Source organism: Buteo buteo, chromosome 3 (assembly GCF_964188355.1).
Source record: "Buteo buteo chromosome 3, bButBut1.hap1.1, whole genome shotgun sequence".
Classification (NCBI taxonomy): Eukaryota; Metazoa; Chordata; class Aves; order Accipitriformes; family Accipitridae; genus Buteo; species Buteo buteo.
In genome coordinates this window covers 78422381-78658867 of record NC_134173.1, presented here as the reverse complement: position 1 = coordinate 78658867, position 236487 = coordinate 78422381, and the positions used below count along the sequence as shown (strand labels likewise).

The window sequence follows — 236487 nt, the reverse complement described above, 5'->3', positions numbered from 1 at the left end:
GCATTGAGTCTGATAACCTATATTTGACTAAAGTATTTCTCAGTAATGTAACTAAAATAAACATATCACCTTTCAATCTTCTCTTTAATTTATTAAATGTCTTGTTTTCTGTTTCCCCCTATCCTTTAAACTGTATTTGTGGACCTTTTTTGTTCCAGCTTTTCAAAACTAACTTAAAAATCTGATTAGCAAACTCAACACTTACTTACTTTTACTTTTAGGTTCACTGTTGCTGTATACATCACCAAAATTATAGTGCTATTCCAAGGTCTATAAACTTTATTTGAGTAGGTTTGACATCTCCTGAGCCAGTTTCCATTGCACTCTTGAGTGAAAATTATCTGGAATGGCTGATTTCAAGAAGGGTATTCCTGATGGTCTGAAAAGGCTTTCATCATCACACTATAATATGATGGTATTACCTACATCTTTCCAATTGGTAATTAGTAATAATGTTTTGCTGCTTTTTTATTCTGAAAAGGGTTGGTTGTGTTTATTTTTCTATATTATTTCCAAGATAATATAGGTTATTTTTAAAGAATCCTCAGCCATTGCATTCACTTGTAAATTTTGTTTGCTTTTTTTACTAATTATAATGTACATATGCATTGTTATACTGGATTAGTTTAGTAATGCATCTAGGTAATTACTATTTGTAACTAATGTCTTCACCAGGGCTCTTTTATGCTAACTGCCTTCAAACAAAGAGCCAGTAGTAAAGAGACATTTGCTGTTCCAGATTGCTTATAATCTGGGTTAATGACATGATGCGACAGGGATAAACAAAGAGTATGAAATGTGTGAACCTAATTTCAGATTGTAGCAGTTGCTACAGCTGTTAGACTTGAGCACTCTAAGAGTAAGCAGCAAATGACACTAACAGTGAACACCTTGAAAAGGTGGGCAGGCCACTGCATTCTGCTCACACCAGTCCAAGAGAGCTTGCTACTCCATCCTAGAGAATTTTTTCTGGATCTGTATTGCAACTTGGTGATACATTGGGCTGAACCCAAAACATAGCACAAGCATGTGTGTGATCAGTAGTGGTATATTGGGTTTACATGGCAAGGTTTTGGTAGCTGGGGGGCTGCAGGGTTGGCTTCTGTGGGAAGACACCAGACGCTGGCACCATGTCAAATGGAGCCAGTTCCAGACAGCTTCAAGACAGACCCACCACTAGCCAAAGCTGAGCCCATCAGTGACATTGGTAGCACCTCTGTAATAACAAATTTAAGAAGGGGTAAATTACTGTGCTTCCTCTTTTAAGGAGGCAACACAGCACACAAGGTTGTTGATCAGGCACACGCTAGAGTATTTCTGTGAACTCCATTGTTGGCAATAGCCTGAACAGAAGTACTGTTAGGGATCCCAGCAGCATTTAGGAGGGTATTGCACAAATGTGTGTTTCGAAGTGCCACAAAATTGACACTTGGATCTTAAAAGTTTGTGCTCATTTGGCAAAGTGACTCTTTTTTCCTTTTTGCTTAGGGACATTCAGGCTTCTAATCTGCAAAGGAATAAGTATGCATAGTAAATTGCACACACATTCACCTCCATGAGTTAAATAACAGCAGCAGTGGCAGATGCATAAGCAAAACTGATGCTGTAGCATCAAGTAATTTTGGTGAAGTTACATTGAGTTACTTCTGTTGTAAAATAAATAAATAAATAAAAACACTCCACTATCTTATGCAAATGAGCCATACAATTAAAGAGTCCATGAAGCCACAAACTTCCATTGCTGGTTATCACTGCAGTACATATAGGCTTACCAGAGATGGGGAGGATACTGAAAACAAAGAAGAATTTGAATAGCTGAGATGACAACATTATGCATAAGCTGTAAGTCAATGCAGGAAACCCAGACCAGAGTAATTAGTTGAGAGAGAGAAAGAATTCATCCAGAATTTGAGGAAGCTGCTTGAAATATCATTATTCCATCAGAAATATTACTGGCTTTCCTTGGGTGGTCCACAATAATAAAGATGCTCTGTATTGTTATATAGTAGATTGCATCTTGTATTTCATTGGAATTTTTTTGTTTCTAACAGACACCTGCACCTATACATCTGCCACTTCACCTTAAACCTTGTTAAAGTAAAATTTTTGTTTTAAACTTTTTAAAATTTGGAATTGTTTCCTGATCCAGTTCACATAAAGGTTCCACAAACTAGTGCATTGGCACAACTGGCAGGAAGGGGAAGAAACATATTATAACATGGGAATGCATGTCCAATGGTGTCTTGTCCTCAGTCCAATTCTAGATTTTTGTTAGCATAACACGTAGATGAACCTGGCTGTTATGGAGGAGTGACTTAGATTGCTTGAAGAATCACCATCAAAGGTATTAGCAAAGGTGATTTTAATATGATGTTGTAAAAGTGCGACTAACAAGGTTCTTTGGCAAGGTTCACTCTATTACTTACTACATGGAAGAAACCTACAAAGGAAAATCAAATTAGAATTGAGCTAGAATGATTTACACAGAGACTGGAGACACAAAAGGGTAAGAGAGACCCACCCATTGAGTCACGAGGTTCAGAGTGGACCACCTTGCTTTCTAAACTCCTGATGGAGCTTAGGTGCAGCTAGGTCCAAACTTAGTCTCAGACTTGGTCAATGGTTTATGCTTAATGGAAGAGATAACAGGGTAAGGAAAATGTCCCATTGAGTCACGAAGTTCAGAATGGACCCCCTTGCTTTCTAAACTCCTTCTCAGAGAGGAGTCTAGGTGCAGCTGGATCCAGACTCAGTCCCAGACTTGGTTCATGGTTTCTCTCTAATGGAATTAGCTACATGGATTTCATTAGTATTGATTCAGCAGGCTATCAGTCACTTACCAAGGATCTACTGTGAATAAGGGGTCTCTCCGCCTTGGGTAAGGAAGGATCTTTTAGTCTCTGGTAAGGAATCTCAAACCTTGAGAGGCATCCCTGCATGCAGTCCAGTTGCAATTCAGGGAGAACTCAAACCGACCTCTTGCAACAATCTGTCATTGGTAAAAGGTCTCTCTACCTTGAGAGGCATCCCAGCTCAAGGAGGGATCACCACCATGCACAATGCTAGGCAGTGTGTAAAAGACATCGACACCTGCCTCTAGGGTATTACTGTTCATCTTTCTCCTTTGGAAATCACAATGGACTGGAAGAAAATGACAGCCTGTGCTTGGAAGGACTACTGCCTCTTAACTGATCAAGGTGAAATCTGTGGCCAGGAAGCCAGTTGTTCAGAACCATTCTCATCAGTGATTTATTCTGGCTGGATTGCATCATGAAAATCTGGCCTGAAAGGAGCTTGTCTTGTACCATGTCCTCGCTCCCTTAGTATGCCTCTCAAGCTTCAGGAACATAGCAGTTCTCTTTTCATTTTGACCACTGCCTGTCCTGACTGAAAACTGTTGTGAGCAAGTTAGGAGGGAAGTAGAAACTGGAAAGGCATTAGTTTTATTCATAGCACTGTTGTCATTAACTTATCAATCATTTCACTTCCCTTTTTCTTTGTAATTGAATGGTCTTTGTTCTTGTTTGAAGGGATCATCTGTGCCATTGCTCAGAGCAGCTGAGAGGTTAGTGTTTGTTCTTTAGAAAAGACAGTTGCCACTGGTCTTCTACAGCAATATGCTGGCTAGTAGGATGTTTCTAGCTGTAGGGAATTAACAGTTTTCCTAGAGGAGAAACTGGAGAGAAGGAAAGTGTGGAGATTGTCAGTGTTTTAGAGGGTAGGATGGAATAGGCCCTACAGTTTTCTCATTTTGGACTAGCCGAGAAGATAGGTCTTTGTTTTCCAAAATACTGGCTAAAGGTGACCTGCAGAAGGGACTTGTGTTTTGCCCTGAACAAAGTGCATTCATTAGTTTGTATTTCTAGATGGTGTGCGATCCCTGTCATGGTTTAACCCCAGCCAGCAAGCAAGCACCACGCAGCCACTTGCTCACTCCCCCGCCACCCAGTGGGATGGGGAAAGAATAGAAAAAAAGGAAAACTCGTGGGTTGAGAAAAAGGCAGTTTAATAGGAAAGAAAGGAAGAAAATAATCATAATAATAGTAATAAAATGATGATAATAATAATAAAAGAATTGGAATATACAAAACACGTGACACACAATGCAACTGCTCACCACTCACTGACTGATGCCCAGTTAGTCCCTGAGCAGCAATCTGCCCCCATGAGCCTCACTCCCCCAGTTTATATACTGGGCATGACATCACATGGTATGGAATATCCCTTTGGCCAGTTTGGGTCAGCTGCCCTGGCTGTGTCCCCTCCCAACTTCTTGTGCCTCTCCAGCCTTCTTGCTGGCTGAGCATGAGAAGCTGAAAAATACTTGACTTACTTAGTATAAACATTACATAGCAACAACTAAAAACATCAACCTTATTCTCATACTAAATCCAAAACATAACACTATACCAGCTACTAGAAAGAAGATTAACTCTATCCCAGCCAAAACTAGGACAGTCCTGCTCTACATGTTGCATCATGCTTGGCTGCCTTCATTCCTATCTTTTTCATTTCCCTAAAACTACTTAACCATGACCATATCTGAGTTAGAATCTGAACCTTACAAATCTCATCATTTTATAAATGGAGGGCAGTGACAATGGGATAATTCTCAGATAGGAGGGACATTTTCATGCAATATCCAGAGGAGAAACACAGGAAGAGAGAGGACTAAACATGAACATCCAGTGTAACCATCAGGGTCCTGAGTGTACAGGTAGGCCTTAATGGCCCCCACCAGTCTCTCCGATGGCCTTTACCCATACCTTCTGCCCATGGGCTCAGGATCTCCCTTCCAGCTTGAACCTGGACCGTCTCTCCTGCTTGAGCTACATCATAGGAGTACTGGTGTCCAGCCCAGCAACAGCCATGCCTGTGCCTGAGTATGGCCCCCACAGATCTGGGCCCCAACCCATGGCTGACTACCCAGCTTGATCTCACACTTCCCTTGTTGTTATGGTCCTGCCCGGGTATCAGCTGTGTCTGACCCTGGTCACCATCACTGGACCTGACCCTGACCAGTGGATTGACTTCCCAGTTTGCTCTCAGACCTGCCCTGTCACCGCAAGCTGACCCTGTCTGCCATCATCACTGGGCCTGCCCTGCTCCAGTTGCCCGGGCATTGTGGGACGGAGCCCTGGCTGGTGACACCCCGATCCTGGCTGGTCAGACCATACAATCACACTTGGCCCCTTGGCTGTCCGTCCATGAAAGAGCAGTGGGCCCTCTGTGATCACTGACAGTATAGAAGGAACACATACAATATCTGCCTCGAAGACACTATAAACAGAGACAAGCCAAGGTGACCTGAAACCTGGAGAACAGTAACTCATCTTGTTCTTTGAGTTGCTTACATTAGCGTTGCAGATCCCCTGGACTCTCTTATAATGGAACAGAAGATGATGAATGCTCCTTTTGACTTAACATCTGTGACTAATCATGCCTGCCACTTCCGGTTTTGATCTGTTCCGGACACTTTATTTGTATATATTAGAGCCTCTGGGTGAAGTGCAGTTTTGCTTTCTCCCTTCTATCTATCTAGTCTGAAGTTGTTTAACAAGATCTTCCTGTTCTTATTCCAACTCAGTATCAAGAAGTGACAGGTACTAACTGGCACTCAGCATTGAAATTATTTATCCTGCAGTGAACACATGCTCCGTGTATCACTGAAGAATTCCTAAGTCTCCAAGTCTTTGATTTCTCAACCTTGCTTTGCTGACAGATATTGAAGAAGTCTCTTCAGAAGCTTGCCTGTTTCATTCCCCACCCAGTTCTTCATAGTAATTTTTTATTGTAAAGAACTTTTTTCCCCCTCAAGTGTGACTGTGTAGAAGTCCAAAATTATTATAACGAGCAGGACCGACATCTGAATGGAATTATGGGAGTGGGAACATGAATGTAGTCTTGTATAGTTTCATTATTATGCTTATAAATTGTTTGGATTTTTTTTTTAATGAAAACTGCCTTAAATTAATGGGCTAGATGGGGAATAAAAGCGGAAAAATCGCTATTTTCAGTATCTTTTGTATAGCAGCACTTTTTGGGTACCAGCATGGGTGTTTTTTTATTGTGGTGTTTGGGGTTTTTTTTCCCTTTCCAGAGTGTTCAGCTACTACTGCCATCCTTTCCTTCTGGGGAAAAATGCAGGAGGTGACCTAAGGAATGAAATGATCAGATAACTTGGCCTTAACCCGTGACTAGACTGGTAAATCCCAAGTGCAGACAAGGAGGCATTCAAGTTCAGTGTGGCTGAACATCCAGTATGATCTGATTAAGAGAAAACACATATCTGCTTGACCTGGCCAGTTAAAAGTCTCTCTCCCCACATGAAAAAGGCAGGAGGAATAGATCTCTGCTGCCCAGAGCTCATCACTCCATTTGGCAGAGTCTCTATCTTCAGTTACAAAAATTGCATTTTAGTTTCTAATCTAGACTTTATTTATACAAACCAATATTGTAGCATGTAGAGAAGACGAACAGATTTTAAAGGCAGGAGATGTACTGAGTGTCTCTTCTGTCCTCCCTGAAAAGATGAGAGAAACAGCATCACTTAGCAGTGGATGCCCATTTAAAAAGAATGTTGGTTTAAAGTAATTAAATAACTGATAAGTCAGCAAAACCGCAGGTAAATAGTTTCTGTAGTTCAAGAACTGCACCTTTTTCTTGTCTGAAATTGTCCAGTTTCCAACTGTGTATCTCATCGAGTCTGTTGCAGACCTGTTCCTAGGAGTCTCGGTGCCTACCAACACTCGGTTCTCCACCCCGCGAGATTATTAACTCAAGCTCCCTTTTTTCCTGTGAACACTCCCCCCAGATGTTCCAGTAAGCCTCGAGGAATACTGTACCTTTATTGCAGATGTGCCTTTGTCCTTCACAGAGACGTAACCTGCACTGAGGCTGACTGAAACGCTTTTGTTCCGACACGCCGACGCTACCGGGACTCGGCGGCTGAGCACGAACGTGCCGCGCTCGCAGCCCTTCCTCCCCCTCGGTTCTGCTCCCTTCGGAACTGCCAGCACCAAGTCCAACCTCGCTGAAAGCAGACGCTGCCCCTGCGCGGCAAAGACCCCCGGCCCCGCGGGCGGGGCGGGCAGGGGAGCGGAGGGGAGCGGAGCGCAGCCGGAGCCCGCCCGCTCCCGGGGACCCCGGCCGAGGACGCGGGGACGCGGCGGGCGGGGCGGCCCTGTCGTGTCACCTGACGGCGTCACCTGACGGCGTCACCTGACGGCGTCGCGCCGCAGCCGGTAGCCGTTACCCGTTCCCCGTAAGCGCGGCGGGCGCCTCTGGGCTGTGGTTGGGTAGCGGGACGGCTCCGACCCGACCCGATCCTCGCCGCTGGGGCCGGTCACGGTCCGGGTCCGGCGTCTCCTGCCCGCTCTCGAGTCCGCGGCCCGCGTGTCCCAGCCTGGCTGTGGCGGCCGGGAGCGGGTTCGTGGTGCGGAGCCGATGACCCGCGACGCAACGGCGGTGCCCGGCCGGGCGGGGGACATGAAGCCACCCCGTGCCCCTGTCCGCCCTCCCTCCCCGTTCGGCGTTAGGGGTGAGAGGTGGGATGCTGTGTGCGGGCAGCTTGAGCCTCCATGCGAAGACTTGATGGCGTCAGCATACAAATAGCTTTGTGCCTTTCTGCAGCCAAGGACTCTGGGATCTTTTGAAAAATCTGAATCAGCCGTACGATACTCGCTGTATCAGAGGGCAGTCAGTTCACAGAATCATAGAACATGTCGAGTTGGAAGGGATCCATTCAGGATCATCAAGTCCAACTCCCTGCTCCTCACAGGACTACCTAAAACTAATCCATATGACTAAGAGCATCATCCGGACACTCCTTGAACTCTGGCAGGCTTGGTGCAGTGACCACTTCCTTGGGGAGTCTGTTCAGTGGCCGACCACCCTCTTGGTGAAGAACCTTTACCTGGTGTCCGATTTGAACTTCCCCTGACATGGCTTCATGCCATTCCCTCGTGTCCTATCGCGGGCCGCCAGGGAGAAGAGATCAGCGCCTCCCCCTCCACTGCCCCCCTTGAGGGAGGTGTAGACTGCGATGAGGTCCCCCCTCAACCGTCTCAAAAATGAGCCAAGTGACAGCTGCCCCTGGTAAGTCTTGCCCTCGAGGCCTTTCATCATCTTGGTCACCCTCCTCTGGACACAGTCCAGTAGTTTGATGTCCTTCTTATATTGAGGTGCCCAAAACTGCACACAGTGCTCGAGGTGGGGCCACACCAGTGCAGTCTAGAGTGGGACAAGCACCTCCCTTGACCAGCTAGCGATGCTGTGCTTGATGCACCCCAGGACACGGCCCTTCTGGCTGTCAGGGCACACGGTTGACTCACAGTCACCTTGCCATCAACCCACATCCTCAGATCTCTTTCCGCGAGGCTGCTCTCCAGCCTCTTGTCCCCCAATTTCTATGCATAACCAGGATTACCCAGTCCCAGGTGCAGAATCCGGCACTTGCTCTTGTTAAATTACATATGGCTGGTGATTGCCTAGCTCTCTAGTCTATCCAGATATCTCCATAAGGCTTCTTTACCCTTGAGGGAGTCCCCAGCTCCTCCTAATTTAGTTATCATTGGCAAACCTTTAATGTACATTTGATTCCTCCATCCAAATCATAAAGACATTAAAGAGCACTGGCCCTAAAACTGAGCCCTGGGGAACCGCACTGGTGACTGGTTGCCAGCCTGTTGTAACCCCATTTACTGTAACTCTTTGAGACCAACCCATCAGCCAATTGCTCACCCAACATATTACGGACTTATCTAGCTGTATGCGGGACATGTTGTCCAGAAGGATGCTGTGAGAACCAATATAAAAAGCTTTGCTAAAATCCAAAAAAGCCCACATCTACTGGCTTCCCTTGGTCAACTAGATGGGTGACCTTGTCATGAAAGGAAATTAAGTTAGTTAAACAGGACATTCCCCTCATGAACCCATGTTGGCTATGACTGCATTGCCTCTCCAGTGTTTTTCAACAAATCCCAGAATAACCACCTCCGTAATTTTACCAGGCACTGAAGCGAGACTCACAGGCTTGTAATTACCGGGGTCTTCCTTCTTACCCTTCATGAAAATTGGGACAATTTTCTCTCCAGACTCCCAAGACTGTTGAAATATAATGGAGCGGGGTCCCATGGTAACATCAGCCTGCTCTTTCAGTACCCTGGGAGGAATCCCATTGGGCCCCATAGATATGCATGTGGAGCTGGAGCAGCAAGTAGCAAACAAGTTCAGGGTCGGCTGGGAGTTTATTGTTCCTCCAGTCACTGTCTTCCAACACGAGGCTCTGGGGGTCTCAGGGCCCATCATCAGTGTTGAAGACGAAGGCGGAGAAGCCATTGAACATCTCTGCTTTGTCTACATCCCTATTTGTGAGGTGACCGACCTCATCAAGTAACAGACCAGTGTTACCTCTGATCCTCCTTTTGCTGTTAATGTATTTTAAAAACCCTTTTTCTTGTCCTTTACAGTACTTGCCACCTTGAATTCTAGTTGAGCTTTGGGCGCACAGATTTTCTCCCTGCAGTGGCGAACAGCATCTCTGTAGTCCGCCCGTGTCACCCATCCTTGCTTCCAATGTGCATACGCTTTCCTTTTCTGCCTGAGTTCTGGAAGAAGATCCCTGCTCAGCCAGGCCGGCCTTCTGCCCCACTTGCTTGACTTCCGACACTTTGGAATTGCCTGTTCCTGTGCTCTTAAGTTAAACCTCTTAGTGTGTGCCCCTATGCAGATTAGTACCTGATTTTAAGTTCTGAATTAAAGTTGTGACATTTTACCTATGCTTCCTTCCTTTTTGTGATATTCCTTTAAATTTGTCTCTAATTTTTGTTCTCAGTCTTACCTCTGGATAATGTAGTCTTTCTTGAAGTGCTTATTTAAGGCCTTATTGAGAAGCGTACATGAATACAGTTACTGTCCTCACTGTGACTGCACACATTTGCAGAGCTGTGCGATTGGACCATGAAGTCTTTAAGGAAGGTGTTACACGTGGCTTAAAAGGAAAAAAGTAATAAAGCTGTTGACCTGTATTTACTTTCAGGAAAATGAATGTCAGGAAAGCATCAGAAAAGCTGCTACTCATAAAGCTGAAAACTAGCTTTAATAATGAAAAAAAAATAATCTGGAAAATAAAACCAACCCAGCTGAAAAATCACTAAAATAGATGGTGCTGAGGTGGGATAGCTGGAAGATGTATTGGTAGAGAATGTTTTTCAATTACTTGCTTCTACATGTAGGCCTGCTTTGGGAGTAAGTTGGAGAATAGATTTTCTTTCTTCAGGAATGGTGCTACAGCAGATAAGGTCAGTAGCCAGTCATTTTAGCTTTGGCAGTATGCACCAGTTCCTTTTTTTTTTTTTCCTAAAGAGAAAGAATATGTATGTGCAAGTGGTGCAATTTTGTAGCTGTCTTGGACATTTGTGTTCTGAATGCCCATGTTGGTTATCACCAGGAACAATGAAAAATGTTTGTGAAAACAGTTCTAAAATTCATTGGAACAAATGTCACAAGGGTATTGGTGCTGACAAGTAACAGCAGAAGCTAAAAAGAATTAGTAATTTGTGCTTATTAGGGAAAAGAGAACTGAGATGTACTGAGCATCATGGAAGTACTGAATCCTTTTGTACTATTCAGTGAGGTAATTGCAAAGAAAGTACTTGAAAACATTAATGTGTGTATTAGTAAGACATACAAAACAGACTTTTCAGCTTTCCTGTGAAAAAACAGGAATTGTCAATGATTCCATAGGCAAAAGGTTTGTCAGTGGATTTAGTAGGGCAATATTAGCAGCATAGCTGAGTACTTTGTAATAGAATAGAATTCTCCCAGAACATCTTACTAAAAAAAAAGGGAATTTTTCCATGTCTTTTAGAAAACTTGCTAATGAAAAGAAATGATTTGTCTGAAGTTTTGCCCAGTAAATCTGTAATGGAGCAGAAACTTGAACACAAGATTCCTTAGTTATAGGCCCTTACTTTAACTATTCCTCCATCTCCAAGAAGGTTGAAGTAAAAGCACTCCAAATGACTCTATTCCATTCTGTAAAGTGCTATGAATAAAGGGAAGCAAAACCCAAACTACTAGAGATGATTAGCTGTGTGGCTGGTGTAAAATGGCAGGCTCTGTTTTAATGTAGTATTAGGCCGCATTCCTTTGGGAGGGGAATGTAGGAACACTGTACTGCCAGAATAACAGAGCAGGTGACCTTCTCTTCTGAGCTGAAGACTGCTTAGAGAAAATAAAATGATGTTCAGTTAATATGATAAGACAATGCTAATAATGCAAATACATTGCAACTTCTTAAAAATGTATGAATGTGATTAAATATGTATGCTATCCCTTTTCACATGACTCAGCAGTCTGTACTGTGACCTCTTGTCCCCTGATCTTTCTTTCTGGCTCTATGCTCAAGGTCCCACTTACAGTGGGAAGGGGCTTTTTTTTTTGTCTCTTTGCTCAGGTGGCGTACGAGGTAAATTAAAACTATGGATTCTTACCTTATGTATTTAAGTTACTTAAACTGCTGGAAGTCTTTCAGACCATTTTTTCCTTGCACGATGAGATAGGTCTTGCCTTGGGTTGTTTTGCTTTTGCATTTCCATACCTCAAAGATAGGTCATATATGAATGTACACCTCTGAAGTGCTGTAGGGAAGCCATGTGCTTAGAGGCTTGGATAGTACATTTTAGTAAAATGCTCACTCTTAAACTGATCACTAGATTTGGGACTTGAAAGGAGTTTTCCTTAGAGTGGGGGCCTTGGTAGCCTTTTATTTTCCTCTCTAGGCTGGAGTATGGCTTTCTCCCTAGGATTCTGTGAATGTGTTTCACCTAATTAATTCTCTTCTGTTGACAACACATGGGTCTTGTTCTCTGCTTGAGGCATCTGGTAGTGTAATATCTGGAGAACGCAAAAGCTTGCAGGTCATTTGGTCCCAAATACAGTTAACAAGGGGAAGTGAAATATGGAGTGCAAGACCACGTTTTCACAGTTTCACAGACTTTGACTGGATTCTGTGGGACCGAAGTATGACTTGGACTATAATGTGAGGGGCAGAATGCATCAGGCATAGAATAGAAATCCTCAAATACTTTTAGAATTCTAGGCTTTTATACATTTTCAGTTTGGAGACAGTTATGTCTCTGAAAACTGTGACATTTCTGGTTGTGTCAGCAGGCTGCTAAATTGTTACTCAGGAAAACTTCTAAAAGATGCATTGTATTTTGAATAGAAGCTCTATTTAATTTTTTTCTAGCACAGAAAATTCAGCATGTGATGGAGAATAAAAAGGGATATTATAAATTTAAATGAAAGAAGAATAGATACAGAAGCTAGTCTGGAATTTTAGCAACTCTGTTCCTACTTTAGTAGTGCTCCATCAGCCAGTTTCTGCACCACAGTTGTTTTCTTTATATAAACCAGATCAGGTGGCCTTGTTTAGCATCCCTCCTGAAAGCAATAACAGTCAAAAAGAAAAACTGATTGTTTAACTAACTGGCAAATGAAGCATTGGGTGTCTTACAGGTAGAGGAGGAAAGGCAGGGGATGAGCCCTTCTCTCAGTTTCTGTACTTTCTTTTCCTTCACTTTAACTGAACTATGTATGCAAGGTGAAATAAAAGAGTAAAATGAGATCAGTGCTCTGCAGTAATTAAATATTGCAGTGAGTGCTTCAGATAAAATTGTGGGATAAAGAGATGATGAGATAATCACAAAGGAATACGGTGAAAACTGGTAATATAAGCCAGGCTGCTTGGCGCTCAGCCTAGTGCCTCTTTCTTTCTTGGAACTAATAGGGACTGTTATTGAGTAGCACAGTGCAGCAAGATACTGAAGGGTGATAACCACATGATGAAGCGGAGGAAGGCATTTATTGGCTTGCCTGAAGGAAAAGCAGGAAACTGCTTAGGGGAAGAGGGGAGTTTGCCAGAGTGTGGGAATGGTGCCATATGACTTAAACAGGGGCCAGGGTCAAGTGATTATTGTGCCACTCAAGAGGTACTATGATAAAATTCCAGAACTGTAAGGGGAAAAAAACCCATGATATTCGGAAGAGGACTAGGGGTGAGCAAGCATTTTTAAATAACTTATGTTGTAACACTACACTGGAAAGGTTTCTTAAAATATTTTTTATATTTGGATTTGTGATTTAGTGTCCCATCCCTTCCAAATTCTGTGGTAAAATTATGCAGAAGCTTATTGGGGTTTTTCTATACATCTAGCAAGGTAATTCCATTTCCTATTATTCATTCCCATTAGCTGGCTTGTCTTTTTTTTCCCCCACCTTTTGAAAAGCTGAGGCAAGGAGCTTATTTCTTGAGTTACACTTTGCAATGTATAGTAAGTTTGATTTGGGGGGAAGTTTTCGCTTTGTGTTTGCTCTTTTTGATCTCCTATATGCATAGCTTGATTTGAGCAGTTTCTTTTTAATTTCTTGTAAATTCTGCTATTTCCCAATAGCTCTCCTGAGAAATATTAATACAGTTACATTTCAAAATTAACTTTGTACATTTTTCTTGTTTGATTGGGGTACAGATCTATGGTAGTTTTAGCATTTCTGTTTTGAAGAAGAGCTTCTTTGATATTCAAGTCAGCCAGACTGAAGAACTCAGAGACAAAGTGCCTAACTGATTTCCTTAAAGTCTTATTTATAGATTTAAAAAAAATTATTCTTTCATTTAATTTATATTGAGTAATTTGATTCATAATAACTAGAATTTGCATATTAGAAATGATACAGGTTTGTAGGTAGAGGTCCTACCATTTATTAGACAAATTAATAGAAAAGGTAACTTGTAACATTTAAGGAGCTTTGAAATATTTACTATACTTGTAGCTTCCCACCCTAAATTAAGATGAATGAACTCAGACCTTTGTCCTTGAGATTCTTTCTGTGTATATTCAAAACTTAATGCCTGCTTGACTGTGCAGATCTAGCAGAGAGAGGAAACTTTTTTCCACAAAGTTGAGTTGCAAATCTCCTGTTCTCCCTGCCCGCAACTCTTTCTATCCTGTTTCTCTTTGTTTATTGCTGTGGTTTCTAATTTAGCGTCACTGGGAAGTTAAAAAGAAAAATTTGCTAAATCAGAGTGGAGCTAACCCAGACAAAGGCTTGGAGGCTTTGCTAGAAAAACGTGACACTTCATTTGATCCTTTGTTGAGGCATGTTTAAGACAAAATTAAACAAAGTATTAGAAGAAATATGACTGAAAGAATGAAATTAGTGTTCCTTAAAGTATTACTTTTACCTCTGTTTTTTTGTCTTCCTCATATCTTTATGAGAGCCTGCTGCAATTTCCTAACCCCTGTTTCTCTGAACACTCTCTTGTACAGTCTCCTTCTGAGAGGTATTGGAAGGAGCAGGGAAAGGGGAATATCATCCTTTCATGTCCCATTTCTCCCAAAAGAAGGTTCTGTAGTTCTTGGACTGCTTTGGCCAGATAACGATTACCCCATCATTTATTTCAGTTTCTGCAAAATTACTGAGATGCTGTTACTTTCCCATGGTTATTATGTGGATGAATTCATAATACTTGAGGGTTGCTAAGATGAGGAAGCCAATATAGGCAAGCATCTATGTAGGAAAGTCTATTGGTTACCTTGCTAGTGCCCTGGGAATATTGGTATCCACTAAAGACCTTCTAAAACTCTTGTTTGTGGTTGGTTGCTGGTTTTTTTTTTTGTTTTGTTTTGTTTTGTTTTTTTTGTTTGTTTGTTTGTTTGGTTTTTTTGTTGTTGTTTGGGTGGGTTTTTTTCCTCTTCCAAAACAAGTGAAATTAAATAACTTTGACTCTTGTAAATGTTTCTTCTCTGGGAAATGGCCACAGGCATGTTTGTTTGCTTCTGCCTGTCCTCTCAGAGAGTGGAAAAATGGTTAATATGAAAAAAAGAATGCAAAGTTGTGCCAGACCACACTTGTTTGTGCTGGCTTCATGCAGGGGCTCTGAAAAATCGCTTTTGCTATACCAACGAATAAATCATTCTCAGCTGGATATCATGGAGTGCAAGAATTGCTCATAAAGCAAAAATTAAGGGGATAAAGCAGCTGAGAGTCTTTAAGATCCAGAACTGTTGCTCTAGTGTGTGTGCTAAGGAGGGGATTTGTTACCAAGTTTTTTAAAAAAATAAAGTGTAGATCATCTGCTGTATTACAGCATTAGTCTAAGAAACCTCAACGGGAGAGACTTGGCTACAATATGAAAGGAGCTTGTATATCTAACCTATTTAGATTACCACTGATGGTGGTGATAGTGAGAGACCACTTTGTTAATAAAGCTTAAGAAATTTCTTCTGACAGAAGCCCTGGGACTGTCCATGTGCCTTGTGTCAGTAATTGGTAGTATTTGTTGCTGTTACAGTGTCCGCTGACTTTGGGCAATGTACTACTCTTCTGCTTTCCTTTTTGAATTTACATACCTTTTTTTCTTGAGGCTGTAAGATGTGTAAATGGTTTCAGCTTAAGACACACAAATTCAGGTATCACCATGTGAGATGGGGTGACTCCTGCTATACTCTAGAGCAATGTACAGTCAGTGGATCAGAGATCAATTTTCAGTGTCAAAATATTTAGCTGAATCATGCTTGGACTTTTGTTACTTCTATTAATATGGCCTAGCATGCTTGTCCTCCATTTTTACTTTTCTTTAGCCAGTTGCTTTAATGAATATGATGACTTAGTTAACTGTCTTTGGACATTTGTACTTTATTGTCTAACTGGACTTCATTAAGGCCTTTGACACCATCTCCTGTAAGATCCTTGTAGCAAAGCTGATGAGGTATAGGCTGGGTGACCGTAGAGTGAGGCAGGTTGAAAACTGGCTGAATGTCTGGGCCTGGAGGGTGATGATCAGTGGAACCACGTCCACTTGGAAGCCAGTTGACTAGCAGTCTACCCCAGGGGTCAATACTGGGCCCAGTCCTGTTCAACAGCTTCATTAACGACCTGCGACAACACCAAACTGAGAGGAGCGGCTGATACACCAGAGGGTCGTGCTGCCATCCAGAGGGCCCTCCACAGGCTGGAGAAATGGGCTAGCAGGAACTTCTTGCAGTTTAACAAGGGGAGGTGTGAAGTCCTGCGCCTGGGAAGGAATAGCCTCCTGCAGCAGTTTGTGCTGGAGAACCACCAGCTGGAAAGCTGCTGTGCTGACAAGGGCCTTGGGCTAATGGTGGACACCCAGTTGAACACAAGGCAGCAACATGTCCTTGCTGCCAAGAAGGCCAGTGGTTCCCTTGGCTGCCTTAGGAGGAGTGCTGCCAGCTGTTGGAGGGACGTGAGCTCGGCACTGGTGAGGCCATGGCCGGAGTGCTGCGGCCGGTTCTGGGCCCCTCAGTATGAGAAGGACTGGGACATGCTGGAGAGAGTGCAGGTGAGGGCCACAGGGATAATAATGGGACTGGAGCGCCTCACACGTGAGGAAAGGCCGAGAGAGCTTCCCGCTCCTGATTTTTTGTAGATTTAGCTTTTTTTGGGGGGGGGAAGACTGCTGATTTGTAAATTTTCATTATTGCTTTATGTCAGTTTCCCGCCTCCTGACAATGCTAGCTAGTAATACATACCATTTTACATAGGTATACAGATTTTTGTGATATCTTCCATGTCTTCTCTCAAGCAGGTTTTATTTTTGTTTTGATCTGGTGTGATACTAATCCAGTAGTTTTTTTCCTAATACATTTTAAGGCATCAAATAAATTATTCTGAACAACTCACCATTACCTTTCTCTCTTTCTATTTACATATGCTTTTCCTCAGGTGTGGGTTTTTTCAAGTGGATTCTTCCCTAAAGAAATTTTTTTTCTAGTAATTGAAGTTTTGTATGATGTGCTGTGTAAAACCTTTCTGAACTAGTATCAGCCTTTCATCTGAAAATGTTTAGATTAAACCATGAGTCTGTCCAAGCTATGTGTCTATGCTAAACTAAATCTTGACAGCTGGAGCCGGCCTTGGCCAAGGTACCATTTTTAGATCTGGTAAAAGCTGTATAGCTTTCCTTAACTCAGTCTCTGCTGAATTCCAACCATCGAACTGTACGTGGCAGTTCATCTTTCTGTCAGTAGAGGTCACGCTGAGCGGTATTTTTTTAATGTACATTTTTCAAGTCCTGTGGAAAGATTACTACTATGCCTACAAAACAGGAGAGAAAAAACTTCTGAATATTTCCATTCATGATCATTTAACCCTTATTATTAAAATGTTACTGCAGTAGTTCCCCTTTACAACTGACAGATGTATTCTTAAGCAAGTTTGTAAATTCACATAAATTAAATTTGGGAACTAATTATTTGAATGGAAACCGAGTATGTTTTCAAGCTTCCTACTGCTCCCATACATACTTTTGTCCACGTTTCCATTACTGATACTTTAAAGTCTTCTATTTTTATATTTACTGCTCTTTAGCAAATTGGTCTAATTAATTTTCTGGTAACTCTTCTTCATTCAGTTCTCTAAGTTCTTGAATATCTGTCTCTTTCATCAAACTCAACATTTTCTGCAACATTTACTATTTGAACCATGTCATCCTCTCATTTCTCAAACCTTTAAAAATCATGAGTATAGTCCTTCCAAGACTCATTCATTGTCTTGCTACTTACTAAGTCTCATGAAGCAAGAATGTTTTTTCAAGGCAAGTTGCAACTTTTCAAAAATTCACACACTAATTGTTTGATTTGTCATTTCTTTCAAATGTGTTTGTCATAAATAAAACACTTTGAAATTAGCACTCTTGAGTGGCTCTAAAACTGAGGTAGCACAACTTAAATGTTTGGAGGCAAATCACAGAGGGGAGCTGGTTGGCTGTTTGCTGAGAATCAGCCAGGTGATAAGTGCTAGGTTATCTGGGTGACTAGAGCAATTCACTACCCAATCTTCTATAACGTCCACTCATGGATGTTTCTCATGCCTTCTTATCTGAACAGTGGTGACCAGGTAACGTAAGTAGGGTTAAATGTTTCAGCACCCCCAGGTTTCTTGAGTGGTGAACTAGTAGGGGTTTACATTTGAAGTTGCCACATAAATTGCCACATAAATTACCACATAATATTAAAATGGGGTGGGTTTTTTCATGACCTCAGATTCAGGAGCTTGCTTCTCTAGAGCAGTAAAAGCTTTTGATGGTATGTGTTTCCGAGTTGTGTGTCTTCCATTCTGAACATATTGCAAAGCATAGCCTCTGATACCTCTTTCACCTGCTTGGAAAAGCATCTGCAGCCTTGCAATCAACACTTACTCATTCCTTCCTAAACTCCATTATAAAGAGATTTGGGTTTTGTTTTTTAATTTTTGTAGCCATCCTTGCTGGGTTTGAAAAGCCTTGACTGTTGAATATTCACTTTATTCTTGAAATGGATATTTATAATTTTTCATTGGGTTTTTTTTGCCAGGTAGGACTGGAACTTAATGCATGGAATTCAGTTTTTTTGTGCTCTCTGAGAGAATTTTTCAGTCAAAGGGTTCCATATGTGGCCAGTTATCTTCAGGGATAGATCATTTGGATTTTACACTTATGTTTTTTAATATGATTTGTTGTTATGTTATATTGAACTTATGTTACATTCTTTCACATTAAACATGACCAAGGACTGTTGCCATTGCACAGTTTACCAGGCTTTACACTATTTCTGAATTTGTTTCTCATGATACTAACTTTCATGGGTTTTTATTAGTATTATCTTTTGGCTTGATCACTATTTTGTGATGTGAGTGCTATTTTCAGGGACACTGTATGGTGAAATAATACTGCAAAGACAGACCAGTCTTCTAGAAGACACATATGCAATTCAAGCACTCTGTGTTTACCAGCAAGTTCATGTTTTAGCCACAGTCCTTTTTGCATTGTAATTGACGTATGTATTGTCACAGTACCGTAGGACACATTCTACTTTAAAAACAACCAACCAAACAAAAAAACCACTTTAACATAGACCTGGAAGTAGAATTTCATTGCAAACTGAGATAAATTATATAGACAAATATCTGTGTCTTAGAAGAAAATGCAGCAATTAATCAAACACCTGTCTCATATAGGAGTGCAATAAACTAAAAGAAAACAAGATAGTATTTAAACTGCCTCTGATGGGAACTGTTTGATCTGCAAACAGCTGACTAGGCCACTGGCCAGAGACTAAGCTAACTTGAACAGGACATGAGACAGTACTGGACATGATGTGAGAAATTGTTGGATCTAACAGATAACAATGTGAGAAGCTGACAAAAGTTACAAATAGTGCTGGGAGGGGTGGCTGGATTTCACAGGCAGTTAAGGGAAAATTATGTGAGGAACAGAGGAATGCTGCAGATAACGGGAGTACTGGGGACCTTCTGGAGTAGAATCTTGCTAGGGTGAAAGTCCTTAGTCACCATATCAGTAATACGATATAAACATATGGTAAGTAGGTAACCTTACCAGAAGTACCAGATTTAGGGATGAATGTAACAAAACTGAGACCAAAGGAGGAGAAGTAATTCAAGGCTGGTTGTTTTTCTGGAAGGACACCAAAATGAAGAAAAGGAGGGCTAGGCAGAAAAAGGGATGGTAAAGATGATCATAAGATATGCAAATAATGTAATCAAGGCCATTCAGGGGTACCCATCAGGCAGCCCTGCCTGGTCACTGCAGCCTGGAGCAGGACAATAGACCAAACCTGTTTTTCTGACCACAATGTGTGTCAAACCTGCTTTTGCAATCAGGAAGACTAAGGGAGAGTAGGTAGTGCATAACTTGGCTAGCAACGGAACACTTGGGATGGCTGGCTGGCTCAAGTATTCTGGTACAACCATGTCTGTGCCCATTCCAGGCCTGTTGTTGACATTAACATCTTCCTAACTTCCTTAGAAAATCTCATCAGGATGACATGTCATAGAAGTAGTATTCCCAAAACTATTCTGTCACTGAAGTGTAGTGCTTGGTATGGTAAATACCAGTGATAGCTACCCATGCCAGACTTTAACAGATGTTTTCATTGAGCATAATGATTCCTTCTGCTTTTTTTGTCCGAGTTTTCCTGAATAAACCCAGTGAAAACTTAAATTGTTTCTTTTGGTGAGCATTATCTTGCATTTATATTTGTAAAATTCTGTCTGCCAGCATGCTATTTCATACTCATATGGGGTTATAGTCCATAGTTCTTCAAGCTGTGTTGCCTGCAGAATTCATCTGCCCAAAAAAGGCAGCACTAAAATTACTGTGTGCCTTCTGCCACATCCTGATGGGGAGAGAGGGGCAGCTGAAAGAGCAGGAGGGCAATAAGGTTTGTAATTTAGCCTCTTTTTTATTGTTTTGTATGGACTATAGAATTCTAGTTTCTGCATAGAGAGATGTAATCAGGAGATAGATGATGTGCTACTGAAGGTGTTGGGAGACAGAAGCCATTTGAGTGGACAGTGAGTTTGAAGTCATTGTATCAGTATATGGTGAGCACTCCCGTCAAGCTTGCATCAAGCAGAAAGGTTGCAACAATACTACTAATATAGAGAAGAAGAGACCTCTGAGATGGCCAAAAAAACCCCCAACAAACTCTGACAGCCTACCTTCCAAGCAATCCCAATAAGGAGGACTTTTTGTGTACCATAGTAGAAGATGTGGGAGAAAAGATCAATCATTTATAAGAGTAATTGTTCTATTATTGATTTCTTGTATGTATGAAATTTGAGATAAGATATATGTTCATGTATGAAATTTGAGATAATATATATGTTCATGTATGAAAGATCTATAGGCTGTTTTGGAGGCTCCTTCCTATAGCAGTATGTTATTACAGTCTGATGTTTTGCTAGTGCTATCTCAGATAAGATACAGGTACTAAATTATATGAACACTTATTTATAGACTGCTTTCAGTTCAAAGTGAAATAGGTTGATTTGAACTAATACTTTAATTATATCCTTCTTATACACTTGCGTGGTTTTTCGTACAAGGTGCAAAATTAGTTTGTGCTTTGGTTACCATGCTGGCTAAAAAGAAAAGGAAAACTCAAAGAAGGAGAATGAGGTTGGGGTGAAGGCAGGTGTTGTCTGACTGCAGAAAATAAGGAATTGGCCCTTTATAGCAGAGAGGGGGATATATACTTGCTGTTACCAGAAAGGGATGCACCTTTGTGATGCCAGATCTCCATTAGTCAGGAAGGCTGTTTGGGGCCTTTCACAGACTTTGGTATGGGACACTTTATTTCTGGTTTAGGTGGGTAGTTGATTTTTTTTTAGACAGACAGTATCTGCTTTTATCCACATGCAGTTGGCCACTGATTATTATCCTTTGGAGAAACTGCAGCTTTCCTGTGGTGTCAAGACATGATTTACCAGAACACACTGTATTCAAAAAGCATGGACCTTGAAGCCAGTAAAGTGGCTTTGTCTAGAGCCCTGAGGTGTGCAAGCCGAACTATAGTGATGGAGTGGCAGTCCCAGCTATAGCATAATGGAAATGCTACATACCTGGAGACAACGTGCAGGACTAGATGAATCTGTAGTTTTAGCTCAGTACCACTTTTGCTGCTGCTACTTGTATTTTTAGTTGACTTTATGTTTACAGATTACATTAGTGACATACATTGTAGATGAAGTAGTGAAAGATCCTAAAGATAGGAGCTCCTTCCCCGAGAGAGTCCACGATAAGTTTTACATAATCCATAAGGCTCCTCAAGTATCATCACCATAATCTCCTCCTCCTTCTTCTGCGTATCTGGGTGTTTATCACTTAGCCTACTTCTTGTCCTAGTCTTTCACGCTGAAACATGCCCTTAACCAAATAGTGTCACAAACCAGATAGCATCCCAGTCTACATACTTGTGCCACATTAACAAGTTGCTTTTTAGATTCTTTTTTATATGCATTACTATGTTTTTTTATTTAGCTTGGTGTAGTTCTTTCCCATTGCTGTCTTCCATATTTCAATATCATTTGCTCCTTTCCATTTGCTTTTAACCAGATATGGCGGTCAGCTATGTGGTAATCTCCAGTAAAACTACAATGCTCAAAAATCAGTGTTATTTAGAGCAGGTTTTACTTCCTATCTTGCAAGTTGCACCTAGAGCTATGTTCCAACATGACATTAACTTTGCCTCCGCACTCCCAGTAGCATGTCGATTCACTGTTGCTATACAATGCATTTAGCTGCAAGACTATTTCTTGCAAACCTTCTACCTAACCAGTTGTACTCTATTCTGTATTTGTGCAGCCTTGAAGATCTTTGCATTGTCCCTATAAAATTGAACTAATTTTTTTTGTTCCTATTTATAGTAAAATATCCACCCTAAATAAATTTCCTAAGTTAAGTTAATGAAGATGTAAGAGCACCCTTCCAGCACACCTCAAAACCCAGGGAAGCTATAAAGTTCTGAAAAATATTTTTTGATTGTCTTTCTCTGTCTTTACTCCAATAGCAACATCTTACCAGAGGCAATTGCATGCTAGCCCTGTGGATACTTTGAGTAGCTATCGTAAATCAGACACTCTTGCATGAACACCTTTTCTAGACCTTCATCTAGTAGAGCATTTGGAATTAGGCCCTACTCCCTTGCTTCTCATCAACAGGTTTGTCACAGAAGCAGCAAAGCAGCTGGACAGATTTTCTAATTCTGAAACTCTTCTGAATATGCTTGCTGTTAAGACTTCTGGGCCACCTTCCACCACAGCAATCATCTCTATCCTCCTGTCCATACCCTAACTGGAAATGGGGCCTGTAACATGGACCCTTCAGGGAAATCTCAATTGCAGATAAATGGGTGTGGATTTCCCATCCTGCCTCTGCCCCCTCCAGTGCATATGCAGTGGATGGGTACCTTATGTGAGGCTTTCAGGCTCGCATTTTTATGAGGTGTGTATGTTACTATGTGCTTTTGTCTGAGAAAAATTATGCTAATGACCTGCTTCAATTCCTACAAGGACCCTGATGATGTTTACTTTCCTCTAAAGTGATAACTATTGCGTATGTCTTAATCATGGCTTAGTTGTGTTAGGCGATACATATGCATGAGGTAATAAATGTGGCCCAAGAAAACTACAGTCTAAGTGAGGAGAAAAAAGATACATTGAAACAAGATTTTTAAAAATTCCATTTTATAGGAGAAAACCTGTGCAATATATTGAGTCTGTGTAAGTCTACACTTTAGACTCTTGAACTCTCCAAGCTGAACTAAGACAAGACTGTTCCCGTGGTACCATGTGACATACCAAGGTCCTTTTTCCATACGTCCCTGCAAGTCAACAGTTGCAAAGGATGGAGAATAAGGCCATGGTCTAGCATGACACTGTCTCCAGAAAAAGGAATTCTGCCCTCTTCCCACTGGGGCTGCTTTTCTTTCACTGTGCTGGCACATCTTGGTGGCTATCCATTGATCCAGACTAAGGAAAACTTGTTTGGGCTACATGATATGTGTTAGTTTTTTAATATTTAAACTATGTTTTTAAAAGCATAATCATGTAAACAAAATAGCGTTTTTTTTTTTTTTTAAGCAGGGCCAAGTAAAGAAAGCCAAGAGGCTTAAGATCTTGCTGGTGTCACTGTTTCATATTACATCAGCTGATGAGCAGGGCTCAAGGCTGTGCATCGCTTCCAGGCTACTCCTGTAACAGCCACCTACTGACTCATGTGTCCAGGTGTTCCATCATCCACACACACACAGACACACACATGCTCCCCCACACACTCCTGGCAGCTGGTCAAATGGAGCCAAACCCTTAGGGTTGGTGCTCCATGAGCTCACCCACATCCGTGAAGCAATGGGCCGGAGCAGCAGGCACTGCAGAGCTCAGCAGCGGCAGAAGGAACCAGTCCTCACTGCCACAGACGACAGCATCACGTCAGGCAGCCTTTACTGACAGAGCCCAACCACAAAGCGCACGGGCATCACAGCACACAGGGACATTTCGTGCCTAATCAGCCCCTTGTATGGATGGAATTAGAGTCCCATCAGTACTTGTCTTAAAGGCTGTAACACTGAACAGCACATTACAGCTCATTTTCTCATTTCTGAATTTACCTCCCTCTTTTGTATGCCATTAAGCAGGATGTTGTTTTTTAAATAGATGTTAGCGATGAACGTGATAACTAAACCACTGTATCGAACATGTATCATCTCACCTGTTTGTCCCCATTTCCTTTCCCGACTACTACAACTTCTCTGGAGCTGAAACCTCTACTCTCCTCCCTGCCCCTCAAGAGTGAATCTGCTCTTCCTCCCCTTTCAGCATAGATGCCAGTTTTCTACGAAATTTACACAAGTAGCACGTGTTCATCTTGATATTCCTGCAGCTGGCACTGATTTAGGTGATCATTAATTTCTGCATCCAAAAGCAGGAAAATCACTAGTATGTTTGCTAGACTAGAGGGTGATAAGAATCAAAGTGTTGATATAGAAATTGCAGACTTCACACAGGGCAAACCACATTAACTAAAGGTTCTAAAATGTAAAGTAAACTTTATTATCCTTGAACCACAAAATAGATTTCTTTGGTTGTACAAATTTCACTAGTTACAGTCTTGATGCGCTAATTTTCCCTCAGAGTCTCTCAGGAGAGAATGGGAGAGAACCCAGAGCCTGGCACCAGGTACCGCAAAGGGAAAGAAAAAAAAGAATCACAAGTTAGTCACCAAAACCAATCCAGGATTGTTTCCAAAATTGCTGTTGTTAAAAAGCAAATGCTAAAATTAGATTTAAAAAGGAAAAGCTCAAATTGCTGATGATGGAAGCAGCCATAGCTGCAGTTTGAGATTATCAGAGTTCCCCCTTCAAAGCTCTGTAAAATTAAACCATATGAAGTCAGTTAAAATGATCCACTGGATTTTGGCATGAAGGGAGATTCTCAACTAAAAGAAACTGCATCCAGTTCTTTCATTCAGCAAATATACAAGCAGAAGTGCCTGTCGCTCCCAAGCCACTTTGAGTCACTGAAAGGCTTAAGGTCCAACTCTGGTCTTACTGCTGGAGGGGTTCAGCAGAGAGCACCAATGTATCAGGGTAGACAGATCAGATTACTGCCAAGCTCAGATGCCTTTCTCCCTATTAGAGACATTAAAAAAAAAAAAAAAAAGAAGAAGAAGGAAAAAAAAAAGAAAAGGGATGGTTTATTTCAGTAGTCAGCAGCAGAAACTGATTTCAGAGCTATAGGCAGCATCTGTCTCCTCCCCATCTGCAGAGCTCACTTGATACAGAATCTGTTCACAGCCCTTGTTCCACTTGTGGAAACCATGAATCACACCCCTGCTCCTTTTCCATTTTTTTAACTCTTGCATGGGCAAGCATGTATTTTCCTTGTTCTACATGGAGAGGGGCCTGAAGCCAACAAGTTGGCAGAAAGTAGAACTGTGTAGTTATTGCAAGGCATAGGCCAGACCCATCCTACTTCATTGTGCTCCCTGCCTAGCAGGCGCTCTTTGAAAGCCCCACACTGGGCACCCCAGTAACGTCACGTTTCATTTCACTGCTAGTGGGCAATATTGTGGCCTCACCCACTAGTATCCTCCTACCTGTAAGACCCCATTACTCCTAACCTGACCCCAGCAACGCCACTTCCTACCCTTCCCCATTTCCTGAATCCTAACGCACTATCTTATCTGCTGTTTACACCTCCTATCTCTGCCACCATATCCTAATCCCCAACTATTCTGCTCTCTATTGCTGTCACACATGCACACTGCTACATTCTTGCTACAGCTGCTCAGCTCCTTTCTCATTTCTGCCCCAGGTCACCAATTCAGTCATGGTGCTGACAGAAGACAGATACCTGGCCTCCTCTGACACTCAGTACAGTGTGCTTGTAGAGTGGTTCACGCTGCATGCACGAGATACACACAGTTATGTGTACATCTAGGTAGGTACCTGTCTCCCAGAACAGCACAAAATACTAGCAGGAGCAGTTTCCTACATGGGATAGATTGCTGCGCTCACCACCAGAGGCAAGTGGCACAGAGCTGGCACAGGCTCCTGCTTATTCAGTTGTCTTTGCTTGAGCACATAGGTGTCAGTGTCAGAGGGAGGCACTTCACTGAAATTCCTTTTTTTTTTCTCTTTTTTTTTTCTTTTTTTTTTTTTTTTTTTTTTTTTGCCTCCAAGCTACCCATTTCCACATACTCCCAAAAGAAAGCGAGGTGACACAGTGCAGGAGAGTGGAAGGAGATGCTTTTTGGCAAAAGACTGGAAATTAAATAGGAGCAAAGGCAGGCTGGACCTTCCTTCTAATTCATACCGGAGTAGAAGCTCCCATATTAACCACTAAACAAATCCAAGTTGAGGAAATAACAGCTGGAGCCCAACACACTCTCACACTCATATGTTCTCCCTGTCCTACCCTTCCCCCACACACAATATTTACAGGCTAACAAGCTGCATCTGCCCACTGTCATACCCACACCTCCTCTCAATTGCCATCAATAAGTCTAGTGTTTGTCCCATTTTGTTTAGGACATGCCCCAGTGCATTATTGGGTGAGAAACGAGGGCGGTTCACAGCCTTAAAAGGAAGTTAGTTGGCCACAATGCTCCCTGGGGTGCTCAGTTCCCATCCAGAGTCCAGGAGGCAGCAGTGTGGGCAGTCCAGTGCTGTCCCTGGAGCACAGGAAGCTCTAAAGCCCTGTGCTGGGCTATTCCATCGCCCAGGTGCACCAGATCTTCTACGTAGGGACAGCAGCCTCCAAACTGCGCCGGCTGTGTCGGAGTTTGCGTTTGCTGCTGTACAGGGCCATTTCTTCAAGTGCTGATGAAGTAGGTGTTGATGAATCACGTGTTACTAACATTTCCTCTTCCTCTGGCTGCCCATCCTGCTCCTGGGGAACTGTGTAGATAAGAAACGTAGTTTTAAAGACAAAGTGCTAGGTTAAGTATATAGCTGATACAGTTAACGTAGACACAAGGGTATACCCAGGTGCTGAATTTAAGATGGCACTGAAGTCTTAGTGATCTACAGCAATCCCGTGTCCCGGACTTTTAGGTGATCTCTGTTTCAATAGAGTAGCACGCACTAGCAAGCAGTGTGACCACCAGCATGGTATGCTGTAGCTAACGAGAGGTGAGCATTTTGGCCTTGCTTAACGTTGAAGCTACACAACTAAGTCCTTTCTGTAAATTTAGTCTGTGACTTGGCTCCCTCACCAAAGGAACATACCAGGAAAGATACTCTGTCAGGGCAGACTCTCAGTTAACTTGGTCTCAGGCCTTTTAGGATGTGTTCTGCACCTAAAGTACACTTGCTGTTACAGTGGCTCCTCACCCTCCTGAAAGGACCTAGTAGAGCTTATCTGCTGTGCTTTGACATACTCCTGGAACATCTGCCCTTTGCGATAATTTGGCTTGAGCAACTACTGTGAGATATTTGTGTAAAAAAAAAAAGTTCCACAAAACCACAGATTTTTCCCTTCAAGTGCAAACTGGCTCCTGGGAAGCCTCTCTAAAGTCTTTGAACATAGCAGAGAACCTCAAATACAGAAATCTATGAAGATCTATCAGGTCAAAGGTGCACAGTCTGCTGAGCTGTACCTAGTGGCCCAGCCTCTGCTCTAGAACCAGACTCCAAGATGCAATATTCCCCTTGTTACAGTACCGTTAGAGTAGTCGTTATAATTCAGAATCCTTCCTGAACTATTAACCATAGCATTAACCTGTTGTTTGAAAAGGCCTCAGAACCAAATTAATGTAGGTGACAAATCTGACATCTTGAAAGGATACTGGGATTGGCAAGCAGATGACTGACTTCCAAACAAGGCAAATAGGTATAAAAGAAAGGCATAGCCACATGCAATTAAAAATCCAGATGGGGGGTGGGATGGGGAAGGAAATCAGTGTGGCTTAGAAGGAAGTCATTCCTTTTAGACCCTCTTAGACTAGAATTAGCCAAAGGAACCATCAAACATGCAAGTTAAGTCATCTCAACACAGCATACTGAACTTTTAAAAAACCTTTAGATTGTTCCTCAGCCAAAGCTATTAATGAAAACAAGCTGCCATAGGATAAGGCAGCACATCCTGTAGTGGGTAAGTAGTTAAAACACAGAAAAAGTGCAGGAGGATATTACCTGCTATCACAACATAAAGCAGCTATCTGTATTAGGGTCAGTATTTGGTAACTAATGAGAAGGAGTAGAAGTGATAAAGACTGTCTTGAGAGAAACTGCTGATGATACCAAGCTGTATCTCAGGGTAGTGAAATGAAACTCAACTACAAAAAAGGGTATTAGGATTTTACCAAGTTGACTGGGCAATGACACGGAAGGTGAAATTTACTGCAAATGTGAATAGATTCAAGAAAGAAATAAAAACCTCTAAAATTAAAGGCCTCTGGCTTAGAAAGTGCTAAAACACAGACTGTTGTAGCCTAGAGTAGTATTCTGGAAGGAATCACTTTATGCTTTTCTTCTTTTATGCTCTTTTCTTGGCATTCCCAGTGGCTCGCATCAGACACAATATCGGACTAGCCAGAACCTTGTGCTGACTTAGTAAGTATTTTTACACTATTGGATGATGCTTACGCTCAGTAAAAGTAATATAATACCAATTGCATATAAAATGCAACAGCCTTAAAATGAGATTATGATTCTGTAGTCATCAGGGGGAGCTTTCTGAAAACACTGGCACACTTCTCAGCAATACCATTTCACTTTCGAGGATTAGGTATTGGAAAAGATGGGAGAACATATAAAACACCTTCTGCCACTGCATAAACTCATCATATGCCTACATTTGCAATACTGCATGCAGCCCTGTTCTCCTCTTCTGCCTTAAAAATGGCATAGATGAAATAAAAAAAAGTCCAGAGCGGTGTGGGAACAATTCCCACAAAGAAGAACTAGGATTCTTCAGCCTGGAAGAAAGATAACTGATACAATACTGGCCTACATGAATGGTACAGAAAGAGTGAATAAGACATAGTTGTTCACTGCATCCCAGAAGACCCATGGACATTATCAAGAAACAGAATTAAAGTAAACAAAATGCCTCATTATGGAACTCAATGTCACAAAGCATCATGAAAGATTAAAAAAAAAAAATCTAGACAATTTTATAGAGGATCATTCCATTCATGATCTAGATACAACACCTGGCTCAAGACATTCCTACTTAACAGGTAATCACAGAAAACCGAGAATATGCATCTATGCAAGCTCATTTTCTCTGTTTCTTACAGTCTTTCTTCAAGAACTCACTTCCAGCCAAACAGGATACTGGTATATTCTGAACCAGTACAAGCCTCCCTTACTTGCTTCTTATCCTATGAGAGAAATCAGAAAATACTGGAAGAGAGCACAGGCATTGCAACTAGTATGAATCCAGACATTCTAGTTTTGTGACATTTTGGTGGGAAAGAATCTGTAAAATGGAAGTCTGGAGAACAAAAGGGTTGATGCAAATCTTTGGAGTAGAGATATGGCTAAAAAGGCTGAACGGGGATAAATTAACAATACAAGAAGGTGAAGAGATCATCTTTCATTCCTATGTGTATATGAGCTGCTGAGCTGAGTTCTAGACAAAACTAGTAACAGAGTAGTGATTAGTCCAGTGTAGGATAGAAAGATACCTTTCCTCTATAAGTTGCTGTAGACACTAGACATCCTAAGTAGACAAAGACCGTGAGGACAAAAGTAGTTTCTTACACACCATAAGTAGGTATCCAGTAATAAGTGCAATACAAAGTTATCAAGGGTGTATTTCTGAAACCTGATGGTTGTAAGATTGGAAGGCAAAAGACGCTGGCTCTATGTGATCTGGAAAAGTTATGTCATAAAGCACACACATAGCATGGTTCCACCCTAAAAATGCTATTATGTAGTTCAATAACTTCCTGGCCTCTTGAAAACCTTGGAATAAACATTCTGAAACACATTTAAAAGATGATAACCATGAAGTCAGACCTAAGAAAGGCAAGAAGTATTTCTTAGAGCCCATCTGCAATGGACAAGAAAAAAAAATGGTGTGCTTTGAAAGACATTCAGAAGAGATATGCTAATGCTTTCCTGCAGTCAGCAGTAAGATATCCTTGGAGTTTCTGTTATAATGCTTTTCTAGCATAAAGTTTAGGAATTGCTTATGAGTTTACTGTATGATCAAAAAGCCATAATTTCATGATCAAGGATAATTCTGATTAAAATCCCAGTGTGTGTAGAGGTGTACAGAGAAAAGGTGTCACTAAATGTAGCAATTAGGTCTTTTTAAAGGTGTATTAAATACACACAGAAGTGAAAGGCCTGATAGGATATGTCAAATTGGTGCCTGAAATGCTGGGAGTTGCAAATGAAGGAGGTGGGGGGTGGGGGGAGGGGGGGAAATAGAAGAATGCACACACATAGTATTGTTTTGAACTAGTTCAGCATATACTCCTTTGATCTTTGGTGACTGGTTTCCCTTCCTTTTCATTTTACGGTAAAGAAAAATGAAGTAAAAATCACTCCAATTCTCAAGTATTTTCCCAGAGAAGTATTTCTTTCCAGATATTTACTCTACGTGTTCTGAGAAGGATATCTGAAAAGAAACAAAAGCAGGCCTAGCAGGAGGCTGGAACTGATGCAGAAAAGGATGATTTTTAAAATTCCTCTTACAGATGTTATAACTTGCCAAAATCTACATAAAAATAAAAATCTATATGTTGGCTGAAATGCTACACTGCCTGGCAGAATGAGTTGGGGGGAGGGGGAAATCTAAAAAAACCCTTGAGCTTTGTCTCATGCCAAAAGAGCTTAGTTGCATCTTCATCTGCTGAAGATTTTGGAAAACCTGCATTTTTTTGGTGCCTCACACACATCATTGCCTCATACAGTGGATACAAGGATTACTTAAAGACTAAGGACTGGGTTAAAAAACTCTTGATAGAGCACCATACACTTTTCTTTATGGCTTTTATTCTATTTGAGGGCCCAAGAGACCAATGACAGGCAATGGTGAGGCCTGAAGTCCCTAAGCAGTTGATAATTTCCCGACCCTTCAGTGACCTCCTAGTTATGTACACTGACTGAATGGACTACCTCAAGAGAATAACCCAGGGTTGAGAGGTTTACTCCAAGGGATGAAGAACAGATGTTGTTCTCAGGAAAGTAAGCTTTTCTTGAGTATCTCTGCAGAAGAATCTCCTTCTGGAAATGACCCATACATGGATCAGCTGTCTGGAGTGCAGCCTTTACTCAGAGAGATTTGCCAAGATAAAATTGAGAGACAAACTGTTCCTCGTGTAAAATAAAGGGGGGGGGAGGAAGGGGGAAGCTGCAGAACAGCTAGAAGAAAACCAGCATCAACTGTTGAAGGAAACAGAAGTACTACTAAAGGAGCAGGCAGGCCCTGCTGAGCTCCACACTATTACTACAGCCACCTAGAATGAAGTGGGAGATAGTCTGTCCATTACAGTTGGGGACAGAAAGAGCTACCATAGCTAGGACAGCCAGAAGAGATACAGCAGTCAAAGCTTTAATTACTCTTTAGTTAAGTAGTTAAGTGACTGTGCACACAGATCCACAAGCATAGACTTGGAGAGTCACCTGGGTACTCAAGCACCCAAATGCTCTCAAGTCTTAAACCAGGATGAATTTATCTGTAGCTGCCTGCTGCAGGCAGCAAGATTCTTTGCTCTAGCAAAAGGGGCACAAAGCAGGCCCTGGACAATGGATGTTATCCACTTACAGCAAGTGACAGAGGCCAAAACTTCCCACCCACATTCTACTACTACTCTTTACTCCAGAACATAAAACCAGAAGAAAACTAGGCATGCTTGTTACACACCATTCTCAGCAAATCAGCCATCACTAAAGCACAATGCAAATATCCTACCCAAAACTGAACGTGGCGAGTTTGGAGGTTTCATTCTAGAAAGGACAAAATAGGACAATGCTTCAAGCAGCAAGAAGTTGAAGTCCTCAGGGTTGATTCCACAAGCAGGCAAAGGGGAACCCTCTAGAACTGTGGTGGGAAGCAAGTAGTACAAAGACAACCCTTTTGGCTATAAGCTTACCTGAGTTATTTCTGTCATCTATGTATCTGAGGTCATCAGCTGCATCAGGTGACTGGAAGAGAACAGAAGACATGAGCATCCACGTCTGTAACACTAGTGCCAGGTAATAATTCCCCACCTCCAGCCTTCCAACACACTACAGAGAACCTTTTGCCCTCAAAGGTGCTGATCATACAGCAGCTGGGGCATGACCCTCAGTGAATGCACGATTACAGCATTAATCCTTTGTGCTAAAGTCAAGCAGCCCATTGCCTGAATTGCAGGATGAGGTGTGTGTCTGCCCATCAGAGCTCTCCTCCTTTTACTTTGTGTGTGTAGGGAGGAGAGGATAGGAAGTGACATGAAAAGCAGAAAGCATAAAGACTATAGAAAATGAGTAGAAACATGGGAGGAGAGCAAAGACATGAGCTATGTTTCCTTGAGAGTCCTGGATCCTAATTCTGCATCTGCACTGTTCCCAGGCCTAGCTTCTTACGCAAAATCAACTTTCTTCTGTATATTCAGGTATGTATAGAGAACTGATGTGGGATAGGAAGCAGTTACATCCCAACAGGTGGCAAAGACAACTTTGGAGAAATGGCTAAGTGATAATCATGAAACTCCACCAGTTCCTCCTAATTGTAAAGCCTTCACAAAATGAAGACCATTCCAACAACCGGAGCTGCCTGTAGCTCATCAGACCAGAGTGACAACACCATGAGAAAACAACTTTGTTCATGGTCATGAACTTGAGGTGGCTCGAAAATCTGCACTACTCTGGGGACAGGCATAGATGTCCCAAGCCCTACTTATTTTGCTGAAATAGAGAATTTGATCTAGCTGTATATAGTGCTTCAAGGACAGAATGGTCAAAGTATTCTGTTGAGGTATTCTGTTTACTTCAAAAGTGGCTGCATGTGTTACTTCTACTATTCTTTCTAGGTTTGTACAGAATACTTACACTGAGCTCAACACTTCTCTGAGCTATACAAATGTAAGGATAGGGTTTCAGAAGAGCTCAGTATTCAGCAAGTTTAATAATGCCAAACCCATCTGAAAGTTCTGGCCACTACTGATCCAAATCTGTCTTTTAGGGGTCTTCTTGCTCAGCCCAAGAGCACAAGTGAGGAGTAGCTTAATTTTTCTTTAGCTGTAGGATAAAGGATGGCAGCTCTATACACTTACATGGAAAGCATTAGGGAAGTTTCACAGCTGTGAGAGTGCAAGAAACCCACATTTCCATATAATCTGGTCTATTTTGTGGAAGCAGCAAAATTGGAGAAAGCAGGAAAGAGGGGGAGATGATCTCAGCCTATTTAGTGCTTTAGAAATAAAGCAAATGTATGGTAGAAGTCATGCTCTTCATGAAGAGTAGAGAGCAAAGCACAGGGGGCTGTGATGACTTTGGCATGCATTGCTGAGGACACAGCCCAGCCAAACAGCACTGCACTGATCCAAAGTGAATGATGTAGTTGTGACTATGGCCAGGAGGAAATACAGTCTCTTAATTACTGCACTGCTGAGAGAGGTCCAGAGGAACTGCCTGATGATTTGGAGGTGTAGCCTCCTTTGGAGGCACCTTCTCTGCTGCATGAAGACCCAGTGCTGCACTGTGGCCTCAGCAGAGGCTTGGGGAAACTTGGGTAGTCCAGAGCTGTCCCTGGAGCTTGAGTGGCCAGCCCTCTAACTCACTTGGTACAGAATCTAGACAGCTGCACACCCCAATACGGAAGAGATTCTTAGAGAAAAAGATGAGTGACTACCAACAGCTGAGCAATACCACCAGTGAAAGGAGTCAGCCAAGAATATGCATCAAATCATGTATAACTGCCTGAGAATCCTCAAACTGCAACTCTGCTAAAGTCAGCCTGGCCTTGGGGATTACACCTTGGACCTGAGATCTTTGTGTCATGACAGCACGTTAAAGCCCAACATGTCAGTACTTGCTAGCTCTCCATACACAGCACAAATGTAACTGCAGGTATCTGCTTCATTGTCTTATATAAAAGTAAAAAAATACCTAAAAAAAAAAATATTACAGACATACAGTATCTGCTCAAATCAGCTGTCACAAATGCAATCAGTTAATGACTAATCCAGACAATATGAGAAAGGCAGTTCACATTCCTGGGCAACTGGTTCTAGGTGGCCCTGCTTGAGCAGGGGGGTCAGACAAGATGACCCCCAGAGGTCCCTTCTAACCTCAAACATTCTTTGATTCTATGACAAAGCAGCTTAAATGAAATGAGGTTCTTTCAGGAAGGAGAAGAACCTTCCCATGGCGCTCACCCTCAAAACTTGTTGTTCTTTTACCACGCGATTACTTCACAGTTCATCTACAGCAGTTACAACATGTGAGAATTTTCACCACAGCTGCTTCTTGGGCAGGATGCGGGATACATTTCAGTTTGAAGTTAACATTTTGGTCCAGTGTGCAATTTGTTGGCAATCATTTCTATAAGCTTTTCTTCCCTTTTAGTTCTCATCTTTCACTTCAAAATATTTCAGGACCAATTAAGGTGAAGATGTAGCTGCTTTATATTTGCAAAGCTTTTGTCATTAATTTTAAAACCATCTGGACCAACTTTTTCACAATTCCACTTGATTGATGTCTCCAATAAACCCTCAGTTATACAGCATGGCTGGTTTTCATTGCCTCCCACACAGACAAGGCCTTGGAAGAAGACTTCCTGAAGTCATTCACCCTCTGCTCTGAAGGTCATCACTTCATGTGCAGGCACTTCCAGCAAATCAAGCCCTAACCAATCTAATAGATGGTTCAGCATGCAGTTTATACCTGGATTTCGTAAACAGGTTTGGAGGAAGGAATAGCAGCAAACTCCCGGTAGTCAAACTTCTTTTCAGACATGGACTAGAAGGGATAGCAAAAGAGAAGAAACAGAGAAGAGAGAGTAAGGGGAGAGAGGTGGATGGAAAACCAGCAGCAAGCTAAGCAACCTATGCAGAGATAAAAGCAGAAGCAGAGCATCATTCTCAGTTAGTGCCAAGACTGCCTGAATACAGCCTCTGAAAATGAGGCATCTCTGGGACATTGTCCTCTTAGTTGTTTTGGTGTCAGGACAGGGGTTCCAAGTTGCAGAGAAAACATGATGTGCTCCACTAAAATGCATATGCACACCAAGTTAGGTAGGAAACCTATTTTCATGGGAAAATTCATGGCAAGATTCCTGATGGCTGTAGCACAGTCAGGATTTCAATCTAGAGTTGGCTGTATTGTGTGACCTTGGACAAAACCAGATCCCCTATCTGTGCAGCTGCTCCCACTCTTCTGTTTGTCTATCTTACTAATTTTGACAGTTGTCTGCAACAAAGTCCTGCTACATTTATACAGTAGTCAGAAAAAGGAAAACAGGATTTCAGCTGAAGTTCTCAGTTTTATGCTGTTGAAGAAACAAGGGGCCAAAGTCTCTGAAGTGAAAGGCTTTCTGAAGACAGAGATGAAGAACCAAGAAAAGCATGAAATAATAAAACAGGGAAACAGAAAACAGATGTTACATCATAGCGGCAAAAAAGGCGGGATGCCTCTAGCAATGGGCACAGTAGAGTCCCATCCACTGTGCCCTCTTCACAATTCTGTATATCATGCAGCCAGACCTGGCTTAAGTATTTAAGTAGGGATCCCATGGCCCAGATGCACAGTCCACACCCAAGCTGAGTAACCAAAAAATCCCAGGATTATAGGCAAGATAACAAAAGCAAGCAGAAGTATGTCATACCAGCCTTCCCGGTGAAGTGACGTTTCTGGGACTGCAATCTGCAAAAGATGACAGAAAAGCACTATTTAGTGAATGGCTGTATTATATGCAACACTTCCCTGAATCTGCCCTTTCCATTTAGCAGCATTTTTTCTGCTCAGGAAAGACACTGCCTTCTCAGAACAAATGCCTCTTTCCTGTTTTTTTAAAAAGTCATGATGCTGGTTTTGTTTCTGCTCTGGTTCCCTGGAACCATCCCTCAGATGTTCTCTCACATTTGCTATAGATCAGGCCCATTCCCTATGCTGAGAGATGTCATATGCCCCAAAGGACCTTCCAATCTAGGCTGAAGGAGGAAATTGCTTTCAACAGGTCTGCTTTCAAGCAAGTTAAGCTAGAGAAGCATTAACTTTCTTCCTCAGAGATAGCTATACAGTACCTTCCAGTGGTGTTGGTGATGGGGTAGGAACAGGTGAAGGTGACTCTGCCAGCTGCTCCAGTGTACTGCGTTTTTTCCCCTCCTTGGACTTGGCAATAACCATTTGGGCTTTAAGAGCATCCTGTTCAAGCGATTTCATCCTGCCTCAGAAATGAGGGAGGGAGAAAAAAGACATCAGACATTGCCTTCTTGATAAGAGATAATGCTACCTTCTGTGCCCAGCAGCTAGACCACAGTCAACAGGCTGAGTGCAGAAAGGCAAAATTAAGCACCCGTGGTTCCCTGAGGCAGACAGACTTTCAAAGCAGGAGAGAACAGCTTGGTTTGCTGTCATCCTGAAACACACATGCCATCATATGTGTTGAACAGACAGAGCCTAGAGCTAAGCATCAACGCACTGAGAAGCTGCAGGCCTTTCCAGAGGTACCATATACGATGGGAGAGCAACCCAAGCTGGGAAAGGAACTGCAGGGGCTCAAATAAATAGGATCAGTTCTCAGGGCTTTACTCTCCTCTGTGCTCTCAGTGTGTTGCATCTTAACCCTCTTCAGCCATCAGGAGATTATGAAATAGCTAAGAAAAAGCGGGCTCAGCCCTCAGAAATGTCTGCTCCCTTCTCCCAATCAAACAGACCCAGCATCCCCCCTCATTCTCATTGAGACAACTGCCAGTAGTCTGTGGGACCTCAGGGAAATGAACACCAGCAACCACTAAAATTGCCTCCCTACCCCTAGCAGGCCACAGCTGGGAGCACTGCATTAGGATGTAGGGATACAGACAGGGCTGTTGAGCATGCAGCTGGCAGGGAGGGGGCTGTGCACACCTGGATTGGCTTCCTGACCCAGGGAATCTTGAGGCGTGACTCTGCATTGGACTAGACATCTGAGCTGGCCTGGCCCCGGGAGCAGGTGCCCACTGTCGGGACTGGTACAGCTTCCTGGCCAGATCCTGCTCGTACTGTTTAATACTGTCTTCAAGAGCTGAGGATCTGAGGAGGAGGAGGAGGAGGAAGAAGAGGAGGAGGAAGAGGAAGAGGAGATGATGGTGATGAACATCGCAGCGGACAAGCGCAGGGAAAGAAAGAAACAGATACAGGAACATACCCTGGCAAGGAGAAATGTGGGTGTGATATAGGGGTAGCCTCGATTAAAACAGGCTTCTATATCTGATCCTGTCCAACACCAACTGTTGCAGAAAGAAGCAGGAACCTTCAGAGGGCAATCTGGGATGATGTGCCCAGAAGCATTAGCTTTCAGAGCCTCAGCATCTAGAGAGTGCCCTCCTCATAGGCTAGGAGGAGAGGACTAGAAACACCCAGGAGACCAATGGAAAAGGCCTAGGAGGTAGTTACAAAGAAGTGTGTATGTGTGAAGCAGACTGAGGGAGTACAGGGCGTGAGTGTGCGTGCACGCATTTGATAAGTCTCTTAGTGTACATTTGCATACATATATCTGACCACCTGTTAGCATGCACCTTTCTTTGACCATGAGAAAACGGGAAGCAAAATGGACAAGCACATTACGAAAGGTCTATTTGCCACCGGCCCTGAACACATGCAATTGGAGAGGTGAGTGCATCTGTAAAATAGCATGTGGCATGGTAGGAAAACTGCCAAGATGCATATAGCACTTGCTGGACACCTGCCCCCCTCGATATGTGCCTGTACCTTCTTAACCACACTCTTCCTACGGCACAAAAGCCGACGGCTGTGTGTGCCCAGAGCACTTATGTAGTGTGGGTCCCAGTGTGTTTGTCCCAACAGAGCACAGGGGTGTGTGCCGGGGGCGTGGGGGGGCAGTGGGCAGGGGAAGGGGGGGGCGCATCACATGTCCTGGCAGAGCACTGATGACACAGGGAGAAAAAGGAAAGCCCAAGAAGGTGCAAACTGATGGGGTCACGAGTGACAGCACACAGACCAGAGAACTGGAAAGAAGCAGAAGATAGAAGATTAGAAAGAAAGTAATAAAATCAGTGGCATGCACTTAAAGAAAATACAGGTTAGTGAGGCTGCAGCACCACGTGCAGGGCAATACAGTCCTCCCTCACACACAGCACGTGTAGTGCTGCCTGGGGGCCTCTGAAAATAAGACCTGAGCCCTGGCTGCCATCATGTCACTGTGCCTGTTCTAGCAGTTATAGAAGAGAGATCCTAAGAAGACCAGGTCATCATGGGAGATCTGCAGTAGTGGGGAAGAGTCCATCCTTGTCTTACAAAAAGGAGCACATTATGGTGACTGACTGATTCCTGCCAATGCCAAAATAAGCATGGCCTTAACCCTACCCAAGGAATCAGCCAGGCACTTCTCCAAGAACTGAATAAAAAGCTACACCTTGGTATCAGAAGCGAAGTAGAGCCGAGGACCTGGTCTGCAGAAATTAAAAACAGTACATTGGATCTGATAACTAAAAAGCAAGAAGTTGCACGAAGCTTCTCCTTGTCAACTATTCTTACCTCTAAAAGGCTCTCCCTTCACTAGTTCATTTTCCATGAACAAAACATGCTTAGAAGAGAAGAGACTGAAGGTTTGGAATGCAGGGAACTGTCTCCTGCCCATAGTGGACAAAACCACTGTACTCAACAATCACTAACCCTTCTACAGTGTAATGTAGAACTTTTACTGTGCCCTAAGCAATTTCAGCAAAATCCTAGCTAACCCAAAACTTAGTCAGATGTACAGTAATGTTACAGAAGCAAATCATGTAGTCACCTAAAAAAATCCTGCCCCCACTCCACCCCAGCATTTTCAGATTTCTTTATCTGATGGCAACAGCAAGAAGTTCACAGAAGAACAGAGTCCTGAGGCAAGTGGCATACATTCTGTGACGTGAGCAATGCCCTTGTAAGGGTTTTGCTTTCAAAGGTTTGTGCAGGCAATGTCATGTTTCTCCTCTCTACACCCATCTTAAACAAAGCTTTTATTATAGCATTCCTTGGATATGTTAATGCTTAAGCTTAGGAGGAATCAGAGCTGACATTACCTCATAAAGCCTGCCCCATTGTATGAAGAAATATGCATGGGAAGTGGAGGCATGAGGGAAAGAAAATCCTGCATATCTAATAGGGAAGAGATGACAGATCAATCCCTACCACCTCTCCAAGCACAGTGATGTTGATTTTCAGGAGGAGAAGCCTGACAGACAACTTCTGTTTTGTTGGATCAAATACAACAGTGGAGCTTTTTTTTTTTTACATGTGAAGACTGAGCAGCAATTCTGTGCAAGATGTCTACTCCTGACAACACTGTGGTGCTTACACAGCATCATACTGACAGTTGTTTTTTAATGTATTCCACGCTCACAGCCTTCCTGTGAGACAGAGAAATGCTATTACAGTCCTCTCTCTATGCATCTGCAGCACAGAGGGACTCAGTGATCTGTCCAATGTCATTAAGAATTATATGCCAAAGCAAGAATTTGGATCCTGTCATCTCAATCCCAGCCGGCCTCTTCAAAGTGATGGCTTTCTAAGCACACATTTGGCTCCACAACACCTAGGCAGCTTCTAGCCCTATAACACAAGGGCAAGGTGTCTGTTTTGGCAGGCATTGTTAACAAATTCTCTTCCACTTGTATTTTTGTAAAAGGGTTGTTACTGGCTTAATGTGAAAATACAGAACTTCCACTTGCAAATGATGCCACCTGAAAAGTTGACACAGAAACCATGGGAACAGCATCAACTAGAACAGGCATGAGATGCCAAATATAGCAGAACATTCAGTGAATCAGAGCAGCAGACAGAATCCCACAGTATTTGGAGCATGAAACAACAGCACAGGGTGGAAACAATCCTGCCAGAGCATACTCTGTTGACATCCTGGTCACCACTGTGCCTGTATGCAGGCATCCTCATTAGGGGGGAGCTGGGGAAGAAGAGATTACTAAGTATAGACTCACAGAGTAATTCATGTTGGAAGGGACCTCTGGAGGTCATCTGATCCAAAAGCTGCTCAAAGCAGGGCCAGCATCAAAGGTCTAACAAACATGCTACAAGATGACAGAAATCAATCTCTTCCAAACCAAGGTTCCATATAACAAACAGGCTTTCCAGTGACCTGTTCAGCTTTCTGACATTACAGGGCAGTGCAGCGAAACTAAGGCAATGCTTCAGAAAAAAATTTCCAGCTGAGAAGACCAGGCAAAGGACTCATCCAAGGCAAAGAGTTGGAGCATACCAAGAAAGTTTTTCTTGAAGGGCAAAAGCCCTGGTACTAGGAACATTAGTCCAGCTCTGAATAAACCACAAGCAAATCTCTTACGTAATCAAGTAATAATGGGAGGCTTTGTACCCTCAAAGCCCTAGATAATTAGCCAGCTCTCATTGAGGATTCCACTATATATTTCTTCATCCTCAGAGCCTCCCCAGAAGATGACAGCACCATTATCATCCATGTCTAAGCACAAACACTGGAATTCCCAAGTGGTATCACAACTCATGGTAAATCCCTCCAGCGTCTTATCTAGCAGGCTGGCAAGGATGAGTCACTAGCAGCCCTGTTGCTCTAAAAGCTCTCATTCAAATCCCAAAAGAGACTGTTTCAGATCGTCCTTTGAATGCCTCCTAGAGGAACATTACGGGAAAACTGTAACTAGTTATGGGAGCAGCTGGACTAATTTTTGAAAGGAATTATATGACACGGTAAATGCCTGGACTAGCTTCAAGTCTTAATTTCTGAGCTAGGAAGTTCTCTTTCTTCCAAAAAAATTTTTAATCACTCTTTAATAGCTGATGAAACAGCTTGTGTGGATAAGAATGACCTCATCTTGCTAATTTCTTGGCTTCAGCAAGTTTTCCAGTCTAGCAACACTGAATATGTGAAATGCTCTTTCCATTTTTCATTTTGAATATGTCACCTTGCAGCTTCAATAAATATCATCTTTTTCATGTGTTACAAAGAAGGTGGGAAGCTGTATGCTGAGAGGGAAGGAATACATTCATCATCACGTAAAGGTGTTTATGTTTTTTATAAAACTCCACTGCCTTCATGATTGTGCAAGCACTGTTGACATGTAAGAGACATCTCACCCATGTAGCTGTCAGAAGCAGATGAGCTCAGCCAAGCGGCAGATGCTTTGCACTGTTTGAACAGATACTATATAATCTCCCCTAACATCTGACTTGGGAAGGCTTGTTTATTCCCTGTTTTTAAAAACATGTAATCCAAAAGACATGCAGCAAGTCCTCTTTTCCTGAACTAGCCTAGTAAAGAGAACAGTGAAGGCTCTTCTGTCTCACCGTGCTGCCCTCCACATTGCTCGTTTCTCTGCCTCCAGAGCACGTCGTTCTGCTGGAGAAAGCTCCTTCTCTTGACCACTCAGAAGCTCAGGACTCTGCATTCGCAATCGCTCCTGGTGCCGCCGTTCAGCTTTGGCTGTCCGCACAGGTGCCACTGGATCGCCTGCTCCAAGATATAATGGACTCAACCTGGGCAGAGAAAGAACAGTGAGAGGTAGGCTGGCCTGGTCCACCACAACTCTTACCTGCCTGTTTTCAAGATAAAAGGTGATGACCAACACCCCCAATCAACTGTTCAGTACCACATCCAAGGACATCACCTTGGGAGATGGAAGGACACATAACAGAGGTTTCTCTTAAGAAGTTGGTTCTGATCACAGTTTCCCTTTCTCTGCTAAATCCTTCCTTTTACCTTACGTCTGCCAAAAAGGAGGAGCCACCTGCTCCATCATCTAGCAGCTCCTAGGCAAAGGACATTGCTGATCCACTTACCCAGACATAGAGTTGGTTCTCTGTTCAGGCTTGATTCCCTCTTCCAGTGAATTCCTCTGTGAGCTGCTGTTCTCATTGACCTCAGAGGGCCTAGAGCAAAACAAGCACATCAGCTAGCAGTACCACAGGCTGGCACACCCAAGAAAGGTTCGGAACAGATCCAAGCCCCAGAAAGCAACTGTTGTGGTTTAACCCCAGCCAGCAACTAAGCACCACACAGCTGCTCACTCACTTCCCCCCTCACCCAGTGGGATGGGGGAGAGAATCGGAAGGAAAAAGGTAAAACTCTGTCCTGGTTTTGGCTGGGATAAAGTTAATTGTCTTCCTAGTAGCTGGTATAGTGCTATGTTTTGGGTTCAGTATGAGAAGAATGTTGGTAACACACTGATGTTTTCAGTTGTTGCTAAGTAGTGTTTATATTAAGTCAAAGATTTTTCAGCTTCTCATGCCCAGCCAGCAAGAAGGCTGGAGGGGCACAAGAAGTTGGGAGGGGACACAGGCAGGGCAGCTGACCCAAACTGGCCAAAGGGATATTCCATACCATGTGACATCATGCCCAGTATATAAACGGGGAGAGTGGGGATAGGAGGAATTGCCGCTCAGGAACTAACTGGGCATCAGTCAGCGGGTGGTGGGCAATTGCATTGTGCATCACTTGTATATTCCAATCCTTTTTTAAAAATGATAATGATAATAATAACAACAACATTTATTATTCTTATTATTGTAATTTTATTATTGTTATTATTATCATTATTAGTTTCTTCCTTTCTGTCCTATCAAATTGTTCTTATCTCAACCCATGAGTTTTACATATTTTTTCCTGATTCTCTCCCCCATCCCACTGGGGCGGGGGGGCCCGGAGTGAGTGAGCGTCTGCGTGGTGCTTAGTTGCTGGCTGGGGTTAAACCATGACAAACTCATGGGTTGAAATAAGAAAGGAAAAAAATAATAATGATGATAATAACAATAACAAAATGACAGTAATAATAAAAGAATTGGAATATCCCAGAAGTGATGCATAATGCAATTGCTCACCATCACTGACTGATGCCCAGTTAGTTCCTCGAGCAGCAATGCGCTTCCCCCAGCCAACTCCCCCCAGTTTATATACTGGGCATGATGTCACATGATATGGAATATCCTTTTGGCCAGTTTGGGTCAGCTGTCCTGGCTGTGTCCCTTCCCAACTTCTTGTGCCCCTCCAGCCTTCTTGCTGGCTGGGCATGAGAAGCTGAAAAATCCTTGACTTAATATAAACACTACTTAGCAACAACTGAAAACATCACTGTGTTACCAACATTCTTCTCATACTAAATGCAAAACATAACGCTGTACCAGCTACTAGAAACAATATTAACTCTATCCTTGCCGAAACCAGGACAGCAACAACTAGTTCCATTTGAAGACACAACCCTTAATGATTTTGCTCAACAGCACCTTCTCCATCGCTGCAAACATTTCCTTGTTGATTTCATAAATGTTCACACTCTCTAACATCAGGACTCATTTTCTTCATTTGGAGATCAACCATCCACTAACACACACACACTCACACTCTTCAAATGTAAGGCATTGTGTTTGCTTGTCAGTTCTTGCACAGTTCTAGCCCGGCTCTTTCCAGCTACCATTACGTGATGGGCAGCCTGGTTGCTTCCAGCTTTTTCCTTTGCTGATGTCAGATATGCATGAATGTTAACAAAGGATGACCCTCCTGGGCTGTAAGTGAATGCACATCTGGGCTAGGGACAAATCCTGAGTGATCTCAGAACAGTGATTCTCAATGTAGCCACTCTATGCACAACTGCTTGACACATTGAGGCTTTATGCTCATAACCAAATTACTGCAAAGGTCAGCAAAGATCAGATCAGCTGAGCTGTAGCTACCATCTGCACTCTTAAGTTATGCACATGCAGATACCACTCAGTTTAATCTGTAATGAAAGGAGGTCACGCAAGCCTGTTTTCCACAGGTTAAGAACAAGCACACAGTTACTGTGGCTCAGTTGGCAGTGAGAAAGTTTATCATGACTCTGAGCCCTTATTTTTATGGCTCAAGTTTATTTTGATGAAATTTCAGTTTCTATTCTAGCATGACAAAAAAAGTATTTCAAGAAACACAAATTCAGTCTATTCCACTGCCTCGCCTTTGTCCAAGCATAAATAATAAGCAACTGAAAGTCATCTGATGGATCGATCCAGCCTTACTGTTGTCCTACATTTCAATATGAAAACAGAAGGGATAAGTAGGCTTTCACATGAAACCAAGAAGCTGGTTTGCATTTGGCTGCTGTCCTTCCTTAGAGTTGCCCTGTCAGCACAGGAGGTGGAAGGTCTCAGTGCATTCATTATGTGAGAAGTTCCTCAACAAAGACTGGACAGAAACAAGGGAGAGAAATGAGATTCAAAGTGACAGGATAAGTGTTTTCAGCCTCTGTAAGACTGACAATAGAAGTGTTTGTGAAGAGAAGAACGTTTGTACCAAAGACTCAGAAGAGAGAGTCAGGTAAGGACAGCTTCAGCTTTATTCTAGTGCAGCCTTATTTTTATCGGAAGTCTTATGAGAAGCCTTTTCTCATTTCCCAGTTCTATGCCCAAGAATTAGAAAAACAACATCAAGGCAACCTGGAGGACGAGTCCAGGAGAACCAGGAAACAAAAGCCTAAAAAAACCCCAAACCTAGATTCAGCATCAGGGCTTATCTTGAATTAGCTACCTCTAAAAATCAACATCTCTACATACCCAAGTACATAGCTGAAGCAGCTGTTCTGAAAAGAAAGAGCTGGAAAAACCTACCCATTTCTATGCTGAAGAAGAAATTCTGCCCAGCCCTCTTCCCTGAAAATTATTGATACTGGGACACTTCTGACACATGTAGGTGGTACTGAGCTACCAGTCTTGTCTTACCGAGTTGCTGGAGCCTGGATGCTCCTTCCATTTAGTCTCTCAATCTTGTACTCAACTCCTTCAATGATGACACTGGACTGCATGCTCATCTCAGGCACCTGTTTTACCATCTCATCCTCTTCTGCCTCTTCCTCCAACAGAAGGGTACGTTTCTGCTGCAGTTTTCGAGCTGCCAAAATAAGACAGGCTCATCTTACACCACAGAGCACTTGCTAAACCCCCACAAGGATGCAGCCTCTGGGCAGGTCCTTACGCTCATCATCCCTGCAAATTTGTGCTGTTTTAAGTCCATACCCTCTCCATGGATGCCTTTGTTTCTCCTCCACTCCACTAATGCTTCAGATGTAACAAACTCTACACCATTCCCCCAGTCCCTCCTTCCTTATTCACTAAACTTCCACTCCTGGACACTCTGTAGAACAGATGTCCAACAGTTCATCATGCTGAGTGTACTCATCCTCCAACTGGAAGTTGTGTGCAGACTTGCAAACTCTTCTGCCCCATTCCCCAGAGCGGACAGCCATAGGAATCTGCATACATGTTTGGAGTCTGATCTTCCCACTTGCCTCCTGGAGGGACCAAAGCCTGAAGTGCTGGTGACAGGCCTCCACACATGGCAGTGGAGTGGGGGAAACCATTAGGCAGGCAGACATACAGGTCACAAGGGGATCAGGGACAAAAGGGGCCAGAAAGCAGGCTGCTCTCTGCAGGTAGGTGTTCTGCAGGTGACCAGTCACCAGTGGTGTTCCTCAGGGTTCAATTCTAGGGCCATTTCTATTCAATATTTTTATCAACAATCTGGGTGCAGGAGTTGAATGCACCATTAGCAAGTTTGCTGATGATACTAAGAGCTGGGAGGTGCTGTTGACTCTCTCAAGGGACATGAGGCCTTGCAGAGGGATTGGGCAGTCATCAATGGCATGACATTTAACTACCACAAATGCTGGATTCTGCACCTGGGACAGAGTAATGCCAGGCACAAGTGTAATTTGGGAGATGAGTGGCTGGAGAGCAGCCCTGCAGAAAGGGATCTGGGGGTGCTGGTCGGCAGCAGGCTCAATAGGATTCAGCAGTGTGCCCTGGCACCAAGAGGGAAAATGGCATCCTGGGGGGCATCAAACACAGCATGAGCAGCAGCCACCTTGAATACTGCGTGCAGTTCTGGGCCCCACCATTTAGGAAGGGTGTGAATACTTGGATGCACCCAGAGGAGGGCAACAAAGCTGGTGACAGGGCTGGAAGGCATGTCCTATGAAAAGTGGCTAAGAACTCTGGGTTTGCCTAGTTTGGAGAAAAGGGGGCTGAGGGACGGGCAACCTCATTGCTCTCTGCAGCTTCCTGAGCAGGGGGAGTAGAGAAGGAGGTGCTGATCTCTTCTCCCTGGGATGCAGGGACAGGACACCTGGGAATGGTTCAAAGTTGCATCAGGGGAGGTTCACACTTGACATCTGGAAGCATTTCTTTACTGAGAGAGTGGTCAAACAGTGGCACAGGCTTCCTAGAGAGGTGGTCAATGCCTCATGTCTGTCAGTGTTTAAGAGGCATTTGGAAAATGCCCTTAATAACACAGAATTATAGAATGGGTTGGGTTGGAAGGGACCTTAAAGATCAACTAGTTCCAACCCCACTGCCATGGGCAGGGACACCTTTCGCTAGACCAGGTTGCTCAAAGCCCCATCCAACCTGGCCTTGAACACTTCCAGGGATGGGGCAGCCACAACCTCTCTGGGCAACCTGGTCCAGTGCCTCACCACCTTCACAGTGAAGAACTTCCTTACATCTAAACTAAATCTGCCCTCTTCCAGTTTAAAGCCCTTGTCCTATCACCACCTGCCCTTGTAAAAAGTCCCTCTCTGGCTTTCTTGTAGGCCCCCTTTAAGTACTGGAAGGCTGCTCGAAGGTCTCACCTGAGCCTTCTCTTCATGCTGAACAACCCCAACTCTCTCAGCCTGTCTCCACAGGAGAGGTGCTCCAGCCCTCTGATCACATTTGTGTCCCTCCTCTGGACTTGCTCCAACAGGTCCATGTCCGTCTTATGTTGGGGACCCCACAGCTGGATGCAGTGCTCCAGGTGGGGTCTCACCAGAGCGGAGCAGAGGGGGAGAAGCACCTCCCTTGACCTGATGGCCACACTTCTTTTGATGCAGCCCAGCATATGCTTGGCTTTCTGGGTTGCAAATGCACATTGCTGGGTCACATTGAGCTTGTCAACCAACACTCCCAAGCCCTCTTCCTCAGGGCTGCTCTCAATCCACTCATTGCCCAGCCTGTATTTGTGCTTGGGATTGCCCTGACCCATGTGTAGGACCTTGCACTTGGCCTTGTTGAACTTCATGCTTTAACTTTTGGTCAGCCCTGAATTGCACAGACAGTTGGACTAGGTCATTGTTGTAGGTCCCTTCCAACTGAAATATTCTATTCTATTCTGACCTGCCTACCATAACTGCAAAGTAATAATGCTGCTTGGCCTCTTTTATTAAATATTTTTTAAATTAAAAAACGCAAACAGAACATTTGTGCAAGTAGGTGTGCCTATATGCTGAAATTTCTAATGCTGCAGTTTGCTAGCAGTGGGAGCTCAAAGCAGCAGAAACCTTTGTGTAAGTGCTGGAATTACAAAGATCCAGAGGATGTAACATCACTTTGAGATATTTGATTGGGATGTTTCATCCTGAGTGAGCTAAAACTTAATTTATTGTCTGGACAATCTTCACTATGGGATCTCTCTTTCCCAGAGGTTTGTTTGGTTTTTTTTTTAATTCTAGTACTTGGAGATATCCTGGTTAGAGGTGATGTTTCTTCTCATCTACCCCACTTAAGAAATCTCAAAAAAAGCTGAAATGCAAGCCTGAAACTCGTTATTACTCTACAGTTTCTCCTTCCATACTTTGTACCGAGATCTTTGCATCTCCTACATCTCTCTCTTAGCCAACAGTTAGAGTCTGATGTACCCAGATAACTTCTTACGTTGGACCTGTGATTCTTTTGGCCACATTGCATTGAAGAAGCCCCAAATGACAAGTTGCAATTTCTTTTTCTTACCTTCCTTTCTATCTTTTATGAGCTTACTCTTGTCTTAAAATGTATTCATGTTCCTGAACTACTAAGTGAAAATGAGAAGGCTTCTAATGCTCTGGACAAATTCACAAACAGCCTCTGAAGAAGAGTATAGGAGATAAGGTGGGAAAGAGAAGACTAGCTATTTATAAAATGAAAAAAAACCAAACAAACAAAACAAAAAAAGAAACAACCCCCAAAAATCCCACCACAAAACAAAACCCCCAAAACCCAACAATTTACAAAAGAAATTCTATGATAATCTTTGCAAGCAACAGAGTCACAGCTCCCAAACCCAGGAGTCCAATTCCAGCTGTGTTTTCTTATGGAACAGGACAGGATTTCAGTAGAAGCCCTTTTTTCCACTTAACATCATTCCTCATCACCTTTTAAAACAACTCTCAAGCAGGAGGAAATTACATCAAAAACTATAGCAGTAATTTTCCCTCCTGTTGCAAGTCCTGTGCAAAATCAGAGCGCATACTGAGCAATAAAAGCTCTACTGTCAGATACTATGTAAGGATGCCATGGGCAACCCCATGTTGCTGCATATCAGCCTGGCCAGTTTACAAAGAAACATCATCATTTGTAGTAGCTTTTTAAAATTTTATTAAGTGTTTACCAACTAAAGGAAACCCTGACACCACAGCACTTCCAGCAGTCCACAAAGTAACAGTAGAGCATCCACAAAACTCTTTAACATTCAATTATTTCGAGCTGTTACCAGGCCTTATGAATAACCACCCATGGGCTTTTGGAAGTGCTGGATTTCTGGTGTGTGTGCTCTCTTATGCCTCCCATGGAGAAAGAATTCACTCAACAGGCCGAATTTCCTTGCACAGATTCCAACATACCTTCCTCTTCCTTCATTTTCTTCAGATCATCCTCTCCTACCAAGGAGACACGCTTGGGAGGCTTATCCATCTGCTGTTGCTTCACCTCAATTTCGAAATACTTCTGCCTCTCGCGGAAGGATCTCTGCTCAGGGCTGTGCAGTCCACTGGGGTTGTGCGTGGCCACCTGCGAGAGCCACACCGGCACTGCCCACAGATCGACCGAGCCAAACCTCCCTCCCCACATCACCCCCAGTGTGTGCTCCACACCTGCCCACCCCAGCCACATGCTCCTCACCCTTCTTCTCCTCCCCACCCCTCCCCTGTGTGCCCATGCTGTGATCCTGTCTCCACATGCACAGCCCTGAAAGCCTGAATCCTCTGCGAGTCCCCATCCTACTTCTAGCTCCAGCCACCAGAACTCACCTCCGGGGCAGTTTTGGAATTCTCTGTGCTGGTCTGACCAGGCAATTCCTAAGAATACAGAGAAATGGGCACGTTCTAAAAAGAAAGTTTTCTACCACCGCTCCTGCCCTCCAACCAAATGTCACTAATGCAACATAAACAGCAGCAGTCCTGGACAAAAGCTGATGGACTGGTTCACAAAGCAGTCCCAGAATTAACACAAGACGATGCCACTTTAGGCTTAGCCATCATGAGTAATAAGGATTTACATTAAATTGAGGGCAAAACAGAAACAGATGGTGACAACTTTTAAAAGGGCAGAAAATGAAAAACATGGGGAAATAGGTGAAGAACAGGAGCAGAGGGCTTAGCTTAAGATGGAGGAGGCTTGGACTTTCTTTAAATCAGACACAACTATCGAAAATTTACTTCTAAGTAGTAGAAACACCGTCAGGAAAGGAAGAAATCTATATTTACCAGAATAAATAACAGAATATTCGATTAGTAGAACTACAGGGGACAGAAAAAGAAACTGATCCACAAAATCCATCTATGAACCAGCAATCAGTAAGGGTAAAGTGAGAACTGCCAAAAAGTTATTAAAAATATGAAAGTTTTTTAATTATACAAATGAAAAGGAACCACAAGAAGAGAGCAAATAGACTATCTTCAACTTCAATTTATTCAAATGCACTCCAAAAACTAACAGAAAGTTTTAATTTTATAAGAGTAAGGAGCACAATAACAGAGAAGGGAAGAAGGGAAAAAGAAAAGAAAAGAAAAGAGAAAAGAAAGAAAAGAAAAGAGAAAAGAAAGAAAAGAAAAGAGAAAAGAAAGAAAAGAAAAGAGAAAAGAAAGAAAAGAAAAGAGAAAAGAAAGAAAAGAAAAGAGAAAAGAAAGAAAAGAAAAGAGAAAAGAAAGAAAAGAAAAGAGAAAAGAAAAGGAAAGAGAAAAGAAAAGGAAAGAGAAAAGAAAAGGAAAGAGAAAAGAAAAGGAAAGAGAAAAGAAAAGGAAAGAGAAAAGAAAAGGAAAGAGAAAAGAAAAGGAAAGAGAAAAGAAAAGGAAAGAGAAAAGAAAAGGAAAGAGAAAAGAAAAGGAAAGAGAAAAGAAAAGGAAAGAGAAAAGAAAAGAAAAGAGAAAAGAAAAGAAAAGAGAAAAGAAAAGAAAAGAGAAAAGAAAAGAAAAGAAAAGAAAAGAAAAGAAAAGAAAAGAAAAGAAAAGAAAAGAAAAGAAAGGAAAGAGAAAAGGAAAGGAAAGAGAAAAGAAAAAAGAAAAGAAAAGAAAAAAGAAAAGAAAAGAAAAGAAAAGAAAAGAAAAGAAAAGAAAAGAAAAGAAAAGAAAAGAAAAGAAAAGAAAAGAAAAAGAACAGAGCAGCTTCTATCTAAGAAGCAAATGTCTGGAAATAGAAATTATTGCTGCTAACACAGAAGAAAACCTAAGAGCTCAATACACTCATCTGCAGGGACAAGATAATCACTGTTCAACAATTCTGAATGAAATGACTTGTGAAACTTCAAGTCTGACAAGCACAGATTTTTAATTGACTTGTTTAATTGGGTGGCAGTTCATGTCTAAAAAATAGCTAATATATTCTTAAAAGTCAAGAAGCAGGCAAAAATAATTTGAGCAGCAGAGCTATCAGTCTGTCCAATTTCAACAGGACAAATATTCATAGATGAATATAATTAAAACAGAAATAAATAGAAAAGATTAAAATGGAACAGGTGCAAAGAAGATTAATCTAATATCCTCCTTTGACAATATAAATAATTTTTGAAACAAAGGAACTGCATAGATTTATCTGAGACTTCAAAGATCAGTTTTGTGACCAACCTTGCTTAACATTTTCATTGCCATATTTGACTCAGAAACCAGGAAGGTGTGAATAGAATTTCTGAACAGCAAAGACCAGAACACAGATTCACAGAGATGCAGAGTTGTCCAAGACCTCTGCAAATTATTTCATTCATCCCACTCCACTGAATGGGGACAAGCATTGTCAAAATTCAAAATAGTTTGGAATATCATCCTGCAATGACAGGTTGATTTGAGGAGGATGAAAATAATTTCATTTAATAGTGCAGAATACAAGGTGATCTACTGCAGATCAGTAATTGTTTCTTAAACCACAATACATCAGTTAGAGACTACGAAGCTGGAGAAACCATCTGTGTACAAGATACAAGCTGACTCATGAACTTAAGTCATCTGGTGGGTTGCAGATGCCAGAGACAAGTTCCATTTCCTTTTTATCCTGGACTTAGCTAACAACTTCCTTAGGTTTCTACTGACAGTCATCTAACTCTGAGTAGATCAGTCTATAAAGCTAAAATGGCCAAAAATCAACCCTACACACGGTAAAGAATGACCTGTGACCCGTATTAATTTACCAAACCAGATCAATATGAGGCCAGATGAGCACTAATGCAGGACAAGGTAGACAGTGGGAGGACAGGATTAGCTTAGATAACACAAAGTTGCTGTCACAAGTCACTGCAGAATAGCCATAGGTCCCAGTACAGCATGATTATGAAAAAGGTGAGCGTGATCTATGGACATGTAAGGAAAGGTAATTGACAATTAAGATTCAGGAAGAAAGAAGGAAAGAAGGAAAGAAGGAAAGAAGGAAGGAAGGAAGGAAAGAAGGAAGGAAGGAAGGAAAGAAGGAAGGAAGGAAGGAAAGAAGGAAGGAAGGAAGGAAGGAAGGAAAGAAGGAAGGAAGGAAGGAAAGAAGGAAGGAAGGAAGGAAGGAAGGAAGGAAGGAAGGAAGGAAGGAAGGAAGGAAGGAAGGAAGGAAGGAAGGAAGGAAGGAAGGAAGGAAGGAAGGAAGGAAGGAAGGAAGGAAGGAAGGAAGGAAGGAAGGAAGGAAGGAAGGAAGGAAGGAAGGAAGGAAGGAAGGAAGGAAGGAAGGAAGGAAGGAAGGAAGGAAGGAAGGAAGGAAGGAAGGAAGGAAGGAAGGAAGGAAGGAAGGAAGGAAGGAAGGAAACAACAAACAATACCGCAGTAGAAAGAAATTTGTGAAACAGGATATCCTTTGCATCAAAGATGTGCCAGCAAGAATTCAGATAGGAACAGGTGAAAAGGAAAGCAGTAAGATGATTAAGAGAACAGTGGGTCCTTCCAAACATGAGGTGTCCAAGGGGACAGTGTCTTGTTTCTTTAGTTTATTAAGTGAAGTGACAGTATGATTGTCTATAAACAGACAGCTCCACGAGATCTCATGTAACTGGAGCACTGCCATGCATGGATATAAGCTCTTCAGAAAGGACAGGCAGGGAAGACAACATGGGTGATGCCTCAACAGCATGCTGAACATAGGTCAGGACAATGCCTTTGGAGGGTAAGGGCTGGCCACATACTGGGCTGCTGGAGTGCAGCCAGCAGGTCCGGGGAAGCAATCCTTCCTCTCTATTCAGCACTTACAAGAGCGGTGTGCCCAGTTTGGGGCTCCCCAGTACAAGAATGCCACTCACAAACTGCAGCATGTCAAGTGGAAGACCATCAGAATGATTTAGGGGGCTGCAGGACATGACATTTGAAAAGAGGCTCAGAAGGCTGTGCTTGTTCAGCCTGGAAAAGAGAAGGCTCAGGAGAGTGGGATCTAATTCCTGTACTCAACTTCCTAGACGGAGGTTACAGAGCACAAGGTCAGACTTCTCAGAGGTGCACAGCAAAAGGATGAGAGGCAACAGACATAAGTTGCACTAAAAGAAATTCTCATAAAACATACAGAAAAAACCCTCTCCACAGCAGAGATGGTCATACACTGGAAGAGACTGCCCAGAGTGACCTCAAAATCTCCATTTATGGAAATTCTGAACTCAAGTGGACTGGGCCTGAACAACCTCATATAACTTCAAAGGTTGCCCTGTGTTGCATGGAGGTCCAAGGCAGACGGCCTCCAGAGGCCTCATCTAGCCTGAATGGTTCCATGATTCAAATACATGGAGGGGAGAAGGAGTAGTTCCAATTAAGTTAAAGATCAAAATCTAATAAAAAGTTCCTCAGAACAGGTTTAGCCTGGCCCTAGACTCTGGAAGTTCAAAGAGTGTCTTTATATTCAATAAGCTTTCAGGATTCGGTACATTTATGGACAGGACTCTGCAGGGTGACTGTCCACAACATGAATAGACTCCAACTTCAAAGGCAACCTCCACATGTCCCTCCTTCACAACAGCTTTCTTTGGAGGAAACAAATCACTACCTCCTTCCTGTTCTCACACTTCCCTTGCTCACCTACAGTGCTCAATCTTCTGTTTGTACCACTGTTTCTGTAGCATCCCTCCCAGCCAGCATTAGTTACCTGTGTCTCAAGCAGAGGGTGTGACAAGGGCACTGCTGCAAAGGTCTTGTATGCTTGCTTGACATTGATGGGGATCTCGTCAGGAGAAGGTGGTGAAGGTGGCTTTTGCTACAGGGTCAAAAACAGAAGGTAAAGATAACCACAGATGTTATAAAAAACCAAACACAGGGGAAACACAGCACAACTCAGCCTGCAAAGCCTGAGGAGTGGAATATGTAAGGGACAGCTCCTGCAGCCTTGGGCAGAAACACGAGCAGCATATTGTACACATGCTATATACAGCAGCACACATATCACAGCCCCATTTTATTTCTTGGATGGTGGAGGAATTATACTTCTGGTGATACAGATTCTCACTGACTTGACCAGAATTTTGTGACTGATCTCTTGGCCAAGGGGCCATACTGCTGTCACACTCCTTGACGATTTCCACCCAGTTCAACTAGCACATGCCTACTATCAGTAGGCTTTTGGGGCTGGAATTGGACAGCTATACAGTTGACTCTGACCCCTACTTAGGGCTGAACAAGCCACATTTAGTTTATTAGAAAATTAAAGATAAGCCCTGGCCTTATCAGGCATTTCTGACTAAAGGGGCCTTCTTCATGGGAAGGGATCTATTAGTCTCATTTGTTTTTTCCAGTGGCTATTGTACTTCTGTTTTTAAAGTGACCAGTGTATTCTTCTACATACTTCAAGGGTAACGGTCACAGTCTCCTAATCCAAAGTGGCAACCCACTCAGGGATCTATAATCTGGAGAAGACCTGCCTTTGATCTCAAATTTTCCCTTCACAGAATGCCACTTACTCAGAAACATCTGATAAGGTCCAAGAGGACCCTCCTACTGCTTGTCACTTGTCTTTGCTGGTCTTTTCCTTGCCTATCTTCCCCATGACCCCTCCTATCACATTCAAGGAGGAAGGAGAGTTGGGATGACCTGCTCAAAGCATCACAGAAATGAATGGGAGCAGGGTAGAAATGACACCACGACCTTCCTTTGTACTAGAAAGCAAATCCCCTTTAGCTGCTTCGTTCCTTCAATCCCTCTAGCTGCACTAACTCGGTTTCAGGTGTTTGTCGTTTTTCTTTGTCCTGGACTGAGGATAAATTATGTTGTTTGATGATGTTCCCTTCTGCATAGGCTAAAGAACAGCACATCAAGATCAGAAGAGACTGTAAAATATGTGAATTTTGGCCAATTACATGGATTTTATATAGCTGTTTGTCTGCAAATCAGGTCTCTAATTTGGTATCATGTCATACAAACTTCAATAAAGAGAAGGGCTATATTGCAGTTATACAAGTCTTGCATTATGACAAAGACCAAAATACCTGAATCTTTCCTTCCCATCAACATACAGCCCAGGAAATATGAATCTTTCAAAAACAATTATTTGCAAATCATAAAACTTATTATCAGCAAGATGGTATTGGCTCTTGCGCCAAGATACAAGACATTGATAGACAAAGGTTCTGAAAGATTTATGCCTCAACAGAATGCAACACCTCATAAATAAGGATCTAAAACTGTAACTTCTCTGGGGATTTCAGCCACAATACAGTTTCAACAATGCTAACTTCTTGAATGGGTAAGCGAAGACACAAGGCAGGCTGGTGAGGCTCATCTATGTTGGAAAAATGAATGGGATGTGTTGACCGTCACACTACTTGTGAAGAGTATGGGTTCTTACCCAGGGCATCCAGACTGATGCATAAACAAGACCACCAGCCTTAGCTAAGGCATGTGATCTTTAAACTACAAAATCACCACTGGGAGGGTGAGTTCAGCCTACCCACCAGAAAAAGTGGCACTATAGCAATCTAGGGCAGATAGACATAGCTTAGCACGAAGGAACTGCAGGCCACTTACAGAGTTCTGGATATTGAAGCATAGCTCAGGTTGCTGGAAGGGATTGGGGCTGTCCCCGTCCTCCGAATTATGCGAGGCAGCATTTTGTCGCACTCGGGAAAGAGGCTGAATGACGCCTGGCTTGGTCTGCTTGTGTCAATACCATACAACAGGGGGAAAGGCAGAGGAAGGGGCGGGGGGGGAGAGAGAGAGAGAGAGAGAGAGGGAGAGAGAGAGAGAGAGAAGAGAAATGAGCGGTTAGGGCAGCAAGAAGTCTCTGCCATGCAAGTGAATAAGACAAATCCATGCACCTGAGCGCAATTCCTCAGCTGTGCTGCTGACTCCAGCTACCAGACCAGGAGGGAGAGCTACTGAAGCAAACACCAAACAATGCCTCTGGTGCAAGTATTTTGGACAGTCAAAGAGATTCAGACAAGTCAGGGTCATGACGGGACCAATGGGTTACAGAGAAGGCCAGGACACAAGGGAGAATCTGCCATACAAGTAGTAGCTGCAAGGGTCAGAGGGGTATGGCATGAGTCCGTCAAAGCTTGGAGAATGTAAGCATCATGAATGGAAGATGCAGGACGGAAACATGAGCCAGGAATGGGTACTGGCAAAAGCTGGGGATGAAAATTAACTGAGACCCAGCTAGACTTCCAATTAGAAATACAGACATAGGAGCAGAGACAAGAGTCTGAGATTTGACCTAAATGTCATTACTGTTGGAGGCTGTGTGGAAGTGAACAAAACATCTAATACTAAAGAGAGTAGAAGCAGGAATCGAGTAAGCCAGCAAAAAGCACATGAGTGAAAGCTGCATGGGTAAACAGGAATAAAAGCTCCCAAACCACTTGCACCAAGTTTTCAGTTTGACAATATTTAAGACTGAGTGCATTTGTACAAAATTGAGGTATAGTGGAGGACTGGAGAAGACAGAGTAAGAGCTAACCGTGAGACTTGCAGGGATGGAAGTGAGCACACACAGAAGGAAAAGGCAAGCTCTATGTGCTGGAGAATGCACAGGGACACTACAACGAGGTCTCATGGCAGATGTACTTACTGATTTACTTTCATCCTGCGATGTAATGAAGTTAATGGAAGCCTGAAAACAGAAATACAGGTGTAAATTTGGAGTCCACACAGGAAGTCTTCAGTTTATCCTGCTCCATTCAAAAAGAAATAATAAAATCCCAACCCCAACCCCTTCCCTGCCCCGCTGCCCACGCTGTACAGGGAAAAGCCCCCACATTCCGAACTAACCCCTGCCATACCTTCTTCTTCACGTGGGGAGCAGTCCAGAGCCCACCCACAAGAGCTTCTCCCAGTTCCTCTGCTATGTGAGGGGACACTCACAACTCTCTCTGCACACCTCCGGGCACTGACCCCCACCCTCCCCGTCTCCGCTCCAGCTCAGCTGGCCCTGGCCCTTGTTTACAGCCCTGCCCCTTGCACTTGCTACTGAGCTTGAGCAAAGCCATCACAGCTTCTCTGCCAGGAAGCGTTCACAGATGCATCTCAGCAGTGGCTAGCAGGGAACAGCCTCTGGTGCCTTGGCCTGCCGCCCTGGGCGCTGCTCTCCGCAGCAAGCCCTCGGTGCGCACCAAGCCCAAGAGCCGGGGAACACAGAGCTGGAGGAAGGGGCGAAGAGCAGCGGTGCCAGGTGAGAGCAGCACAGAGCAGCAGCACACACTGCACACCAACAGGCACTTACAAAGCGGGTCTCCCTGCCTGACAGGTGAGCAGGCCGAGGGGCTGCAGGCGTCTGGAGAGGGGCAATGCCAGGGAGGATCATCGGGGGAGAGAACGGGAGAGAAAACGAAGAGACCGGGTTTTCTGCGTGAGAGGCTGAGACAAGCACGTTTCCCAGCACAGAGGCTGCAGTTACCCAGAGCTGTCGATGTCCCCATGCAGCTCCTTGCTGCCTGTCACAGAGAAAGCCCCTCTGCCCTCCTTGCCACACACACACCAACCCACCACAAACACCTCCTTCATCCCCCACCTGCTTCCTCCCCCACCAGAAGCTTGCAGAACTCAAGGCCAGACAAGACCATCATGATGCCAGCCTCAGGACAAAGGATTCAACTTCCCTTAGTAATTCTGTGAGAGCTCTGAAATAAGCCAGTAAATTCTGGCTGGGCTACAAGATGTCAAAACCAAAGAATTTACATTAAAAATTGATGGTGGCAGAGAATTAGAGATGCAATTCCTTGGAACTTCTACTCCAGAGCAACAACTTGAAGATCAAGTCTCCTGAATCCCCAGAAAATGTACAAGCCACAAGGCTAGTGATTGCCCTGTGTCCTTCAGTATTATCTGTTGGACCTGTTCCATTCTGTATAACCTTCATTGTCCAGAGGGAACTAAATCTACCAGATACAGCCTTACCTGACATGCAGGAGACTGCTGCGGAAGGCTCTGATCCAAAAAGTATTAAATCATGTAAATGTGACAGAAAGCTCATGTACAGAATATGCAGGGTTGAGAATGCCACTAGCAAGACTAATGGCTCAGCATTGTGACACCAAGGCATCTTCAAGAACAACTGCCAGAGTCACTAATTCATAACAGCCATAGACCAAGTAAGGAAAGAAGGCTACCAAAATGACACACAGACTAGCTCTCAGAAATGAAAGCAGTGAGCAAACCTGCTGAGGACCTTGAAAGGCTAAAATAAAGAACAAAATCATGAAATTGGCTATAAATGCTTTAAGAAATTAATAGAATCTCTCATGGCATACGCACCTCTGAACAGAGAGATAAAAGAGAAAAACAAGACAAAAGCTGTATATTCAATATGTTGCTCAAGCTACAGAGAATTCATGATACAAAACCCCGAAGCAATAGAATAGAATACAAATTACAGCAAGTGCTACATAACAGGGAATTTTAAGACATCCAACTTATAATTGGAAAGGCAAATGCCTGCATCTGCAAAAAATGCAGCTAGGGTGCTCTTAATTCCATAGAATGCATTAGTGAGACCTTGTTTATTCTTCTCAGAGCCCACGGAGGAGAGAGTGAACAGTTTCACCTGGAAAGCTTCCCCTGTCAGAGCAGTGACTGCTATGAGAAGACAAAGCAACTGTTGCCACGGGAATTGGTTAATGACAAACCATTAGACTCTGTATAGAAGAGCAGATGACATTATAGCCAGAGGGTTGGTAGTGGCAAGGACATTGGCACTGAGCCTCCAATGCCAAAACACTGATAAAACCATCAGGGGTACTATGAAAGTTGCCTATGACAAATTGGAACAAGGGATATTCCATTCAAATAAAAGTTTAAAAAACAAAACCAAAAACAAACAAACAAAAAAACCACCAAAAAAACCCAGCACAATGAGAGTAGTCAAGTATTGGAGCCAGCATCTAGAAAGATGTAGACTTTCCATCTCTAGATGTGTTCAAAATTTAACTGGACATGGTCTTGAGTAACCTGATATAATTGGACCTGCTGTGAGTGTCGTCTTAAACCAGACCTTCCATCCTAAATCATTCTATGAGCAGCTACATAGCCACCCTTCGGGATGTGGGCTTCTTTTTCAACTGAGAGCTGAGGATCTTTAAAGACAGAGCAAATTAATATCTAGATCTCTTTCTATTGTAGAATGAGGAGTATTAGCCCCATCCCATTCCTTCTAGACAAAAAGAATCAAATTTAAAATAAAATTTGCACTTGTGGTAAAAGGAAAACTTACAAACAGCCCAAAATAAACCTCCAATCAGTATGCAATTGCTGTCAGAAAAGCAAGTAAGTAAACATATGCAGCTGGAACAGAAAGCATTGAAATAGTATTACTGTAATGAATAGTATCTTCTTCTAAATCTTATTGTACCCCTGGTGGTCACTCCATTTCAAAGGATCTAAGACATAAGGCAGATGCAAGGTAGGCCAAGGAAGCAATAGAAGATGGACTGAACTGTTGCTTACTACAGCTCCACTGTCCTATTTGCTGCTCCCAGCCACATGGTCCTCAGCCTTCTCCTGCATCACTGTTAATTGTCACCTCACCCCAAGATGATGCAATTCATCTCACTAAGGTGAACTAACCTAGCAAAAAAGCAGACAGTTTTTGTCCAGCTTAGCAAACTGAAATGACTCAGCTAAAGATTAGGTAAGTGCCAGAGCTAGTGGGACCAAATAGTTGGAGAGCAGTTGCACTCCAGAAAGAATGCAACAGACACGAAATGACTAAGGATAGAGTACAAAGTACAAATTTCAGTTCATTCCAGCCCCTTAATATAAAAAACAATAACATGTAATGACTGTGAAGAAAAAATTTAAAAAATCCATTTAAGAGAATTTAACTTCAAAAGGCTCAACTAACTTGTGAAACCTACTACCACAGGATGAAAAGTGAAATCAAAGACTTGGCAAGATTTAAAAGAAAAGACCAGAGTTAATATGAGAAATAAGAACTGCTAGTGAGAATAGGTAATGCTTACCAAAAAAAAAAAAAAAAAAAAAAAAGTTACAAGAAGTAAAGAAACTCCATTTCAGAGTGAAAGCTGGCCTCTAACCTTAGAGTTTTAGAAAATCATTGCCTAAGGGTAGGCTAACCTATAATTGTCTGCTGCAGGATCCTTCAATTTTCTTCAAACAGCTGATGTGGGTTGCCAGCAGTGTCACAAACAGAACTCAGGATCTGTCTGGGAGACTGAGTAGCACTGGTTTACAGACCTTAGATGATTCTCCAAATCCTGACTTCTCCACTTCTTCTGACGTACCAATTGCCAGAATTAAATAGTCTCTGTATAAGGCATTGGTGAGGCCATTCTCAAAAAAGACAACTACCATTTTGTAGTCACTCTAGGCACTCCCCTGATCATTACCCTGCAAATTAAGTCACCCCTCAGAGCAATTATTTTCCACTTAGTTTATGACTAGCTAATTATACTCCTGGGTCTCTGAGATACTTTGAAAGAGAAGAGTTCCTTCCCTAGTTCTCTAACTGCCTCCTGTGATGGATACCCCTCCACCTCAAAAGTATCGCTCTCAAGGATGGAAATCATACACAGCTTCCTCTGCCCTTCTGCCCTGGTGCCACCTTGCCCTGGAAGCATGCCTCCCTACCCTTCCCCATATTGCCTGTCCTGGGAGCAGTCTCACCTGCTGATTACTAGGAGAATAGGGGGCTTCACGCCTGGAATTTCCTGTCCCAGACTCGCCTGCAGGAGCCTGAAAGAGAGAAGACAAAGCTAGATAGTTACTGTACAGCAACAACTTCCATGCCTCTCCACTTAGCAGTGAGACCAGGAGGCAAAGGAGACCACTGACATTCAGCCCGGGGCCAACTATGGGCCACCTCACTGTGAGAGAGCAGAGTTAGCATTGGGCCCAACAGCAGCTGCCACAAGGTAGAAACTTGCAAAAAGCACTAGAAACAGCAAGGGAATGACATTAAACATTGGAACTGAGATCATATCCAAACACCCTGCAAGGCCAACTTACAAGCCTTCTGCCTTGTAAGACATCCCCAGGAATCCTCTCCCCCTAACTTCTCTTCAGCCCTCAACAGACTGGGCTACAGTCTAGGCAAACCTCCTGTTGTATAGACACTGAGCAAAAAAGAAGCCACTGCCAACTGTAAGGGGACAAGATTCATTACCAGCCAGCTACATCCATTGATGTTGGCCTACTAGTAAGACCTTTACGAGTAGTCCAGAGCATAGGAATGACAGGGCTCTTGCCCCTTCCACAGGAATACACAATCACCAATGCTCAGGATGAGCCAGCCTACAGCCAGCCCCAACAGCTACAACAACAAAGTGCAGTCTCAATAATTACCTGCAGTCTGTCCACAGGATTAAGGAGCAGGATTTAAAAAGCCTTGGGCAATGGTATTTCTACTGACCAAGCCAGGAGATGGGATCTGAAGTTCATATTGGAGCACAGAAAACATCTAACCCTTCTTAGCACTGTAATGACAGACAATGCGGCAGCAGCAACTGATCTACTTCCATGCCTCCACCGCAGAGTGTTCTTGCTCACCCTGCTTCTGGCTACTGCTATCCAAGTCTTCCTGTGTGCCAGCACATACAGCTTACCAATCCCCAGGGAAGGAGCTGTTCTACAATACTGTTTTTCAGGGACTTCAGCTCCCTAACCCAGCTGACACACGACTGCTCCAGTTCTGGTGTCAGCACACAGGACGAGAACATGCAGACAAGGGGAAATGATCCCTTCTGACAGCAACGTGGAATTAGATTAGCTCCAGCTAACTGTGACACCCACCTCCAGACTGATGATAGCTGATCTGGCATAAAGTCTACCTTCAAAAAGGGTCAGTGCTTTGTGACCACTGCTTTTTTGATCTTTTTTGAACTCTCAAGCTGGATGTCTATAATGTCCAAACCACAACCTTTGACTTTCAATATACCGAGAGGTTACAGATATTCAACTACATGCCTTGCTCTATTGCTTATCTGCCTGCACGTCTGTGAAAAACAAATTCTTACCAAGGACTAGGCTAAAAAACACCTAAGAGAACTACAGCTGAGTGTTGTTTTGTTTGTTTGCTTTTTCTTCGCTGCGCGTGGGCTGTTTGTTTGTGGTTGTTTTGCTTCTCTTGCTTTTCAGGCTTCCCAAAAGGCAGAGAAAGGAAGAAGGGGAGAGTGGTGTGGTGCTAATCTAGAACATAGTACGTTTGGGTCTAGTCCTTGCTCTGCCACAGGTTTCCTGTGCAGCAGTGAGAAAGTTAAATACAGATTTCCCAGAGCAGAAAGCAAAAGTTCTCCCTTGAAATCTGAAAGTCTAGATATACTGTAACGTGTCACTTCAAGGAACACCACGCTCCTGGGCTGTAGATTAACTGTCAGCTGCACTGCCTCTTAGTTTTCAGAGGTCTAAAAACAGTTGTGTTCGTTCAGGCCCAGACACATAAGTGTGACACCACCGCCATTCTTCTGCAAGCCCTGCCAACTCCCCACTCAGAACCACAGCAGACAGGGAACACTGCTGCTCCTAGCCTGACCCTTACCCGCCCAGAGAGACACTGGGGAAGTTGCCTGACACCACTGCCTCCCCTCGAAGAGGGGCTCAGCAGCATGCGCACTTGGCAATAACTGGGGTACATTAGTGGCTGGAAGACAACTCACTGACCGTCAGCGACTGACAGCCTCCGCACGCAACACTGGAGAAGCACATGTGTTAGGTGGGACGAGCCCCCGCACAGGCCTCGTGCTGCCTGGCATCTGGGGTCCAGGGCATGCGCAGGGGTTTAGTAGAATGCAAGCGGCCTTAACTGCATGACTGCATGCCACACACAGCATGCGGTGGGACTGCTTGCCTTGGAGTAAAGGTTGGTCTTCAGCACTCCCTCCCTGCCATAGCCCAGGGGTGGGCCCCCCAGGCAAGCCTTGCCTGCTGCTTTCCCCCTGCGGTTAGCCACCACAAAGGGGTTCTCACTGAAGAGGATCGGCTGAGAGTCGATCATACACTCTTGCTCTGGCGTCTTTGGCATCTGGTCCTGGGACAAGGGGCAACCCGTGGGGTCCTGCTTGTCTAGCTGGGGCTTTTCTGCCCCGCTCGTGCACTTGTCAGGTGATGCATGGTCCTGAGGAAGGCCAGCCGCGCTTCCGATGATCGGGCCTGCAGCTGTTTCTGTGTATGAATCCCGGCTGTCCTGCGCCACTGGCAGAGACAGCATAGCGCAGTCGCCCTCCATTCTGGAGCTGGCCTTATTATACTGAACAAGCTGAGAGGAAAACAAAAGGATCAGAAAGAAATAAGGAGAACAGGGTAAAGGAGAGGAGGGAGAAAATACAGAGCAGCTGTGGATTCTGAAGGACAGGGGAGAGAATTCCAATACTAATGCCCACACGACTATCCCTTCCCTCTCTTCTACTCTACCACCAAACTTGTGATCCCGAATGCTACTTCCAAGAGAGGATCTTGCTGTCAGCACACAATACATACACCAAATAGTTGACAGGCACAGGCACACTCCCCGCACTTTTCCAGCTCTCATACACATCCAGTCTGCACTTCAGCAGCTCACCAGTAACACTGCTGCTCTCTAGCAAAACTGATTGCCAAAACCTGCACAAGCACACATCCTCTCCCATCTCATTGCAGCACATCCTCAATTCAACTCTACCATCACATAGCCAAACATCAACTGTCTGACCCCAGCATACTTTCAAGCAGTTCCAACGCTTTCATGCAGAATAACACCTCTCACCTCACTCCAATGCATTTCCATACAGATACACAGTTATCGCCATATCATCTACCCCATGCATCTCCATCACACCTGCATGGCCAAACACACTTTTATGGCCCCACTTCATCAAAATACACACCAACAAGTAAAAGAGAGCTAACACAGCACAGATCCCTTTAAGCACTCTTACTGAAGGCAGGACTGAAACAGAGCTTCAGTTCTGCCTAGGCTCAACTGTACCTATCCAAGATGAAGCACTGACCTTTCCTCTTTTAATACTATAAAAGAGAGCTTGTTACGCCAGCCAAAGCCTTCTTCAGGGAAGCAAAGATAATCAGAGAGCAATGATCAAATCTCCTTCTATCCAAGTGCCTGCCGGGGAGCAGAAAGACCTCTTCTGCTCAGAGCACATTCTCCAACTCCTGTGTCATGGCAGCATTCACAAAAATAGCTCTCAAGGGCTGGGTGGGCTGGTGACTACAATGGCAGCTGAGAGGCTCAGGAATTTCTGAGGCCCTCCCCTAGCCCCTCAACCCCAACCCAACCCAAAGCAGTGGCTGGCAGGGCCCTGGCTCATATCATATTTCTTCACAGTGAAGCCTGTGCTACCCTTAAAAATCTTGCTATTGTAGCTATATGACTTTCCAACATAAAAAAACCCTACCAAAAAAACCCCGAATTCCAACCTTCTTTTCCCAGAGTGCCATAAACTACACTAGAAGAGCTCTAGTGCACACAAAGTTATGCCAGGCAAAAAGTACTGTCAGGAACTTTATCTGTTCATTGGGGATGCTGTAACGAAAACACTGCCAGCAATCCACCACCGCCAAGTGGGTTTGTTGGTTCTACAGCCAGGCCCGTCCGACACCACTGCCGCTTTTCCTTGCCAAGCAGAAGAGCACAAACACTGACCAACCCGGGTTCCAGGTGAATCCCACCACCAAGGCCTACTTTGCTTTGCATGAAGGGAAAAAGTAAACAACACTTCTATGGCACTGTGACAATGGGCATCTCACCGAGACTGTGTGAAGTCTGATAGTCCACGGGGAGCCACAATCCCTATTTCGTTCATGGACATGACTGGAACTGAGCTTCATCTACCCCTCGCTTTAATCTCCAGCGCTTCTGCTGCAGCAGTGTATTCCAGTGCAGGATGCCTCCCTCCCTCTACTTCACAGCGGACTATTTTTATCAGACAAGCAACAATTTCTATTTTGGGTAAGCAAAGATTTTGGCAATGCTGTGTGCTTTTCCCAGCCTTGCCTCTGTCACTCCCCAGTCTAGCAGACAGGACAATCGTGTTTTACCCTGCATCCTCCAAGGCAAATACAGAAAAAACGCATTTGCAGTTCTGATCCATGACTTCGCCCCAGACACGGAAAGAAATCTAATTTTAAATCTAATGAACAAGTACAGAGAAAGAATCAATAGCTAGAAATTGAAGATAAATAAATTCAGACTAGAAAGTGCAGATTGTTAATTAACTAACCATGGTGACACGCTACTGAGAGATGTAAAATCTTCTCCATTTCTTATAGTCCAGAAAGCAAAACTATACTTTATTTAAAATTTTGTTGTTGCTAGATGCAGTCATTCATGGGTATGGTTTCCAAGCCTGTACTATGCAGGAGACAGAGACTATAATAGCTCTTTTATTACTGTGATGGCAGTATTCAGACACTGTAGTGCACTGGGTACTCTGCAGACATCAGGTTATTGACAAGCTGGCACAGCCGGAGGGCATCATTGAGACGAGCATTCTCATGCAGGTTTCAACTGGAATTTTTCAGTTTGGGTTTTAAAAGTATACAAACAAAACAGGCTTGCATCTCATTAAGCCTTTGTTAAATCTTGCTCACAAAAGGACCGATATACAGCAATACTGATTAATCCAAGATACACAGCCATCTGCCCCCTTCTTTAGGGGCAATTCTTGGGGAATCCTCATGACAAATTCCACCCACAATCTACAGCAGTCATGACCGAGGTCTGCACCTCCTCCTGTTCGACAGTGTGAAGAACAGCAAGGCCCTGCAACTCCCTTGCAGGGAGCTATACAGCAACAAAAGATATGTAGACACTGTTTAGAGGAGAATGTAAGTGGTGAGAAAGTTGGCCTAGAGACAGGAAGAGAAGGAAAAATACTACGGGAACTGGGAAATAGCATTAGTCATCTTAATTCAGTCAGACTGTCTGGAGATAGACAACCTGTCAATTGAACCGCGTGCTTTACTGCTGGCCGGACCAATCTGTGTCTGAGTCTTCCAGGCAGTCACCAAATAGGCTCCTGAAGGAACGCCAGAACCTTGCTGTCCTCAAAGCCCATATCTCCCTGTACTCATGATCTAGGCAGACATATTTATTCAAACAGAGTAAAGACAGGGCTGGGCAAATGACAGCTGGAAAAAGATAAACATGGGCACCAATTGGCCCTTCCCCTGAAACAGGACATTTATAGATGCCGCCCATACAGTCTGGCATTCCAGCATGCTCAGCCCCACATTCCAGTGCCAGGCGTTCCTGGACTGACATGGACTGCTCAGGCACAAGTTCCCAAATGCTGCTCTGCTCTGAACAACACTAGGGCTGACCAGCAAAGAGCCAGCTGCTTGCGTGGGGCTGGCTCTCTCCTTGTTTCCAGCTACTAAGTTACACTAAGAGATGTTAAAAACACATTAAACCTTTTCCCAATAATACTTTTCTGTGTGAATAGCCAGGAGAGAAAAACCAAAAGCTGGGGAGTATGGGAAGGAACAAAATGAGACAAAGCTGGGCTCTAATCAGGGTGAAAGCAGAAGAGCAAGAGGGCCTGAAGCCAATGAGAGGATAGATGAATAGGAGAGGAGACCTGTTTGGATAGAATGAGATGGAGACAGTAATGGTAAAAGAGATGATCCTGAAACAACAGAATGGGAATGCAGAATCTGATGATGACAGCAATGGGTGGTCTTGCTGCAACAGGAGGAAAGAAATGGACATGAAGACTGAGGATGTTTGTGAAGGAGCAGGCAGAAACCCAGTGAAATTGGTATGATGCAGGGAAGATAAAACATGACCAAAGGAAGCAAAAGATGAAGAGGTGAGGCGAGATTTTAAACAACACAGGAGAGACGGATGACTTTGTAATCTGTGAAGTTTCTGAAATCTGGATTTTCTCTTGGCTGAGCCACCACTACATATCAGGGACTGAAATGCAGGTCATGGACAGGAGTATCCAAGGCCATATCAGGGCTAAGTCATGATATGCAATCACTGCCACTTTGCCTTTTGCAGTTCTAGATGGATCTTGACTTTCTTTTAATACTTTTAGTATCAGCACCCAACATCCCTCCTCCTAAACACCATCCCACAATAAATTTACACCTAAGCTATGTACACATTGTCAGGAAGAATCTTCCCTTCCCTCCTCTGCAGCTTTCAGTAGGGGTTTCCTTCCATGATAAATCCCCTGAACTCTCCCATTCACATGTATCCCTCTCTCCTCTTGGGCTGTTCTTTCTGCCTTGTTCAAGACGCTTCCCTTTGCATCTTGGCAATTACACAGGCCACTTTCCTTTCCAAAATGGAAAGTGACCTGGCTCTCTGCTCTCCTCATTTTCTTATTCTAATCTTTCTTTTATAGCTGCCTCCTGTTTCAGACAGTGTCAAAGTCTACCACAGTTCTGCTTCCCAGTTTTCCCCTGCAGAGAGCACTGTCATCTGTCTCATCAGGGCACAAGGAGAGGGCAGGTAACAGAACGACCACGGCTTCCCCCACGCAAGGACCCACATCTCAACAGCCCCTCACTTACAGTGCGATTGACTCTCTGTAAGCCACTGCTGGGCAAAGCAGCCAGGGTCCGATAGTCCAGTCTCAAAGGTTCACTGGTGATATTCTGGAGAGGGGCAAGGGGGGGGGGGCAAGAAAAACACAAACACCACGAAGAGATCAGGCCAGAAGTCAACTAATCAACTAGAAAGAGCAATTAAAAGGAAACCACCCCTAGTAATAACCAAGGCCTTATCTCCAAACTCTGCAGAAAATTCCCATTGCCTGGAAATGAACCTGGAATTGTTCCAAACACAACCACGGGGACCCATGACAGAGGCCAGGCTTGAGAAATACTGCAGAGAACAGGTCACTCTGGGCCCTTGGTCACCCACTGGTGCACAGATCCCCAGCATTCTTCCTGCCCCCATGGGCACGTGTCCACTCCCTTATAGGGGGAGAGGAGAATGTGACATACATACCAGTTTTCTCCAAATAGCATCCAGAAAGGCTTCCAATCTGGATTTGGAGACATTTGAGAGTGCAAATCTACAATTCCTGTACAGTATCTTTTCTCAACCTTAACTCACACTCATTCTATAATTTCATTTGATTTTGCTTCCCATTTGCATGTCTGCCTTTCTAATTCAAGCCATTGTTTTTAACCATTCCTTCCTCAATCACATTACAGATTTCTTCACTTCTGGTATCTTCTTACACTCAAAAGTCAAGTCTTTGGGGGTGGGGGAGTGGAGAACAGAAGTTACAGGGAATGAGCACTTTTAGAGGTATCGCCAGCCTTCAAGTCCAGCTCAGCCCTTTTCTGCCACTCTCCAACCCTCCCACCATGCTCCTCACCTCTGCCTCCTCCTCAAGTTGCTGTGTGGCTGCCTCCCGCTCCCTACGCATCCACTCCTTCCATGAGACAGGACAGAGTCAGAGCAGCATCCAAGCAGCACAGGCAAAGAGAGAGGGAAAGACGTCAGCACCATGCTGTGCAGCAACTCCAAAGCGGGGACAAAGGAGCAGGAACAGCACTGGCGGCAGGAGAGGGCAAGCAGAAACCCAGTGCATAGGTTAGGCCCAGGGACAGAGGAGCTGGAATTCTGCATGAGCTCAGTTATCACCAGCAAAACAGACAGGAATGGACACCCCGTACAACACAGGCCAGGGTGTCACCAGAGGAGGGGAAGAGAGCAGGCATCTCTGAGATCCTCAGCAGGGTCAATCCTGGGGAAAAGCGAAAGGACCTAAAGCCCCCCCTGCCCCAAGCACAAGGTACGCCATCACCAAGGGAAAGGAGAAGATTGCTTATTGTGAGAAGAGACATCTTGACAGAGCACAGACTGGAGAGGCTGGAAGGGGATGAAAAAAACAAATCTACAGAGCACAGGCCTAGTTGTCACTAAGGAAAAAGACCTAAAAAAATCACGTGCTTGTTTATAGCATCCCAGCCAAAAGACTATATATAGAGACAGAAATTGTATAGGCATAAGGCAGAGCTTAAAATCAGCTGGTCAGCTCTCAGTCATTCAGCGCAGCACAGGAATATTATAAGAGTGACCAGTGACTAATCTCACAAGCCCCAGCTATGGGCTTGCTTCCAAGCTGCAAGAGGAAGGTAGTAATATGTTACTTGTCTTAAAGAATTATTTCTGTGCATTTATACTTTTGTGACTTTTTGCCCAGCACCTATGCTGCAGAGCAAGGGCTGTGGACAAAAGCAGCATCATTCTTGCATTCTATTGTGCATTGCAACCCTCCTGGCTGCTCCTCCCAAACAGTAGCAACCAGATGGTCCAGAAGTCCCAAGGCTGGAAGGATGGGAGGTGAAAGGCATCCAAGAAATACAGAGGGAGTTAACTGAAAATTCTGCTAAGCACCTAGGCCCTTCTCTTCAAAAGCTTCTGTGCATTACCACTAGTAAATAATCAGTGTCCCACATCACACCCTCAGATCTCCAAACAATAATGAGCATCATGAGAAAAAAATAATGCTCTGGAGGATCACAAGACCCAAAGGGCTATTTACGGATATTTAAGCTAAAGTCTGTTTTGAATCTGGTTATGCTTATTTTGGACAAGTGTTATCTGTAAGGTGAGTATTCAAGCTGACATTAAACTTGTATGTGATCCTCCTCTGAGGTCTTAAGTTGAAAAGAGACAAGAGCACCAGCCAGCCCAGACAGAGCTACAGAATGTTCAAAGTTCATCTCTGACAACATCTGGGGAGCCTGGAGAAGCTCTGGATTAAGATTAGAAAAATAAGTACAGCTCTAGAGTTGGGATAGAGAAATGCACTGTGAATCAGTCCATGGTGATTTGGAGTTACTAATACTGCTATTAGAAACTGAATTATCAAAGTACTGAACTTGAGAGATGTATGGAGTGAGGGCAACAGTGGTATCTGAAAACCTCTGCAGGACTAACTGTGAGTATAGCAAAGCCAAAATTCTTCCCATTTCTTCCATTCACAAGCTTACTGTAAGGAGGCACATTTGATCTCTGTCACTCTTGTGCAAAACCAAACATGAAACACTGAAGTATTAGAGGACGGTCCAAAAATGGTGACATGAATAGTATTACTGAGCATCTGGCACTGAGGTGGGAACTTCCTATGGCATTACAATGGCTACCATACAGTGCTGGCTCCATCACCGGTACAAATTTAATCATCAAAACCAGTATTAGAGACAGAATCCGAGTTTCAAGGTCACACTAAAAGGCAGCAGCAGAAAAACGTGTCTTTGCGCATGGGTCTCAGGCCATGGATCCCAAGACGTCACAAAAGTCTGGAGCGTTCATTGCTACCTCCTCCTAGTACCCTAACGGAAGGGGCACCAAAAAATATGAAATCCTTTAAAGGCACAGGCAATTCTGGAGGAGAGTCTTGGTTTCTGCTGATCACCAGGCTACAGGCCTACTTCTCAGCTCTTCAGAGGTTGCGACAGACAACACTGTAATTATACTAAGCCACACTATAGCAAGAGAAAAGGCAGTATACAGGAATACAGACCTTAGAAGTCCCTAAATACACGTCACTGCAACCTCAAAATATTGCTTTAAAAATCTATCAAAAATGAAACATCCAAGAAAGATGAGCCATGATTACTGTGTATTGTTCAGCCTCCAGGAAGAATAATGATATTTGTTATGAGATGCCTGCTGTTTTGAAATATTGCTGATAGCTGAATGACTAGCTATTGCCAAGTTTGTTGTTTTTTTTACATTAACCATTTTAATAAAATTTCAAGTTCAAGTTTTCCATAAAAAGCTATCATAATACCATCAGCACTTTTTGAAATGAGATATGGCCAAGGCTGCATCACCAATCATAAAGGTTTTTCTGTTTTTTTGACAAAGTCTCTGGAGTGTTTTAAAGTAATCTCAGGATAAATTTTGGAAAAGCCTTATCTACCTAAGACTGAGCTAATGCAACCTGCTCAGAGTAGCATGGTTTTGGAGCCAGAATTGCTCTTCTTGGTTTATTCAGAGGTGTTAGAAATGCTGATAATGACTCATAGTACCTGAAGTCTCCTAGAGAATATTCAAATCCACATGCTACCAACATAAACCTGGTAGGAATACCTTTTGCTGTAACAGTAACACTATAAAATCAGTTTTTCTGAAACTACAACAAACCATCCTCAGTTCCTTCCTAAGCAAGGCACAAGATATTTTATAGGAAAAACCTAAATCTGATCTAAATTGGCTCTGCTCTGAGCTGAACCAAGTGACCTGTAGAGGTCCCTTCCTACCTAAATTATTCATAGAATCACAGAGTAGTTTGGGTTGGAAGGGACCTTTAAAGGTCATCTAGTCCAACCCCCCTGCAATGAGCAGGGACATCTTCAACTAATCAGGTTGAAGATTATTCTAGAAGGTCATTCCACTGGAAGAATTCCCATCTAAGTATAGATCTCAAACACCATCAGAACACCTTGCAGATACTTAGGACAGAAATCCCTTGTCTTATTGTTGCACATGCTGACACCGATCTAAGCTGTAGGCCAGCAAAGATAAATCAAAGCTTCCAAAGGGAGTCTGCAACACACTGAACCCCTTTTGTCTCTCTACCCCAGTCTTTTGTAAAATTGTACCCTGCATAGCCCATTGCAGTCACTGACAGAAGGCAGAGTAGGATTATATAAATATGAAATATATGTGTGTATTTAATGGTTATACATATTGCACGCCTGGAAGGTCATACGGCCATTTTCTTGTTCATTTTCCTGTTCATGGACTGTAGTCTGTGCCATTGTCTATTCAAAACCTTGACTGTTTTTTTCCAAAACAAGTAAAATCTCAAGTGTTAACTAAATTATAAAGCTCACCTCCATCCAGAATTGCCAACATAATTACAAGCTTGTGGGGGAGCAAATGTAAAAAAACCTGAGTGATTACAACTACAGAAAGAACCTAGAGAAATATTAGGTATATCTAAATTGGAAGCCTGAAGAAACACCTGCAAAACGTACACATACTGATCTGCCAGGAGAGCAGATTCCTAAGTGACAATACTGAAAAATTCAATTTTCTCTCATCTTCCAAAAGAATCTGGCTGAATAAATTAGTTTTAAGTGGGATAACTAGAAAACCCAAGTCCCCGAGGGGCTTGACTCTGCTAATCTATTTCTGTGAAAGGCTGAAATAGTGGGCAGAAATACAAAATTCTCATAATGAATAAGAAAAATGATAATGTAAACTGAAGAGCACAAACTCGTGATTGATTAACAGTGCCACTTCTTCAATTCGGGGCAATTTTGAGCTGTGTGTTCTCATCTTTGCTCATAAAAGCTCTGTCACGGCATGGAGTGCTGTACTGAGAGAACTGTGGGACTTCCAAGCTAATATGCCATTTTTCTCAAAGTTGCAGCTTGGCCAGAATGTACCAGCAAGTAACAAAGATGAACTCTGCAAATAACAGAAGAGTACCACCAAAGAGGTACATTGGAAGATATGGCAAAGCCAAAAAGCAGCTAGAATAACTGAGCGGTGCACTATGAAGAGAGAAGGCCCAAAGCCCCCCATGGCATTAACAATAGGATAGAGATAATCTGTGGCATTTTCCTTAGGGCTCACAGGCTTGGCAGAACCACTGTCAGAACAGATTCTGCTATGTGAAAAATCTCTCACCACTTTCTCCATTTCTTCTCTCTCCCACTGAGTTGCTTCTCTCACCATTTCCATCTCCTAGGAAAGACCAAAGTTAGAGCCGCTTCACCCAGTGCTCTCTCCTCACTCGGAGCACCTGTAACCTCATGAATATTTCAGAGTCCCGTCCTAGCGTGTTCCTGATGAAAGTGCTGGGACCTGCTCATCCCATAAAAAGGAAGTCCACTACCCATTATGTTGCAGATTCCATGCACCAAGGGACACACTAGAGTTTTTCATAAATTTTTTCCACTGCCTAACATTCTCTCAGTTGTAGCCAGAATACCCACCTTCTGTAGGATCTCCAGTTCTTCAGGGCTTAAATCCCGATCAATGGAAGAGATACTTTCCAGGCTATTCTTGCGTCCGATACCAGCAGCAAAAGGGTTTGCAATAATTCCTGGGGACATCTATAAAGCAAAAAGGCAAAAAACATGGTGGAAGCGCTCAGCATGCCATACAAAAAAATTCCATATCCTGGGCTCACAGATACAGAGTACCAAGACCATCCTAATTAAGTCAGAACTCTTTCACAACTTGAAACATTATTTCAGCTGTCAATTACTCAAGGAACTTCAGGTATAAGAAAGATGAATTTAAATTGAAACAGGTACAGAAAGGGGATAAGGTGACCAGGGATTAGGTACATATTCTAGTGGAGAATAAAAAAGCTTACTTAGTAAGCCTTGAAAAAAGAAAGCTGAGAAAGCACAGGATCGCTATGGGTAGGTGTTACCCTGTGGGGAAAGGCAAACACCAATAAACAGACAGGCAATTTACTTTAAATATAACATTGGCACAAGAAAAAATAGGCATAAGTAGCCTGGAGAAAATTAGCTTGAAAACGACATTTCTAACCAGTGCAGTGATATTGTGAAACAGTTCTGCAATCAGCAGGAGGGAGACAGTCTTTAGAGACTATTGCTTTTATGAACTGCCAACCACCTGCAGTTCATATAGCAGAAGACCAGACTTTGAAATGTGGGACTTCAAAAACAAAACCAACAAAAAAACCCAAACCCCACAACAAAAAAAAACAACTACAGCAAAAGGTTGGAAAAATCCAGCAATCTTCTAAGAAGAAAGAAGTGGGATCCTCTTGTGGTACTGGTCAGTACAAGGGCACCCTGCACTTCAGTTCTTACCTCAATAGCAGCTGCAGCCTTGGGATCAAAGCCATCACACACTAGCACAAGGAGCGCGTCACCCACACTTCGGAGTATCTGCACTGCTTCTGTATGTGTCATTCCCAGCAAACTCTGATGATTCACCTCCAGGATCCGCATTCCCACCTTCAGACGGCCATCCCGGGCTGCAGCCCCAGAGGAGCTCACCTATAACAAATGGGGTGAATCAAGATATCATGTAAGGAGGTAAGAGGAGATTATAGAGCATGGGGAGTATCAGGAAGAAGGAATGAGAGAGGACAGCATACAAAGGAAAAAGGGAGAAAAGGCTGCAACTACATGTCAGGGAAAGCATCTGGAAGTACTCATATATACTTACGGAGAGGGTAGAAAAGGAAGAACATGTACAGTTTGGTAGAGGAAACAGGTGTGAAAAAAACTTCTTATGGGAGATAAAAAGAATCTGTATTTGAAATGTGTTGTCCCAAGGAAAGAAACTGCTTTTGTTTTGTCAATGAAGCAGGTGAGAAAGAAAGCTCTCGCATCTACGATTTATCTTCACAGAAAGGAAAGTGTAATAGTTTTTTGTTGGGGGAGAGAGACAGAAAATGCAAGCATAAGGATAATTTTTGTGGATAAAGATAAATGAGGCATAAAGACTTTTCACTGTCTTTGTGGTAAACAGGCGTAACAAGTTACGCATGTCTGTCATTTTCCATCCTCTCTTTCAGAGAAATAATGTGTAACTCCTATTTTCTTTCCTCAGCATGTCACAAGAACTCATACTTGCCTCATGTACACAAGCTGTCACCAGGGGAAACAACTGCATGCAGCATATTGATAAGACACGTGAAAGCCAGAGTTTGTCTTAAACAGTGCAAGCACTCATGTATGTTTGAGGAGAGAATGAATGTGCATGCTTTGCCACGAGAACAAAGGCAGTAAAAGCAAAGAGTTTTATTCCTTTTTTTCCCCTTCAGAACTGGGAAGAGAGACTGCGGGACATGCTGTGGGTACAAGGTGAAAGAAAAGAAAAAAAAAAAAACACAAACACAAAAGCCTGAACACATGCAAACATGAGGCTCAGGAGAAATATGCAAGCTGGGGAAGTGAGAAAAAATTGAACAATGGCAATAGGAGAAGCTACTATCAGGAACCAGACAGAAATAAAGGATACAACTTAAAGTGCCTTAGGGAAAGGAACAGAATCACCAAATGGGCATTGCTTTTTTCTAAGAAACCAAAAGGCCTGGAACAAAATAGGATGTACACACAGACAACCTAGATCAAATGAAGACCTTGGTACATTTGGTATACAGCCAGACCTCACTGGGAACACCAAAGACAAATGAACAGCTTCAATTCAAAGGCCCAGTCTCAAAGCAAAAGAACCAACATGACTACACTTTACAAAGAGAATTGTGACCAGTGCTACACAAGGGCTTCACAGAAAGAGTATGTCAATGTCAGGGATCTCAAGCAAAGCCTGTAGATGTATGATGAACATAAAGGAGAGCACAAGGGCACACAAAGTTGGTTGCTGGGTGGGGGAAATGCAAGGACATGCATGACTGGTTGTCAAGGTAGGATGGAGGCACAAATAACATCAGAGGAAGGAAAGAAAGAAAGAAAAAACTACTGCACACCACATATTACTGGGATCAGAGAGTGAAAAAAACTCCAAACAAACCAACTGTATGGGTGTTCATTTGATTTATGAGAGCTGTTCTGGAGAAAAAATGAGGGATATATGTTTAATAAAGTACCTGTAAAAAGAGGAGAAAAAATGCTGCATGCCTTTTTTTTTTTTTAAAAAAAAAAAAAAAAAAAAAAAGGTTTGGAGGGAGGGAAAGCAGCCATGCATGCCTACACATAATTTCTTCAGGGCTGTAAAGGAAAACATTTAAGTGTGTGTGAGTGCGTGTGCATGCACAAAAGTGGTCACATGCAGCTGAATGGATAAAGACCGAATACTCACAATTTCTTTTCCAGGGAGAGCAAGTGCATAAGTGTGACAGTAGAACACCCAGAAATAATGGGAGGAGGTGAAGTTAATGTAGAAAAATGTCCTTAATGCCAACTGTCATCTGTATTATTGATATGTCACTGAGGGACACTGAGTTATCCCCATTGAGACAGACCATGAATTTCAAATTGTAGATATAATTTATACTTCTCATGGTATTCAACTTGTAACACTTCATCAAGAAGGTTTTAAAAAGGAAGAACCATATTACAAGTTTTAAAAAAATGACAGTTAAGGGACTCAATGGAAATGCAACTTAAGAAAAACTTATGAGAAAGAAGGTAGTAATCAGACGTCCAAAGCGGAGGAATAAGAAAAGGCACTACTTTGTCTCTCAGTTACTGGAAATACACAGACAAAATAAGAGAAGCAGGAAGAACACTCTGGTTAGGACCGAGAAGAGATATCAAGCTGAAGTAACACAGTTGAAGGGAGAGCAGACAAGTTCAGTACTTTGGTTCTCCACAGGCCAAAACAAATACTATTTAAAAAAAAAAAAAAAAAGGGGGGGGGGGGTAAACTAACCCTGCAATGGGACTAAAATGTAAGCCTTCCAAACCCCTAAATACTGTAACACTGAAGGAGATAAAACCAAACTTAATCATTAAAAATAATTGTAGGTTACAATAATCTTAGGTTTTGTTTTACAGCTATTACAAATATTGCAGTTGAATGTGCAACTATTACTTTGATAGAGTGAATTTACTCTTTTAACTTTAGAACTCAGATAAAGAAGTTATATCCAAGTAGTAACAAATGTTGAGTATTCCCTTTCTTTGAAAGTAGCCACCATCCAGCAAGGATTAAGACCTCTAGAGCTAGAGCCGAGTTTCTACCCTACCATACCAGCTAAAGAGGCAATCAGTGACACTAACATGAACATCCAGAATTCCCCTTTGGTCAGCAGCAAGACCAAAAATTACACCACTTAACACTATGCTCTGTTGCTAACAAGAAAGAGGCAGCAACACTTTTTGGTAAGGGTCAGGAGGACCATAAGCTTATACACAGTATATTGTTGAAAAGATAACGTGTTACTTCTTGGGGAAAAGCGACATGACAAATAAATATGCACACAAGCAGTCATTTACAAAGGAAAGGGAACAAAATTACAGACACGGTGCGTGGCACAGGAGGAAAGGTAAGCAATTCATAATGCTTTCAATGAAAGGAGGAAAGAGCATGCATGTTTGGGTGGGGAGGAAGGCCACAAGCACTTGGCAAAGCAATAGGAGCGGAGGGGAAAAGGGTTTATGTCACAGAAAAAAAGGCAAGAGAAGAAATGCAAAGCAAAATAAAAGCAAACACAGAGAAAGAAGAAATTTTGTAGCTGTTCTAGAGGAGGAAATATGAAACAGATGCGCCTCCTTCAGTGGGTGGAGAATACTCTGGGAGAATTGATGTACCCAGTGAAAAGTGGAGAGTATATCGAACAAGTTCCACAGGGATCACCCTTTTCCCTAGCAGTCCTTGCATGCAACCAAGTTGCAGAGTTAGTGGTCTGGTACCTTAGAAATGAAGATGCCTTCATCAGTGGGATCGAATGGATTTCCAGCATGACCTTTTGCTCCACCCCGGATGCTGATGCCCAGCTTTTCTCCTGGAGCCTTTTCAATGCATATTTCCTGTAAACACAGAAAAGGTATCCTTGTTTCTGGGTCAAGTTCAGACTGGAATTGTTAGGGAAACACTCCTAGTAGCTGGCCATATTCTAAATACCCTGAAAAGGACCTGAATTAGACCTTTCACTCATTTGGCACAGTTTATTCCTTCTGATGAGGCTCTGCCCTTTTCTGTATTTGTCTCCTGTTCAGGTCTGGTCTTCATGAAATCTGATCATTCTCTGATCACAGTTATCACCATGGGCATGGCAAGAGACCCTCCACAGTCCTCAACTGGATATATACTTACAAGAGACTGGATTCTACCAAAAGAGAAGGAAATTTCAACCAGAAGTTTGGTTGTGCCCTAGTCCCAGATTTCCAGCTAGATAAGAAATTGCCTTCAAAAGTGATCCTTCTATAAAGAAAGGTGCAATTCCCCCCAGTTCTCTTACTCAGAACCTACCTGCATACCAGGTGGTGGCGGATCTCGCCTTACTAACATAGTCAGCTCCTGAGTGTTGGAGAGCAGGGCATTCACTGCTTCCTGGTGGGTAGCATGGCGCAGGTCAATGCTATTTACCTCCAGGATCCTGTCCCCTACACGGAGACCGCTGCGAGATGCCAGTCCACGGGGAATGACCTACAAAGAATCACTAATGTTACAACTAGAGAAGGAAATTCCATTTGTCCTTGGAGAGACACTGATTGTGTGCCTAGGCTATCCTCCAACATCCTCTGAGGCCTGTTTTGACTTCTCTCTCTGCAACCAAAGTTCTCCAAGACGTAACATATCTGTGAATAGTGACAAAGAATGAAGTAAGATTTGCTTTAAGGTGTCATTCGGTATGTTCTTATATTCTCATATTATCATTTTCATCTGTAACAATCCTTTGTCAGCTTCTCCGTTATTTTGCCTGTGACTGTAACCAGAAGACAGCTTTCTCACAAGAACTCTGAAGGAACTCAAATGTTAAACTGCAGAGCCATTGTCAGAAGTGCATCATCTACCATTACAAATGGCCACTGTGCCAGGACTGATAGTGTCAGTACAACTCCAGTCGTCAAGAACTGCTCTAGAGGGGATCTTGAGAACTACAGAGTTACTAACCAAGAAACCTAACTTCTATTCCTGGTAAAACAATAGAGTCAACAAAGAAAGAGTAAGATCTGTGAGCATGTGGATAAGCAGGGTTTGTTGGGAATGAGTTAGTCTGGCTTTGGTAAAAGCAAATCCTGCCTCACTGGCCTGCTGAAGCACTGAGAAAAACAATGAACACACGAAGGAAGGAGTCTGGTAGGCATAACTTCTAGATTTCCAAATGGCCCTTGACAAGGTCTGAACCTAAAGGCTATTAGAGAAGCCATATCCACTGGATGGGAGGAAAGGCCATCTTAATGCACTGAAAGCTGGTTAAAGGAGAGGAAACAAAGGGCAGGCCTGGACAGCTGCTGCTCAGGACACAAAAGATTCACTGGTGGGGTTCCTGAGGGATTGGTGCAGGACTGGTGTTATTCAGCATGTCCACCTGTGACCTGGAAAAGGTAGTGAACAGTGAAATCTCCAGGTCTGCAGATGATACTGTGCTGTTCTAAGCAGCCAAATACCACCCTGGTGGTGGTGAACTTCAAAAGGGGTCAAGAAAACTGGACAAAAGGACATGGCATGAGCTTCAGCACAGACCACGAGTCTACGGAAAAACACCTAAAACCATGCACACACAACACTGAACTCAGAAATAGTAACTCAGGAAAGTTCCTAGAGACTTTGTCACATGTTCTCTGAAATCATGGGCTCCACATGCAGGAAGAGGCAAAAAAAAGCCAACAAAATTTTGGGCATCATCAGAAAGGGTACTGAGACCAAGACAGACAGAATCACCCAAATCTCCAGGACTGCTCAGTTCTCTGCTCACAAAAAGGCAAAGCAGAAGGGGACCCAGAAACTGTGCCGAGGACCATGCAAGGATGATGGTGATATGCCACAGGGTAAGGTCCCCAGCGCCAGCCGGAGTATCCCATGCGCTTTAGAGGAAGGATGCAGCTTTCAGGGTCTTGGGCTACAGGAGTGTCTGGGACCTCTCCCTGAGACTGGTGGTGGCCTCACCAGTGGAAGGTGTGCTCCGCTCAAGGTGCCGAGCTGGCCAGTGAAGAAGCTACAGGATGAGATGAGCATACTGCATAGTGTCAGTGAAAATGAACAGGACAGCAACAGGCTCTTCGCAGAAACCCTGCAGAGAGGAGAGTCCAAATCCCACGTTGTACAGAAGAAGGGTCAGCTAGGAGCTATGCTTGAACAAATGGCAGAGGGTCCCAAGCTGGGGAAAGCTGGGAGCTTGAGATTGCTGGCAACAGAGCAAAGAGCCTTTCTCTCTGCTGACATGCATCTAAAAATAGGTATAGTGCCTTGTAGCAGATGAGGACAAACTACACAAAAGGAGGCACTGGAGCCATCCCAGAATGAACCACATGTGTCCTGGTTTCAGCTGGGATAGAGTTAATTTTCTTCATAGAACCTAGTGTGGGGCTGTGTTTTGGATTTAGTATGAGAACAATGTGGATAATACACTGATGTTTTCAGTTGTTGCTAAGTAATGCTTATATTAAGTCAAGGATTTTTCAGCTTCTCATGCCCAGCCAGTGGGGAGGCTGGAGGGGCACAAGAAGTTGGGAGGGGACACAGCCAGGGCAGCTGACCCAAACCGGCCAAAGGAGTGTTCCACACCATGTGATGTCATGCCCAGTATACAAGCGGGGGGGAGTTGGCCTGGGGGGATCACTGCTCAGGGACTAACTGGGCATTGGTTGGCGGGTGGTGAGCAATTGCGTTGTGCATCACTTGTTTTGTATATTCTAATTCTTTTATTATTGTTATTGTTATTTTTTTTTCTTTCTGTCCTATTAAACTGCTCTTACCTCAACTCACGAGTTTTACTTTTTTTTTTTTCCCCAATTCTATCCCCCATCCCACTGGGTGAGAGGGAAGCGAGCAAATGGCTGCATGGTGCTTAGTTGCTGGCTGGGGTTAAACCACAACAACATGTCAGCGCCAACAGGAAGCATCAGGTAAAACCTATTGGAAACCACTACTGCAAGGGACAGAGGCACACATCTGTCAAACAAACTTGCTGTTTCAGGAGGCTTGTTGCTGGCCAGAGGCTTGGATCCTGTGTGCTGCGAAAGACAGCTAAGTCAGCAGTGTGCCCTTGCAACAGTGGAGGGTGTAACCAGTGAGTTTAGGGAAGTGATCATCCCCCATTAATCAGTGCTTGTGACATTACATCTGGAGTACAAGACAAACACTGATAAACTGGAATGAGTGCAGTGGAGGGCCAAGAAGATGAACAGAGGTGTAGAGAATACACTGTACAAAGAGAGGCAGGGAGACCTGGGGTTTTTCATTCTTGAGAACAGAAAGCTAAAGGCGATGTTGCTGCTGTCTTCAACTACCTAACACAATGGTACAGAGAAAACAGAGGCCAGGCCCTTCTCAAAGGTATACAGCGGTATAGGGAAAGAGGCACAGGATCCAAGTTGGAGCAAGGAAAATTCTGACTAGATATTCGGAAGAAAATGTTCACCATAATAGTAGTTAAACATTGGAAGAGGAGCCCAGAGAGGCTGTGAGATCTCCATCTCTGATGATACTCTGAACTTGACTAGACAAGACCCTCAGCAAGCTGATCTAGGCTGACCCTGTGCTTTCAGTGAGGTCAAACCACCTCTGCAGGTCCCTTCCAACTTGAATGATCCTGTGATGTCACATCTTGAGAAGGACATAGTGGGGTTAGAGAAGGTCCAGAGAGAAAAGCAACTAAAATAATGAGGGGATGGAGCAGCACCTTGCAAGGAGAAATGAAGGCCGCAACTCTTGAGTTTGGAGAGAAACATGAGGAAGGAGAATGAATGAGGTTTACAACACTGAAGGTGGTGAATAAGCTGAATACAGGACTTCTAATGGGCAATACAAGAATGGAGGAGCGCTCAGTGTAACCAGTGGGGCATTGGTTCAGAGCAGATCAGAGTGCTTCTTCAGGTGACAGGTAATGATGTTCTGGGACTTGCAGCCATGGGTTTAGAGGAGACAGATTCAGCATGTTCAAGGGACAAGAGACATATGGGTGCAGAAGGGGCTGGGCAGGGATATCCTCTCTAACATCCCTAATCCAACGAATGTGGATGTGTGGGACTGCAAAGGGAATGAGCTGCAACAAGTGGCCAGCTTGTGTGCTGTCTCTAAATAGCATCAGCTAATGTCACCACTGGAAAGAGAATGTGGGGTCGAAGGACAGTGGCCTGAATGCAGAAGAGCACTTCTGTTTTTCTGTGCAGTTACACATTCATCCCGCTAACACTTTGAGTAATGACTGGTTTTCTGAAACGCCTGCATCTTTCCAGGATTCATTAAAATCTAACATAAGGTCAGCAGTTTCAAAAGCTAACTCTCCCCAAACAGTTCAGCATGGATTATACAGGTTTGTAGGCTTTTACATGCCATTTAGATTTCTACAACAGCAGCAGTATGTCTAGTTCTATAAGCTAACTCTTTACATATGCACACATCCCTCCCCCCCCCCCTTTTTTTTTTAAATTTATACTGTACTTCTCAGACTCTTGAATCAAAATCCTTCATCTTAACCCCAATAATTAAACAGCTCAGGAAAGTCCACTGTTACGCTGCTCACACAGGACTCTACCTTTGAAATGAAGACACCTGGTTCGTGAATCCCAAACGGATGGCTTGAATGGTCACTGCCTCCTACGATGCTGAGTCCCAGGGGGCCACCTGCTTTTACAAGGTGAATTTCCTTAAGGGAAGAAGAAGCAAAGTCAAAGGGAATAAGGGATATCACAAAAGAAGCACAAACACTTAAAATAATGGAGTCAGGAATGTTTTGCATGAGTGAGCACAAGGTAAGCACCCACAGGACAAGGAGGTTCCCCATTACTTCTCAATGCCCTGATAACACAGTGGGCCAGCCCTCATCAGACCACCAATTTTTCAAATGAAAACCGCTATCCCATATTGCAACAGACAGACTCACCTCAATGGGATATTGATCCTCCAGGCCTTTAGATAGATGGTTCCTTTGCAGCGAAGGCGTCTCCTCCGGTGGGCTCTCCCCATGGCTGGGAGGCGGTGGTGGGGAGTGCATGCGCACTCGTGGCACGCCTGGCGAGTCTCCCTCGCTGAGCTGCTCTGCACCCTCTCTCTCTACCAGCAGCACGATGGTGGGGGAGGATGCGGTAAGCAGCGCTACTGCCTGATCATGCCTGGCTTCTGTCATGTCTACCCCATTGATCTAGAACAACCCGCAAACTCAGTGTCAGACCATCACCCAAGTACACCCTGTCATTTTAAGCACTTTGCCAAGCACCCTAAGGGACCCCATTCTGCCGGAACACTGCCCCTTCTCAAAAGTCTGTTCCCCAAAGCACTTTGTAACTTACCCCACTCCTTCCTATCTGGTAAAGGGACACAGGCACCTGCTCATTTCTACCTGACCACAATCCTCTTTCTAGACAGCGTACCAGCCCTTTTCCCACCTTCCCTGTACACCTCCAAGCCCTAACAGCACCAGTGATGCTCCAGGGGACCATGAAGATCAAGTACAATGCTCCACCTCCTGGAGCACTACAAACCTAGCTATTGCCCACACTATGCTGTGGCTCACTTGTTACCACGAGAGTACCTGTCACTCCTTCTTGGCTTTGCATTTCAGCTTTCCTACCAGGTCACAACAAAAGAAGTCCAAGAGGTTGCATTAAAGGAATGGGTCCAAATATCTCAGTGTGGGAAGACGACAAAACAGTGACTCCAGAAGCGATGCCACAACACACTAGTGTGCCACAGCATCAGTGGCCTTTGAACTAGGCCATTTGCCCTTATCAATCACTCTCAAAGCCCAGACACAGGCACTGAAGAGCACGATCTGATGTGTGACAGGACCTGTCACTGGCCACTGGGCTGCTGTCTGCCCATGCTGGGCAAGGTCATGGCAGTCTGGGGAAGATGTCAGTTTTAAGCCCTAAGAAGTGTACCCCAGGTACAAAAAGACTTGGAAGCACTGAGACTCTGCTAGTCCACAGTGACTGACTGGCTGACACAAAAGGAAAACTAGAATTCTTTTGGACAAGAGAACTTTATGCAATATGCTACACCAAATAATTTGAAGAATACAACTACAGTTGTTTTGTGATATCAGTGAAAGATATAACGCTTTAGACAAAGAGGTACTTCCAGTACATACAGGGAAGCAGCAATGTCATTCATACAAGGCATCGAAGAGAACTCATCTGAAAAACTGTATACTATTCTCATCCTTCACACACACACAAAATTATCTAACATAAGTTAACAAGATGTGCAGAGAAAAGCTGCTACAACAGGCAGGGGAACAGAGAGCCTTTACTACAAAATTAAGATTTGAAACAGCTTGCCTAGAAACTCAAAGGACCAGAAAGGATGTGACTATTCTCCATGAATGTATGAGGGACAAACTATCGAGAGGAGAGCTAAGCTAGAAGAACACTGCCAAAAGGACAAAACTTGCCATGAAAAAGTTGAAGCTGAAAATTAAAAGGTTTCTAGTCCTTAGGTTCTGGAAAAGCTTTCCAAAACGAACAATGAGGATGTGAAAATAACAGCTGTCAAGATGGGAGTTTGATCAGCTTATGAAATAATAACGTGACTTTGTAACAGCCACAGCAACTGGATTTTGTAGCCTGATTCCTCAGTGTCTGATTCCTAGAAGTACTGCAGTTACTCCCCAGCTCCTTTCAAGAAAGCAGTTTCTGGACAAAGCTGACTGCATACAATCTGACAAGGCTTTGTCCAGAACCTCCATAAACACCACCACCACCCTCACCTGACCTCCCCCCATCCCATCCACAGTCAAGTGTGCTACTCCCCTTACAACATGGAAGAAGACAGGCAAGACAGCCCTATGCTGCACTGGACATAAAGAGAAAACTCAGCCCTGCAGCATCTCCTCTGCTCAGAGGATTGTCCCCAAGGACACACCTTTAGCACCAACTATAGAGGACAAACAGAAGGATGCAAAGGCATGCCAGCCTGCACGTGCATGCAGGAAGAGGAAGGATATAAAGGTACCTGGGTCATGGCTGCTGAGCATAAGAGACAAGGCAATAAGCAGGAAAGATAATAAATTAAACACACAGGTGTCCAAACCTTAATAACAGATAACAGAAACAAGACTCCAGACGCTCATGGATGGATCATGAAAGGAATCACTCAAATGGTAATGTTAAAGAAGTGTGACCAAAAACTTGGTAATCAGTATGTGGAGGAAATCAAGATTACCACAGGTTACCAGAACAGCTCTCACAGGAAAGAGCTAACTTGCTACGGGAAGTTTTAAGGGGGATTGTAGGAACGTGCAAAACTTATTATGGGATTTTTAGCAGAAGGATCACAGGTGGGAAAGGGGAGTGGCCAAGGAGGAGAGGGGAGGAACAAGCATGGGAAAATGGAGAGGATGGAAAATAAAAGAGGCTGATCACACACAAGCAGGTTGCTGGTCAGTATGCTTGTCTGGCCAAGCCCTGTACCTGATCACCATAGCCTGCTCTATCTTTTTATCAAACTCTGTTTGTATTTACTGTATGAGTTTGCTCTCTATTCTGGGTATGTGTGCTAGATCTACTAGTAAAATTCAAGTTGGACTAGCCAGCAAGTAGGAATGCAAAATGTGGGAAGACCCAACAGCTGGCCCAGAAACTGGATAAGAGGCTCAGGGTCTGACCAAAGAGCCTTGAAGAGCTTGATGCTTGGGCTAGAGACTGAAGAGACCTGCAAACATGAATATTTATGTGATTTGAGTGCACATTCTACTAGCAAACCTTAAACCTGATTAGCCAGAAGGGAGAAACAGGATTAAGTTGTCTGTGTTGTTCATGCCCTATGAGGACTGTTTGTGTTTATGTTTGCGCCTGTAAAGGTACTGCCCCCCCCCCCCCCCCCCCTTCTTGTCTGTGTAAATCTGTGGCCAGCCATGTCTGCTGTGTGTTCGTCTTTGGAATGTGCACTTAGCCTTCCTAATGACTGGACCTGGGAATGGGGAAAAGCAGCAGCCTTGTGTCCAGTGGACTGGGAAGGGAGCATGCCTTTGGGTCCTCCCATCTGCCAGATACACCAATTTTTAACAAAGATGACATGCAGAAGAGACTTGGCCCTTAGGTTCTTATCACCAGATCAAGGCCCAACATACTCCACAGACAGACCTGCCGTAGCAGCATGCACTCTTGACTTCAAGCATTCCCCTCTGTTATTTTTCTGCCACTGACAAGAAGATGGGAATGGTCAGACCAAAAGTATACAGTGGCACTTCCATGGACTAGTGAACAGGGACACAGGAACTCCCCGAATCAGCAGTATATCACATATAACAGCCCTTGATGGCATTTTACTCATTAACTTCTCCATTACCTGGCAATCATGATGCCTTCCCAGCTTTTGGACAGCTAGCTTTCAGTTGCTTTTATTGCTATGTCTCTGCTTAGCAAGAGAACAAGGCCAGCCAGTGCAGTTTGACTAACTAAGTGCCCAGAGGAAGGGAAAGTGTGTCATCTGTCCTTTCCCAGCTCCACACATTTTTCTGTGTGCCAGGGAGTTACATTATTCTGGCAAATTTCTTAGTGATCAGACTGCTCTCGGTAGGACCCCCATGTGTCGCCTGGTGCTACTACTGTCCTAAATCTCCCACAGAATCAGTTTCCTTCAGTCTACTTCCAGTCCCACCCCAAAAAACTAGCTGCCCTTAACCACTGTTCAGAATCCTGCATCCTCCTTGCTAGGTTCCCACCCCACGATTCAAACTCTCCAACATTCGCCCCTTGGAGCTCCCTGCCCCATGTCTTCCACTACCAAAATGACTCTCAAGACACTAGAACATGGGGAAAGCTGAAGAGTTAGTAGTCAATTACTGGTGAGTTTTGTGGGGTGTTAACTTTGGAGAGAGATTTAGGCTGGGCTCTTCAATCCATGTACTCAAAGCTCCCTTAAGAAAGTAAAAGGAGCTATCCCAGTCCTTCCCCTGCAGAGAAGTCCAGGACGATTTAGAGCACAGGGGAAGAGTATGAAGCTGTGCTGTATTTCTTTTCCTAAGAAAACAAAAATTCTTTGGTGAAGTGAGAACTGAGGCATGACTATGGCTTTGGAAATGGGCCTCTGCCTGCTGGACCTATGAAACCACCTGTATCCTAACGAGGGCCCTCCTGCTTTCCCCATGCAGATACAGGGGAACACAGGCAACTGGCACTGCACATCCCAGGAATCACCACATCCTGAAAAGCTTTCCAATAAAAATGGGCAATCACTGCTTCAAGAGGGTCATGGTAAAGAGGGAATTTACAGAATGCTATGCAGGCATTGCTCTGAAGTGAACAGATACTCTCCCAGCGTCCAGCATCACTGGACCAGGGCAGCCCCACAGCTCTAAGCTGGTACCAGATTTCACCAGAGACAGAGTGAAACTCACACAGCTGCTCATGCATCTCTTACAGCAAGCAGATATTCTCGAGTACAAATATCACCAAGAAGATATGAGAGGCCTCAGGATGTAACACTACCACTATGTGGATATCACACTTAGCAGTGAACCCCACAAGTAGGAAAGGCAAAATGGCAACTGCTACCAGGAGGCATGGCTGCTGGAGAAGCGACAGTCAGACACTTGCTGGAAGGCATGGAAGTTATGTGAATACCAGACTAGGTAAGTGGTCCCCCAGGAGATAATAATTTGTTCCTGTTTTCATTATAACTGAGCACAAGATTTGAGCTGCAGCTGATGCTCAGCACCAAACCTTTTATGACTACACACTTCAGCACAGGTAACATCCTTGAGAGCAGAGGACCATGCTCTCAAGCATAGACATATTTCCTACCTATGCAATAATACTGCACTCATCATTGCAGCGGGGTGTGTCAGAGGACTAATGACAGCACAGCCTTCATCCACATTAAAACCTAACAAAGGCCCTGAGTTCTGTAAGCCCTGAGCCCATACACTGCAGTCTGAAGACACTGCAAGCTACTACTAGGGAATTAGATCTGATTTTCCTATGAAGCTGCCCACAGATATAAATAGAGCTGCTAATGGGGGATGGAGACAGGTTTGACTTTTGACTCTATTCTGAGATCTTGTGTTTCCTTCTTGCCACAGGTAGAGCAAATCAACACCACATGATAGGCTGTGTGCCTGCAATTGCACCTCTCAGTCATGCCTCTGTACCAGCGGACCATCAAAAGATGAGCAAAACCAAAATAATTTAGGCTATCTAGCAACAATCAGGGTAAGGGCTTGATTTTGGGAGGAGGGGGGAGCATTAGCAAGGAGAGATGCTGTACCAGTTCAAGTCTCCTGCCAAGATACGAATGTCAGACCTGGGCCAGAGCTCCACTAAAATTTTGTGCCAGAGCAAATACAACACAGCCCCCAGCCTAGGGATAGAGCAGACAGAAGCCAGCACTGACAAGGCTGTATCAGTGTTTACTCACACCAGCTCTGTGGTAACACGTGCTCTTACCACAACAGCTGGATCAGAAACCCACCACCAGCACCAGGATGCAGGAGCTTTCACTCGGAGGCAGCATGCGAGCTTAGGAAGAGGGTCAGGAGACTCAGCAGACTCTCCCCACAGGAGGGGAAGCAAGTGACACATTAGGCAGAGACACTTGAGGTTAGAGGCAGCAGTGAGATCCATACTACTGGCACAAACAGGAAGGGAAACTGGGGCTGGAGTTTCAAATGAAAGCAGGGGGAAGCACTGCGGTACACCCTGCCCCGCTGCACACCACCCTCAGGTAGCCTCCCTCCGCTTCAGCACACACTGATCCCTGCCACCCCACTCTCTCTGCGGGGAGCCGGTCAGTTGTGCCCCAAAGGGCTTCCCTCCCCACATGCCGTGCTGCAGCAAAACCCTCCGAGGCTGTGCTACAAGGCTCTGGAGGGATACCAGGCTAGGGCAGTGCTGTTGTATCGTCTCTCTCCAGTACAGCCTGGACTGCCACATGCTGTTCCTGTAGGGAAGCGCTCACACGCAACGCCTGGGAAAAGGGGAGGCATTAACTGCACCCACCACCAGTCAGAGGCAGGGGTAGAACCACCAAGACTATATGCTCTCCCAGAAGGCTCAGGAGCTGATAAAAGGACTCCCAAAATCCAGACTCAGTGACAGAAAAACAGCCCCTGTATAAGGAAGGGCAGGGAGCTGAGTCAGACCCCTTCCTGCACGCCCACACTCACCGAGATGACCCGATCTCCTACATGCAGGATCCCGTCCCGATGGGCTGCACCACCCTCTGCAATCCGTGAGATAAAGATCCCCTGAAATACAGTCAGAAGGGTCAGAGCAGCCTGTGCTTCCCCTCGCCAGGGCTTGGCTTTCCGAAATCGTTCCTGGACACCAGGCCTGGTCTCAGCCCTTTACCCTTCGCAGACCCCTCCCCTGCCCTGGCACTTCCCACTTGTTCCTCACTCCACACAAACCCTCTTCTGCTTCTAGAGTCACTAGCAAAACCTCCAGCTGCTGCAAAGCCTCCATGTGGCCGAGAGCCCAGAATACATGTCAAGAGGACAGCAGCAAGATTAAATGTCACTGACAGGGACTGTAAGCCCCAGCCCCACCTCCTTATAAACTTCTCTCCTTCCCTGACTTAAGAGTAGATTCTGGCTCTCAGAGCCCGCCTGGCCCACCAGCTCAGGGCCATGCTGCCCTGCTGCATGCCCATGGGTGAGGAAGACCCCGCGCTGCTCCTACAAGTAGTGCCAAGACTCAGGAATCAAGCACCTTCCTTCCCAGGGAATCATTACTGACCGTGTCACCAGCCCGGTAGGGTGTGGAGCCTTTGCCACCAGCAATGCTGAAGCCCAGGCCCTTCTCATTGCGCATGAGGCAGGTGGAATATCTCTCTGTGGGAGGTGCCCCCTCGGGTCGCTCTGGGAAGCGTAGACCACCTCGCCTCTCACGAGGGCTGTAGTCATCCTCAGGGCGCAGCGGTGTGACAGTGATGGCGTTCTCCGGCTCCACCATCCGCTCCCGCAGAACTGTCATGGAGACGGAGCTTCCTGATCCACGCAGAGCTTCCACCGCCACATGATGCTCAGCACAGTGCAGGGACACACCGTTCACCTGGGGACAGAGTCAGGCACAACCCTTACCTCCGTGGGGAGTTCTTCCAACAGCTGCACAGAAAAACTCCAGCCTTAGCAACTGCTGCCCAGCAAAAGCACAGCTCATCCCTTGCAGAGCTGGGTCAACACCTTGCTCCCACAGGGGTACCCAGACCTCACCTGCTGCCCGCAAGGGAGTTTCTCTGCACTCGCACAGCAGCACAGGAGGCTCCCATAACACGTGCCGCCTGTCTGAGACCAGGGCAGCCCTTGCCAAGCACAGTAAAGGCCCTTTCAGAGAAACTCTCCCCCCACAGGGAGCTCCAACCTCCATACCACCTGTATAATCCCCACAGGCAACAAACTCCCAGACAGATAACCACTCACACAGAACTATCTCCCCCAACAAATCTCAGTACAACTCAGGTGGACACAACTTCTTGTTCACCTTTAAGAAGGACATCTACCTCCTCCTACCCTGAAACACCCACTTCCTTCCCCTCCATTCAAAACTAGTAAAGTACTTGCAGGTTCTGCAGCTCTCAGGGAAGCAACCTGATTCCTGACACTCTTGCTTCCCTGATTTCAGAAAAAAAAAGTCCTACCACATCACAAGACTGAGGAAATGCAAAGCAGGGGCCCGTGAAGCTGAAGAATCTTCTTTTCATAGCAGCTACCTCACTTCATATTAACACACACTTACAGGAAAGGTTGTCTGGCCTGAAAACTAGATGTTCAAATCTATTTCCTCCAGTTCATGGCATTTAGGCTTTCTTCCCATCATAGCATTCATTACTGAGCAACGCTCTGTATCCCTAGTCTAGGCGTAAAGAGGTATTCCTTACAATTCATAGCCAATGAGAACAGAACCCAAGTCTGATGTGCCTCAGCCATGTAACAGTCTTTTAGAAAGAATATGACAAATCTCTGAGTTATATTGTGAGGGTATATCCACTTTTGCAGGAGACATAGATGAATGGGAATCATGGGAAGTCAATCAGAACTGAAAAAAAATAGTCTTTTCCCAAATCTGTAACTGAAGAGGGATCTACTTTAAATGAAATGGTAGGGTGCCATGAATTTAACTGTTGGGAAAGGGAATAATCATTCATCTCAAAATCTTCAGGATCTGACTCCCTTTTGGAAGTCATTCTGCAGCAAAATGCAGTATGATGCATGCAGCACAAGGATGCTTGGTGGCACTTAAGGCCCTAAAACATACAAGAGACCAGGCTAGATGAAGCGCTTATTTCTTTTTGGACTTGAACTTCATGGAATTATCAAGACAAACCTATGATAACTGCAGAAGTGAACATGGTAACTTCTGAAATTCCACAATCAAGCTTTTCTCATGAAGCAATATAAAAATTTCTAATTACAGAACCACATAGCACTTTGACTTTGACCATGGTCATTGCTACATAAGTGGTGGGAAAGACTGGAACATCTACTCAGGCAAATGCCCAGGCCTCTCCTGCTAATATGTAGGCTGCAGTGAGTAGGAGTGCATAAGATACCTAGAGACACCACACCAGATGGCAAAAACACAGGCCAGTGCCCCAAATACAGAGCATTATTCCTCTGATCTCTGTCCAGCACTATAGTGACATCTATTCCCTCCCTAATGCATCAATCCTTCCTCAAGTGCATCTCAATCCTGTATGATTAATAATGTTTTTAAATAATTTGAAGACAGGCAAGTATGGCATATGGCTGGCTCCCTGGTTAAGAAGTTATCCTACAAGGTCTGCTTTTGCCCCACACGGGAAAGCAGCTGTGTAAAGGCCGGCTGGTCAGCCTGTTGGGGACGTGGGCACACACTGCTGAGTACTTCTTCCCACCTGGCTTACACAACACTTCAGAGTTGGGGGAGAGTGAATGCAGGAGCAATTTCTGTCCTTATAAAGCAGCAGAAGATTAGCAGTAATGTTAATTAAACAACTCTTTGAATCAGGGGAATTTTGCTTTACTCTTGCACAGCTCCTGATGCTTAATTTGGCCAACAAACTAGCACAATGCAAATAAATACCAAACCATACTTCTCCCTCCACTCACATTAGAAGCATTTACTTCTTCACAGTATTTAGGTTCTTACCTCCAGAAGCTTGTCCCCAACACGAACCCCTGCACGAGCTGCAGGACCCTCTTCTGACACGCGGGAGATAAAGATGCCCTGGAAACAAAACTACTTGTTAGAAGAGGTGGAGCCCATTCCTCAACCCCCTAAAGTATAGAGAGACCACTCCACCATGTTCAACTTAAGGGAAAGGGGAAATCCCTCACCAGGCCTGTACCCTGGATGTGGGGACAGGACAGCCACATCACCCCATTCAGGAGTTGGTAGAAAGGGGAAGGAAATACCATTGCAGGTGACAAGGGGGAAAAGGAATGACACTTCAATAATTTTCCAGTGGGACAAGAACGTGACAGTTGATGCCACCACAGGTGTGGAAGACAACTCCATACTCTTTGCCTTGCAAGTCCTGTACATCAGGACACAGATGGGAAAGGAACAGCAGTTCTCATTGCTGCTCTCTGCGGTCAGTAGCAGGAAGGTACAACAAGTGCTCCAGAGGCAAGAGCCTGCTCAGCCCCCGCCAGCCTCCTGCTTCGGGGTGGGCTGAGGGCTGCTCCCACCTTGCGCTGAAAGCCAAGCCCAGCCCAGCCACAAAGCCGATACGTATGGACATCCAACCTCCACCTACAGAGAACTAGTCCCTGAAAGTGGGTGCTTCAATAATTACACAGTCCAGGGTCTTACCTCATCATCACCCTTATAGGGGGTGGAGCCCTTGCCCCCTGCGATGCTGATGCCCAGCCCCCCCGTCTGCCGCACGATAGTCAGTGTCAACTGGAAGTAGAATGGACACAGGTTACAGGTCAGTGCAGACCGGGAGAATGCCCAAAGCATCTTGAAGAAAAAGGGACAACAACTTAAAGAATAAGCACAAGAGTATAAACTTTATCTGCATGCATCTGCTCACGTATTTGGGTAAGCTGCGGTATCCATGCCTCAAAGGCACCAAAGTCACAATATATTTAAACAAACAAATCATTTTTCACAGTTGAGTCCTGAACCATATCTCAAGACCAAGAGTCAGTTTGCCTGTAATGAGCACATCGGAACGAGATGTCCACCACAAAGTAAACTGAGCAGCAGTGGGATGGAACTGGATAAAGAAGCAGGGGTAGTGTTCACATCACAGCCCAGCTCTACCACATGGCTCCCTTTGCAGTGTAATTCCATACAACTAGTGGGAGATTAAGGGTCAGCCCAACATAGTGTGCACTAACAAGAATGGCACCTCTGGACAGATACTTGACTTTGCTCTATTGATGGAAATCAATGTGTGATTCCAGAAGAGCCATCTGCTTTGTCCAGCTGACTCCTTCCTCTTCTCCCCTCTGCACAGGCAGGCCCAGGACTGTAGTTGTGCAATCCAGAAGCCTCATCTCTCCTTCCTATCTTCCACCTCTACATATGAAATTATGCCCACTTCCAATAGCAAAACTTGGTCAAACTTGAACTGAAATTGTTTATATTCAGGACACCAGCATAAGCTGTTCACGTTGCCCCAGTCATGAGAAGGAAGACAGGGAGCATGCGGTAGGATATAGGGAAAGGAATGGGATAGATAGGACTCTCTCGGGGATCTGTCAGGGCCAAGGACCAAGGAGCTGGAGAGGTAAGTGACAGAAACGTACATAGACTCCTGGAGAGAACCAAATTTGCTGTCCTCCAGATGTCACTTATCTGGAAACAAAGTCCCGAACAGAGAGCGGCTGCTGCAGAGGTGTCTAGCTTCAACATCAGGTCCGCTTGGCCTAGGTCGGGCCACAGTGTGGGCAGCAAGAGAAGCAGGAGACTCGCTTTCCTTAACCCCTCCCTTCACTTTCTACAATGACAGAAGCAACAGCCTATGGGGCTTCACATTCTGCTAAGTTTAAAACAAAACCAAAAAAACACCACATGAAATGCAGAACTAAAATGAGGTTCCTTGCCATTTCCTTTGGTGCCCAGACAACAGCATAGCAAAAGCTGCTGGCATCTTCACAAGGAATTCCCTGATTCTAGACAGACCGTAAGTACATCTTCTCTGGTGCAAGACCTAGAGACTGAGTAAAATCCAAGTATTGAAAGACAAGGATTATTCAGGTGAGACAGAGAAATGTGGTATTGATGAGATAGCATTGCATGTCATTGATGGCACACTTTAAAACCAGTTATAGATTAGACTAATGCTTCTTGCATGAAGAAGTCTGTTAGGATCTAAGTACAAATACCACTTTTTTTTCTTCCATCTTCACTGGATTTTAGTAATGCTTTCAAGACTTATATCTATATTTAGCACAAAAACTTCTAAAGGCAATGGAAACTAGGTCTCCAGAAAAGAACTAGGCAGGATCCAGGTATTTCCAAGTAAGATAGCTGATGGTTTTGCTCAGTGTCTGAATCAATAGGACCAGACTGCTATTTTTGATAATGAACGAGGAATGTACAATGTCACTGGTTACAGAAAGTCACTTTCAGTTGCACAGTAAGTTCATTGTGTAAACTAACTGAAAGATAAACAATGAAACCCATGTATTTCACAAATTCATAGAAACCAGACTGAAAATATGGGGAAATCTGCCAGAAAAGTCAACTGGACTGAGGGTTAAGAACCTTATGTCTATCAACATACACTGAAAAACCAAAACACCAAGGAGGAACCAGACCTAATTAAACTTAAAGACACTGGTGGAACAACAGCAAATGGGCTTGAATTGGACAGAAATACATTTAGGCTGGAAAGAAGATTTCAAACTCCCAAAGCAAATTAGTTGTCCCATAAAAACAGTGTGGTAAGAAAGTTTGTGTGAAGTCTGTGAAAAGAATAATTGACATGAATATGAAACTGAGAAAGAAGGAACTGGATCCAGTAGCCTATAGTGGCCTTTCAGTTTCATATTCAATATTTCACATTACAGCTCAGACACTGCTTTTCACATTAAACCAGTAAGTTATTTCTTCCCAAAAGCGTACTTGTCCTAAGGCTGCTTCAGACCTGCCTTAACTTCCATGATGTCTAGACGGATACTCTGGAAGCACAGCAAACAGCTGCCCTAACAGCAGCGACAGCACAGCTTCCACACCTGCAATCACTCTTGCCAGTGACTTTCCTGGGTATTTCCCTCTTCTTGCATTTTTTTTTCCCCTAGAAGCAGGGATCCACCCACTGCCCAGCAATAGCTCATCTCAGACCTAACAACTGATCTGTGATATTCCCCACCTAGACACATGCTGCTCAACTGATTCTGGCTCCTTCCTTTGCAGAAAGGGCAAACCTTCATCAAGTGGGCAACATATCCAGAGTTTCTTCCTAATTCCTCCCAGACAGACAAGCATCCATGCCCTCCATAGAAAAGTGCTACTGGGGAGGGAGAAAAGTGGGGAAAAATGAAAAAGCTGGCACTTCAGCCTAAACTTGTCATCTCCCTGAACTCCCACTGGAGACTAGGGGGAAACCCATTTATCATCGATGGCACCAAAGCACAAGCCAAGGAAGCAGTTATACCTCCCTCCCCTCTCCTCTATCGCCCTCAGTCCCATTTGTGTTTCTGCCTCTAAATCTCCAGGGAACACTCTCAAACAAGGACTGATTCCATCTCAACCTATTTTTTTCATACATTTTTAATATAGCTATCTTTTAAACAGATTCATTTGATCCTGTGAGATTTTCTGACTTGCAGTGAGTAAACATATACCATTTTGGAGAAACAAGAAATGTTGCACACATGGACAGGCTTACTTTTCAGTTGCAGCCAGGGATATCTGGCTGAGTATTGCCCAACAGCCTTGAAACAGTATTCAATGCTGTGCCTTCCAATGGCTAGCTGAGGATTTTTGCAACCTGCTCTTGGTAGGGGCACAGCAGACACAGAGGTAGCAAACTAGACATTCACAGGATTCAAATGCCAAAGCACGGAGCTGTTGTACTTCAGAACCTGCTGAAAGACCAAGTTGTTCCACCAGACATACTCAGGGGAGTGGGGGTTTAAGGGCTTTATTTCCAGAAGGCAGCAAGTTCCTGCATGCACAGGCATCTTTTTATAACTTGTTATACATCTGAAGGCAAATAGTGTCTAATCCCTGCATTTACATCACTTGAAACTTCAAATGAGACTGGATTGTCAACAATGTCACAGAAAACGCAAACATGCGATAAATACTTCTGATTTGTATTTGGACAGAAGCATGATGATGTACACGCATCACATGAAGGTGACGAATCACACTTCACTCCAACTGCAGCTGAAGAATCCATTTAGTATCATCAATAAGGAATAACCATTTTAAAAGTCAAAAGGACTGGATAACTTGTACCCAAGAGTTCTAACAACTGGCTGAGATCTCTGATATGCTTACAAAGCATTTATAAAATTCTGGAATCTTGATACCCTGAAATAGCATTTACATTGTCCTGTTAAACTAACATTACACATGATGATGCCTGTAACTATCAGCTCCTCTTTCCAGCACCAATTCCAGAAAAGTAACTGAAGAACATGCATGCCTCTTACCAGGCACACAGAAATAGCACTCATGCCAAAAGCTGAATTTTAAGAAAATTAGGTCTCTCAAAAAACAAACACATCTCTCTCTCATTCTTTGACGAGACTCCAAACTTGGCTGATAAAGTAATAGTAAAGATTTAATAAGCAGACTTTCGTAAAACATGAAACTTGTTAACACAAGACATTCTTAACGACATCATATGATGCTGGTTTTAGGTCTATATTATAAAAGCTAAGAACTAGCAGAGGTCAAATACTACTTATTGGTGAAGAACCAGGAAGTAGGGTTCTGCCAAGACGTGCATCAGGCCTGATCTTATTCCAAATCACTGACAGTAAAAACATTAACAGTTCCCTATGAGGGGAGGCTAGGAGCCTTCAAATACAGGAAGGGCAGGGATAGACATCTTTTTATCTTTTCATGCCATTAATATCTTTACAGGAAATGATTATTCCATGTTTGTAACAACAAACAACTTGGGGATACCCAATGAAATTCCAACAGCAGGCTTAAAAAAAAGTGCTTTTTAATATAAAGCACAAGTAAATTACATAATTTATTACCACTGAATACTGTGGAACTAAAACAAATAAAAGGCATTGGAGAGATCAGACAATTTCATAGACAGCAGCTCCACTGTGTCTAGTACAACAGTATGAACGGTCCAGAAATCCTGACCTACAGTTTGCAAGGACCTGGGAAAATACCAGTGAAAGCATCACCATGTCTCACTAAGGTCTGTGGTTCCTAATCCCCAAAGAAAGCCCCTTACACCCCCCATTAGAGACATCTTTACACATTCAATTCTGTGTCTCCTTTTTCCAGGAACACCTTAACAAAAGAGAGGTAAAAAGAGCACATAAATGTGAGAGACACCAGAGTTCAGGAGCCAGAGGCACTGACTCACCAGGAAAGATTAGAAGAGCTAAATCTGTCTGGCTTCAGTAAGCAATAACTCGTGAGGACAAGGGGATAGGCTGAAAATATCAGTGACCAAATGGAAGGTGGGAGATTACTGCATGAGCTGTTGAGAACTAAATTAAAAACAAACGATTGAAAAAGGAACATGACAGCAAGATCCTACCCTGGCAGAGGAGCAGCCTGCTGGGTATGAGCTGAAGATTTTCTGGCTCTGATGTTATTTCTTCCTCCATTCAGAAGGTTTTTTAGTTACCAGGGGAATGGATACTTGCAAGGCAGAGACGGTAGGGTATAGATCAAGAGGAGTCAAGAACTTTACGGCCTTCTTGCTAAACATCTCTCCACCCAGTTTAGTACTAACCAGAGAGAGTGCCAAATAAGAGAGGTTTGCAAGCCTCAGCAACTGACAGCAGCATTAAAAGCAGACAGGACAGGCAACTTACTATGCTAAATGCTGGTGTACTCCTTCCCCAAAGAGATTCCAAGACAGTGAACAGCATTTCATTAAGTGAAGATGAAGAAAGGATGCATAGGATGCATTTTTTAAAATATTAAATATGATGACTTTTGAACCATACATAAAAAACTAGGTTCATACAGATATGATTAGTCTTGATATGAATATAAATAGATATGAATACTAGCTATCCCACACCTATGAATCATATATCATGAGATATATATGATAATTTGTACCTATATATGTGTGTCTATATAGAGATATGATTTCATCTTGATATAAGAAAAAAAACGTTTACAGTGAGAACAATCATTCACTGGAACAAACTCCCCAGGGACATGGTAGAGTCCCCATCAGTGGAGGTTTTCAAGAGTCGATCGGTCAGGGTGCTAGATAATTTCATCTGGGCTCCCTTTCCCACAAAAAGTTGGATCTTTCGAGATCCCTTCCCACCTGGGCTGTTTTATGATTCGATGATTAGTTCTTTCATTAATGAATTCCAGAAATAGGGATTTAAGAAGGTAGTACTTCCTCCTCATCATGATGGGTACCCAGGTATGCCACAGGCATGGAAACGCCAACAGCAAAAGAGCGGATCCTGAAAGAAACTGGGCTGGCTAAACTATGGAATGCAACAGGACTGAGTCTCTCTGGAAATGAAAACATTCAACTTTTTAGATGAAGAGAAACAAAATGAGAATTGGACAAAGCTACTGAGCCTTGAACATTCCCAGAACTGGAAACAGGACAAAAACCTAGACATGGAAGTCCTGTGGATTCAGCTGCAATGAGTGCACTGAAACATGGTATGTTTCTTCCTCTGTTCAGCAGTAAAGAGTTTTTATCCTATTGTTTCTTTTTGTGTGGTAAAATCACTGGTATAGTCATTCATCCTGCATCATTCTGACTACAAAATTTCACTTAGAAACTCTTCTCAGCCCAATAATTTCTTACTGTTCTAAAGGTCCACTTTAGCCCATCATGTAATATACTATTAAAAGACTGAAAGGACTCTCTTCTAAAATCTGTTTCAACTTTGTGCTGCTAAGGGCAGACAGCACAGTAGGAAAGCATTTGTCCAAGGTGACAGTGAGATAAATGGAAAATCCTTGCACTAAACCTGGCATCACTCATTTTAAAACATACAAGCAGAGACATCTTTAAGTACACCAACAGTCTGGAGGACAAAACTCACTGAGGACCTTGATGTCGAATGCAGGGACAAAAGCTAGGTAGATAGAGAGAATTCCCATACATGAACAGAAACTACCACATTTGAAGTGGAAGAAAAACTATGGAATTCAGTGAACTAAAGTCTGAATAAATTCTGTCATGTTACCCACAGTCAACAAACCTGAATTCAAGTAGAACAGGTGAATGAAAAGGCAGCAAGAAAGACAAGGAATGGAAATCTATCTTACAAAGAGAACACTATAAGAATTTGGTTTCTTCAATTAGCAAAATGAAGGCTAGAAGGAGTTGTTACTGATGTCCATAAAAATATACCAAGGACAAGCAAAGGGTCAGGCAGCAGGAAAGAGATTTTTCAAGATAAAATATAACAAAAACAATTAACAAATGCAAGTTCAGCTTGAAAGTAAGTTTCCTAATCATTCAAGAAGTAGAAATCTGGGGAAGTTTTTGCGTTTTCCCAGTAGGAGGAACCTGAGTGTGTGTGCACACATGTTGAGTAACAGGAGGAAACAACCTATATTTAATAAAAAGTTTGACTGACTTAGGAAATACAGTATAGTATCTGGTTGCTAGTGGTGGCAGGAGACTTGACGTCATGATTTCTTCCAAATAATCTATGTTATCTTCGTTGTAAATTTAGGTTCTTGCTCCTGAATTGAGCACAGTGCTTTTTTGGCTAAAGTGTTATCTTTCAGAAATGGCAACCTATCCCAATCTTGCCTCATTTCAGTGCCTGGATCCAAGCTGGTGATTGTCTTCCATCACAAGGTCTCGAAACTATTCCAGGAGTTACCTTTCTCCCCTATTAACACAGCCAGAAAATACTACTGAGCTTGCAAATAGGGACCAGTTTTTAGAGGCATGCAAATGCTTAAGCCCCATTAATTTCTACAGGGGTTATTTTAATGCCTAAATTTTTTGTATAATCCTTGTCCTAAGCAGCAAGACCCATATCTGTTATATACACTGCATTTTCCTATTTCGAAACCAAAAATCAGATTCGCAGTGGAGTGTTTTGTTTAAAACTGGTATCTTCTCTCTCTCTGTTAAAAACACTCCTCTATTGCTTTCTGTTCTTTCTATTTGAGAAAGCAAATCAGATAATTGTGCCATACTCTTAGAGCAGGAAAAGGAAACTCTGCAGATAGTTCTGCATTTGTGTGAGAAATCATTCCACAGTTTGCTAATTGGTCCTTAAGAAAGCTCCAGATCAGATAAAATTTGCAGTTGACACAGAGTGATATATTATGATGAAAGCAGCAATCACACAAGTCACCTCTGTCACTTTGTAGGTGAATCGTATTCAAACTGTGCCTTAATAGACCTGAATGCGAAATTGTACATCTACAAGAGAAGATTACAATCCCTACCTCCAAACTGTTGGAGGGTTACAGCATAAGAAAGAATACCAAGGGCCCTCTGACCCAGTAGGAGAAGGTCATAAAACTTTCCTCTGGCAATAAATTAAAAGCCAAATTCAGGCAGAAAATATGGCATATTTTTCCTTGCTCAATGGGAACTTCAGTCATTTAAAAAATGAGAGAAAGCAGAGCTTTGTATCTTTTCACAACTTCAAGAGGACTCTGCTCTGTCAGAAAGTGTATTGTAGTCAAGCCAGCTGAGCAAATACAAGTGACGTGATCTTTTTTGCACTATACAAGAGAGGTTTATTAATCTTTTCAGGGTTTAAAATTTACAGGTCACATTGCAGGGAAACCAATTTGCTACATAAGAATTCTAAGTCTGACAATATCCCGATGAGTATGCCGTCTCACCCAGTAAACAATAAAAACAGACCAAGGCACAGAGGTTCAAGTGTAAAGGGAGCATTGCAGCAGCACCCCCGAGATGAACAGGAGTGCTCATGATGGCAGGGCACCCTGATGCTATGCACTAAGCGGGCCAACCTTTTCAAAGTTGAATCCCCTTAACACTGGATGCTTCAGGACCAAGCTGTGCTGTCACCATCTGCCTCTACCAAACAATGACTGTGGAGCCGAGCATGAGGCCTGCATTCAAACACAGACAGTAATACTTCTGAGCAATTTCCACAGGACAAAACTCCTTTAAAGAGAAGACTTGACTCGCTTCTGACTCCAGAGCGACAGGATATGACACCTAAGCAGAAGCACCTGACAGGATCTTTTCCACCCTCCAGTAAGGAAGTCAAGGTGCTTTGAACATCTAACATCAGCCTATCTTTTTCCTAGGGAGGGTAATTAGTGGCATATACTTTCTAGGTAGCCTTGTGCAGCTGGGAGAGAGCATCATGGGAGAAAAAAAACCCTATAAAGCTCCTCAGTCAGCACAAGTTTTGCCAGTGCAGAGCCCTTCATGACTCCTATATTTTCAGGTGCTCTGCATAAGATGGGTTAAGCCTGGGCAAACACAGAAGGATGACATCAGCCATTATTGCAAAGAAGCATCAGTCACTTAAACAGATTTTGGGACCTTCTTTCCACTTATCTTCAATCTGCATAGCAGCTTTTTCTGGACTATTTCTTCAAAAATTATCTGAAAACAAACAGACTTCAGGTGCAACCTCATGCCTTCAAACAGCAGCTTGATACGCTTCTTTCATCCTCCAAAAGCCTCCCTACAATCCAGATACAGCCATTTCTGCAGTGCAGATGGAGACTAAAACATTGGGAACAGAGTCAGCAGTGGAATCCAGATATCCACTATCAGATATCATGTGCTTTAACAGAATTATTTCTCTCACTGTAGTAGAGTCCCATTGGCACTAACAACTAAAGGAGCTCTAGAAGTACCAGCTGCATACATAGCACCTACACCCTGATGCTGGGCTGCTGACAGAAGTTAGGCAGATGTCTCCAGCTCTACTCTGGCAAGGTTACTCTTTGTCTCAGGATTATGGTTTAGGCTTAAAGAACACATAATCAGTAGTCTTCTCTCTAAGAGCTGTATAAAATTATACAAGGAATGCAACAGCAGCATTATGAACTTAAACTGTGTTGCTCAAGGGGCACCGGGCTCTCCACTCTGCAATGGTATTGCTCAGTTTCATCAGCCACTGGTTTAGCTATAATAGGCTCTTCTCAGGGACATGAAATCATCCCTGGAAACAGCAGGTAGATGTCATTTCTGGGATCAGTCACTTCCCAAGCTAATTCTCTACTTAGATGCTAAGTAGTCTTTAAGGCCCTGAATATTTCTCCTGTTGTCCTCCACCTATTCACTGAGAGGCATGTGCTTTTCACAGCCGACATGCTAGAAAAGATGGCAAGGGCACCCCTCTCTGTGTGAGTGAGGGGTCCCAACTGCACAGTGCCTGAGTTCAGCTCTCACTTACAGCACTCTCAGCCTGAATGCCACAGTTTGTTGTCACTGATTCTGGAGACTGAATCTTCCACATGAGCTGCAGTCCTGGTAGATGCCTGGCATGATTCCACTAAAATGACAGAGTATCACTGACTGGAGAGGTCAGCAACCATCCACTGAGCTGAGCATTCCCCCAGAGCTGTAGGACAATCAACTGCTTCCCAAAGCCAGTCTTCTCTGAGGCGACTTCAGCTATCACCACCCATCTGGTGGATCTCTAGTATGCTTGTCCTTGGGAGCTGCACTACCACGTTGCTCTTTACAGTGAGGGAACAGACCTGCACAAACGAGACTGCACTGCAGGGACACCAGAGCAAACCTGGGGCCTATAACCAGCTACCCTCCCCAGCCATCACGGAGAAGTTCTAGGCACTTCCATCAGATGCAGGTGGAGCATGGGCAGGAGCTGAGGAAGAGGCAGGCAGACTGTTTCCCAAGACAAGACTACAAGACTGAGGTTTCCTGGGCCACTGCACCTCGAAAAGCAAGAAAACTCTGCAAATGGAACATGATGTCTAAGAGCTGGAAAGACAACCAAGAGCAGCGATTTCCCAAATGAGGGATCAGGAAGCACCTGGCTGTACTCAGTTTTGCCTCTGAGTGACAGAAGAGCTATCCAAAAGAGAAATGCAAGAAATATTAATATGTTTTTCAGCGATCTAGAGCTATGATGGAGAAATCTTTAGGACACACTAACAGGTTTCGCTTGAAGTGGAAAGTATTTGCCACCTCCCTCCCAGAAAGTCTTACTCCAAAAACCAAGAAAGAAAAGCCTCCATTTTACATCTGAAGGAGTAGCAAAGAGCCAAGTTCACAGACACAACTAGGCCAGCACTGGTACCATTGTACTGTCCTGAGGGAAGAAACCTTCATGCAAGCCGTTAGTACTGACAACAGTTTCTGCCTCTTGCCAGTGACAGTAGCACTCTGCTTCCAACCGTTCCTTGGAAACACTGCCTGCAGAAAGCCCACTGACCCACAGAATCAGGCAAGCCTACTGAAAACTTGGAAACAAATTCAGGAAGTTAATCATAGTCAGAGGATGAGCTAAGGCAGCAAGACATGGGACTTTAAACTTTGGCATAGAACACCATACGTGTGCCAGGGGCTTCATGGACTCTCTAGTGCTACCTGCCCCTTTCTGACAACCCAAAGTGCTGCATCTGAAGACTTGAGGGGATTCAACAGGGGGGTTGCATGAAATGCACAAATCATTAGCTCCAGTCCACCTTTCTCATGCACTGGCACAGCGTCCTGAGTTAGATCCTCCTCCCTCTCCCAAAGGGTCATACACAGCACTCCACAGGTTCCTGAGGCCTCTACTCCTTCAGGGTTACCCACCACTGCCAGAAATATGCATTTATTTTCTTCCACCTTCTCTTTCCTCAGTGCACAGCAAATAGGAACTGAACTTTCCACCTCAGCCCACTTTGTTTTTTTTAAATTTCTTCCATCTCACTCCTGATCTGCAGCAGCCATTCTCACCTCAGGTATGGAAAAGTAGGGAAAGGAGGTGAAAGCAGGGGAAGAAACAATCATTGTGTGTTTGTGATCAGTCAGGTCCAGAAGCCACTTGACCCAGAGAGATCAGAGTTTCCCCTACAACAATGGGTGAGCCTGGGAAGCAAATCAAGCAGACTGAATGATTTTTGGCAGAGAGAGAACAGTAGGAGTGGTACAGACCTCTTCCTCCTCAATGCGAGCAGGTTCAATCAGCAGATTATTGGCTTGATCAAACGACACCCCCTGTTAGGACAGGAACCAGCAAAGAGGCATGCGGATTAGTGGAGCATAAACCAAACCCGCCACCACTACCACCACCACCCAACACACAAATGCACACCACTCTGATAGGTCTGCCACACAGCACCAGAGCAGACCCCACTCACGCCACTCCTGATTACCACCTACCAGCAAGTACCAGCGACAGGGCTGCTCCCAGGGCTCACAACATGCAGAGTGTCAGTGCTCTGTGGCCCAGCTAACTGGAAGCTGCATCTTTAAGGCCATATTTTGTCTGTGTTGGCACTCTGAGGCTGTGACCACCAAGCTCACAAGCTGAACACTATTAACTGATTTTATCCTCTCTGTATCAAGACATTCAGTGAAGAAGGATTAAACAACACAGGAGAAAAGCACAAAGGGACCTCTGGTGCCACCCAGCTGCTGCACAGGAATGAAGCAATCCCAAATCAAACTGCATTGGTCCCTCCTGCAAAGGGAAGAGCCTCTGGTGGAACACTGCGTCCTGCCAGACACCCAGCGATCCTGCTCCCAAATGAAGGAAACCTTAGAATTTCTCTTGAAAACCAACTGCCTTTGCAAAAAACTCCTCTGGTTTGAGGATTCAGCCTCCTGCACACCCTGTCCTACCTTCTTCAATGCATGCATGCAGCACCTCTTACTTTAATCTCCACTGCACAGGGACACTGCTCTCCACATTCCCACTCCTCAAAGGCAGCTCAGGAGGCAAGCTAATAAATCTCCCTTCATGGAGCAGGCATCCAACTCAGCCCCACAAAAGGAAAACTGTGATTTCCAGGCAGAAGGCTTAGCCGATAACAAAGGTAACTTTCTGATAAATAACACCAAACCTGTGGTCTCAACATCTATGTAGACTTTACAGGTTTTACCAATGGGTCAGTGCATCCACAGCTTTGAGTCCCTAACTAAAATAAGCTTTTTGGGTGAGGGCATTTCCCAAGTATGGCAGCTCTTGGATGAAGGGGACTCAAGATGGCTTCATACATTCTTACAAGCAGCAGCAACTCCTTTTCATTCTGAAGAACTTCACAAACAGTAAGGAAACTACATGCCTCATCCCTAGGGAGCAAGGGACAAGCTTTATCAGCTTATATACAGCAAGGCAAGCATCCACTGAGAGAAAGGCTCCAAAGCTAACTTCAGTGCAAGAACCTTCCCCTAAGAAATCTGAACTCCAGTGTGGGGTAGAAACGATCCCAACAGTCTGGAGTGTATGTGGTAACAGCAAGAACAGATTTGACTCCAGCATCTTCCACCAGTTCAGAGACTCACATCTCACTGATGAGATCTGTTGGTATCAGACTATGATGAAGATTCAGCTACATCCTAATCCTTGCCTGGCAAATACACCTCACAAAATCATCACACCAACTTCATTAAGAACTGGTCTAACCTCATGCAGTGTCCCTTATCAGTATATTCTTATTCCACTGAGAGGATCTTCCTCAAGCAAGAATCTCTGTGTGTCCCTAACCAAACATGGTGATTCAGCTGAGTAGAGCCAAGGACCTCATATCTCATCAGCCCCCAGCATAACCAGAAAGGCCCATCGTGGCCCCATGGCAATGGCAAAACTCCAGAGCACAAGTTCCCCTAAATCCCAATGCACACTTCATCAGACTGCATCTGCACTGGGGCAGGCAGAGGGCGGAACCAACAGGAAGGGCATGCTCCTGTCTGCTCTCACTATCCACTCCTCTCCAGGAAGCACTGTGGCAGAAAACCAAGTGTAAGCAGCCTGAACATAAGCCTGAGATTAGATCCATCCAGGGATAAAGCTCATCCTGTTGCAAATGAGGTGCAACAACCAGCAAGCAAGGAGGTGACTGAAAGGAATGGAAGAACCTGTCAGTGATGGGACAAAAGAACTGTTCCTGCAGCACAGAACACAACATCACACATAATGGGGAGGGTGCAAGAATCTGGATACAGCGCAAGGAGTCAGACATAAGCAACACAGCACAGCTCGTGGACAATCATATGAGCCCCAGAATGAACTTCAGCTCTCCCACCCTCAGCATATCTCTCCTGAAGTGCTGGAGCCTCCTGCCAACATTTTTGTTGGTACCACATCAGCCTGGTCGGTAGTTCAAATTAGCAGAAGGGAGGTCTGGCACCCCTCTGACCTTCCCCCCACCCCACGAGACCTTACCTTCACTGATGGCTGAGCAGATAAAGCTCCATTCTTTCTGTCATCCTCATCCCACGCTTCCTCCTGATCCTCAGGCTCTGTGTTGTTATTGCAGCCTCCTAACTCCTCTTCCTCTTTGGGGACTCCATCACTGTTCAGTCCCTGCAGGAGTGCTACCACTGCCTCTGGCTTGGGCAGTTTAGTTATCTTAAAGTGTTTCTTATAATGGGGTGTGTCCTTGCGGATAAGCCTCTGTTTCTCCACTGGGAATGGTCGCTCTTCATCTTCATCCTCATCCTCACTCCGTATTAGTGTGTCCTCAGCAAAGTGCACAGTGGGCTACAATGGCAAAGCCCCAGAAAGGCTGTGAACCTCAGGTAGTGCAGAACGTGCTGTTCCCCCACTACCAACACAGGCAAAGCCAGTGTTGCTGCTTTTATGCTAAAGAAAATGCAGGAATACATGTTAAAATTTCACCATACTTGCCTTCTTCCATATTGACGCCTTCACCCAGACACATCTTCTGTCAGCTCCAGGGATTTAGGGCACTCAAACCTGTAACCCTGATATTCCCATAGTCCCTGTCTGGCTCCCACACTGTCCTTCCTAGTCTCCCATGGACCCAGCTCCCACAGGCTGCCTGAATCTCTACTTGCACTTGGCTTCCACAGCCTGTATTTGCCTCCAGTGATGCCCAAACTACACTCTGTACATCCATTTACCATTTTCTCTGAAACTTTCAAGTCCTTCTGCTTTTTATCATGACCCTGCTGCAGTTTCTAGGATCCTACCTCATTGTATTCCACTTCCACATCTTCCTCCTCTTGGTCAGCAGCTTCCTTATGCTCCTCTTCAGCTCTGGGCTTTGCCTCCTTCTCCAGCTCCTGCATCTCAGGCACCTGCCCATTTGGCCAGCTCCTCTCTCCCTCCTCTCCCTGCTCCTCTCCCCTAAAGTCAGCAGAGGCAGTGCTGTTGGAAAGGTGGGAGTCCTCACTGCGATTTGACATGGCGCTCAGCCTCTTCTCCTGAGAAGATGATTGTAAAAGTCAAGATGGAAACCAAAGCAGCAGGTGGAGCAATGTAGAGTGACTGGTGTGAGGTGGGGCATGAACCAGTACCAACAGAACCAGCTTTTTCTTCAGGCTGCCCGCTGTTTTCCCTGACAAGCCTGCTGCATCTCACCTAGGTCCACCCCTGTTCCACCAACTGTGTATGCATTTATTCTTAGTATCACACACCTGGGCAGCAAGATGCCTCCTCTGAGCACTCCGTTCCCATCATTCTTTACTGGGAATATCAGAACCTTCTTTTCCTCTCCCTGTGTTATGACAAAAGTGGTACCAATGCACACAATTCCCCTTACGCTGTTCTCTGTCTCCTGGCTACATCTCCTGCTCTATCTCAGTGGTCCCAGCTGACACCACAACGCAGATTCCAACCCTTGGAATCCAGGCAATCCATGCTCAGTCCCTTCCAATCTTTCCCAAAAGTTCTTTCTGCCCAGCTTACACACGCTGCCTCCCCATTCCCCAAGTCCACTACATGTTCTCTATGGTTATCCATTTAGTGAACAGCACTCACTTCTGAGTTAGGAGAATTCAGGTCTGCATCAGGCTTTGCAGCATACACCTCATTGCGCCGAACTTCAATCACTTTCTTCATAACCTTCAGTTCACTGGGATGAGGAGTTGCTCTGCGCTGTAAGCCCTACCAAAGAAAAACACTCAGAGCAACACGTGCCATGCCTCAAGACTGAGCCACTTCAAATAACATGTTTTATCAGAGTGCTAGAGCCCCAGCTGGACATGATCTAAATGTCACATTGCAGGATCTGGTTTGGGCATCTCCACTACTATAGCCTGCAACTGGGAAGAGGGAAGAAATGGAGGCAGAGAACACTTATCAGTTCTCTCTCAGATATTATCCTGCTCTCCATCTGACAGAGCGATTGGGAGGAATTATAGAGATGTGAAGTTTTAAATTGTGCTTCAGGCTTAGTAAACATGAAACTCTCAACACAGAAACCCCTAAAGGAACACAGGGGTGGAACATCTTCTTAATCCCTCTGGTGTTTCTTAACATGTCTGACAAGCCCGTATGCTACCAGAATTTGTGATGCTTACCTAGTTTCAGCCCAGCTAAGAGTCAAGAAAAACAGTATTCTAAAATTAATAAAAACAATCAACCCCCCCCCGCAAACCTCCAAACACCAGCAGCATACACGTGCTGCAAGGACAGATGCAAATACAATTTATTAGAAAGATTCAGATCTCCAGAGACTCTCTCTCCACAACATAAAAAGGGGAGAAAGTCCTGCAGGAGATCGAAACCAATAGAGTACTTGCTGAAAACTGAAACTTTTATCCTACCCTTTGCATCTGCAATTAAAGCAAAATGATCTTCCATAGTTTTTGAGGCTGGCTGTCTACACTGTTTAGCTACTTTAGTAATATGATACTCCACAACATGGGCTTGCATCTGGCTCCATGCTTGGAGGGGTGGAGATTGCCTGGCTCAAGTTTGGCTGTGCAGCTCTTCCTCATGAGGGAGGTCAACTAAAATCCAGTCCTGACAGTGCTCTGACTATTAGTATCTCTGGACCACCCAAATGCTCCATGGACAGGTTAGCAGGTACAGCTCAACTCCCACGGGACAGCAGTCAAAATGAGAATCTGCACAAAGGCTCTCAGGGAATTATCTTTCATACCTGCTTGTCTCCTCAGGGCACCAAATGCCCTCTGGACTGCAAAAGTATTGTGCATGTCTGCAGCTGTATTACAAGGTGAAACACGAACGGCTTCCCATCTTAGGAAAAAAAGTTTAGATTGTGCCTATGTTTCCATAGGGAGCTAAGAAGCCTCCAGAAACTCTTCTTACCCGTCTCTCAGCTCCAGACTCCTCTTCATCATCTACTTTCGGTTCATCCAGGAACTGAATCACACTGACTCTGTTTAAATTGGTGTCCGTCCAGCTCTCATCCACACTGTTCTGCAAAAGATTCTCTGTGGAGAAAGATAACACAGTGGGAGCTACTTTCTGAACAAGCAGGGTTTTAGGCTTGGATGAAAGACAGTTCTCAACCCACTAGGGCACTTCTGTTGTATCTGCCCATGGCATCAAACTATAGAGGCCTTGAGGACAAAGGATGTAGCTTCCAGATCTTGTCCCCTCTTGTACGTCTCCCACCATTTCTATAGCAGCCTTTACAAAAGGACCTGAATGGTTCAGCTCTAGCACTCCTTACCCAAGAGCTAAGAAAAAAGGATTAAGGCACGAATCAGAAGTATTGACACAAGGATATCATCATGACAGAAAGAAAACTTCACAGACAATGAATTAACTCTCGGCCAATAGATCAAAGCAGAAGACTTGAAGACTAGGCTGCAGCTTCTTTACCACTTGGCAGAGAAGCAATTTCTCAGTTTTAACAATCTCTGCCTTGGAAAGTTGCCACCAGCCACTCAGGAGCCTAGGTCTGCTACAGGTATCACAGTAAAGAACAGTCCAACCAAGCAGACAAGAAGATTCAGGGCCTCTTCCCTACAGCACTCTCCAGAGTACACAGCACTGCAAACAGTATTCATAATGCAGTCTCTTACCTAGGCTAGGAGAGGGCTGCTGGGGAAGAAGGTAACAAGTAAGAACTTTTTCTCCTGTCTTTTCATCATCCTCTGTTTGGAATTTCAGCATGGGCTGGGACTGATTTTCTGCCAGCCATAGGGCTTTCAGGTTAAGATTTGTCAAAGCGAATGGCAAGTTCTGCAGTCTGCAAAAGAAAAGAACTGCTGGTTAAACTTACTTGGGAACAAAGGAACTTCAACTCAGCTGCAGCCTCACCTGCACTGGAGAAGGACAGAGCCAAGCCACTGCAGGATCCCTCACTCTTACACTGAAGCAGCTGGCTCATGCTGCATATGGCTCTGCCACAGCCACAGACTGGACTCCAGCAATCCACCCTCACCAGTTTTTAGCAGAGGACAACTCCCATCAACTATGTGAAAATGGTGAACTTTGAAGAGGGGTTTGAAGACAGAAAAATTATGCTTTCACAGACCAGTATACAGGGAGTGTTCCAAACAGAAGCTCTGGTAGGCTTCCAACTGCTACAAAAAATACTAGCCTCAGCTAACAGAACTGCAGCTAAAATGTGCAGAATCTTTCAGAATAGATCACAGATATTTGCACACTGGGGGGTTATGCACATCATAAACAAGGCTTTGGCACCAATCACCTGAGGACTGATGACACAAACTACAAAATCTGCAGGAAGGAAGACAGTGGACCAGGGATTTCCCCTGATCTTTATTCCACAAATGGCAAAATGCCCCCCCCTGCTTCTGCACTAGTTCTACCCTGAATTCAAGAAACACAGAAAAGGGCTTAACGGGCAAAGCTTGATAGAGACATGCCCTCTTTCCAGAGCCCTAAGCAGCCAGTCTGGGCTTTTCCAAACAGCGGATCCTGGGATGAGCACAGATCCAGTGTCTCCCAAAAGACACCAGGGCCCAGTCCATGCTGCTCCTTCACAGCAGCCTCCTCCGGAACATGCCTACAAGCCTGTTTACCCTTCCTGCTGCTGACCTGTTCCCGGCCACATCCAGGACGTGAAGCTCAGTGGTGTTGGCAAGCTCTGGTGGCAGGAGGGCCAGGCGATTGTCTCGCAAGGACAACACGTTCAGATTGGCACAGCCTCCAATCTCAGCTGGAAGGGATGTTAGCCGGTTCCGATCCACATTCAGGTTTGTCAGCTTGGCCAGCTTGCCAAGGGACTTTGGTAAGGCCTAGGAAGCAGATGAATCAGTAGTTGCAAAAGAGAAGAGCAGTAGAATAAAGGTATAAAGGCATAAAGCCCTCTATCTGGGGAAAAAACCCTGCATTCTGACCTAACATACACATTGTTAATAAAGTTCTCACTACAACTTTGGGACAGATTTTTCCTCAGGCTTACAGACTGCTACATGCCAACTCCTCACCTCAGCACAGCACACTCAGAACACCACTGGTCAAGTTTTTTCCTGTTCTTCTGTCCATTCCCAATGCTTGGGTTTTAATGATCAAATCATGAGCAGTTTGGAGCAGGGCCATTTTAAATTACACTACTCCACGGCCCCTTGCCAAACGCAGCTTTTGATGTAGTCCTGCTCCCATCAGATTGGATGGGCTTCAGGACTGGCTATCCTAGAGCCAGCATCCTAGCTATCCTAGAGAATTTTTCAGAGAAAAAAAAAAAAAACAGTAAGAGAAAGCAGCTTCCACCAGGGTCTTCTCAAGAGCCTGTGAGCTAGGTGAAACCCTGTGCATCAAAGCAGCTGAAGGGAGAGCAGCTGGAGCATGCTCAGGAATATGGCTCAGAGGCCAGAAGATGGGAAAAGATCCCTAGCATGTGGCTAAACTGAACAGCACAGGAGAGGCAGCATGGCTGCTAGTGTACTTACTGTCAGCATGTTCTCTGTCAAGATGAGTTCTGACAGATTTTCGCAGTCCCCAATTGACTCTGTCACCTCTGTCAGCCGATTCTGGTCCACCTTGAGGATTGAGAGCTGCTTCAGCTGACCTGGCCAGGGCAACAAGCTAGGTGTGAACTATGCCGCAGAGAAAATGATGCTGGTCTACGTTCATCTCGCCTCCCATCAGGGATTATGTAACCTAACAATACAGGCACTACCTTTCTTCCCCACCAGGCTTGTTCACAGGTTTCACCTGGGCATTATGCAGATCAAGAACCTGAACTCATCCCCTAGAGTTCTGCTCACCAGTATCATCTACTACTTCTGCACTCAACTATTGCGACTATGTCCATCAAGCCCTAATACCTTGTTACATACACTCTTGCTTGAAGCCCCCCTGCCAGGAGCACTGCCAAGGCAGTGAAGTCCTGCACTGCTCCCCATCCTGCAATACTCACCAATCCCATCCGGAATGCATTCCAACAGGTTCTGTGACAGGAGCAAGTCTGTCAGTGCTACTAGCCCACTGACCTCATTGGGCAACTGCTCCAGTTTGTTCTCTGACACATCCAGACAGACCAAGCGGCGGAGATTGCCCAGCTCCTAGAATCAGAAAGGAGATGCTATGGCTCGAGGGAGCAGCTGAGGAAGGGAGCAAAGTGGTGAATCAATGGCCCTGAACAGGTACTCACTGGAGGCAGGGCTGAGAGCTGGTTCCGGTCTAACCATAGCTCACGGAGGTTTGGTAGCGCTCCCAGAGTATCTGGCTGTAACAGAGCAGGACAGTAATAGCATCACTCCCTTCCACAGGGGAGAAGCTGCTCTAGGATGCTACAAATCACACCACACCTCTGCAAAGCTAGACATTGTTATTGCTTTCACACCTCCTAGAACCATTCACCAAATGGTTTATGAAGCTAACATGTTGGTGTGCCTCAATATAGCAGCACATATGTTTGGAAATGTCTGGGGTGGCATACTGGCTGCAGAAGGTCCCAACAGGAAACATGGGACAACAGCAAGGACTGTCTGGTAGCAGGCAAGACAAGAACTAAACAGGGTTTTAGACTCATTTCTTCCGTAAGGCCAGAATTTCTTTCTCCTCTTCCTCCTCTCAGACATGAAAACAAACATTTGGATAACACTGGCCAACTCAACATGATATAGCAGCACCATCAGCAATGGTATACATACATTCATAGCATCACTCCACAAACACCACACATGCTGATTAGCATTTGGGTTTGGAGTTAATGCAACACTGGAGTGTGGTTCACGTGTCAGACAACTGTTCTCACAAGTAAGCTGCAGCCTTGTGCGTAGCAAACTGCACGAACTCCTTTGCCTCCCAGTTTAGATGGCTTTCTGCCAAAAAGCATTCCAGAACATTAAGAGCAGGATTCAGTAACAGCTTAATCCATAGCTGCAAAATTAAAGAATATCACCAGAGGTCCCTGAATGTCAAGACAAGCTGGATTTCGAGACTGTGCACTGGCTTTCAGCATACTTACACTCAGAGCCCTCCATGGATGCACCCCAGTCCAGAGGGAACACACCCCATGTTTGGCTGAGTTCACTGCCAGGAACAACATGGAATGGTCCTGCACTTTGCAGTAGACAAATCAAATCACAAAGGAGAAAGGCAGAAAGTTGGCCTAGCAGAAGTGAAAAACAACAGCTGGGGGCAGTGCAACACAGAAGGGAAAGGAAGAGTCTCACTGGAAAGGAAGATCCTTAGGCAGCTAGATAGCAAGAATTAACATCCCAGAGCAAAAGTGCTTGGAAAGAGCAGAGGAAGCTCTTTCAACAATGAGGACAACAGGAAGCAAGACAAGAGCCAACACATGAAGAGAACATTATTCTGGGAACAATGACTAGGCCATGGTGGGCAGATCAGAATCTTCTCAAACAACCTGTGGGTCTATTTCTTTGCATTTCAGATGAAAAACCACTTGCTCCCACAGAGGTACAGGGTTCTGCCCCTACCAACCACCCATAATCCCTCCCCACCACCCCTCACCTACCAGTACTTCCAGGTCATTGCCACCAAGATCCAACTGTTCTAACTTGACAAGGAAGGACAGTGAACTGCAAGATACAAGGAGTAGAGAGGGGAAGAGAGGAAAAAAAAAAAAAGAAAGAAGGAATAGAAGGTTAGCATCTGGGACACACATCTCACAAATTACATAGTTTTTAATAACTCCTGAAACAGGTGGGGCAATTCTGATCTTTTTCGTAGTCCCTCTGAGCCAAACGGTTTAGGGGAGCGGGTACCTTTCCCCAAGCCAGACCACCTGCACCGGGCAATTGGGTTCAGTAGCACCAGCACTCCCAAAGTGGCCAGTTTCCACGCTGTCACCAATTTACCTTCTCCCCCTCCCACCGTAAAATACTCTTTGAGCAAAAACATGACAGATGACAAGCCACACCTTAACATTGCTGCCCATTTTTGTAGCAAGGATGGGGACCTGGGCACAGACTAACAGATAACAGAAGAGAGTCAGCAGAGGACAATACATATTTGGGGAGCAAGGGAAGCATAGCTGCAGGGAGAGGCAGGAATGACAAATTCAACAGCCTCAGTTTCCCTGAATGGGATGCCCATGCTGCGTAAAAGAAAGGGAAAGACAACACTGGCATGATGTCTCAGAAGAGGTCAAGACATACAGACAAGAAGCTCACTAGGCAAGATACTGCAAGAAGCTTTCATGGGAACCAAAGCCTGTCAACACTGGTGGTCCAAGGATGCGCCCCGAGTATCCAAACACATTATGACCTGGTGATATAAAAGCCTGCAGTCTACAGCCCCACAAAACCAGAATTCAGTTCTTCTGACATAGCCCAGGTGTTCATGTGCCCTCAGCTCTCAGTCCTACTCCATCAACTCCAACTCCCACTACCCCAAACAGGGGTTGCTGTCTCTCACTTTACACTAGGGCAGAACTGCCATCTCAGCCCTGACCACTTCCCCAGTAGGGAGGGTCTTCAGTTCTTTTTATTCTCTTCATAAGAAATTGTCCTAATATAGAAATCACTATATTTCTCTGGAAATAGAGCTATACATCTTAACGCTATCCAAACTAAGGAAGTTGGGAGCTGCAAATCTGTGAGAAAGCAACAAAAGAGTTCTGTCTTAACTGGGCCGGGCTATAAAAATATTTGGGCTACACAGGAAAACCAAGTTTTTACCTTAGGCAGTAGTGGATTTTGAGATACTGTATTAACTCAAGCAAAGGTTTATCAACAGGATCATCAAAAGGATTCTGTTGTATAGCAGTCTCTCATTATGAGTGTACATTTGCTCTTTGACTTCTCTGAAGGATGAAGCAGCCTTGACCGTCCCTTCACACCTTCATGGTTTGAATTCCCAAAATAGGGACAAGTGAGCTGTGGAATCCATGTTGATATATGAAGTCTTGCAAAATGCCTCAGTATAGATCACTCTCCGCTATTCCATTAGAATACATCAACAAGACCTAGCCTTCCCAAATTATTGGCAAGCTGCATCCCATCTGCATGGGAGAGATGAGGAGTGATAATCAGCTGTACAAGATGAACTGTTTCAGAACTCAGTTGACAACAGAAGACTAACCAATTAAATTAAATTTTGACAACTAAAGGTCATTGCAAGCTGGATCTTTTAAGGAGCTCAACAACAACAAAAATCAAAAGGACACTGATGCATTATGCAGTCACAAATTCACAGTATTGAAGCCCATCTACCTACTGGGTTCAGTAACCTTGAAAAAATGAAAGCATTATCCATTTTGATAAGTCATGCTACTCTTTGACAAAATTACTTGGACTTGTTTAGAGCCGTTCTTGGGCACAATTTGCAACCAGACTAAGTACAAGAACTTCAGACCTGGGTAAAGTACCTGACAGTACCACTGAAATTTCTTTAGCTATTGATTTCGATCTCATATTTGACTGGCATATCTGGTGAAATTGCCTTGGCCTTCAAGATCCTCTTCTACTTTTGGAAATCATCCAAAAGTAGAATCTAGGGAATTAGGGAAAGATGAAAAAGAAGCTGGAATTGTACTGCAGAATGATTATCAAGCCTGGACTTATCTTTCAGAGGAAAAAAGCCCAAATTCATAGCATACTACAAGTATCTTGCTGGATGGCATACAAATCTAACATAGGGAAACAAGGGAGCACTAGGCATGAGATATCTCCCCAGAAACCATATGAGTTTGGTCACAGACTGAATTCTCAAACTGCAGATACTTGCTGGTTCCTAGGTGGTGAAAAGCCATTGGGACAATTCTTCATTGCAGTTTGAAAGCCCAACATTGGATGTAGCTATCGCACCTCTTCGTTTATATGGTGTATCACAGTGGTGGTAGCTGTCTGTATGAACACAAAGAACACATGGAACAGAGAGCAGTGGGTCCCAACACCAGGACCCAAACTTCTCCTGCTTGCCTGTTCTCAACCTGGCATAAGAAGCTTTGGCTCTCAGGTTCTCCCTTGTGGCTATATTCCATGTGGGGCCACCTCAGCTGGTCTCTTAATATCGCCTTTCTGTGACAGGGTGTTAATGCTGATAAATTCTGTGCAGAAAAGATCCAGTGACTTTGGCATCAGAGACAAGATGACAGTGTTAATTTGAACTATGCTTCTACATTGTGTAATCACCAGATGTGAAGCCTGGGAACTGCGCAGTGCAGACTCTTTCAGCTCCTTTTTGGAAGTGTCTTGTCCTCTGGGTCAAAGTTGACACATGAATTCTACAAGCAGATATAACTGATGTCATATAAAGCCTGGAGTTGCAGGTCCCAGAGGAAAGTAACCATCAGGAAGAGCATATGCCTGAGTCAAAGCAACATCTCACAGTGAGGGAGGCATGGCCATCGCAGAAGAAGCAAGACTAAAGCCCTAGCTGCTTAGAGTCTCAAAGCCTTGTTTGAACACTGTATCATCAGATGCTCCTTTGCCCTCCTTTTTAAATAAAGCACAGGAGCAACGGGGGTAAGTACAGGTAGCCAAATTGAATACTTGCCATGAATAGTAAAGAGGGCACTGGGGAAGGTGACAATAGTTGCATGCTTCACACATTCACTGAGGAGTTTGTGTGGCCCCAAAACACACTGCTATTCAAAAAGAAGTCAGGTAGAATCCCTTCCAACATATATTCAAGGAAGACTGGGGAAATCATCAGTTGGATGGATAAGCAGGCAGAAAAAAAAGCTGACAGCACTAATGTAGGTTAGAAAACTCAATAAACAACTCTTATGGGCTTCAAACCAGAGATTAACATACAGACTCATTAGCTCTCCACATCCTATCTACCTGATAGCATCAGCTGTACCAACCAGATCCTCTACCAGGAATTCATCTCTGTCTCTAACTCTCTGAAACTTTTAACAAGACTTACCTCTTCTCTCTTGCTGGCTTATTTTTTGTCTGCTGCAGGAAAGCCAGTTATCCCACCCATTCCCACAAACTGCTCAACCAGAACAACCAGACGGGGTACCCAAGAAAAAAGAAATGTGAGAAGCAAAATGTAACTTCAGCCGTATTCTGCTGCTCTTCAAATTACGAACGTCACTGTATACAGAGTTCTTCCTACACCCACATCAGTACATTCTACTCTCTTTTTCCAGAGGCATCCGTCATCTGCTCCACCTCTCCAGGAAAAATGGTTCTCACCACTTCCAGCAGCTTTCTTGTGGAACCCTGTCTATTTCAAATCAATACTGACACAGAGGCTGAGTGCAGACTGAACATCCTTCTAAGCCCTGTACCATCTCTCTCCCTCCTCACCCCAATTTACAGAAATCCAGCAAGATGCAGCTAATTTATGCAAAAGCCTTGAGCCCTCCCAAGCAAAGTGCTAGAGCCTGTACTACAGAAACAGCAAGTCCCTGAAGAATCAGTAAGAATGATCAGGCAGGAGACTCCTTGAAGCCAACAAACAGACACTCACGTGGGGAGAGACTTTAGAAGGTTCTCACGTAGCTCCAAAGTCACCAGGTTTGCTAAACTGCAAGATAAAAGGGAGCAATAAAGACAGATTCACTGAATGGGGCTTCAGGGATACAAGGAGATGCTCATATCCCTTCCCATGGAACCACCCCTCATGACCTGCACGAATGCATATACATGAGTATGTGTGTACACATGAATGGAGATGACAGGGGAAAACAAAAAACAAAGAGGATCTTAAATGACTTCTTATGAAGGTGACTGCTTATTGCAATATCATGGGGAAACAACACTGTGCCCAAACTCAGGACAAGGAAACATGGTATCACATACAGGACTGTTTGTCCGAAAAGATAACATCCCTCATGTGTAGAAAGCCAAATCCCATAGCGGGGGCACTGCAGCCCATGGGCTTTGCCTTGGCCATTTGCTAGCAGCATAAATCATTTCAACATCATTGGACAGACCACACCTGTTTGGAAAGGGGCAAATGGGCACTCATAAAATAAGGAAAGATAGAGGATTTGGGAAGCCTGGATGCACTCCTTGCCTGTCCCACAGACCACAGAGGAGGAGAAGCAGCTGAGACCAGGAAAGGAACCGTTTTAGAAAGCTTGTCTTTTAACAAGAATAATGCTTAGAGGTCCTTACACAATATGTTCAGTACAGTGGCAAGCTATAACTGGGATGGCATGCTCTTTCCCTCAAAGTCCTGCTAGTGTCACCACCCAAACAGCATGGTGTCCCCACCCTACCCTTCCTCCCCATTATGAGGAATGGGGGCATACTCACTTGCCAATGTCATTGGGGAGGCTCTGCAGGGACACATCATTCAGGGCCAAATGGCCAAGGCTCCGAAGCTGTGTGAAGCCCTCTGGAAGCCTGTGAAAACATGACAGAACAAAACACCATTAATTCTGTGCACAAAACAAGCCCTAAATTCCTCACTTAAAACCCCCAAAAGCCAGTCTTATCCCAGTTGGTATCAACATGTGGAAAGTAGAAGAGCAGCAACCAACTCTGACCCTGGCTCCTGATCCAGGATATGCCCCATTTCCAAGACAACAATACCCCCTTGCACCAAAGTCACTACATGTCCAAGTGTGCAAACTTGGCTCTGCAGTATTCAAATACGAATCCCAGACTAAATTATGCCATGTGATCATTCAAACTTGCAAGCAGGGAAGACTACCAAGTAATCCAAATGCCCATCTAAGGATATTTCTGCAGATGACATGGCAGTATTCCCCAGGACGAAGCAGTATCATCATAACAGCTCTAAGGTGCAATAGAACAGGGAAAGACTGTGAAAACGAGAAATGCTTTGCTGTTCACAGGCAGTTCCTGGAGCTTCCATGCCCCATTGCTCACAACACACGTCTTACAACTCTGGGACGCAAAAAGACTCTGACAAATAACTTCTAGCGTAGAAGTGGTGGTCATTCCTGTGACCCAGGGATTGTCACCAGTTGGAAAGCTTGCCCCATTCTGGCAGTGTCTGGCACCACAAGAGGGAAGCAGAGAGTTAAATCTATTTAAAGGGTGACTTGCGCAGTGCTTGCCCAGAAGCACAAAGGGCAGGAGGCATCTGGAGTCAGACTGGCATCTACAGGGACCCTGGCAGACAATGCATCAAGACACCACTGCCTGAAAGCACGGTTCACCAAGGCAGAGGAGTCACACTTAAATTCCCAAAACATTAGGGATTAAGAGCTGTAGAGACAGAAGACTGAAGAGACAAGGCAGAAAGCCCTGTTCTTGGACATAGCTCTGAGCACTGGGATGCCAGGGAAACTGGCCAAACACAGAGTTCAAAGGACAGCCATCCTAAGTTATAAATAAGAAAGAGAGCAAAAAGGACTGACTAACAGAGAGCAGAAGATACCATGCAGGCCTTTCTCTATTCCTCTGTAGTACAATGAGTCCACATCCATTCTGGTTTGTGCACCAGGGTGAAGGGCTGGGGAAGGAGTAACAAACTTATTCCAAGAGGACAAAAGTCCTCACCATTCACACCTGTGGCAACAGTATGACTAAAGGCTCATCAATCCAAGCCATAGGCTCTGCAGAAGAGGGAGCACACACCAGCTCTTCCCTATGCGGAGCGTTCCACCTGTCAGGAGAGCAGACATCATGGCAAAGGCAGGGTGATCCTAGGCCTTGACTTCAAGGGAAGACAATTACAAGGTGAAGACCAGAGAAAGCTAGGGAGAATGAGGAACTTCAACTCTCATACTCAGCTGGACAAAAGGGTTGCATATGCCTTCCTACCTGGAGAGAGGATTCCCACTGAAGTCTGCGATTTCCAAGGATTTGCAGAATTTGATGCTCTCAGGAATTTCTGGAATGTCTGGAAAAAAATACATGAAAGAAAAAAAGAGGCTTGAGAAGAGCCTATCATGTGGAAAATGGGACACCAGGTACTGGTGACAGCCTAAGACACAGTAAGACAAACATATTTTCTTAGCTCTGGACCCACGAGAGCACTCTGCAGGACTCTGAAAGGGTACTGCCTCTTCTAGAACATGAGTGCACAAGGTAGTACTGCTACACTGAGAGAAGCAGGGCTGTGGGGCACCCACTCCCCATTGAGCTTTGACCTTACCGTTACGGGAGATGTCCAGTTCCACCAGTTGCATGAAGTTGGCAACCTCAGGGGGAAGTCTCTGGATTTCATTGTCACTCAGACCCAGCTTGCGCAGGTTCAGAAGCCTAAAGAATGGCTATGACAGGAGAGAACAAAACTGGGTCAGCAGAAGTTCTGTGGGAAACCTGTCTTCTCACCTCAGGGCAAACCTGAGCATCCATCCCTGGAGAAGACAACTGCCTTCTCTCATAACCTCTGTCCTGGTGAGGTCCTCAGAGTGCGGTTGCTGCACAGATTAGAACCCCAATTAAGGTCTACAAGAGACGAGGGTGAAAGAAGAAAGGCATTTAATGAGTTACCTTGACGATTCATTTAACTTCTCTATTATCCCACTGCTCTTCTCCCTCCCTTGTAGGATACAAAATGGATGTTCCTTGTTTCCTAAGATAACAGTTCATCTTAGCCATTCAAATACTATCATCATGAGGAAGTCACTATAAAGCAGCTTGCCCACAGACACTACAGTGTTTATGAGTCTGGTCCACAGAAGCCGACAAAGGAGAAACATAAGGGGACTTCCAGACCAAAGTCCTGTCCCTGCTGTAACACCCATCTGCCATACAGTACGTTTTGTCAGAACATCAGTGACAGGTGCCTACAACAACAGGGAAAGTGTTTGTGCCACTTGTACCAGAAAAGAAAAGGAGCAGGCAAACTATCTGTAGGGCCCAAGTAACAAAGAATTAGAGAAGGAAAGAAAATTCCTTTCTAGAAACACCACAGTCATAGAAGTATTGACTGGAAGGGACCTCTAGAGGTCTCGTAGTCTAACAACATCCAACTTTTCTTCACACCTATCCTTATTCTCAGAAGGCAATTATTATATTAGATATAAATGGTAAATTACAAGATTCATCAATCATATTCTTTCTAGACACCAACATCCTCTCAGTAAGTTTACTAAACACAACATACTATAATTATCAACTGAACAAATCTTGCAGATGCTTCTAAGTATTGTCAGACATAGGATACTAGACAGGATGGAAACCAAGGCTGTGGTGTTTGCTGCATTTCCTGGATCATTTCAGGGTGCCTGGGAATAACAAACAGACAATATTGGGCCACTGCAGAAAATGAGACAGTTTTAAGAAGTTTACCCATAATCCACAAATAGATAAAGGCAGAGACTGTTGCACACACACATAGTAACACTGTGTTGCCGATTGCGTGCTTGGGTTCTGCCACAGCACAGACAAGTGCTCTAAGTCACCTCTAACACTTTATGAGTTTTAGATGGCCAAACCTTAAGCAGCTAATAACCCATGATGCAAAAGAAAGTAGCGATGAAGCTAGGAACAAGCTCAGGTCTACAAAGTGACACACAGAAGCCACTTCTAATCCATGTAATCATCCTGTCTGTCCTATGCCAGAGGCAGAGAGGAAGTTACAGTAAGCAATAGAAGATGTAATCACAGGATTACTCACAGATCAGAAAACATGTCCAGAGAGTCAGGGATGCTTACACAGACCACACTGAGAAGGACCAAACAAGAATTTGAGGTCTGAACCTTCTTTCTCAGTTGCTTTTCTGGTAATCCATCTGCATAAAAGGTTGCTGAAATGTACCTCCCCAGGCATGGTTGTGGGGTTATTGAGATTTGTTCAAGTTCAGGGTCATGGGACGCCCACAACTATCACCCATAACATCGCAAAGAACGACGATACAGACCAGACAAGGGAGGTGTAGGGAAAGAAAAGGTGATACACAACATAACCGTGAAAAGATACACAGACCATAAAGAGAGCAGCTTGCCCCACTAGAAGGGATGAAGATGAGGTCTAAAAATGTAACTTGAGAAGTTTCTCAGCTGTAGATCAAAACCTCTGCAGTTTCCCATAGAGATGGCTTAGTCAGGAAGCTCTGCTGGGTGCAAGTGCACGTTTGAGGGACTGCAAAACACAACATGGCCTTTGCTACATGGAGGTTATCGTGCTTCCACATCACTCCCCATACTGAAAGGGAGAAGTGTTCTGGGACGAACAGCAGTGATATGAAATTCATACTCCCGAGGTCCTAAAGTAGTACAGGAGACCATAATAAGTAAAAAAAAGAAGGAAAAAAAAAAAAGTCCTCTTGACACTGAACAGCATAAGTTCTTTTTAATTCAGTTTATCTAATGCAAATCAGTGTAGTAAGAAAGGAAGTAGGTGAAAGTCTAAATGACAACAAAGGTTCAAGCCAGAGCAGGAGGTTTAGCGACTTGATTTGCTATTGTTTCCTAGATCCTTCTCCTAATTTTAGAATGCAAGGAAATTCCAGGCAAGACATTGTGTTGACCTGCTAGAGTCTACAAGCTGGAAAATAACAACAGGAACAGAACATCTAAAGTCCAAACTTTTAGCACTTCTGCCTACAGATTTCAGGCAGTCTCAAAATAGATGTGCACACTTAAAAAACAAACTAGAATAAACTAGAATAAAATCATGCTATATGTTGCAGTGCAACATATATGGGAAGCATTTATTGACACAATAGAGATTTAGGAGCTAACTATCTGTGGGGCAAACTGGTAGCTGTGAACATTGACTTTGGTTTTACCTACAGTTAAGTTTTACTTTCTTAGCTAGGTCATCAAAATCAAAACAACATAACACTTCTTTGGCACAGCAGTTGTATCCATACAGTTTATTGCAATTTAACAGAACAAACTGAGTAACAGGCCTTTTACAAGCGTAACTACCTTACTGAAAATAATCAGAATCTACATGCACACAGACATGCCTGTGAAGCCAAGAGCAGACCAAGCCTCAGAATTAGGCTGTCATGACAATTTCACAATGCTTCCCAATGCATCCAATTAACTTTGCTTCATGGAGACATCTACTAAATATAACGTTCCAAAATACCTTGCTTTGTGTGCTATTTTTTTATATCAGTTAAACAGCATTTTTTTCTCCCCCAGCTTTTTCTAAAAAAAAAAAAAAAAAAAAAAAAAAGGTAAAACAAAACCTCCAAAACCAAAACCTCACAGTGCTGACAGACTATTATCAGATCTGTACACAATTTTCCATTCAGCAAACCGCAAGGCAGCAAGAGTAGTACAACCCACTTCTTAAGATTCAGTTAAACTGGACTTTAATAAAATATTTTGATGTGACAAAAATTCAAACTAGTAAAAAGTCATCAGTGGACTTCACAGAAAACAAATGCAGAACTACAGTACTCCCATGCAAGAATTAAGATTTTATATTTGGGGAAAAAAAAAAAGAAAAAAAAAGGAACGTTAAGCAGAATCCAAGTAAGCCACCATGTCCACTCTGACTAGCAAAACCTTCTTGTTAATTGTTAGGTACCAGCCACTCACTCATCATTAACCCCTTACCAACAGGATTGTGTCAATTAAATACTGCTAGCTGAAGCACAGTTACACCAGCAAGTCTGTATTTTCCCTTGACTGCTTTGCTCATGAATGTCTTTACTATAGTTGCACAAACAGTTTTGCCAACGGAGCATACTGATGCTTCCATAACCAGTCTAGTAAACTTAACCACTGTTGCATCATAGAAATGCAAAGGTAGACCAGCACTGCTGAAGCAAATAAACAAGACGCTGGTTGTTCAGCTGCTGTTCAGAGGTGGGACCATCTTCAGGAGTTAGCACTTAAAAGCACAGAACATATGTGCTTCCCAATTATGCTAGCAAACCTTTCAGAAAACTAGCAAGCAGTCAAACTTTGCTCTTATGTCTATTGGAACTACAGCTAATATGATGTAAAATATGGAAACATGATGTAATCAAGAACTGATAAGACTGCAAACACTGTATCTAACACGCCCGACGCATATAATTTTCAGCTCAGTATTTTGTGAACTGGGTACTTCAACTTTTAAGTCCAACAGTCAAATTTACAAAGCAAGACTGCACAAGAGATTAATTTGTGACACTGGAAATGGAGAACAAATTAATTTTAAAATTGTTACTGGAACTAAGAGTGAAAACTTAAGCAAATATTTCTTTGGAGGCTGGCAATTATCCCTTTTTCTAATCAATGTTAACTCTGTTTCATACAGCTGGCGAAAAAAAAAATATCACAAATTTAGCACTACACCAAATGTCTCTATGAAGATGAAACATACACAACTTCAAGATTTTCTGAATATTAAAAAAAAAAAACAAAACAAAACACCAAATCTGCATGACCTAGATCTTTCAGTGTCCAAACTAGACTGATACAAGATCAAAAATAGAAGTTTGAAGAAAAAAACAAGCAGCAATTTTACACTGTTTCCTGGCATACCAGAAGCCTAAAGACCACACAGAGCAAACATGGATTAACACAAAAGGACTCCAGCACACAGGAATTTGGCCAGCTCAGAGTATGATGGAAGTTATCACAAATTAAAAAAAAAGGCTCAAGACAAAGATCAGGGGGCGTATTAGTATATTAACAGCATCATTGGGTAGCTAGGGGTGAGAAAACCTTTGTAAATTAGAATATACTACAAACATATTCTACTGTTGAAGTGTGCGAATGGTTACAGGATGGCTAAGATGGAAAACAACTATAAAATTGTCTTGCAAATAAGATTCAGGGGGCATAAACTCTTACAATATCCAGAGCACAGCAACTGCAACATAATAGATTGAAAATACATAGGCCATTGCTCTCATTAATGTACTGATTGGCTGAAAATTAGTGAAAGGTATAAAGAGCCTGTAAAGCACTACAAGCCAAAAGATAAGAAATACTCCACAAAATTATAACATGCAAAAAAGACAGAAAAACATGGAATACAGGCTCTGCAGAATGTTTTCAGATGCAACATCCTCATTCCGCAGCCCCTCTAAAGACGAAAGCAAATGTATGAGAAGTCATTCAAGAGCTATCTATAATTTCTAAACCAAAATTCAATTACTTCAATCTCTTCAAAAAAAAAAAAAAAGCCACCTATATCCATGGATTTTTCAGTCAAAAGGGACAATGAAGTAATATCCTTCTAATCCTTTGTATATCACAGACCTTTATCACAGAGTCATGAAATAATTCAGGTTGGAAGGAGCCTCAGGAGATCTCTAGTCCCACCTCTTGCTCAAAGCAGGGTCAGCCATGAAGTCAGACCAGGTTGCTCAGGCCTTTGTCTAGTCAAGTCTTTCAAAACCTCCAGCGATGGAGGATCCAAAAATCCTCTGGGCCCCTGGGCCCGCCAGTTACTTATCCTCGCAGTGAAAAAAGCTTCCTTGTACCCAGAGGGAACCACCTCGTTCAACGCCGCCCTGTGCTTCTCGTCCTCCCCCATGCACCGCCGGCCCTCGTCTCCTTGATAACCTTCCTGCACACACCGGCACGCTGCTATGAAGTCACTCTGAAGCCGTGTCTTCTCCAGGCTGAAGAAGTCCCGTTCCTGCGGCCCGTCCTCTCAGGGCAAGCGCTTCGGTCCCCAGCCACCCTACGGACCCCCTCCTGAACTCACACCAGTTTGGCAACGCTGTTCTCGTACTGTGGGCCCCACAATGGATGTGGTATCAAGGTGTGGTCTGTGGAGTGCTGATTAGAGGGCAATAATCACTCCCCCAGTCTCTGGGTGCGCTCCTGTCAGTAGGTCCAGTATGCTGTTGGCCCTCCACGATGCCAAGGCACCCTGCTAGACCCTGCGAGGAGCTGAACTCTGAATACACGGAGCAAGGATGGAAGCCGAGCACCTTTAGCACATCATCCAATGGGAAGAGCGGAGAGGAGGTGGCCACGTACGATACACAAAGAATGTTGCCAACAATAGTACATGCAACACGAAATCAAACTCACAGGTCCATTTGCATAACCAAATAAAAAGCCTCAAATGTCCCTTTTTGCTGTTGCCAGGCAAACATTGAAGTGTGCAACCAATATAAACAAAGGAAGAGAACCATCAAAACTTTAGGAGACCCCCGACTGTGACAAACCTTTCACAATCAAACCACACCAGTCACTTGGAAGCTACGCTTACGTGAGTTACACAGCTAGCCGCTATAAATGGTTGGGTTCCCAAGAAACTCCAGGTAAGCTAATGGACCACCCTGAACTATTTATTCTACTCCTGTGAGAGTACATGACACTTGCTTGTCAGCTAGGTCCAGATACCCACAATTAAACTGGAAAGACTTTACTTCTGCCTTAACAACGACTGATGCCTCAGCAACTTTGGAAGACCTACTTCAATACTGAAATACGATGATATATGCAGAAATGAGAAAGGATGAAACCCCAGTGCAATTATTAATGAACCTCTTGATTCAGACCACTGCCTTGGGTGTAATTTTATAAAAGAAAAATATTAGGTTAATAGAGCAGAATCACTGCTATGACAGTCAAAACTATCATCATTGCAAAGGGAAAGAAATGTCAGCTTCAAATTGAAATATTACAACCAGCCAAGCAGAGAGCCATCCTGACCACACAGCACTCATCTTCAATGGTTAGGTCAGTCCTACTTAAGGAACATTTCCAAACAGCACACTGTGGTTTTATTTGAGGTTATCCAGAGAAACAATAACAGGCTCAGCCAGTTTATGAAAACAAGAAACACTGGTAGCAGCACATACAGGCTCCATTTGGTAGACTCACCTTTGGCATCTGCTGAGGAACTGAAATATCTGTGTATTGAGAAAGTCCTGAGCCTCACATACTGATGCCGAGGCCCACTGATCTAGGACACATTTCTTACTGATAATGCAAGGGTGCCCGACACCATACTTTGCAGAGGTTCTCCCTGAGTGAGACGCAAAAGCACAAAAGTCCCCGATCCCATGGAGTTCAGTATACATACATGAAGTGTTTTGCCTGCACTTAATTTACAAGCCAGGTTAGCCCACGGCTCCAGCTTTGGTCGCTCTTACATGGGAAAGCGGAGTAAGCCCAGGAAGGAGGAAATACCCACCTGATTAAGAAATGAGCTTCTGTCCTCATAGCCTCAACATGTCATGACAGCTCCCCAGCAATGCAGATGGGTGGCACTAGAGGTGGCGCTGGCCAAAATTAAGAGGGGGATGCCTAACTCCTGAGTAGAGAAAAAAGTCTGACAGTCCCCTGTACCCCTTCCTCATTCATTATGTGAGGAACTCTGACTGTCCAACTCCAGAACTGGCTGCATCAGCCGCCTCCTGTTCTGCAAGAGTGAATGGAGCCAGCCACCACTGCCTTCACACACGGCCTTGATCAGCATGAGGCAGGTATCTCACTGCCTAGGAACACTAGCACAGAACTTCCAGCTAAACTAAGAGAGCAGGGTAAGTTTCTGGAAAGCCAATGTCTGCAAAACTGCAAAAGAGTAGGTAGCAGGACAGTGAGTGAGGGATGCAGATTTCCAAATACAGCAGTTCACTCAAAAAGGCAATTTGTGTCACGGAGGCAGGTCCAGCAGAAACACAGAAAGGTTGAGGTTGGAAGGGACCTCTCAAGATCAGCTAGTCTGACCTCTGCTCAAAGCAGGGTCAGCTACAGCAGGTTATCCACGGCTGTGTCCACAAGGGTTTTGAATATCTCTAAGGATGAACATTCTGCAACCTCACCAGGCAACATGTTCCAGTGTTCGACCACCCCTCCAGTGTAACAAAAAAACCAAACAAACAAACAAAAAGAGTGTTTCCTCATGTTTAAACAGGATTTCCTCTATTTCACTCTGTGCCTATTACCTCTTGTCAGTAGTGTCCAATGGCAGGGACAAGAGTCTGGCTCCATCTCCTTTGCTCCCTGACATCATATATACATTGCTAAAATCCCTCTAAGCCTTCTCTTCTCCAGGCTGAAGACTCCCAACACTCTCAGCCTCTCCCCATATTACAGATGCCCCAGTCTCTCAATCATTTTTGCGGCCCTTCACTGGACACACTCCTGTATGTCCATGTCTCCCCTGCACTGTGGAGCCCAGCACTGGACACAGTTCTCCAGAGCAGAACAGAGGGGAAGAATCACCTCCCTTGACCAGCTGGCAATACTCTTCCTAACTGCTTGTCAACCTGTGGTCTACCAGGACCCGCAGAGTTTCTGCAAAGCTGCTTTTTGGGTTGTTGGTCCCCTGTGTGTACTGCTACATGAGGTTATTCCTCCCCAGGTGCAGAAATTGGCATTTCCCTTTGTTGGACTCCATGAAACTCACATTGGTCCACTTTTCCAGACTGTAAAGATCCCTCTGAACTGCAGCACAACAATCTGGTAGATGCAAAGCTGCACACTGCAAGTATACACACAGCAAAGTCATAAAAGGCCCTTGTAAGCCCAGTCTCTTGCCTTTCAGAGGCCCTAGAAAACATCTGAAGGAGGTTCCATCCTCCCCTCTGCAATTAGCATGCCTCCAACTAAGCTGTGTTTCTTCAGCTTGCTGATGAGAAGTACTTTCTCCAAACCTCAATCCTGCCTCTTTGACTGTCGATGTTCATATCTATGAAGCTCCCAGCATTAGTACTGAGGATGCAGCAAAGCCCCAGGACATGAGAAAAAGGTTAATGGAGCTATTAGGTTAGCCTAGAGAACCACAGTATTCAGATAGCGAAGCTGGGAATTTGGGCACCACCCCCAAGGGCTTCCTTTCTGCTGCAGAACAATGCTTAGCAGAGCCTTGCCTCCTCCCCCTGCTCACTTACTCAGATCAAGAGGTGGAAAACGAAAAAAGGAGAAAGGACAATGGATAAAAGGATCAGAACAAACCCTCTGAGCTAACACTCAACTATGCCGTTTTCCAGAAACAACAAAATCCTGAGGGCAGGCCTGGAAAGCCAACCATTCCCCAAATGGGATCAATGACCAAGGAGCCAGCACAGCTCAGTGGGGCAGACAGCACCACGTAACCCCAGCCACCCCCACGCCGCCACTGCTGGCTGCTTGGAAGAGGCACAGTGGAGCTGGCCCAGCTGCTCTGGCAGGAGGGAGGGAAAGGGCTTCAGTCCTGGAACGACCCGAGCAGTCTGATGATGCGCGGCAGGGTCAGGGATGCAGATCTACCAGGCCTGCCGAGCTTCCCACGCAGACTGCCGGTGCCCACGACACCAGCATCCAGCCTGTGGCAACCACGGCCACAGCGTCCCTGCAACAAGGCCAGAGCCCTGCGCCCATCCACGATTCACATGATGGCAGCACAAGGCTGTATGTCCTACAGCTCCCATCCCATCTGCAGAAAGACGCATCTTCACAGCCAAGCAAGCACAGAAAGCTGTTTGGCTGCTGAAGCCTGGGACTTGGAAAACATTGACTGCTTCTGCATGCAGACTGCTCCCCCCTTCCAGGTCAGCCCCAGGCCCAGGTTAGCTTCATGACTTTTCTGAATCTTTGTTTTTTCGAGGCCATAGCAGCAAAAGGGCTTCTGGCCTACCCAAGGCTGAACGCCAGCCCTCCCCTCACCCACCACTGCTTCGGCAAGGAGATCCCCTCCGCACTCCCTGCACTAAGGCACAACACCAAGAGACACGTGAAGCAGTCCCACGCATCTGGGCAGCCGCATTTGTCCCATTCCACTCCCCAAACTTCAGTCCTGCCAAAGGTACCGTGCCTAAATCCCAGGGGAAGGGGATAGGACACGGGGTCTTTGCTCCCCAGCATCACCTTGCTGCTCTCCTCCAACAGCCAGCCCCCACGCTCCCACCTGTACCTGGACAAGAGCCATCTCCACGGTGGCCAAGAGGGACAGAGGAGGGCAAACAGATGCCCGGGCTCCTCTACCAGTTTCTCCAGAGGAGAAGCCATGCCGTTCTGCAGCACAGACAGCTGGCAGGGGCTGCCTTGGTGCCAGGACCCCTGCTGCAAACAGCAGCCAGGACGGGAGCGGCTGTCAAGGGCCATAGGGCTGTAGGGACGTTTCTCCCCTCAACTAAGCATGCTTTAAGCAGGCTTCACTGAAACACCTCATAAAGATGGGGCATTTCTCAAAGTGAGATGGCTGCAGCACTGCTGAAGGGGAGCAGGACGTGTGCCAGGGGAAGAGTTGTCAGACACCCAACTTGCACAACCATAGAGTCATAATGATCTTACACATAGGCCAATGTCTTTGAAATAAGGCGGTGACAATTTATATGGACACCAGGAACTGGGTCTACACTGTAAACATGGTCTTTACACTGGAATTGCACAAAACCTTTTTCCTTCTGCAGCCAAAACTATCAAGGCGTTCCCAAGCTCTACTAGCCAAACAGCGGGTCTCAGACATCTCCTTTTCCTCAAAAACAACCTATGACAGTCCAGGCTGCCTCTGAGACAAAGGCCCAGGGCCAGAGGTGTTTGGACCAGGTGATTTTGCTGCAGGGACCGGGCATACCAACAGTGCCTGCCACGTTACTTCTCCTCCAACACAGGCTAAGGGGATCCAAGGCAGAGGTTTTGCTAACCTTTCCGATGCTGGAAGTGCCAGTGATAAGGAGACGTCCTCCTTACATCTCATTACTCTTAAGAGAATTTCAAGTCCAACTGTCAAACCCTGCTGGTACAGCCCCGCTGCTTTCAGCAGGACAGCACATGTTTAATTAAAGGCAGGATCAGACTGTGTAGTAGGAAAATAATGACAATTCTCCTGGTGATTCATGAGCAAGAAGAGGGCCTGGTTTCCCATGCCACCATGGGCTGGGCTCGCAGCAGCATGCAGCAGAGCTCCGTGTGTTGGTCCCCAACCAGAACGAATGCACACGACGCTGCCACCATGGGCAGGTGTCTGTCAGCAGTGAAATGCAGCAGCTCGGGCAGCTCCTCAAAATGCTCACAGCAAAACCAGATCACATATTTGAGCCTTGTGTTTCATTCACATTTTTCTGATTAAACACGGGCTTGACATCTTAACAATTGCCCACAGAAGAAGCAGAGACTCTGCTGCATGCTCCGCAGCCAAGGCATCAGAACGCAGGAGCACGCCTGCCTGCCTTTCCAGTCTCAGAGACCTACAGGTAGAAGTGTGAACAGAACTGAGGTCCCTCCTTTTACATGTGTGATGAAAGAAAGAGCTGACCCTTGACGACTGTGCCAGTGGGATTGCCTTTGGGGAAAGCCAGCTGTATGAGAGAGATTCAAGCGGAGCTGGAAGCCAAAACTGCAAAGGAAAACACCTGGGAGTTGATCAGCTCTCTAAGTTTAAACTCAGTCCTTCCAAGTCACTGTGCTCAAAGCCAACACCTTACAGGTGAGGCCACAGAACCAGAAAGTCTTCTATCCCACAGCTGGGCAGCTTGGGCAAGACGCCAGTCCCAGAGGCTGCCCAGCTCCCTTAGCAGAGCGGGAGTCAGTCCACTTCCAGCAGAGCCAAGCGCCTCCAGCTAGCACCAGGTTGCATCACCAGAGCAGTGAACCCAAGACACACCTTTCCCTATACTGAGAGAAATATATCTTCCCAGGATAGCTAGATTCATGGAGAAGAATCACTCCACCTGAAATCTAGGGAGCATAACGGAGTTAATGGTAGCAGAGGTCAAAAACGTGATCAGCGCTGCTGAGAGATGAGACCATCAGTTCAGAGCTCCAGCGGAGAGGCCGCACCTCGGCCCCCGTCAGGCAGCCCTGGTGCCACAGGGAGGGCACCACTACCTCCATCCAGGTAGACCCTCGCACCAGGGCGTTCCTCAGAGAGCCTCCTGCCAGTTACCCAGAGACTCAGTCTGACCCACCTGAGCAGGCATGGGACAAGACCACTGGCAGTGGATACAGACCGCTTGTCAGCCCAAACAAGGGATCTTCCCAAATAACTGACTGCAACTATAGCGGTGTTTCATTCTCCACTCCTCACAGCTTTTGCCACGGATACGAAACTGGCTTCAGCCTTTTCTGGCCACAAGCATGTAATCACAAACACCTGGAAGGCAGCAACTCAGCAGAGTCCCAAAGAGGACTCGGCCGAACTGCAGCGGCCGAACAGCAGGCACAGCGGCCTTCAGCCAAGCTCGGGTTTGCAGCCAGACCGCCAGGGCAGGCCACCTTCCCGTGCTGCAGCAGGGACGGCAAAGGGGGGGCTCTCCTCCCCATCAAGGGGGGGCTCTCCTCCCCATCGGCCCCCACCCAGCACAGGAGAAGGGGACGCTCCTCGCCTGCCCACCCCAGGCAGACCCACGACAAGGAGGAGACGCATGGGCAGGCCTGGAGAGGCAGGGCAGGAGCACGCTGAACACGGGCGGCTACGCATGCTCCCCCACACACACAGGAGCTCGGAGCCGGCGAGGAGGCCAACCCTACACACACACAGGCTGCTCCCTGGCTGCGGGACGCAGCCCTCCCCAACGCAGACTGGCCGGATTTCCGACTATTTAACCCCACGGATCAGGCCCTGAGGAATGTGTTTCAAATATATAAAAGTACTTAAGCATCGGAATACATTCCAGCTAAGACAAAGCAAGCTGTCTCCAAGCCAAAGGCTCACCAGCTGCTTCTTCCCAGGCACTTAAGCGGGGACTGAGGAATGCAGTCCCCTCTGGGGCCGGACGCAGCAACTGTTCCCCTGCAGACAGCACGCTGCTGCCCGAGGACAGCACGCGGGAGCAGCGTGGAATCTCTGGTCCAAATGAAATGACAAACCAATTCAGGGCCACGGAAAGGAAATCCCCAAGCCAGAATTAGATCACATCACGACACCACAATTAACACACCTCTCTACCGCTTGCATAGAGCTGGGCGGAGGTGGGGGGTTTACTGACGGGACCAATTCATGGTCTCAGACTGCATCTTAAACACGAAAGCAGCAGTGTACAACTGCATAAACAGAGGGCCCCCCTACTGAAACGAGAGCACAAGGGACCTCCACCTCACTCCTGTACAGTGGGCTGGGAGGAGTCCAAAGGACGAGTGCCACCGACACATGGGCACTCCCTGCGGCAGACATGGAGCATCCAGTGGCATTTTCCGTTGAAATACAGCAAAAGCATTCATCTGGAGAGACCTGTTGAGATCATTGCACGGGACAGCGTTCTGGCTACGGGTGAAGAAGCAAAACCTAATATACTCCAAGTACTATCCAAAGACATCTCCCCCTTTCTTATCTATTCTATGATTTATCTCTTCCCACTCAACCCCCTCCCTGGCATACCAGCACCTCAGGAATAGTCTCCAGTGCAATAAAGGGACCCGATCTACCAATCTAGTTTTCTTCTAAACCATCTTCTGACCAAAGAAGGGTCAACTAGCAACTACAAAAAAGTAATTTACTTATCTGTAAAGCCACAAATATTAGCAACAGGGAAAAATGCCAAGAGTTATACAATAACCTGTTCCAATTGTTTCAAATGGAATTGTATTTTCTTGAGGCAGAAATCATATCACCCTGTAAGTTTATACAACAGATGCATCTCCAGCACCAAGAGGCACCATAAAACAAACAAAAAAACCCCAACAAATAAGCTCTAATGCTGAAACTGGGAAACCAAGACAAGGCAGACGAGATCAAGTTTATTAATCGGTACAGAGCAGAATACTCAGACTACAGAAGACTGTACACTGGGGAGTTCATGGAAGCACATTTGGGGGACTGGAAAAGTCTTAAAGAAGAGTTAAGTGTCCCTGTGTGGAAGGAGACAGCAGGAGATTCTCAGACACAAAAGACACAAACAACTCCTCTGAACAGGAAGAGTACAAAGAATAGGAAGGTGCCAAAGCAGCTCTCAGGGGAACAGCTCAGACATACACCATTAAATACCCTGAACTAGAAATGAAAAAAGGAGGAGTCAGAAACCACAGAGAACCTTGCAATGCAAGAGCTCTGTGGGCTGTCACGTTCCTCTGCCTTAGCACACTGCACATCTTGCCATCCAGAACGCTCTTTCACCACTGTTCCCTGCCTCATCCAAGTTTCTATCAGGGAGACAGTGAGACAAGGTTAGGAAATCCAGGAATATTCAGGGGAACATACGTAACAGGTCAGAGGAGACCTAAAGAGGTTAACCTAGTCTTGCCTTTACCTCTAACCATCAGTGAAACACCACCTAAATCATTCCTGACAGATACTCAGACAATAGCCAAAGGGAATAAGGAGAAATCTTAAGAGGTCCAAGCAGATCAGGTAACGAGCAAATGCTCTGTAGTGCCACTGGGATAATCGCGTTTATGCTTTAGAGATAGCGTCCTGGAACATGAGCAAGGGAAGGTGAACCTATGCCAGTAATTGTCACTGAGAAACACGAGGAATCCCAAAGGTGCGAGCTCGTTCCAAGCAGCCAACTTAGCAGCCAATGCACCCAAAGACATGGAAGATGTTATTAACCACATGACAAGAGACATATCTAGAGGTTTACAATAACTGGGTCAGCTGAACCCAGGGGAAAGACTGAGTGGGTGCTTTCACTGATGACATCCCTACATTGTACAAAAACAGTGCAAAGGCAGATTTGGTGAGAGGCAGCACCATTTAGGCCATAGTCACCTAAGTCTTCATTAACTCTTTACTTCACTGAACTTCTTTGCCACCCAGTATGCCTTTTTACCTCACTGCTACACTCATTTGAACTTTCTTCAAGACCTGAGCTCCTTCTGAGATCCAGACAGGGCAGCACACCCACACGCTGTCCAACAACAAAGCTGACTACACACCTTGGAGCTCACAAGAGAAGTGAATATTAATAGTCAATTCTTATTTGCAGACCTTAAAGCATAAAATCACTTCCGTGCTCCTCCTTCCTGTTCCCTTGTTTGTATGTCCAAGAGTTCTACTAGCTCTTTTTTCCACAATTGAGCCTATCCTAAATCCCTCTAGTCACCATGCCAGGATTTATAAGACAGACAGTTCCTGCACAGAGAGAAAACTATGAGGGTGAAATGGCCTGCACTTATTTCAACTTCTGGGCAGCAGCACATCCAGAATACCTGGCTTTTGGAGAAACAAGACCACATCCATTTGTACACATTAACTCATACGGCTTCTGAACTCCTGGAAGGAATAGAGAGGCATGCCAACTCTGTGCACAGGTCTCATAACAATCAAGTGAAACCAGTTTCTTGACTGGTTTTGTTAAACAAATGCAGCTTGCAGTTTTGACAAAGCCTGTGATGCAAACAATTCACATGCAGAAGAGAAGGTGCCCACCACACACTCAAGCCTTAATGGGCACCAAAGCTCAGTCTCATTACAGCATGGTGAAACACTGAGGAGTCCAGTCACTGATGATTTGTGGTTCCCTGACTTTCTCAGGGAAGGACTATTAGCATGGAGAGATTAAAAGGAGCAGCTTTACTCCTCCATGGAAGTAAATAAAACCCAAGATCCTCCTTGCAGGCCCCAGATGCCAGGAAATTAAAAGCTGCTCTTAATTAGCTTTGCAAGGCCCCACCTTGCCTTGGGAAAGTGACAAACACCGCTCTCAGGTTTCACCCTGCTCGATGCAGCAGGATCCCAGGCTCTGGACAAAGGACACCGATGCTCTTGCCCCAGGCCAAGGGCAGCCAAACAGGAGGAACTGCTGAAGCCCAGACTGCTTCTACCAGCCTAGAAATGGCCCTGCCAAGATGCAAACAGCAACAAGCAAGAACAGGAAGGTATCTGCACTGGACCCAAAAGGCCTCCTCTCCCTGGTGCTCTAGCCAGGTGTCCCTCTCTCATAATTTTCAGTACAAGCTACTAACAGCTCACTGGGCAGTAGGAAAAAAAAAAAAAAAAGTTTTCTGCACTGGGCCCAATCTGTCATGGGAGCTTTAGTAAGGAAAAAGCAAAGCAGAGAAACAGCAAACCTTCCATTAGACATCCCTAGGGCTTGCCTCTTCAACACCACCACTATTAAAAAACCGGGAATCAAAGCTAGCTCTTTAATTTCTTCCTTTCCCCCCCACTCTCTCTGCACGATCCCTCTGCCTGCCCCCCCAGCCTCACTTCCCTGCCCAGGTATCCTTCCAGCAGGAGGTCTCCAGCAGCCTGCCCCCCTGCACACTCCTGCTGACACAGAGGTCTCCTCCCTCCTCCAGATTGACTTGTTCATAATTTTCATTCCCTACTCAGCTCCACCCTCCCTTCCTCCTACACCAGGTCCTACGGGCCCTGCTCCACCCAGGTTTCTTCCGACCTCTCCCTTTTGCCTTCCCATACTCCAAACCGGAGCACTCCCCTGAAAGCACACCAAGAGCCTCTGGATCCCTGTTGACCACGCTCCGCTGCTGAGCTGTGACCAGTTACATCCACCACCTCCAAATTCCAGACTGTGTTCATTCCTTTCTGGTGAGACCTGCACCTCTGAAGTGCTCACAGAGAGTGGACTAAATGAGTCAGGTGGTTTTTGAAGCTCTAATGTAATGATTTAGCAGGCTGTATCCTTGAAACCTATCCCTCTAGCTGAAGGACCTGCTATTTATCCTGCTGCTGTAGTGTGCCACATGTTCACAGTCCTGCAGAAATCACTTCACGCAAGCCAGGTAGAGCAGAAGTCAGCACACAGCAAGATGTTTCCTCCTCTGGAATTCAGACACCCTTGTGAAGAGCACGGGGAACGTATCAAATGGAATTTATCATTTTCCATTAAATCACACTGTATCACCCTGGCAGCAAATCCCTGCAACAAGGCAGCAGATGCTCCTAACACAGATTTAATCTATCACTTCAAACGACCAGAGTATAGCCACCATAATGAAAAATCTGGACTCAAGACCAGCAAGATTCCACATGGGCCAAATAAAAAAGAAGCAAGAGCAGACAGAAGAGTATTCAGCACTGCAGGACAGAGAGAAACAAGTGTTCACTTCTACAGCTTGGAAGAGAGAGTTCAGGAAAGCGTGGTGGTGTCTGTCATTCAGAAATGCCAGGAGGCAGGCAGATCATCTAATCAGATCAAGAGCAAAGCAGCAGCAAGAAGGGGACATGGGAAGTTCTGGTACAGAAGAAAATGGTGCCGCAGAAAGAGCAAGAGATTGCCAGGGTTTCTGGACTCTGGAATAAGCTGAATAAAGATGAAAAAAAGCATGTCAGACGGAGGTGGCCTGGTAGTGGGCTCCATGTAAGAAAACCCACAGAAGAGGAGTCAGATAAATTCAAACATTTTTCAAAGGAAGTTGTTTTCTAACTGTAAAACAAGATGACCTTTCCAAAAGCCAGCCACCCCTCCATTACTTTGCTTCAAAAATCACCTCCACATGGAAGCCTTCCCCAAAAATCCTGCTCGAGCCCTGAAAACAAACTTGCTGTGGTCAAACTTGCTACCAAAGACTGTATATACTCACTCACTCACATTTTTCTAACTGATCTCCGTTTGCTGCTCTCCTCTTCCGCCCCTACATGCACATCTCCATAGTCCTTTAAACTCTTCTCCCAAGGAATGGGCACACGCAGCCCTATTCTGTGAAACAAGCACACTTCCCTTTCCCCCCATCTTCATTGGTGGTACGCACAAATCCTCCTCCCAGTCTGTCTCTCACACAAAAGTCGTGTTTCCAGGAAGCACTCCTCAACTGGAAAGTGTCCCCCCAACCCGAACCAAAGACCTCTCCCATTGCCCTCCCTCAGGAAAAACACGTGCCCAAATCGAGTATTGCTGTCCTGTCTTTCCCTGGTGGAAGGGCAATTTGTTTTCCAATTTTCATCCCATATCCACCTGGGATAACATGCAGATTCTCACCCCTATGTTAGGTATCTGTCCCTACCCACATGACCTCCAACAGAAATATCCTTAAATAATGCCTTTCCTGCACGTGATTTGTGTGCCTGGGACTAAAAAGTGCACCTCTTCACTGCTCAAGTTGTATTAGCACAAGCCATTAGGACACATATTGGGTCAAACCTTAGGTGGACCTAACCTCGCACCCTTGTTCTACCAAAAATGCAGACCTCCTTATCAACTGACTGCAGGCCACCTGTGGCACCAGCTGGAGAAAACTTGGTGGGGGGCTGGAAAGGGGGAATACCGTGGGGCTTACTTCTGCTCACTCTTCCTGATGTGTCTCCAGGGCACAGCATCTCTAGGCAGCATCCACCAGCTCCTTGGCTTTTTTCAGGAGCAGTTAGCACTCAGGGGTGCTCCACTTGCTTTTCCTTCCGTTCCCCAGCTGTAGGTATTTGACGCTTACCTTGCTCATGAGGGAGAGGGCATTTAGATTTTGCTACGATGGGCTGATACCTGTCACGACTGGAGAAAGCCTGTAGCAGCTACAGACAGCACTTGATACGGAAGAGCGTGAGCACAGCAAGTCCAAAACAATACTTCCTCTAAGTCTCTCCTGGGATATGCAGCACAAACAAGATGGTGTCTTTGCACATACTCATTTTGGGTCGTTTTCTCTTCCATGAACCAGTCCACTTCTTTCCTAAGCTCATGTAAACTTTGAGCATCCATTACGTCATATGGCGAGTAGTTCCACACTTCAACTTAAGTATGTTTTGCATGAAAAATTATTTAGTTTGCTCTGAACAGAGCCCTCCAGTCCTCACGCAGGAAGAAACAGTGGTCAGTCGCTCCCTCTTCATTCTCTCCAGGCCATTTGTGATACTCCATATCTCTGTCATCTTATAGAGGAACAGCACTATCATTTTCAGACGGACTGAAGAAATCTTGTAGATGTTTATCTTCCCTGTGCAAAAGCTGTCGCATATTGAGTCTGATCACGCCATTTTCTGCTCCCCGTTCTCTGTACTTCTTCTGACTTTACTACATCTCTTCTGAGACTAAAGGACCAGAATCTCATCTGCCTGTTCTCTATTGTTTTTCTAATAATTCTTTGCCAGAAGAGTCTAAAAATTTGGAGGAACTCGAACACCAGAGAGGAACCCATGATCCCAGGATAGGTCACGACAAGAAGTCTGATGCTCCCAAGCCAAACTGACATAACAGCTGGAGTTAACTACAGCATTCACAAATACAAGCTCTTTGGGCGACAACAGGATGGAGACGCAGTGCTTAGGACAGCTACACAGTACCTGTTTTCAGGGGCAGGATAGTAGCTATCTGATCACAGACTAAATAAAATATCCATATAAATTTGCATTTATAATCCAAAAGATGCTCTTCAAAAGCTAACCAAAACCCAGTAATACCTCAGTCCAAATGGGTTCCATGTAAACACAAAGTAGGACTGTGACTCTTCAGCAGGGTATGAAGGAGTATGAGCAGCGCAAGGATCGGCAAGTTCACCACAGATCAGTCACAATTAGCCTCCTCTGCAGAAAAGACTTCCACTCATTCATAAGTCCTAACCTGCCTGTAACACACATTTTCCAGTAGGTTGAGAAATATCCCCACCTAAAGTATAATTTGATCCCAAGCTACATGATGGAAGAGAGCCGATAAAAGTGTCACACTAGTGTCTCCATACCTGAACAATGCACCCTCACAACTGAAACCCACAGGCAGCCTGGCTCACAGTAATTCAAAGGAAGACAAGCAGGAAAGACAAAGAGAATGCAAAAATATTAGAGACATCAAGAGAGCAAGAATCTGCCATTTGTATACAAGAGAATCTGTTTAGGTAGGGATGCGTAAATTGTACAGTTTAACAAAAACAAACCAAGTTATTTTGGCCTGAATCAAAGACAAGTTTTTGGGTTGCATGCTGGCGTTTGGTTTTCTTTCCAGATTTCACAGCAAATTTCATAACATGTCGGTAATTCAACAAGAAACTTTAAAACAAAAAAATAATGACCTGTTTCTCAATTTTTAAATAAAAAGGTGACTTATCTATACTCACTGACAAGCACCTATCCAAACAAGCTACAGTCAAATGCTTTGTCTCTCTGGCACAAGTAATACTTCACTAACTTTTTAAAAATGGTACAATTTCCACAGGGACTATGTAGTAAAGCTTCCTCCAGAACCTCCTATAGCCCAGTAACGTCTTAAGGCCTCCTCCTCCCTGAGTGGCAGGTTCAAATTCCAGTTCTCGTTTGCAGTGTCCTACGCTCCAGATTACCCAGCAGAATAGGAACATCATCGTTTCAGTTCCTGCTGAATGGTACATTAGGGCCCGAACATGAGAGCTCAGCCCGTACCCAAGACTCCCGCCTTGCGAAAGCAAAACCTTTGGGAGTCGGAGACGTCTGGGTCGAGCTAGCAGCTGTCTGCTGAGCAGATCTCCAGCCCTCTTGTTTCTACAGAGAGGTCACGTCGGCATGGTGTGTGGCAGCACGCTAAGGATTTATCACCAGCGTTACCTGGGCAGGGAGCTCTGTGGCTAAGCAGAACTGCGGACGAAGTTGCAAGCGCAGGCTGAAGTCCCAGACAATAAGCATAAAGCACCTCTATCGCTTTTAATAAACACATTTGACACCTTCTGCGGTTTACGGATTAAGCCAGAGTTTTTAAGTTCCCGTTGCGCATTGCTCCCCAGTAAGCACGGCGCACAGCACCGCTGGTTCGGGCAAAGCGTGTCTCCTCCACGGGCAGGAGACCCCTTTACCGGGCAGAGGAGCTCCCCTTCCCCGGGCAAGCCGCAACGAGCCTGCGGCTCCATGGGGAGCACGAAACCCACCCGGGAGTCCCGCTCCCGCACCGGAGGCGCTTGAGACCCGCCGGTTCCGGCTGCTCCGCTGCCCGGCCCCGGTCTCGGCGAGAAGCACGGGGAAGCCGGCCGGGGCTCGGACAGACCGAAGCCGCGCTCCCCACCGGGGGGCACGGGCCGTGGCAGGGAGAAGGAAAGCGGCGCGGCCGGGAGGAGGCCGCTCCCGGGAGCGGGGCCGGGTAGGCCGGGGCAGCGCCCGCCCGCTCCGCTCAGGGGCCGGCGAGAGGCGGCCTCGGGGAGAAGGCGCCGGCGGCCTCGGGCGGCCCCGGCAGGACAGCGGAAAGGGGCGGCCTCCCGCCAGGCCGGGCCGGGCCAGGCTCCGCCGGCCTCCAGCCCCACCAGGCCGGGCCGCGGCCGCGCTCCCCGGGCCGCAGCGGACCGAGACCTCTACCGGGGAGCCGCGGCCGGGCGAGGCCCGCGGCGGGCCGCGGCCTCACCTTGGGCAGCTCCCGGAGCTGGTTGGCGTCCAGCAGCAGCTCCTCCAGCGAACGGCTGTAGCGGTAGATCTCCTCGGGCACGGCCTGCAGCGAGCAGTGCCGCCGGTCCAGCGCCTCCACGTGCCGGTTGCAGCGCCAGAGCGGCGGCATGCACCGCAGCATCGCGCCGGGGATCGGCCGCGATCGGACTGCGGCCGCGCAGGGGCGGACCCGGGCGGGCAGCCGCCGCCGCCGCGCCGGGAAGGGGCCTGGCCCGAGGGAGGGCCTGGATGGGCGGGCGGGCGCTGCGGCAGGGCCGGGCCGGGCCGGGCCGAGCGGCGGTCCCGGTTCCGCTCTCCGCCTGGCGCCCCGGCTCCGCGCCGACCCCTCGGGCCTGGCCGCCGCCGCTCGGGCCCCGCCGCTCCACCGCCCGGGCCCGGTCGGTTCCTGGGGCCGCGCCGCCCCCCCGCGAGCGTCCCTGGGAAACGGAGTCCGCTCCCGCCCTGCCCCGCGCCCGCCCCGGCCCCGCCCGCGCCCCCCCTCAGGCCGGAGCGCGGAGCCGGGGAGGGGGACGGCGGACGAGGGGTCCGGCCGCCGCTGAGGCGGAGCGGAGCGGCCCCGTCAGGCCCGGGCAGCCCCGGCCGGCAGCCCTGGGTACCGGGGGAGCGGAGCGGAGGCGGCTCCGGGAGCCGTGGGCGGCGTTCTATGGGTCTATGGCTGATGGCGGCGTCGCAGCTGCGGCCGGGTCGGTGCGGTCAGCCTCCGCCCCGACAGCGCTTCGGGTTCAGCCGGGAGAAGTAACGTGCCAAGGGAAAAGCAACCCCGACTTTATTTGTAAGGCGAGAGCCGTGATGGTTTCCGTCGTCGTTTACGTGCACGCGCTCTCTCAGCTGGCGGCAGCTGGACATCACGTTCGGAGTATGAGACGGCATTAGGAAAACACTTCGAAAAAAGCCTGTGCCGCTGTGTAAAGTTGCGGGAGGCATCAACGTTTCTCTTTCGAAAGAGTAGTTAGGCTCAAGACAGTATACGAAGGCAATCGAAGTACAAAAGAGCTTCACTAGGAAGAGAGCTTGAACAATGCCCACACGCAGCAGAACACGAGTCAAGGGGCACAGTGGAGGCTTGTAAAACAAGTGCTGCGTGAGGAGAAATGGAGAACAATTGATTCCCATCTCCATCTCCCACACAAGGCACAGCAAGGCACAATCATGACAGACTAGGTTTAAAATCTACACGTGCATTCAGTTCTGGGACGTGTTGCTGAGGACGTTGCTTTGTAACAAAAGCGTGAAGTCCAAAGTGAGTCGTTACCTCCAAGTTGCCCACAGGACAATGCACCACCCTCCTCGTTATCATCTCATATTGCTTTCATGGTTTCCTGGTCTCTTTATCACTCTTTATCTTTCTTGCACAGTTATTTTTGCACATTTAAGTTTACCACCTCTTCATTTCCCACCTCCAGCCCAGTTGCGTCACCCAGTCGTTGCGCTCATCTCCTCTCCAAACAAGATTCTGGGTCCCAGCTATTTTCTACCTTGCACACAGGTTTCCAGCTCCACACCAGTTCTTAGAGTGGACATTCTTCTCACAGATAAAACTTTCAGAGATAAATTGTTCATTCCTCACTGTTTGAATGTGACATCTCATCACACGTGCACCTGGGAACAGCCTCGGACACCAACCAACCCAAGGCAGTACACAAGCTCCTTCTATATAATCTGCTTTCCTCATACTGCAAAAAGCCAGAAATATTTCTGCAACAAATAGAAAAGTGACTAATAAATGAGTGACATTAAGGCGCGAGGCACTGGTGCTTGTGAAAAGCAGAAGGTGGTGAGAGTTATCCAAGCAACTGCAGGGCCTTTCAGCTTCACTGTTAGTAACAGGCAATGGCTGTGAAATTCTGAAGGAAGGAATTTTTAAACATTTGGGTTTATTAATATTTCATTTGCCTCCATTGTACTGTAGTCTATAATAGAGAAATCATACCACATTAACCTATGACTTAACACAATTTTTGGGGGGCAAAAGTACTAACTCTTGTAATGCATCATTTGTAGTAGCCCACCTGAAATCACAAAGGTAGCTAGGAAAAAAATGGGGGTGACTACAGAAACTGTAAGATAGATGATGAAATCAGCCATCAGGAAATAAAAGATGAGATTTAAATTTTAAGAGCAGCTCCAAGCATTTGTACCAAAATGTAGGAATGTCCCAGCTATGTTTCCCAGGAAATGGAAGGGCAGCACAACAAAGCAAAAACTGTGCTGTTTTGAAGATGGTTTCATTAATAGGTCTGCCTAAATTTCAGCACAAGTGCAAGGTTATGTCAGAGACAAAGAACAAGAATTTCAGTTATGCATAACACTCATGGGTTAGACATGATGTAGGAGAAACAGAAACAATTCACCCCAAATAGAAAGTGAGCCAAAAAGGGTGCCTGCGAGGGAGCCAAAACTACAAGGAGTATTTGGATGTATCCAATTAATATAGTAGACTGGTGAGCAACTGATCACATAGGTACTTGTAGACATCCAAAATGCCTAGGTTCTGGTCACTTACAGTTCAAGAAAAAAAATGAGCTTACTGTGCTGGTTTTGGCTGGGATAGAGTTAGTTTTCTTCACAGTAGCTAGACCAGGGCTCTGTTTTGGATTCGTGCTGAGAACAGTGTTGACAACGCTGAGATGTTTTCCTTACTGCTGAGCAGTGCTTGCACAGTCAAGGGCTGTTCTGCCTCCCAGCGAGGAGGCTGGGGGGGCACAGGGAGCTGGGAGGGGACACAGCTGGGACAGCTGACCCCAACTGACCCAAGGGATATTCCAGACCATATGATGTCACTCAGTATGTAAAGCTGGGGGAAGAAGGAAGGGGAGGACATTCAGAGTGATGGCATTTGTCTTCCCAAGTCACCTTTACACATGATGGAGCCCTGCTTTCCTGGAGATGGCTGAACACCTGCCTGCTGATGGGAAGTGGGGAATGAATTCCTGGTTTTGCTTTGCTTGCATGCGCGGCTTTTGCTTTACCTATTAAACTGTCTTTATCTCAGCCCTCGAGTTTTCTCACTTTCACCCTTCCGATTCTCTCCCCCATCCCACTGTGAGGGAGGTGAGCGAGCTGCTCCGTGGGGCTTAGTTGCCAGCTGGGGTTAAACCATGACACTTACAAATTGTGTCCCTGTTCAGACTAGCTACTAGAACCACCTGAATAACTCAAAACTTAAGGAAATTTTATAAATTTGATTCATCTAGCCTACTAAAGCACTAATAATAGCAAGAAATCATATTCTATGAAAGTACATGAATAAAGCTAAAAACAAAAAAAAGACCCATCAAAGCTAAATGAAGATGTTAATACAAGAGCAGGTATGAAACTGGTTGCTAATATTAGGTTTCCAACTTCAGCAAGTTGGAAAAATCTATCTGTAAATCTCAACATTTACAATCGTGATCTCTGCACATCTTCTCAGTGCTAACTTCATTTTGATACTATTCTCAAGGGCTCTGTAAGTGGGAAGAAAATGGTTTTACTAAAGAGTTCAAATCTTCAAGGTAGAACAAAAATTCTGTAATGCCTTTAAGCAATGGAAACCCTTTAACAGCAGCTACCCCAACAGGATAGTGTTTATAAGCCCATAGTTACAGAAGCTCTGAAGGCACCTAACACTGCTCATCTTGCAAACCACTGGGAGATGCCACTGAACCTGACTGATTCTCAAGAAATCAGGGATTTGATGTGCTTTTCTCTGGAACCCTGTCTTCCCTAATTGGTAAGGAAGGAAACTGTACTTACTTTCTGTTCAAGTTTCTCTTGCTCCATCCAGCTGTCAGAGGTGTAGCAGTAAGCCAGCTCTGCCTCCCACATGCTGAACTGCTGTCAGGTTTTTATCACCCCACCACAGGCAGGATCTGATGCTGAATCAGTGCTAACACTGACTTGCAAACCAAACTGAGGATAAAGTTTATCAAAGATTACTGGAAAAGCCCCACCACAGCCTTGTTCCCATCTCTGCATGGTGCTGTTTTAATTTGTGGGACTATTTTTCTGAAACAACCAGTTTTCTGTGACCAGACTTCATTATACTTGAATGCTTAGCTGCTGCAGAGCAGACTGTGTATAAGAATACCATTCCTCTGTCCTGCAGTGCTTGAAAATTCAAGCCACTCAGTTTTCTGTTTTCACTGGAAAACTGAACCCTATTCACCACGCAGTTCCATTAAATGACAGGTTCATCGGGAAGCTTGGACCTAGAACATGTCCTGAAAAATAGCCAAACAGCTCCTTCTGTTGCATGCTGCTGCCCTGGATCAGCTGGTTTTGCCGGTCCTCTCTTCCTTCGGCCTCAGAACCCCCCTAGAATGTTGCTCGATCTGTCACTCATGGAGGCACCGAGAACAGCTTCAGCACAAACTTCACTGAAACAGGCCCAAAGGAAAAAACTCTTTTCCAGAAGCCCCAAGTACTTCAGCTTCCTGGCCAGCTGGAGGAGGGTCAAAGACAGTGGGAGAAGCAGAGCTGTGTACAAAGGGCTCTGACCACAGCCACTCTTGGCTACTTCAGCAGAACTTGCATGGATTCTAGGATGAGAAATTCACCAAGTCCAGTACTGCATTGATGCCCCACAAGTATTTAGCTAGTGGTGCATGAATTGACACAGCCTCTAATTTAGGAAAACCCTTACCTCTAAGTTGTTGGCGTCTGAAGCGTATTTATTCCATGCTTGCCCTGTTCTACCCTTTTGTGTAGGAACCTGCCCAGGCCACTGCCTCGGGCAGGATGGGCCCTTTGTCTGGAACAGTAGAGCTGTCACTGTGTGCAAGTCCACTTGGTTTATTCTGTAGAAAGCAAGGACTGGGCATTGAAAGAACAGACGAAAACCTCAGGTGATACAGTCCCATTTATGGAAAACTAGCCACTTGCCAAGGCAGTTTTATGAGCAGTGGGGAAAAGACTGCTAAGGTGAAAGAAGCTGGGTCAAAGAGAATAGGAAGACCCACAGCTTCAAGGCTTAAGCTCTTCTGCACCAGTCCCCAGGCATTACAGGTTAGATGCAAGAGGAAATAAGGGTATCCCCAGTGCAAAATGTACGTGCGAGAGAGATCTTTGCCAGCAGCAGCTGCACCAGGTCTTTGCAGGAAAGAAGTATCATCGCCGAGAGGTCTAATGTCAATGGAAACAGAAGGGATAAAGAAGCTCTGCTTCAAGATCTGTGTGTCAGAGATCCAGGCGTGGACTGTCAGGAAAGACTGACAGACTGCTTTGGTAGTAACTCTCCACAGACTTGCTCGTGAAAAGTCTGGTCATTAGCTCATACAAACCAAAAATCCTTGCCTGTAAATTCAGGTTATTTCAACTACCCTTGTGTTTAGCTAAAGGACTATTGTCTTAGAAGCATGAATACTAACTAACTAGCCTTCTACAGTAAGTCCTCTTTTCCTGTTAGGCATGCTTTTTTAGAAGGATGGGGCACTCATGCCTGTGTTAGCCATATACAGTCTCATCATTCTGGCTGTCTCTCTGAGAGCCCAATAAATAGCCATAACAATGAAGATCTACACAAGAGGCAGCACATACAGGAAAATGCTGACAAATCAGGATTTTACCTTATTCATACTGAAAGTTGAACCATTTACCTGGAATGAAGACAGCATGGACAGATAGTCTGTCCAAGTACCAATCAGATACTGAAAAACCTTCTTGTGTATTTATTTTGCTTCAGACTGCTCCTTGCCAAATTATTTGGTCTCTTCCTGCTCATCTACTATGCAGGAAGACACCAGCAATCCACAGGATTTAGAGAATTTAAACTTGTACACAAGTCAACAGCAGGAACTAGACAAAGAACAGCGTTCCATGGGTTAAGGCCCTGCAATGCGAGATCCTGGGCCAAAGAAAACACCGGTGGTATGCAGCTCTATAATTAGGTGTATATATGCAGGATTTAAGCTGGCGATTAGTTATCCCTTTATGCCCAAGCATTCAAATCTAAGGCAAGGGACTCAGGAAAAAGTGTTTCAAAGCTGGGGTAGGTAGGGTGGGGACAAACAGGAGCAACAGATACAGGAATGGACTGGAACCAGTTTAAGATGAATTCAGATAAAAGTCTCCTGGAACCATGAAATACCTGACTGAGCTTACTTAAGCACCCGTTTCCATTGGGGGTGAGACCTCAAGCCTTGTTTTTCAGGCAAGCAATCCCGTTGGAGGCAGGAGAGGTCTCTCAGCAGAGAGCATAGGTGCAGGAGCTCACAAGCTCTCTTTTCCCTCTTATACTGAAATGATCCAATTCAAAAACTTGAGAACCAATCCTGCACAGCTGCTACCAGGGTTCTGTGGTGCTGTATTTTTCTCACCTCCACTTAAATTGAACCCTCTTTAGAACAGTGCACAGGGAAGGCCCACAGTCTTATGAGAGCTAAAGTTTCTGATCCCTCTGCTGATAAGGAACCAGTGATGCAGAATCAAGACGTGAAGGCCCATCTGGAGCAGCCTGTTGGCCTCTACTTTCCACCAATGCTGTTTCCTTTAGGGATTAGAAAAGTCGAACCCTTTACTATCAGGCCCAGTCCATAAGCTCCAGCACTCAGGCAAAAAGGTTTCATCCTTACCCCAAACATTTCTGGGATGTTTTCATTAAAACCTAGACCCTCCTCAAACAGTTGCCACCAGAGCTATTCCATAGTTTGTGCAGCTGCACCCAAACAGCTTACTGCCATAAATAAGGCAACAAGGCATCCCAGCTGCTCAGTTCTGTTTCTGTTCAATCAGTTCTGGTACTAGGTAAGTTACACACACTCTGCTTCAAGATGTATAAGGACCTCTGTGACACACTAACAGCTACCAGTATGATTATCATTATCAGCATAACTCAACATACAGACTTGAGGAACTACAGGAAGACAAATTCGGACAGGTTTAGACTTCCTTGAGTTTTTCAGGCAACTACTGCAGACCTGTGCCAGAATCTTAATGAGATCAGCACAATCCTCTGTCCTAACTTAGGGTTGCCAATCTAGGAAAGTCCATTTGTGGGGAGTTATGTGGCAAGGTTTCAGAAAATCATAGAATGGGTTGGATTGGAAGGGACCTTAAAGATCATCTAGTTCCAACCCCTCTGCATTGGCAGGGACACCTTCCACTAGACCAGGTTTCCAGATGTTGAGGTTGCTTCTGCAAAAAGCCCACTCTGAATTGCCCATATTTTTCAAATAATTCACTCTGAAGACTGATGCTGTCTGAGGATCAATAGAGAAAGCCCTACGCAGATAAAACTAGCTGAAAACTTACTCTGCAGCGTGGTGTATTTTGCCAATAGGAAAAGTCTGAAGATGAAGTAACTTGGACACCTCGTTACCTTGTCAGAAAACTGTTCAGACTACAACCATTTAAGAGGAAGAATATCAAGAAAGATTGAAGCCTAACAGGCTAATGCAGAGGTACCCATTCTTTTGTCTGTACTCCTACCAGATCCACGCTGCACCCGAAGACATCTACAACTTTTTCCAGTTTGCTGAGAAAGCATGACACGAAATTTGAAAATCAGAATACATGATTAAATAGAAGTTGGTGATTGCAGACATCATGTAAGACAGAACAGGGAGGGGATGGTGAGAGGCCATCAATAAATTCAGGGAAGGGTCCAACACAACCAGTGTTCTCAGGGACCAACAGTCTGCCAGTTTCTCCAAAGGGAGGCTGTCACAGTGCAACTTTGTGCTCCTCTGGTCACACGTGTCATCCTTTTAGTCACCGATAGCTTCAGGCTTGTACAGTCACCTAGAAGGCTAACTATAGGGATGGTGAACATGCCCCCCCCCCCCCCCCCCTCAAACTTGCCCCAAGAGAAGAACACCACAACATCCAACACCATGTAGCACACCCACTGATTATCCCCATAACCTTCTCATCCTCTTCTGAGTTACAGCTTTCCAAGTCAGAATCCCCCACTGCTGAATAAACCATTTTAAACACAAAACAAAGCAGACTATATCCACTTATGCCAAGCCTAACATGCTACCGACCTGCCATGCTAGCCTGTTAAATGCTTATTTCTATACCTGCTTCAAAATCCTCAATCATTAGATACATGTACATTTGGCCTAAATCAGTTTTCTATTAAGATCTACTTAGATATTTGGGGGTTGGACTAGAAGACCTTTAAAGGTCCCTTCCAACCCAAACTATTCTATGATTCTGTGAACCCAGGGAAAAAAGCCCTTCCTCATTCAGTTTTTTTTTTCTTTTCTATTTAGGATTATAGTTTGTCCGCTATTCCTAATCAATTTGTGTTTAGCTCACGCTATAGCATTTTCATTACAATGTTGTACAACACCTGATCTTAGATTCACAGAATGGTTTGGGTTGGAACGGACCTGAAAGATCGTCTAGTTCCCCCCCAACCTTCCACTAGGCCAGGTTGCTCAAAGCCCCATCCAACCCGGACTTGAATACTTTCCAGGGATGGGGCACCCACAACCTCTCTGGGCAACCTGGTTCTGCGTATCACCACCTTCATCATAAAGATTTCTTCCTTATGTCCAATCTATACCCACCCTCCTTCAGTTTAAAACTATTGCTCCTTGTTCTGTCACTACAGGCCTTGGTAAAAGTCTGTCCCCATCTTTCTTATAAGCCCCCTATTAAGTATAGAAAGGCCACAATAAGGTCTCCCTGCAGCCTTCTCTTCTCCAGGCTGAACAACCCCAACTCTCTCAGCCTTTCCTCACAGCAGAGGCGTTCCAGCCCTCGGACCATTTCTGTGTCCCTCCTCTGGACCTGCTCCAACAGGTCCGTGTCTGTCTTCTGCTGGGGACCCCAGAGATGGATGCAGTGCTCCAGGGGAGGTCTTGCCAGGGCGGAGCCGAGGGGCAGAATCCCCTCCCTCGACCTGCTGGCCACGCTGCTTCTGATGTGGCCCAGGATGCTGCTGGCTTTCTGGGCTGTGAGTGCCCATTGCCGGCTCATGTCCAGCTTTTCATCCACTGGTACCAAGTCCTTCTCTGCAGGGCGGCTCTCAATCCATTCGTCCCACAGCCTGTGCTGATAGTAGGGATTGCCCCATCCCATGTGCAGGACCTTGCACTTGGCCTTGTTGAACTTCATGAGGTTCACATGGGCCCACTCTTCAAGCCCATCAAGGTCCCTCTGGATGGCATCCCTTCCCTCTAGTGTATCAACTGCACCACTCAGCTTGGTGCGATCCGCAAACTTGCTGAGGGTGCACTCAATCCCACTATGTCATTAATAAAAATATTTGTACAGTATCAGTCCCAGTATGGACCCCTGAGGGACACCACTCATTACTGATCTCCATTTTGACATGGAGCTGTTGACTGCAACTCTTTGGATGCGGCCATCCAGCCAATTCCTTAGCAATCTAATAGGTCATCCATCGAACCTGTATCTCTCCAATTTAGTTACAAGGATGTCGTGGAGGACTGTGTCAAAAGCCACACAGAAGTCAAGATAGGTGATATTTTGTCAGACATTTGACTTGTCAAGACATTTATGACGTCATTTTTTTAACATACCATCTTGTCAGCCAAGACCGACTGCAAAAAACTTGAGTAACAATTAGGCTGTTATTCTTTAATCTATGCTCTCTCCTTGCATCAATTTTATCCACTCTGGTTTTCTAAACCATCAACACCACAAGGAAACTTACAGTGCAGTCTTCATACTCCTAAATCCAGCAAACAGAACAGGAGCAAATAGCAGAAAATGAAAGCTAGACAGACCAACTAAGTCATGGGAGAGGTACTTTGGTTTTCTTCAGTACGAATAATAAAACCCTGGAACAATTAAAAACAGTGAATTTTCTCCTGCATCACAAACAAAAGCAGCAAAGATGCTGTCCTGCACTGCGAAACCAAGGCCACTGTGAGCTACCAGTATGCTGTGGCTGCAAGAGAGGTCAGTGGGATCACAGGTGGCATGGGATGATGCATTTCCAGCACAGATAAGAAAGGTTGAGTGCCACTTATACAATATATTCAGCAGGTCTAATCAACTGCTTTCAAGAAAAGGAAATTCAAGTTAACAAATGCAAAGAAGCCCTGCTAGGGCAGATGACCAGGGAAAGAGCAAGCTGATCCCAAAAGACTTTAGCTATCAAAACACAAGTTGAAAACAACAGGCTTTCTATTAACTTGGAATGGGTGTAAAACAGGGAAGAAGAAAGGTTATTTAAGCTAACAGTCAATATTAGTACAAAAAGAAGGAAACATAGATTAATCATAAATAAAGTTAAACTGTAAATACAAATTTCTAAGCTACAATAGAAGGGTTCTTTTGAGTGTTTGAAAAAAATACAAAAATTTAATTTTAAGAACATCTCCAAGCTTAGAAGCAACCCACAGCTGCAGGCTTAACTCAGAATTCCCTACTGAAGTTCCTTTGAGATCTTTCTTCCTTTATTTTAATTTCTAAACTAAAATGATTATTTTCTTCAGATCTGTGCTGTGTACCAGTTATGCATAACAAGCAATACAGTAGCCCCTTACATACTTAAAATATTTAAAATAATTAACATGAGCTAATTCTGTTCCTACTCATTAGCTAGACAGAAAGATTACTAAAATAAATGCATTTAAGCTTTGTAAATATTACTAAAGCTTTGAGTCCTCAACAAAAAAAACCCCAAACTTTCCTTTCAGGCAAAGGCATGTGTTCTGTATCACCGTCCACAGTACAAGGGCTAGATGTTTATTTCATAAATGCACTTTAGGTCCTACAGGTCAACACTACTTGCACTCTCAACCCAGCTGTGATGCCTGCAGCCTGACTTGCTATTCAAATTTTGGCACATTAAGGAAGGATCAGTAAGGGTAACTCTGACCCATCAATAAAACTGTGAGGTCCAAACTACAGTATCAGGACAAACACGATGTGAACACTCTAAAAAGGCCCAGGTGGTTCAATTCTGGGCTCTGACTCACATCTGGGCTCCTGAGTCCAAGCTCAACATGCGGATCCTCAGTAGGAAGGCTCCCTCCCAGCACCACCCAAGCTATCCTCCTTGTTAATACAGGAGCACTCAAGGGTGCTGCTGAAATACCTTATGAAGAGACTCCCTCCTCCATTCCAACCATTTATGGCCCATCTCTGAAGAAAACTGCTATTCCAGCCCCTAAAGGTGCAGTGGGATCTTGACCTGAGTGTTCCTGAAGTGACCACAGTGTAAGGCAGGAGCACAAGCAGCAACCCTTCTTCAGGCTCTGGCCCCACTCTTCTAGGTGGATGAGGCCAGACCCATGTCAGACTCAGCTGACGAGATGTCAGCCCCTTTAACACACACACAGATGCACACCAGCTTTCTTTGCGCTTTTATCCAAACTACAAGTACATCACAGAGATCTGTGCCCACCCTGGAGCGTTCTTTACACATGGCTAAAAAAACCCAGACAGGCAGAGGGGGCAGGGGCGAAGTCTTTGAAGTAGAGTTCATGCTGACAGGTCACTGTTATCAAATCTCTCCTGGTCATACACCTCTGCTACCACCTTTCTTCCTGCAAACCAGCGCCCATTCAGAGCCTGAATGGCTTTGTGAGTCTCTGAGGCCATGGAGAACTCCACAAAGATCTTGACAATGATCTCAGCATCCTCCTCTTCTCCTTGCTTCTCCTGGTAGATGATGACCCTGTTTACAGCCCCAAATTTGCCACATTCTTCTGTCACTTCTCCCTCTAGGTCGTCATCAATGTCCTTTGGATCCACCATGTTGCGAAGCACCATCACAGTGGACTGCAGAGAGAAGGGACAAGTGAATTAATACACCTAAGAGACATTGAGATTAAATCTGCAAAGCCACATCAGACTACACAGCATGCCTGAGCACAACCAGATATTCTAGTGCTATGCCATTACAAGCATATTCCATGAAATCAATAATGTCCCAGGTTCTCAGGCATAAATAAGTAAATTTTCTTCCCAGGCATCCAAAGCATGAACAAATCTCATTCACTGCCAGCTATGTTGTGGCTGGCCTCAGTCAGGAAAGCTCTGTGCCACCTCTTGGGCTTTTCTTAGACACATCTTTGAAGCACAATTCACCTGGAGACATCTAGAATTTTTCTTGTGCTGCTGCCATCCAGTTATTTTTTGCTTTGTTATCTTCAACACCACTGTTGTGGTTTTATTTTATTTATTTTTTTTTTAATTTTTCCTCATCTCTAAATAAAGTAGAAGGATTAACTAAGTCTTTCATACCTCTGACAACGGATGGTTGACCAGTTACTTTCATTACAGGGGATAATGACACATGAGCCAGTCAGAGCACCTGCAACATACCTCTCCTATGTATCCCCCCCATCAAGCCCTTTTGTGACTGAGCACCTCTCTGTATCACAGAATGGTTGAGGTTGGAAGGGACCTCTGGAGGTCAGCTGGTCCAAGTTCCCCTGCTCAAGCAGGGCCACCTAGAGTTGCCCAGGACCATGTCCAGATGACTTCTGAGTATCTCCAAGGATAGACACTCCAGAACCTCTCTGGGCAGCCTCTGGTTTTGTGCATTACACCCAGCTCTACCACATCCCTTCCTCCCAGCTCTGGCCCGCCCAACATCATAGGGTAGCAGACTTGGCATTTCAGGCCCAGGATAATTTTAAAATACTTGTTCCAGTTCTTATTCACATTTGTATAACTGCCTTTAAGAGCCTATTAAAAGAGCAGCAAAAATAGAAGGGTACTTACAGGTTGAGAATGGTAAGCAGCTTTGCGAATGGTGTAGTTTAAGACTTTTTCAACACTGCTAAACTTTTTTCAAGCAAGCATACCAAATGAATTGGATTCTTTGGGAAAGGTACTTGTGACAGAGGAAAATTGGCTGCTAAGTCAGAAGCTCAAAGATGTACTTAAAATTACATACCCTTTGAAAGTAAAGGAGAACACTCACTAGCTAACTCATTTGTGTCCTCCCTTATGAAATGCACATCACTATCACCCCTATTTAGCAAACAAATTGTCGATTCAGTGTCAAAACTTAGGAAACCTGCGTGTCAGATAGGAAACTCAATCAAAGCTCTGGTCATGCCCAAACAAGAAGCCTGATGAAATTATCAATACAGCCCCTTCCAAGACCCCCTCAAAAAAAAAAAAAAAAAAAAAAAAAAATCTATCCATCTATTGTTCTGTTTAATGTTCTGACTTTTTCTATCATTCATTCTTGTCCTTTTTCTCACTGTAACTTTCGTGAAATTTTGTTTTATAAACACCTGAATTTCATCCTATGGTAAAAGGTTGTGGGGAAAAGGTGGACTCAATAGTTTGGAACAGATTGCCCCTGACTATGTGCCAGCCTCACTTATTTAATTATAAGCCAAAAGGCCATCATAGTTTGCTTTAATGATGCTAAGTAAACACACAGTTTAATCAAAGACACCTCCTAGCCGAGCCTCTTCTGGCCTAGTGATGGGTCTGAACCCTCAGAGGAACTCTGAGAAGATCCTAAAGGCAGAACAAGAACCATCATAAGCAGCAGGAAGACTTTGTAGTCCCCCACGAGCTCTGTGGGGTACCTACAATGCATGCTGCAGGAAGCCTGTACCACATACAAAACTGCATAGCAATACCACATTAAGACAGATCTACACATGGTAGTCTCATTTGCTGACAACTGGAACCAGCTCAGGGCAGTCACACTGCACTCACCTCCTGTTTACGAAGCAATTTCTGCATCACCATATGACGGGCGCTGCTGCCAGATATGCTCATGTGTTCCTGTTCACTCAGCATCTCTGGCCTCTCTGACTCCTGGAATACCTCCTCTTCTTCCTTCTCCTTTTTCACCTCCATCAGGCCCAATGCTGGGGGACTAGCGAGGATAGGATTCACAACTCCCACTTGCGGAATAGTGACAGGAATGGGAGGTCGGGCAGGGGTTACACCTGTAAGAGTACAAACTCTGTAGCATAAAGAAAAGAACCGACATTCTGCAACATTTGGGCACACACCAGCCAGTGATAAAGAGGACCGCAGAATCTAGATGGTTTTATTTGCTCTGCACCAGCAACGACCAGGGAGACATAAGCAGCAGCTTAGTCAGCATACAGGACATAATCACTCAATACATGCATCATATACTTGCCCAGAAGGGAGACAGAGTGCAGGATTTTGCATGAAGTAACAATTATTCAGATTTTCACTCAAGAGTGCCATGCACTCCTGCTGTGAAGTTCATGTCCCTGTCGTATCTATTATATACCAAAATAAATTCCTGCTATGCTGCGCAAATAAAAAAAAATAAAATTCTTGAAAAAGCAGGGTAGGGAAGAAGATTTCAGCTTCAAATTCTCCTTAGTTGTGACCCCAGCTATAGGGAACCATGCTTTGTAACAGGTACACAAGTGACAAAATGAAGAGTAAACATACCTGTAATGACTCCTGGTGCTTGTGCTGCCATTACAGCCTGTGGCAACGCCCCTAACGGCTGGGCCAGAGTCAGTGCTGGAGATACCAACCCAGGGGTTGCCAACGTGCCAAGAACCGCAGCTCCTGCCACAGCTTCCTGCAAGACAAAAAAAAAACAAAACAAAAAACCCCAAGTGTTAATTTCTGCATCAAGAAGTCACACTATGGCTGCATTCAGCTGAGGCTCAGCTTTTTTCACACCTAAGAAATAATAGATATATAGATTCTGAGGATGACAGCTCTCCAGTGCTACTGTAAAAGAAATAAGTATGCCACCCAGCCCGCCAGAGAGATGTAGAAACTACAAGACACCAAGCTTTGGAAGAAAAATGTTCTCTTGCAACTCAAATTTCACCCACCCTCTCAAGCTGCTAGGTTGGTTACTGAATGAAAGACACCAAGGGATTCAATACACAGTTTGAAAGATGCAGGCAATTCCAGAGCAAGAGGAATCTTTACTTGTTTCCACCTTCTACACAAATAAAGCTTTTTACTGATGCCAAGGAATGTGATCCACTTACAAAGATTGATGGGAGCTCCGATCCCACCCCCTCTGATGACAGCACCAGGACCCTGCGACCATGTGACAAACCAGGTGAGGGAACTCTTACAGCTTAAGTTTTTCCTAAGGGATCTGGCAGAAGGTTAATCCTTGTCTGATTCAAGGAATGCTGTAGTCAAAAACACTACTGCAAGCACAAGGGACAGGGCAAGGGAGAGCACAAAACTGCTATTTTCAAAAGCTGTACACTTCTGGATCAGTTTAAACCAAAAATCTTATCTCTCTAGTCTTCATCCTTTAGGTGCAGACAGCAATACAGCACTGAAATTGGCCTTCATGATCATAGCAATTGCAAACAATTACCACATTAGTGAATTTCTCAATGAGACAATCATATAACTAACTTTTGCCACTATCATTTTTACTGGTAAGACCCTACTGAACTTTACTGATTTTGATAACTGGAAACTTTCTTCAAACTTCCAGCCTCAATAACTGAAACATTTCATAACTACTTCCTCTTGTTTGTGTTGTCAGCACCTCTTCTCCCATCCCGTTACCTACCTGCCTCCATAGATTGTACTTGAGCAAAAATCTGACGCACCTTTCAGCATTCTTCTATTTATACTAAGTCAAACTGTTCTAGTTCCTTCCTGCATATCTGGTTTTCCAATTCTCCCACTAATTTAAGTACTTCTCTATACCTTCTATAATCCAAATAAACATCCTGTCTCTAGATGACCAGAATTCAAACATTTGAGATGAACACCTAGTTAAATGATAAAACACTTCCATAAAACTACTGAAAATAACATGCCTAAAATACACCCTAGGATCTGGGTTTTTGTTGTTGTTGCTTTCCAGGCTATTATTCTCATGATTTAGTTACACAGATCCTTCTCTTGTTTTCATGGGGCTCCTATAAGCCCTGACACCATGGAGAAAAAAATTCTGAGGTTTCGTTCCTTAAATGCAGTATCTTGTACTCTACTACTACAGGCTGCATATATTTCTTAGTGCAATCTGCTGCGATATTCCAATTCTACTCTACATTAATAATGCATCTCATCTCTGTGTTGCCAACTAATTCCATGAGAGCTCTTCTCCTCATGCCTAGAATAAGGCCACTAGTATTTTTACCGGAGATGAAGTGAGACCTATCTGTAAGTAATTTCACCAGCAGAGTGAAGGGTCAGCAATTTCTAGCACAGCTCATTTCCACCTCGTTTTTTCACTTGCCTACACATCTCAAAATTAATTGTAATAGCGTTGGTCTTGTCTAATAGCTTTTCGTAGGGGTTTCCACCAACTCCTGAACTGTTGATATGATATGCGTTAGTTTCTTTTTCCTAACAAAGTATAAAAGTAGTCTTATCAAAGAAAGTTACGTTCATCTAGCAGGGGTATTTCCCTAAAACACCCAAACATTTTGCATTATCTGTTTCTTTTGAAAATGTTATCCTTCCTTCAAAGCTTGTGTCATGGTTTAACCCCAGCCAGCAACTAAGCACCACAGAGCCGCTCACTCACTCCCCCCACACCCAGCGGGATGGGGGAGAGAATCGCAAGGAAAAAGGTAAAACTCCTGGCTTAAGATAAGAACAGTTTAATAGGACAGAAAGAAAGAAACTAATAATGATAATAATAATAATAATAATAAAAAAATGGCAATAATAATAAAAGGATTGGAATATACAAAACAAGTGATGCACAATGCAATTGTTCACCACTCGCTGACCAATACCCAGTTAGTTCCCAAGTGGCGATCTGCCCCCTCCCCAGGCCAACTCCCCCCAGTTTATATACTGGGCATGACATCACATGGTCTGGAATACCCCTTTGGCCAGTTTGGGTCAGCTGTCCTGGCTGTGTTCCCTCCCAACTTCTTGTGCCCCTCCAGCCTTCTTGCTGGCTGGGCATGAGAAGCTGAAAAATCCTTGACTTAGTACAAACACTACTCAGCAACAACTGAAAACATCAGTGTGTTATCCACATCCTTCTCGTACTGAATCCAAGACATAACACTATATCAGCTACTAGAAAGAAAATTAACTCTCATCCCAGCCAAAACCAGGACAGCTTGTTTTCAATCTTTCCCTACCACTGGGGTGAGAACAAAGTCTGCAGGTACCAGTTTTCCATGCTACCATAAATGAAAGTATCATGTTTGGTATGCTTCAACCATACGGCAATAGCCCTGACATGACAGACTTATAAAAAAACCTCCAAACTACTAAGTGTACATCTGCACATGACAAACTCTGAGCTTTGCACCCACCTAGGATGCAGTAATCCCATGTGCATCATTAGCCAGTCTGCATTATGCTTCTAATGAAGGGGAAAAATACTTATGTAAGCATTCAGTGCTGTAACAAGACCATCATAATTTTTGACTACACCGGTCATTAGCTGCCCCCGCTTTTTACTTAAATGGCTAAAGAAACTTTTCCTAATAGCTTTCAATCCTTAACTTCTTTTGCAAGACTGACTTTTTTACTGTCATTGTCAAGATATTAACTATCTCTGCTACTCAATACCTCTCTCTCTTCATAGTTTCATTTGAGTGCGGAGACACTTCCTCCTTCCTTGGCAGGCATGCTAATTCCAGACTAAAGTTGCAGTTCTGACTGCAGATCCAAAGTTATATCTCTGCCTTAAGTTTCTCTCTCATGTCCATGACTTCTTTAGCTCCGCTGAGTTTACTGATTAGCTTGCATTTAAAAAAACAAAACCTGTGAAATTAAAGCTCTTACAGACCATGACTACATATGCTCTTATTTAAAATAAGCTGTTCCATACAAGAACTATGCTAGGAGCAAAAATAAGAGATATTGCCTTCTGTAACTGTTCTTACCCTTTTTCCTAGTCATCTACAACTACCCACATGGCAAATCAGACACGTTACCTACATCCGTACCATGTCTAAGTAAAGGCAACAAGACTGTCAAGTATCTCTGAGGTCTTTCAGAACCTTTTTTCTATATATGGAATTTTACATTTTCCTCACAGTAACAAATCCTGAAGTATTTTGCAGAAAGAAAAAGTTAAGATTTATCCATGCCTGTAACAGATCTCTACCATTTCACTTAGGAGAAGAGTTAATTGTTCTCTCTCAAAGTGATTTTGATCCAAATAATTCTTCTAGCCATGCCTCAACTTCATTCCTTAGTCAACTGCAGAGGTTCCCAGACTTGTGGACTTTTTACTGGGGACATGCAAACAACCTGAGAGTTTCACATTAGTGGCAATTCCTCCCAATTCTGCCTTTACCTTGTGATTCAGAGAAATATTTTCAAAAAAGAGCTGTTTACAAAATTAAGTCCAGTCAGCTGATTAGCAGCACATATAGGCTGCACACCTCTGCAATTTTTTTTGCTTGAGAGAATCCATGAACCCAACCGTGCTAGAACTTGTTTCTTTCATGGGCTATGGTGACGCAGGGGGTGATTCTGCTGCTGAGGGCGAGGACAATGGACACAGAGTTAGGGGTTTGCTTTGAAAGGCAATCCTCCTCCATCAGTGCCTACTGGTCACAGCCAGGAGCTTCTGTTACTTCAAGCAAACTAAATTTGAGAAACCCTAAACTCCTACATCAACATCCAATTCTGCTCCATCACTACATTTCCTTGTTTCTGAACAGTCTAAAGCCATTACAGTCATCTTCCACCTTACTACACAGGCAGTCTTTTCAACAACAAAGTGTTGCTCATGCAATTATTACTGCCCTCATTAGTCTGCTCCCTTTCATGTACTTTCATGCATTCTTTTAGCCTCTACTATAACCATTTCCCTCATCATTAGTTTGCCTATCCAGACATGGAATCCCCTCCAATCTTCCCCCACCACTTCTTTAAATAAAGTTCTGATCAGCTGTGCCAGACTCCATTCCAAAATGCTGGTGTATGAGATCCTCACAAGTGTCAGGGGCAAGCTTCTAGATGTGAAGTCCTGGCAGCAGAGTATGATCTAGGCCAAGGGCTTTCGTTCAAACTAGTAAATACAGCTGGCTGGAACAGTTTGCATGCTTGTTTCTAGCAGGGTCACAACAATCATCCACTTGGCTGAGTCATGCCAGCTTGTGCCTTACCTGTGCTGTGATCTTTGCTGTAGCAGCTGCTGCAGCGACAGCTGCTGCTGGAGGTAGTCCTCCTGGCGTAGCAGGTGTCAGGAGAGGCATTGGAGGAGTCACAGCTTTACCAACTCGGAGATACTGACCCCCAAGATCAAAGAGGTTCATAGAGGAAACAGCATCTTGAGAGGACTGTGCTTTCTCATATTCTGCAGTGAGAAAGAGAAATATTTACAAACAATCCTTTTTACTCCTAAACTCAGCCACCCTCTCATCACACAGCTGTGACTTGTATTTGCAAAAAACGACTGCTAAGAGTTCCAGTGAAAAGACCCTCACGGCTTAGCTCACTCATCTTGCGCCTCTGATCGCACAAGCATTGTTGAGAAGAGTCAGCACAGCAAGATCTCTCAACCTACGTAACAGTGAGCAAAAATATCTGGCTATTAATTATATTTCTAAGTTCAGGCACAGATCTGCTCCAAATTTATTTCTATCCCATTGCTTAACGCAATTCTTCCACTAGAGTTAAAAAACAAACAAACAAAACACACAACCAAAAAGAAGATGCTCCCAACCACTCTCCCTCCCCCACATCAAATACCAGACAGCCATTTTACCAATGAAACCATAGCCTTTGTGTTTTCCTGTCGTGGGATCCCTGGCTAGTGTGCAGGATTTGATCTTCCCAAAGGCCTCAAACACACTCTTGATGTCATCATCTGAAAGGTCCTGATGAACAGATGCCACATAGATGCGGTTGAAAGCCCGTGCCTCTTCTGCTAGCTGGTCTATAATTGGTTGCGCCTGACCTATATTACTAGGTCTCCCAACCTGCAGAGAACACAGCAAACAGTCCATTAAGCATTCTGAAGAGCAGCAGCAGCATGACTCACCAAGAGTTACAGCAGACAAGCCCTCAGCCAGCTGACTGCCTTTTCAAACCAAGTAACACCTCATAAGGCCATAATTAGCAAAGGGCAACAGTTGACTCAGCTGTGGGATACAACCTGCACTACAGGGGATTCTAGAAGTACTGAGAGCCTGGACAGACTCTGCCCTCTCCTCCACCATATTTCCCCCATTTATGCTCCCTGACCTGCCGAAGACCAACTTCCAGGAATTGAAAACAATTCTGAAAGCAAAGCACAATGCTTCTGTATCTTTCTGAAGGCTGCTAAAACCCCCTTAGAAATCAGACACTGCAGATATGCAGAGTGTATCAGAGATATAAATGCAAGATATAAAACACTGCAGAAAATGCTAGTTTCCCCCCCAATTTCAATCCCCAAAGTTTCACCTTTGCAAGATCCCCTCTTACTGCCTGAAAAAAGACAGCTATAAACCTTTGCTCCTTTCTGTTTGTGCTGAATGCCTCCTTTTTGTACAGCAAGCGTGGACCTCTACTTGAAGTCCCTCACACTATTGACAGGCACAACAAAAGTCTGATGCTACTTATCTACCATCCACACAGGTACAATATAAGATGGAGGCATTAAAATATCAAGAATCACCTTTGTTTTGTCCTCAAGAGGCTTCTATTCTATGTGTGGGTGGAAAAAACTGAGCTAGCTTGCAAGAACAAGATTCTAGGTTTTATTAGCATGCTGTGGATTTCTCCTCAGAGAGAAAGGGACCCAGAGCCACTATGTACTCAATGGGTTGAATATCAAGGTCTATCAGGGAACAGACTTTAGGTTATCTTCCACATTACAGTGCTGTGGGAAGCATTTCTAGGCATAAAACCTTACTCACAGTAAAGAGAGCTAAGAATTTTCAGAGCATGCCTGCTACTCACCTTTATATTTCTTCCCCCGAGCATGACAGAATTCATCTGCTCCAAGGCCAGCTGAGCAGCTTCAGGTACCTCATATTCCACAAAAGCAAAACCCTAGGACAGAAGGATGTGCTTGTTGAATCATACCAGCTGTATCTCGTCTCGAATCTAGTGCCAAACTAATGCAGTCAAGACTTCCCATGTAACAGATTCCTACTATCATGGCCTGAGAAGATGTTTCCTTAAGGAAGCTTTTTATTAAAGCAGAAAATTGCATGCAGAAGTACTGACAGAAGGCTACCTGCTTCCAGAGACTCTCATACTTAGAGGCTTAATAGCAAAATGCCACTGCACACAGGACTGCTAGCTGTTTGGCATCTTTCATGTGCACCACCCCCACGCACATCTGGTTCCCACTACAGAATCCTGCAAAGCTAAGTACAGCAGGCAGCTACAAACATTTATCTTAAAGTGCTAAAAGCAGCCTGCTGTCTACAAGGATAAAGGGTCCTTCCTCTCCTGGATATATTCAGGAAGGCCTTGGAGAGAAGAAAAAACACATCACTCAAGGGCTGTTAACCAACCTTGTGTTTCATTGTAACAGAGTCCCAGGACATATCAATGCTTTTTATAGGTCCAAATGGGGCAAAGGCCTGGCGAATGGTATCTTCTCCCAGTTCATAGTATATGGAGCCCACATACACACGACACATGATGGCCAGGGCGCGCTGCCTCTGAGCTGCCATCTGTATTGGAAAGAAGAACTGGCTGGTTAGATCAGGGGGTGGTCATGGATGTCAGGACCTCTTTCCCTTCCTCCTTCCCTCCCAGGAGCTATGACCCAACAGCAGGTAGCTCCTCACTGGGCTGCAGCACAGCCTGGCACACGTAGTAATAAAGAAGTATTTTCCTGCTCAATGCACAGACTGCTGGAGCGGATAAGCACTACAGCTCACTCCCAGGGGCAGTCAAATCTTTGATGGGGTCTGCCACCTCAGGAGCCTTAACTCCAACCCCACTGATAAGGTCTAACCCTCCCCAGCCTGATCACATCTCCAGCAACGCTTGCAGGAGGAGGAAATAACTTCATTCTAGGACACCTTCCCCCTCCAGGCAGCAAAGGTCTCAATTCTAGACACTATTAGCAATCCCTCCCATTCCCTCCCGCAAGGGACAGCAAGAGATCCAATATTGGGCACCACCTAGTCACTCCCTCCCCCCGCCCCATCCTCCCAGGCAGCAAAGGATCTGGAATTGGGTACCTCCTCCCCACTCCCTCAAGCATCACACACCACCTCCTCCCCCCGCCCCACCCCAGGCAGTACGAGATCCAGTACTAGGCACCACTTCCACCGCACAGTTCAAAAGCAAAGCAAAAAAAATTAAATGGTTAAATGAAACTTCTGAGTTAAGTGTGTGGTGCTAGTACTTATCACTGCCTGTTGTTACTGGCTCAGATAGTGGTGCAGCCCCCAAAGACTCCGCCCTTATCAGTTTCGGTGCAGAGAAGGTCTCTGTGCTATTTTCTCCTAAGTATGCCTGAAAACCTGTTTGCAAGACAAATCCAGAAATTTCTTACAGCAGGTATCCAAAAAAGCAGTATATCCTTCAATTATTTTTCACCCTTATTGCAATTCTAGAATTGCTACTACTAATGAACATTATTCTAGGAAGATGCTGCCTACAAAAAATCACAGGTTTGGCCAGCATATCCTAGCAGCACGTCTTGGGACCAAGGCGGAAATTAGGTCTCTGTAGAGGCAGCTCCCTATGATCAGCAAGACTGAATTACAGTGCGTTGGAGATATGCACAGGGCTTCATTCTTGTTCTGTGTGGAACAGATGGAACAAATGTAAAGCAGTAAGGGCTACGGACTGTTGCAGAGTAGGCAAATGCAGCATTAAGCTTGATGCCTCTCTCCCTTCCCAGCACCACAGTGCTTGGCACCAAAGCAGGGAGCTCTGAACAACCACCTCTTCCCCACCACCACTGTTTAAGAGGGTCTTTAATCAAGGCCTTTACAAGAGGCCTACTTTCAGAATGCCATAACAAGCATGAGCACAATGAGCTCTGACGTGTCTGGGGATGCTGCAACTCAAATGGCAAAATAGGAGGGACAGCATTTTATCTGTGATAGTCACAGAAGCACGGACACAAACTGTACCTGAAGAAATCCTTCTCCCTCATAGTACCCGTACGTGATTGACATTGACCATAGGAGGAAACAAACTGTAAAGGTTCAACTCCTATTATTCAATACAGCAGGGATACTATAAATAGGAATGGTTCTCACCCCATACTGCTGCTCCTGAAGTGATATTAAGCTTGCCTCTTGACTGGGTTTAAGTATTTCACAGTTAAAAATAAGCTGTTTTTCAATTTACTCTGCAATGCTGTGACTAGGAGGACTATGGCACGTGTACACGCAGGACAGCTGATGTGTTGTCTCCCAGGTTCTCCAACACATTCCCAGCTTTGGTGCAGGAAAGCCAGTGATCAGTAGCCCCTCAGTCTGTGTAGTGTGTCCATTTATGGGTTCAGAGCCATCACCATTCTAACGCCAAGTGTCTAAGTGAAGTGCCTCACCCATGGTGCCACAGACTGTGATAAAAATTTAGTGTTTTACTAGGAGTGCTTCTTGACAAGACACTGCAGCCTTGCACCAGGCAGAGGGATCTTTCACCTTCTGAAGGGTCTATATATACAAAGAGGACATGCTCTTCTTTTCAGTTATCAATGCAACAGGTGCAAGAAAAACAGCATTTGTCCTCTCCCATGGCAGCAACCTTTACAGGAGGAAATCCCCATCTTACTCTGCTGCAGAGATCCTAACAAAATAGCTGGGGTGGAGTTCGGAGGACTCTCTGTTACATGAGCAACATATTAGAAATTGGGACCTACAAAAGGCAGAACTGAGGTGGACCATGATGACTACAGGCATACGTGGATCACTAAGAGGAATTGGTAGTGTCAAGTCAGGGGAATGATGCAATGTACACCTGTGAACTAAGTGCATGACAGCATCAGAAACTCATGACTAGAAATCTCACTGTTTTCACTAGCTATAACTAAGTAGATTTTACTGGCCACTGGCCCTCTTCCTCCACCTATAAAATGGAGTTTGAAGTATCTGCAACCTTCATAAAGGCAGCAGCTAATAGCTGTATCTATGTAATGGTGGTGTTAAGTGCTTATGAAGGTTATTTTAAGGACAAGCCAAAACATCATCTCGGAGTGATCCTTTAAACAAAGGAGGTGATGCAAAAACATCACCACTAGCTTCAGTTTTAATAGAACGCCAGGAAATTGTGCTCATCTTGCTGAAGTGACATGGAAATCTTGCGCTGTAATACTTGGAGGATCAAGTAGACAGGAAGCTTTAATCTCAGGCACTAAGATACCACAATAGGAAGTTTAGGCTGCACTTCCTTCATGTAGGGACTGATGAATCTTGTCAACAGGAAAAAGTGTTGGACAGAGGTCTGTCTGCATTTTCGGCATTCCTGATGGACTTTGGGATAAAGCATTTGCTGAGGACAGGGTATCCTAACTACATTGAACTGCACCACAGCCAAATGATTCAGCGCAGACTCCTGCTTCTAGATTCTGTCCCATCAGCAGTAGTCTCTGACTCCCTAGAGAGGGAGCAATGTCTTAGGAAAAGGATTCACAATACTGACTATGCCCTTAAGGCTAATGAGAAATTAAACGTTTCCTGTGACATTATCAGTACACACTTTTCATCTGTTGCCCAGCTGTGAATAATGAGCCAAAAAATTTTTTGAGGCAAAATTGATGGAGTTATGATATCAAGTAAGCACCTACATTAATTGATAGAAGTTTCTTGGGCATAAGCGCTCAGAAACCAGTTATGTCAAATTCACATCGAGATGTATGCTTCTATTCCATTCCAAACTTACATAACCCCATGAAATTTTTTTTGGCTCCCCTGCTGACACACTACCTACTGTGGCAGTGTTAAAGGAGGGAAAACAAGTGATTTTAGTTTTAGTGCATCTTTCATTTTGGAGTACAAGCCTCTGGTTGCACTCTACACCAAGCAGAAATATTATATTCCAGCAAGATGGAAAAATATTTACAAATTTACAAATGAATTTATAAATGAACCTTTGCGGGCAGAGTGGAACTTACAGGACACTTTCTGCAGTGGCCATTGTGCAACATGTCTAGGAAAAAGGAGGGGATGGATAGTCCCAGGTGATTAAGCTCTTTGTGGCATCTGATTAGAAATTCCAGCACTAAAGGACTGCACAGATTCTCTGAATAGTCCTGCAGTTTTGTTACTTCCATCCTGCTTTTACTTTACTTGAAACATGCCATATTCACCTAGTCTGGAAACATGCACAGTAAAGAGCAGTCTTACATCTGGGCTACAACATGTTCTGCAAACCTATAGTGCCCCAGTCCTCCCCAGCACCTTAGCTGCCAGGTCTCCAGTGCTGTGAGTTTGTTTCATAAGAAATTGCCCATTTGTGAGTTACCTTGGCAGTTAGTTTTAGGTCAGGACCTCAGAACTGTAGCATCCCTAGAAATGCAGCTCCCACAATTTCACAGGTGTGTTCAGAACTGTTCGAAATCTAAAGCTTTCTTTGCCAACTGACTCCAGGACCCCGACTGCCAGTGTCACAGCAGACTGCACCCAGCCTAGGGTCTTCCTCTGGGGAGTTTACACTTTGCCTCTGCTTGTTGTGCTTGTCCATAACAGGTGGGTATGTGGGAGGGTTGTGCTGGGTTGAATTAAGAGCATTGTATTACCACTACATACTTCCCCACTCTAGGCCCTGACTAAGACAAAGTGCCCAAGAAGAAGTGAATATGTCTATTGACCGATTGTAAAGGTGAGAGAGGATCTCCAAAGCCCATTGTCACTGCTGCCATCTGAAAGACAGTAAAGACAGAGTTCAGTCTGTTGGAGCTGAGCATACTACGGCTGTTTGTAAAAACTCAAGCAGAGCGGCGGCACAGGGAACCTGCGAGAGAGGCCTCTCCTTCCTTGCCCCTCACTGCCTGGTCCCAAGGACTGTCCAGCGCTGGGACCCTGCAGATTCCAGTCCCACCAGGTCAGGGTGGAGTTGTGCTGCTGCCACTGCCTCAGGAAGCAGGGTCTTCTCCCAGGGGGGACTCAAGGCAATAGTAACCTCTGCAACCACTGTCGTTGATTCACCCCCAGCATTTAAAAAGGAGCCCCCTCAACTAGATCAGACACTCAGAAACATGCACAGCCCTGAAAGGCCAGAGCTGCCTAATGTGGCAAGTACATCCACAGTGATTTTTCATTAAAAAAATCTAACATCCCAAAGCCATTATTTTGGGCTTCCTAACTTTAAGTAGAAGGCAGTGAGATGTGTTCAAGAAACCTCTGAAGGAAGGGAGATTTAAATACCAGTTAAGGGTTCTCCCAGTACATAGGCATTCCAGCATTAGCAGGAATAGCCAATGGAACTTCTCTGAAATTGAGAGAGGACCTGGGTGAAGGGGAGGGAAATGGGGTAGCACTGTCAGTAACAAAGGACAGACAGGTACCCTCCCCTCAAAGCAGAAGAGGTGGTGAAAGGATACTGTTTCCAGTAACCCTAGACACCACCTTAAATAAAAGTCGAAAGTGAAACCCACAGCAAATTCTTTGGCTTCTGGCATTTCAAGAAGCATTTGGCCAGTCAACAGGAGAGAAAGTCTTAAAAATTTACTCTTTGAATGAGTGAAATCTGGGGGCAATTTGTGCAGGTGAGTAAAGGGGGTTTCTTTAGTGAGTTGAAGACAGTATATTTCAATTTCACTGTGGAAACACAAGCACATGTACCTGGCTCCAGGTAGGCCTCAGGGCTGTGCTCTGGTTCTAAGTGCAAAAAGAACTCCACCTTGTGGGGGAGAGGAAGACACAGAAGGAGCATCTCAGAGGGTCTCTCACCTGAAGGTTGGTGAGCTGCTGTTGCTGGTGGGCGATGGTTTGCTTCACCAGCACACTCTTGATACTCTGCTCCATCGCATACTTCTTTGCCTAAAAAGAAATACAGACTCTGTAGTCATAGGACAAAACCACAGAGCAGGGAACGATGTTTGATTTTACACCACAGTTGCCCAGAACCACACAACTGGCTGCCAGTGGAACTTTTCGGCACTCCAGCCCTAAGCACTAAGGCACTGTACATGAGCCAGCGGCCAACAGCTTACTAACATCCTGGTCTGCATCTTGGAGTCGTGAGCCCTGAAATACAGCATAATGCTTGAGCAGAGGATTGGATGGACTCAATCTGCGGCAGGCGCAATGTTAGGAAAGCAGCATGCACTTGACACTTAGCATTTCCCCTCTTCCGCCCTCTGCCCCTTAGATCCCACCATAGCACCTTACCTGCTGGGATGAGGGCAGGACAGATAGCCTCCTTCAAGTCCTTTCCACTCAGAGAACATCTGGACAAAGAGTTTCTACAAAAGGGAAGGGCCTCCAAATCCCCATGTCCAGTCTCTTGACTGGACACTCCTCCTCTCTTTTCTTATCACATCTGGCCTATTCTAGTTTGGAGGACCCACTGCTCTTGCTCACTAAAATGCTCCAGCACTCCTTCTCTGGTTCCTAGCCTGCAGACCCAAGACTGATTTGTCTTTTTCTTTCATTCTTCTACAAATTTGACAAAGCCTGAGCTTTACACCCAGTGGTGTTGACATGGAGGCTCTTTGTCAGGGAAACCTAATACCCACATATGTGCCTATTCCCAGGGGACGGTACAAACACATTCAGCCAACCCCTCAGGCACCTGCTTTCCATGGCTGTACGAGGTGCCAGGGAACGGTAGGCTCTAAACCGTGGATTTGAGACGTGTGCTTCGGAAACCTGGAAACGGACAAGGGGATTTACATCTGTCAGCTACGGAAAAGCCAGAGGAAACGAGGCCGTTTCACACTGTGAGCCAAACAACACACACAGAAGCAGCTTCAACATTATGGGAACATTCACACGAAGCCTACCTAGAACAGTAACTTTACTTGCCTCACCAGAGTACAGAAGACACCTAGCCCACAGCTCCCACATTCCCTGGTTTTGTTTTCTTTCCCCTCTTTTCCCAACTCTGCTCTCCTCTCAGTAAGCCAGGCATCACTCACTCCCATCAGGAAAGTGGGCAAGAAGTCAGCAGTAACCTCCCCACCAGCTGTATAAAACAGGACCAACAACCAGAAATCAGAGCTGGACTGAAATTTTACCTAGATTAAAATATGTTGGCTCAAATGGGTTGAAAATACTTGCTACTGGGTCTCTTTACAAGATGGGAAAGAGCATAAGGACATAACAGAGGTATTTCGTGATGTGTTCTTCTGTGCATAGAATAAAAGACCAGCTGGAGCATATCAGAAACCTATTCCTTGTGGAGTACAGGCTGCTCCTCGCAGTAACTTTGTGGCAGTTGCATATTGTCTTGGAATTACAATGTGATCTTAAGGTGTTATTTACTTATGATTATGATTTTTTTTTTTAAATTAAAAACACTCTCCCCACCCCAACAACAAATTCCACATCATGCTCCCCAAAAAGCATCTATAAACTCTAAATCAAACCAAATAATCCTGGGCACAAATTTGAAAGTGTGAATCCACACAAAGCATGGCCATTATCCCACACATATTCTTGGTAGGCGAGTTCCCTTTTATAACATCAGTAACAGATGCTCATTTAAAAAAAACCAACAAACCAAAAAACCCCAAACAAACAAGAGTGCTAAGAAGCAAATTCACATCAAGTTTACTCACTTTCTGGAGAGCTTCCTGCTGTTCTGGTGTGAGGGGAGGAAGCCCCAGCTTAGCTGCCGTGCTTTGTCCATTTTCCATCTTAATGGACTCTGTACCCTGAGAAAATAGAAAATACTCCTGAAAAAACTGTTCTCACAAAAGTGACCAATTTCTTCATTGCCAGAAACCCAAAGCACTTAATGTCAGAATGTCACAGTTGGGTAAAACATCTTCCCAAACCTACTAGTAATTCATGAAAACCTCTTAATGTTCTAGCCACTCCCTATGGAAGAGCTATGCCATCAATTGTACAAACTGATGAACATGTTAGATACTTAAAGAGTTCCCTAACCACCAGATTCAAAGAAAATTAAATAATCCCCAGTCTTCACTCACATCATCTCCATCCTACCTCTCAACAGTTAAACTGTCAAATGTACCCATCTATTTTCTCCTTCCATCTCTTGCTATACTGGTTGGTCACTCTTGGTTTCTCAAGTTCTCTTTTTAAAATCTCTGAAACTTTTCCAAATCTCACATACTGTTCTAGATACCGAGTAATAAAGAAGCACTATTCTCAACTTAGTAAGAGTTGCACAGTACCTGCCCATGCAGATTCCCAAACCCCAAATCAGAATAGGTCTAGAAAGAGACTCCTGGGCCACTGAACTGACTTGTCATGATTTCAGATATACATATAGCTAACAAATGTTAGCTCTCTCTGCGTTTTAGTTATTCTACTGACTTCTCTACCTCATGCTCATGTTTTACACTGAAGTCCCTTCCTGTGAAACAACTGGTCAATTATTCCTACCATGTTAAGTAACAGTAGGTTTCTCTAAGGTATACCTATCAACCTCGTTTTGGTTAAAGTGATTCAGCAGCTTATATCTTTCTGGTAAGCATCCACCAACTTTTATCCTCAGGGTATTATTCTTTGGCATCCCAAAAGTGTCACATAATTTCCAGTCAAAATAGGGTTCATCATTAGAAACCTATTAACGGATGTCTCAGTTCTTCATTAAAAAAAAAAAAAAGAAAAAAAAAGTATGTAAGCACTCCGTAAGAAGGTAACAAGCACAGTATAGGAAAAAGGAACAGACCCATTCAGATGGCAAAACAAAACCAGCTCTCCTGGCATAGGAGCAAAGCTGTCACTTGGAAAAGATATATAATATCAAAGTCATTGGCATTTTAGCAGAAGGAACAGAGAGTATTCCAGCTAATTTGGTTCCCATTTGTTCAAAACAATCACTTGCTCATGGCACTTGTGGTACTGGCTAACAACTTAGACATTTCCTGTGGGCACAAATGTCTCTGAAAGACCAGTGATCTCCTCCTCCAGAAAAAGAATAATCTTACAGGTACATCAAGATCTTACGAACATCATACCAAAAAGCAGAACAGCAAAGAGCTATTTTTTGGCTACATCTGAAGCCTCAGAGAGAAAAACATATCTTTCAGGAGCAAAAGATCCTGCATCATGACTGCACACAAACTGCATGTTTCATTGCATCCTCTTTATCCTACCGCAAGGCAAAGGGGAACACAGACTAATAAAGAGACGAGCTGCTGCAACAACTCTCAACAAGACAAAACAGAACTGTCAGATACACTTAGTGATAGCAGAGTGATTCAGGTAAAAGTACACATACATTTCCGGAAGAGCCATACACTGTACATCAGACTGCTGAAGGGAACACCAGCCCAGTTCCTGCACTGTGTCTACTGCAATAATACTCAGTAGACAACAGACCAGTCACCCATTTCCTCCAGAATCACAAGCTCCCCGACAGCCCAATTTTTCACTTAAGGTATTTTCCTATTTTTTTTCTATATATTGGTATGTAGAATGTTCTGTTTGTGACAGGCAGGAAAAGTGCAAAATAGTCAAGATACTTTAACCACATGAATTCTTTCCACAGTAAATGGCAGATACCACCTAAGTATAAATGAAGCTCAAACACATTCACATGGTATTCTCAATTTAGGGTAATAATTTAGATTTTAAAAATTGCTATGGAAGTAACAGAAATTGCCAAGTTCAAGAAGAAAACAACAGCAGAGAGGAGACAAGCAGCAGTTTCTCAGAAGGCACCTTGGCACAGGCCCAGGCACAAGGTAACAACCCTCAAGTCCTCCCAACTAAAAAGGAGTGGAACGCAGAGCACAAGAGCCCCAAACCTCAAGGCCTCCTAAGTGTCTGCTTCATCTATAGTAATTGCAAATTCTAGCTGTAAGAACAGAAGCTTCAATGTGACAGCCCTTCAATACCATTAAGGACCTACCATGAAGGCTGCAATCCCCAGCTGTATCTGTTACCAATTAATATGTATAATATGATTGAAATAACCAGGGAGCTGCTAAAGTCCTGTGTACAGCCCGCATCTGTTAATATTTAAAATAGGGAAACAATAACTAGACATGATTTAGGGTTTAGGAACTAACTATTAGACAATAGGGCTTTATGTTTATGTCAGAAAAGGTAACAGATTGTGGTCTGATCAACAAACCTTGAAGAACAGCTTGGAACTGCCAAGACAGAGTAAAAAGAAGGTAAAAGGTAATTCCTACAGGGGGAAATCACAACCACAGACTCATTGACCACCTACTCAAAAGAAGACAATGAAAGAAGACAGAGTCTGCATGAAGAAAAAAGAACCAATCATTAATGAAAATAATAATGAATATGTATTACTTAAGTATATAAATGTGGAAATTTTTAAGACAAGGGTGTGCTGTCTTGAGACAGGCACCCATTCATGTGCATCAATGAAATTAATTTGAAAATATCTCAACTGTGTGTGTTATTGGCTTGCACACTGGGTAAACAAACCCCGTTTGAGGGACAACATATCTGCTGGCCTGTTTGCTCTTGTTGCCCATACAACGGATGCAGGACTGTGACATTACGGAGTTCTGCACAATAAATCTCCCAAGCTGACACCCCTCCAAGCTGTTACAGAGGGACTCTGCACCTACTTTTCCCTCAAGGTGGGGCTGCCACAAATCCTCTCCCCCAGCTGATAAGGGGGGTGGAATTGATGCTAAATGCTGCTTAGTCAGCTCATTAACCAAATTTCTTATTTTACTCACTGGGTATAAAGTGGGATCACATTCTTTTTAAGCAGATAAACTTTAATTAGTGCATGCAGGAAGGAAAAGGCTATTTTTACAACCTGTCACAGTGCACACATAATCAGTTTATTTTCCGCACCGCACACACATTACTTTATATGTTCTAACACATTAAACGCGACATTGGCCATTACGTTGCCCAGTCATTCTTTGTCTTCAGATCCTCTGGCAATTTATTTACCTAAATGACAGTGACTATTGGTACTAGAAACTTCTCATGAGGTAAGCTGTGTTCATCTTCCCAACAGAACCGTGTCCATTTCTTGTGAGGATGCAGAGCAGGACTGGTCTGATTCACACACTGCATCATGAGGGAACTCTATTTTCCTACTGAATCAATGCAACAGAGGAAGAAGTGAGAGTGTGACTACAGCATAATGGTCCCATTGCTGGAACCATCCATCTCACAACCTCACTGCCTTCTCGGCTTAGAGCAGCAGGATGTGGACATGCCTCTGTTGTTCATGTAAGTTCTGCTTGTATCATCCATCAAAAGCAGAACTAATTTCTCAACTCAGTGTTCACCATCACCCAGTTAAAATACCAAAATGGACAAATATCCTAATCTGTTCAGTAGTAGACGCATACTAGGCTGAAGAGACTCGCGTCTGTGAACGCTACTGGTTTCAGTATAAAAATTATCGTGGGAAAAACCTAAGTTAATAGCAGAAAACAAGATTTTAAGCACTTCCTTTACCAACTGCAAAGTTTCTCCCAGATTAGCTCACTTGCCTCAGTCTACCAGAAACTGCAATCTGTGTGCTGCCTCCTACCAGGCTGCAACGCTATCTTTGTTCTTTAGTCAGACTATTAAGGGTGAGGAGTGGAGCTCACCTACCTTGAAAGTAAAGAAAGCCGCAGGACAAGTTTGCTGATATTGAGAGAGGTATGCCCTAGATCATTCTTACTCTATTTTATAGCAACAGTTGAGACTTCCAGTTTTGTCCATTCAGTCTCAAGTTCACTGGAAGGGGTTTGTGAGCATTTTGTAGGATCAATGAACATAAAGCAGATGCAAAATAAACCCTCCTAACATAAAAACATACTCTACAAGTATCTGAATACAGTGTTCTAGAGTTGCAGTTACTTCACTGGTCCCTTCAGATCAAAGTTCATAGCTACACTGAATAACACACCAGGACCTAAGGGGAATAGAAGTACAACAAAAGAAAGCTGACACATGAATAAGAACAGAGGTAGTTGGAACCATTTCATGGCTGCAAATTGGGAAACTCAAGTGCACGCTACTGATCAAAAGACACTATTGTATAGTCCACGTGCAAATTAAAAACAAGTATCAGCAAAGCAATATAGAATCACAGAATCGTTTAGGTTGGAAAAGACCTTTAAGATCAAGTCCAACCGTTAACCTAGCACTGCCAAGTCCACCACTAAACCAAATCCCTAAGCACCACATCTACATGTATATATACATGATATAGTAATGGTGACCAGTTTGGTACCAGAAGGCTACATCATCTCCAAGATTGATTTTGATCATGGAACACTGAAGAAAAAAAAAAAATCTAAAACAAACAAACAAAAAATCATTCTTGTTCTTAACCAACTGGCTAGAAAAATATTTTTCACCCAGCTCTCCTGGCTCCCCTTCCCATTTCTTTACATCTTATGTATATGCTGTCATACAGGCAAGTCCAGAGACCTCCTTAGTTTTCTGCAGACAATTTTAAAAGCCCACACTTTTTTCTATTGCTGTTTCCATTTCCTCTCAGCTTTTAAAAATTGAACTATTGCAATTTAGGAGCTATGAGACTTGGGAGAAGAAAAACATAGTGGAAGAGCTATCAAGTTTAACCATTCACAATAAAAAAGCTACTCCATTGATTGTAATCTGTTATGATTCTTAAAAATAAAGACAGTTGCATATCTACATTTAAGGTAATTTAGACATTTGAGCTCATTAAATGTCATAGCTTCCAAAAACTGGTTGAGAACATCCAATTTCCAGCATGAAGGGTAAAATCAAAACTAAGCATGATGAAGTGATCTAGAAGCAACAAAGAGTATCCAAGAAGCCCAACCCAGGCACTACTGGTTCCAACCAAGCTCTTTACCACTACACATCCCTCCAGAAAGAAACAAAGACACATGCCTTTGCTGATCAGCAGTACAGCTCTAACAAAAATTTATCATCATGTACCCTTTAACACTGAGAGTTTCTTCAAGGAAGACTACCACCCTCCGTTACTCCAGTCTATCTGAAAAGCAACAGATCCCCATCTCTATCACCATTCACAGAGAACCGAGACTATTGCTTCTCTCTTTCCTGGCACCTTAGGATAATACCACTACCAAGAAAAGGCTCAGCACAATTAATTTGAGTCTGCTAGACAGTAATGTAATAGTACCTGTTGAAAAGCAGTTGGTGCTTTATACTAAGGCTGGCCACCTTGAAAACTGCCTTATTTAAACACACTGTTAACAGTTAGGAGGGAACAAGAAAAATGGGAGAGAAGTTGACAACAGAAGCAGGCAAATAGGAGCTTCTTTTAAAAGAGAAATAAATAGAAACTCTATACCTGTTGCTATGAACATTGCTTCTGAGCGTTGCTTGGCCTTTTAAGGTGGTTTGAACTCCAAGAGTTCAGGCACATTCGTTGGAAATTTATTACATGGTTGAGAATTTCTCTGAAGTATAAACACACACAAGAGAAAGAAAAACACAGAATCTTATTTATTTTAGGAACCATAACAAGCAAACAACACGAAGATTAAATAAGACAGAGGTAGAAAAAGGACTGATGAAGTACCTGCCCAGTATACTCAGTTTAATCCTTGCCCTACCACCTGCATCAGTGCTTGGGAACCTGCATTCATCTGAATATTTTCATACTACAACACCCCACACCAGTGGTGAAACTGGAAGCACCACCACCCAAATGCCTGGTCAAAGGCAATGTTTTTACTTGCACAATAGGTTATTTTTCAGAAAAGGTCCTTCTTTGCATATATAAATACATTTAAGTATTTTGCCCCTATTTAGTATCCAAATCTTGGAGGATTCAGCTGTAATCACTGTAACTTTGCAAGTCTTTCTGTGCACGATGGCTTTTTACTATTCCTGAATTTCTTTAGTAACTACTCTTTTCCACCCCCTACAGAATACTTTTTTTTTTTTTTTTCAAATGGGAACAGCAGCGCTAGTGAGTTATTTCTTCTGTTACTGCTAGCATGTGCCGCTAATGTACAGCCAAAAAAATCTGGAGCATGAGGCATGTCCAAGTTTTTTCCACCATCCTACCAGATGTGTTCTATAGAGAATAGGCAGGGATTAAAACCTTTCAAAATGTGTCATTTTTGTAGCATCTCATGACCAAACTGTTTATATGACTGTGTATGTGGCCAGTAACATCTCTTCCATTTAGATGAACAGGGAGAGGTTCTATGACAAATTTTACTGATGTTGTCAGTAGCATAACATAGTTCTTCCAGAGCACCAAATTCTATGCAAATCCAACATCTGAAAACATGTAAAGTCTTACATACATGCACACAAGTGATCTATGTACCCTTGAAACAATTCCTTGTGATACATTTTCACTGCATTTGATAGAACTCCTCCCCACTGGATCAGCACTGAGAAACGAACAAACAAAAAATCTTCTAGATGTTACCTTTATATGCGGCATGCTCTGCATTATCATTTATCTGTCACAGAACCCAGAAATCACCCGCATCTCAAATTTCAGCTCCCAAAGAAAGAAAACTACTGTTCCTGACAAGCTACAATACAGTGCTAAAATAAATCAATATGCACACGATAATCCTCTTTCTCTTGATTCAAACAAGAAAGTAAGACACACAGAAACATATTCCTCCCTCTCAAAAGGGATCACCGCTTTCCCTGACCATCATCTCACCTTCTTATTGACAAATCCTTCAGCGAACCCTTCTGCATGTGAGGCAGCTACAGACAACACAGTAAGTGCAGTGAAAGCGCTTCCAAATAATTGCGATGTCCATTCTGGGTTCCTCTAAACTGCAAGTTCTCTCCACCACTTGCTCTTAGCAGAAGACGGCTCTCTTGCTCTTATTTGACACTAGCAGGCTCCAGAATTACTTTTGCCAATGTGAAACATGACTGAAACTCTTGAGATTCCTAACACAGCTTATGTCAAACAAAAAAGTTTACTGCCAATAAAATGCTAATGAAATCCAAGGAGGATAAAAGCTACATCCCACACCTGGGACGGACTAAACCCCTGCAATGGTCCAGGCCATGGAGTAGCCTGTGGAGAAGGAAATAGGAGTCCCAGTGGTCAGTCGGCTGAACATGAGCCAACCTTCCTTGCTGCCAGAGTGCACTAACAGCAGCACCCTGGGCTGCACCAACAGGAATGGAGCCCACAGGTAGAGCAGTGATCCCCCCTCCACTCAGCAATCCTTAGACCACATCTGGACACTGCATCACTTCTGGACCCCCCCAACACAAAATACTGATCCACTGGAGCAAGTCCAAAGGGCTACCAATAGTGTGGAGGGGCTGAAGCACCTGCCCTGTAAGGAGAGGCTGATGGAACTGGATTGTTTAAGTAACACTCAGGATTGCCACCATACTGGTGATGCTGTATGCAAAAAGCCCATTAAGCAGTATCCAGTAACCATTTCCACAATTAATCCTTTTCGGATGAGAACCTTGTAAACGGTGCTAAGTTAAAGCCTCACAAACAGCTGGTCCAGAACCCAGCACAAGCAAGGGCAGAACCCCTGGGGAGGTGAGGGCAAGGAGAAGGCCTGAACACGCAAAGGGAGAAACTCCTGGGCGGACTGACTGCAGGCTGCTCCCCGTTCCCCCTCACCCTCCGGTGAAAGCTCCAGCCGTCTGTAACGCCAAGCTGAGCCAGCAGGCACCTCACACATACACAATTCCTCCCCCCCCCCCCCCGAATTGGGAGCTTCTCAGCTCTGTTTAAAAATTAACTATCCTGACAAGGAACATTCACAGCAATTTCACCTTAGCCTCATTAAAATACAAACACATTCAGTTGACAGATCACTCTTCCCAAATCAGTTAAGGGAATCCTGCAGTTACATCAGTGCTCCAGAACTGCACGAAACAGCTAAGTGAACTTAATTTTGTTTGACAAAACTTGCTGTCACTGAAGTCACCAACAGAGAACATGCATCCCCCCTGCAGGAAAGGACAAATTATCTAACTCAGCTGTGATTTTAAGAATGCAAAAAGAAAGACAGGCAATTGCACGTGAGTATATTACATATGGCAAAAAGGGTTAATAGTATTACTGAATGCACAGAAATAACTGTCTCCTTATAAATGGAACTGGTGAGACAAAGAGAGACATACTGTATCCATTTTTGGTGTACAGAGATATATTTTAAAGAATGTTAAGAGTCTGGAAAGAGCTTAGGAAAAACATAGAAGTGATGCAAAAAAAATTCACAAGACCATGAAAACAGGTAAATACCTAAACGAGAAGCACTGCATGTCATTCTGAAGTACTGTCACTGAGGGTGAGGAGGCAAGCGCGCATTAAAGGAGCATTTACAATGGAAGTATATCAAGGACCAGTGCCTCAAGCTGTGACATACACCACTTTCACAGTACTGGTATCAAAAGCAGTGGCACCAAATGTCTCGGACTATTTAAGTTTCTTTAGCAATACTTTAACGATTTAACCAGTTATAACAGATGATTTCATTTCTAACACTAAAAGGTACCAACCAAGTTAGTGAGAATTTTCATCAAAATTACATTAATAATTAACTATAAGAATTTTGTACTGTTGCCCACTCTGTCACAACAAGCAGCATACATAAATAGTCTACTGCACATTACAAACAGATCTTGCTTGTGGCAGTAGTACAGAAACTATGAACCATTTCAAACATGCAAAAGAGATTTAAGAACTACTTCGGGTCAAAAGAAAAGAAGAAATATATGCAGTCTTCCAAGTAACTTGTACTGGTCCTCATAAGCTTCATGGGGAACTTAACTCTTCCAGGCTAAGAAAATTTATCCCATAAATACTGTCCTGGTTTTGGCTGGGATGAGAGTTGTCTTCCTAGTAGCTGGTATAGTGCTAGGTTTTGGGTTCAGTATGAGAACAATGTTGATAACACTGGTGTTTTCCGTTGTTGCTCAGTAGCGTTTAGTCTAAAGTCAAGGATTTTTCAGCTTCTCATGCCCAGCCAGCAAGAAGGCTGGAGGGGCACAAGAAGTTGGGAGGGGACACAGCCAGGGCAGCTGACCCAAACTGGCCAAAGGGATATTCCACAGCAGGTGACATCATGCCCAGTATATAAACTGGGGGAAGCCACCACTCAGGAACTAACCGGGCATCGCTCAGCGGGTGGTGAGCAATTGCATTGTGTGCCACTTGTATATTCCAACTCTTTTATTATTATTATTGTCATTTTATTATTATTATTATTATTAGGTTCTTCCTTTCTGTTCTGTTGAACTGTTCCTATCTCAACCCATGAGTTTTATTTTTTTTCCCCGATTCTCTCCCCCATCCCACTGCGTGGGGGGGAGTCAGTGAGCAGCTGCGTGGTGCTTGGTTGCTGGCTGGGGTTAAACCACGGCAATACCATAGCTGAATTTTAGATCTCACATGCAGATACACACCTACTTCCTGTAACACATGACCTTACAGTCAAAATTAAGAATGGTTAGTTTAACTTCTACAGTTAAAAGTATTTGAGGAGGACCTATTGCTACTAACATCTTTGTTGGAGCTGCTTGCTGCTGCTAATTGCCCTCCTGCTGAACAATGCACATGTGCAATGTTGGTGTTCTTCAAAAAAACTCCGAATTCACATACAATTAGTAAGCTGCAAGTATGTTAATCCGCAAAACGTTAAGTGCTAGAAATACCTGTGCAGGATTGTCCTGCAGTGATTCTGATTGCTCTCAATACAGGAGACTTACTACAGCAGACATTCCTGCAGATGTTTCAATAAATTACTTGTGTTGCCTGCAGACTACGTTCCTTATACCAAAGGCAGCAGCAAGAGCAATCTAACAATGCAAAGGTGAAGTAATTTCAGTAATGTTAGGGGAAGGAAAAAAAGCTGAAGCTTAACTCTACCCCAGTCAAATCTTCTCCCAGACACCCTCTATCTTAAAGCTTCCTTCACCAGCTAAATTAAATGTCTGCTAGGTTTGTCCTAGAAGTACAATACCATTTTAACTGATTCCCACAGTTTCTGATGAGAACCAGATAGAATGCTTATTTGTTGGGCAGATAAAAGTTTGCACCAGGAGTACCATATGGCAGTCTTTAACTACATCCCTCATGGGAAGGTACTTCTTTTGCTCTGTGAATTAACCCACATACTCCCACTGACAATTGGGGAGTCCTGAGTGAGTGGCTGTAAATTGAAAACAAAAAAATACTCCATGAAACAAAACAAAGAAAAAGACCCCTTGGAATTATTGAATTTGTGCATGTGTCCCCAAAAGGTAAACTTTATCATCATGATCACAGTTTAAGTGCCACTTCAGGATTGTGCTGGGAAAAAAGGTTCTGGAGAGTGCCACTCCAGGTTCCCAGCCCTACCTCTGCACAGCCTGGCACCCTCCCCAAGTACACCCACGGTTCACAATTACTTGGATGCTAGGGGCACGGGGTACCAACCGGCAGCAGCACATCCCATAGATTTTTCATGGGGTAGCTCTAGGTCCAGGAGGGAGCCAGTATTATGAAACAGCTCAACAACTTGTTTCTCTTCCTCCTATCCTTCTTTTAAGTAAACCAAACCACTGAACACTGCATCATATGCACCTGAGGTTGTCCAGGTTTTAAAGAATACCTGGGAGGGGGATGGAAGGTATTGGGCATTGCACACCTTCTTCACTTTACATGCATACATACTGCTTAGGCTGACTGACTGGGCACACATGCAGACCACACGAAGAGAGGAAAAAAAACTGTTACGGCTCTGACATCAGGAGGAAGAGAGCTTGCCATATGGGAAATCTGCCTGTATTGCAAGCTGAGGGGCACAGCCTATGGCAACAGTGCAGGGATAATGGATTCTAAAGCAAGTGTTGAAAAAAATATGCAGGTGAAAGAACAGATACAGCCAGTAGAGCTAATCCAGGACAGCAATACAGTGTGTCACAACAGTAATATTCTGGGTAACAAAACACAGTAGTACAGTCCTGTTATTGTAATCAATAGCATTTGGCACCAAGTAAAATGATAGTTGCAAAACTACTTCAGTATAATTCTACCTAAAATTCAAATGAGAAATAGGGACCCTTTTTCCTCAGTAGCAGAAGGACTAGAAAAAGGACAGGACAGGTAAAGAAGTGGTGATTCCCGTCTTACATTCTAACCAAACTGCATGGCTTTCACATAAGATACGTTCAATAAATGTTTACTGATGGGCTCAACGTAAGGTAGATTTATGACATCTGGTAAGCATACGCTGCACTTGAAAAGCATCAAACATTTTGGAAATTTTAAGTTATAATTCATAAGACCCAACACAGCCTCCTTACAAGATGCACTCCTTTTGACAAATGCCCTCTGCTTTCTATTTTAGTTATTTTTCCCATTTAACTGTTTCCAGTACAACAGCAGAGCCTGTACTGCAAATCTACTTTCAGAAAGTTAGCTGAAAGCAAAACTGAAGTCCACCAAATTCCAGAACTGAGCTCCTCTTAATTGATGTTACTTTGTCCTTAATTCTCAAGCTTTTCTAGCCAGCCTTCATGATTTAAATTGTCCCAGAACAAAGTAAATGTTGCAGCTGTTCTGGTAAGACTGCAGAAGCACTGGACTTTATTTAGACCAATTTCCCGGTCACATCATAGAGCAGCTAATTTTCCTTCCAGCACGGAAAGGAGTTTTAAAACAGATAGAGGCACTTGTGTTGGACTTGAAAAGAAAGAAGCCAGGGATCACGCAAAAGGTGCTTGTGGGGACATTTGAATTGGGTCTTCTTAAGGACCATTAACACCAAGACCATGTGTCAGTTTTTCAAGCACAGCAAGGTAAAACATAGTGGCAAAAATGCTGATGAATTAACACGTGATATTGAATGGTCAGATTCACCCAGCAAGATAAGGACTAAACCCACATAAAGAACACACAGTTTATGAAAGAGCCTACTTTAAAAAAGCGGTTTTAACTCACTGTGTGAAGCTGGTCAGAATGAATGCTCTACTTAGGATGTTTAACAGTCCTGAAGTTTAAAATAAATATCTTCCAGTCATACTACAAAAGCCCATACTGAATAAAAGCATACAATCGTCAGTCAAGCTGGAATTCTTGTTCCTGGAAGGCTCTCTTACACCATGTCATATAAACACAGAGATACCATCTAGTCAGAGAGCAAGCAAAACAAACAAACAAAACCCCCCAAACCACACTTCCTTCTATCTCAAGGCTTGTATGCCACACGATCTTTTGTCTAACTAATCCTTTTCATTTTCTTCATTCCTGATATCTACTGCCTCTTGTCAAAACATGCGGGAAGTGACACATGTACCAACAGAGACATAGTTTACAATGGCTATTCTTCTGTAGCCAAACTGCTGAACAATATCAGCATATTCAAAACATGCATCTTGTTCTTCACCTCCCATATCTGTCACAGTACTTGCACACTTCTTTCAGTCATAGGACTGCTGCTGCCAAATTTCTTGTGCTCATCTACAGGCCATCGTTACCTCCTTGCTCCTGGTGATACAGCCACCCACTTACAGCAGCACCAGCTCTGAAACTAAATTTTAAGTTCCTGGGGCCCGTAAGACTCTTGCTTCTAGCCACCAGAATAATCACAGGTTCATCAAGACTTGCTTGGACTCCACGTAATGCTTCATCTGTAACAGGATTATAACTCTCTGAATGCAAATGTCCATTTTAACCTGATAGCGTAAGCTAACAGGGTTGAAGCTTGAATGCTTGGTGTTTGAAGTCAATTAAACAAAAACAATCAAGCTCCTTACACTTACTGTACTCCGCTCAGCTCTTAATACTCAATCTGAATGCCAGACTTGTAGAAAAGTAACACAATGGTTTCCTTTACAGCACTGATTAAATTTGTTTGTAATAGCTAATGTACATAGACAAATAGAAACTCTGAAGCAAGGTCTTTATTTTTGTGTTTATGTTGCAAGGCCCTGACAATTTGGTGTCAACAGACTTGCAACTCTGACAGTCTTCTGTTTGACTAGCCACCACATCATTTCACTTCCATGCAGCAAAACCATGCAGTGGCTGAGAGTTATAAGTTGGCTAATTATTTTGCCTTTGAAACATATGTATTGTCATTTTAAAATATGCATACACCAAACTATACAGTGACACCCAACGAACCGGCTGAAGCAGTGTGCTGTGAAATAAAGGACAGTCACTATCTTAGCTTTGGGGACAAACAAAATCCAATGTCCTCACACATCCTAAGCAATATAACATTCCTTGGGTTTTGATCATCTTTGGAATTGTATTTAACCTCACATGCTCAAGACTTGAACACTCATTCCCAGCGTTAACCTGGCAAAGCTCCTAACCTAATGAAGTCTTAATTAAGCAAAGATGAGATGGGAAACAAAGTGAGAGCTGTTCACATTTGCTCCCAATTATAGGCACCAATATTGTGAATCCAAAAGGGGAAAACCATGAATGGCAACTCCTTCAGGGTTCAAAGGTAGACCCTTAAAGAAAAACAGAGCAGCTTTAGAATTAGACCTATTCATGAGAGAAATCCAGTATTTCCTACAAAAACAATGATGGGGGAAAAAAAAAAAAAGAAAAGCAGAAAACACAAAACCATTAAGAAATATCCTACTGTGTCACACCAATGGTCTATCCAACCCAGTACTCCATGTAAAACTCCAGTCTACCTGGACTTCAGTAAGGCCTTTGACACTGGCTCTCACAGCATACTCCTTGAGAAGCTGGCAGCTCATGGCTTAGACAAGCATACCCTTCACTGGGTAAAAAACTGGCTGAATGGACGAGCCCAGAGGGTTGTGGTAAATGGAGTTAAATCCAGTTGGTGGTCAGTCACAAGTGGTGTTCCCCAGCGGTCAGTATTGGGGCCAGTTCTCTTTAATATCTTTATCAATGATCTGGACAAGGGGATCGAGTATACCCTCAGTAAGTTTGCGGATGACACCAAGCTGGGCAAAAGTGTTGATCTGCTTGAGGGTAGGAAGGCTCTACAGAGGGATCTGGACAAGCTGGATCAACAGGCCAAGGCCAATTGTATGAGGTTCAACAAGGACAAGTGCTGGGTCCTGCAATTCAGTCACAACCACCCCATGGAACGTTACAGACTTGGGGAAGCGTGGCTGGAAAGCTGCCTGGCAGAAAAAGACCTGGGGGTGCTGGTTGGCAGCCAGCTGAATATGAGCCAGCAGTGTGCCCAAGTGGCCAACAAGGCCAAGGGCATCCTGGCCTGTATCAGAAATAGTGTAGCCAGCAGGAGCAGGGAAGTGATTGTTCCCTTGTACTCAGCACTGGTGAGGTCGCTCTTCAAACACTGTGTTCAGTTTTGGGCCCCTCACTACAGGAAAGACATTGAGGTGCTGGAGCATGTCCAGAGAAGGGCAACAAAGCTGGTGAAGGGCCTGGAGCACAAGTTCATGAGGAGTGGCTGAGGGAACTGGGGTTGTTTAGTCTGAAGAAAAGGAGGCTCGGGGAGACATTATCGCTCTCTACAACTACCTGAAAGAAGGTTGTGGTGAGATGAGTACCCTTCTATCAAGTAACTAGTAATAGGATGAGAAGAAATGGCCTCAAATTGTGCCAGGAGAGGTTTAGATTGGATATTAGGAAAAATTTCTTCACCAAAAGGATTGTCAGGCATTGGAACAGGCTGCCCAGGGAAGTGGTGGTGTCACCATCCCCAGAGGTATTCAAAAAACGTGTAGGCAAGGCACTTCAGGACATGGTTTAGTTTGGTGGCATAGTGGTGTTGGGTTGACGGTTGGACTCGATCTTAAAGGTCCAACCTAAATGATTCTGTGATTCTATGTGCTCCCTCCAAATACCATCAGATGCTCATGAGCCTGGCCACCCCCCTCACAGCTCCCCAGCATCCACAACTGTATTACAGGCTCCCTTCCCTGGAGGCTTGACACCTAAGAGGTTTTCTATTTCCATTTTACACAATTCCACAGTTAGCCACAAATAAAAGGACTGGTCCAAGGAAGGCTGAATAGTGCCTCAGGGAAGCACTTCAATTTCTTCTATTTAAGGCTAACTCACAAAGAAAACAAACAAGCCTCTGAAATTAGAGTGTTCTGCTTTTTTACAACATTAGCAGTCCATTCAGGAAAGCTCTAAAGAATGTTCCCGAAAACACAAAGAACGCATAAAAATCAATACTGTTGGGATCCTTTCACGAATACACAAAAGGAACAACAGGAAATATAAAAATAACCACCCCGCACTGGGCACCTAACCTTTTTGTCAGGAAAGGTGACCAGCAGCTCACATTTCCACCTCAGGCTACAAGGCTCTGGGAGAGAAAAGCCCCTGATAAATACTTTTTTAAATGGCCCTAGCACCCACCCAGATCCTTTTAAAGAAGCAAATTTCTGAAAGCAGCAAACAAGCCCACAGGAAGTAACACCCGTGTACCCCAGCTCAGCGAACACATATTTCCTAAACACCAGGGCCGGGATAAAGCACACGCTAGTTACCGACGGCGCCTGGAAAACGCGACACCGACGACGGTTAAGCGCCAGCGGCCGCCCCGAGGATCCCCCCTCCCGGGGCCCCGGTTCCAGTCCGTCACCGCTGGCGGCGCGGAGGGGAAACGGGCCGCCTTCCCGGCAGGGAAGCCGCCGCGAAGGCGGGGCAGAAACCCCATCCGCTGCACCCGCGGGACCTTCAGCGACACGGCCGCCGGGGGCGGAAAGCCGCGATCCCGCTTTACCGGCGGGCCCCGGGAACGGGGCCGGCGCAGTGGAAAGGCCGCCCGAGGGCGGCGGAGGGCCCGCAGCCACCCCGCGGCAGCCGCCCCCCGCCCTCGCCCAGCGGAGCGGAGGCCCCGACGGGACCCCGAGCCCACCGCACCGGTCCCCGGCGGGACGCCGAGCGCGCCGCACCGGTCCCCGGCGGGGCCGCAGGCGGGCCCGGCGGGGCCGAACGCGCACGACGCCCCGCAGCCGCGGCGAAGCGCCGCCGCCTCCCCCGCCACCTCCTCCAGCCCGGCCGCCGCTGCGCAGAGCGAGTCTGCCTGGGCCCGCCGCCCCGGCTCGCCCGCGGGAGGGCGGCGGCCGCCCTGCTCACCAGGGAGATGGTGGTTGTAGCCGCCATCTTGTCCACCCCGTCGGCTGTCGGCGCGGGACTCTCGCGAGGGCTCGGTGGCGCGCGCGACACGGGAAACTCTCGCGAGCCCGCCGGCGGCGGCGGGGAGAACGTCTCGCGAGAACTTGGGGGGCGTCACGTGACTGGGGGCCGGGCGGCCCGGTTGGCGCTCGCCTCGCCGCGCCGGGATGGCGCTGGTCGGCGGGGCCCGGACGGGGGGATCGGGGGCGGACGACCTCGGCTCTCTATCTGCGAGTGCCCCGTGGGTCTGTCTGCCCCAGCCGCGGGGCGCGGCGTGAACGCCGGGGGGGGTTCCGTGGCCGCGCCAGGGTCGGTACAGGCCTGTACGGCGCGGTCGTCGCCCCCGGCAGCGGCAAAGAGCGAGGACTGGGGAGTTGGGGCCTGCAGCGCTGCTGCTGCCGCCTGCAGAAGCTTCTCGGGGGTCTCCAGAAGCTGTTGCTGCTGCCAGCTGCAAGGCTGACCCGTCCTGCGGGCAAAGGCCGTGCCGTGATGCGCTAGAAGCGCTCGAAACGGAGGGCCCTGACTGTTACAGGGTGGTCCTTGGTCGTTAGGTGGGCATCCGGAGCTAAGAGCCCCGGTTACCTGTTGTGGAGATCTGTAGTTGCTGAATAGGCAATTTGAGAGCAGCTCCAGGACCCATCTGCTGAGAACTGAAGTGAAACATGGCCCTGGTGTCTGACTGTCCCCACCCTGTCCCTTTTACTCTTTATTTACTTTGCAAATGGGTCCAACCTCTTGCATCCAAATTTAAATGCAAGGGCAAGGTCAAACAGCCTGGCACAGGTGATCTCTGTCACAGGGGATGGAAGTGCTGCTCTGAAATAGGGCCCCAAAAAGACATCCCTTCCCAAGGTGGTGGTTCTGCTTTAAAGGGAAAATGCCATTAGTAAGGGACAGAGATATGTGCTGTTACACCGTGCACTTAATTAGTTAAACTGGCATGAGAATGTTGTGGCCTCTTGCCCCTGCTACAGAAGAGATGCAAGACTATGGAAAATCTATGATAAGTTTACAGATTCTGAAAGCCTGTTTTATAACAGATGTCAAAAGTTTAGGCCAATAAAGCTTATCAAAAGTAGTTAAAAGACAACATCTAGTTACTGTTAGGATGAGAAAGCCTTGCACTGCAAAAATTCTTTTCACCTAGGAGATAAAGGTACAATACCTGAATTGGAATGTGAAACAAGTGTGCCTTATTTTTAGCCTAAATTTAAGTGACAGCAGTTAACCACTGGAAAACATTATTATTGAGACATAGTGGATTCCTACATTATGCAATCTCTACTAAAAGGTGTGCATACCACAACTATAATATACGGGCAGGAATTACTGTCCTAAGCAGCTGATCAGACTTGACTATCGGTGTCTGAGGACACATCCCCTTTCCTGTAGGACAGGACTCCAAAGAGTTGTGTCAGACTTGCAAGTGTGAGGGCAGGATTTCCATTCTTGTGCTGGTGTCAGTTTTGCGAAGAAGGATAAGCATCCTGTTGGACATCAAGCTGACTGTTAGCCAGCAATATGCCCTTGCGGCAGAGAAGGTCAACATCTGGGAAAACCTTGCCAGCTGCTTGAGGGGACTGATCCTTCCTCTGCTCAGCACTGGTGAGGCCACATCTGGAGTGCTGGATCCAGTGCTGGGCTCCCCAGGATGAGACAGACATTGAGTTACTGGAACGAGGCCAGGGAAGGGCTTCTAAGATGTTGAAGGGATTGGAGCACCTGTTGTAGGAGAGGCTGAGAGAGCTGGGGCTGTTCAGCCTGGAGAAGAGAAGGCTCACGGGGCATCTCATCTGTGTGTACAAATATATGGTGAGAGGGTAAAGAAGATGGAGCCAGGCTCTCCTCAGTGGTGCCCAGTGACAAGAAGCAATGGGCACAAACTGAAAAATGGGAAATTCCATTTGAACATAGGAAAACAATTTTTTTTTTTTCTGTGAGTGTCATTGAACACGGGAACAGGTTGTGCCCAGAGAGATCCCCATCTGTGGAGATACTAAAACCTGACTGGACATGGTCCTGGGCAACCCGCTTTAGCTGACCCTGCTTGAGCAGGGGCGTTGGACTAGATGATTGCAGAGGCTGGAAGGGACCTCTTGAAATCTCCAGTGGTCCTGTCCAACCTCAACTGTTCTGTGATTCTGAGAGCAGCCTGTCATGTACTGGAAACGCCCTGCAGTAGCTGGTTAATGAATTCATCCTTGCTGAGTGCAGCACAGCCAGTAGCAGGGAAATCCATTGGTCAAACTGAGCTGAGACAAATCAAACAATGAATTCAGTGGGGTGAAATGTGTTAAAGAAGAGATAACTAGCTCATCAGGGAAATGAAGCAGTTGGTATATGAAGGAGTTTCTCAATTTGCAGAGGCAAGTGCAAACTTGTTCTGGAGACAGAGTGATTTCTGAATCAAGCAGCTGTATGATGTTCCTCCACTGAACTCCTTCTCTACCCAGTTTGCCTGACTTTGTGGATAAGTCTGTTGAACTCAGGGAAGCTATTTCACATCTTCTTAGTTTAACTGTAAGATTGACTAAGAAATTATCAAGCGGTTTGCTGAGTGGAGTGCTCTGATGAGATAAGCTACTTTCAGTGGCTTTATTGATTTGTCAGTTTGTAAAGTTGGCACAGCATAGCACAACTGGGAAATACAGCACAAGTTGGCAGCTCAGCATAGCATCCTAGCATGGCAAACCCAGCCCGGCATGATACAATTGGTGCAACACCGCAAAGCGCGGGCAACGTAATGCAGGCAGTACCACATGGAAGACCCAGCACAGCGCAGAACACCAGCACAGCGCAGCATGATACAGCTGGTTCCACACGGCACAATGTGAACAGCATGGAGCAGCACTGCATGGCTTTTGCGACACAAGTAATTCCTATTTGCACTTTTCACCAACTGAACCCGACATGCACAGCAGCTAAGATGATTGCCCCTTTCTCCAGGCTAATGACTGAAGTTCCAAACACCACAGGAGAAACAGGGAAGGAAGAGACATCAGGGTTTTTCCCCTTAAGATGCCATGAGATTTTGGAAGGCCATAAGACAAACTGGGGAATGACAAAGGTTCTGTTCAGCACCAATGAAGTTTCTGCTGATCCACATGTTTGGATCCAGCTGGTGAGTTTGGATTTCTGGAATTTCTTCTCCTGCCATGTCAAGTCCAGCTCACCAAGTCCTCTCTTCAGCTTACACCAAGGTGTGCAATTCTAATTACAAGGCATCACAGTGGTTCACCTCTGCTGGGGAAACCTTAACAAAACAGGAGAAAACTGGGTATAAAGAATGGAATGTGGCAGACCAGAAGCTGTGCCAGAGCCTTCCAAGCCTGCTCCTCTCCTCCCTTCTACAAGTATTACCAGCTGGCAAAGAATCAAAAAATAGCTTTGGGACCTGCAGTGAAAAAAGCTTATCATTCCCAGAGGGAAATTTATCAGTTTGGGGGATTCTTGCAGCAGCTTTGCATCTTCACAGACACCATCGGGAAGGGGCTGCAGGGAGTGCTACCCCACTCCTCACAACTCCCTTTGGCTTGCTGCTTCAGGAGTGGGGACCAGAACATGTACTCCTGCTTGGTCCTGACTTCTCATGATGCACATGTAATTTCTCGTGTTTGCTGATTACTCCTCCACTTGCTGTTGCCTTTTCACACCGCAGCTCAGGCACACACCTCTCATGGACTGCAAAGGTTCAGTCAGGAGCGAGTGGCCTGGTCAGTCCTGCTGGAGGAAGTTCGGTCAGGAGCCCCGCAGTTTCTTCCAGTCTGGTACACTTCCCGTCCCCTGCAGTACAGGGGGACCACTCTGTCCCAGACTGCAGTGAGGTGACTCACAAGGGAGGAGACCGGTATTTGTGGAAGGCATTTTCCAGGAAGTTAGCCAGCTTTTCACAGTCATCCTAAAATAGAAGAAAAAACATGCCAACAGATCAATTTGGCTTGGCTGCCTTGGACATCTCCTTCCTTACATGATTCCATCCCAAGCCACCGATTTCACATCTGAGTATTGATATGGGAAGAGAACAACTCACAAGCACATCTGGAACATACTACTAATAATTATCATATTTACTGAATAATGCCAAATGACCAATCAAGAACAGAGCCTTTTTGTGTCAGGTGCAACATAAAGGCAAAAGAGCAGACAGTTCTTTGGAGCTTCCAATCTGAAGGAACATAATGGGTCCAGCTTCTTTTGTTTAGTTTCATTTCAATTTAATTAACTGCTGGATCTAAAGTTATTTTCTATGGCCATCTTTTTTATAATATCCTCACTGCTAACAAAAATAAAAATTAATGTCACTTTTTGTTGGTCTGGCAACTGTTTTGTGCAGAAATCTCTTTTCTGACACATTCAGGAGTAGGTGGTTTCTAACACAATTAGAATGTTTATTCCTTAAGAAAGAAATTACTGAAATACACAATGATATGTAAAGGATGCAAAACACCCGCACCTTGTATCATAGAGGGGTTTTGGAATTGCCAGAAACAAACTCAAAATCCTCACTCAAATGAAAAATGCAGAATCAGTTGTTTTCTTGCTGCTTAGAGGCACCCCTTTGTCACTACTGCTGCTAAATTACTACTTTTCTTTTAAGAAAAACCTTGGATTTTGAAGACGATTTGTAAGGCATAGGTGGTATCTTTTGTTAGACCAGCCACTACAGTTGGAAAACCAGATGAGCATTTGGCTACACAGGTCCTTCAGGTCAGAAACAAGCAGCATACTTCCAAGCTAAATACAGGCTTGGAGTTTAACAAAGTATAAATCAGCTATACCATCCGAGAGAAAAGGTAGTCGGTACCGGTGGAGTAGGAAAGATGTTAGAGAGGGGAAGACGTGTTAAAAGGAGGTTATCTCCTAGGAAAAAGAAAGACAAAGGTAATTTACAGTCCGTGGAACACGGACCCGTGTGAGGTATATTCTACAGTACTAGGTTGCCTCAAATGCCATGTATTTTCCAGAGCACGGGAGAAAGCACCGCAGTGTGTCAGTGCCGAGCTGCACAGTCACCATGCTCAGATGAAGAAAGGAAGGAAGTCTAAATGTACTTTTTTTCCAGGTGTACCCACATAAATTTTTCATTCAATGAAGCTGACCCCTTCCTTGTCTAAATTCAGCATCCAGAATGAGGAATTCTCCAAAAATTCGCCTACAGCCCCGTAATTCCTAACTTGTACAAAATAATAACAAATATATTTTTAATTCTCTCCATGCTACCTTTCCTTGAGGCTATGCTGTTGAGTAGTCTGAATGACTGGGATGCTTTGAATTCTTTCTTGGGACTGTCTGCAAACTCTCTAAGGGAGAGCCTGGAAGTTCAATGTTGGGGTAGGCCATCTCTTCTGGCAGGCAGAAATCTGCAAAGTGAGTTAAGAGCAGCTGTCCAGGCAACACCTGGACAATGCCTCTGGGAGATGGGAGGTGGCCTCAGCTTCCTTCCCTTGGCACTCCTCTGGTTCTCGCATTCAGAATCACTGCGAGGTTGATGTAATTAACCCTGCCATCACAATATGACTGTCCCCTCAAAACAGCAACCTGGAGTTTGGCATGAGCAAAGTATGGAGAAAAAAACCCAAAAGAAACAAAAAAGGGAAGTGTCAGTCACTGCAAGGGCCTGGCCCCTGTCACCACTCTCTGGCTGCCAGATGGAGAACGGAGGAGCTCTTGCTCCTCTGAGGCACGAGGTGTCACACGGATTTGGGGACCACAGTAGCACGGTGCATGCACGACTGAGATGAGAAGGAGTGGTGAGGAGGCTTACCTCGTGGATGAATCCATAATGCACCAGCTCTGTGGCCAAGTCCTTGGAGTTATCAGCTGCAGAGACAAGGAACGGTGAGAACATGAAAGTTGATGCATCTCTTAGTTCCTCCGCTACCAGCAAAGTGCCCCTATCCCAACCGGCAGCACACCTGCATTACGCTTCATTATGCTTTAGGGGCACATGCTGTATACTTTTGGTTGGCTAAGTGACTGCTAAGTAATCCCGGGGCAAGCAGGGCACAGAGGTGGGCAGTGAGTTGGAGTTAAACAAGGTATTGGGCAGGAATGAGTTCCAGTCCCAAATCACACAAAGCACAATAGTCTTGGCAATGTGTCACTTCTTTGAGATTTTTTTTGCTTGTTTTGGCTCAGCATGAAAAGCAGGCAGGCCACTACCTGTAGGCAGAAAAACACAAGGAGCTGGTGAAGCAGCAACTCCCAAGCATTAATTTCCAAGCTTTATGCTTTAGTTTTGGCAGTAAGGCAGTCAAGGGATTCCAGCTACATGGCCTCCAGAAGGCTCCTGCATGTTTTAGGAAGGAGCCTGCTGTGCTGGACCTACTCTGAGGAGAAGCAGCCTTCCCCAGAGCCATGGGGCTCCCTCAGAGGAGAGTCCACCTTCTCCTTTGAAAGATATTGGGGAGACCGCACCAGTGTTGGGAATGAGGGAAGAATTCACTAGTGTTACCCCAAGAATTGCACATCACATGTCCCAGGGTGAAATGCAAGATCTTGATGGCCACTCACTGGACTCCCAACATTCACTTTAGAATGCACGTTACTACCACATGCCAGAGGCTGTGGGTCAGGGTCTGAGTAGACAAGAACTGATACCACACACAGATATTAGGGTTTAGTCTGCTCTTCCAGCACAAGAAGGAAAGAAAAGCTGGCTGTAAACACAATCTGTGTCTAACACAGTCTGAGCCTAAACCTGACCAGGGCCACTGGGCAATACTTCTGCATTCATGCACAAAAATCTGCTTGCAAATAAACCTACTGGGCAGCAAGTCGTAGCTCAACTGTCGATGCAATTTGTCCTCCAGGATCAGCAGAAGAGTCAGCTGCAGAAAGAAGAGAGTGCTCTTTATAAACACCAGTTTCTCCATAAGAGAGAAAGGTGCTGACTCTTCCATCAGCACTAGAAACTGCCAGCAGTGGTGAGCAGGGAGGATGTTGGTAACTGCCGAGATGTTGGACGTCTTTGGCAGGGTAGTTTGAGTGTCTTAGAGGAATGTTCTCTCAACAGTTACAGCTCACCTGCAACTGTTAAACTAGAAAGAAGTAGAGTTAAAAGATGTCCAGACAAAGATATCAAGGTCTTTCTGTCCTGCAGCCAGAGGGGGCTGGTGGCTTCATTCTTCTTCAGGCTTCTTTTATTATAAAGGGACAAGAGTAAGTCCTTTCGGTACTGCAGCAAACTAACTGAGACCAAACTTTTTCCCAGTCAGATGCCAGAGGTGGGTACAAAGAGCAGATCTTGCCCCAGTGCCTCATGTAGAATAGGAGCTGAATACTTACATGCCACTGGGTCTTGTCTTCATTCAGCTCCATGTTGCATTGCATTTGCACGACCTAGAAGAGGCCAAAATCAACATCAGCTTGGACACAGTCCCTCTGGCTCCCCCAGGCCCGCTTTACTTCTGGTCTCCAAGCATGACTTCCAAATTCCTACTTAAACCCCTTGATTCCAACTGCCAGCCTGACCTTCCACTTCTTCCCACATTTCTAGGAATTGTGCGGGTGGAGCAACTGAGGGTTAATTTAGTCCAGTATCCAGCTACAAACCATGGCCATCATCAGCTGACTGAGAGGTGGGTAAGGGAGCCCTGTGCAAGGTGCAGTTCTGGGAAAACTTTACAACCAGGATGAATTCTTCTGCTCCATTTGCCACAGGTAGGCTTCCCCCTAAAGCTCTGCCCAAACTCTTGGTTATGTTTTAATATCATACTTGTTCATGTACTTATGGGGTGAACAATCCTTAAATCAGACAGAAGAGCAAAACTGAAATCTTGAATATTTTATGGATTTTCTTTTGGAAACTCCACATCGCATCGCAGAATATTCAAATGTGTTAGATAAACATGGCATTTTATTAACATGTCAGCTTTGAGTTCCTAGGAAGAAACTGGGTCAGCTTCAAGCTTCAGTATGTCAGCTTCAAGTTCCCATGAAAATGGTTCACACCAGAAGTCATGTTGTCTGGGCAAAGGAAAGCCAGAAAGACCGTGCAATTGGTCACCCCAAAAGACGGGAAACCAAGTGAGGAATCAACATCCCTGTTCTAGGCAGAGTTTAACAGGGTTTCATTTATATTCCTTGATTTCAAGCTTATGCTCAGAGGTGAGTTATATGCTTGTTCCTTCCTCTGACCCAGTACCTCTCTACTACAGCTCCTCCCTATGACAAACATCCCTGGGCATTTAGCGCTCTCAGACAGAAAACTCGCTGTCCTCTGACCTTTATCATCTCCAGGCCATCCATTTCTCCAGGAAGAGCTGACCAGTGTGACTCTATGCCCAAGGTGGGTGCCCTTTCCTTACACCGAGTGACACCACTGCACTGTCTGGCTACATGCTCCTTTATATACTGAATTACATTGAACTGTGCAGCATCTTGCAGACGTCATCAGAGAGAAGGCTGATGACGTTTGAGTGCATCATTGCCATCCGCTCCCCACCTCTCTCTACCTGATGACTGTGATCAAAGAATCATCTAGATGGGAAGGGATATCAGGAGGTCTCTAGTTCAAGCCCCTGCTCAAAACAAGACAAACAGTGAATTCAGACCAGGCTGTTTAGAGCTGTGCCCAATTGGGTTTTGAAAACCTCCAAGGAGATCCCATAACCTCTTTTAGCCCCTGGTCCATTGTTTAACCATCCTAACCATGAAAAAAAATACCTTGGATCCATCCAGCATCCATATTCCAGTGCCTCCCAGTACAGACAAATAATCTGCATTGTAGTTACACTCATTTGGGACTTGCAGGTTTGTCCAGCTGCAAGTTTTCATGAAATCTGTAGAAACTCAGTGCTTCTGAGATTACTAGTCCCTTTGTCAAATTGGGTAAAAACTAGTTGAACACATTCGTCAGACAGACAATGCACTTGCAGAATTTTCATTGGGGCACTAGGTGAAAAAGCATCATGTAACAAATGCAAAGAGGGGAAAAGATGTAACTGTGTAGGTTTACATTTACATTTCTCTAACATTCCTGATTGATCACCACAGCACTCTCACTAAAAATAAACACTAAGCAGTATGAATAAAGCATAAGTGCACCAAAAGCTGATTACCAGACAGATACGAAGAAACTACTGCTGATGAACTTTTTGAAGGGAAGCATTTCATGGGATCTTTCAGGAATAAGAATTAGGTTTAGTCCTACATAGTATTTTTAACATTAATTCAATGCAGGTATGAAATTGCATTCACATCATCCATGGTAACAAAAGACAGTGCCATAGGTGATTAATGATGAATGACTAGAAGTGTCATTACAGGGAAATACCTGCACAGGGAAGTAACAGGTACCAAATGGGTTTTTAAGAGAGAGAGGTGCACACAGACCAATGAGTTCCTCTGACTGCTCCCAACGATGGCCGGCAGTTCAGGAGACACAAGCCGTTGTAAGAAGTGCCGTGCCTGAGCTATGCCCTGATGATGGTGGCCAACAACCTTGTCTCCCCATATGCATGTCAGCAAAGGACAAATGCCAGCTCCTGCCCCTGGGAAGGAATAATCCCTGGCAAGGACACAGGCTGGGATGGCCTGGCTGGCAGGAAAGCTTTACTGGCTCTGCTGGAAAGACTCTGGGGTCATGGTGGGCAGCAGGCGGGACATGAGCTGCAACGTGCCCTGGCAGCAAGGAAGGCCAACAGCGTCCTGGGGCACAGCCAGGAAATTGAGGGAAATAATTATTCCCCTCTACTTAGCACTTGTTAAACTACATCCAAGTACTGCATCTAATTTTGGGCCCCCAAAACAAGAAAGACATTGATAAACTGGAGCAAGCTCAATGGAGGGCCATCAAAATGATCCTGGGCTGGAGTGCTTGCTCTCCAAGAGGCTGAGGGAACAGGGCTTGTTCAGCCTGGAGAAGGGAAGGCTTTGGGGGATGTACCGGCAGCCTGCCCAAGCCCATGAGGGGGTTACGCTGCAGCATTGAACTGCTCTGTTCAGTGACGGATTACACCATGGCTTTGGAAGGCTTCACTTCTCTCAAACACCCTTGCATTGTGTTGGTCCTTCCCTGCCCTCCCTGCCTGGCACCCCTTCCACTCCCCTCGGGGGTCCATAAACCCACTTGCAATGACCTTTCTGCCCATGACTGCAGTGTCAGGGTGTGCAGTCTCGCCTGTGCAGTGCCAGGCAGAACAGTGCCTGAGCTCGGCTGGCACCTCAGCATGCCACTGCAGTGTCAGTATCAAACAATGATGGGATTTCAAACCTACACCCCAGAAACGAGGCACAGAATATGCCATGCCACAGAGCTGCCGGTGGACATGCGAGAAGGGAAGGCAGAGCCAAAGAATTGGAGGCAGTGGGGCTGCTTGAGAATGTCTCAGGTGAAACGGACCTCACTTAGCTCCAGCCAGAGGGACTGTTGCAGTCCCGGGGCAGCCAATGCAACGAGAACAGCTCTCACCCAGGCTGGAGCTCAGTGCATGGCTAAAGGGAGAGGTGTTCCTGCTGTAGGGTGTCGGGAATGGAGACTGTCCACCTACTCCCAGTAGAGAATCTGTCCCCACCTGGATTGGACCTTACCTTCCTGGTCTCCACATCAAAGGGCTCTGGGGTGGGAGTCTTGGCTTTCTGAGGGTCCTCCTGGGGCTGGGAGAGTGCACGTGGGAGGGCATGGGGTCGGGAAACAGCGAAGTTCATCAGGGGATAAATCCCATTCCTGGTACAGACACAGAGGGAGGACAAACAGCTAAGCCCTGTCCCCTTACAGCCCTGGCAAAGGTCAGCTGTGGAAGGCCGTGGCCCAGACCAGGGACCTGCACCCATGGAATGGCAGTGCTGGCAGGCAGGCAGACAGCACAGTGAGGAGGTGGCAAGCCACAGAGCTCCCCTTGGCCTGGCATTGCAGCCCAGGTCTGCTCGCCCCAGAGGGGAACCGCAGAGGGGATCGCACACGACCAGGTACTGCTGTGCAAATGGGATGCTCTGCATGTGCTGCAGCACAATCCCCTGCCCCTGGGTCCATGCTGCCCAGGGATCTGAGGGCAAAGAGACGCTAGACACATTACAGGTCAGCCAGCACCACCTTCAACCTACCTGACGTCTTCTAAGAATTTGTCGAGCTCAAGGAAGGAGACCTCTGAGTACCTGGGAGAGAAATGGGACAGGAAGATTACTGGAGGAGGCAGGAGAGAAGAGCGGTGTGAAGGACTACTGTGCCTTGACACCAGGATCACCAGGCTGTATGCAAGCCCTGGGCTCACGGCTGAGGCTGCTCTGAAATCTCCCATGCTCATTCCCACCTCCACTGTGCTCCAGGCCGACCCTCTCTCCGGATCTCCGCCATCACCATGTTCAGGTCCAGCTCCTTTATCTTTTCCTCCACCACGTTCTCTGGCATCAGATCTAGGGCAAAGGCAGAAAGGGGCTGTCAGCTGGGAGGTCCTGTATCGTAGACTCTGCAGCACAGACCCCAGGGGAGGTCTATGAGTCACTGCCTTCCCCCCCCAGGCTCTTCCACAGCCCCAGCTCTGCTGAGGCAGCAAGACAAGCTCAAACGGGGCAGGGTGGTCTCATGGTTACTCACACTGGTTGTTGATGAAGCAGTGTGCTGCCAGCAGCTTGAGAGAATGGACCTCAAAGAGCACCCGGTGGAAGAGCAGATTATTAGCTGTTGGCCGCTTGTCTGGGTTGAGGGTCAAGCACGACAGAATGAACTCCTGAGGGTCAAAGCAAAGGCATAAACTGGAGGCAAAGCAGGACATTCCCCTGCTTCATCCCCACCGCTGCCAGCTCCGGCTCCCTCTCACACTTGCATTTCCCGGGAAGCAGATTTGAGTGGCTGTTTCTGCCAGCGGGCAGCCCCAGGGCAGGGCAGGCAGTGTACAGAGCACCCGAGCTGAGGGAGGCAGCAGTGCTCCGGGCAGGCAGCGTGCTGCTGGCTACCCACCAACAGCCTGGCCACAGGACCTCTGCTCCCTGCTTGCTCTCATCCAGGGAGGAGGCTGCAGCGCAAGCCCAGCAAAAGGCTGTAAGGAGAACAGGCAGGGGTGTATCCCAGCAGCCAGCCAGGATCAACTCTGAGAGCAGCAGTCCACCAGGAAAGATGGTGGTAGGGCTGGAGAAAGGGTAAACTGAGCCAGCGGGAGGGATTCCTGACAGCGGCAGGATAGGAGGGATGCATCTGCTTGTTTCTGCTCACTGACGCAGTGAAAAGCAAGAACCTCTCCCTCTTCTGCATGCTCCAGTCTGGGGCCTGTCCTCCTGAACTGCTCTGTGCAGTTTCTGTACAGGTATCCAGGGCTATTCAGAATAGATGCAAAGACCAAAAAAATGATCAGAAGGATGACAGGGTGGGCACCCACACAACCTAACCCCTCCAAACCAGCTGCCCCAAAGACCATCAGAGGTGAACAGTGACACTGTTTGCCCCTGCTGCTGAAGGCTCAATGGAAGAAACTCTCTCTGGGACATTGTGCAAACAAGGGGACTGTTGCATCAAAGGGGGTGGGATTTACTATGGGATGCATGGGGGAATTCTGAGATCAAACAAGAGAATTTGGGGACTGTACAAACTTATTATGGGATGTTTTGGAGATTGGCCAAAGGAAGAGGAAGGGAGGGGTTGAGGAGGGTCAGGGAGGAAAATGGAGGGCAATAAAAGGGGCCAGCTGCCTGTAAGCACTCTGCTGGTCAGTACTCTTGTCTTGCTGAGCCCTGCATCTGATCACCTCAGTCTATCCCGTCTTCTTATACAACTCTATTCCTAAGTATTTACAGTGTAAGTTTGTTCTCTATTCCCTGTGAGCGTGTGTGGTCCTCTGGCAAACGTCAAGCTGGACTAGCTGTTAAATGAGGGGGTGTAGATACCAGGCAGACCATGGGTCTGACCAGTAACACAGAGACTCATGGGATGGGGCCAGATACCAGTGACCTCTGAAAGGGATTGCCCTGAGCATCGATACTTAGAAGCAGGACCTGGCTGTTCATGCTGTCTGTGCCCGTGAACACAGCACTCCTCTGTCTGTGCTGAACTATTCGTGGTTGGCCACGTCTGTATGGAGCGTGTGTGTGTGTGCACATGCGTGTGCACGTGCACCTGTTGGGAATTTGCACTCAGCCTTACCACTGGTAGGACTGGGAAAGAGAGGTGAGGACCAGCCTCTTATCTTAACCAGCCCAGGAGGGAGGGAATCCCTGTGTCCTTCAGCCCACCAGATCTGGCTGCCCTTAGGTCTGCAGTAGGTCGTCATCCCTGTTCCCTTTTCCCAGCACTGGTGTAACCTGGAGCACACAGCAATGCCAGGCTACCTGATGTTCCAGATACCAGCTGAGGGGAAGAACGCTCACGGGGAGATGTACACCCCAGGAGGGACGCCTGACCCACAGATGGGTCCCCGAGGCTCAGCCAGCTACACTCACCCGCATGTTGGGATCATCCAGAGAATGTCGTGCCCGCATGATTGCCTCCTCCGAGACCCGTGTGTCCCCGTTAGTCTGGATCTCCAGCACTGCCATCTGGGGAAGAAGGAGTGCAGCCATGTCTGCACGTGGCCAAGCCTTGGGTCAGTCCTTGAAGGCTTCCCAAAGGGACATCCCATGGCAGGGTGGCAGCTGTGGAGCTCCTCACCAGGGCACACAGCCCAGCCAGGCTCAGGATCTCCCGGGCTCCCCAGTGCTCCCCAGCCACTGCGTCCCTGCCCTCGGGGCCCATTTCTCACCTACCGCAGCTCTCCAGGCTGCTCACAGGTTCCTGGCAGGGTAGACATGGGAGGCTGCTCCCTGGGCACCATGCAGACCGGGGGACAATGCATACAGCACCAACAGCCCCACAGTCTGCCCGGGCAAGCTGTGCTTGGCAGTGCATGTCCTCCTGGAGCAGCACAGTCAGTCCCTGCCCCCTGTGTCCTCCCCTCCCAGGGCTGTCACAGCCCGAGGAGGAAGAGGAGGCACCAGTAGAGATGGCCAAGAGGCACCAGCCGAGCACAAAAGAGGTGAGCTAATAAGCCTATTGCTGCACCCAGGGCAGGGTAGGCCAGAGCAGCAGAAAGTGTGCTGCTGACTCCAGCAGTGATGCCTCCATTGTTGCAAGGGATCCCCGGCTCACAGTGAGATTTGGAAAAGGGCAAGGAGACTCCTTGGGAAGCTCCCCAGACCCCAGCAGGCTCAGCAAGAACAATCCTGCCCTGTAACCAGGGGTCACTGCAGGTTCCCAGGCACTGCAGCCATGCTGCTCCGTACCTCCAGTGCACACATCCCAAAGGAGAAGATGTCCACAGCAGTCCCGTCAGCCTTTTCTGCAAAACCAAGCCAGAACCACATCAGGCCAGAGGTACAGGCCACCACCCACTAACTCTGGGAACAGCCCCCTGCACCCTGCCTCATCCCTACAGGCATGTCTCCCCGCACACCCCTGCCCTCACCCCGACTAAGCCTGACCTTCCTCTGCCCACGCCACTGCTCATGCCTGCTTCCTCCAGCCCAGCACGCATTTTCTCACAGTTCCCTGCACAAAGCTTTCCCATTTATTCCCCTCAAATTTGCCCCCAAAAATACTCAAGGTGGGGATCACGTCATGAGTTTTCACAGGGCACAAAGATTCTTTACTCCTTTTTCCCTAATCGTTGTAACCTTTTACATGCTTTTGAGTGTTCCTGAGCCATAACCTGACCTTTTCAGAGCTATCTGTGGTCATGCTGAGATCTTGTTCCTAACCAGTAATTGCTAATGCACAGCCCATGCCCACGTAGGCACAGGTGTTTTTCCCACTTGCATAGCTCTGCACTGATCAACACTAAATTTTACCTACAATGTTATCACAGTCATTATTATCACATGATTTTCTGTGACTCATGGCCAACAGCTTTAGTTATGAATGCACTGAATAATTCTGTATTGCTGCAAACATACCGAGCCCACGCCTCGCACACAACCCCCCTCCAAGTCCCTCTGGGCACCCATGCTGCCCACACCCCCCAACAGACAGACCCCACACTCACGGCCGTACTCCGGGGGGAAGAAATGCAAGTTGCGTAGCTCTTCCCTCTCAATCCTGATGGGGCTTCGCAGGTCGTCCGGGAGGGCTGTGTTGGGGAACAAGAAACGTTCTGCATCACAGCTCTTCTAAGCTGTTTCCCCAGGGCTGCAAGCACAGACAGGTGCTCCGAGGTAGCTGGGATTTCTGTGGGCAGTCCTGCCCATGCGGACCAGCCACAGGGCACTCACTCCCCCAGGAGACCCCTCTGCTCCCACGATAGGAACAGCAATTCCTTGAGGGACAAAGGTTCCCCCTGCCTGCAAAGTCCATGACTGCTCCTCTGCCACAATGCCTCGGGCCCACAGGGGAGAAAGTTTGACCCAGTAATGGAACTGATGTGGTGGGAGAGGTGCCAGAGGAACACTCACCGTTTGCAAAGACCCTGTGCCAGACTGCCGGTCAGCGCCGATCCAGAAGCGGATGAGTAAGAAGGCATGGAGCAGAGGACACAAACAGAAGAGAAGGTAACTCCAGGCTTTGCATGGGTGATCCTCTGAGGGACCCTGCAGCTCTCGCCTCTTCTGCCCAGCCAGAACCCCCTCGGCACACCACCCTGCACGCCCCCCCCAACCCCTCGGCAGGCAGCTTACTCCTGCTGACTCTTCTCATCAGCGCTCGGAGCCACGGGCCAGCGAGGGCAGCAGCTTCCTACCTGAACCAATCTTTATGAGCCCGTTGTGCTGGATGAAGATGGTATCGCTGGTGAGGTTGCCGTGGATGATGGGAGGCTCACAGGAGTGCAGGAAGCTGGGGAAGCACCAAGCTGCCCTGAGCACGTTACCTGTGCCCAGCCCAACGAGGAGCAGGACGGCTGACGGTGCAAGTGATGGCAAGCTTACCTGAGAGCAGACAGGATCTGAGTGCACCAGCGCTTCCAGGCCTAGAGCAGAGACCAGAGCTCTCCGTCAGACGAGACACCCGTCAGAGCCCAGCAGCCGGATCAGGTCATTCCCACCTACTACCCAGTGACTGGGGAAATCTGCCCTCCACTAGCCTGAGACTGTTACTCAAAGATGGGCCGCATGCTGTCCCAGCAACAACAGTCTCCTTTCCGACCCCTGTTCAAAGAACACTATCAAAGCTGAGAACTCATCCTTATGGGCAGACAGAGCTCCCCTGAGCCCCCAAACCCCAATGGGAGCATGGACAGACACATCACAGAGGAGGCAAAGCTAGCTATGGTTGTGGGGTCCACGTGTATGGTTTTCTCTGTACACACCAACAGTGCGTCTCAGCTCTAGGAGTACCTAACTGCACTGGTGTGATACCGAGCTCAAACTTCATGGCAGGGCTTGCAAGGTCAAGCACGGGGACCCTAGAACGGTCACCCAGCTCCTCAGTCACAGCCAGCTGAAACCTGCCTGCAAAACCATTGGTCAGACCCATCCTGAGTGGGTTTGCTGGTGAAACTGGTCCCTTGGACCCAAGTAGTAACCTATCCACAAGCCCACTGTCCCTCATAGAGGGTGATGGAGACGCAGGCCTCCTGAAGCACGATGCAGCCCCAAGAAGCTCGCTGCAGCAGCTTCCAGCAGGTTCCCCACCCTCCGGGTCAGATCGTGACAGCAGGATCTGTTTCTGGGCTGTCAAGTTCTGCTCTTGGTCCAGCCCTTACAAAGATGCCATCTCCCTGCAGCGGGGAGTCCCTGGGTAACTCAGGGAGCAAGGACACACACTTGCTCTGCCTTATCAGAGACCAGAGACCCTCTCTGTGCCAGCAGACACAGAGCTACCCGCTTCACCTGGGACACCCCATGCCTGCTCCCAGGGAACCTACCCTGGCATTCATGGCCTTGTGGTTTTTCTTAGTTTTCTTCAGGAACTGTTTCAGGCTCCCTGAGGACACGTATTCTGTGATGAAGATGACCTGGCAGGGAAGAGAGGCGTCAGCTTCCCAGCCTCCCTGCACAGCCAGTGCTGTGCACAGCGCATGGACTGCACCAGCCAGGAGCACGCAGCCTGTGCTGGCCCCGCACGTGGGTGAGAGCGGGCTGCTGGCAGCAGAGTCACGGAGAAGGAAGGGGAGTCCCGGGGAGCGGGGTGAGGAGCAGAGCTGGGATCCCCACCTGGCTCCCACCGGCATCCCTCCCCCAGCCCGGGGATCCCCTGGAGACTTCGCCTCCCTGAGACCTCCCTACCCGCGCCTTCAAGTCTTTCACATCCAGCCAGTATTTGTGAAGCTTTACGATGTTGGGGTGATCCACAAGCACCAGCTGCTCGAACATGGTCTTGATCTTCTCCTGCGGGCAGAGAGAGGACAGGTGAGGTGGCAGGTCCTGGGATGTGGCAGGACACCTCCGAGAGCAAGGGAACCTGGGGCTAGAGAGGAGGCTGTGCCCTGGGTCACAGGGAAAGCTGGTTTTGGGGTACAGGGGACACATGGAGCTCTCTCTGAGAGAGAGGCCAAGGGAAGGCACAATGCCATGAAGACAGGAGCACAGCATGACAGGCTGCAATTAGCACTGCTGACTGACGTGTGCCCACGAACAGCAGGGACTGGCACTGCTGCCCAGGAAGGTGCAGCGGGCAGTCTCGGGGGAGGTGGGCACAGTCCCCGCTGGGGAGGGATGGCTCACCTCGTGTGCTTTAAAGGCCTTCTTGTCAGTGAAGAGCAGCTCGTTCCACACCACCTCCACGCCCTCCTCTGTGTCCATGGCAAGGAAGGTGCTCTGGATGCCCGGCATGTTCCCCTGATTCACCTGCGAGGCACGGGAAGGTGTGAGACAGCCCCGCTGCAGCCCTGCCCCATGGCTCCTGGCCCCACCGGAGGAACGTGCTGTGTGGACATGGGTGGTCTCTGCTACCGCTCCTGCGGAGGACTCCAGCCCACAGGAGGCTCTGGCCAGGAAACAGTGAGCGGAGCAAACCCCCAGCCCGCTGCCTGTTCTGCCCTGCCCTTGGGACCTGCCTGCTTGGAAGCTGAGGCATCGCAGCAGCTGCCACCGCTTCTCCAGGATGTGAGGGGACAGGAAAGAGCCAGCGATTCGGAGCAGTTCCTGTGTCAGCCCCTCTCGACTCTTCTAGCCCAGTGAGAAGCTGGTGGTGATGGTCACCTGCCGGCTCCACTCCCACATGCAGATGGGGACCCCCATGTGGACCCCACTTGCTAGCAGCTGTGGGGGAGCCACCCACACCCATGGCTCATGGTCACACTCGTGATGGACAGGGCAAATTAGAAGGTCTAGACAAACCAAAGCCATAACATCATCTCTTTTAACGTCCCAAGGAGACTGGGAGCAATTCCCCATGCCCCAGGGTCTGTCTGATGAGTTCCCATCCCCAGAGATGACAGAGCTGCGTCCCAGGACCCACCCCATGGCAAGCAGCTCTACAGACATCACCTCCACAGGCCACGGACACAGCCGTGGCAGCCCCATCCCAGCGCTGGGTCTCTGCCGATCCTGCTGGAGGGCAGCACCAGATCGCTGGTCCCCAGGCCAGCCAGGACCGATGGGTTCCCGGCTCCAGCCCGGGTAAAACCTGCTCAAAAGGCACCCGGTTCTGATAGGGGCTTAACAGCACAGAGACACCCCCGCCCCAGGACCAGGGGGTCCTGCCTCCCAGCAGCAGTGCCTGCTGCATCGCAAGTGGCCGTTTGCACCAGGCTCTGCGCGGTTGCTGCTCTCACTCTCCCCTTACAAAAGCATCCCTGCATGGGAGCAGGCCTGCAGCCCCCGACCTGCCCCTCACCTCCTCCAGCGGACCCGGGGAGAAGCCTGGGGCCGGGGCTGGGACCGCGGCTGTCACCCGCTTCAGCCCCGGCAGCTTGGGCAGAGGCAGCGCTGCCCGCTCCCGTCTGCCATGCGGCAGGAGCAGCAAGGAGCTGCCGACAGCCAGATGAAAAGGGGGATTGTTCTGCTGCTTCCAGGGGCAGGTACGCAGCATCCCACCGCCGGAGCTCGGACCGCTGCAGCACGGGGCAGCTGTGGGCACAGGCGCAGGCACGCAGCACCCCCGGCTCATTAGCAAGGGACAGACGGGCAGCTCGTGGCCCAGTTCCTGCTGCGGACACACAAAGCACCTCTGTTACTTGTTCTCTCCGCTTACAGGCTCCACGTGCTTCGCACAAAGCCCAGCACGGACAGCCAGCGATGCGGCCAGCTGGCCTCGCTGACCACAGCTTTCCCAGCAAGTCCCAGCAGCCTCCTGGGGCTCCCGGTGCAAACACAGCCAGCACAGGAGTGCCCAGCAAGGGCACTGCTGGGGGACCCACTGCCGGCGGGCGGTGGGGAGACAGCTCAGCCCTTACCCGGCTTCCCCCACAGCGGGGCCGTCACGCCAGCCGCTGTGAACCCCAAGCCGTGGTCCTTCTGGAGAGGCTGATGCTGCTGGTGGAAAGCAAGGGTGGGCTGCCACAGGAGGGACTGCCTGGCCAAGGGGGATCAAAGAGCCTCGGCAGGAGCTCTCGGCAGCCAGTGCCAGGATGGGCAGGTTTCGGTGGAGGCTGTGCCGGGAGGGAGGGAGGGTGGCTGGGGGCAAGCGCTCACGCAGCACGAGGGTCTGCTGGCCACAGAGCACTCTGTGAAGCTGCTCCTCCGCCTCTCCCCAAAAGTGCCACTGAAAAATCAGGTCATGGTCTTGAGAAGAATCCTGTCCTGAAAACAGTGAGTGGCCACAAGGCCGAGAACAAGGAGTCAAACGGAGAGCATGGACCTGAACAGCCTTTTGGTTGCCACAAGGACATGCAGGAGCAACAGAGCTCTGCATGGAGGTTACTGATGCCCAGCTTGAAGGCACAGCCGAGTCTGAAAACCTCAGGTGCCACCTCCTCATCTGCCTCATTGCGGGACCACAATGTGCCTGCGGGCAGATACTGAGCCTACAGCAAGACCCAACCTGCAAGGCCACTGCACCCCATGCCTCCCGTCCCCACACCTGGATGAACTGGGTGGCTGCCAGCCCCCTCCCATCCCTAGGCAGGCAATGCCACCTCCTGCTTGCTCAGAGCTTGACGTAAGAACAGCCAGGCTGAATCGGACCGGCCGCCTGTCTGAGACTGACCCACAGCAGAAGCCCAGGGTCGTCCCTCTGCCACAGCCTCCCAGCTTTCAACAACCTCCTCTCTGAGCCCAAAGTGGTGTCCTGGTGCTTAAGGCTCTGGACAGTGGATCTGTTGGTATCTGGAAGGCTCTGGTACGTGGCGAGGAACATCAGACTGGCCTACAGGGGAGGAAACATTCCCTGTTCCGTGCAGACGTGAACGTGCTCAGTCTTGTGCTGAAGGACAATAAAACTGATACTGAACAGCTGTCTTGCACATCGAGCTCTGAGACTGCATAAGTAAATAAATGCTGCATTATAATCACAGAGGTGACTGGGGACAAAAAGAACCAGCCACAGGTCACCTTGATTATCTCACGCCATGCCTTTCAGGGGTTCCCGGCAGCTCTGGGTGCTGCTAATGGTGGACACCACGTGGAACAGGCAAAACTCCAGAGCTGGACTGGGCAAACTCCCTGCTCAGGCTGCTTCCAGAAAGCCTTTGGCAGGAGCTGAGGCCAGCCTGGAGAGATCGCTGGGGACAAGTAAGTGAAGGTTTACAAAAGATCAGATTGCATTTTACAATAAATCACTCCCTTTTGAGCTTTTCACGTCAACAAGGACTGAAAGAGTCCACAGAAAAAGGCTTAGGGATATAGTTCTGGGGCCTTGGGAGAGCAGCTGTTAAACAAGGCAGGCATGGGGCTGGAAAGCAATGGACAGGCATTTCTGCTGCCACTGGCATTTAGACCAGATTTGGAGAAGCAAATAAGGACAAGGTGGGTTGTTACCTTTCTCAGGTCACTCTAGGAGACTGGGGAGAAGGCAGGGCCACGGCACCTGAAGGAGAGGGCACTGTGCCAGTCCTCTGCTTCTCCCCAGACACTGCACTCACATCCTCAGGACAAGCACTTTCGGGCCCCATCTCTCGGCAGGGGCATCCTGCTGCCCTCCTGTGCACCCCAGAGCACCCTCCACGCCATCTGGACCAGCACACCCCTGCTGCCCGTGGGACACTGAAGACAGAGCAGTCCCAGAGGCCTCCTCCCATGGTGGCCCCACTCCCAGGACCTCAGCATGGGAGCAGGATCGGGTCAGACAGCTTCTGGGCAAGGGAAGCGGTCCAGCCCCCAGCACAGCCGTGGGGTCTGACCACCAGACCCAGGCAGGCGGCCGTGCCTGAGCAGCCGTCTTGCATCCTCATCCCCTGGCACAGATGTGTTTCTCCTGCACCCGCTCTCCCCTCTGCCCTCCTGCCTGTCACAAGCAGGAGAAGCACCCAGTGGGGCTCCAACCCAACGGGCAGCCCCTCTGCAAGGGAGGCCAGTTCCTGCCTGCAGGTACTTTACCCAAATAATTTCCAAAGTTTGGTGTTAAGTTTACCGCTTTGTCTCCAAGGCAGCCCAACAGGCAAAGCCTCAGCCCTCAGCCCCCAGCAGCGGCAGGGTCACATTACCAGCCCTGGCCCCCCGGGACCATTTGCCACTGCAGAACACACACAGATCCTGCCTGGAAAACCTGGGTTTGGATCGGGCGCCTTACTGCACAGGGGAAGGATAATCTGGAGATCGCTCAGAAAGGAGGCAAAGGCACTGAAAAAGCTCCCTTTGCCTGGCTTGGCAGGGGCTGCTGGGGAAAGGCAAGCGCAGGCTGTGCCATCGGCCAGGGCGAATGCCGGGAGGGAGGGCAGCTGCCCGAGGCACCGTGGGAGAGATGTGCTGGAGGGCCAGAGCAAAGGGGCAGGCAGGGCAGGCAGGCTGGGAAGGGGGTGCCAGGCAGGAGGCTGCAGGGGCGAGCAGTGGGACGGCGACCCTCACCCCCCCATTCCTGCAGGGTCCCTTTGCCCCCACAGGGCTGTCGGTGCCGGGGCAGGGGGTGAGATGCAAACCAGCAGCGGGGAAGGGGAGGGAAACGGCATGTTTTCTTCTCACACCCTGAGCCTAGGCATTGCCATCACATAACCATCCTGAAAAAGACTACCAACAGAAACACAGAGGGGCCATTAAAGAGGCCACCAGGAGACACCCAGCCAAGCTGGAGGATACCCCAGGAGGCTGACCCACAGCCCCTGTGCATCCTGAGGCTGGAAGGAAGAGGACCAAACCTCTTCAGGGATTTTCTGGACTGCTGCTGAGCCAGAGACCAGGGGAAAGATGAAGTTTTGGGAACCAAAGGCCCATGAACGGGCACGAGAGCAAGGCAGCCGCCTGTGCTCTGTACGCTTGCCCTGTCCATACCGGAGCCGAGAAAAGTTCGCTTGCTGAGCTGCTGCCCGGTTCCCGCCTGCCTGTGGCACACAGCCCATGCGGGACGGAGCCCTTGCCCACCCACCGCAGGCTGGCAGCAGCCCTGCGAGCGCCCGTGGTCCCACCACCTGCCCGTGGGCTGCAGAGTTGTCCCTGGTGCAGCAGCCACCGCTCGGGGTTCTGCGGACAGCCCTGGGGACAGAAGGCCAGGACGTAAGAAACGGCACCGTCTGGAGGACACAGGGCAAAGCCAAAGAGACACCCAAAAGGAGAGCCAAGCAAGAACAAGGAGTGGTTACCTGGATTACAGGGCCCTGGGCTCTCCAGGCTCACCGAGACCAGCCGTGCCATGCTGGCAAGAGCACCAGGACCCACCTGGTGACACAGTGACAGCAGACACGTGTTGATGCTACAGGTCACAACCCCCACGCACCTCTGTCAGGGGAGCAGTGCCAGTACTGCTCTGCCACAGAGCAGAAACCCCTGGTTGCTGGTAACGAGAGGAGGGCTAGCAGGACACGAAGAAGGTAGTGCTCGTTGCACGCACAGTTTACCTGACTCCTCATGACACCGCGACGTTATCCCTTTTGGCGCTGGGAACTGGCAGGATTTGCTAGGGCCACAAGGCTGAGTAGGGAACACAATGTGCCTGGGAGAGCACTTTTGCAGTGTAAATCCCAACCTGGCCCTCCGCTCCAGGATCTCATAAGCCTGGGCGACAGTAGAGGCTGTGTTTGGGCTTCTCAAGGGACTTCTGTTCAGGTTACAGTTAGTAAGGAGGTGCTGCCAAGGCATGGGGACGCACCTTAGGTGGCACAGACTGTCCTTTCAGAGCAGTGTGTGCAAGCAGCAGAGACGGAGGACTGTGTCTCTGCAGGGACTCCCTTTCCAGCCAGCTGCCTGAAGCTGGGCTGCCTTTGCCTTCTCCAAATGACGAGTTCCCTGGCTCTGACAGAGGCTGCACTCCTCTCTCCACCACCCCATGCTATGCAATGTGCAGGGCAGGGGTGACTGTTGGAACACAGAAATAATTTTTTAAAACGTGTAAAAGCAAAAAAAATGAGCTGAGAGAGCTGAGGCCCCACTCTGACACCTGTGCTGCTTCCTCCAGCTTACCAAGGGACAGGGACAACAAACAGCAGTGGCAAGCTGGAGCAGGTCCCACGGGAGCAGCGGCGTGCAGGCATCGGGCACCCAGGGGGCAAGGGTGGCTCATCCACAGTCCTGCCATGCACGTGTGATTCTCTGAGTGAAGAGCCGATACATCCCGCTCTCCTGAGCTGGGAGCACTCTGCCCAGGGGCCGAGACTCGGTGGCATGGCTCCAAGCTCTCTGCTTCCAGGGCCCTGTTTCAAGCACCAGACCTGCCACTAATAGCCACTTTGTCCCCGAGGAGGAGGCTGGGACCAGCAGCAGCACGGAGCAATTATGGAGCAATCTGCTCCTGAGCCTGGCTGGACTGCTAGCTGGATTTCACCTTGTAGCAGGTATGCCAAAGGCTGTGACAGAAGAGCTAGCTGGGTGACATCCACCCGTACTGCTATATGCAGCCCACAGCAGAACAACAGATCAAGCCTACAATGTCCTGTGACTCTGCAGGAGCAGGATGAGGGATCTGCGGTGCCAGATAAACCTGTTCTCTCTGTGTGATCGTGTTACACAATTAGCAGGTGAAGGGAACAGATGAGACGGAAAATATTTTGATTCCAGTGAAGCATTTGATCCTACCTCTCACAAAAACATATTCTTATCGCTAATTCAGACCAGCGTGGATACAGGGCTAATACGCTACCATCCGGAGAGCCCTAGCCGAGCAGGGATGGTGGCGTGCTGCTTACAGAGCTGGGAGGCAATGGCACGGGTGAGGGTGAGCTCTGCTGTGGTTTCATGTCAGTGCAATCATGGAGAGAAGCAAGGCAGGTGCAGGTGAATGGTACTCATCCTGGACAACGCTGGAGGAGCAGTGAACCCCAAAGAGGAGAGAAGGAGCAGAGCTATGGGCAGAAAGCAGAAGTGGTACTCAGCCAGTCAACCAGTAAAAATAACCAGGTGCCCCGCTGCGCTGCAGGCAGAGGAGACAGAGGGAGGGAAACAGATTCGCAGCCAACACAGCAGGATGTGCAGTGGCAGAGCTCTCCCATCCTGGGGCATGAGGGGCACCCACTTCACCCAGCCCTTCTCCATGAACTCTCCCTATCCATCCCCAGGAGATCCCCTGCCTGTGAGCAACAGCAGGGAAGTCATTGTTTAATACCTGTAGCCAGGGAGAGGAAGCCTCTCCCAGCAGGACCTGGAGCAGACCTCCTCAGAAACGCAGTCACCGGCCAGCCTGTCCCCTCTGCCTGTGGGAGGGAGGGCTGGAAGTCTTTCCATTCTCTCCACACCCCTGGCTGCCCTTCCCTCTTGACCAGCAGCTGCCGGAGCAAACACTGTGATCCCTGTTCTCCTTCCACTGCTGAGAAAAAGGGACAGAAGAGTATTTTTCCACTGCCCAGATAAGAGCCAGGAGAGATCCTGCGTGCCGAAGGCAAGACAAGTGTTGTTATTTCCTGGGCATTAGACGTACCATTGCACACACACCTGGCCTGCGGATTGACGGGGCTGCTCAGGAACCAGCACGGCAGGACATCGGACCCCAGGGAGCTGTTTGCTTTACCCCCAGGGCACTGCACGCCCCTGGGTCAGCGAGTCTGTGGTCAGCCAAAGCTGAGCACTGCCCAGCCCAGGCAGCTTTGCTCCCTGGCTAAACCGCACCTTGGAAATTCACTGGCAGCGTCGCTGAAACTGGGGACACGCAGCCAGCAGCCCAGCAGGTTTGCAGCGGGGGTTAGAGAAGGCTCTGCAGAATACAGTAGGAAAGGGAAAGAATCCTCACCACCAGCCTAAACCTGGGCACCAGGCAGGCGAGCAGACCCCAGATGGGTTGGGGTGGGAGGTGGGAGCAGGAGGTGCCCAAGGACAGGCTGGGTGTGCAGTACCCCATCCCACTGCTACAGGCCCCCAGTGCCCATCAGTCTGAACTCGGGACAAACGCCCAGGGACGGTTGGGCTTTGCAGCGCTCATCCAGAAAGCAATGGGCTGCATTGGCTGGTCATCCAAGCCCAGCTGGAAAACAACAAACAGCAAGCAACCCTTTATGAGTCAGTCGGGAGACCAGTGACCAGTACGAATTAGCCCACTTAACGGGAATTTGGTGTGATTTACCCTGTTGACTGCACCGGGAGGGGGATTTGCCCTCCTGCTGCGTTGGCACAGAGCGAACCCAAGCTTAACAGCTAAGCTGTCAGCGGTGCAGTTTCAATGAAAGCTAACAAAACCACCTTGCTGACCAGTATCTGATTGCTACGGGGGAATGCTAAAACACTGCCTTTCATGTGTTTACTGTCAAATGCTAACTTGTCAAATGGAAGAGCCAACCAATGAGCATTTGATCATCCTTTAATCCATTTTGTAACATGACCATGGGACACCTCCCAGAAGTAAAATATAAAAGCCTCTGGGACTGTGTGTGTTCTCTGGTTACATCAGAGAGAAGGGAGAAAGGAGACAAGGGACATAAAAGGTGTACAAGCCTGCAAGACTCACATACAATGTCTGGCCACTGTGAACAAAAATACCTGCATGGGAAAACCAATGAAAGGACAAAAAAACTTGGTAAGAACAGGAAAGGGAACAAAACATGGAGAATGCCGGTAATTGTAATACTTCTCTTTCGTGACTAATTTGGAGGGAGCACAGGAGGAACATCCTGGGAACTGCTGGGCTGCATCTGTTCAGGACGTGGTGGAGAAGCTAGAGCAGACAGGTGGTGCCTTAGAAGCACACCAAGCAGCCCAGGAGCAACAAGCTGCAAACAGAAAGGCATTCTTGCGGAGACTATGAATGGAAATAAAAGAGCATGTTACTGCATGAAAAAGGACAAGTTTCTGCACTAACCTTTACCACTCGGCTGACGTCACCTCCCTCCCAGCAGTGAGAACAAGGCAGAGGATTGTTATGACCGGGTAAGATCATGAAGGATTAAAGGATCCTTGAAACGGAGAAAGTAGCTCAGGGAAAGCAGATCTGAAGCAAAAGGCAAAACAGTCCCCGCACATCACCCACACAAACGAGAAGGGTAATGAGGAGGACACTAAATCTAGCATGCAAAGTCTTGTTTGTTGCCAGACCCACAGAATACGTGCTGAGAATAGGACTTCACTGTCTGCTTCCAGCAAAGTTTATCTATCTGTGAGTTATGCCACCTTAGTTCAAACAATTTCATCTTGCTTTCACAAATATCTTCAGTCAAAACCACCTGGGGTGCCCCCTCCTATTTGGAGCACAGAGCAAAGCCTTATGATATTCACCTGTCTGATCAGCTGAGGTCAGTAGGTTCACAAGTAAACTCGTCCTGGAAAGTTAAACAACAGCAAACAAAAGCCGTAAAACCAGTAAGGGGTAGAAAAAAATAGATGGCACAAAAAGAAAGAGCTACGTCCTTCAGCTGATCCCCTCTGCTCTGGAAAAGCACAACAAAACTCAACTTCAAGTCCCAGTCTCCTGGGAGGGCTGGCAACAAAGCAGCTTTTAAAAATAACTCTGGTGGCAAATATTAAATAGTTGGATGCTTTCCAAATAATCTATCACAGAACTGGTTATCCTCACTGCAAACTGCAAACATAATTAATATGTAAAAAAAGGGAAGCCCCTTGCACCTCATTATTTTTTCAGTATTGTGTTCTCATTTTCTGATCTGTGGGAACCTACAGCAACACTTCAAAATCTCTCCCTCTTGCAGATTTTTTTAATATCACTTTATTTTCTTTAAATTCCGCTTCAGCATTTCTTCTCTTTCTTTCTATTATTGTTTCCCTTTTTCCTTTCTTTCATCTTGCCGGTTTTAGAACTTAAAGCTCATAGTTCAAGGTATCACTACACATTCAGTTATTAACCCTTTTACTAAACAAGGTGACCAAAAGGAGAGCAATGGACTATTTCAAGTGAAAATGCAACCAGCCCTGTCCTAGCCATCAGCAGCTGTGCTGGAGCTGCCAGCCCTGCGAAGCGGAACACTGTGTCAGAAGCAATGGCAGAGTTACAAGCAGAAAAGCAACTCTAAAATTTGGTCCCATGAACCACAGCTGAGCTTTGCCACAGCAAACGCACTCTCATCCAAAGGGAAAAGGCCCTGAGGAAGACCAAAGGCAACCCACAGCATGCTCGGTCCAGGACATTCCTGCAGGGAGCACAACAGGCAGAACTGACAGACGAGGATACCCAGAGATGGATGGGAGAGATGCTGGAGAGGTTGTTGAAATAATGGCCCGAACCCACTCTGTGTTACAGATTAATGCGGTGGTACCAGCACTCATGAACAGCAGAGTCAACAAATATCAGCTGGACATAAGGGTCCGCTTTCCAAATGGATACAGGGTTTGCAAAAGCAAAGCAACATGGGTAGAAACAGTTTGATCATAGTAACAAGGTGCTAGGGTTCATTCAGGAAACTGTATTCAGACAAGGAAAGTTGCAAAACTCTTAACATAAGCAGTAAACCAAGTTTCTTCTCCCTTACTACTCTTACTCCACAGGGTGGGTGGAAAAAGTAAATGAAGTCATCATCATACCAACGCTGAAAAAAATGCATCTTCCTACATGGAAAAGTCTACAACAGCAGCATTCCTTTGCTGCACTTTCACACTAATAGGAGGGAGAGAAATGGAAGAGGCTTCTGAACACGGGTTGTGCTGACACTGAACATGAAGTCACCGAAGGATTCACATGACTGTTTCTCCACATAAGTTGCAGAGATACTGTAAGTGCTTTTATTTCCTGAACTGCGGGTGGAAATCTGTGACTTCATATCCATCATGAATATATGCATTATAAATAGGCAAAGGAAGTTGTGAAGGGAAAGGTTTTCTTCTTTGGTGGGCATGGACAGACCCAGCACAGAATTAAGATCATAGCTACATTTTAGCTGTTGCATCTGTACCTGAAGCGTGGTGCAGGGATGCACAGTGGGGTCGTGAGCTGCTGCTCTGCATTCTCCCAGTGGAGTACAGCTACAACAGCCACATGTAAAAACAAAGGTTTAATCCTTGTGTACATGTAATTAATACATACACATTACCAATTTATCGTAACTGCTTCTCAGCCTATACTACTGAGCATCACAGTTTAAGTGTTAAAACACCATATGGAGTGCTTGCCTCTGCCCACTTCAGCTCTCCAGGCTCCAGACACTGCTCCAAGCCAGGTGCCTGGGCTCCCTGCCCGCCGCAGAGACGGCAGGCACAGGCAGCTCTCCCACCTCTCTGGACCCATTCTCAAAACAGCGAGACCTTAGTTCACGCACAGCAGTGCGGATCCCGCACAGGACTCGACTGTTCTGGCAAAAGCAAATTAAGGAGAATAAATAATTACAATGAATCAACAGGATAGTGAGGGAAAATCCCTATTGGTAAAAATACTTGAAGTGCCTACGGCAATCACAATGTATGTTAAACAGAATGGCTGTTCATCGATGTTAGAAGATACCACGTCGACAGCTTACAGACAGCAAACTGTTTTTTCTTCCTGGTACATAACTAAACATCTATGAATTTGCAACAAACTAGTCTCTTACACAAAACTTCCTTCACTTTGCAATTTAGGCAGTGCTACCACTTCCCTGTTCTAGTTCACATGCATTTTGTCATGGCAGCTTTACAGATCCTGGATCCTGAAACCTGCACTTGTTTAACAGGCTGCTCTCCTTTGGGTCCATCACCCGAACGGTCCCTTGCCGAGGGGCATGCAGCCCTGCCTCGGCACAGCAACACGGGCCTGGTGAGCAGCTGCCAGGCTTCTTGTGTTGCCAATGATGCGCTTGCAGAGCTGTAACTCATCACTGTGATGTGCGACCGTATTGCAACCCACCAAGACTCAGGAGCGTTCCTGCCACTGCCTGCTGTCCTGCAACACTCTGGAAGGGCCAATCCACCCTCCCTACCTCTCTGGCAAGAAAAACTCCCTGCAGATGGATAGCATGGCACAGCAACCAACTACCAAAACCTATGCATGGAATTGTCACTGACAGGGCTGCGCTCCACATTTCCACTTCTCCCATGTACTGCACAGGGGGACAAACCTCCAGGGGCCAGTTCCAGCCACTGCAACACTGCTCCAGAAAGCTCCCTCGTCAAAATTAAATGTTAAAATACACATCATTAAACGTCACCATTAGGTCAAAATAGATGGAGATTGTTCAAAAGAGAAATGACCTCCAAGTCATTTCTTTCCCAAGGACAGCTAGGGGTTTCAGGCTGTTTTGGTGGGTCACAGATTAACACACATCATCCAAGAAATGCGTGAAAAAACATAATGCAACTACAGGTCAGATGCAATTAAATTACAGGGCCTTATCCAGTACATCCACCAAATGTTTCCACCCTGATGCTTGTTTCCAACACACAGTGGAGGTCATTTTAAGTCTGTAGGTCTAATTACAGGAGCAGCAGGGTATCCTCAGTCAAAAAACTAGTTTCCACACAGCTTTCCTCACCTCTTCAGCTGTCCCGCAGAGCCACCCTGGCAGAGGGACCACAGGAGAGGTAGGGGTCCGTCTGTCGGCTGTGCCTGTACCGTTACCCCACACCTCACCTGCCCAATGGAGGGTGGACTGCAACACCTGTACCAGCAGCCAAAGCTTGGTCAGGTGCAGGGCACAGACAGAGGGACAGCTCATGATGGGTGCTAGGAAAACCCGTCCCAAAAAAGATAGAGGAAACAACACAAGACAAAGATACAGCTGGCTCTGACACCTTGGATGTGCCACCTTGATATTTTGAGAGAACCAAGGATGAGCAGGGGAAGGAGCCACGGGATTCTGAATGTGGTGTTGGGTCCTGGCACTCACCATGTGGCATGCACACCGCTGCACGCACACCATGGGACAAGGCTCAGGCACCAGCCATGTGGCATGTACACCCTGATGCAAGGTCCTGCATCATAGAGGAGATGTGTGGCAGAGGTGGTAAGGTAGTAGGAACAGATACTGAAGGATGATGTGTGGGTGCAGAAGCACCAGAAAGCAGAGGGACACAAGAAAGGCAGGTGCTGATGGCACTGACATTAGCAGGTTATTAAGATCTCAGCAAAGCCCAGACAGGGAAAACAGCCTAAAACATGGGCAGCATGTAGCCAGACTAGAGCACTATGGACTATGGACAGGTCATTAACAGGTTATGGTGGGAAGATAAAGAACAGGATTGGCCTCGGATAGGCCCTTTTACCCTCCAGGAGCTGACTGCCTGTGATGGCTGTCTCTCAGTGCTGTCCCACCCCTGCGTGGGGTCAGGATTCACCCGCTGACTTTGGTCCCTGTTCCTGGCTGCCCTGACAGAGGCAGGGAGACTCAGGCTCCACTTTCAGGGGAGATGGTCATTACACTGATATGGGGGACACATCTGGAAGAAAGAGGGCAGGGGGTGACGATGGTAACACTGCAAAACCCTGACGGATGCGCCGCAGGAGGGCTGTGCTGAGCCCCTGGCCTGGCAAGATAAGCTGAAATGGTCCCAACCCCCGGTCTGGAGAGGAGGAACCGGGTTCTCCAGCCCGGGAGGCAGGGGTGCAGGGGCCAGCCCCCCGTCACCGCCGTGCCCCAAGATTTACCTGGCAAGTCCTCATTCCCGCAGGAGCTGCCCGGCCGGCGACCCGTGGTTACCGGCCTGCCACCCGCACCGCTGCCACCAGGCACGGCTCAAAGACCGAGCCCAGCAAAAACCCTCCAGGACCGGGCTCCGGCAGCGCCCGGTCTCCCTCCCACAGGGCCCGCGGGCCGGCTGCGAGCGGGCGGCCCCGCACGGCTGGTCCCTCGGGCATCGGTGCCCTCCGCTGCGGGCTGCACGCCCGGGACTGTCCCGCTCCCTCGGGGCACGGCCCGGCTCCCCGCACCGCGGCTCCTCGCACCGCGGCACCCCGCACCGGGGCACCCCGCACCGGGGCACGGCGAGCCCGGCTCCCCGCACCGCGGCACCCCGCGTCTCCGGCCGCCCCCCGGGCGGCTCGCTCCCCACCCCGGAGCGACCCTCCGCGTCGCCCTCCGGCCGCGGCCATCGCCCTTACCCTGGGCACCTGCGGGGCGCCGACCGGGTCTCGGCCGGGCTGCCCGTGCCCGGGGGATGCGGGCCGCCCCGGCCCCGATCCCAGCCCCAGCCCCAGCCCCAGCCCGGGCCGGCGGAACCCCGGTCTGGCCGCGCCGCCGGCCCCCGAGCGGGCTCCCGGGGGCGCGGGGCAGCGCTCGGTGCCCCGCACAGCCCGGAGCCCCGCAGGGCCCGGCCGCGGCGGCAGCAGCGGCGGCGGCAGCGGCGGCAGCGGCAGCAGCAGCATCCGTCCCGCAGCGCCCCGCGCCCACCTGCTCACGGCGCTTCTGCCAGCGCCCGCAGGGGCTCTCCTCCAGGATCTCGCTCTCCTCCTCGCTCTCCTCCTCCTTCTCCTGCGCCAACCGCGCGTCCGGCTCCGGTACCGCCATCCCCGCTCCGAGCCCAGCCGCTCCGAGCCCAGCCGAGCCGAGCCGCGGGCTGACAGCGCCGCGCCGGGCCGTCCCCGTCTCAGCCCGCCCCGCTCCGGACGTGCGGCCGCGCACGGCCCCGCCCCGCCCCGCCCCACCGGGAGGGGCCCCGCCCACCCCCGGGACCCCCCGCCCCGCCCACCCCCGGGACCCCCCGCCCCGCCCCTCTGCTCCCGGTCGCTCCCCGCACGTACCCCTGCCCGGGGGAGGCTGCCGGGGTTTGTCCCACCCGCCTCGGAGCGCCGGTTCCCAGGCCCGAGCCACCCGTCTCGGAGCCTGTCCCATCCCGGCCGGCCGCCCGCCGGCTGGCCCTCTCCTTGCCCCAGCCTCGCTCCAGTCCCCTCTCGGCGGGGTCTCCGTGTTCGCCCGGTGCTGGCAGCAGCCCTGCCCTTTCTATTCCCGTGGTGCCTGGACGCTGCCACCTCCCCATCTTCCCCCAACAGCCGCTGCTCCGTCCTGGGTGCCGGGGGCTGCACCCCAGGGGCGAGCAGTTAGCTGGGCTCCCAGGCCCGCCCAGGCACTGTACACCCAGAAACTGCTTTGCCAGCTCCGAGCAAGAAGTCTCGCAGATGTTTTCATTGCTCTGGAAAGTTTCTGGCTCGTTTGATGTTTTTCTTCTCTTTCTGGCCATCTCCGGTTTCTTTTAGCACGTTTGTTATTTGTTCCACCCTGCTTCCGTATAAGCACCAGTGCCTCCTCGCTGGTTTGGGAGACACTCTCTCCCTCCAGACCGTAACTCCTGCTAGCCAGTGTGGTTAACTGAGAGGGACCACCGTGAGGGTGGCTATTGGACAAGGAGGAGGCACTGATGGCGCACACCAGGTATCGTACACAAAATCCCGTTCCCTGAAACGCAGTACAAATGAACAGGAGGCGTTCCCTTGTGTGGGCCACCACCAGCTCCTGCCTGGCAGCCGACTGTGCTGCCCTGACCGTGACACTGGGGAAACTGGTGCCACCAGCTACAGCCCAGTGGCACTGCCATGGGCCCTCTGACAGGGCCTGAACTGCGGCCGCCACCTCCCCGTGGCATACCCTTGCCTGAGCCCGCCTGGGTAAATCCCTGCTGGAAGGCTGCTGGCTGTCAGTACGAGCCCCGTGCTGACCCTGGCAGACCCTGTCACCACCTCCTGGACTGCAAAAGCATGTCCCGGGCCACGGCCACCTCCAGGCGCACATTCCCGTGATGCCACCCTGCTGTCGGTCTGTAAGCCAGGTGCCAAAAGCTCCCACGATGACCTTTTCCTGTGCCTACCAGACAGGACTTGCAGGAAAGTAAACCACTGGGTCTTACCACAATGGAAGGCAAAAGTTCAGCTGGGAACAAGGACAAGGACCAAAAAGGCTGGAACCAAACATAAAATACATCCCGGGCACTTTTCCTATCTGCCTGTGTCTCCACAGGCCCCCGTGGCACTCCCGCGACAGCCGCCCATCTTCTGCAGACTCTGGTTCCTTCTTGCAGCTCTGCCAATTGTCTGCCAGTTTAGCTGCACCTGAGGGGGGGATAGCCTGTACTGGGGGTGATCTGCCAGTTCTAACAGACATCCTCTGCAAGTAAAAGCTCTGTCCAAACAAGGAAGACAGGGCAAATGTTCCCCAAAAGAGATTTTGATAAATAACTAGCCAAAAGGTAAAAAGCAGTACTCAGAAACACTGAAGGCAAGAACCTGAGCAGAAGATATGTAGAGCCCAAGGATGATGAGGGTCTAAATGGGGTCACTGGAGAGACAGGACTACAGTAAAAAAAGCAAAGTTCGTTCTCTGCTGTAGCATTTACTCCGTAGGAAGCCTTTCTTTACAGGAGGACAGTCAGAGGAATTGCCTCAAAATGAGGTGACAAAAGAACGGATTATATAACAAATCAATAATATGAATGGTGACAAATTGCCAGGCTGAAATATTTGCCCCAGAGATTTGGAAGAATGCACATGTTGAACGGCCAGAGTATGTTCTGTGGTACCTAAGGCAGGCTCAGTACCAGGCACTGCTTTTCAACACGTTCATAAACAATCCAGAAGAGGGATGAACAATGAGTTGGCAGAGTTTGCTGATGACACCAAACTATTCAGGACAGTCAGCTCTAAAGCTGGCTGTGAAGAGCTGCAGAGACTCTTGTGACACAGGAAGGGGCGTCAAAAGTGCAGACGAGCTTTCACATGAAACTTCTCAGCTTGGAGAACAGCTGAGCTGGGGATACGTAGGCTAAGAGCACCATGAACGGCTTGGAGAGAGTACGTAGGAATGGTTATTCACCATTTCACGCAAAGCAGTGGTTGGGATGCTCGATGAAAAGGCTAGGCAAGAGCTGTAAAACACATGAACGGGAGTAATTTTTTACTGATTGTTTCTTGGGCTAAAATGTTCGTGGGTGACACATTGTGGAATTCATTGCCATAGGGTGTTTACAGCGGCCAAAGTAGAAAAGGATTTTAAAAGCCATTAGGCAAATTTGTGGGAGAAAAATTGATTGAGGGCTATTAAACAGAGACGCAGATGTAGCCTCTGGCTCAAGAGGGCTCTAAACTGCGGATTGTCAGAAGCTGTGAGTCTGCAACAGCTGAAATATTGCTTGGTCCCTGCTCTGGTTCCTGTGCTCTTCCTCTTGGGATCCACTATTAGCAACTTGCAAAATAGGATGCAGGGATATGCAGGGCTTAGATCTGGCCAGGGGAGTTGCTCTCACACTGTCTGCTGCTCCATGCTTTCTGGGGGAGGAAACACTTTTGGGATTCACATGTTCTTTGCAGACCTCTGCGGTTTTCATTTCACATGTGCTGGACACGTCCTTAGCTGGATGTTGCTGTGTCCCTGGACTGGCCACACTCTGTGCACAGGCAGCTCATACACAAATCTTTAAGGTCCTTTGAGGTATATAAATTGCATCCAGCAGCATGAGTTGGCTAGGTCCTAGAGCTCTCTGTTCAAACTCAGTCGATTTGAGTGCAGTGTTCTCAGTGTATGATACCCTTGACTTCTTTGGACACATTACAGGAATGACAGGAGGCAGAGGTGATGCAGCATCAGCAGATGGTCCCACAGCAGTGATCGTCCTCTGTATCACCACTGCCCCCTCATCCCCATCTGGACAATGCCCCTGTGTCCCACTACCTCTTTCCTCACCCCCTCATCCTCAATGCCTCATCCACATAGAATCACAGAATTGTGGAGGTTGGAAAAGACCTTTAAGATCATTGAGTCCAACTGTTAACCCAGCATTGCCAAGTCCACCACTAAACCATGTCCCTAAGCACCACGTCTACACGTCTTTTAAATACTTCCTGGGATGGTGACTCCACCACTTCCCTGGGCAGCCTGTTCCAGTACTTGACAACCTTTTCGGTGAAGAAATTTTTCCTAGTATCCAACCAAAACCTCCTCTGGCACAACTTGAAGCTGTTTCCTCTTGTCCTATCAGAGTAAACTTCTTTATCTTCCTTCTATGACTTCCCTTTTCTTCACTGGATAATACATAGTAGAGCATATGTGTCTTGCCTGTTCATTTTCAGGCATAAGTCGTATGGTCTTTCATTTGCTGGTTGTCCTGACTGTCACATAACCACCAAGCAGGAAAAACCTGGTCCCTCCTGGTGGCCTCCACGCTTTTGTACTGAATGTGACCTGAAACAGTTGTCTGCCCTTGGCTGTGTTCCGGGGTTCAAGCTGTTAGCTGTTTAGCTGTGAAGTCCGACACTCACCAATGGGCCGGGCAGTGCAGACACCCTGCATTGTGCCCGGCCCCTTCCCCGAGGCAGCTGTCCTGGAGAGATTCAGCAAGACAGGCTGCTGCACCTCCCAGCCTGCCTGTGCCCAGGAAACTGCAGGCTCGTGCCCATAATTCATCTTTTCTGCAATGAGAACAGAGCTCTGCTGTCCCGCTCGGGCTCCGGCAAGCAGGCTGTGGTAAAGCAGTGGCCGAGCCCTGGGTTTCTGCTGCCGAACACTGCCTGTGGGATGCTGTGGAAGTGTAACGCACAGGCCCTCGTCTCCACCAGAGCAGGCAGGGCTCTGCTCTGTGCGTGCATTTGGAGCCGAGGTCTCTGCCTGCCTGGAGCCAGGTGCTCTGCAGCATAACCCTGCCCTTCTCCTGCCCCAAGAGCTGGCTGCCATTTCCTTCACCAGCCCCTAAGAGGCCGTTTCCATTGGGGATATCCCCTGGTGTGTGGCATGCTGCAGAGACCTTTTGTCACAGTCTTTGTCCTGTCTGTCTGCCAGGCCTCTCTCAGGTTGGTCCTCTGCTTTGTCTCACCTCATCCGACCGCCAGTTTGCAGTCACGGACCCTGGGGAAGGTCGGCGTGCATCCTGCGGCACAGTGCTGCTGGCAGGACGGCTGGTGTGGCTCGCTGCTGCCTTTAACCCCTCTTTCCTTGAACTCCTCTTTGGTTGTCCTGAGGAAAGGAACACCTCTGCAGTGCCTCTATTTGGGTTGGGGCTCTTGGCTAAGGAGGTCAGGGTTCTCGGGCAGTGAGATTAACGGGTCTAAAGGTGCAGGCTTTGGTTTCCATTCAGGATTCCTGCATGCAGGAGCTGAGGCAGGAAGGATTTACTGCTCGGGTAAAGTTCTCCTTTTCCACTTCCATGGAAGGGTGAACAGACCAGTTCTGCTCAGCAGTCCCTGAGCAAGAGGGCACTCGGAGACGTGGAACTGGGGCTCCTTTCTGGTCTCACCCAGTTTCACCAGCTGACCTGGGCACTGCTACCTCAAGGACCGTGGCTTGAACTGCACTGCAATGCTTTTAGCCACAGTATGAGTGGGAGAGTGCAGAGGATCTGAAAGCCGCTTTACAGCGTGGCAGTCCTGAGGGGTTTGTCTTGCAGTGACGTGCAGCTAGCCAGGAGCTCCTTGTTTTATTTAATGCGGGTCCCAGTTATGTATCATTTTGAGTGTGCTCCGACTTTAAATTGCTCGAGTCTGAGGGGATTTCTGAACCCCTTTCAGGGTTAGTTTGCTTTTATTCCATTCCAGAATGCTCTGCAGGATCTGGGTTTTGCAGGGAAGCCCAGGTGACGCCATGCAGCTGGGACCATCCCTCCCTGCAGCAGCAGGGCACCCACATTGTGCTGCCCAGCAAGCCTGTGCTCCAGCCAGGGGAGTGCTGGCTTCTGCAGGGTGCTGGTGTTTATGGTACAGAGGTCTGGGCTGGGATTCCTCCCCTCCCTGCTAGGAGGCCCCTCTTGGCTTGCCGTCTATTTTTATCCGCATTTGATGGATAGAGCTGGGATGTAATGACATCACATGTTTTTGCACAACTTGCACTTTGTTACGGTTTAAGGTTCAGTCTAGGTGCCAGACTGACTCTGTGAAGCTGACAAAACATCTTCCCTGCTGCTTTGTGTTCTTTCAGCACATTTGTTAGTGGTTTCTGCAGGGCAAACATGTGGCCAGCACATAGCTTCTCAGGAATCTATTTGTGTTTACTGAGTTAATGCATCAGGCTCTAACCTCCCCTGTTCTGCAGCTCCCCACATACGTCCTTCAGAAGCGCATGACCTACACAAGTGTGTAACTTACTGGTGTCAGCATGTAATTCAGATGTGTGAATTCACAGGGGGGCAGGCCAGCATGCGTTTAATGCTGCAGGATCAGGGGTCTCCTGGGAATAATGCAGAGCAGTTTCCTGAAACTACTTCTTACAGCTATTACTGTTGAAAGCATCTCCACTGTCACCCCTGGGATGGCACATACTTCTGCAAACATCTCAGAGCAAAGGTCAGGCCAGAGAGCTTGGTGAGGGGCTGCAGACTTTTATAATGTCTAAGCCCTGCTCATCTGAGCTCTGCCTGTGTTCCCACTGGCAGCTCCCACACAGTGCAGGAAACACGTATCCAGCTCTTCCATAAGTGCTTCCATAAGTGGAAAGAAAGCCAGCGTATGTAACAGTGCACCACATAAACAGAGGTGAAGTTGACCACAGGAACAGGGCGCAGTGTGTGGGTGTGTGCTGGGATGAGGGCATTTGCTGTAACTGGTCACAGCTCAATGCTAAAAATGGGATGCTCTGAATCTGCTTGGGAAGGCTTGTCCATCTGCGAGGGAGCAGGGTGACCCGGGGGACAGCAGCCAGGCCGATGTGTGGGGCTAAGCAGAGGGAGAGGCTGCTTGCGGTGGATTGGGGGCAGTGGCTGTGTGACCATCTGCAGGTGTGAGAGCACGGCCATGGGCTGCAGGACAGGCTCTGGGTGATGGAGGAGCTGGACCCGGTGGTCAGAGGGAGAGGGGCAGTGCCGGGAGGGAGGAAGGCATCCCTGTCTGACCGGAGGGGTGGAGGGAGGGAGCCTGGAGCTGTGGCAGCCAGAGGTGAAGGGGAGCAGGGTCAAGGGCAGGGATGACAGAGGGAGGTGGGGGTCAAAGTCCTGGGAGCACTATCAGTAATTGCCCTGCAAGAGCCAGCTGTCAGAGCGAGTGAGGCTGCTGCTCTGACTGGTACTCCCACCAGAGAAGGCTGATTTTATTTTGTTCGTTGCTTGTAGCTGGTCATGCACAAAGGGCGCCTGGTTTATGTCAGACCTCATTGCCTGCTCTCCCTTTCTTGGCAGGCTCCTGCAGGCAGCTGGAAGGGCTCAGTGCTGCTCCGCAGCCCTGGCAGGGGACTCGGATTAGAGTTTCCTGACTCCTGGCCTCTTTCGCCAAGAGGGAAGCCTGGCTACAGGTAGTGCTCTCGGCGGAGGACGGCGTGTTCAGTGCGGCAGCACACCCTGTGCTGTGTGCGGCTGAGGTGGCCCCCAACCCCTGTGTTTCCACGTCCTGGCCTCCTGTGTTTGGCTGCCAGGGTATTTCCTGCTCTTCAGGCCACGGTTTCCTTTTGTTAATCTCAGCCAGTTCCTTTAGGTGCCTTCCCGCTTTGCCTCCCTCTGCAGCCCTGCTGCTCCGCAGGACACATGGCCTCCCCCGAACCTCCTGAAGGAGCCCCTTGTCCCTGGGCAGAGCTGCCCAGCTCCAGGCAATTCTCCTGCCCCTGCTCTCGGATGCTGGGAGGATGCTGGCGGATGCAGGGGAGCAGGGATAGGCAGCTTCTGTGGCTGCGCAGCAGTGAGGTGTGTAGGGGGACAGTGCAATGCAGCAACAGCTTCAGCTGTTGGGGCCCTGCAGCCGGTTTGAACCTCTCCCCACCCTGCCTACATGCAGCCCTGCAGCCTGTGCAGGGTGAGGAGGAAGGGTGGCCTGGGTGGCCCCCGCCTGGAGGGCTTTGAGGTAAATAACCCTATCTTTGCTCTTACAGCAGCAAGGAGCAAAGTGTAGCTTGGGCTATCATATTAGAGCGGGGGAGTTCCCCATTCCAACAGCCTTTAACACTTTTTTGACCTTTTATTAAGAAAAAGAAGTAGAACCAGTTAAGTGGGAAATTAAGCAAAGCTTTCATCATAACAATATCTTTTGTTCCTTTTTATCTTTGAGGTAAAAACTTTTGTTAGGAGAACCTAACAGACTTTCAGCTGAGCGTAAAGATGATGTTAGCTGTCACCTTTGGGGTTTGGGAAAAAAACTTGGTGGAGACACCCTAGAGCTCTCTTGCTAAAACCCCCTCTTTGTGCTGCTAAGGCAAAACCAAGACAACTGCACACAATGGCAGATCACAACAGTAGTGAAGCCAAAAAAGTAACTTCTGTCTCCTGCAGCAGCCTTGCTGCTGCGTAGATGTAGACACATCCCACGTCCTATCTGCCCCTAGGAGACTGAATTGTGCTGAGAGGGGAATTATAAGTGAGAAAATGGGCTCTAAGAGCCAAATTAATATTTTTATCAATGACTTGGTCATAAAATAACAGGGTCAGTCAGCTTAGCTAACAGGTGAGGTAGTGAAATGGTAGAGCAGAGGGCCGGAACAGCATTCAGGGGCAACGGGTGACATTGAAGGCTGAACTAACAGTCATGGGAGGAAATTGAATGGTACAGAATGCAAAGTCATGCCCTGGAGTCACTGAACAAACATTTATGCCATAAATTACACCCCCGATTTGGAAGTGATTAAAGAGGAAAAGGCCTGCATGCATTCAGCAACCTCAGGATGAATGTAGGCTGCCACATAATGCAGCCACGAAGACATGGTGCATTCTTAACTCTATTGGGATGTATTTCCAGAAGAGGCAGATAGTGCCAGTGTTGTTGTACAGAGCATTATTTACAGACCATGCACCAGCCATGCTAAAAAACATGAATTCATTGTAGAAAAGGTGCAGAGAAGAGCAACCGAGATGACTGAGGGAATGCAGAGAAGAGATGAGAGCAGCCCAGCTTGATAGCTTGTCAAAACAGCCGTTGAGGGGAGATAAGATTGCCCTGGGTAGCTTTATCAGTGAAAAACACTGGAGCAGGAGGAGATCTGCTTAAACTTATGGATGGGGTTTGCATAAGAGGAAATTGGTCTGAGCTGGCTGAAAACTAGGAGGGCGTTTCTAGCTGCTGGAGGAGGCAGACTGGAACGAGCTCCCAGAGCAGAGGTATCGGGAGCCTGCCCACTTTGCAGAAAGATTTCTATGGGAAGCTGCTGCCCAGCAGGGAGCAGGCATGCTGACCCAGGAGAGGCCTGCCAGCCACGTTTGCTTTGTTCAGCTGGGTTGATGTGCTCCAGCTGGGGTAATGGGCCTGGCTGGCTCTGTCCTCTACGCTTGAGGGCACTGCCACGGAGGTCTACGGCCCCCATGAGTGGGGAACACCATCAGTCAGCAGGGAAAGCTGCTGTGCTGTGGGCACCCTACCTGCTTCACCACTCATGACTGTGACTTCGCCTGGCCTGTGGGCACAGCGATGGGTTTGCTGGTTTCCCGTTCCTTTTCCAGCAGGTCAGGTCCTGGGGCTTTTGCTCTCAACCCCAGTCGTCTCCCATGAAACTGAGAAGTTACCCAGCACATCCACTGTGGTGCGATGTTCCCGCAGGGACTGGGCAGCAGACACTCAGACTGCCTGGCCCTTTCTTTTCCCCTATTGCCCCCATGCCTCCAAAGAGTATTCAGATACTATTCAGATGCATTCAGTTATGCAACCAGCTTATAACTATGCAAATGTATGCAGCTTTTCCCTTACACAATGTCCTGTTTTCTTTCAGCTTCTTTTTTGGAAATTCAGCACTTCCTGTGGGAGTGCAATCTGAGTCCCGGGGAGCCATCTGGAACCCTCCCAGCCTCGGATCCCCGGGCAGGCTGGAGCTGGTACAGGCTCCTTTCAGAAGCCTCACCACCCTGTCTGCTTGAGTCCTGCTGCCCACTGTCCTCTGCTTGCCTACACAATCCAGGCCCCTCGGTCCACCTCAGAGCCAGTGGCACAAGCTGGTGCCAATTGCCTGCAAGAAGCAAGAACACAGAGGGGGGGCTGCATCTGCATGGCCCGTCCAACTCTGTAACCTGGCACCAGCCAACAGCAAGTGTGTAGGCAGCAGCGTGAGAACAAGGCAAGCGTATGCCAGCACTTCTCTGGTATGTCCTCACAGGCCCCAGGGCTTTGTGTCTCTGGGAGCTACTGAAACGATGATCTCTCGTTATTTAGTAGCCCTCGATGGATTTTGCTCCATGGCTTACTCCAAACACTTTTTGAATCCGTAGAAACTTTTAGCACCCAGAACGTCCCACAGGAGGGAGTTCCTCAGCTCAGCTACCCAGAGTACGCAGAATTACTTCCTTCGACCTGAACTGGCCTCATGCTGGATTCTGCAATAACCCTCAATCCTTGAGTTGGAAAAGGCAGTGAACAAATCTCCCTACTGCTAACTACTATGTCGTCTGCCTTGGTCATCTCTCCATCTGCGGAGTCTACTCAGTCCTTCCTCTTTCCTTCCCTATGTTTCATCATTCTTACGCTTCTCTGAGTCCTCACAAGATGGGACAACGAGATGGGACAACGAACACCTCAGGGGATGGTATTCTGCTCTCTGCTCCCTTCCTAGTAATTTCCAGCAACTCCATTCCCTCTGTGCAGCGGCGTCAATAAGCCTGGGAAGTCCCTGAGCTGCTGCATGCCCAAATTAGCCCTGTGTTAGTCCTTTTGTTAGTAAGCTTCCGCTGATGGACTGGCTCTGCTGCCCCTGGGACTGAAGCGTCAGGTCTTATGGGAACCTCTGTCAGCACCTTCCTACGCCTCCCCAGCAAGGATGGGTGCTTCTGCTGCAGGCCATGCCCCAGGGCGGTGGGCTCTGTGTGGACAGCTGCTATGGCTGTCCACGTGTGTAACGTGAGGGTGGCTGCGATGAAAGCGTTCAGCCAGCCCTGGGGACAGCCCTTGTGCCTGGCTCTCCCGGTGCTCTCGCATGGCTCCAGAGCACTGTGCATGGGGAACCCTCCCCACAGGCACCCACAGCTGTGGTGGGCACATCCAGGGCTCCCTGCTTAGCCTCTCCCTGTGGGTGATACTCACTGCGGCTTTGGCCACGTGCCACCCACGCCACAGGCAGCGTCCCCAGCAGGATGGCTGAACCTGCCCGCAGCTCTGGGGGAGGTCGCAGCCCTTGCAGCTCTCAGGATCTGAGCAGGCCCCCCCAAAAAACGTGCCACCATTCCCTGGGGCGGTGTGACCTGGCGGTGGGGCTCATCCCTGGGAAGTCTGTCCCTGGCTAAAGGACTGGCTTGCATCTTCCCTGTCCCCTTGTGAGTGGAGAGCTGATGAGGGAGGTGGCGGGCACGGTGCGGTGTGTGAGATCCAGAGCAGAGCAGGGCCCTGCCGCATGGCGGGGTGCTGCTCCCCATCTCCGGTCAGGGCTGGCAGGGCTGGGGCACACATCCCTGCGTGTACCACAGACCCGTGGAGTCCCTTGGTCCCAGCACCATGGCCCTGTGTGGATGGCAGGGGATTCGGGGAGACCCGACAGGCCCTGGCACTGGGGTGCACAGCAGGGAGGCCATGCCATGCCCAGCACCGAGCCTCTGGTTGGGGGGTGCCTCAGGAGGCGGACTATGGGGACCTGCTGGGTGGCTTGATGAGACCCCACAGGATGGCAGGCCAAGGCCAGCTGCCCTGGTCAGGGCTGGAGCTTGGACTGTGGCGGCCCCGAAGGCCCCATGCTGCAGGGGAGTCTGTCTGTGGGACTCTGATGGGCTCTGGGGTGCCTCGGGGTGGGGGGGAACCCATGCTGGGGGGTCCAGGCTGGGGCGGCTGGACTGGGTGAGGGGCTGTCTGGGGGTGCCTGGGCTGGGGGGATCCACTGCAGGGGCCTGGACTAGGGGGATCTGAGCTGCAGGGGGGGCCGTGCTGGGGGTCCCTGCTGTGGGACCCAGACTGGGGCCAGCTAGCGAGGGGTGCAGGTGTGTGGGTCCGGCCCACATGGGCTGTGCAAGGTGCGGCTGGGCAGAGCCGCTTCCCTGACCAAGGGCTGCGGGCGAGCTGTGAGACGGCCCGGCCCCCGCCAGAGCGGGACCGACATGGCCAAGCCGGGCGGGATGGGGTGCAGAGGTGGAGGGCAGCTTTGCCCAGGAGAGGGGCAAGGGGTGGCCACGAGTCCCCGGCCTGAGGGCCCCACCGTGCCGGCAGAGGACAGCAGCTGTGTCACAGCCAGAGAGAGCCTTGTGTTACACACACACACATATACGGAGCCTGGTAACAGGGACACAGACACGCACACTGCGGGCTGTGCCCTGTGTCTGTCCACTCCCCCTGGCACCCCCACACAGCACAGGGCTCCCCACGGCATGGCATGGCCAGCCCTACTCGTGGCTCTGCACACACGTGTGTGCCTGACTGCAGCACATGGCTCTGCCGTACCGGCGCGCGCAGCCTGGGGCACACGCTCTGTGGCACAAGCGTGCACGGCTCTGCAGTACGCACCTGTGTGGCACACGTGCACGGGCGCAGAACGTGGCTCCGCAGCAGACGGCTCTGCAGCGCACGCATGCACAGCTTCGTGGCGCACACCTCTGCGCGTGCACGCAGGGGTATGGGGCGGGGAGCCATGCTTGGCCCCCCCACTGCACTGAGCGGCGTGGGGGTGCTCCTGTGGGTGCTTCTCCCTCCGTGACAGGCAGTGACTTCCATGCGCACAGGAACCGGAGGTTTCCCTGTCATACATGGGAGCACTCCCGCCCTCTGTGCAGCGTCGTCTCGCCCCACGGAAGCACCGCCGCTCCTGCGCGCGCACCCAGCAGCCTCTCACCGTTGCAGGTGTCAGAGCCCTGGCACCAGCACCCCTCTCCCCGCAATGCTCACATGCAGCGACCTCTGGCAGCCCAGCAGACCCCCATGACCCCAGCCTGCAGCAGCAGAGCCAAAGGGCAGGTCAGGGCTAAATGTCCCATGGGCGACCACAGCCACATGTGCTGTCCCCACTGCTTGCTGTTCAGCAGGGCCAGGGTCCCAGCTATCCTGAGCAGAGGTTGTCTGTCCCTCTGTGCCTCTTCTGGGGCTGCCAGTGGTGCTGCCCGCAGCTCCTGCACTGGGGTTTCTGCCTGCTCCCATTCGTGGCAGTCTCCAACCCATCTGGCTTGGGTGCTGGCTCCACATTTCCCTGTTCTTTGTCACTGCCTGTGTGTGCACGGCAGAAAGCCGCAGCCACAAACCTTCCTGGACCCTCCCCCAGAACCCCTCCGGGAAAGCTCCGCTGGGCAAAAGAAATCTCAGCAAAATAGTAGTTGAGACAGCAAGGAGTTTAACCACGCACCCGCACTGTTCCGCACACAGGTTTGTCACTGCTCTTTCCTGCCCATAACTGAGTTATGTGGAGAGTGAACTCTCACAAGTGCCCAGGCCATGCCTGCCCCAGGAGGCAGAGCTCGTTCCTCTTCTGGGGTGGGTGGTGCTAGTGGTCCTGGTGGTGTCTCTTCTTACGCTGTGGGCCTGTGATGACAGTGGTGGTGATGGTGATCTTGTTCACGGTCAGCCCTCCTGTGCCGTAAGTGTCGAGATGTGCTTCTCGTTTGTACTCGGAGACTTGCTTGGTGGAGAGGAGCTCCCACACTGACACCCTCTGCTCCTGGAACTGGCCAAAAGTAATGTAGGAGCCCTCGGACTGGAGGAGATCCACTGTCTGCTGGGGAAGGCTTGCAAGATGCCTTTCTTTGCTGTCTGTCACAATGCTGCTGGTGGTGCTGACCAGTTCCTCAATGGTGAGTGTCCCCGCACGATACAGCTCCAGGAGCTCCTGCCTTTTCTCCTCAGGGATGTAGTCAGAGAAGAGCAGGTCCCACACAGAGACCTGCCTCCCCTGGAACTCATCCATCGACAGCTCGACTGTGGTGGACTTCAGGGTCTCTTCCCAGGTCCTGTCCTCCTGCAGGCAGGTGTGCTCAGCTTCTGCAACTGTCGACTCTGCTCTTGGACTGCTCGCATTTGCCAATTGCTCTGCCCTTGCTGCTTCTGCCTTGGTTACGATAGTGCTGACAACGGTTTTCACCTGCTCAAGGGTTAGCTCTCCTGCCTGGTACAGCTCCAGGAGCTCCTTTCTGTTCTCCTCTGGGATATACTTGGAGTGGAGCAGGTCCCACACAGAGACCTTGCGGCCCCGAAACTCCCCAACCTCCATGTCGACGGCCGTGGTTTTCAAGGCTGTTTCCCATGGCTCTTCTTTGGGGGATTCGTCATCCTCTCCTGCTTCTGACACAGTGTCCTTGTCAGCAGTCTTGACTGCAATTAGGAATTTCCTGCCTGTAGATTCTTTTTTCTTAATGAGAGTGGTGACAACAATTATTAACTGCTCCAGGGCCAGTGTCCCTGCACAGTACAGCTCCAGGAGCTCCTGCCTTTTCTCCTCAGGGATGTAGTCAGAGAAGAGCAGGTCCCACACAGAGACCTGCCTCCCCTGGAACTCGTCCACTGACACCTCGACTGTGGTGGACTTCAGGGTCTCTTCCCAGGTCCTGTCCTCCTGCAGGCAGGTGTGCTCAGCTTCTGCAACTGTCGACTCTGCTCTCGGACTGCTCGCATTTGCCAATTGCTCTGCCCTTGCTGCTTCTGCCTTGGTTACGATAGTGCTGACAACGGTTTTCACCTGCTCAAGGGTTAGCTCTCCTGCCTGGTACAGCTCCAGGAGCTCCTTTCTGTTCTCCTCTGGGATATACTTGGAGTGGAGCAGGTCCCACACAGAGACCTTGTGGCCCTGAAACTCCCCAACCTCCATGTTGACGGCCGTGGTTTTCAAGGCTGTTTCCCATGGTTCTTCTTTGGGGGAGTCGTCATCCTTCTCTCCTGCTTCTGACACAGTGTCCTTGTCAGCAGTCTTGACTGCAATTAGGAATTTCCTGCTTGTAGATTCTTTTTTCTTGATGACAGTGGTGACAACAGTTATCATCTGCTCCAGAGTTAATACCCTTTCACGGTACAGCTCCAGAAGCTCCTGTCTTTTCTCCTCAGGGATGTAGTCAGAGAAGAGCAGGTCCCACACAGAGACCTGCCTGCCCTGCAACTCACCAGCTGGCACATCAATGGTGGTAGACTTCAAGATGTTATCTAGTTGTGCATCTTGGGTTGAAAAATCATCTCCATTTTCCTCTGCCCTTGTCACCGCCTTGTGTGGACTTCTGGCATTTGCCATGAGCACGGCATTTGCAGCTTCTGTTCTGTTTATGATGGTGGTGACCACAGTAGCCACCTGCTCTGTGGTCAGTATCCCTGCTCTGTAGAGCTCCAGCAGCTCCTGCCGCTTCCCTTGAGGGATGTATTTGGAAAAAAGCAGATCCAACAAGGAAATGTTTTGCCCCTGGAACTCACCAGCAGTGACATAGATGGTTGCAGACTTTAAGGACTTTCTCAACTGTTGCTCCTGGGAGTGTATATCCTGAACTGGTTGTGATGCTTCCACCTCGTTGTTGGGTATAACTGTGGATGAGCTCAGATCCCCGTTTTCCATTTCTGCCTTGGTGATGATGGTGGTGAGGATGGTGATCATCTCCGGGATGGTGACCGTCCCTGCCTTGTATTTCTTCAGCAGCTCCTCTCTCTGGTGATCAGGGATGTAGCGGGAGAAGAGGAGCTCCCAGACGGTGACGCTCTGGCCCTGGAAGAGCCCCACGTTGACGGTGGTGCGGGCGGCCTGCAGGGCTTTCCGGGCATCCTTGTTCAGCTGGTAGAGCACGGAGCCCTTGTCCATCACATGGAGCATAAGCAGCCCCGTGTCCGGGTCAGGTACGCAGCGGCGGAGGAGCTGTGTATAAGTGAGGTTTTCATGCGTGTTGGGGTCGAAGCAACTTCTCGTTTGATTCTTGGGGTTAGAAAGAAACTGGCACATCTCCTGGTCAAAGTAGCCGCGCTGGTAGGCCACCTCCACGGGGAGGCGGTGGCTGTGCACGGGGTCGATGATGCCACCGGTGGCGATCTGGGCCTCCAGCAGGCGGATAGCGTGCTCCCTCACGATGAACTCTTTCTTCATGGCCTGGAAGAGGGAGATCTTGTGTCCTGTGTACGGCTCTGTGTACCCTGTCACGGCTCCCTCTGCCGACAGCAGCTTCTCATAAAAATCTCTGCCTATGAGTCCTGCAGTCAGTGCCTCTTTCACCGATAGTTTCTCGCTCCTCACGGGGTCGGTGAGGAACCCTGAAGCAGCCTGTGCCTCCAGCAGCACCAGGGCTGTACCCGGTGTCAGGAGCCCCCTCATCATGGCATCATAGATACTTATCTTCTTATTCATAGCCTGGATGAAGACTCCAGCTATGAAGTTACTTCCACCCCCAACCATCTCTTTGTGTCCACCTGCAATCAGGTTGCTTGACTTGTTGTTCTGAGGGGGTCCACTCATCTTCTGCATTGTCTCTGGGCAACAGTCCTGCTACTGTGGGGCACTGTGTTTGTCTGAGGAGAGAGAAAGAAACATCTTGGTAAGACATATGTTCTCATGCAGTTTGCATGGGGTGTGTGAAGAAAGCCATCTCCCTGGATGTGGTAGCAGGAGCCCAGAGAGAAGCAGAGAGTGGGGCCTGGGGCTTTGCTGCCATCCTCCTCTCTCAGCAGCAGTCTTGGGGCCAAGAGTACCCCTTGCCCAGCTGCCTCTCGAACAGCGGATGAGAGCTCTCTGGAAGCAGCAGTGACAGCCCAAGCAGTGTGTTTGCCAGCTGGGCATGCTGTGCACCTCCCAGCTGCAGTGGTGGGCTCTACACATCTCTGTGCAGCTGGTAGGCTTGGCGCAGAGATGCAGCACTCTCATGACCAGAAGGCTCGATGCCTATGCCAAAGAGTTCCTGTGCTCAGGGCAGGAAAACAGATAGTGCCGTGAAGGGGAGCAGGCAAGGGAAGCAGAGCTGACCAGTGCCTCAGGTACTGACAGGTGGAGAGGTTTGAGGACCATGTCACAGAGTGAGAGATATGCACTCTGCAAAGAAGCATTATATCATCAGCATGGATAACTTGGCCCCACTCTGGGCCCCAGGGAGCTGCCTGCTCTCCCAGAGCCTGAAGCTGCCTCAAACCTGTGGCCTCCATGACCTTCCTCTTCTGTTCCTGGCTGACACAACCACTGCTTGCTTTTGGGCTGATGCCACAAGGTGCCAGCAGGAATCATGGCCACTGCTCATCTCCCTGTTCCCTCAGTACTGGCTCCTGTGCTGCCCTGGGTCTGGCAGATTTACCTGGGGGTCATTTGACAAGCTCAGATAGTGCCAAGAAACAGCAGTGACTTCCTGATATGAGTGCCACCAGCGACTATCCAGCTGCAGAGAGGTGCTGGCTAGTGCTGCAAGTCTTCTTCATCTTCTGCTCTTGTCCGCTTAGACCATGCTGCCTGGCTTCGTGCTGGTCACGGGCAGGCTGTGAGCGTGGTGGGACACTGCTAGCACCGAGCAGGGTGGCAGGCACAGCCTGGCTCATGGCTGTCCGTGGAGATCTTTCTTCTTGCTGTGTGATCCCACACCACCCTGGCATGACACAGGACGTGGGAATGGTCTTAGCAACAGATGAGTGGCTGGTAAGATCCACATGCAGCAGTGGGTGTGAGCTGGCAGAGACCTTCTCTCAGGCTGTGCTTCTGCTGCGGTTGAGATGTGCCTGGATCTCTGATTATTCTAAGGCCACTGGGTTGCCAGAGCCCCAAGCCCCCATCCTGTTACACTCTCCTGTCCTCCAAAAGTGGGGTCTATAGCTGCAGGTGTGCTGGCACCGCTCCTGACCCATGCTGACTTCTGAACTGTGCATGGGCATTGTCCGTGGGAGGGCTAGTCGGCTGGTGCCAGACACCATCCTGGGGACCATTCTAACCAATTCCAGCAACTGGGGACAAGGGCAGAGTCAATGGGAGGGTTTGTCTGACTGAGTGCTCTCTCTGCAGCAGGGTCAAAGTGCTCTCTCCAGATATTTAGGGAAGCTGCTCTAGGAACAGGATGGTGGAGAGAGATGCTCTGGCTGAGCCCTCTGGCACACAGCCCTCTGGACGTCCTGCGCCAGGCTTGCTCTGGACCACAGTCTGTAGCCACTGCAGGCTGTCCTCCACAGACCTGTGTGGTCATGTCTGCGAGTCCAGGTCTGGCATCAGCCTCTATAACATCCTGCGGCAACAAGGCCTGTGATTTAATCACACTTTGCAGGGAAAGTATTTTCACTGGGAGCTTCTAGCTTCTGTGCTGCGGGCAGTTATGAATGGTCAGTCTCTGTTATTAGCTAATTGTTATGTAGGTAAAATGGTAGATAAAATTACATATATATATATAAAAATAAAGATTAGACAGTAGTGAGGGACTAAGAGCAGGTACCTCAGGGAGCCTGCTGTAAGTGGCTGCTTGCAGTGGTCTCTCCCATTCAGGCATATACCTTGCAATTAGTGTGACCAGCCACAGTCAATCCAGTGGGTACCCTCTCCCCCTCAGCCATGAAAATGCAGCACCTTAAACCAAGACGCCAGTTGCACTGCCTGAAGTGTTTCAGAGGAAGGCAGTTGTGCTCTCGAGCAGATATCAGAACAGCCATGCAGAGTCAGGCCAAGGGTCTGTGTAGTCCAGAGTCTTGTTTCCATCTTGAGCCATAAGTGGACAACAGGGGAAGGATGAAGAATGGGGCAAGGTGTGTAATATTTCCCTGATTTCTATGTCAACCTCTGACTATTTTCAGCTCAGTGGATTTCATGAGCTGGATGCATTTTGGGTCTGTGTAGTAATCCTTGAGGGATGTCTCGCATGCTGTCACCTGGTCTGTTCTGGAAGCCCTATAAACTTTCAGCATCTACAACATTGTGTGGTGATGAGGCCACAGACTTGTAAAAACAGCAAAAATGAAACCCAAAACATTTCCTTGGGAACACCCATCTCCCATAAACTACAGTGACTGACGTTAATGATATGTTTAACTCATTATCAGGGTCACAGCTTAATTCTCCAACTGTTTACCTAACTGGTCTAAAAGTCTCTGAGTCATGGCTTTTCATCCATTTAAATATTGGATTGATGCTGGTGTAGATGGATCACGATGGGGGAGAGGTTTATCCCAGCAGTCACAGACCAACCCCTGCCTCTTTGGGGACCCTGCCCATGGCTTCAGGCTCTTCTCTGCAGCCAGCAGCTCTGGTCCCACCTTGTGGCTCCAGCCCTAGAAAGCAGCTTCGCTGCCCTCCCCTGCCTGACTCCACTGATGCAGCTGAAACCTCCCAGGAGGTGATGGGCTGGTTGTGCTGCCTGCTCGGGTGGTGCTGGGTCCCGGACAAAGCGGAGTGCTGTGGTCACGCCCTGGAGCAGGCGACACCTATGTAGGACATGGATGTCGCGTAAACACCCTATATTGGAAAGACGTTGCCCAACTGCAAGCTATCATTAGCTGGTCTCTAATCAGACCTCCTGATGCCGGGGCTTGGCTGTACACGCAGCTCCCGGGGCAGGAGCTGGCTGTCCTTTCAAGCTGTCGCTGCAGCCCAGCCCAAGAAGCCCCAGTGGAAGCCGTTTTCCAGCCAGAGTGAGCAGGGGTGGCCCGGCAGTGCCGTGGTCCCAAGCCCTGCCTGCGCCCCGGGGAGTGAAACCATGTCAGCCCCCCCAGCCTGGCGCTCGCCTCACAGCCTCCTGCTGCTGGGGTCCCAGCCGAGACCCACCACACAAATCGGCAGCCTGCTGTCTCGGGTGCCTGCCCGCTCAGGCAGGTCCCATAGCTCTGGTTGCTTCCTTCCCGTATCCCAGTGTCCTGATCTGCTCAGCTGGAGTGTTAAGGACACAAAGCGCATCGTATGGAGCAGCAGCTCCATCCAGCCCTGGTGCCACTCTGTCACTTTGTCCCTTCTTGGAGAAGACTGAGTCCTGCCTGGAGACCTCCTGCTCACCAGTCCCCTGGACCTCAGCAGCTGCCCTCTGAACACTAGGTTTTGGGGTAGAGGCAAGGTCCCCACATCCCTTGCAGGCCCCTGGTATCTGCACGGAGGGTGCCATGCCGAAGGGGGACTGTGTGGTGGCCCCGGTGCCCCCTCCAGACGGGCTCTGTCCTACCTGCTGGACACGTATCCAGAGCGGCTGGCTCCTCAGCAGGCTCTGGTCCTCCTCCTCCCGCCGCCTCTCAGCCAGGATGAGCAGCTGAGGCAAGCTCCCAATTTAAATCCTTCCCTTCCCTGCCCCTAGGGATGACACGGTGGCCCTGCCCCGTGCTGAAATACAAGAGCACAGCTGAAATACTGACATCCGACCACCGCAGCACGGTGTCACGGCAGCCCCAGCCCCAGGAGCCCAGGTGGGGTGGCAGGGGCCGGGGCACAGTGACCGGCTCCGGCGTGA

At 46.7% G+C, this 236487-nt stretch overlaps 4 protein-coding genes and 3 long non-coding RNA genes across 62 annotated transcripts; 1 reads left to right on the top strand and 6 right to left on the bottom strand.

The window, feature by feature from the left end:
* Positions 1-3989: 3989 nt before the first annotated feature.
* Positions 3990-7166, bottom strand: LOC142029396 (uncharacterized). The gene is made up of 2 exons (XR_012649905.1): positions 6846-7166; positions 3990-6523 (listed from the first exon to the last, which is right to left on the bottom strand). It is a non-coding gene; the product is annotated as an uncharacterized LOC142029396 (long non-coding RNA).
* A 17224-nt stretch (positions 7167-24390) lies between these two features.
* Positions 24391-140684, bottom strand: SCRIB (scribble planar cell polarity protein). 50 transcript variants are annotated; one of them, XM_075024210.1, is made up of 47 exons: positions 140261-140683; positions 119443-119560; positions 119109-119187; positions 117630-117719; positions 116839-116895; positions 112928-112991; positions 111596-111670; positions 111362-111506; positions 110892-111010; positions 110038-110237; positions 109056-109222; positions 108334-108458; positions 107038-107163; positions 106248-106481; positions 105478-105795; positions 103245-103307; positions 91847-91936; positions 91181-91258; positions 88790-89104; positions 88219-88299; positions 81997-82254; positions 81649-81759; positions 77418-77594; positions 76859-76975; positions 73343-73531; positions 72488-72607; positions 72180-72236; positions 67903-67959; positions 67088-67171; positions 62421-62828; positions 60242-60310; positions 56844-56894; positions 56193-56234; positions 55151-55279; positions 53280-53387; positions 48998-49045; positions 48593-48758; positions 44682-44850; positions 41775-41864; positions 41283-41471; positions 36873-37037; positions 36050-36189; positions 35632-35669; positions 34692-34766; positions 31916-31967; positions 31735-31769; positions 24391-26762 (listed from the first exon to the last, which is right to left on the bottom strand). In XM_075024210.1, exons 1-46 carry the CDS (start codon positions 140420-140422, stop codon positions 31765-31767), a joined length of 5820 nt encoding a protein of 1939 aa, XP_074880311.1. In that variant the 5' UTR covers positions 140423-140683; the 3' UTR covers positions 24391-26762; positions 31735-31764. The 50 variants fall into 50 exon arrangements, with proteins under 50 accessions (XP_074880311.1, XP_074880316.1, XP_074880297.1 ...); XM_075024215.1 differs by lacking the exon at positions 34692-34766 and having other exon boundaries at positions 140261-140684; XM_075024196.1 differs by lacking the exon at positions 31735-31769.
* A 9129-nt stretch (positions 140685-149813) lies between these two features.
* On the bottom strand, positions 149814-185231 carry PUF60 (poly(U) binding splicing factor 60). Of its 5 annotated transcripts, none has more exons than XM_075024191.1 (11): positions 174418-174433; positions 168761-168856; positions 166929-167018; positions 165848-165898; positions 161583-161744; positions 161020-161112; positions 159842-160055; positions 159240-159430; positions 154612-154747; positions 153892-154127; positions 149814-151986 (listed from the first exon to the last, which is right to left on the bottom strand). In XM_075024191.1, exons 2-11 carry the CDS (start codon positions 168836-168838, stop codon positions 151687-151689), a joined length of 1551 nt encoding a protein of 516 aa, XP_074880292.1. In that variant the 5' UTR covers positions 168839-168856; positions 174418-174433; the 3' UTR covers positions 149814-151686. The 5 variants fall into 5 exon arrangements, with proteins under 5 accessions (XP_074880292.1, XP_074880293.1, XP_074880296.1 ...); XM_075024190.1 differs by lacking the exon at positions 174418-174433 and adding an exon at positions 185116-185231 and having other exon boundaries at positions 149815-151986; XM_075024193.1 differs by lacking the exon at positions 174418-174433 and adding an exon at positions 167773-167849 and having other exon boundaries at positions 149815-151986; positions 168761-168854.
* A 2477-nt stretch (positions 185232-187708) lies between these two features.
* NRBP2 (nuclear receptor binding protein 2) lies at positions 187709-216932 on the bottom strand. 3 transcript variants are annotated; one of them, XM_075024187.1, is made up of 18 exons: positions 216750-216932; positions 202717-202839; positions 202279-202380; positions 201918-202007; positions 200980-201020; positions 200793-200887; positions 200509-200532; positions 200103-200186; positions 199345-199400; positions 198526-198621; positions 196691-196823; positions 196407-196509; positions 196201-196251; positions 195688-195823; positions 192442-192495; positions 191921-191984; positions 190919-190974; positions 187709-189052 (listed from the first exon to the last, which is right to left on the bottom strand). In XM_075024187.1, the coding sequence occupies exons 1-18, from the start codon at positions 216864-216866 to the stop codon at positions 188984-188986; spliced, it is 1494 nt and encodes a 497-aa protein (XP_074880288.1). In that variant the 5' UTR covers positions 216867-216932; the 3' UTR covers positions 187709-188983. The 3 variants fall into 3 exon arrangements, with proteins under 3 accessions (XP_074880288.1, XP_074880290.1, XP_074880289.1); XM_075024189.1 differs by lacking the exon at positions 216750-216932 and adding an exon at positions 215626-215808; XM_075024188.1 differs by lacking the exons at positions 187709-189052; positions 190919-190974 and adding an exon at positions 190981-191316.
* LOC142029389 (uncharacterized) lies at positions 208962-210417 on the bottom strand. The gene is made up of 3 exons (XR_012649904.1): positions 209933-210417; positions 209621-209821; positions 208962-209360 (listed from the first exon to the last, which is right to left on the bottom strand). It is a non-coding gene; the product is annotated as an uncharacterized LOC142029389 (long non-coding RNA).
* Positions 216933-222936: 6004 nt separating the features above from the next.
* LOC142029594 (uncharacterized) lies at positions 222937-226970 on the top strand. Its single transcript, XR_012649958.1, has 4 exons — positions 222937-223047; positions 223444-223556; positions 225951-226317; positions 226444-226970. It is a non-coding gene; the product is annotated as an uncharacterized LOC142029594 (long non-coding RNA).
* A 2527-nt stretch (positions 226971-229497) lies between these two features.
* On the bottom strand, positions 229498-236283 carry LOC142029377 (epiplakin-like). The gene is made up of 2 exons (XM_075024170.1): positions 236206-236283; positions 229498-232606 (listed from the first exon to the last, which is right to left on the bottom strand). Exon 2 carries the CDS (start codon positions 232560-232562, stop codon positions 229623-229625), a length of 2940 nt encoding a protein of 979 aa, XP_074880271.1. The 5' UTR covers positions 232563-232606; positions 236206-236283; the 3' UTR covers positions 229498-229622.
* Between the last annotated feature and the right edge of the window lie 204 nt (positions 236284-236487).

Coding starts and splice junctions, on each gene's coding strand:
- SCRIB (XM_075024196.1), bottom strand. CDS start 140,422: ATGCTGCGGTGCATGCCGCCGCTCTGGCGCTGCAACCGGCACGTGGAG. Junction 108,459..109,055: donor GCAGCCCTCTCCTAGCCTAG/GTAAGAGACTGC, acceptor CTTTCTCCACAG/AGAATCTTTTGCAGAACAGT. Junction 60,311..62,420: donor AGACCAACCTTTACTCCAAG/GCAAGCAGTCCC, acceptor TCTCTCTTTCAG/GCTCCTGCAGGCGAGTCTGG.
- PUF60 (XM_075024190.1), bottom strand. CDS start 185,142: ATGGCGGCTACAACCACCATCTCCCTG. Junction 165,899..166,928: donor AGCAGCTCACCAACCTTCAG/GTGAGAGACCCT, acceptor ACTGTCTTTCAG/ATGGCAGCAGTGACAATGGG. Junction 151,987..153,891: donor AATTGCTTCGTAAACAGGAG/GTGAGTGCAGTG, acceptor TTCTCTCTGCAG/TCCACTGTGATGGTGCTTCG.
- NRBP2 (XM_075024187.1), bottom strand. CDS start 216,866: ATGGCGGTACCGGAGCCGGACGCGCGGTTGGCGCAGGAGAAGGAGGAG. Junction 200,533..200,792: donor GCTCATAAAGATTGGTTCAG/GTAGGAAGCTGC, acceptor GCTGACCGGCAG/TCTGGCACAGGGTCTTTGCA. Junction 190,975..191,920: donor GAGCTACGACTTGCTGCCCA/GTAGGTTTATTT, acceptor TTGTCTCTGCAG/CTGATAACTCCAAGGACTTG.
- LOC142029377 (XM_075024170.1), bottom strand. CDS start 232,562: ATGCAGAAGATGAGTGGACCCCCTCAGAACAACAAGTCAAGCAACCTG.